The following is a 207312-nucleotide window of genomic DNA, read 5'->3' on the forward strand; positions in this document are numbered from 1 at the left end:
ACACACACACACACACACACACACTGTCTAGACGCAGGTACGTATAAACATAAACACATAAGTACCATCAGATATTTGTCCTCCAACACGGAGTCACATAAACACCCTGTTGTTTGCACACACGCAGCGCATACATCACTTTGTCAAAAAGACGCACCTCACACAATCTTCCCTGCAATCATAAAAGCCATTAAACATGTTTCTATGGGCACACACCCTCCGGCGTTGTACACATGTAATATTATCCTGCCATATCTCTCCTCCACCTCCCTCCTTCCTTCCTTCCTTCCCTCCCTTGCTCCTGTCTCTCCATCAATCCACATCCCCTACCCTTCCCCTCCCTCTTTCCTCTTCATCTCCATCTCCATCCTTTTTTCTCTCTCTCCCTTTCTATCCATCCATCTTCCTCCCTCCCTCTTAATCTCCACCTCTCCCTCTTTATATCTCTCCTCCCCCTTTTTTTTTCTTTCATTTCTTCCTTTTTTATTTCTCTCTGGCCTGCTCTGCTCTCTGTCTTCCTCTGAGTGTGTGTGTGTGTGTGTGTGTGTGTGATGCTTCAGTGCCCTCAGTATTGTGGCTGCATTGTGCCAGTAGGCGTCGCCGCGACAGCCGTTGTCACGGCAGCATTGTGATGGGGGGTGAGAGGTGATGGTGTGTGTGTGTGTGTGTGTGTGTGTGTGTGTGTGTGTGTGTATGTGGGGTGGGGTGGGAGTGTATTACAGTATCAATACCCTGACACTGCGACAAAAAGGACAGCAGCCGTAGCCACATATCACTCCACCTCTGCACTCCTCCTCCTCTTCCATCGCCCCCTCCCTCCCTCCTTCCTTGTGACCCCCCCCCCCCCCCATCTCCACCTCCACCTCCTCCTCCCTCCGAATCAATTCCTCCTCCCCTCATCTCAATTGATTTCCCACCATATCTCACTGAATATGTACATATTGATCCCCCCTCCTCCTCACCTCATCCCTCACTCTTTTCTTTCTCTCCTTCCCTTGTTTTTACTCAGACATCTATCAGATTTCATCCTCTCCATCTACGCCCCCTCCCCTCCACCCTCGCCCCTTATCTCACTCCATCTCTCCCTCTTTCTCTCTCTCTCCCTCACACACACACATACTTTCCCTCATCTTTCATTTCATCTCCCCTATTTGTTCCCTCTTTCTGTGCCATCTCTTCTGCCCCCCTCACTCCTCTCTCCATGACACCTCCCTCCCCATCTCCCTCCCTCATGGCTGTTTTTTTTTTTTTTGTTTTTTGTTTTTTTGTGTTTTGTGTGTGTGTGTGTGTGTGTGTGTCTCACTCACTCTCTGCATATTAATTGGTGCATTTCTGCTGCAGCAGAGAAAACAATCAAAGCGTCAGGGGCGGGTGATGATGCCATTGTGGCAGTCGCAAACACATACACATATGTACCGTGAGCATGCACACAAACACAAACAGACGGGACGCACGTGCACACACACACACACACACACAGAAAAAGAGAATACAGTTGCAGAGATACATCATCAGTCAGACATATATACATATATGCACTTGAATACACATGCACTCACTGGCTCTTTATTAGCTGCAACTGAGCAATCGAATGCAATCCAATACAGCAGCTCTGCCTTCTCAGTGTGGCCAAAAGATTATAACCGCCTCTTATTATAATCCATTCCAGTCTGACTGCAACACCCACTATGACCTTAATAATAAACATACAGTAGAATTAGCCCCTTTCGCACAGTTTGAACTCGGAAACTGAGAAATTATAACACTGTAAAAGTAGAATTCATGGCAGAGATCCGTGTTGGATTGCATTAGATTGTACAGGTGTACCTAATGTGTATAAGCTGCTGACATGCAAAATGTGAACACACAGACATACACACACACACACACACATTGATTTACTATGCACACACACTGGGACAAACATGCACTGCACACATGCCACAGACTAAGTCAGTCACTCTCAGATACACAATAGCAGGCTTACAATGGCTGATCCAGGAGATATGTTCTGCGTCAGCAAAGACATTTGAATTTCCCAGCCAACATTTACCTTCACACGCTGTGCACACACATCACATTTAAATGTTAAAACCAAGGCCTTTTGATGAAAAACATTCAGTCTTACAATTAACTGATATTTCTTCTATATCGGGAAGAAAGCAAATACTCAAAGGCAGAGGTTACAGCTAAATGCTGTCTATACTAGATTGTCGGAAGGATTAAACCGAAGCATTTAAAAGTGAGGAAGTGAGGTAAACAAAATGTAAAGGTGCGTAATTCTGCTGTCATTACTAAACAGACTATTTGACTGGCTTTTTGCTTTAGTTTTGTGGTTGATAAGCTCTGCATCTCACCCAGCATCCCTCTTGGATAAAGACCTGAGAGGTAGCAGAGAAGAGGCGCGTGGGCTTCTCCACTTCTCATGCATCCTGGCCTACGTATTGTTTGATTTGACTCTGCTTCACATTGTTGTCGTTTGCCCTCATCCTGTAGGTTCACTCATGCAAGCTGCTTAGGGAGAAAACAAAATCCAAGAAGGACTCGTACAAAAGGCAGTGTTAAACTCAGCACTTCAAAGTTTTCAATGGTGGCACTGATGGAGAAGAAAGGGCCAGTGGTGAAGGTCTAATGAAAAATATTAGAGAAACAAGAGCCATCTTGTTAAACCAACTTTTTCTAGATGAAGGGTATATGTCTTTCCCATATGAACATCATGGGAATGCTGGGAAAGATATTAAGACTAACACTTTTCATGTGTAAAGTGACCAACCCTTTTCTCAAGGTCCAGTCCTCAGTTGTTGGAATACACCCTATCCACTTCCATTTTCAGATCTATGAAATATTAAACTCTGACTATTTGAGGCAATGATTGTTGTCTCAACCAACCATTTTGGATTAGGGAAACATCACCCACTGGAGTTGTGTGTGGTATATTTCATTGTTTTTGGACATTATACATAATTTAACTTTGAGTTGGCTGAAAGGGAATATCTGGCTGTCGCTGAGCATTGGTCATCCTACTTTTTTCCAGTGTAGCCCTGACCAGTGGCACTAGTCAGACCCCTGTCAGTGGCTTTTCTGCTAACACTGTTCGTGAGATTAGACTACTCTGATTGACTGTTCAACTTAGTGAATCTGTGCATGCAAAGAGAAACTGAAGTATTTCTTCTTTCTTCTACCACAACCAGAAGATCAAGGGCTGACAACACCACTGCGATCTGCAACTTCTTATGAGACATATTCTCGATTGGTTAAGTTAAACCGTCATGGTAGGCGTGAACATGGTAAGGAAATGGTGTTTTGTTTAAGTTTCCTATAGCTACAGTTCTAAGTCTTGTGCTTAACAAATGACAGATACAAACTACTGCCACCTGCTGGTGTGGAGAGTTATTTGTTCACACACTGGTGCGGAACACGTGCTAGCTGGCCTTTGGCTCTAGGACAGTGTGAGGTGACACAATAATTAGCCGTTGTTGCTATCAGTGTCAACTTGGTGTGAAACTAATGACAACTAACATGAACGGAGTCACTCACAGTGATAAACCAACATTTTTCATCCACCTTCTTTTAACCCTGCAATGTTTTACTTATTGCTACTTCAGCATTTAAAAGGTGACAATTTTGAAACATCAAAGTTTGGTTTGTCATGGTCCAGTGTGCTATTTACACAAGTGTGATGCAGACATTCGAAACCCTCAGTGCTGTAAGAAACATTATTCTGAACAGATGATGCTCTGTGTCTGCTGGATGAATAAGTAGGCTTTTGTTTGCAAAGCAACAATAGGTCAGAGTTCTGTGTCTTCAGGCTTGTTTTGAAGTGCTTCTTCAGCCAAAAGTTGTTTAATGTTCAGTAAAAGTAGATTTGTTTGCTTAGAAAAGCCGTACAAACCATCTCCTATCACTGACAGGACAAAAACGATGAGGCATGGAAATATTTGTGTTACAAAACAGTTATTGAAAATGACTCCTTCTATTTTTGATTCAGTTCATTAGCTGTAAATATTTTTGCCTGGTTATTTCCAAACAGATACTGTGCCTTTCCCACTGTTGCTATTTTTTGCTGGGAGACCCGCTGGAAGCCTCCTGCTGGACCCCTATTGGTCCCCAGGCCTTATGTTGGGAACCCTTCATCCAAATATGTGCACTTTGTATCTTCCCATCCTCAGTGTGGCCATGTGCTTCCGGGGTGGCTCACCACTACATTTAGCCTGCCCCCTTTTGCCCCTGTCATCACTTCTAACACACTTAGTGTGAAAGTTTCTTTCTTCTTCCCCCCAAAAATATGTCTCTCCAAACTGTCAGCTACCCGCCACCCCAGATGCCATATTTAGGATCCAAAATGTGAAGAGATGACAGCGTTGTAAAATGGTGCCTGTGCTGCGATTATAATTAACATTTCCAACCTACATCACTCTCCCTCCCACTTTCTCCTCTGCTTCTCTCTATTCACTCACTCCTGTAGAATAAATGAGAAAAATGCAAGAAGAAAGGAAAGAAAGGGAGAAGGAGGAGGAGGAGGAGAGAGAGAGAGAGGGAGAGAGAGAGAGAGAGAGAAAAGAGGTTGACCAAACGGAGGGAGGAGGGAGGGGGAAACGGCGTATGCTTGTATACAACCCTGATTTCCATTTTTTTCCCAACTCGTAATGTATTTAATTCAAGTGAAACGTAATCATGACGTGTCGTGTCATTAATCTCCTCGCCGCCTCTCCCGTAAGTACACTGAGTCTTTACTTTCAACATATATCCTATATCTTCATTTATCCCGTTAATTTTTTTTTTTTTTATCTACCACTATGTTTACATAGACACTTCTCTGCATGGTGGCATGAAACACCGGGGATGAAACATTCCCCCCAAAAATTGTTGAATTTATTGCGACCTTTTCTCTCTCTCTCTCTCCTCCACGAGCAACAACGGGATAATGGCCAATATAGTTGTTGTTGGCTTTTATTTCTCAGGCCACTCCGCTTTTTTATTTCTACTTTGGATTTGGAGGTGTGTGTGTGTGTGTGTGTGTGTGTGTGTGAGTGACTGGCATGAAGCATGTATGTATGTCTGTATGTAGCCGTGCGCTCCGGACCACTTTACGTGTGTGGCACGTATGTAAAGCCGGTGTATGTGCGCCAGTGGCCGACATGTATGCAGCCTCCGAGCCTCGTATTAGCGGAGAAATGCACCGTTTACCTCAGTCAAGTCTAAGTCAAGTCGAAATGAAACGGGACTTTAAAATGGTTGCAAGTGCACCAAAAAGTCACTCGGAGCGGGTAAAGGTGTATTTTGTTGTTTTTTTATTTTGTCGTCGCGTAACTTTAACCAAGTTGTGTTTGTTAGTATCCGCGCGTTGGAAGCAGTTCGACCTCCTCTTTATGCCTCTGTAACCTCTCTGAAAAACGACGTTTGACCAGAAAAAGAAAAAAGAAAAAGTAGCTTTTTATTTTTTTTTTATTTTCCACAAACAGGCACAAGTTCTCGGTGCGTAACGGAGGATTTCGATAAGCTGCAGACGTATTGTTCAGGCGTAAAAGTGGATTGTTGCATGTTAGCAAGTTGATTTTAAAAGGGTAATTTGGAGGTAGATGCCATTAGCTTGACTAATTCTTTTGTTGGACACAGATTAGGCATGGTGGAGCGCACTGTGGTCGAGATAAGCACCGTCACTTTCATTGACTGTTCCGACCCGCGGGCTGCAGCGGTGCTTTATAACCCTTTTACTTTCCCCACCTTTTACTACAATGTTTACTACAAGCCGTTTTAGTTCTCCTAACATCACCTTCGATGACTACAAGCTCACAAAGTAGCATATCAAGTGTGGCACACAGCGCTGGAGCTGCGTGTGTGCAAAACGCGTGTTGCCAGATCGTATGTTTTTTTTTTTTTTTCAAGAGAAGTTACCGGTTTTTCATCCCTGCTTAAAAAGAAATGTGCGGTTTTTGGACACGATGTCGCTTTTTTTGTGTGACTGATGTCGGTTTGGGGAGATTGGCAGAGCACTCTAGATGAAATCCATGATGGCACTTTTCTTCCTCCCGTCCTCTCCCTGCTCGCTCACTCGTCTTTTCCCCTCCCTTAATCTTTTGTATAGAAAATTTAAGAACAAAATGGAGCAGGGGAGAGAGCGATAGATAGGCTGACATGACACACACACACACACACACGCCACCCCCGACTTTTTCCAAACTACATCCCACTGTTTATGATTTTTAATCGCGTTTTTCGGAAGCGGGATTGTGCGCGGGCACCATCTGCGGGCAAGGTTAATCTCGTTTTAGTGGGGGTGTTTATTAGTGCATTGTTTGTTGATGGTTATTTATTTCATTAATGTGCCTCTAATTGAGATGGCCGCGAGAGAGAAGAGGGGAAAGAGCGACTGAAAATGGTTGCACGTTATTGACGCACATCATAGGGGCGAGGAGGAAATTCCTCTTGAGATAAGGCGCAGACGTGTCATCTGGGTTGACCAAAGACACTCCCGTCGCCTTTTCTATATCCAATAGAATATGTTTAGGGATCCTGAAATGCCCTATTTTTATATCCACCCAAAATGTCACACTTTTGAGAGCGTGTGCATAGTGGAAGTAGGTTGACATTGCTGGCTTGTCCTATAATCAGGGACGTCGTGCAGGGTCCTTGAACTTTATCTTTTTTTTAATTTATCATTTTTTAAACCCATAGTCTATGAAGCAAAGTGCACTATATCTGAAAATTGAGTTGCCATGTATAAAATAAAAGGGTCTATAAGAGCACTATCAGTCCAGGTTTGTCAAAATGAGTGTTTTTCTATTGCTTGTTGCCAACTACAGTGACATTCCCAAATCACTAATGGTAATAACAGGTACTATACCTCGTCCTCATCCAGTCTGTACTAGAAACTAAAGAAACTGTCACACAACATTTAAAACTATTTGAAAAATCGCCTTTCTGCTGGGAAAGTATTCCCTCCCGCTCCCACAGGCTGTCTAGTTTTCAAAACAGCGTGATGATTTCCCATTGAAGCCTACTGTACTGATCAGGGTGAAACACTGGCCACAGCCTTAATAAAAAGGGGGTCTAACGGTTGTTGCTTCATTCAGACTCTCTCTCTGCTTGTTCTCTTCAAGTAGTATCCTCCTCCTCCTCCTCCTCCTCCTCCACCACCATCAACGCTGCCTCCTCCCCATCTTTGAACATACTGTACTGTACTTGAGGGGGCACATACACCCCATCCAGGTGGCTCTTAGGGAAGAGATTTCATGTGTGAGAGAAAGAGACAGAGAGAGATGAAGGGAGAGGGAGTAAAAGGAAGAGGAGTGTAGCACCAATCAAGGCTTCTGATTGATATAATTGGGTCATTAGTGCGCTGCGGGAGAGGCACCTGCTTGCCCTCAGTTAGGGAGAATCTACTGCATTGTGACATTTTGAGACTGTTGAGAGAATTCTGCTGGCTGCTCGGGATTAGTGTGTATTTAGAGCAATAGGGTCTTACTTAAATAGTACACCACATGCACAGAGTTTGAAGACTAGTTTCAAACAAGTTATTGCATTGGAGGTGGACAGGAAGACGCTTACCCCTCTGTGCATGTTTAACTAATATGGGATCGTGACTTGGTGAAGCACGTCACAGCATCAACAGGAAGGCCCGCTGTTGATTTAAAACAGCAGGTCAGGCCAGAGATGTTGAGCAGGGGGAGCCCAAAGGGCAAGGTTGAAACATTTCTTTAAGAAACATTCACGCTCACCATACGCAGCCATTAAAAAAAAAAGAATCTGGATGATTTTTCTCACGTTTCCTTTCATCGTTCTTCACGCAACGCTTCAAGTGAGCAACTGAGTGCAACGCTGCCGAGGCCTTCGAGGAATGCCTGTGTGCCGTTATCCCCACACTAAAGCCATTATTGTGTCTCGTCCCTCTCTGTGACAGCAGGCTTTTTACCTCGCTGTTGAGGCTACTTACCTACACTTTTGCTTCCTGACATGGTCGTTCAGTGCAAAGTAGTTGACTTTGATTATAATCAGATTTTTCTAAGGTTCTAAACTCTATAGGCTCTTCCATGATATGTAATAGACATATGTGATTCACATAATCCACCAGGGGGGTCACAGTCCAGGGTCAGCATCTCCGGGGCTTGTTGGGAGTTAGTGTCTACCTCAAGGACCCTTCAGCAGACGGTCTGTCACTGAGAAAAAGCTTTGAAACACTGGTGTCCAATTTGAATCTGTATATCATTATTTGACTGACAGCTTTTAGTATGAATTGAGATTTTTGATTAGAAATGAAAACGTGAGGTAAGTGTTTGTTTCATCTGTGAGATGCATGATTGCTCCCTTCCTTTGCTTTTTTTCCCTCTCAGCCCCTGCAGGTGATGTTCAGTGTGCACAGTTAAGCCTTTTAGGAAGAACACATCCAGTGATTTGCTTATGACATTTGCATGCTCCAAAGAAATTCTTCTCTTTACGGCTTCAGCCTTGTAATCCTGAATCAGACAAGTCAGTCAGCGCTTCCCACTCATTGGTTTAGACACAGCGCGGCCTGCATGACTTGGAGCGAGAGCCTCGCTTCTCTGCCGAGATGCTGTGATGTTTCCAGCGTTCGGATTCACTCGCTCAGATCTGGCACCGTTGCGTCGCTCCCAGTTCGCCGCTCCACAACTGCGGGGAAAGAGTCTGCTCGTGTTCTCTGCTGGCGGAGGAATTCATTGAGAAAGAGCAGGAGCAACAGCTTGAGAAGAGATGGAGAATAGAGGGAGAGGTGCATGTAGCGGAGGAGACATGCAGGGGTAAGGTTATACAAGAAGGAAAGTCATCAGTGAGGAGTCACTTTCTCAGTAGATTTTGCCCATTGGCTCCTCTTTAGCAAAAGATGAACGCTCTGAGGACAGATTAATAGTCTGGGACTAAATGTATCATTTCCTCACATTTTTATTTCCATCTGACTCACAAAAATGTCAATGACAAAGGTCATCCACTTTTTAATTGATTGCCATTCGATGGGCACTTTTCCCAACAGCGCTATTGCACGCCTGTCGTTCCAAACAATATTTCTTTCAGTCTCAGGTCAGTATGATACACAAAAGTTGTTCTGTGTGAGGAAGTCGCATTTTTACAGTAAGTGTTGGAGACGTTCCCCCTTTATCACGGCTGGAGCTGAAGATGAAGGGAGAGGCAGAGCGCGAGCCAGACAAAGTTGGAGTGAAGCAGAGGGTTCAGGGAAAGGTGAAGTAAAGGAAATGAATACCGTCTGTGGGGAAGTTTGCCACGTGACCATGTGATAAAAACCACAAGTCCAAATTATACTGTACCGCAAAGAGAGCGGACTCCCCTCTGTTCCTCTCTCAATTGCTCATCCTCTCTTTCATATGATTTTTTTTTTTTTTGGTCAGTCTCGTATGTCTCTCCCACGTATCCCCGAAGGACACCTCACCCCTCGCGCGCCTCATCACATGAGAATTCAAGTAATACAGCAGGAGAAAAAAAAAAGATGCACTTGTGAGGATGAACTCACACAGAAACACAGATGCCTCCAGATACACGCTTTACTTTACCCTACGGCTCAGGCCTGAGACCTTGGTGATGCCTATTTTTAGGTACATGGGGGAGGATGTGCGTACAGGCACAGGCAAAAATAACACAAAAGTAGTTACTGTTTTCTTTTTTTACTCTTTAGTTCCTGCAGGGCAGTGGTTCCCTAACTGTGGTCCAGGCTACCGAAGGGGTCACAGAACAAATTGGAGAGGTCATGAGATGATTAACATGCTTGGATAGCTGAAAAATGTATTTCTGCTACAGAGACTGATGCTTCTTTTTTTTTCAGCCTCTCTTGTGAAATACTACAGGCGTCCTTAAACTATAAAAACTACTAGAATGAAACAATCTAATCCCACAGTTAAGAGCTCACATATACTATAATTATGCAAACAAGGAATTGCAAGCAGGCATTGTTTGGCAGTAAAGGGTAAGAGTCACAAAGAAAAAAAAAGAAAAACATCCTCACACTCACATGATTAATGTAAAGCCGAGCAGCCCACGCACTGTTAAAACAGTAAGTGAAAGGTGCTCACACCCTCACATTTACAATTGCAATGTGTAGCGTGCCGACATGCACAAACCTGCACAAACTGCCTTCACAATAAAGCTGTACCTATTTACACGCAGACTTCTAAACCCCCCAAAAATAAACTTGTTTGAACATATTGCGCTCCTACTCCCTTGGCAGCTGAGGTGATGTATGACTCAGCAGCCCCCACTTTTCTCTACAGTCACCTTGTGACACAAGTGAAGGAGTAGTTATCAGTATTTAAGCATGACTCTTTTTATTTTGGGGCTAAGAACAGAAAAATTGGTCGACTGCTGTCATAAAAACCTATTACCAGGTAAAGTCATTTGCTACCTCAGTTATCTCAGTACCCATACGGTTATACTGCAATTACTGTAATGACAATGATATTATGGCAATGCTTAAAACAACAATATACTTTTAGGCTGTCATTACCATGTCAACTGCAATGTTGTTATATCACTGCACAGGAGGAATGGAAAGGAAAATCCTTCTGCTATCAATATGTATCTCATGTCAAGACTGAATGATTTAGTTGGATCATATTTGCACATATAGCATTAAAATTGCATTTCTATTACATCCCTATGATTTGATTTCCCTTCCCCTTGCGAAACTGTTGCATGCATCACTTCTTCCATAGGGTATGCACATCATTTAAACCTGCCAGTTAACACTTTGCATATCTATTATCATCTATTTGTGAGCGGTTTCTCAGTGAGTTTTGCTGTTTTGGGAGTGACGTGCGTTTGTGGACGGACGTGTCCTCGGCCGCGTCCAGAGGTGTTTTAGTCGACCGGTTCTTCGTTGTGTTGCTTCGTTCGTTTACACCTGGGTTTAATGCGCTCCTTCTCCACCTGATTTCTGTCTCTCATTCGCCCCAAACTCCTTCCCTGCATCCTTTTCTGCACCTTATCTCCCTTTTTCCATCTATCCAAATTTTCTTTATTGGCATGACAGGGCCAGTGGTTGGCGACAGCCACCGTCACGGTGGAACAATGCATTGTGATGGTGATATTCATATGATAATTCCATCAGACTTAGCACTGCTGCAGATACATCTAGATAGCCACTCTCTCTTTTCTATCTTTCTTTCTTTTTTTTTTGTGGAGCCCCCTCTCTCTATCGGGATGTATATTTTTCTGTGTTGACTTTTCAAATGATTTTTAAATCTGTTGTTGTGTCTCTTCATGTTAAGCCTCAGCCTGCCACACCAACACTCTGATTTCTCTCCTATTCTCTGTTCCACCATGTCTGTCTCTTTACCCTTTCTACCCCCCCCTCCCCGTTTCAACACCATGTTGGCAATCGCATTAAATCATTTTCATTCACACGGCTTCTGACAATGTTTTTTTTATGCTGCCCAGTTTGTAACTGCACTGTATGTTTCTCTCTGTCTCTCTCTTTCTTTCTCTGTCTGCCTCCTTTCTCATTTTTGCTCTTCGCCATGTTGGCAGGGCCCAATCTACCAGCTGATATCAGCATTCCCTGGCACTCTGCCAACTGGCAACACTGCAGGAGAGAAAGAAAGAGAGAGGGAGAGAATGAAAGAAAATTAGTGAATAATAGACGGAGGGAGGGAGCGAGAGCATGAGAGGGGGATGGGAGGAGTATGAATCAGGGAGAGAAAGAAAGACAGAAGGGAAAGGAAGACAGGGAGAGAAAGAACAATAATGGTGGATTAAGAAAAGACTATGCGAGTGTGTGTGTGTGTGTGTGTGAGTCTGTGGTTGTGTGTGAGTGTGTGTGTTTATGTGATTGATATGGTGTGATATCCCTGTGAGTCATAGCTGAGCTAAAATGTCAACTGGCTACATGAGAATCTCTTTGTCATCCGGGCTCAGTGACACACACACATACGCACGCACACACACACACAAATCCAACAGATCATATAAACACATATGTGACCATACTGCCGTGTGAACACAAATATGGGTGACACACCTGTGAACACAGATGTTCTTTTGTTTTGCCACAGTGATTGATGACCTTTTGTTTGTGTTGTGGGTGCCGCTGCTGCTTCTCAACTACTCCACCAAATGATGGACAAAAAACAGCCGATGCGCATAAATCCAGCCTAACTGATGCAAACTGCTGTGCTCTCAAAATATTTGGGTGTGTGAGTGTGCCTGCCAAAATGCGTGTGTGTTCAGTATGCTGTATATCACACTTTACGTTTTAGCTGACTCCGTTATCTGGGGTGACGGTTGCAGTACAGTAAACATAACAGAGGAATAAGCTTACATTGGTACAATACTAACAAGTAACCATGAGTAAGCAGTGTATGGGTCAAACCCACCTCACCCGGGCAGTAGATTTGAGAAATATTGCTGTGCATACTGAACATGAACGTGTGGGTATGTGTATATGTGTGTACAGTCCTGATTTAAGCAAAAAAAAAAAAAAAAAAAAAAGCTGCTACTGTGTACAGGAAGGGCGTGTGGGGAAGTCAAAACATTGCGCGCCCATCCTGTTTGGGACAGTCTATGTCCTGTGGTGCCCTTAACTCCTAAACACACAGTGACACACATGCAGAGACACATTGATGCACATCCACGTGCCGACTAATCAGCCCATATGTGCTAACAGTATGCTACAGTGCATCGACGACACATGCAGGAGGCAGAACAGGTGCACACCTGTTACACGGTGAAGCGCACGCATACACCTACGTAGACGGAGGAGTAATTGAAGATCAAATGAAGATTTTTCTTTGTACTTAACATTAACATACATTAAAACACATCCAAAACAATGGTATAATGAGTGTGCATTTGATTCTCTGCTATTAGCATTTATGGCGGCATATATTCAAAGAGATCGAGCAGAAATTGGTTTTAATCCTGTTTGAAAACATTTTCCTACCTGCAGTTCATTGCTCAGTATTTCAAAAGCATATACGCCTACACTGACACTGATATTGCTAATTTACCTAAAGCCTTTTGTTAGATAATAGCTTCAATGAGTTTTGTAAGTGGCAACAACTTAATTGTGCAATCACTGTTGGATTTGTGATTGCAAATAACTCATATTTAAGTGAAGTTTCCCATTTGTCATCATACAGCCATTAGCTTTATTTTTGTTTGTTTTTCTTGCCAGAAAAGTAAAGGAGGAGGCTGCCACAGAAGTGTGTCCCCCGTCAGCCGAGACACTAGAGAATGGCATAGCATCACACACACTGCTGGTAATTCTCTACTCACACACGCACATATACATCGCACAGACGTTCATCCACACATACGAACCTGCTGGGCAAACTTACAAAGACTTATGTCTATTTGAGAATATTTTCCAGATCTAGTCAAGGTCATATTACAGTTGAAGATAATTATGCATAAAATGCTAATTTAACCTTTCCTCTAGGTTTTTAAACTCCTCTTTTAAGTTATCAGTCCAGCTCACTATGTTTCTCTCTCTTTTTTCCTCTCTGTTTTTGGCTGATAGAGAATGGATTCTCCACCAGAGTGTGTGTTGTCTCTTTCTCATGAGCAGCCCCAGTCTCCCCCAACATTGCCGTCCCTGGACCACAGCCCCCAGGCCTCCTCTCCTCACACCCAGCTCTCCCTACCTGACAGCCCTGTTATCCTACCCATTCAAAGCCCTGAACCTTCCCCTCAGAGTTCAGATACTACACCTTATTTCCCCCTCTCTCCCTTCCCCCTTAATGAGGACAATAACAACAATCACCAAGATGGAGATGAAGAAGATGACGAGGAAGAGATTGATGGAGTTCCCTCGTCTCCAACCCCAGCAGTGGCTTTGTTTCCAGGAGGAGGGGGACAAGAAGCTGGATGTAGCCCTTGTTTGGACACCTCCCCACCGGCCACACCATCTGCACCACTCCTTGGGTTTGGAGCCCTAGAGCTGGCTCTCTCTTCAGGGCAGAGTGGAAACTGTAACGATGAACTAGATCTCCAGTTGTTTCAGAAAGATACAGTTACAAGGGCAACACCTGGAGTAGGAGGGAGCTCATCAGGGCCTGCACTCAGGTTTCCCTGTCATGTGTGTGGAAAGAGATTCAGATTCCAAAGCATTTTGTCTCTGCACGCCCGTGCTCACAGTTTGGACAGAGACCGTAGAGCTACAACTCTCTACCGGACTGGACTACCCTCTGCACCCCTAAAGCAGCACCTCAAGGTCCAACAGAATCACAAAGACATAATCCAGAATCACAGAAGTCACACAAACCAGCGTTTACTGCCAGGAACTCTCATTCAGCATCTCACAGAAGATGATGTCGATGGTGAGGTTAAAAGTCTGGATGATGGCTTACAGGCAGACCAGAACCCCAACTTTTTACTGGATGACAGCACAGCACTGACACCTCCACTTACTGAAGACCCGGGTTCTGTGACCTCTCCCTATTCTTCCACCACTGGAGAGTGTGTGTCTACTTCGATAGCGCCTACGTTTCGCTGCCATGCATGCAAAGGAAAATTCCGCACGGCTTCGGAGTTGGCGCGCCATGTCCGCATTCTCCACAACCCATATAAATGCACTCTTTGTCCTTTTTCTGCCAGCCAAGAAGAAAGCCTGGCATGCCACTTGCAGGAATGCCACCCTACCCCTGAAGTACCTGCTCTGCCACCAGCCTTTAGTTCTAGGCCCATCATTGCAACCCCTGACACTCCTGTGCCCACTCCGACCCATACCCCAGCCCCAGCCCCAAGTACCCCACAGACAACAGCAGGAGGGGCTGCATCCTCCTCACTGCCAGCATTTCGCTGTGATACTTGTGGACAGCGATTTACCCAGTCTTGGTTTCTGAAGGGACACATGCGAAAGCACAAGGATTCCTTGGACCATAAGTGCCAGGTATGCGGCCGTGGCTTCAAGGAGCCTTGGTTCCTCAAAAACCACATGAAAGTACATCTTAACAAGCTTGGACTGAAGGCTGGTTTGGGGACCCTTGGGGGACTGGGTGGTGCTGAGCAGCAGGCCAAAGGCTCTGCAAGTAATCAGTCTCTCAACTCCCTGTATTCCAGTCTCATTCTTGCCCAGAGAGGGGGTGGTAGAGGTGGACAAGGAAGAGCAGACAGGGACACAGGAGGCAGAATGGGGATAAGCTCTAGCAAGTCAGCAATTCTAGGCTACCTGGGCTTACCCAGTGATGGCAGTGGAGCAAGCTGTATGGAGAGACTTCAAGCAGTGGCTCAGGTGGCAGAGATGGGAAATGGTGGTGTTGGTGGCATTGGTGGCTCAGGAGCAGGGGACTCAGGAAGAGGAGGGGGACCAACTAGGGGCACAGGTGAAACTACAGCATCAGTATCTGAAGGAGGGGACCAAGCAACTTGGTGGCAGTTGGTGGCTCGCAGCCTGGCAGTTGCTCAGCAGCAGCAGCAGCAGAGGCCCCACCAGCGAGGTCAGCATCAAGGCCAGCGAGGCTCAGGTCGGAGCTCTGTAATCACAGAGGCAGACCAAGTAAGAGCCTATCTCGGAGGTCTGGATCCTAGAGAGGAGTCTGGTGGAACAGGAGGGCCATGGGAATGCCCAGATTGCGGAAAGCTGTTCCGCAGTCTGCAGCAGGTCGTGGTTCATGCTCGCGTTCACACTCAGAGGCCTCAGAAAGGAGGCGCTGGTGAAGAAGACGGGAGTAGTAGTGGCAGAGGAGTGGGACGAGGAAGGAGAGGCAGCAGCAGTGAAGTGAGGCAGGAATCTCAGCTACACAGTGGTGGATCCCAACAATCAGGAGATGTGAGACAGGAATCAAAACTCCACAGTGGTGGATCACAACAATCAGGAGCAGCTACGGGGTTTCACTCTATCATGTCAAGCTTCAAGGGTATAATCACATGCATTTTTTTCCATTTTTTTCTATGGTTGGATAGTGTTTGTTTGCTCACATGTAATAATGTTGTCATCACAACAGTGCCGTACTATTTTCATAATGTTTTTCTGTAAATAGAAGCTATCAAGGGGCCCTTGACACCAACTATTTTCTTAACATTTTTCCCACCTTTTCTCTGCTTGCAGGAGAAAATGGCTTGACAGCAGTCTCCTCCATACCCTCAGTTTCCTCCAGGGAGCGAGTGCGTGGTAGAGGGATAAAAGACTGCCCCTACTGTGGTAAAGCATTCCGCTCTTCACACCATCTCAAAGTGCACCTGAGAGTTCACACAGGTGAGAAACTGCTGTGAGTTTAACAAATTACATTTACTTTCTTAACCTTTACAATTCCCTGGAAAGTCTTCATTGAGCATCCTTGCAGTATCTTTTTCTTTTTCCACACATTCACCCCAGAGAGCTGGCCAGTGCTAATCATAGCCCTCCACTGCAGGCATCTGAGCAGCTCCACTGGAGCAGCTCTTGGTTAAGTGTCTTGCTCGAGGATATAGTAACAGTAGTTTTTGTAAAGAAACCAAGTCACTTTAGGGGGTTAAACTGGTTTAAGTGTAGACTGAGAACATCTCTGTGTTACTTCTTTCACTAGACTATAACCTGAGCCCAATAGAAGAACAGATCGTGTTCTTCTTGGTAATTAAATGGTACTATTTTTTCTTCAACCTGATTAGCCTAACTCAAAATTGTGCAAAATGAAATGTAATGGTATATGATTTTAAGATAATGTATTGTGATTCATATGTAAATGTAATATTTGAGATTCACTTTGAGGCAATCCGATCTGTAATTGTTCTCTTTAAATTTACCTCATGTAATTTCTAAATGATTGTGACTGTATAGCAGAGATACAGAACAATCAAACAGATACTTTCCAACATACTCTAACAGGATTTTCCAAGACATAAAAAACAATGATTAAAAGATCTCATAATACATTTCTGGTGACAAGTGAGCAGGACTTTAATGAAAATTGGGAACTCTCACAGCACTCACTCACACTCTTAATTAATGATCCATATTCATAAGACTTTATCAGCATGAGTCATTGTCTTTTTTATTATTTGCCTTCACTTGATGTATTTCACCAAAATTAAGACCCTGCTTCCAGATTTGAGATGCCACCAATCATCAGTCACTGGTAACTGAAGCTCACTCAAGTCTATCAAAGCAAGACAGTACCCAAAATGTATTCAGTGAAATCTACTAAATATCTATAGCTGACAGGATCTGTCACATAACAGCTATATTATACATGCACTATTGCTTCTCTTTGCCATCTAGTGATTGCCACATGGTCAGTAATTTAAGTGAAGTCATCAAATTATAATAATGCTCTCTTGATATTACTGCCCCCTTGAGAACATCATCACCCCTCGAGACTTTTATCCCGTCATTATTTTTGCTTCAGCAACACAGTCTAATTGTTTATATGTCAGTATGTGTGTCTGGATTCATAAGCAGAGCTATAGTCTTCTTCTGTGATTATTTTTTGTTCCTGTGAATGAGATCATTGGTACACATTTTACACACATATTCTGCTGTTGGTATGCCTCCAGCGTGATCCTCCTCTTTATCTTTCCCAGCAGTGTCATTTTTAGTCGGTGATGGAATACTGCCATCTCCCTTTGAAATGCATAACTGCATCACATGTAGTATAGAGCCTTACATATTACTGCTGGTCGTTTTATGTCAAATGCTGTAGTGTTTTAGGTTCTTTATTGTATTTTACACCTTACCAGCTAGCCAGTTGTCATGTTTTCTTTTCTCTGTGGTATGAAACCAATCAACAGACTTTAGAAAATTGCCCTTTAAATTTCACCTGGGGATGTGGGTGGATTTTTGTGTTTTTTGTTTTGAATGCACTGATAGGTATTAATTATGTCCATTGCCATTTACCAATATAATTTTCTTAACCCTATTTTCTCCAGGTGAGAGACCCTACAAATGTCCCCACTGTGACTATGCAGGTACTCAGTCAGGTTCACTGAAATACCACCTCCAGCGACACCACAGGGAGCAACGCAACGCCTTGTCAGCCTCCTCCAATTCTTCTTCCACTGGTCTCAACTCCACTCTCAACAGTTTGACCTCTGCAACCTCTGGGCTGGCCAAGCAGCGCAGATCCCAACTCAACCACTGCCCAGTTAACCGGGGTTCAGCTGACACTGCCTCCTCTCGCTCAAGCCAGCAGTCGTGGCTGCTGGGGCTTCCAGACCAGCGCGAGCATCGAAAGGCCTTGGCTGCTCTAAGAGATGTTGACTTGGAGACCCAGTATAGGTATTTGTCTGGGGTAATGGGGGCCCTTTACCAAGGTGGAATGGAAGGAGGCTGGATTAGGGAGTCGCCTCCACCAAAGGCCCCAAAAGTGTCCCGGCGTAAGCCCCTTACTACCAGCCGTATGGTTCAGTCATCCAGTGACAAAGAAGGGCCAACCCCATCAAGTCAACAGGGTGGATTTGAACCTCTGGATCTGTCTCGTCGTCCCTCACCTGGTCTCGGAGGAATGGACGAAGATGGTTTTATGAGTGTAGGGGATGAGGGAGGGCTTGCTGGTGGCGACAGTTCATCAGGGGTCAAACTAAGCCAGTGTTTGTTCTGCCCTTTCCGTACGTCTTCAGCAGAGCTGATGGCCATGCATCTCCAGGTCAACCACACAAGTAAGTCTAGACGCAAAAGAGGCTCTTTGACTACTTTGGATGATGATGGAGCACCAATGGCCACTAAGCCCCGAAAGGATCACTCTGAACTAAATTCCACTCGGCTATGGAGGCACGTAAGTGAGGCTGAGTCCCAGGCACCTCTGGGAGAATGGTCCTCAACCCCGGCCCTGACACTAAATGGGCTCTCTGAGGATAAATCAGAACATCTAGATGACGTCCTTGACCACCCAGAGTCAAATATGGCCACGGTATCCAGGAATGTAAGAGACGCTCTGGCATTCAAGGGAAATATGGAAGCGGAGGAAGAAGAGCAAGAGGAGGAATTGGAGGAGAATTTGGAGAACAGCAGTGTGGAGGATTTGCAGGACCGTGATCTGAGAATGTCTCTTGCTCTTTCACCAGCCCTGAGCTCCAGCTACATGGTGAGAGAGGAGGAAAGAGTCTTAACAGATTAAAATGATTTTGGATGACACCATTTAAATTGGAGAATTGTCTTCAGTGTTTTCAACTGCGTTTGCCACAGACTTGAATGAATGGGAAGCGTTGCAGAGAGAAAGGGGTTTAGGTTTAAATGAAGAGTCTCCCCTTCAAACTTTAATTTCTAGAGAGATGTGAGAAGTCTTGAAGAATGCTAGTTCACAACTGTTAAGTTCCCTCCAAAAGTATTTGCCTTCTTCAGTTCTGACAGTGTGGGGCCCCACAAAACACAGTAAACCTCCTACAAAACAGAGCATGGATGCACCTTTTTAGAATTTTGTAGGCCACCTTTTCTATTTTCTTTTCTGGCTTTCCCCAAGATAGATCTTTAAGAAGATCTTTAAGTTGGTAAATGAAAGAAGCAGGTATAGGGCAGACCCTGCATCATTCCAGAGTCAATAATGGACTGTATATCTCAGACTACTATATTGATCAAGTTGAAGCCAGCTGTGAAGAGATACCTGATGGACCATTTAACAGTTTAACAGTTACCAAGTTCCTCCTTAGCTGATGCAGACACTGAGGAAAGTTTAGTGTAGTAAAGTTTAAAGCTGTGAACCTCGGCTAAGCTTTTTAGTATTCATTTGAAGCATGAGAAAACTGTTACAGGTCGTGTACTTCTCTCAACTATGTATCACTGCCTTGTTCGTCTGGGAAGTGTTTCTAGACGACTGTCCTAAAGAAACAGAAAGAAGAGTGTGTAATATTTTATTTGCTTTTTCAGTTAGTCCCTGTTTATGTGTGTTGTCAAGAGAGTCTTTGATATTCCTGTGGATCAAGGCTCTTATAGGTCATTTATTTTATCTGAATATACAGTTTAAATCAATTTAAGTACAGTATATTTGTTAAAAGTGGGTCTACAGTGTTGTGAATAGTTAAGTCGTAAAAGAAATGCTACATCGTAGTGTGATACCCTTGACAGAATCGACAGCCGTTCGTGGCTCAGCTCGAGAAGTAAACAAAAAAGTAGGTGAAAAACAAAACGTACAGTATAATGTGATGAAAGAGGTCAAAGGCTGAGCGACTAAAAGTGGTCACAGTTCAAAATTCAGTGTTTACAATGGTGCTGAAACGCAGGGTGCAGTTGCCAAGGCAACTCAAGGTCATCATACGTGTGGGGAAAAGAGCAAAACACAGAGCGGGAGTCTGTTTGAGGGCTGCAGAGGGACGTCGCATGAGCCCCCGAACACAATCAACTGACACATCCTTTTCAAGAGACTGAGAGTTGTGTCAAAAAATGAACAATTTTGTTTTTTCTCCATTGGAGAAAAGATACAAGGTAGAGAATGAAAAAGAAAGCAGTAACCCTGCCAAACAGGACTAAATCTGAGAGTGTCCTTTAGACGAGTAGATTCCCTCTCTTCTTCTTTTTATATAAGAAAAGAAAGACAATGGTAGGAGTAATTATTAAAACACTAACAAATGCATAGACATCCCAGTAGAATATGTGTAGCTTTTGTAAAGATGAGAAAAAAAAACTTTTGTTTATTTTCATTTCAAGATGCTTACAGAAAAAGCTTATCAATATAGGTAATTATTGATTATAATGTTTGTGAGCTAAGACTAGTTGGAATGTCTATACAGAGCACTGTGCAAGGTTTGAGTTCCCAAAGTAGTTGTTTTTATTTTGACTTTATCGATAGACCAAACATTTATTCAATGGAAGTGTCACTTTCTGTTGTTGTTTGAAATGTGGAAAGCTGCGGCGTCATTAGATTTACCCCATCAATTAGCAAAATCGGTCCATCCCCTTGATCAAACATCCAACCACTGAACTGGTTGTTAAATAAAGTTCAAAATCAAATTATTATTATTATTATTTTTTTGGAAAACATAATCACATCCTATGAATTCTTGTGGTTTGAGGGTATATATATATATATATTAAAAAATGAATGTGAGGCACTAATCTCCCCTTACACTGGTTGACGACCATTATTTATCTACTTTGACTACTTTTTGATGGGGTATTCTATGATTGCAGCCACACCTTAATGTGCATTAATGTGTTTGAGTTCCTTTTTCTTTTTTAGAGCACCTTATGAGTTTCGTAGTGAAAGTCCCTTAGTGGTGTCTCCTTAACAACTACTGTCAATGCCACCGTGCCTTCTGTTTCAAGCACTTCCTGGTGTATTTTGTAAAACTCACCAAAAGCACTTAGCCTATATCTACACACTACACTCTGTTTCTTCCTCTCCACCGCTGACCTTCCACCTCCTACCCTCCTGTCTTCATTTCACCTCTTCTTCTCCTTCATCCCCTCAATCCATTTTCTTCATCTGTTTCTTGTGTCTTCGCTTCCCTGACCCGTTTTTTCTTTCCTGCTCTTCAGGCCCTGTTAAAACAAGGCCACACCATCTAGACCCTAGATGGCTAGACTGTTAACCCTAACCTTTAGACCAGAGAAAATCAAGAATCATTAGAAAACGTAAGGTTAGGCTTATTTTGGTCTTAATACTAACCCTTGGTAAACCAAAGTCCAAGTCTAAGACTAATCAGTATTGTATTTAATCTCATGATGTGCCAAAACATGTCCGATGTGACACTAAAACATGTATCAGCGTAAGGTCACACAATTATTCCCTCGCCCTCTATTTTTCCTCTCCTCTCTCTTCCCTCAACTCATCCTCCCTGCTTTTCTCTCTCTCATGCTTTGCTCTTCCTCTATGTCCCTCTCTCGTCCGTAAACTGTCGATCTCTAGCACCACTTGAAGGTGACGTGTACTATCTGGTATTGAGGCCTTTATTAGATTTTTATTTCAGTTCGTGTGGTGTTTGTTCAATGCCGTTGAGATGGAAAAATGCTCTTCTTATAATGATAATTATTATTGTTTTGGCATTATGGTTAAGGAAAAAAAAACAAAAAAACAAACAAACAAAAAAACAAGAGAAATGTGTTGTTGAATGTTGTACAGATAGCCCTAGAGATGTTGTGTTTTTTTTTTTTTTTTAAAGAGAGCACAAACCCGAGTGATGGTCCCTTCTACTTCTCCCACTGGCAGATGGGAATAAAACGGCCTGCCAATCATTCTAGGCGTCTAATAATAAAAATTCCCTTAGTGATAACAGATTTTCAAAATAAACCCTTTGCCTGAGTAGTGTTTTTCTCTGGGGGATTGAATGTAAAAAAGCAGCCGTTGACTCGAGCTCCGTTCCCAAATTTATTGCATAGAAACACAAATCCTCTCTGAAAGAGAGCGGCCGGCAATATAGCTCTATTGAAGGTATAGTTTGATTTAAAAGCTACTTACTACAAGTTATACAAACACACCGGTGCCTTTTTATGTGCCCCTAAGTATGTTTAACAGCAGCTTGTACCCATTTTAGCTCATGTATATGTATACGGGATCAGTAGAGGTCTGTTAAAAAAGGATGTAATACACCTTTACATGTTTCCAAAGATGGACAGTTGATCAACCACGATCAGTTATGTAAAGATGTATTAGTAAAGTTGTTAATTTCTATTTTTGTGTGCCACTAACCACGTGTTTAAAATAGTTTCCAGCTATCAGGTAGTCATCGTTATCTAGTGTGTTAATCTGATTCAGTGTTAAAGTTTTGAGAGGAGCTTCGACACCTGTACTGAGGAAAACAACAACAGGTGCTGGGGCTTCGTGAAGTACATAAAAAGGCTTCTCTGAGTTTGTCTGACTGTGAGCTTGGAAAATGATTAGCGTTTCACATTTGCATGTGTTTTCAACTCAATCCAATGTGACCCCCCCCCCTTGTGGTTTTTCAAGAACTTTATAGCTGATCATTATGACGATGTCTGTTTTCATGAAAGTGACACAACTTAGTGAAGTGAGGGGACCGTGCTGGGTTTGGGCTCTTGTGTAGCTGACTGCCATTGCAGTGAGGGAAAACTGATCTAACATAGTAGTGACTAATATGACTTTGTGGACAGATAAAAAAAATAAAAATAAAACACATTAGAAATAAATAAACACAAACAAAATAACCTTGTCTGTCATGTTCATGTCTCTCTACACTTCACTCATCATTTATGGCTCTTTGTAACTACTGTATATGAGGTCCGGGGGAACAGTACAGTCTCAATCAAGCTGCTTTAACCTACAGTGTTTGGGGAGTAAGACGGAAAAGTGAGGGAAAGGAGCCCTCATGTGGCCTTAAAGAGAAACTCAGGAAGGAGGTGGGGGGAATCCACCTTAACACTATAGTCAGGAACCCTTGAGGAAAGTGCGTTACATTTATTGTCTGTACATTACAGTTATTCATTGTTTTATTTTCATTCTACAGCAGTGGCTCACGTCTTTGTTTGTACAAGACATTATGCCTATAGCTTATTCTATGAGAATTCAGCCAGTGAGTTAAGTATTAACTATGACCATTAGAAACTCGTGAACAACTCCTTGCTCTTTATGGAGAAATAGTATAAAAGAGCTACATATTCAGCTTTATTGGCCAAATATGAGCTGGACAGTGACGGTGTTTAAGAAAAAAAAATGCATACAAACAAATCAGTGAAGAAAGAGAAATACTGTACATACATACTGTGTATACAAGTCAAACAGTTGACGTGCAGGTGCAGAAGAGTGCAAGAAGTGCTGGAATAAGCACTAAGTCATTTGTCTGATAAGATAGTGTAAATACATACAGTAGGTGGCTGTGTGCATTTTGTGCATGTACTTGTACACTGCCTGCTTGTGTCTTTACACAAATAATAAATTATATGAATAATTATATTAATAATAAAAGCCACATAAAAAGAATTAGTTTCTGCAGTGGATGTTATATTGTAATCGTGTTATCATAGCACTGTGTTTTCAACCAGGTCTACTGAGATTTTTATTTCAGCAACAGCTTAGCAGGTCCAGAGGCTCAGACCCTTTGTTTGAAGTGGCTGCCGTTAATAACGTCTGGTTTAGGGGCCATCTGACCACTTAGGATCCAGTGCTGGTTCCCAGTGGGCCCGTTTGACACAGCTACTCTCCCAGAATGCCGTGTGAGCTGTAAAGACCGCTGCAATTATGTGGTTTGTCCTCATTCATCAACTAATTCATTATTTCCCAATTATGTGTACCTGGAGAGTGTTTAAAGCTGCCCTGAAATCCCAAACCAGGAGCAGTTTGGGATGTGAGGTTTCATTTGTGACTAAATGGCGCCCTCAAGCGGACACTTGTGCAACGAAGTTAAATTAAGCAGCTTATGTTTTAAATTTTCTACTAAGGTACTTTAACAATAATAACAATAATAAATAGATTTATATTGATTACACAATGCCATAGAATGCCATTTTATATAGCAGTTTGAATTTGGATGCAATGAGTAAAGTCTTGCATCAAAACCGGATGTTAGTGATTTCTCTTTTAAAATAAAATTGACAAACCTTTCAAAATAAAAGTAACAAACGCAATTAAATATGCAATTATCAGTTTCAAGAGAAGAAAAACTACGTTATCATTACGGATCACCTCTACATATTCTTTATTGTGCCCTAACAAATGCATGTTGGAAGTTGCTTAATGCAAAACATGGATTTAAAAAAATCTGCTCTTTAAATTCACAGTCTCGGACCTTTTAAATGTGGATGTTATAAACCTCCAAACTTCATAACCCTCCACTCCTTAAACCCGTGCTCTAAAGATTCAGATGGTGCACTCTAAATACACTTTTAGGTTATTTTCATCTCAGAAATTAAATAAATATAAAACATCAATTAGCACAATTTCGAGAATGGCAGAGTTAAATGCTCCAGGGTTAGACTTCTTATTATCTACCTATTAGCCTACATCCCTGTACTAGGGCAATAGTCTGCTCCCAGATGACTGGCTGAGTGGGCGAGACAGACAGACAGAGAGAGAGAGAGAGAGAGAGACAGAGAGAGAGAGAGACAGAGAGAGAGAGAGAGAGAGAGAGAGACAGAGAGAGAGAGAGACAGAGAGAGAGAGAGAGAGAGAGAGAGACAGAGAGAGAGAGAGACAGAGAGAGAGAGAGACAGAGAGACAGAGAGAGAGAGAGACAGAGAGAGAGAGAGAGAGAGAGACAGAGAGAGAGAGAGAGACAGAGAGACAGAGAGAGAGAGAGAGTACCGCACCGTTACGCACACTCAAGCTTCCTTCCATCATCTCTACCAGAGGTGAACTGAGCATCACTTCACTCTGTCAGTCTCCTGCTTCACTCGGACTCACACGGAGCCTCCACGGACGCCGACACCGGTTCATCATCGTCCACGTCGTGTCCAAAACCGACTGCAGCACAGTTTCTTGTGTCTTTTCTTTTTCATTATAATTGTAACGTTTCGGCTTCGGTTGTGGCGAGAGCTGAACACGGAGACTAGAGAAGAGTGAAGTCCACGTCTGCTGCAGAACTCCATCCGCGCACGTTTCCAACATGAGCGAGGTGAGTGCGTGCGTGTGTGTGTGTGTGTGTGTGTGTGTGTGTCAGAGGCATAAAAACAGGTCTGATGTTAAGATTGAGTCAGTTTTGTAAGAGTCAGTGAAGACTGCAAGTGCAGTTCTCGGAGTTATTTTTGCGCGTTGCAGTCGCTGCTTTCCTCCACTGAGCGGCGATTCCCCCTCCATCATGTGTTAAACCCCGTGTTAACATCATGCACCTGTGTGAATAAACCCTTGTCTTTTCACTCCAGCAAGCATGCGCGGTACGCGTGCCCGCAGTCTCTTTCACCCCACGCTGTCACCCCCTCCTCTGAAACCCGCAACCGAGGTTCGCGCAAGAATCGGAACAAAATGTTTTAGCGCAGCGCTCCTGCTTGGCTGTGGTCCCACGTCTGACAGAAGCACTGCAATGAGAGGCGAGCAGCAGCAGCAGCAGCAGCAGCAGCAGCAGCAGCAGCAGCGACACCAGCTCACACCGCCGGTGGCCACAATGAACATCTGGTGGAGCATGAGGGTTTCTCCAAAGTGGGGTCTGGGGACCTCCAGGAGGGGCCTGTCCCACTTCTGGAGCGTCAATCCAATATATTAATAATTGAGTAAGAAATAGCTGATGATGCTGAATTGCTGTGTTGCCACTGAGTCCTCTTGCATAAGACAGACCGGTGAGCCATGTGCAGTAAATGGTTTGGGAAAATCATAAGATAAAACTTCTAAGACATTAAACTTCTCTGCGCAGCACAGTTATAAAACAAGGCTTACCTTGCAGAAATCATTGTTCATATATATATTATCCATGCTTCATTTCCTGCTGAACCATTGCATGGATCCTTCCCCAACTTGCTGCATAAGCAACATTTTTGTCCTTGCATAATAAAGTAGGTTTTTTTATGACGGAGATGGGGCTTGATGCTGCAGGCATCCTGCGCTAATGGAGGAAGACTTGAGGAGTGTGGGCATTACAGCATGCTGGTGTTTGAGGGGAACCGAGCAGGTGGCTGTCCATAATGTACACGTGAGATGATGGTGAAGAAAATATATATTGAACTGCTTTTAACGCTGGGATGCTTAACAGTAAAAGAAAGAAGGTTCAATGTTGTAATAATCCATGAGGAGCTGTTTAGTTTAGTCATCTGCTGAAACTCTGTCAGTGCTTCATTACCTCTGGATACTTACAGTATAATCCATCAGATTTAACCTGCAGCTTGACCTGGAAGCAGCTCTGCAGTGATAAGGAAAGGAATGATGTGTTATCAGTGCAGGTGTAGTTACTGTCCATCCTCACACAGACCTCCCAGTAACAACCTGTGAGTCTTATATTCATGAACCGGCCAGTGTGGCTCCACATTGGCGTGATCTGCTCATGCAGCGTGGCGTGCCATGTCAGGAGGTGCAGTGATAGCGAGTGCAGAGATCGATCAATTATATATGGATATAAATTATCCCACGCAGGTCCCCATAGAGTGATTATTGTCCCTGCTTAGTCACCCAAGTGCAGCATTGCTCCAGTGGGACCGATCTTTCTGAATAATCTGTGTTTCTATGGTCCTCGCTCTTCACCCTTGGCAGATGGAAGGTGTCAGTGTCTTTCGATATGTAAAAGATGAAGCCACGAGGGACTGAAATGCAGTTTAAACACAGAATGATAGATCATCATTGAGATTTAGAGATTTCCTACATATGCATTGTTTCCTGAGTTGTAGCTATGAGTTTGACACCAGAGCCTTCAATACTTGTTTCATGTTTTGCATTTGTTTGTACATGTTTGCTCCTCTTTGGACATTTCAAATCTAAACCTGACACGTGTAGAACACACAATATGACAACATGCAGACATTTCCAGTTCCAGCTTCTCATTTTCGAGGCTTTGCTATTTCTCTTTGGTTACTTTTGGTCTGTCTTTCAGAAACAAAGCAGATTTATTACCATCGATACATGTGATCATTTGGCAAAATGTAGCAGCTATAGTAAAAATTAAAAGGAGCAGGAGCGGAAGTCACTGATGTAATTTAAAAAGCTGCAAAGTCTGGGTGGGGTAGGTGACAAAATACAGGGCAGTTGGTTTCCTGTTTCAAACTCTAACTTTAGTGAGTGTTGCTACTAGATTTGAACCCGAAATTCATCCTCATCCCTTGAAGAAACTGATCAATCTAGAGTTTGGAAATGTTCATGGTCCTTCTCACCAGCCGATCATCTCTGGCAGCCATCCACTCTATGCTATTTCCAGCAGACGCCATTTGGACTGACACAAGTTGAACCCGTGACCTCGTGCATTAGACTTCAGTTACGGCACAATCACAGCGAATGGGGCACTAAGTGGTGTGTACGAAGCCTTTAGTGTTTTTCAATCCCCTTCCTGTGATGCTGGATCATACAAACACACACATGCATATGTAAGTAACAGAGAAACATAAGTATTAATAGAGACATTTGACAAGGAATCGAAGCAATTAATTAGCAATTAAAGAACTTACTAATTATTGCAAGAAAACCGTACAATGGAATATGTTCAAATGCACTTCCTCTTTTTTTTATTTTGCGTCAGGAGCTTGAGTTTGTGTGTCATAACTCTACAGTGAAGCCGGCCTGTCTGCGAGCTACATACAGTTCATTGAAGCAATAGTGATGAGTTATCACACTGCACCTTCCCACTGCTTTGACAGACTGTCTCCTCCAGCTGAAGTCTTGTCATCCACTGCCTCATTTCCTCCTCTTTCTTTTTTACAAGCTCTTATTCATCTCCCCCCTCTCTCCCTCTCTCTGTCTTTGCTTTCTCCCCCTCTAAAGGCCTGACTCTATTCTCCTTAGCAACAGCGAGATACTCAGGGTATTAACACTTGCATGCACACATCCGGGAGCCAACATCTGCACAGCGTGAGGCGGAGAAGAAGTCAAAAAGAGAAGGAGGAGGAAATTGGGCAAGGGGAGGGGGTCGACGCTTTTAATTTGTAGGAATATGAATGGACTATCCAGGGACTGAGATGAATTTGGGGATGTTACGTAAGTCATGTTTGGCAGTGGTTCTACTTTTGACAGCTGTTTGGTGGATTTTCCTTTTATCCCTGTGCGCTCTCAAAAGCAGGCCGGCATTAGGAAGCAAAATAAGAAATCCGAGTGATTTTTTAATACTTTTAAAATAAGCCAGTAATCCAAAAGTGTCTTCCTGTAAAGCAAAGCGCACATACAGGCAGCAGGAGAAAGGTAGCGTTCTCATTATGCTGGTAATTAACACTTAGCAGGCTTCCCCTGTCATGAAAAGCCACCCGATTCATAACAAGCTGGCAGGGGATAATTACCCGGGTCTGATGTGGCTCAGAGGCCAATCCGAAGCAAGTGAAGTAAATCGGAGAAAACACCAATCCTTGTTTCTCTTTGTCAATCTGTCTCTCTCCTTCTGTTGGTTCTCTCCTCTTCCTCTTCTTCCTCTTTCTCCTCCTCCACATCTTCCTTCCCACCCCCGCCTTCCCTCCAACTGAGAATACACTGCATCAGGCATGTCTAGAAATCACTGGCTTCCCCTACTCCTTCATGGAGGTATAATCCTTTTATTTCTGTCTATAAATACATTTCTGCTGAGCTTTTAGAGGCTTTCTGCTGCCTCTTTTTTTCTTCCCCCCTCTGACAGCAAGTGCACCACTAAGCCCTGTGTGTGTGTGTGTGTGTGTGTGTTGTCAATGAAGACACCATTGAGAGTTGTGCCGAGACAAGCACAAGGAGAGAAAAGGGACTTGCACAGGATGTGTTTTTCTATTAAAGGAAACCTAATTGTGTGCTCTCAGTCCCTGGGTTGTTGCTTTTTAGCAACCGTTATTATATTGTACCATCGCTGGTCTTGTCCACTCGTGTAGTCTACCCAATTATTTGCCTCCATTTCCCAAAGGGGTGAGGCTGTGAGTGTTTTCTGGTATTTACTGAAAGGTGAAGGTGCAAATGTCTGGTGGACGTCAGGGAAGCAATCCTACAATATAGAAGATAAGAAGTTAAAACTCTTATTTGTATTCAAACCCCTGATCACGCAACTGCAGAGTCCTGTGTGTGGTTAAGTTTAGCTAAGAAAAGCACTTTGGTTATGGTTAGAACAAGGTTGTGGTTTTGTTTAAAGGTTATTGAACTCATCTTTGAAGTTACTGCGTCTCAATCAAGCCAGAACAGTAAAACCTACAACTTGAGCCTGTCTATCCATCCCAAACCATATAACCAAATTGATTTAGTTAAATTTGATTTTTTAATCGGCGGCATTATATAAAAAATACAAATAAAATGTATAAATACTTCTGGTGGACTCTCCTTGTGCTCTTTTTTTTTCATATTGTGTACCAAACCCTCTCATCACCAGCCATTATCCCCATCTACCCCCAGATTCGGAACTATTTCTGAATCTTACCGCACAGACCCACACCCACTGACTTATATAAAGCCATTAACGGGCATTGTGCTATTTTTAGGGGGCAGGTACAGCGTGTTTCAGCACGAAGAGATGGTTATGGCTTGAGAACAGAGGCTAAGGAGAGCTGAGCTGCCGAATTGAACAGACGGGGGAATGGGCTGCAGTTTAAAAAACAAAAGCCACTAATTCAAAGCAAACTGATGGATGGCTAAATGTCGTGGCTAAATGCACTTGCACTTTTGCATGGCTGTAGGATTAAATGCTAATGCTAGTTTAAGCCAGCTGCAGTGTTGATCACTTTTTCTATATACTTAGATGTACATGTTGAGTTTAATGGAAAGAGAAGCAGATTATGAATTATGTAAATGGACCCACAACATATCTTTAATGTTAAGCTCTTAAATAGAAGCTCATGTAGCAAAAGTTCATTAAAAAATACAACATACTTGCAACAAAATAGTCGCACGAGTCAATTTTTAGCTTTTTTTTTGCCAGACTGGATATTTGGGACCATCTTAGCCCATTACAGTCCAGGTCCATTTCTAAATATAGTAGACCCTTAGGTTCATTAAAACCTATTAGAGCCCATTAGAATCTACAATTAAGCATTAAAAGCAGCATTTTGAAAGAACAGAAGTCTTGGCTGCAGAGCATCCAGAGCACTTAACACCTTGGATAGTTAAGTAGAGGTCTGAGCAGATGTTCAGCTTGTACAGCAGCAACACACATCTGGCTGCCTAACCAAACACAGACTGTGAGTGTCCTCAGAGGATGGCTAGGGAGAGGAGGAGGAAGAGGAGGAGGAGGAGAGCGAGGAGGCCCTGGGTGGGTGTAAAATTGAAGGGACGAGTGCAGAAGAGGACAGAAGAGGAGATGAAAAGAGAGAAGAGCATGAGTCCAGGCTAAAAACTAAAGCATTTCAAAGCAGCCCCTAGAATGGCATATGTTATGCAAGAGAAAAGGAGAAAAGAGGCAGGATGCAAGAGACGGATGGTTGTATAGACAAAGAACATCACAACTACATTGCATTGCAGGAAACGGTGCATACTCGATTGCTAGTGAACGCACTGCACCCTTTATTTGGACATGCATTAATGTCACTTCTGCAAATTGCGAATGTGATTACTGTATGTTGTCGTGAGGAACATAATGCATATTTTTTAAATGAATGAAGTGCTACAAGGTAAAGTGTTTGCATGGACGTGGTTGGGTTCGGTGGCGAGTTAGATTGTGGTTTTTATTTAAAAGTAAAGTTTCTCCTTCACTGTGTTGAAAAATAGCTCAACGAACTGAACACTCCTGCTCCTTCCTTTGGGGCAGAAAACCAGTTTCCTTGTTTCCTTTTTCTTTCCGGAGTCAGGATAATCCCCACTGGCTCTGGCGCGGCTGTCGGTGAAGGCCATCCCAGCATATTCTCTAAAAGTTCAGCTTGCTTCAACTTCTCCCACACACACTAAAAAACCTAAATTGGTCGCAGTTATGCAATTCACATTTGGGCTTGAAACACTTTATATGTTCCATGCATGCAAAAAGAAAAAGGGCCTCTGGGGATGGAGCAAAGAAAAAGAATCGTCCCGACAGATTGGAAGAGACAAATATTCTGAATTCAGTTTCAAGCCTTCTTTATTAATGATCAGAGCAGCTACAGTATTAGTTTGTTGTGTACTTGTACATTGGTTAAGATGAAGCAGTCTAAAGAATATGGAAACAGAAAAATGTCAACAACTCAGAAAGTCAGATTTTACTGAACAGACAGAAATCATTTGACGGAGTAAAAATAAACCGATTCATCAATAATGGGTATATTAATAAAGCCCTAAAACAGATACATGATCCATTGTCCACAAACTGTGATGACCTTCTACAACTTCCTCATAGATATTCGTTTTATTCCATGAGGACTTTGAGGAACGGGAAAGGTGGGAAAGGACCAGCTGGGAACAGATAAATGAATATGACAGAAGTGGGAGGAAAACAGCTCTGAGAGGTGTATTCCCCAAAGGAAAACCTTGTTGTAAATGAAGTGCATCGCGCTGTGTGAGAGGCTGGGGGTGGGGTGGGGGGTGCCACATGTGTCTCTTGCTTCGCTATATGTGTGTACAGCATGTGTGTATTCACCCATCTGGACTCCTTTTATGCCAACTGAGTGTCGTCTGAATAGAGCATGCATGTTCCAGCGTCTCTCACTGAGCCAGCCTACATTTTTTATTTTTCTCTTGCTACAATGCATTTCTCTTTCAATGCTGCCTCTCTCTTTCTCTCCCCATATGCGTCTTCCTCTCACACTCTCTCTATCACCTTCAGCGGCTCCCCGGGGCAGCCTGTTAAACGCTGCAATCTGTCCCTGTCTCCCATCCTCACCCTCCCTCTTTTCCCTGTCTCTGCTGTGAGCCCCCGATTCTGACTGCTTATGAATCACAGCACTAACTACTACATGTAAAAAAGGAAAATCCCTCATTAAAGGCCAAACGTAGGGGGAGGGGTGATAAGGACACATCTCAAGGGGTTAGGGTTGAAGCCAGCTAGTCATTTGTGTGAATAAGAGTGAGTCAGTGGAAAGGACAAGAGAAGAAGAACAAGTGGGACAAAGCGATGGACGGACGATAAGAGGATTAATGTATGTGGATCAGGGTCAGAGGTCAGTTTTTAATTTAATTTCAGCCAATTCAGAAAGTTAATTTGCAACTCCACTAGAAAGGAGAAGGAGAAAAGTGTTGAATTAGAGGCAATTAATGTCGCTCTACTTAACATTAACACAGTTATTGTCTTGCAGGAACCTGCACTATACATTCATCATCTGTCGATCACAGAGCCGCAGCTGCACTGGACAATGACGCCCTTCTCTGCAGTTTATTCATTGGCAAAGATGTTTTTTTTTCCTTTGGTTTGCTTGTGTTTTGCCTTTCTGCATGTTTATCAAAGTTGCTGTGGGTTGAAGAACAGGGATCCTTTGCTGCTGAACTGAGACATTATCTGTCAGTGTGAAAGTTACACATTACTGAAACTATTTTCTGAGTTTTGCTATCTCAGCTTCCCAGCACAGACGCGCTGCCGCAAAACTACAGTGTACAAAATAACAAATTGCTCCCGTGACGAGAGAAAGACAGACAGCTTGCTGTAAGTGGCACGATTTAGCGCAGCATTAAAAAAAACAACAACCCTCTCTCCTAAAAATTAGGTTTTGTCATAATCCCTGGTTGGATTGAAAGGCAACTGAGCAACTAAAGGATGAACTGATTAGATTTCCGTGGTACGAGTGTGTAAACATAGTCATAGAAAAAAGTTTAATAACACTAGTTAGAAAAAGAGGATACTGTTCTGCAAGAGGAGTTATTATGGTTTAATGTTAAGTGATTGTTATGCACCAAGGTATTTGCACAATTTTTGAAAAATAACAATAATCAATAATAATAAATTCAATCTGACTGTAAATACAGTATAATCCCTACAAATATATCTGTGGATGCAGTTTACTTATGCAGAAATGTAATTTTTAGGTCTGTTCCTCCACACTTCTACTTTCAGCGTCCAGATTCTCCCTGTTTGTCGTCTCCTCATCACCTCTCGCTTTCTTCGTTTAAGCGTCTCTGAACTGAGCTTTGTAATCCTCTCACTGTCTCCTACTGACCTCATCTACTCCACCGCTCCTTCACTCATCTGTCATTCAATCTCATCTCACTGCAACCGAGATGCCTGCTTACCCCATTTTTTTTTTTTTTTTTGGTCATTAACATATAACGGCAACTGCACACAAAACGCCCTACATAAACACCAATGTCAAAAACTGGAGGACGGAATTACAGGAAAGAGAGGAAAGTCCAATTTTAAACCCCGATCAAGTGGCTCAGAATTTGCTTTATTCATGTGTTGTCAAGACAAACAGAAGGAAAATAAACAAAAATGTTATTAAAAAAAATAATCCTCATACCATTTTTTAAGCATTTAATCAGATTTTTTTCTTTTCATTCATCACCGGTCTGTATACAGCACCTTTATCTTTGGTTTTTCTCCTCATGTTTGCCAAGGCCAAATTCAGTCCTTCTCCCTCACACTGCGGAGAATGGATCCTTTCTGAGTAAAAGCCTGTTCTAATGTCTCCTTCACTCAAAGCTCCTCTCACTATGTGATGTGTGTTAATGTTGAACATACAGCCTACCTCGATCTCTCTGCAGTATTTCTGTTGCTGCAGACGCACTTACAGTACCTGCATCTCTGCAGTCCTCATTTCTTTCTACCATACCGTGTCTCACCATTTCCTTTTTGTTTCACCTTTTTCTTCTCGCCATCGTTCTCGCTGTTGCAACTTTCTCGTTCTTTTTATTTTTTTCACGCCGATTCATACTTTCGTTTGCCCACTGATGGATCAATTTCTGCACATTCTGAGGATGCATGCACACATGCACACATGCACACTTCCAAACATGATGACAACTCTGGACAGAGCTCCTTTGTCTGTCGTATTTTACTGAACAGTATAAAAAAGTGAAAAGCATTAAATAGTTTGTGAAAAACATAAAATAGTTTGTGTACCTGCTTCACAAAAAAACGTAAACATCACACACTTTTGTATGTGTGAAACAAGCTGCAACAACTGCACATGTGCAGTGACTGTACACTGTGGACAGTCCATGCAGACAAAACTTTGACGCGACTTGCAGGCAACACATAACTCATGGACGGCACTGTGGACACGTGAATGCGTGAATTTGCCATAAAAACTTCAAAGCATGCATTTGCAATCTTTTGGACCAATACATAGTATATATTATAGTATCTGCGGACAATTTTACCATGTAGAATAATTTTATTATATACATATATATATATATATATATATATATATATATATATATATATATATATATATATATATATATATATATATATATATATATATATATATATATATATATATATATATGTATATATATACACACACCCAACCCTCATAGCAGCATCTCTACCTCTGCCTTCTAGCCTGTCATTTGAATTTCTTCTCTACCAGCCCTCCGCTTCCACCCCTCCTACCCTCTTTCTCTCTCTCTCTCTCTCTCTCTCTGTCATCGCCCCCAGTCTCTCTTGCTCTCTCCTGCGAGACACATACTGTATACACTCGCAGTCACTGAACATTAGTTTTGTTCCCTGTCTGGCTCTGAATGTGGGTCCCGGATTGGCTGTTGACCCCATGGGTTTCTTTTGCACGTGTGCACACACAAATCACACACATCATGCTCACACACACTAAACGAACGCTGAAGAACTCCCACACAAATGAGCACACACATGCACACATACTTCTCTTTCTATAGCTGTGAGGACCTGCATTGACAAAATGCATGCTCCGTCCTCATACGCTAACCTTAATCACCCCAACTGAATGCTGAAACCCCAACCTTTAGCCTTACTCCAACCTAAACCTTAAAACTAAACCGGAAACTGCTGTTTCTCGCAATCAACCTCCCATCCTATCAACCAACAATTTGTCTACACAGCTACAAGAAGACATGTACTCTCTGCATGCTTGCAGACATGGCTGCACACACACACACATACACACACACAGTGCAAATACTTTTTCTGAGTTATTGGCAGGGCTGGAGTGACAGGCCTCTCTTCACCAACTCATTCACGCTCTGTTAGAGATTGTGTTATCCGTGGTCCATTTGCCACATGGATCATGAAGTGCAATAAGGACAGAGTTAAGCAAGGATAGACGCATACACACCCTTAAACTCACACACTTATGGGCACACATGGAAAACACACACTTGGACATGCGCAGACTTTGCTTCGACATTGCATAATCGCAGAATCTGGCTAAATCTCTCACCCCCCCCCGCCCCCCCCCCCCCCCCCCCCCCCCCCCCCCCCCCCTCTCGCCGTCCCCCTCTGTCAGTGTACCTCACTCTCTCTCCTGTATCACTGACTCACATGTCTGCAAGAGTAACACTAATTGCATGGTGGGAGAAAAGCAAAAGGCAGAAAGGCAGAAGTAGAATGGAAAAAAAAGGATGACAGGAATAAAGGCTAATGAAGGTCTGACAAAAGTAGTGTGAGGTTAGAAGGAAAAGGCAGTTTTAGTGGAGAGTGTAAACTGGAGCTTCCATCTTTTATGTCAAAATAATCCACACTGCAGCAGGAAGTCATTCTGTTTACATTACATGGTAACTTTATTGGTTTGTAATAGAAAATATAAATTATATGTGACTTCAAGAAGCTTTACTGTAAGGTGTGATATATTCTGCAGTAGAAGAAGCAGTTGACTCCTGTACTGTGGTAGTTACATTTATATACAGTGGTAAGACAGCAAACACTGAAGACAATTGCCCAGTGAGAGCCAAGAAGAAAATTTAGGCCTATAAGGGATAAATAGCTAGGAGAATGACAGAAAGAGCCCTAAAGGGGAATTGAGACAGATGACTGGAAAACAAATTGGATTTAAGGGAGAGAAAAACAGGGAGAGATGGACAGATGAAAGATCAGAAAATTAGATCACTTGTCATTTGGAGTTGGAGGAGATGCTAGTAGTTGTTCGCCCCTGTCTACTTCTGTTTTTCCTCTGGGGCTGTAAGCTCATGGCATATCTGGCACATGACAACATGTAGGAGAGCCCAGCTTACACACTCACACTGATTCAGCTGCCTCTCATTCAGCTCCTCCTGCACAGTGAACGTGTCATTTTCTGTTCCTCACGGTCATTTGAACTGTTCCAAGAAGACAGCATACGGCCTTCTGTTTTTCTTCCAGTCTGCCAGGAAGTGTTTCTGTGCTGATCAGGCACAAGACTGTACGTAACACAAACAGGAATAGGCACAGATTTATCCACAGTGTGTGTGTGTGTGTGTGTGTGTGGGAGCTGCAGTATTTAAAAAATTAAGACACTTGTTCTTGAAATTACAGTGTTTTCAGCTATGACAGAAAACACTGTAATTTGAGAAATGTGCTTGATTGCGGTTTCCGTTCCAGCAGCCCTGCACTACAGTAAATGTGTAACGTATACAGTCTCAGGACATGTTGCTCAAAGTGTTTCTTCTCTGCAGCTGGCTTCCACCAACTCTGCTAACAGCAGCCAGGCGCCTACAGCTGACAACAAAGGTACGTCTCATTCAGTTTCCATCTATGAAAAAATAAACTGTGTTGATGCATAAACAACATTTGACATGATGCGAAAGAAGAAAAATATTGCTTAAATTGGAAAGTAGCGCCACTAACTGAGGTACGAGATTTGGCAACTTCTTAAAAAATGTTTTATTCATTTAAAGCAGGGCTTTTTTTTTTAGTAGACATGAACAACTCTCCACGAGTTCCCATTGAGGCAATAAATGTTTCCAGGCTTATCTGTAGCAATTTCCTCTCTCACAGAGAGTCAGCACCACAGGTGGAAGAAAGAGTTTTTTGTTAAATCAAGCAAAGGAACTAGAAATAGCCGTACGACGATTACTACCTTAAGTAAGTTAAAACACAATAGAGCAGTCTGGAGATATATATATATTTAATATTGGTAAAAGCGTCTGTGTGTGTCTTCCACTGGGCTCTTCTCTTTATATGTCTTTTTTTATTCACTGTCTGCTCGCAGTCTTTCAGCATCCACAAAACAAGAAACTTGACATTCTGTTTTATGGAGGTCAGACTGCAGATTTTCCATGAGCTAAGCAAGTATTTTGGCAAGAATCACCAATGTGTCAGCCAGGAGAATTTGGCTGCAATTTCACTTTTGTGCAACGTTGCTCATGAATCTCTAATTCTAGCACTGCAGAGTTTTACATCCGTCGACGCAGCAGCCAGCGATGGGACTGTTTGTCGTATCAATCAGTTTCTCGTGTTTCTTGTGTTTTTTGTTTGCCAGTGCTTCTCTCTCCTACTCACTCAGGCCACATGAGTTGAATGACAACGGGAACTTTATTTAGGGGTCTGAGTCGGAAATGAGTCTCTGAAGTCCACTGTCTAGCACCAGTCTAAGTTTGTTCAAGAAGAGAACTGATTGAAATAATGCAAATAAACGGAAGTAGTGACAAATGGAGCAGCTCCTTGATACTTCCTGATTACACCTGCTCGATATAAACCTCCACCTTTTGCCCTGTGCCCCCTCCAGAGAAAGAATCAGCAGCGAAGCCTCAGGAACAGGAGGAGGAAATCGACATCGATCTGGAGGCGCCAGAGACGGAGAAGGCAGCGCTCGCCATCCAGAACCAATTCAGACGTTTTCAGAAGAAAAAGAAGTAGAGTGACTGACTGAAACAAAAAAAACAAAAGAAACGAAATGAGGAAAAAAAAAAAAAAAACATACAAAAAACTTTTCTCGGATGTGTCGAATTTCAGTAAATGATTGAGATGAGTGATTTTGGGGGAGATTGGGTTCAGGTTATAATGTCATATTATGCAAAGTGTCATGAAACACCTTTTTGCATGAAAAGAAAAGAATTTGAAGGAGGTAAGAAGTAGAGAAAAGAGGTGGAATTATAATCTAGCATGACAAAATAATGTAATCTCCCATCTACACTTTAACCTTCGCAAATATCCCTACAGTACATATCACTTCTATGTCCCCCGATGCTCCCAAACACGAAACCATGATCCCCTTGCCCCTGCTCGCCCTGCAGATGCAACACAAGCCCGACACAGAAGCAGACAGAAGCTGTGCTTAAAAACACACCAACACTTTTCTGCTGAATGACAGAACAAGCACACGTCCTTAAATGGCGAAGAAAGAGAAACGCACAAAAAAGAAGTGAAGCACACTCTTTAGTTTCCAGTTTTTTTTTTTCTGCCTCCTTCGCCGTCACAGGCTTTCTTTCATTCTCTGTCTCTGTCTCTCCCTGCAAGATTGTAAATAACACCAAGTAACAGTCTCGGGTGTAAAACCACCTCTGTATCTCCTCTCGTGTAGACCAGATATTCTATCACCCCTACCAGTCTGATCTCACAGGTGATGAAGGTGGTGGTCATGGAAACTGTCTGCAAACTCATGCAGTCAAAGGCAATTTGCAGCAGAAGATCAGTCTGTGATGGAGGGTAGGCACGCCATATGCTCGCATCAGGCACTAGCACGTCTCTTACACATTATAGGAAGCCGGTGATGCATTAGTGATCATCAGGTGTTTGTGTTTACAATGTTTGCATCTTTTAAGACTCCCTCAGTGATACCTGATGCTGTTTAGTGTTAATGAGCACTGGGTGACCTGGTGGAAATTCATTCAAATATTCATACCGACTGATTTAAAAACATCTATACAAGTTTACTGATGCTTCTATCATTGATACTCTGAGGACAAGGACTAATGAGAAGTAATCATCCCCATTTTTAGTTGACTTGACTAACAATGGCTGCTCTTTGGTGCAGGAAGAGAAGTCTGGAAAAGACAGAAAACTCACATGTAGATAATTATTTATAGCCTTTGCTATGACACTGAACATTGAGCTCTGGTGCATCCTGTTTCCACTGATCATCCTTATCTTCTTCTTCATATCTTCTTCATATTTCAGTACAGTAATGTTACATTATTTCACTACAAGCGACATATTTATTTCTGTTAATTCATTTTTCATTGTTTCTATCAGTTATTTCTGATGAAGTTGAGCACGAGCTAATTCTTAACCTTGGAAACAATTTTTTCTCCTGCTCTTCCTCAGTTGACATGGAGATGGTGTTCATCTATGACATTGTGACAATGGAGCCATTTCCGTGGCAACTGAATCAACTTCATCCACTGATGAACACTGAGATACGGCTGACAGCTCTGGAAATAGCTAGTTTGTACTGTAATGTATATATTGAATCTTGAGTTAAGAGTTTCCTTTTAAATATTTTGCATTAAGGTTTGCCGTGTCAAATGAATCTAGCGCTAGCTTGAGAGTGGAAATCCGTCCACTCCGCTCACTCTAAATAATATCTCTGCACTGCAGTCCTTATGGGAGGATTTAACAGCACCCCTCACCTATATTATTTACATAGAAATTAATATTAACGTTGTATGAGAAGCGGCTTTTCATGTAAAATAGAAAACAGAATAAAGACTGAAAAGAAACTAGAGACAGGTTGCATGGTTACCGTGCCGCAGCTTATGACCTCAGTAGCTTTCTATCAGAATTGCTTTGAATTACAGACGACCAGGAGCTACTGCTATAGAGAGTTGTTTGCAAGCTTATACAATAGACATCATATACATTTACAAGATTGAAAAATTGCTCCGTGGCTGAGAGCTCACAAACCTGCTTGGTGTCGGGTTACTCTGTGCTCGAATAGGTAACTCTAACCTCCATATCCTTAAATAAACGCTTGATAATGATTCTGAGCAGATGCCAGTCATGAACCCGAGCCCTGTCACCTTTAGATCAGAAAGGCAGCAAGACACTGCAGCTGCTGGACAGAGACCGAAAGAAAGAGGCTGAATGAGAGACAGAAATAAACACCCTTCTTGTTTTTCAGACACAAACTTGGAGCAGTGACTATGAAAGCACACTACACAAATGAACTCCAGCAACTTGTACGATCCCTACTGTTGGACGACAGCAGACACACTCCTGCTGCTTTATAACCTGAATGTATGTAGTGCACTGATCTGCTTCTGAAAAGCCCAAAGTCCTCTCTGTCGCTTTAATAATACTCTCACTAATTACTACACTTACCATTGGAATGTAACCTCTTTTCTATTTCGAGTGGTTGAAAAAAAAATTGCAGCCAGCACAAGCCAGCCGTCGTCGCCACCGAGCTTCCTGTTCTCTGCCACAGTCACAGCGCCCGGTGACATCACCTGAGGTTGATATCAAACCCCCTTTTCTCCTGTAACTGGATTTGACATGGGTTTCAAATAATTACCTGACATACACTAAGTAATACGGATTTAGGTAGATTGGTTTTGGCAGGCATTTTGAATAAACCCCTCAAGTAAAAGCATAGCTCGGATATAATTCTTTAGAAATTTTAAATCTGTGTGGGCCCATCCAGTATAGACACATTTGTGCTTGAGATGATAGGATTAACAAGTCAGAAAAACAGCGTGGTTAAGCTTAGTGGACACCACTGAGATTCAACCTCCTTTATATACCTGCACTGTAATATCCAGTGGTTCTACATCACAGCAACTCACAGTTCAACCAGAGAATGAATATCATGTGTAATTTGGTACAGTTTCCTCAGCCAAAGTGTTGTGAAAATGTTTTTTCTAAATCACCTGCTTGCTGCAGACTATTTGAAGACAAAGTGCAAGGACTAATAGAGACAGCCAGAGGCATCTGAAAGCTACATTTCATTAGCTCGCTTGTCCACTCGTATTCTAGGCAACCGTAACCAAATTCAAAATTCGGCAACGACCACGTCAAGCGTCTTTGATGATCTATGTAGTGATGTTGAATCATCGTCGTGGGACCCGTTCGGGACTCAGATCTGTGGTGTAATTGAAAACACAGCGTCTGTCTGGAGGCTGTAAATAGCTACCTGTCAGAATCTAAAGAAGCTTAATGTTGCTTGGCAACAAACACAGAAAGTAACACCGAGCTGGTCATTTCAATGTGAAATGTGACTTGTGATAAGCCTCGTGGATTTGAGGCTGTGGGATCATTCAGGTGGTTAGATTAAGGAGACCACCCATATGTCACTGCGTGTCAAGCAAGCATGTTTCATCTGCATCCACATTTTTTCTCTTTTTCTTCTAGTTGCTAAGGATTAGTGTAAAATACATGTCTGAGATCTCACCTTTGTCCACTTTACAGTGAAAAGTAAAAGAGGAAAAAAGGGACTTGATAGTTGATGAAGCATTTTCCTGTGGTTGATTATGAGTTTGCATGGTCGATACAGTTTAAACCTCCTAATTATATCATTCTGTGACTTTTTACCACCATCAAGTTTTTCATGTTGTTCAAAGTGGGGCTACGAGCATTCAAGAGATGTTACACGTTAGATGTGTCAAAAGTATGTTGAATCCTAATTTATATTTAAGTTTTGCCTGAATTTTAGCCATTCAGCTCCCCCGTAGTAATACGCTGCAGACATTACAGCATGTAAAGACACTGGTCTCTCTTTATTTCTCTCTTTTTCTCAATGCTGCGTTTTTGCTTCGCTTTGTTAGCCTAACCTCGATTCACTTTCCCCGAAGGCAACCAAACGCGGGGTTCGGTAAGCACAGCATGCACGTTGTGAATGAGAGGAAAGGATGATGAATGGAACAAAGCTGCATATATTTTGTCTAAGACGGCTTAAGTGAAGTCCCTACATCCTCCTTAAAAGACCTCTTGACGTCACAGCAGGCAAGAGCTTGGCAAACAGTGGCCAGGGCTTTTGTACATACAATTTATACTCTACTGTGTCTGTACAGTGTCTACCCAAATCCACGCTTGCTTCCCTAATATTCTTCACTGCTTTTGTATGTTTATCTTCATCCACTTCTTACTATGCTTGACCACAATATAATGTATTCGATAGCGAAAAGTAAGTTGGTGCAGTATGCCAACAGTGGATATTTGGGCATAGCTTTACAGAATAGAAAAGACATCAAAGCCATATTTACAGAACAAAAACATGTATATTTAGATAATCTGTTCTTGTACATCCCTTCTTTCTGTTTTCTGTAGTGCTGTAAAGCCACAAGTCAAGAAACCCAACAACAAGATTAAATCCATAGCATCACACTACAGTGAATGTGATAAGAAAAAAACTTTAACTGCAATCGAAACATCTAAAACACTTAAAGTAGGACTTTGTTGTGAAGTCATACATTCACAGTGTGGGTTCACCCGTCATAGTGTGACCAATCCGTGACTACTGTTCTTTCAGGGAGGCATCTGCCAATCAGGAAGCTCTTCAGGGCCGCATCCCACAACGCACCGAACTTCTTTTTGCTTCATCACTTCTTCTACCTTAATATTTGATGCTTTAGTATTGATTTTGTTTCTATAATACACGTTGATACCTGCACTGTGTGAACTTTTCCAACTTGTTTTGTTGTGTTTCTGATGTGAAGGCATATGAAACCCATATTTGTATGTTTTAGGATATGAATTCTGTGTATCTTGACATTTCAATCCATGATATGTTGTTGGACTTTAATGTTGACTGAGGAAAGAATGCCCAAAAACACTCCCTGTATTGTGTTTTCTGCACTAAATAAAGTTTGCTGCATTTTGCTTTGAACTCTTATCAACTTTGCTTTTGAATTGTTACATCATCTGAACTGACCAGTAAGATATATGACATTTACCTAGAGACGGATGATCCATTTATGTATGTGTGTAAAGTCATTTCAATGTGGAGATCCCAAAGTGGATCTAGACCCTTCTGGGGCTACTATTGCTCTCACGACCCCCATAGGAGCTAGTTTCAATCTAGTCCCCTCCTGGGTGCTGTTCCAGTTCAAACAGTGTTGTAGATGATACTATAGAACATGGTTTCTTCATTATGGCGCTGGAATCTAGGAATTTGGAACGTTTAATTTTACACAGGGTAAATAGGACGTGATGTCTTTTCATCTCCCCTTGACACAAATGAACACATGCATGTCTCCAACCCTGTCTCCCAAAATATGCATCTAATTGACGCTTAGTATGAACACAACAAGCTTACAGTATGTTGGTAAAAGTAAATGGAAAATCGCACATCCAGCATGTTGATACTGAACATATTAGCTTAGGAGTTAGCTTAGGGAAAAATAGTTAACAGTCACTTTTATTGATATTTGAACATTTGAGATATTTGAGTTCATCATCAACTCCACTTGAACAGTTGTACAAAATTCAACAAAAAATACCTCCTCACTACCAAATTATTATTATGTATTTATTGATTAAATTCATGACAACTGAAAAAAAATCACATAAATCTTTCTTCACTATGGGCTATATACTGTAGTTCTTATTTTCATTGGCGTCCTGATGGTGTGGGTGGTCTAGCCAGATATTTTCATTAACATCACATTAGATGTTTCCCTTTGCGACGGTCCATGGGAAATCAATTCTTGTGTAGCACAACCATGCAACCGGGCATTGTTCACATGTGATGTCCTAACATGCATTCAACAGAAATGTCGGACACCTGTTGGTGGAGGATGGATTGATGTAAAGTTTACATAAAGGCTAAGAAGAAATGCCCATTTTAACTTTTAGATGGACTGGAGCCCTCTTTCCTCCATAACCTTTGATTTTTTTAACACCTTTGTCGTGATTATAACATTGTTAATGCATTGTTAACAATTGTTGATGTTGGAATAATGCATTACAGGCAAACATCAGGATAAACCTACAAAGATGGGCTTCATATACACTCACAGTAAATATAAAGAGAAAGATTAATGAAAAGAAAGCAATTTTTCAGTTGCTGGATTTGATCCCTCAGCTTTCGGCTGCATTAAGCTGGAGATCCTCTTTGATCTCGTATCTCATGACTAAGCTTAAATAAAAGAAAATACTGCTTCTAAAAATAATCATTGCTTTCAATAGACCTATTTTTGGAGCCTATAATATTAGGATGCTATTTCACATGTTTATTAAACCTCACGAGCCTCAAAATGCCTCATGTTCTCACATGATGATAAGACATGTTGCATGCTGTGTCTGTCAGTGTCCTTATCAAGACATATGTGGAGAATATTTCGAATTGCATAATACAAGGAGAGACAAAATCAGATCAGACGGCATCAGATGAGATCAGGTCACTTCCGAAGGGAGAGGAGATAATGTTGCTGTCAACTGCAGTGGCTCTTTAAGCTGTTTAAGCATAATGTCATTTAAAGATGATCCCATGTTGACCCAAATGCACATGCTTTCATGTCTCAATTACATTGAAAACCAAATGAAGCATCAGGGCTACAAAAGCATGAAGAAGTACTACCTGATACAGGTGTAATACAGATGTTACAGTGGAAGAATTTACTCTAAGAAACAGATTTGGAGGGCACAGAAATGCCCACACACAAGGACAGAGGGAGAGAGAGCAACTGCAACAGGCAGGACGAAGAACAGAGCAGCTCACAAAGTGAGTGCTGCATGTGAATGAAGCACTGCGGTGTTGGAGCTCCTCATCAGCTGCATGTGTCTGAGTGGTGATGCTACAGTAAATGAGGGGAAAGGAAAGAAAGACCAGTGATTGTTTGGCTAAAAATAAAATGATTTCACAACTAGACTACTTTGCATGGGTTGGGCTCAGCTGCATACGTTCACTCCTGCATGCAGTGACAGTTTCTACAGTGCAGACTCCGCTGGTGTCGATGGAAGTCGTCCCCTACACAAGAGGAGATGAATTTAAATATTACACAAAGCAGTAGTTGCTATTCTGGGGGAAAATGTACGAGAAATGTAAGAGACTAAACGACATTGTGTGTCTATTTAAGTATCTACTGTGTTTAAAACATCCAGGTGTTTGATGAAAATTAGCAGAAACAATGATCAGTTCAAATGCTTTTATAATACTGCTCAGACTGTCCCAACATACTGTAAATCGCAATTCAACCTAAATAGATGATGTTGGTTGTTTGTCCCCACCCCCTCATGAAACCCATAGGGCAATTAAGAGATGCCTCTATGGGATTCATGAGGGGGTGTTAAACGTTGTCTTAACATTGGTTTCACATTGAAATTGAGAAAAAAACAGTCCCATGCATCCACCCAAACCTCTTCTAAACAAGACACCAGTGTTCAGTCGTCTTTCTAATATTTCTGATGATATAACATTTGCGATCTTCAACTGTGCCGTGCAGCTCTGTGAGGCTGTAAATATTTAACAATGCTTGACAAAGACCTATGTCAGTGAGGTAACATTGTCACAGTGACATTAACATGCACATGATGATGATGATTTGTAAATATTAAATATCATAATCAGCTTTTCCAAACTTCTTTATAAAATCCCAAATTAAAAAGTCACCATTCAGTCCCTCATTCAGCATGACCTAATGAAACATTCTGCAGTTTGCTCAGATGTCAATGGTATTGATGATGATGTAATTTGAGATTATGTCACTGATTAACAAATCAGCACTGCTCAGCAATCAATCATTCGGTCTGCATCAATACTCTTACATAACTATTTTTAGGCGAGATGATTCAGAAAGTGGAAGTAGCACGTGTGTTGTCTCCCAAGCTCATCATCATGCTTGCTACTAAAAAGACACAGTGTAATTGGAAGTGCTAATGTTGCTAACGTGCTTGCCTGTTTACGCCATTTACTGATTCACATGCTCAAATCCAGGAGGCATTAACTCAACTGTGGGGTTTGTTCTCCGGTTGCTGGGGCAAAGCAAGGTTATCAGTAACATAGAGAGTGTGACACTATCCGCTCTGACTATCAATAATGCTCACTAGCGCTACCATATCCCCTGAAGGAGGTGAGAGAGAGCCCTGATACTCTCTTTGGGAAACCGGAGAGCAACTGGAGAAAGGCGCAAGATAATACAGAATATAAGAGCTGAAGAGAAGGCAGGACACAGAGGAAGCAACAAGACGAGATGTGAGAAAATTATTCGTGTGTTTAATGGGGCTCAGTGGGTTTTGGTGTGTTTGAGAGGAACGAGGAAGATGCAGCAAAGAGATAAGTAAGACAAGAGGATTACCTATATGCAGACAGGTTGGTTCGGTCTCCAGATACAGAAAGAAAGAAAGAGATGGAGGTACAACATGAGAGAGTTAAGAGTGAGAGGTGTGGAGAAACGATCACTTCTCCTCAGCACAGGAAACACAGTGCAGTGCTTCCAGCATGTCTCTGCTGAGTGCTGGATTGCAGGGAAAGAGGAAAAAAAAAAAAAAAGCAGGAAGCTTCGGAAAGAATATGAGTGAGACAGGAAAGCAGAAGGATATACCTTCTATTTATAAACACGAAACAGAACATTTGGATAGGGCTATGGAAAATAAAACAGAGGGAGAAAGAACAAATGGGGAGTAAAAAGAAGACAAAGGCACGTGAGATGAAACGATGGATGGATAGAAAGAGGAGCTGTCAGTGAATATACTCAGAAAACGAATAAGAGGGCTCCGAAAGGGGCGGGGGGGAGCAGGAATATGTTTACCTTGACTGCAACAGGAAAAGAAAACAAAATCACCAGAAATCCAAAAACTGTAGCTCCATAAGTGAAACAGCCTCTGCAGTGGTTTGCTCTAGGGCTGCATGGATTACAGCACGCCCGCATGCCCACATTCACTAAATAATCAAAAGTTAAGGCAGGATTGAGGTTACAGTGTGCTGTGCAGGTAGGAGCTCTGTTTGCACATCAATCCTAATCGAAAACCGCTGCAGCTTATTGCACTGATTAAAATAACACACAGTAAACCAAGTACTGTGCTGCAGTACCACAAATAAAAGAGACTAAAACAAGTCTTTGTCAAGTCTTTTGTGTTTTTGAGTCCTCAGTTGTTGCAGACACAGAAAAATATTTTGTCTATTAGATTTGTTTGACTGAGAACTGGTTCTGCAGTATTTTACCCTGAGCACTGATTTGGATGTTTGTTGTGTGAATAACATCATCATTAAGCCTATCTTACACTTGTGCTCGTATGTTGCTATGGACAACAGCATCAGCTTCTGGGTAAGGTAAAAATGCATCATGAATGTGAGGTGCAGTGAGGAAGCTGGTGTTTCCTCTGTGCCAGCCCAAGGCCGCCCACTAGTGGTAGAGACCCGGGATTGCAGCAACACTAATCACCGCATTAAACTGAAGACTTATATCAAGAACACTGAAAGGAAATGCAATAAATAAACAAATAGCATATTCATAGTCCATTTATTGCACTTTGGATGTCACTAATTAGAACAAGTGCCACCACAAGGTTCACAGTTGTGGTTTTAGTGACACGCTACTGGTTGGATCACCATGAAATCTGGATTAAACTTCATTTCAAACACAGATTAGTTACCGCTCCATGTTTCCACTGTTCAGAATAGATTTGCACAAAGTAATGTAGTCTCTCTGTTCTTTTGTCATCATTGGAGGACGTGATTGTCTTGTTTGAATCTGTTACAATTATCATCACGGTCATTGTCGTCATCATCACAAATGTCAGAATAACGTGTAACCCAGATAATCTTTTGTAGTTATTTCTTCCTATTATATAACAAGTGTGCCGGAGCCTCATACATCTATTTATAGCCTCAGTGTGGAAGATTATTTTTAAGCTTAATTCTTTTGAACCTGTGTGATGAAGGACGAGACTGACCAACAAAAGCGAATGACTGAAGTTTGTAATGTCTTTGTGTGATGGTATAAAGATCTATCAGCCTTTCACAGAATACAGTGATTAACAGAACAAAATGAACAGGCGGAAAGTCCCGTAACTTTATTCTACGTGCAATTAAAAGAACATTCACTTTACTGCTTTGCAGCACAAAACACATTTGTTCATCAAAAGAGGAAAAGTTTCTGGATTGTCCTACTTGAACAAAACCAAAGCTGAAAGGACTTCACGTTGTCCCACGTTAGTTCATAGCACACAACAATATCATGCACACAACATCATTTTTTTTATGTTGGAAGTGAAATGTTCCTCACAATAAATCGTATGATATAAACCATATTTTGTTTCTGTGAGTCAAGCCCACTTGTGGTCTCACTGGTTCGCCGCGGTGGCATTTTGTGAAACATGAAAACACGTTTTAAAAGGTGTTACGAGTCACGGTAGTGCTTATAAAAATAGTTTCCACTCCTTCCGTCCCAGATTTAGCAGAGGAGTGGAGCTGACGATTGGCCAAAGAAAACTGAAGACGTCAGTCAGTGAAGGCACCACACCAAGGCTGTCTGAGTTTCACCCTACGACACATGAAAATGTGAACCTATATAAGCAAAGCAGGACCCTCTCATTAATCAGCACAGTCAGAAAGCTTTCTAAATTCAGGAGGAAAGAAACTCACAGCGTTACAGACAAGACCAGCAAGCTCGATTCTTTTTTTTTTTTTTTTTATCAGCTGTGTGCACCTGCTTCAACTCAAGTGCAGCTGTTAGTCATCTGCTGTGATTAATCCCCCGCTCTCTAAAGCTGAAAGTCTGTTTTACACAAAGACATGCTTCCAGATAACTGTTTACGGTCACGAACATCCTCTGTGGCTCATTGTAAAGCAGGCTACAGTGTCAAAACATTGACTGCTGTTGGTGAATCACTGAAATTAGTTTTTTTTTTTCCAGTGCAGCTACAATAACAGCAGCAGAGAATTTACAGCACCACATCAAATACACATTTAATTGCATCATAGCATTATTTGTATGCTTAGACAAGAGGTTTCTCTGTCAAGAAGCGCCCTCAGTCATAAGAATAATTAAATTAAATGCATGTTTTTTTTCCACAAGGCAAGTTATTAATGTGCATTCTTCATTTCAGCTGCAGTTCATAGACGTGTCTGTCAGATAGTTTAATGACATTCATAAGTCACAGAGTCAGGCTCAGGGTGGGGGGCACCTGCCTCGACCATTTGGGCTGAGTGGAAAACAGAGAAAAGAAGAGCATCCTTTACCTTACCTACCTGACATACTTCAACTTCAAGTGTTCGTTGTGACACACGTTCAGGTTCGTGAAGGAAAAGACTGCTCAGTATTTCAGATCCTGTGTCACCGGCAGTCTGATGAGTGGAAGATGAAAATAAACAACAGCACAAAGAGTCATTAACAATGTTGTCAGCAAAGATGATTTGAACGCTGCGGGTGATTTGATAAATAGAGCTATTTTCAGTCATTTAACGACTCTGTCATTTATCACAGAATACATCTGCATCATTTATTATCTCCTTTGTAATTATGTTCTACCTTCCCCTACAGAGCTCAAGATAGTGCAGTGGATTAACATGTTTATAGTTTCATCATTGTTCAAATTAAACCTTAAAGCAAAGTTGGTAATTCCCTTTGACCCTGAGTGTTGTTATGCCATCATTACCTGTCCAGCTCACGGGTATAAAATATTTTGTACTAACAAAAAAGTGAATTCTCTTTAATGCAGTCGGTGACAATAGAGACCGGAAAATGGAAAACTGACCTAGATTCATCCATCTAGGAAAGAATTAACATCACAGAAATAGTAACCAATAGTACATTTGGTTACCACGTCCTCTTGCCGTCGTAATTATTCCGATGCAATTCAACTTTATTGTCCACCTGTATTGGCTCAAGGTTAATTATTCTTCAGCTTGCGTGACACGTCGCCCTGTCACAAATAACATAATCAAAATGTAAATATCAAACGGTTCCATTCAACATCGCAAATTCAGAGGGAAGGAAAAAATGGAAAGCATTTGAAAACATGGGGATTGTCAGAGAGAAGCAGGTTTGTTCATCAATTAGTTGTAAATGCTGTATTCTGACATTATTATTACTAATATTGTTTTAATTTCTATTTACCACTGTGTAATCGTTAAAGTCTGAGGGGAAACTGAAGCAGCTCAGTGGTACAAATCATTGTCTCACCTCACTAGACTGGTCACAGAACACATTCAACTATTAAAACATTTAAAACACCTCTGAAATAATTGTCAGCCATGTTTTTTGAATACAATGTCAACAACATTAATTTAGTTATTAGGTGATACTGTCAGCAAAAAAGGAGAAACTCAACTAAGTCGTGAGCTGTTGTTTAATTTAAACCAACAACATGATAAATGCTGGACTCACTTCAATACTACTTTGAATGAGAATGAAGAAATCTGTTGCCTCAGTGCATGCTGGGAGCGTTTTAAACATGTCTACCTGTGCAGTCACATGATCAACACTCGTCCAGTCCAACAAATACCGATCAGGGTTTTCCCCTCTTTACTCCTTAAACACAAAATAACTTCATCCAGATTTGACAAAATCAACCATCAAACTGCTTCCCAAGATGAAACGTAGCTGCATAAGAACGTAGAGGATTATTGTAGCCTGTAATTAGCATGTAAGCATGAATCAGCTGAGGTATCTTTGAAGAACAGAGTCATGTTCAAATGTAAAAAAAAAAACAACAAAATGTCTTTTGTTCTTACCTTTCAATAGCTATGCAGCAGATCCATAGAAATCAGAGCCTGGTAACAAAAGAAGGTGGGTGTTGAAGTCTGGGTGTGTCAAACTGAGAGGGGGAGGGACACTTTCAGGAAGAGCACCTGAGCACCTGTCGGCCTGTGATTCACAGGAAAGTACATGAAGTGAAGGACTGCACTGCTCCACGCCGGAGGAAAACATGCAGAGTAAGTTTGACTTTATCACACACCTTTTTACGAGAAGAGGTCGCTCTCCTGTTTGTGGGAAATGCCCTGTGTGGTGGATCTTTTGTGTAGGGCAGATAGTTTCTCATAAATTTATGTTGGAGACCAGTCACATACACGGTGAACTGTGTTTGGACACAGTTTTCTAAGTTGGAGCTGAAAGAATATATGTGTTAGGATTAGATATAAATCATTCTTGCTCGTATTTTATCTAAACCTAATCTAGTTTAGTTTAAACAGGAAAAATAGACATACACAAATGTGGTTTTAATATACATGTGTAATCTAGTTCATTAGGATTAAACAGAGAATCTGTTGAAGGCCGCAGTATTTGTTTGTTGTGGCTTGTAACATGAAAAATTCCCGTGTCTTCCATTTTCTTCCAACCCTGACGCAGGTGTCGTAAAGTAGAAAGTCCAGACTTTCTGCATTCCTTAGATTCCTCTCAGCCAACACTGACAGAGTAACACTTTTAAAGACACCTCCTGATCACATGAAACTTGTCTAAGGCTGAATGTCGGACCTCTCTGGGATAAAACGTGGGTTTTGTACACATTGATCTTACAGTTTCACTCGATCACAGGTGAAAGTGTGAAGAGAATGGCTTCCCTTGTCCTGTTTCTGTTTGTTCTCACTCTATCATTAACTTATCAGTAGTGTAGTGGAGCATTATACAAATTAGCTACCGCCTGTTTTTTTTTTTTTTGCTTTTCAGTGTGTACTGTATTTATTTGGTTAGCCACATGAAACAGAAGAAACAGAATTCAGTAAATCACCAAACCAAAGTTTTATAGCTACACTTATTTATAGAATCCAATCCATTACAAAGACAGTTCAGTCACTTGTGATACTTCAATCCCCATCGCTCTGGAGCTTTAGATGAAAGTGTCGAGTAAGTAAACGTGAAATAGAAACTGAGAGCTTGAATTATTTTACATGTGCTCATATAAGGATGTTCAGGTTGGGAGACAACATGACCTCATAAGTATTTTGTCTTTTCCTTTTTCCTCTTAAAGAGCTGGTTGATTTGCCAAAGGGCCAATGCCACATTAAACGTGGTGACCTTTGACCCAGTTGTGAGTTTAATGCAGCACAACCCAAATGAACAACTGTGCTTCAGTCACGTCTGCTAACTTTTATTTTTTTACAAACAACAGTATAATTTCTCATTTAACCTTGAGTCATCCAACAAGTTATTCATTTATGTATTATAAGAGGAACTTCCACTCACTATTGTGGTTATAAGGTTTTCATCCACACATCAATCAACACATACAGCTCGATGTGTAGTCATGTTGAAGTATGAACAACTCACTTTAACAAGACAAATATAAAATACAATGTAAAACATCCTGAATGAACATGTTGGAGTTCACTATATGATTTAATATTTACTATATAGATGTGCAGTATTTTGCTGAACTAACAACAGACATGTGTCTCTAAGGTGTTACGTCTCTCTTTCTTCCAGACGTCAGCCCTTCCAGAGGCCGCGTCCTCTCAGAGGAGCAGTTCAGCTGCTCCATCTGTCTGGAGGTGTTCGTGGAGCCAGTCTCCACACCCTGCGGCCACAGCTTCTGCAAGGCCTGCCTGCAGGGATACTGGACCCACAGCAAGAAGTTCACCTGCCCCATGTGCAAGAAGACATACTCCAAAAAACCTGAGATGAGTGTCAACAGGGTCCTGGCTGAAATCTCCTCTCAGTTCCAGGGGCTGGTGATGGCTGGAGGGACAGGTGAAGGTGGAGGGACTGGAGGAACCGCATCAAGGGGATCCACACTGAATCTGAACTCGGATCCAGGCCACAGTGGCTCTCCAGGGATGAACACCGGGGAGTTCGCCCGGGCTGGGGAGGTTTCTTGCGATGCCTGTATTGGCAGGAAGCTGAAGGCGGCCAAGTCTTGTGTGAACTGCCCCGGTTCTTTCTGCGAGACCCACCTCAGGCATCATAAAAAGGTCAGTTTGCTTTTCCTTGTTATTAAGGGTGAAGATTAAACCACAACACAGTGACTATGTTTTTACTCTTCAGCTCATAATGTTAGATTTAATAGCTCTTCAGGTTAACCTTTAACATTACTATGGTCACCACCACTTAATTACACTGTGTTTCTCTGTGGTGAATCTCCAGTACATGCAGTTTTCTATAATTCCTTAGAGGAAATGTTAACTTTCAAGCTTCCTCCAGCAGTGTTCTGCTTAGCTTTGCCATTTCTGGCCATTTAAACCACACATATACATGTGCTCATTCAAATTCATGACTCTGTCCCATCACGCAGGTGAAGACTTTGACGTCCCATCGTCTGATTGAACCCACTTTCCACCTGGAAGAGAAGATCTGTAAGAAACATGAGCGTCTTCTGGAGCTGTACTGCCGCACCGACCACATCTGCATCTGCAAGGCCTGCGCCGAGGCCACGCACAAATCACACGAGATAGTCTCGGTCGACCACGAGTGGAAGAAGAAGATGGTGAGCTGCAGCCGTTTAGCTGTTTTACCTTCCCGTGCTCAGGGTCTAACTTTGTCCCAACCCACTCACTCACACATTTCCCTGTTACAGAGTACTGTGGGGAAGAAGAGGTCAGAACTGAAACATCTGATAAAGGAACGAGCCAAGAAACTTGAGGAGATCAAACAATCCATAAAGGTCATCAAGGTAAGACCACAGACGATGTTGACTGTGTGTAAGTAGCTGGAGCCCACACAACCTGGGAGAGGCAAACACAGCATGTTTGACAGCTTCAGTGTCAGTTTTCAACTCTGCAGCTCCTATTTGATGAAATCCTCTTGAATGTTTAAGGGTAATTCACTCAACATTCATTCCAGTTATCTTTACGGTTTTCCTTTCAGACAACAGTTTGGTCGGGAAATGGTGGTTTATGAGGATTTAATTGTGATGACTTTGCGTCTAAAGGCCACGTAGCCGTTGTTGTTGTTGTTGTTGTTGTTGTTAATCTTCCTGCACCGTGTTAAATATTTACCCAATTTGCTCTGATGCTGTGTTTCTCGTGCACTAAAGCTCAATAGCTGTATTTGCACTTTTGCAGTTCTCTGGTGGACGCAGGGCTTATTAAACGTGAGCAGATCATTGCTCAAGAGTTCTGTGAGTGCACTCTGTTGCTAGAACCATTCAGATAAACCTGGGAGATTCAAATTGTTGGAGAGTCTAAAACGCATTTGCCACATTTGAATGCTGCCTGCGATGTTCTCATACCTCCCATGCGCTGCAGTGGTGGCAGAGTTTGTTTTTCTCTTTTGTGCTCAGACTCTGGTCAACATTGGATGCTGTCTAACCAGTGTGACTGCAGTTAATGTTTATCTTTAGGTTCCCACGCCCTGTTTTTACCTACAACCTCGTTTTTCCTTTACAGCTCAATGAGTACTATCAGTGGGCCAAAGGGGGCAAAATGTTCTCTCACTCAGTCCGATGTGGTTTCCTGCTTGCTATACTTATACTACACTTTAATAAATACAACAAGGTTAAGTAAGCAGAGGGATGAATATCCCAATGTTCACAAAACTTGAAACTCAAAAGCGATGTTGCTGAGATGAAAAGTTTGAGATAATAATCGTTCCTAATGTACGTCCGGTAACCTGTTAATCCAGTTATTCAAGCAGCGGACAGGCGCTTTGTGAACCACGCGGCACAATGGATTACAAACGAGCTGTGATTACTAAAACTGTAGCATTTTATGGTTGGTTGGTTTTTAATGGTTTTACAAGAGACAAAACTCTCAAAAGCTGAGAGAGAAGGAGATATGGTGATATATTTTAACAGCAAGACAACTCAAAGTACAAGATTTAAAGGAAACATGAGCACAGACATTTGATCTTGAAACAGTAAAATAAAATGAAAGCCAAAAATATGCTAAAAGAAAGTGTACCGGTACTGCAAGCTAAGATTAAATAACTTCCTTGTAGATAGCAGTGATTTATTGTACATCCACAAGTTGGGCGATTCAGAGACTATTCAAATGTTTCATAGTTAAATCAGCACAGGACAAAACTTTCGACTCGGTGTACAGTCAACACCTTAACGTCCGTGCCATGTCCACTCTTCTGCAGGCCAGCGCTCAGAAGGAGCTGGAGGAGAGCTGGCAGGTGTATGCCGAGCTGCAGCGCCTGGTGGAGCAGAGTCAGGCAGAGCTGGTGGAGCTGATAGCTACCCGACAGCGTGAGGCAGAGCGTCACGCTCAGGAACTGGCTCGAGGTTTGGAGAACGAACTCAGCCATCTGAGGAGGAGGAGCAACGAGCTGGACGCCCACGCAGAGACCCAAGACAAAGTGATCTTCCTCCAGGTAACACTGATTTTCAGGTGGCAGCCATATTGGAAGACCAGCTCCGGAGAAACCTAAGTTATGATGATCGCATTTGTTTTTTAAGTTCAGATATTTCTCAAAGAGAAGAAAATGATGCAAACTTCTTTCCAACTTTCAAAATAAGATATTTTATTGTTGGTGACCTGTCATCAGAGACACATTTGCACCACCCTATTCTGTTTTCTGTAGTTTATAGTTTCAAGTTATGTTCAGATATTTGCCTATCTTTAATTTAATTTAATCTTTAATTCTATAATCATAAATAATTTCAATCATGATCACACTCCCCCTCAAAAATTGAATTGTAGTTATTCAATATAAACTGAATTATGCTTTTTACTATTAATTTACTAAACATATTTACCTACAGTAGTTTGACCACAGTTTAAACTACTCTAGTAATAAAAGTCTACCTTAACAAGTTGTTTTTGTTACTGGATCCATGGATCAGGCAGGAGAAATAAAGATTTTAAAACATTTTCTTTTAGTTATTTAGTTATATTTAGTTGTAATTGCAGGCGGACATCCACAGTTGCACCAGCTGCATGTTTTTTTTTAACAAAACATCAAAGTCTCTATGAACAGAGCCAGCTGTTGTGCACGAGCTCCCTTGTGTATTTATCCTAGTCTGTTTATGTAGCTAAAATGTTAATTCTCTCACATGAAAGATGACTTTGAAGTTGGTCATGTGTAATTTTTTTCGAGATAGAATGAGGAGAAGCATTTTTTTTTGGACAAAGTTGAGCTCATGTTGCTCTTATTAACTGTACAGTGAATGTACAGTAAATAAGCCAAATGAGCAAATTTGTATATCTGGCCACTGTCAAGAGGTTTTCTATATAAATAAAAAAGGCAGTGCTGAAAGCAGTGGGCTTTTTCTCAGATGCGAGTCAGCAGCAGCAGCGGCAGCATATTCAGTGTGTTTTTTTCTCCACTGTAAACACTTAATTTCCCCTGAGAAGTCATTAAATTTTCATTTCATTATACCTTGTGTAACCTTTCTCTTTCATTTCCCGTAGAACCTGGCAACACTGCCGCCCTCACCGGAGCCCACTGATTGGTCGGCGGTCAGCATCAACACTGACCTCTACCTGGGAACCATCCGCTCGTCTGTCAGCAGCCTTGTGGACAAGTTCCAGGAGGAGCTTAAGAGACTGTACGGGAAAGGTAAGGGCAGCGGGCCAAGGTTAAACTGCTACAGTATGATTGAAGACAGTGATTTGTATAAGAATAAATGTGTCCTTACACAGAGTAAATCTATAAGTAACAGCGGTGTATTAATACATAATTCAGCATTCTACATGTACTTAAAATTTTCAAAAGACATATTTGTGGGAAACTACATATTCACCAATTCTTAGTACTTTTTTAGTTTTAGCGTCAATTGAAAATCAATCTCACCTAACATGATGTACTGTGTGTCTGTGTGGTTTATCTCTGCATTGTTACAATAAAATCCATCCTCTCTTGTCTAATGCCAACCACACTTCCTGTGCAAAAATCCAAATCAGGGATATGTAGGTCACTGTACGAGCACTTTGAAATATAGAAGTGACTCAGCACTGCACCACACCCACGCATTCACACATACAAGATGGTTGGACAGATGGAGATAGTAATGCTGCCGCTTGAAATGAGTGGAGAGGCAGAGAGGCGACTGACAGCAGCACATGTCTTAGATTCACATATTTGCCACCCACATGGCATCTGCTTTGACTCTTTACCTGAACGTCTTATTGACTCTCTATCTCTCTCTCTCTCTCAGAGCTCCGTAAGGTGCAGAACTACTCAAGTGAGTACGACTTTAAATTATCAACCCTGTGATTTCAGTGGCTCACACCACGAGGGAGAAAGATATTTTTGAATCTTGTGCATTGCTTACATGTGTAGTTCTCCTAATTGTCCACAAGATGGTGCCATATTTTTGCAGCAACAAGTCTAAAGTGCCATTTTGAAGTGTGATTGACATGATTTATTTAAAAGCTGTGTTAGCAATTCAGATTTTACATACAAAACATACAATCAATTTATAAATTAGGATGGATTATCATAGATTTCAGGCCCTGCAAAGTCACATGATGATTGCAGTTGCTTTATTGGTGTTTGTTGTGGTAATGTCTGGGGAAATCAGGTTACCTAAAGGCCTGTTCATTGCAAAAGGATTTTTACACAGTTAACAAGCAACATGTTCAGGCAAAAATGTTGGGACAAAATTGTCAATATGGTGACAAAAACTCCACTCTGTTCAGGTGAAGTGATTTTGGATTGTTCCACGGCCCAGAGAAATCTGGTTGTGTCCGATGATGGTCGCCAGGTTAAGTACGAAGAGCGCAAGAACTCCCACCACGAGGGCCCCAAACGCTTCAGTCCTGCACTATTCATTCTGGGCACAGAGAGTATCAGCTCCGGACGACACTATTGGGAGGTGGATGTTGGGCGCAAGACCGCCTGGACGCTTGGCGTTACCCGTGCTTCCTCTCAACGGAAGGGTGAAATCAAGCTGAGTCCTGAGGGGGGATACTGGTGCCTGTGGCTTAAAAACGGGGAGGTGAAGGCTCTCGAATCTTCTCGCCTGCCTCTCACGCTGCCATCCCAGCCTAACAAAATAGGAATCTTCGTGGATTATGAAGGAGGCCAGATTTCTTTCTATGATGTGAAAGCACGTTTGCATCTTTACACCTTCACTGATACATTCACTGACAGTCTTCACCCAATCTTCAGCCCCTGCCTCAACCAGGATGGAAAGAACACTGCTCCTCTTATTATCACGCCTGTTAAACACACCTGAGGCAGTTAGTCAGCATAAGGTGAAACATGAGCAGAACAACAAGAAAAGATTGTTTTTTATATTGCATGTTGAACAGATTACCTTACCTTATATCTGGTTTTCTTCTAAAGAAACTTCATGACAACTTTACTTACAGAACCTCAGACCACCTGCCAGCTGATAACAAAACAATATAAATAAATAAATAAATAAGATCCTATAAATGCCACTGACACACATAGTGACTGGTTTAAATCAATAAAATCAAAGCAAGCGTTGTGTTACCGGTTAGTGTTTGGGTCAAAGGAGACCCAGATGTAATGCGTGTGGATTATTGACTGATGTATTTTCCTTTATTGTTTGCATAAAAACTTGTGAATGAATTATTCAAATGGCCTAATTTGACCTTTGGCCATTTGAGTCCCAGTTTATTTGGACGTAGATGTTCTGAATGATGGTGTGTTTCTGGTACTTTTCTTACCATGTAAGTCTTTGACTATTTAACTGTAACTATTAGGGTTCTGGGGACTTTACATTATGGAACAATGATGTTAATAGATACAAATTAAGACTCATCTGTGGACCTATTTTTTTTTCCGAAGGACCAGGAAACTACTGTATATTGTGTTGTATATTGTATTAAATGTTTGTTATTGTACCCAATTTCTGAACTTGTTAAATAAAGATCAATACTGATGTTGAAATAATTGAATATAGGCTATTTTTTTTTAACTAATGAGCCAGAGATCTGCCTTGTAGGTTGTTCTTGTTTAAAGCATCTAACTTTTTTGAAGTATTAGCAATTAATGTCTGTTGTCTTTCTCCCTGTCCATTGTGGAGATGCTCCTATTAGATCCTTCCCTGGATTTGACCAACAGTTGGGATATGAGTTCTTCTTTGGTGTGTTTCTGTTCTTTCTCTTTCGCTCTGTCAGAGTAGGAACATTCTCGGCCCGGGGGTCTCCCAGGTTATGTTTCAGAGGGTGGTGAGAGTGAAAGAGTAAATACTGATCTGCATGTGTGGGGGGTTCCCGTAAACTGCAGTGTTGAGGTTTCTGTTTTCCTCAGTGGGCACTGCACAATCCAAAAAGACCAAATAATTCTCTGCGACATCCAGTGAACTTGATTTTGTCCACAGTGTTGATGTGCTGGGTGACGTTTTGTGTGTTCCACTACCCAGGTGCTTTCACACTGTGTCTTAGGTGGTCACATAGGCAGGTAACCATCAAGTGCTGATAACTTGGTTTATGCGCCTGCTTTTCCAGCCATTCAGTCAGAAGTGATGAAGCAAGAACTCCAGTTGCCACTGAACACAAATTTTGGAATAACCATGACCTCAATGACTGGGAATCTCCACAGACATCACTGGGGTGATTAATGTGAGACTTAAATTGAGGAATTATACACAACAGATAAAATTTGAAGATACTTTAAGCATACAGAGAAGGCAACAAGGGTACACATCATGGATTATACACTACTACAATACAAAACACTAATACAATCAATATTACCTGAAACAACACCGATTTCTGATTGAAGGGGTTAAAGTAATTTCTCTTGGAGCTTTCAGAACCATGACCATGGCCCATCTGGGGTAAAAGGAGAGGGAGGGGGATATATTTTGGGTCTGAGGTGTGTGTTGGTGTGGGGGAGCTAAGGGTGGAAGTGGTCACAGTCTCATATGTCAGTGTACAACAGAGTCTCGAGGCAGCTGCTCTCTGGTGAGTGCCCCCAAATCTCTGCCTTTCGTTCTCTCTTTACTCTCTCCTGTGTTCTGATTTACAATCTGTCACATCTGCTCTTCTGTGCACCAGTGCAAATCTCTTAGGGGACTGTTGTAATATTTTCTGGATAAAAAAAAAAAAAGAATTATACATATGTTTGACTGCTAAAGATTTTTAGCATGAGCTAAGGATTTTTTCATACAGAGTAAAATCAATATTCTGAAATGACAAGCTTGTATTTTTTAGATATTTCTATGTTACATTAAGTCAGACTTATGCTTACAACAAGAAAGCACTGCAGGACGGGTCACTGGGCCGATATTTTTGGATGTTAATCTGGTCTGCCATGAATAGGCCACCTAGGCCTCAAGCAGGGAGCTGCTTGTATTAAAAGTGAAACTTACACACTTACTTTCTCTTATACTCACACAAACATGCAGGTCATCATATGTTATAATTAACATGCTCTAAAATAGTGATACAGACTGACTTTAAAAGAAATGCTAATGATCATTGCTCTAGAAAGTTAATATACCGTATATTTCAAATCCATCTGTTCTTCCCCAAGATTTACAGTGGCTCATTTATTGGAAAAAAAAATCTAAAATGAAAAGTTGTATCAAACCTTAAATTGTCAAAATAGGTGATTTCACAGTCCTTGGCTTAAATGTGTAACAATAGATGAGTCCAGTCATGCTTTGCTTAGTAGATTTGCTTGCAAATGACTCCAAATAAAGTCCTGCAATCTAACCCTAGCAACCTCAATATCACAGCAGGTTTGATGCCCCGTTCAAAGGCTGGTAGCTTGTGCTGAAAATGACCCTCCCTCTCCGCCGTCTAGGAATGGCCACCACTGGGAACCTTTCTGAAGAGCAGGTGCACTGCTCCATCTGTCTCGACGTATTCACCAACCCTGTATCCATCCCCTGCGGGCACAACTTCTGCCAGAGCTGCATCCTGGGATACTGGAAAACCAGCCCTTTGTATCAGTGTCCTATGTGTAAGAAGTCCTTCCACAAAAGGCCTGATATTAGTGTTAACACTGTGCTGAGGGAAATTGCCGAGCAGTTCAAGGAGATTAGGGTTAGAGGTGTGGAAGGGAAGGTGAGCAAAGAGACTGAAAAGGGGCAAGAAAAGAAGTGGACAATGGAAAGAAGGAAAAGAGAAGATGAGGAGAGGCTGTTGGAGAAAGATCAGAAGCAGCAGCTTCTGGAGGAGCTGAAGGAGAAGCAGGGGGAGAAGAGGAGCAAGAAAGAGGGGTCAAAGGAGAAACCAGCACAGGGGATGCCAGTGCAAGAGGACTTACCTCCATTAATCCCTTCACTGGCAAACCCTCAGGCCTCTCCTCCTCCGTCACCAATATTCAAGGCGCCCTCCCAGCCAACAGCTCAGGATGCACCTCCACAGCTGCCTCAAACTGCTGCTTCTCCGACTTCTCAGACTTTGCCGTCACCTCTTTCCTGTTCACTCCTACCTACTTCCTGGGAGGAGGTCTTGTGTGATGTTTGCCTCGGTGAAGGGAGGCCAAAAGCGGTCAAATCCTGCCTTGTGTGTCTGACTTCTTACTGTGAGGAGCATCTGAAATCTCATGGCGCCAGATTCACCAAGCACAAGCTCATGGAGCCTGTACCCAACATGGAGGACAGGATGTGTCCAAAGCACGAAAGACTCCTGGAGCTGTTCTGTAAGAAGGATCAGACCTGTGTTTGTGTACTCTGCACTGAGACGGACCACAGGGCACACTACACTGTCCCCGTGGAGCGGGAATGGACAGAGAAAAAGGTGCGACAGATCATGCAAACACCAACTTCACAGGGGTAGAATCACTTTTTTTGGTGTGATAACACACTAACACAGGTTTGTGTGTCATCACACGTGAGCACAGCAGCATCACTGCTCCATCTGTGTCTACTATGGAAGGATTTAGGTACATTAACAAAGTGTAGGTCACCTGCATTAAGTAAGTGCTCACAGTCAAATATATGCATTCGAAGAAATACTGAAGCTCATTGCTAAATGTTAAAAAGCTCAGAGATAACGGTAAAACATATTGGGGCTTTATTTTCTATGGCTATAACACACAATGCTTCTGTCAAGGTGGAAAAATATCACATACATATGACAAGCTGGAGGGAAGTATTGAATAAGATTATTGTTTACACGAGGTTATGTCGGTCATCAGCTATGTACAGTATATGTGAAATGATGTTGTGCAGGCGCAGCTGAAGAGGACAGAAATAGACGTCCAACAGATGATCCAGGACAGAGTGAATAAGGTGGAGGAGATCAAACACTCTGTGGAGCTCAATAAGGTGAGTAACAAACTGAAATCGCTGCATTTACACGCATGATTGTTCAACATAGGTTTGAGCATTTGTTTCTGTGTTTTTAGGCCAGTGCTCAAAAAGAGATCGATGAAAGCATGCAGGTCTTCTCTGAGCTGGTGCGCTCCATCCAGACAACACAGGCCGAGCTGGTTTTAGCTATAGAGGAGAAGCAGAGGCAGACAGAGCGCAGGGCTGAAAGTCTCATCACTGAACTGGAGCAGGAAATCGCTGAGCTGAAGAGGAGGAATTCGGACTTGGAACATGTTTCTCGGACTGATCACATTCACTTCTTAAAGGTGAGAGATGTTTACGTTATTTCTGCTTACAGTGCCCCTCCCTGTTTCTATACGGCAATGTATTTTAAACACATTGAAAATATGCTGTATATTCCTAATATTTATAGTTTAGGTTTTGTAAACAGTATAATTGTAATCTTACAAAATTACGTTTCCTGTGCTGCATCTCTCTGTAGAGTTTCCCAGCTCTCAGGACTCCTCCTTCTGTTAAAGATTGGTCTGAGACCAGTGTTCCCACTGACATGTGCGTCGGCATGATCCGGAGATCCGTGTCCAAACTGGAGGCGACGTTAAATGAAATGATTGACAAACTGGCTGAAAGCGGTATGGTTTTATGGCTCTCTCTGCATGTTGGTTTTGAGATAAGAGCATTGCCAGTATATCTAAAAAGAAATCTGTTTTTTTATAGAGATACAAAAGATTCTGAAATATGCAGGTAAACTTTTTTGTTATTTTGCATTTGATTTAATTTAATTGTCATCTCAGATGCTTCTAACATAATAAATTCTTGCTATGTTCAATGTTTCTGCAGAGGACGTCACTTTGGACCCTGACACAGCCAACCCATGGTTGCAACTCTCTCAGGACAGACATCAGGTGAGACACCTGGGAGCGTGGCAGGACCTCCCAGATCACCCTGGACGTTTTGACACAGTGGTCATTGTCCTGGGCCATGAGGGATTCACCGCGGGAAGACACTACTGGGAGGTGCAGGTTGGGGACAAGGATGACTGGTACCTGGGTGTAGCCAGGTCTTCTGTCAACAGAAAGGGAAGAATCTCTGTAAGCACCACTCAAGGCTACTGGGCTCTAGCCATGAAGAAAGGCCAGGGGTACCGGGTGTCAACCTCTCCACCTATACTGCTCCGCCTTGACCCCAACCCTAAGCATGTGGGCGTGTACGTGGACTATGAGGAGGGCCAAGTATCGTTTTACGACACAAGGGCTCGGACTCATATTTACACCTTCAAAGATAGATTCACAGAGAAGATCCTGCCCTTCTTCTACTTGTACTGCTGCGACAAAGCCTCTGACACCATTGTGATCTGTCCTGTGAACGAAAAAAGTGTGATCAAACAAAGCTAAGGACGTGTTGGGCAAAGTCTGCATGAAGTTAAAACTGTATTGTATAGTAGCAGTTTGTCATGAAATCCAGTGTTTTATGTGTTCTGTTTATTCATCACATGAATCCACATGAGCTCAGAGAAGTTTCCATGCGTCCATTATCCTACCTGCTTTTAAATAGCTAAATAGCTAATAAACTACACTAGTAGGTGTAGGTGGTAGTGTAATATTTACTGTGCAAATATGAGATTGGTAATTCATTTTCTCATATAGCTATTGGCACGCTAAGTGATCAAGCCTGTTTTCTAAAATGATCAGCTCCTTTGAACAAATGGCCTCTCGACAAAATGTAAAGGAAGTGTCGTCTTCTCTCCCACGATGTTTCGCATGCTGGTTTTTGTTTTTGTGTTTGTGATTCATTGTGTGTTCCGTGCAACAATAAATGTTCTCTCAGATTTTTCCCAATTGTGGCTGTTTCTGCTACTGTGCACAGTAAGTTTCATTTCAGTGAAACGCTGTCACTTCACCACACCCACTACAGTAAGTGGAGCTGCCACAGCTCCTCCTGGCTTGTTCTACCATGTTTGAAGAGATGATGAGTGCTGAGTACTGGTGCCATAGTTATTGTTCTTAATGTAAGAAACAGTTTCTGGAATTTACAGAAGAACTACAGAGACTCAGGTGAATCATTCTTTTGACGCATTTTGCTGTTTTTCTGTTATTCGGATTTCAAAACGCCATGCTGGATTAACATGTGCAGGCTGATTCATGTGAAAATGACTCATTGGGTGGATCAGCATGGTAAACAGTCTAAAAATAGACCTGATTCCGATTACTTCTTTAACTTTTTTCACTAGTTTTGTTTACATGCTGTAATGTCATGTTCAAGTGCATTTAAACCCCAAAGGAACAGAATTATAAAGTAGACATGTTTTTCCCATCAGAGATCACATCATGTCATCAGTCCTTGCTTCGATGCCCGAGGATCATTTCCAGTGTTCGATCTGTCTGAACATCTTCAGTGACCCGGTCACCACACCTTGTGGTCACAACTTCTGCAAGACCTGCCTCAGCGAGCGCTGGGACAACAGTGAGTTGTTCCACTGCCCGACGTGTAATAAAAGATTCTACGGGAGGCCAGAGATCTCCACAAACGTGGTCATTGCAGAGATTGCGGTGCAAATAAAGAAGAGAAAAGTGGAGATAACTGAAAGCACTGATGCGCCGTGGCAGGTGAAGTGCGACGTGTGCACAGAATTTAAGCTCAAAGCCATGAAGTCGTGCCTGGTGTGTGTGACGTCGTATTGCGAAGCCCACTTGGAACCTCACCAGAGAGTTCCCTCCTTGATGAGACACAAGTTGATCGACCCGGTGGAGGACCTGGAGGAGAGAATCTGCCAGAGGCATGAGAGGATCCTGGATCTTTTCTGCCGGGACGAGCAGGAGTGCATCTGTCTGCTGTGCAAAGAGACAGATCACAAAGATCATGAGACGGTGCCTGTAGAAGAAGAAGGGGCTCAGCAGAAAGTATGACAGTATATTTTATTTTAGTTCATTTTAACAGAACATCAGCTTAATTATGCTTAATCCCTGAAACTCTAACTCTTAGGAAACAATTGAGTCCAGAACAGCAAAGATCAAACTGATGATTGAAGAACGGCAGGAAAAGATAACAGAGTTTACATATTCTTCTGAAACGCGTAGAGTAAGTGCTGTGGCTAATTTTGTACATATGTAATATAAATTCACATCAATCCTAATTCTCTAACTGTGTGTTTTATTTATGTTATCATAGGAGAAAGCAGTCAAGGAGATGGATGACAGTGACACACTATTCAATACTCTGATGAGTCAAGTGCAAGAGATGCAAACTAAACTAAAATCAAACATCGAGAAGAAGCTCAAAAAATCACAAGACAAAGACGAAGCGACGATTCAAGAGCTGAACGATGAAATCAGAGAGCTGCAGAGACAGCACTCAGAGTTGGAGGAGCTTTCTCAGAGTGACGACCACCTTCAACTTCTGCTGGTTAGTCAACACACCTACAAGCCACAGACATTCGCTGCTACATAACGCAGTTGACAACGTCTGTTAAACACATACCTGTGCAACAGGTTTCTCTAATTACCTCCCTTTGTTTCCCCCCTTTGCATATTTTCCTCTGAAATTGCCTCTGCTAGGAAGAGATGCCAGGCCGGTTCAACACAGCACATATTTACAATATTTAAATGATTGAACACTTGACACTTGGTTTGTGGAGTTTAAAAAAATGAAAAGGGGAGAGATGGTTAGCTTTAAATAAATAACATAGCCCTGTGCCACTCACAGTCATGTGTTCGTGAATCATGTCAGACTTTGCAGGCCCTGAGGAAACAGCCCGACATGAGGGACTGGTCTAAAATGAGGCTTTACTCAGACCTGTGTGTGCAGACAGTGAGGAGAGCCATGTCTCATCTTGTGCAGGCGTTTCAAGCAGAACTGAAAACTCTGACAAACACGGGTAAGTGTCTGCTGCAGTAGTTTCATTTTTAACTTGGTCTCATGGGTCTCCATCAAATATGTTGTTGTGTTCTCACGTCTTACAGAAATAATCAGGATGAGACAATATAAAGGTAAGATCATACATGAATTCAGCACACTTCAAATCTAAATCAGTAATCATTGCTATGAATTTTAACTAAGTTGACCTTTTCAGAGTCTGTGACCTTTGACCCAGTCACTGCTGGTTGCCACCTTGTCATTTCGGATTTTGGCAAACGCCTGAAGTACTCGAAAAATGCCAGCTCTTCATCGTCTGATGAGAGGTTCAACTGTCCCATTGTTTTGGGGATGAAGGGCTTCACCTCCGGACGGCACTACTGGGAAGTCCAAGTGGGCCTGAGAAACGACTGGGATGTTGGTGTTGCCAAGGAAACAGTGTCAAGAAAAGGGGAATTCATTGTGACAAGAGAAAATGGATATTTTTCCATAGGAAAGACAGGTTTCGATTACGAAGTTAACCGCACACCCCACACAGTCCTCCACCTGTGTCCAAGGCCAAGAAATATAGGAATTTATGTGGACTATGAGGAAGGCAGAGTCTCCTTCTATGACGTGAACGAGAAGTTGCATATTTACTCTTTCACAGGAGAACATTTCACAGAGAAACTGTTCCCGTATTTCTATCTGCACAGTAAGGCAAAGAAATCAGAGCCTCTGCTTATTATCTCCATGGAGGGTCAACCGTCTATTTTTTCTCTCCTTCTCTCCCTCAAAAAACCTGAAAATGGTCCAACTCAGAACTCCAGTGATGTCCATTAAGATTAAAACCCATTGAAGCCAGGATGATGGATTGTTTTGTAATGGGAACATCAGTAAAGGCTTAAAAGGTCGGAGTATTTGAAATTAGCCATTTTAAAATCTGTCATGTTTGTGTCCCCACACATTGCTATGACTGTTATACATGGCATTTGTCAGCTATCATGTGCTGGCTAAAATTTTAACAACAATAAAAAGAAAGTTTGTTTTTTGGAAACTCTCTATATCCAGGGGACTGATTTCACCGTTTACCTATTTCTGTACAATCGTTCAGTGAACATTTGTTGACTTTCCTCACTTGAATAAATGCTGAGCAAGAGTTAAAGGTGTGTTTGCATTATTCATAAAATGAACATGTTGTGATGTCCTTTTTTGGAGGCTTCGCCCCCGCCTTATCAAACATTCAGAGGTTTACGAGCAAACAGGAAATGACAGAGTCCAACAGGTCTCCTCTCTTTCAACGCAGTGAGAGGCGTGTCTAGTAAACCAACCAGCTATCTACTGGCAAGAGTGTAACTCAACACTGTTGGAGCTTCAGGAAAGACAAACTAGTCGTTTCAAAAGAAAGGTATGTGAATTTTCAGTTTTCATTATCTAATGTTTCTAAGCAAAGTTTTGTTTACATAGACAAGTTAGATTGAAATAAGATATGTACACATTTCCAAGAAATGGTTACATTATCTAAGTTAGTGTATGAGTAAGTTTCAGTTTCCAACGTCAAGGGTGGAAGGATGACTGCCATGAATCCCAGATGAAAAATATATTTATATTATAATTACTTATAACGTGTGTATTTCTGACAACTTCACAGGCCGTCTGGAATTTGTTTTTATTCACGATAGCTCACAGCTTGATTCTGATTGGTCAGAGAATTTACAATATTTTGAAGTTACGAGCCTACAGGGCTCTGACGTAAGATCCTCGCCGCTTTTCTGAATGAGTAATATTTACTTTTCTGTGATTAAAACCAGATGTTATTAATTCCAGCTCTGTTAGCTTACAGCTCATAGTTGTCACAAGACACAGATACTACCATTTTGATCACTTTGAGCACATGGATTCTTGCATGTGTACTTACATAAAATTGTGTAACTTAAAGGAAACATCAATGCAACTCTGTGGACTATGGGCCAACTATCATGTCATCTACATCTAACACCAATAAACACTGCTCGGCTGACTCAGTAATAATAAAACTACAGTTAGGAAACCTTTGCCACATATGGTATGATGTAAGGCTGTGGAGATATTTTACAACTATGTAGTTCGCCATGCATGATCCCTCACTTATTTGCTGCGTTCATAGTTTTTTTGCTATAGTTCACAGCAATATATTTATTAACCTTGTCAGGTTTTACATACGTGTTGCTGGTTATCATGAGGTAGTTACCATTAGCTCATGATATCACGTTTGCTTTTGCACTGTAACAGTACTGTATCTTATTCTGGGAAAGAATTTCAGTGACCAAAAGTTCATTATTAGTTAAGTTAAGACTAATTTGTGTGTGTGCTAATACACGTCCTTGTTTTCTCTGCAGAGATACTGTAATCTGTGGAATGCACCCTCATTTGTGCATGGATGTACCGTGCCAAATCAGTTCACAGGCTGCTTTTATGTATATGTATGAACACGCCAGACGCTTGGGTCTGATCTAATGTCGGAGCCTCTCAAATGCTGCATCTGCCTGGATGAGTTCACCAGCCCTGCTACACTCCCCTGTGGACATTGCTTCTGCCTGGGTTGTGTAGGAGAATACTGGAGAACTAATCGGACCTATCAGTGCCCCCTCTGTAAGGCTGTGTTCCCGACCAGACCGCAGCTCAAAACTGACCAAACACTACAACCTAAAGATGCAGCTGTGCCTTTAAGAGCGGGAGAAGTTCCCTGCGATGTCTGCCCGGCAAAGCGTCAAGCAGTCAAGTCCTGCTTGGTATGCATGGCCTCATACTGTGACGCTCATCTGGAGTCACATTACCAGAGTGAAGACCTTGGACGCCATCTGCTGATCAGTGTGGTGAAGAACCTGGAGGACTGTGTGTGCAGACTGCATGGGAAGAAGTTAGAGAGGTTCTGCAGGAGCGATCAAACATTAATTTGTGCCATGTGTGCCCAGACAGAGCACAGACAACACAACATTATTTCTATTACGGGTGAAGCTTCAAAGAAGAAGGTAAAGCCTGGCGTGTGGGGTGTTGCTGAGTGAAGAACCTCCTCGTCAATAAAGTAACACAATGTAACGTTTGAGAAAAGAAATAACTATTCAATTTCAAATTAAAAGCTGAATTTGAAAGCAATAATAGTAATACCTTGACATGCATGTTTTACAGTATATGATTTCTGATGCACCCTCAACACTGCATAATGTGTGTTTCATGTTATAGAGACAGCTGAAAAACGTTTTCGGTGATTTACGATTACGCAAAATTGACTTGAGCAAAGTGAACCAGAAAACCAAACAGTGTAGAGGGGGAGTATAAACATCATTTCTATCACAGCAAAGCTGCAACATTTAGCTGACATGTGGGCTTAATTATAAGAAACAAGAACACAACCCATTCATGCAGAAAACACCACCCTTCATTTGAATATCATGTGACTATGTGTAGCATCATTGAGGAGGAAACATTAGAAATTACAATGACTTGAGTACTTTAGTTTCTTTAGTACACTCTATACACTGTTTTTAGCCATACCTTATAAACCCAACTCAACAGCAAGTGCTCCTTTGTATAATTCATCTTGTTTTCTGCTACAACAGTTCTGCTGATGTTCTGTTTTTCCACAGGTTAAGCTAAAAAGGAGAAAGACAAAACTCCAGCAAGCGATTCAAGATAAACTGAGCAAAGTGGAGAAAATCAAGCTCTCTTTAAACTTCTGCGGAAGAAATCAAAAAGAGGTACGATCTCAAAATAAACAGCAGATTCAACAGCTGGAAGAAGAAATCTCTGAGCTGCAGAGGAGAAACTATGAACTGGAGAAGCTCTTACACACCGAGGACGACCTCCACTTCCTACAGGTCTATGTCATGGTTGAAAGTCAACAGATCACTAATTAATAAATGAAAGAGCTTATTCACTTAATGAGTTAATAACAACCACTGATTTTTAATATGGTCTTTCTCTACGGAGATTTCTAAACACTGGTCAATGGTTTAAAGAGCACAAGCACTGGAACAATGTTTTTTTTTCTTTCTTTTCTATCATGTCTTTTCTTTTGAATCCATGGCCACATACATAGCTGGACAGAAAGTTTCCTTTAAAAGAATAGTAAGTAAGTAAGGTAATAGTTCATATAAAACCTTAATGAGAAACCTGGCAAGTCCAATTTCTGATCTCTGTGAGCTTGCACAACATGCACCACGCCCTGCGATAGAGCAACAGACTATTACCTTGGTCATTTGAATACCAATGTGCCTTTTGCGTAACGGAAGTGACGGGCTGGGCTTTTGAACAAAATGAAAAGAAGAAAGAAAGGAGAGACGCACACACACACACACACACACACACACACACACACACACACACACTAGATGGGAGCAAAGAGAAAAAGGTACTGAGCATGTACTGTAAGTACCTGAAAAGGTATTCAATAACATTACAGTCATTTATGTTTGTTTATTTTTTTAGGTGAATGGCATAAAATGACAGGCATGTTGTGTTTAATGCTAGTTCTCATCTCAGTTCAATGGTACTATTCTATGACTTTACAATGTGAAGTATATGATTTTAAAATATGCTAAATTAAACTCCATTGTGATCACTTGTGGTGTCAACCAGTGGGTTCGTGTAGTTCACTCTTACTGTTAGTCACTGATTGAGATTTACACCTCACCTTACAGCTAGACCAGCGTTGAAGTGTCATTTTATTGATGTGCAGAAAGATATAATTCGATTTTAAAATGAATTCTAATAAAATGATTAACATTATTTAAGAAAGGACATAAAGCAATCTCTAATTTTATTACCTACAAAAAACAATCCTGTGTCTTCAGCCCTGGTATCTGTAAGGCCCATAACAGAGATGACTAACTGGTTACAACAGTGATTTAGCTGATGCAAACTTTGTCACAAGAATATGTAATAAACAGAGTTTATCAGCAAAGATCTGGGACAGTCTCAGATTCCAGTGACGGCATAGCTGAGGTCAAAGTACTTAGTCAGTGCTACAGTATTGAGCCTCCTCTAATAAGGAGTGTTGAGCCCTCAGGTGGTAGGTGGAGTTGGGGTGGCAATGGGATGTTTAACTCCAGTGTTAACTTGCTAACTTTGCAAATTGCAGCATAAATATTTGTATAGTTTCATAAATAAAACTCATATGTGATCAACAACTATTTCTCAGTTAAGAAGCTCAAATGAATACTTAAAGAATACAATCATACGTACTGTGAATTAGCTAATGTTAAGTTTAATGTTAATATAAATTAAGTTGATTTAGTTTTAGTGTTGATAAGAGCATCATTCGTTGCTGTTTTGACATTTCTGATCAGCTTAGGTTATGTTTTTGATTGTTATGACCAAAAAAGAGGGAATATTTGTGGATTATGACAAATAAAAAGCCAACTCAATACATGTAGCTGCAAAAACATCCAATATTTGATTTGTGTGAACTTACTCAACATGTAACAAGCCCTAGAGATAATTTGGCTGGTTATTTGAATGCCGACATGCCTATTTGAATAAAGGAAGTGATGGGCTGCTCTTTTAAACAGAAATTAAATTTAAGCAAGAGAAGAGAGCTGAAAGGAAGGACACACTCACTAGGTGGAGGCAGAGAGAGAAAGAGACAGAAGCCTGTGATAAAAGGATCAAATCAGCAGCAGAATGGTCACATTACTCCATGTATCATATATCATTAATATCAACTAATAAGATGAAGAAGTGGAAGAAATAAGAAATTCTAATTTAAAATGCACTACAATTAAATTCCAGTGTGATGAGATTTGACATTTCAAACAGGGCGTTGCCTACATTCCTAATTGTTTAGTGGTGTATTTGTTCCATCGCTGTTGTTACACTTGTGCATGGATGTACAATATGTGATTTAAAACCTGAGGCAGTATTATCCAGGTCATGGGAGTGTCATCTTATACATATCGGCCTGTGTAGAAAGATACATGCTTTGTCATCTTGACTGTTGAAGTGTTTCCAATAATGAATGAATTAACCTAAATAAATACAGTAAACAGGTAAACATGTCTGTTAACAGTATCTGGTAGAGATATCTAATACAGGTGTTCGATGCTAAATAATAAATGTGTTGGGCTTGAATGACTCTGAGCTTGTGTATCTCAAGTTTTTTTCTTTGCTTCAGATTTTCAAACTTAAAAACACAATAGTTAATGTTAATTTTATGTTGTAGTCAAGGGTTTTCCCACCATTGTTTGAATTCCTATAGAACATAAACTCATAGTTCATTTCTATATTCAATTCAGGACCAAATGAACCCTCTTAAACCAGTTTCAAGTTTCTGAATGGAAAATCGTAATACTACATTAAGTAGGTTCGGCCTACACATGATGAATTACAGAAAAGCTCCACCAAACACAAACCCAGGGACTTTTTCATCTCAAATACTAAATCAAAACAAAATCAACATTTTCTAAATCAGTCAAGTTTGTTTTTCTCTGGAAAAATCCTGTGACACAGACAAGAACACAACACAGAAGACCACCCTGTAGCCACATAACTCATTGGTTCTTCTATAATATCTCTGGCCTTTTGAATGTAGATTAGCGATCTAGTCTCTCCTGTACAACCACTATTGTCTGTCTCAGCAGCAGTGTTTGAGTACTAATACTCAAAAGCACAACACAATGAATGTCTGTACATCTTTGAATGCTGGTGGGTTTGTACAATTATTCCTGTTTTGTTGTGTCAGTAGGATTCTTGGTTGAGTGTTTGTTCCTCACTCTGTTAATGACAAGAAGACATACTGTACAGGTAAATATGGTCAGATCAGTGGAACAGGAGAACGAAATGACAAGTTAGTTCACCTTAAACATTTACGACTTAACCAAGGGGAGATGGGATGTACACTGAATGAAAGGATATCAAAGAGAGAGCAGCATGATGGAAAGAATCAGTGGGAACTGGAAGATGGTTTTCTGCATGAACAGGTCGTGAAATGTGATCTGATCTTCACAAAAATCAACAAACATAGTGTTTCTGAGTTGATAAAACACAAACGGTCACGGTCTGTCAGGCCTTTAAAGAAGACATCCATTAAATATACAGAGAGGTGAAGGAAAGTGTTTTATTAATAGTTTGAGTCACCTTCCCGTAGAACTGGTTCAGCTCAGCCGTACTTGTAGGACGTCTGGTTCTATAAAGACATTAAACATCACGGGAAAACTCATTTCACTACCTTATCTGTGTGAAGTTGCACAACATGCAACACACCTTACAGCAGGCGGACGGGTGATTTGGTTTTTCATTTGAATGCCTCCCGTCTGCCTCTTAGGAAAAGGGAAGTGAGGGGCTGGACTTATGAATAGAAATGAAACCTAACAGAGAAAGAGGAACTAAAAGAAGGATCGACATGCACTAGATGGGAGTAGAGAGATAAAGAGAGGAGACACAAGCCTTGGAGAAAGACGGATTAGTGGCTAAACGGTAATCAAATCCTCCACGTACTGTTTTTTATAACAATACAGTCATTTATATGTCTTAATTTGTTCTGTTAAATGTTATTTTCTAACTCGGTTGACTGCTGGTTCAGTTACTTTACAACTTATAGTACTACCTTTTTAAAAATATGTCAAATTAAACCTTGGTGTTATCTCAGCTTTAAATCCAACAAATTCTTTACAAAAGAGTGTTTCTCAAGACTTTTATTAGTTCTGTAAGTTTCTATGAGTGTAGTTCAAGACACACACTTGAGGCTGAATTGTCTAGTGGGTGAGTGTCACTGATTTTGTTAATGTTTCTTTACACAGGAAATGTAAGTTCTCACACTGACATTTGAAATATATCCAATAATAAAAACTGTATATAATCTAAATATACATTTACATTTTTAACTACTTTATATCGCTGTGGGTGGTGTAGCGGCCATTGCCGGGGCAACACAGGGTTCAGGACATGTGAGCAGAAGTGAGGAGAGATCCTACGGTCAAACCTACAATTAGTGTGCAGTCTATTCTGCCTTCTGTGAGCACATTTTTTTTGTCTGCACAAGCAAACCTGTGTTAACTAGAGCAGAGCAGTTAAAGAAGGGACACAACATGACTAGTAGAGACACGAACTACATGCTGAATGCAGAATGATGACTGGACACAGACGTATTAATTCACTAATCTTTGTTTTTGATTCACAAACCAGAGACATATTGGTTCTTTGAGACACATTTTTACTTGTAACTTACTCTCAAAACTTCATTAATGACAAGCTTTAAATGCATGTAGAGGAAAAATAACCCTGAAACTGCTTCTGTTGAAGAGGTCATTGGATCACAGGAATAAAATCACACTTTTTTCAAAAGTAAAACTGCATTTTTACATCACTGTAGTTAGCAAAAAATTATTTTAGATAAGTTAAAAGAAATACAAATGATTGTTTGGTTAAAATAAAGAAACAGGGATCAGGGTTAGACAAAATCTAATTTGACTGTAGATAGGAAATAAAAGATAAAAAGTGATTTTAAGTTTAAGTTCAAGTTAGATGTTTTGTTTTCTCATCCATCCACTTCCTGACTTTTGCTTGAACCATTTTCTAGTAAGGACGTCCTCTAATTTTGTAAAAAGCAAAACCAATGACAGACTGATGATTTCAGCAGATTGATTGGTCACTGGAATTATTTTAGAATTGTGTTTAAACTCATGGTACTTTATTCATGCAGATCACGCAGATATGGCCTCCGCTCCTGCATCGCCTGAGGAGACCAGTCCACTGGAAAAGCATCTGAAATGCTCCATCTGCATGGAAACATTTGAGGATCCTGTCACTACAGTTTGTGGCCACTCATTCTGCAAGAACTGTCTGGAATTTAACTTTCTGTACAATGACAGGGTGTGTCCCCTGTGCAAGAAACATCTCAACAAAATCCCAGATGTGAACATCGTCCTGAGAGACATTTCCCAAGCGCAAAAGAAAATAAATCCTCCAGAAAAAAGTGATGATGAAGATGAAGTGCCCTGTGACATCTGCACAGAGAATAATCAGAAGGCTGAGAAGTCCTGCCTGGTCTGTCTGACCTCGTATTGTTCGGCACACCTGAAAAACCATTTGTCTTCCACAAGGTTAAAAGGTCACAAGTTGGTGCAACCTGTGAAGAACCTGGATGACAGGGCCTGTCTGAAGCACGGACGACCCTTGGAGCTGTACAGCAGGAAGCAGCAGAGGTGTATTTGTGTTCGCTGTCTGGAAGAAGGTCTAGGGGAAGTTGTCTCTACTGAAGATGAATGGGACAAGAAAAAGGTGAATTAGTATACAAAAGCCCCTGTTGTTGCTGATTCAGTCTTGATAGTACAGTACATGTACGTCACACACCAAAAAGTACACAACTGACAAAACATATTTGTTAAATTTGATTGTCTGATTCAGGGTGAACTTGAAAAAACCAACACAGTGTTACAAGATAAGATTGTGAAGAGACAAACACAGGTGGATGAGATTGATACATCACTGAAACAGTGCAAGGTGAGTTGCAATCAAGACTAATGATACAGATCCTTGACTCGGCTGAACTGCAAAGTCAAACAAACCAGTGTTCAAAGAATAAAGGAGGTGTGATGTCCATTAGACAACGTTTGATTTACTCACATGAAATGTAATTTATGGTATTTTTTAGGACCAGCTGGACAACGAATGGTGGGATATCGAAGCCGTGTTCTTAGCTGTAATTAGCGTTGTGGAGGAAGCCCAGGCGAGAGCTCTTCAGCCACTGAGGGAGAGGCGGAAGGTTGTGGAGAAAGAGGCAGCAGAGCTCAAAAATGAGTTGACGCAAGAGATCACACGCTTTCAAACAACCATATCTGAGCTAAAGGATATATCTACACTTGAGGATCACGTCCTCTTCCTGCAGGTGAGAGGAAACTTGGGATTTCAGCAATGTACAAACATGAAGTTCCTTTACAATGCTTTTTTTTTTTTATTAACCTTCAAATGATTTCTTCTAAATCAATGTTGCATTTTGCTGCTGCCTTTTTGGTTGAGCTCTTTGTATTCCTTTCTGTTTCCCAGAGTTTCCCATCTCTTCCGGACCTGGATAAAATTCGAGACTATGCAGAGGTGGAGTTCAACACATCACTGTCATTTGGGACCATGAGAAAAACAACAGCAATCATGATGCAACAAATTCAAGAGGAGCTAGAGAAGCTGACGTCTGCTGGTAATAATTCTGTTGTTAGTGGAAAATGCTAAAAGTTTAAATCTCGACTTTGATCTAAGGCTTTTTTTTTTCTCATGGCACAGAACTTAAGAGAATTTCAAAGTTTACAGGTACGTGATCTACTGTATACACAAAATGAAAAACATTTTAAAACTTTTTGGTTAAAACACTGATTTAGTTTCAACTTGTATCTAACAGTGGATGTAAAGCTGGATCCAGCTACTGCACACCAGCGCCTTGTGCTTTCTAATGATGGGAAGGAAGTGCAAGATGGAGGAGAGGACAAGGAAGCAGATGATTCCCCACAGAGGTTTGATCTGTTCGGCAGCATCCTGGGACTCAACAGCTTGACCTCTGGGAAGTCATACTGGGAGGTGGACGTCAGCAACAAGACAGGGTGGGATCTGGGTGTAGCAAGAGGCGATGCAAACCGCAAGGGGAAACTTTCTCTGAATCCAGACAACGGTTACTGGGTTATTGTACATTATGACGAGTGCAAGACCGCAGCCCTGACGGCTCCGCCCATTCGTCTTTCCCTGAACAACAAACCTGAGAAAGTGGGAGTGTTTGTGGACTATGAGGAAGAACTCGTCTCCTTTTACAACGTGACTGCTCAGACTCACATTTACTCATTTACTAAATGTCTGTTCAGTGGGGAGGTTTTCCCATATTTCAGTCCACATCTGAAACAAGATGAGAAAAATGCTGATCCTTTGATTATTTCTGCAGTAAAACTGTACGAACAGGACATGGATGAGTCATAAGGAATTGAAGCCTTTTCAAAAAACTAGTGGTGCTTGTTGTGAAATGGAAATTTCAGTTGTGGTAAATCCTGTAATTTGAGACGTCCAGTAGCTTATTATTTGTAATATAATGTATCTTGACGTTGCTCCACTACACCTAATGTAGCTACATTACTATCTTACCTACACATCATAGTAGTTTAGGTTGTGTCTGTGTAATAATTAAACCACAACAGTGTATTTACTGTAGCTCTACATGTTTCCTTAGCAATAACTCAAATTCAAGGTACTTTGGTGTAGAACAATCTTTTTGGGTAAACGTAAATTGATAAAACTGGTGCAATTAAAAAATGCTGTTAACACATTTACTAGCATACACACCCTTTGTTTTGACAAGAAACACCATGCAAACTGAAAAAACTTGAGGGTTACAAATAAAAAAACGGATGGTTATACTGTACATTATTTAGGACTGACCTGTGTACTACATGTCAAGTTACTGCAGCGGCACCAATTACAGATCCTAATCCTAATCCAAAATAAAACCAATGTTTTCAAATTCAAGCACATTTGTTTTTATTTTGCAAATCTTCCTGTGACTATGAGCCCCTCAGGGCTTCCATGAGAGATTTTATAACCCAATGTGGTTGAATCATGAGTTGGTTAGTGGTAGTGAAAGGTAGTGAGAGCGGTTGATTCTTTGCTATGGAAACGAAACTGAAAGTAGAAACAAGGAGCCGCAGATCGGCAAACATTGACAAACATTAGCAGCAGAGCGGGAAGTTGGGCTGTCAGAGGCAGGGCGGTAACACAACAAAGAAGAGTACCACGCCGTAGGTAGGTACTGTATTATTAAAACGTATTATTAAGCCTGTTATCTCTGGTTCTTTTTAATCCAGATTAATGATCCGTTGGTCTTAAACCAATTTAAGACATCCTTAGTTCCCCAACACAAAAAGCTTTTTGTTTATTGTTTTAATTTGTGTAAAAACCTGAAATGGTTGAATAATATCATTTATTTCTAGATTAACATATTTTATTAAGATTTATAGTATGTCTGCTGACTGTTACGTTTAAAGTTTTTATTCCAGTAGTTGTAGTTGAGAAGCTGTTTCCTGTGTGAGGTTGCAGTCCCCACGAAATGAAAAAAAAAAGCATTTAAGTAGAGCTTACATTGTTTATTTATTGGAAAACGACGAATAGAATAGAAACGAAGAGCCTTTATTATCATTGTACATCACATACACAGCGAAATTGGATGAGCTCAGTATCAGTATCAGAAAAAAAAAAAAAACATGCATGCCCCACACTAATCAGTGTCTCATAGTCACTGTCCACACATACATATTGCACATGTATTGTAGAAAGTCTGTGTGATCTGTGTATGAAAGTTAAGTAGTGTCCAGGAATAAAACCTGCTTTTCAGCCTATTTGTCCGGCTTCTTATGCTCCTGTATCTCTTGCCCGAGGGCAGGACAGTAAAGCGGCACTGACCAGGGTGTGAGTCATCTCTCAGGATTTTCCTGGAGGAAGTGGAGTCACTGTTGAGCCTTTTTAATCACCAGAGACGTGTCGGTTTTCCAGGTGAGGTCTTCTCGAGGTAAAGATTAAAACGCATTCGTATACTTAAATTTAAATTCTCAGTGAGAGTACATGTGTGTCAGCATGCACCATTAGCCATCTTCATCTGTTACCAGTAAGAAGGAAGAGATGCAGCATTAATCAGCAGCAGTGTTTTGTGAAATCACAGCAGAAATGAGCCTCCAGGTTTGTCACTGTGGTTGGTCCAAAGTCACAAGTCACCATGGCCTGAGAACTCACCAGGGGAAGATGGGATGTGCACTGAAAGGTGCCAAGGTTGCAGAGCGTGAACAGCAGTACATGTGGTCAACTGTGGGTCTTTCCTACGCTGAAAAGGACATCAGGATGGACGTCTACAGCTCTTTGAAGACAGACTCTTACTCAGACATGAGCCTCCAGGTTTGCCACTGCGGCTGGGCCAAAATGACGACTTACCAAGGTTTGAGAATTCATCAAGGGAAGATGGGATGCACGCCGAAGGGAATGAAGATCCAGAAGAGAGAGCAGTATGATGGGAAAGCTCAGTGGAAAGTTGAAGAGGAACACATCAAGCAGCAAATAACCAAGAGAACAATAAAAAAGGAGGTTTGTAACTATGCAAGTCTTTTCTGTTCTGCTGTTTATTCCAGACTGAAATATCTGAGTAACTACTGCCCAGGCTGCCACGTCTGCATCAGGATACACAGTCTCACTTCTTCCATCGATAGACAGTGGAAAAAATGTCCAGTTATCAACTAAAAAGTTTAGCTGTACTTTGTGCAAATTCACGTAACTGTGCTAACGTGACATGATAATGTGCTGGCCTTGACTTTTACAGCAAACGTTGCAGTGTGTCTTACAAAGCAGCTAGTATGATCTCAAGTGCTTGTTTTTAACTGTGTTGCAATTTACTTGCACACTTCCTATTTTAACCTGACAGATTGTGGCAGAGGCACCAGGCACCAAGCATCGCACCAGCTCGGCACTAACAACAGTGGCAATTAAGGAGGAATACAAATCATGTATGTACATAATTATAGCTTTAGTCAAAACAAGATTTTATAGTAATATGAAAACAGGGACAAGCTAATACAGGGACTGATCCTATCCTTTCAGATTCTGCAGCTTTTGCATCTTCACAGCGCTCTTCCCAAAAAGCCAGAAATTCCAAAGCCAGGTATGAGCTGCGGGATTTCTCGACACTTCCACAGGTGAGGCAAAAATATTCATAGTGATAATTCTCTGATGTGACAGTGACAAAGTATGAAAAGTAACATATACATGGGAAAAAAAACAATCTTTCAGGTGAATAGATCAGTCGGGGAGAATCCAACACCAGCACACTTGGAAGCAGTTGTCCGACCTAAGGATAAAAAAATAAATCGACAAACATCATCACAGGTACTTAACAGTTCATTTAAATGCTATAGTTCAAATTTCACTTTACAAATTTGTTTGTCTTTTTGTCTTGTTAGATATCAGAGAGTGGAGGAAAGATAGGAAATTTGTGTAAAGTCAAGAAGGAGCCCAAATCACGTATGTACCGGTTTATTCAAGAAGAAGATGGTAACGACATGAACAATATAAAGAAACAATGGTTAAAACTCATATTCTCATTTTGTTTCAGCTCCTATGATGCCACAGCACTCTTCCCATACAGCCACGATCTCAAAACCAAATCATCTGCTGCAGGATGTCACTAATGTGCAGGTTGCGCAGACTTGCCGTAATTTTCAACTATAAAATTATCATTTTTATTTATTTTTATTTGCCGCACCACATCATTTTATTTTATTGTTTTCAGAAGTACAGTGTAACAGGAGTGAACAAGTTGTACTGTTCTATTTCTCAGGTGAACAAAGTGGTCAGGAAGCCTCCACCCCCAGTTCCAGTTCATAGGGAGAATATCAGGAAGGATCAAATGTTGTCACAGGTAATTTACTTTATCAGACCACTTGTTTCAACTTGAATTTCTAGTTCTTTTTATTCTTAGCTTATTTTTAAGACAAACAATTTATAACAAACACCATGAGTTATAGCAAAAGTCGAATTTTATTCACGTCATGTTAAAACATGCTACTATAAAAAGTCTTGGTAACAAATTTTACTGCTTCGTTTTTACTTGTCAGAATGTTCCAGTGCCACCAAGAATTAACTTTGCAAGTGCAGCTACGATCAAGGAGGAACCCAAACCATGTATGTACAGCCTCACGGTTTATTCAATAACAGTCTGTAAAAAATCAGGTTTTACTTTACTTTATTAAACCCTTTCCTTTATTGCAGTTTTTCCAATTTCACAACAGTCTTTCCAAAGAGTCACACCCTCCACCTCAGGTAGTCAGCTGCAGGATTTCTGCACTGGTCAGCAGGTAAAACAGATTCGTACACAGTATGTTCTCTGTAACATGCACCAATTTTCCTTTATCAGTGTTACTTTGTAAATGTATTAACATCCATCTTTCAGGTGAATAGACTGAGCAGGGAGCCTCCACCACATCCACCTTTAGCAGCAGTAGCCCAGGCTCAGAAGAAACATAGGAAGGATTCAACTTTGTCTCAGGTGTGATAATTAAACACTTCTTTAAATCCTGCAGGATACATTTTACTGGCTTTTAGTGATTCTTAACATCTCTAACACTCATCCTGATTTTATTAGTTTAGACATGAACTATATCAAAGGCTGTACATGAGTCATTTTAGTCTCAGCTGTCCACAGACGGGTAGTTTGTGTTTTTCATTTTCATTTTCAAGATGAAATTGATCGATTTTGTAAATCCTGTCATTACAGCATTTATCACTGGAGCAATACAACAGTGGATATTAAGAATAATGAATATTAACATGTTTCAAGAAACCTGTTTTATTAATATTGTAACTTTCTCTAACAGAACACACAAGATTCAACAACCACCTACACCCACATGGATTATGCAACAGAAGAAGCTGCAGCAAAAGAGGATCCCAAATCATGTACGGGTTTGTTGAACACAGGGAACTGACACGTAATCAGGAAACAATAAACATTTACTCTTTCTTTTCTTTCTCTTCAGCAAATGAGATCTCAGAGCCCGACTTCTCCACTGGCTTTACGGTACAGCAGACTCTTGATTTGGTGTAATATCTTGTGGAGCAAATGTATCTGACATAAGATAAGATAAGATAAGATAAGATAAGATAAGATAAGATAAGATGAGATGAGATGAGATGAGATGAGATAAGATAAGATGAGATGAGATGAGATGAGATGAGATGAGATGAGATGAGATGAGATGAGATGAGATGAGATGAGATAAGATAAGATTTATTAATCTCAGAGGAGTATGTTTGCACACATTCTTTGCCGACACATCAGAAAGAAGAGTGCAAAGCTTTAAGTTTAAGTCATTCAGTGATTTTTCAGGTGCAGGAACTGGCCCAGATGTTTTCAGCCTCCACTATTCAGGCGACCGCAGTCCAACCAAAGAAGAAACACAGAGAGGAACCAAAAGTGGTAAAATGTGCAAACATCTAATCAAATGTTTTATTTTCTACTCATTGATGTGTGAGATGGTCACTATTGCATTTTTTGTACCAGTTTAGTTTTTTGTGATCTTGTTTCATAGTTAGTTAGTTGATATCAGAAACATTTGATTTGTTTCAGGTGAAGCTACAGGTTCAAACGTTTTCAGCTGCCACAGACCGGGAAGCAGCAGCCCGACCAAAGGAGGAAGACAGGGAGACTCAACAGATGTCACAGGTATATTTCCATCTTTACTAATGTGGTGTTTCCATCACATCCCCAACATGTCAACTGAATGACCTGCCAAGAAATATTCCACAGTAGGGGTTCTCAGAAAAAAAACGTACTGCCATGAATCCATGTCACACTGGATTCTAGGAAATTGTCAGAGGCGTTTTCCACTGTAACCTGACGCATTTTTTGTGTTGTACATTCATTGATGAAAAAAAGTTGAAGCATTGCAAAAAAATATATCTATATCTGTTTTATTGTTGTATCACAAATACAAATAACAAATGATTTACATGATAAAAACCTTCAACCTTTCTCCATCATTAGGTGCCAGATAGGAAAAGTGTTGCTACCCAAAGGAATCCCTTTGGGCAACAAACCACAGTAACAAAGGATCCCAAACCACGTATGTTTCACTTTATAAATCTGTTTGTCTTTTTGTCTTGATTAGATATCAGAGGGTGGAGGAAAGATAGGAAATTTGTGTCGAATCAAGAAGGAGCCCAAATCACGTATGTACGCAGTTTACTCAAGAAGAAGATGGTAACGACATGAACAATATAAAGAAACAATGGTTAAAATTCACATTCTCATTTTGTTTCAGCTCCTATGATGCCGCAGCACTCTTCCCATACAGCCACGATCTCAAAACCAAATCATATGCTGCAGGATGTCACTTATGTGCAGGTTCCACAGACTTGCTGCAATTTTCAACTATAAAATTATTATTTTTATTTATTTTTATTTGCCGCACCACATCATTTTATTTTATTGTTTTCAGAAGTACAGTGTAACAGGAGTGAACAAGTTTTACTGTTCTATTTCTCAGGTGAACAAAGTGGTCAGGAAGCCTCCACCCCCAGTTCCAGTTCACAGGGAGAATATCAGGAAGAATCAAATGTTGTCACAGGTAATTTACTTTATCAGACCACTTGTTTCAACTTGAATTTCTAGTTCTTTTTATTCTTAGCTTATTTTTAAGACAAACAATTTATAACAAACACCATGAGTTACAGCAAAATCAAGTTAAGTAGGCTGTTCACAAAGCACATAGAAATTGTATTGATGTCATGTTAAAACATGCTACTATTAAAAGTCTCGGTAACAAATTTTACTGCTTCGTTTTTACTTGTCAGAATGTTCCAGTGCCACCAAGAATTAACTTTGCAAGCGCAGCTACTATCAAGGAGGAACCCAAACCACGTATGTACAGCCTCACGGTTTATTCAATAACAGTCTGTAAAAAATCAGGTTTTACTTTACTTTATTAAACCCTTTCTTTTATTGCAAAGTCTCTTTCAAAGACTCTTTCCAAAGAGTCACAACCTCCACCTCAGGTAGTCAGCTGCAGGATTCCTGCACTGGTCAGCAGGTAAAACAGATGCGTATACATGATGTTCTCATTTTGTAACATGCACCAATTTTCCTTTATCATTGTTACTTTGTAAATGTATTAACATCCATCTTTCAGGTGAATAGACTGAGCAGGGAGCCTCCACCACATCCACCTTTAGCAGCAGTAGCCCAGGCTCAGAAGAAACATAGGAAGGATTCAACTTTGTCTCAGGTGTGATAATTAATAATAATAAACACTTTTTTAAATCCTGCAGGATACATTTTACTGGCTTTTAGTGATTCTTAACACCTCTAACACTCATCCTGATTTTATTAGTTTAGACATGAACTATATCAAAGGCTGTACATGAGTCATTTTAGTCTCAGCTGACGGGTAGTTTGTGTTTTTCATTTTCATTTTCAAGATGAAATTGATCGATTTTGTAAATCCTGTCATTACAGCATTTATCACTGGAGAAATATAACAGTGGATATTAAGATTAATGAATATTAACATGTTTCAAGAAACCTGTTTTATTAATATTGTAACTTTCTCTAACAGAACACACAAGATTCAACAACCACCTACACCCACATGGATTATGCAACAGAAGAAGCTGCAGCAAAAGAGGATCCCAAATCATGTACGGGTTTGTTGAACACAGGGAACTGACACGTAATCAGGAAACAATAAACATTTACTCTTTCTTTTCTTTCTCTTCAGCAAATGAGATCTCAGAGCCCGACTTCTCCACTGGCATTACGGTACAGCGGACTCTTGATTTGGTGTAATATCTTAAGAGATAAGATAAGATAAGATATTCTTTATTGATCCCACATTGGGGAAATTCAATTGCTACAGCAGGTCAGTGCAAAAAGAACAACAGCAATGTGCAAAAAGAATGAGAGGGTGTGCAAAAATACAAAAGTAATAAACATTTAACGAGAATCTACAACTATATACACTATTACGACTTAACATATATAATATGTTATACGTAATAAAAAATAAATAAAATAAAGTAAAAACAATACAGTCAGATGGGCTATGGACCGGTTTTGTACATGTATATTTAAACTGTGGCATTGTACAGTCTAACAGCTGTGGGAATGAATGACCTGCGGAACCGCTCCTTCCTACATGGAGGGTGTAACAGTCTGCAACTGAAGGAGCTGCTCAGTGCCTCCACTGTCCGATGTAGTGGGTGAGAGGTGTTGTCCATGATGGATGTCAGCTTGGCCAACATCCTCCTTTCACCCACTTCCTCCACAGAGTCCAGTGGACAGCCCAGGACAGAACTGGCCCTCCTGACCAGCTTGTTGAGCCTCTTTCTGTCCCGGTCTGTGCTGCCTGCTCCCCAGCAGACCACGCCGTAGTGAATAGCAGAGGCTACCACAGAGTCATAAAAAGTGTGTGGAGCAAATGTATCTGACATAACATAAGAAAAGACAAGACAAGACAAGACAAGACAAGATAAGATAAGATAAGATAAGATAAGATAAGATAAGATAAGATAAGATAAGATAAGATAAGATAAGATAAGATAAGATAAGATAAGATAAGATAAGATAAGATAAGATAAAATAAGATTTATTCATCTCAGAGGAGTATGTTTGCCGACACATCAGAAAGAAGAGTGCAGCAGGTTAAGTCATTCAGTGATTTTTCAGGTGAAGGAACTGGCCCAGATGTTTTCAGCCTCCACTGTTCAGGCGACCGCAGTCCAACCAAAGAAGAAACACAGAGAGGAACCAAAAGTGGTAAAATGTGCAAACATCTAATCAAATATTTTATTTTCTTCTGTGTGAGATGGTCACTATTGCATTTTTTGTACCAGTTTTGGTTTTTGTGATCTTGTTTCACAGCTAGTTAGTTGATATCAGAAACATTTGATTTGTTTCAGGTGAAGCTACAGGTTCAAACGTTTTCAGCTGCCACAGACCGGGAAGCAGCAGCCCGACCAAAGGAGGAAGACAGGGAGACTCAACAGATGTCACAGGTATATTTCCATCTTTACTAATGTGGTGTTTCCATCACATCCCCAACATGTCAACTGAATGACCTGCCATGAAATATTCCACAGTAGGGGTTCTCAGAAAAAAAACGTACTGCCATGAATCCATGTCACACTGGATTCTAGGAAATTGTCAGAGGCGTTTTCCACTGTAACCTGACGCATTTTTGTATCGTACATTCATTGATGAAAAAAAGTTGAAGCATTGCAAAAATATATATCTATATCTGTTTTCTTTTGCAACCGCAATTGAAAATACTCAAAGCAATCAGTTTCTTAACAAATGCTTTACATTATAAAAACCTTCAACCTTTCTCCATCATTAGGTGCCAGATAGGAAAAGTGTTGCTACCCAAAGGAATCCCTTTAGGCAACAAACCACAGTAACAGAGGATCCCAAACCACGTATGTACAGTAGCTGTGTTGTGGTTTAATAAATGCAGGAAATTCTTATATAAACATGAAAATTAAGGAAATGTGGTTGACACTGTGATTTTTCTGCAGCTTGTGAAAGTGCACAGCTCTCAGATTTCCCCACTGGTATAAAGGTACACATTTCCCATTGTGCTCTACAATATTGAAGCCTTTTTATTATCGACAAGCTACGTGTGTAAAGCAACCAGCCAGCATCTGTCTGCAGCCTGTACTTAGTGTTTGACTTTTTTTCAGGTGAAGGACCAGGCCAGGATATTTTCAGCTACCGCAAGACAGGAAACAGTTGTTCTGGAGAAGGAGAAACACAGAGAGGAACCAAAACTGACACAGGTGGTAAACCGTCTGTAAATATAATATTTCACCTCACTGAGGTGTCAGCACAAAGAAACATTAATACACAACATACAGGCCTGGTTTAGTTATTTTAGTGTTGAAACATTTTGCCTCATTCCTGTTTTCAGTTTCTCAACAGTTATAGCCTTTATCAGACATAAAAGTTTTAATTGTCACAGCTATTTAATATTGGTTTTTGGCCTTGTCCTTTGTTATTAAAATAAGTTGTTGCATGTTCATTAAGGTGGCTGCTACAGTATGTTGGTAGGAAGAGACTGATGCAGGGTATTTGAGGCGCTGCCTTGATATACTAAATAATTAGTTGGACATTTTTGTGTTGTCTTTCAGGTAAAGATACAACCCCAGAAACTGTCGTCAACCACAGCTCAGGACACAGCAGTCCACACAGAGGAAAACGGCGAAAAGGATACAGGCAAAACCCAGGTAGTGTCCCTGTTTTACTGTTGTGAGCAGTGCTAGCTGTGTTGCTCTTGTAAAGACAAAGTAGATCAGTGGTCAGTGCTGTGGTCCAAATATTTAACATATTTTAAATTATTTCGGTTCACCTGATGAATCATAACGTCATTAGTACCTCCCTGATTTCACCTCTCGTGCCAAACGCTACTGCCATTTTGCTTGTGCACGATATCCAGATTTCTACGTGTACTTATTGTAGCTAATGATTAAAGGAAAAAGAAGGCAAAATCCCAGATGACCTAAAACACAAGAACCAGATGAAAGAAGAGAAGATGGCTGTTTGCCGATCATACATAAACATCAAGGTGAGCTGCACTGGGGATTTTTTTTTACCTTTTGGTTTTGTGTTTTATTATTTTCTCATCAATGTGATTTAAAATCTACACTAGGACACAGCACAGCCTCATCAGGGCAGTTTGGACCCTTTGCGCATGGCTTTGTGGCAGCGGATCGATGATGTGTTCTCAGATATGATGAACGTTGTGGAGGATGCCAAGCAGAAGTCCCACAACCTTCCAATCTCCACCCTGAGAACTACAACAACGACAATGATGGAACAAATTCACCAGAAACTGGATAAACTTTCCTCTGTTGGTGAGTTCAGCAGTCATTACATTTCTCTTATTTGTGTTGCTTTTTAACTTTTTAACCAAAACGTGTATTTTCCCCACAGAACTTAAATGGATTTCCAGGTTTTCAGGTGTGTGTGTGTTTCTAATTATGTGAAAGTTATAAAAGATCTGGAGACAATATTGTTTAAGTTCAGTGTGGAGTGTGAGGGTGTTTCTGTTTATGTCTTATCTTAATTCAACTACAGTGGATATAAAGCTGGATCCAACCACTGCACACCGATGCCTCGTTTCTGAGGATGGGATGAAAGTGATTGATGGATCAGAGAATCAGGGAGCTTGTGATACTTCAAGGAGTCCTGGCAGCATCCTGGGGCTCAACAGCCTGCCCACTGGGAAGTCTTACTGGGAAGTGGAGGTCAGCAACAAGAGCGGGTGGATTCTCGGAGTAGCAGGAGGCAACGCAAAGCGCAAGGGGAAACATGACCTGAGCCCAGATAACAGTTTCTGGGTTATTGCACACTATGAAAACAATGAGTACACCACCCTGACAGCACCACCTGTTCGTCTTTCCCTGAAAGAGAAACCACAGAAAGTCGGAGTGTTTGTGAACTACAAGGAGCGTTTTGTGTCCTTCTATAATGTGATAGCTCAGTCTCACATCTACTCTTTTACTGAGTGCTCATTCACTGGAGAAATCTTCCCCCATTTCAGTGTCCACAGTTAAGGGGGTGGTTTAACTGCTGATCCTCTGATCATCTCATCTGTGAAACACCAGTAATTATACAGCAGACACCACTCTTTTAGAGTTTACAGTGATTCATGCACAGCTTTAAAAACTAAACTGTGCAAAGTCAAGGGCCGTTTTAGGACAGTGTGTTTCCATTTTCTGTGTTTTATGGGAAAATCATGAGAGATTTAGAAAAACAGAGTGAAGCAGCTGAGCTGCAGCTTTTTTAATGTATAGTTGTAGTTTAGTCTAAAAACCTTTCTAAGCTAACTCAGGTTATTTCATCTTCACACATCAGATTAAAACCAGTTGTCTTTGTGTACAATACGTTTTCAGCGTAGTCGCAGCAGTCTTTTTGACTTTTTTTTATTCAAAATTTTTTTTTACTGACCATTATACTTGAACTGCTGTTACAGTACTTTGCTTAAAGATTTATCTAAATGTGACATTTAAAAGCTACAGTATCATTTCATATAGTTGTGTTATGTTTTCCTGTGTATTTGATATCGGAAATAAATTTGTAATGTTGGAAAATGTGCCAGGAGCCCAAGGGAAGTCAGTGAAGTGGGTTTTTTGTATCAAACCTTTCGCTGTTTATATGCTTGAGATTAAAGTCAAGTCAAAACTTGTCTTAGATATCTCCGCACCTCATTTATTGTTAACTTTAATCATGTCTGACACATTTCTACAACTCACACACAACACACGGTTCTGTCAGTAGTTAACTTTACATAGGAAATTTACAATAGGGAGTAGACAGTTTTTTTTTTAAGATAAATAGCATGTGAGGATTGATTTGGCTGAAACAAAACTGAAAGTGCTGACAACAAACAGAGAAAAAGAGACGGGGAGAAGTGTAGCGCTCACACAAAGGAGCACCGAGGTTAGGGAGCGTACCAAGGTAAGGCCATTGTCTTTTAGATTGTGTAAAAAGTTAATTGAGATCAACCTTTATTTTGTTTGAAGAAATCTGATCATCAGGTTAGAAATGTTGTTTCGTTGGAAAGTTTGTTCTGTGGGATGTGATTGCTACATCCCGTTTGTGTAACACACAAGTTGGACAGGGCAGTAGTGCAAACATAGGAAAACCACAGGTTTCAGGGCATACGTACAAAATTCACAACAATTCATAGGATTCAGCAGGTTGTTTTTTAGCCAGGATGAAATAACCTAGATCCTATTACCTGTGGTGAAATCTAGGTTAGAACAACTGGCATTTCAGAGTTAATTAGTATTAGTGGTAATTATTATTAGTAGCTGTCAGTAGTAGTGGTATTAGTACTTTATATTATCACATTAACACTTCCTGCAATATGAGCCCTTTTAAATAGATCATTAGTACACTGTACAATACACTAGATACCACTAGATGGGAGCAATCACACTCCAATGTCAGTGTCTCTCAGGATGGTGTTTAAGTAAAAGTACAAGGGCAATGTAAATGTACAAGTCTAGTCCATATTAACTTTCTTCTAACTTAATATAAAAAAACATAAGAGCCAAAGGCTGTACTGTCAAGAACAAGAGATTATTTTGTCACATACACAGATGTGAGGTGATAACTGTTAGTTAACACATTTATAATGTATAATAATTTATTATTTGATTATATTATACTCATTCGGAGAACCTGATGCCTTCTAACGTTCTATAACGTCTCTTGAAGAGAGAATCACATCACATGCTCAAACTGGTCAAAGACAGCAGAACAAGTGACAGAGATTAGAGGGTCCACAAATCATGAAAGATTAAAAGAATCAACAAGATTTAAAAGCTCCTTAGCCAGTGGCTTATTAGGATGACACAAATCCCGACAATTAAATACATATACACATACATACATAAACACATTAAGGCATACATTTAGCCAAATAAGTCCAAATAAGCACATTTAAAGTCCTTTTATACTTCTGTGGTCGCTAAATCACAGTCCAAAATAAAACAGGAGAGTGACCCAACTCATAAAGGTTAGCTCAAAGCAAGAGAAGTAGGCTGAGATCTGTTTACAGCTCAAATAAGTTTTATACACAGTCACTGCTCCTCCCCCTCAGCCCGTTGTACACAGATGAAGTAATTAGTAACTAAAGCTGCCAAATGGAATCAATTAAATTAAACCTCTGTGAAATAAAAGAAACATAAAATGAAAGCAGTAAAAGCACCTCGAAGTTGAACCTGAGTACAGTAGCCTACTTGAGTAAATGTACTTAGTTACTTACCACTTCTGACTTAATAATATAAACAATAAATCAATGTATCATTCAACTTTTCTTGTATAGCACTCAACACGTCCAGAATGAGCTTCCAGGTTTGTCACTGTGGTTGGTCCAAGGTGACGACCCACCAAGGCCTCAGAACTCACCAGGGGAAGATGGGATGTACACCGAAGGGAATGAGGATCCCAGAGAGTCAATCATTCACATTTAACTCTTATCGTCCATTTTCCTTTGTGGCACCTCCAGACAAACTCCCGTTGGATAATATCTTCAACTTTTCTAGAAACCCAGGTCAGTGGTGCAAAGTTTTTTCTTCTTGCTCCAGGTTCTTTGGTTTTGAATGTTGAGCGCTGTCTTTGATGCAGCCTTTGCACCACACACTGACAGAACAAGATAAAACACAGCACTTGTTTGGAAAAAAACAAAGACCAAGCTCTCATTAAAGGAATAACTGAACATACTGATTTTCTTCCATAGTGTCTCAAGCAAACACAGACTCATCAGACAAGAGCCTCCAAATTTGCCACTGCGGCTGGTCTAAAGTTACATCTTACCAGGGCCTGAGAATTCATCAGGGGATGATGGGATGCACGCCGAAGGGAATGAGGATCCCAGAGAGTGAACAGCGCATCTGGAAAAATCACTGGGAAGAAACTCATCAAAATGACAGCAGACCAATTCACAAGGTGAGTGGTCACCAAAAGTGAGTAAAGTTATTTTGAAACAGCATAAAATCTAATCATCCATTTATCATTAACAGTCTCTCTTCATGTCGGGGCCACAGACCTTCACCAATCAAATATATTCTGCAGCCCCAGACACTATAGTGAAGGACGCAGACAAATCATGTATGCAAGTGTTAAGTAAAAATAACAAATAAAGTAAAACTATTCAAAGGTGCCTTGTTGACAGCGACCTTCTCTTTCTCTACAGTCTTTGAGACTCCTGAGCGTTCTCATCAAACAGCCACAAACTTGGACAAAGTTCGTCGAGCACTTGATTTCTCCCCTGGAGCACAGCAGGTACAGCATCAACACCTTGATTTGTGAAATGTGCAGCTGGTGAGTTTGAGCTCATTCATTTTATCACAGGGATCACCACCAGATTTACCACCCTCTGCCTGCTATAACGGTGCTTTCTGCTGCATCTACATCATAAAATCCATTGCAGAATACAAACAAAAAACACAAAACAAAAAAAACCTTATCCCTTTCTCATCATTCAGCTCAGTCTTGACTGCTTTCATCTTTTAGGTGAATCAAGTGCGCTTTGCGATTCCAGTCACAGCTCAGGAAACAGCAGTCCCTTCACTGGACAAAGAGAGAGATGAAAAGGATGAAGTTAAAAAACTACTGAAGGTATAATACAGTAGCACAACCTGTTAGTAAGTACTTTTAGTGTAGTGATGGAAGAAGTGCTGTGGTATACATGCAGTCCACACCCAAAACACCAGACCCTTTCATCCATCTCATATACTACGTAGGACATGGCACCTGGGTGGTCCATTCCTGTTTGCCTGATCTGGGCCACACATGAGGCACAGAACAAACCATTAAATCAAATCATGTTGAAGTCAAATAAACATAAGAAATGTTTCCCCTTAAAATTGATTTGAAACTAGAAACTCCACCACATCAATAACACCAGAGACACAGAAGCAATTTTTTATTAACTAGCGTAGAAATGAGTTATCTTTTCTCCACACGCTGCTCTTTTTCTTCCCACAAACTACAACAGGCCAAATGTTGCTTAAACATATACCATGTCTGTTAAGTCTTTAATTAGCTTGTACTGCGTGTTTCCAGTAAGTGAATCCAACATGTTATCATACCTGCTTAACACCATGTTGGCTTTGTCAATGTGAGCCCACTAACATGCCAACGTTAGCATTTAGCTCCAGGCTGTGTGTAGATTCACAGGACTGCTAACATGACTGTATCCCTGTTACGCCACATTAGATATTTGACTTATTTTGTCTTCATTCAAGGCCCAACTATCCCATATGAGGGCTGACTTACAGCAGAAGATTCAAATCAGAGAACACAAGGTGGATGAAATCATTTCCTCTGTAAAAATCTGTGAGGTAAGTTGCAGAAAGTTTCACATGTGTATTCATGGTTTGGATTATTATTTCTTTAATATAACCACCCTCCATCACTGTTTTCAGGGCAGCTTGGATGCTGAGTGGCTGGAGATCGAAAGAGTTTTCTCAGAGGTGGTGAACGTTGTGGAGGATGCTCGGCAGAAAGCCTTTCACCCACTGAAGGAAAGGTTGGTTCTGTGTGACTAAAGAACCAAACCTCACTTATTACAAGTTAAAATTTACATCCTGTTTGTACTATGCAGCTCATTTCATTATAGCTGACTACCTAATGTACTGCATGGTATTTTTAGGAGACAGAAAGTAGAGCGTGAGTCACAAGCTCTACTCCAGAAGCTGGAAGGAGAAATTGATGCACTCAAAAAGACCATTAATAAGTTGGACGAAAACCCAGACTTGCAGGTGAGTCAAGAGGTCAGGACATGTTGACCTCTGGCTCTTTAACATCATTGCAATATGAAGATCAAGGTTTTGGTCAACTTTTCCTTTGTAATTATTCTTGTTAAGACAGTTTCCCCATTGCACACACAGGTTTGTCCCCAAACAGGCCTAGATGAGTCTACAGATTGGAAAAATGTAACACTTGACACTTCATTCTCCTTTGGTACACTGAGAACTACAACATCAGCCATGATAGAAGAAATGAAAATGAAACTGGAAAAGCTGACTTCCATTGGTGAGTTCATCAGTTTATGAAGAGACTGTAGTTAATCAAGATCTTTATTTCATTTACTTCTCACTCACTTCCGTGTCATTTCTGTATCCACAGAACTGAAGCGGATTCCAACATTTGCAGGTGTGAGACTCGAACCTTTTAAAAACACGACTTTAAAAACTGGAAAAACTGTGATTTATGGCTTGATTCTAAATGTTGGACAAAGATGTTGTAGATATAAAGCATTAGAAAATGATCCAAGGTATTCATGTGAAGTGAAGGTCCTTTGAAATTAAGATAAGAAATGTGGTTCCTTCCAAAATGAAGTGTTTTCTAATCTGACACCCCCAGTGATAAGATCTTTAATGTGTTATGCATGTCATCACCTGCAGTGGACGTAAGGCTGAATCCAGCTACTGCACATCAGAGCCTTCATATTTCCGATGACTGGAAGGAAGTGAGAGATGGACAAAAGACCCAGAGGCTTCCTGATGCTCCGGGAAGGTTTGACATGTTTGGCAGCATTTTGGCACTCAGCAGCTTGACCACTGGGAAGTCATACTGGGAGGTGGACGTCAGCAACAAGACTGGGTGGGATCTGGGTGTAGCAAGAGGCAACGCAAACCGGAAGGGTATACTCTCGCTGAACCCAGACAATGGTTACTGGGTTACAGTGCATTATGAAGACAAACATTATGCAGCCCTGACAGCACCGCCTGTCAGCCTTGACCTGAAAGAGAAACCTCAGAAGGTGGGGGTGTTTGTGGATTACGAGGAAGGTCTTGTCTCTTTCTACAATGTGACATCTCAGTCTCACATCTACTCATTTACTGAGTGTTTGTTCAGCGACGAGATATTTCCGTACTTCAGCCCACATCTTAAACAAAATGGGAAAAACTCAGATCCACTAATAATCTCCACTGTGACCAGACAGTAGTGATCATAAGTGTGCACGTGAGCCTGTAATACACTACTATTTAATGTTCTGTGGCAGAGGTTTATTCTGGCATGATATTACACAATGTGTACAAATATGTATTTTGAATCCAGGTAACATCCAAAAATCCCTGATTAGATTTACTATAGTTTTATACAGGTAAATAGATGCTGAAAAGCTTATTTATAAAAGATTATATAAATTGCAAATATTTGCTATTCATGCTTACTGGGTACTTTTATTTAGAAACGTTTTCTTGTTCATCAAAAGCCTCACTCCTCTGAAGAAGTGACATTTATTTCTCTACAGCACTGATGACACTGTGTAGACATAATGTTCTATTTGGCAAATTACCTTAATGTTGTTAAAGAAAATATTTTTTATATTTTTTCGTTTTGAATTTTGTGACGTTCCTGTTTGGCATTATACTGGATGCATTTTGCAAAATGTCTTTCACACATTGTGCTACTTTATGAGCTTTTTAAAACTAGCTTGCATCTGCACAATTTTTGCATAGGCTTTCAACTCTCACCCACAGTTTCACGCAGAGTCTACACTAAGTGTCCACTGGACTTAACACCTTTTTCTCAGTGTGCAGTAGAGCATTTCTTGCAATAATGTTATTGTTATTTTCTTTTATAATGATAAAAAATAAAACAAACTAAAATAAAAATATGATGTTATGATGAATTTTTATACTCTAAAGATGTAGATGTTGTAGGATAAATAGAATATAAGCAGTGCAGAGAGTAGTTAAATACATCATTTATATCTACTCCCCAAACTAGAACCACAAGAAGTCACCCTTTAAAATCTCAAAGGTAAATAAATTAAAATGTATTAAAATAAACTAAAATTAGATTTTTGTTTTAAGAAACTCAAACTTAAATGAAAACTAAAATAGTTGGAACTAGAATAACACTTGACACCCTACAGAATGCTCTTCCTCTTTTACTGCCAAATACTCAAACTTCTCCTCTCCTAAACGTTTGCTGCAGTTTAACTGGCTGTTAATATTTTTGCTTTAGATTAAAATGACTGATTGTGACCAGTTGTTTAACTGACCAGAGATTTGTAAAAGGAAGCACTGCGGTTGATCATCTGGGGAGTAACACCAACAAAGAAAGGTGACAAAACCTCTTTTGAATGTCTTTAAATTTCCAGATCTCAGAACTTTTTTCTAATTTAATAAAAACCTTTGTTTTTGTTGTTCTGCTTATTTAAAATACAAAGGAAATCTGCACATTATATGTATTATATGAGTCTCATTTTTCTCTTTCTAGTTAACATGAACATAATTTTTCCGACTACCATCGTCTTCACTTTAGCCCTCATTCATAGCGGGCAAGGAGTGTTTCTTAGTGGCAACACCATGACCAACAACTTGGCGTCCTCCCAAAACAAGCCCTGTCAGGAGCGGAGCAACAATGATGCATACAACGAATTTTCCCGCAGACACATCCTTGGAGATGAGTTTAACAAACAGTCCTTCATCGAGGCCAATTGTAAGAATGATGTCCAGGAGATCTGCAGCAAATCAGGCCGGCTTGTGGGAGGTAACTTGTGTATCAGCAATAATCAGATATCGATGTATAACGTTGAGTCCACTAACACCAGCGGCTGCAAAGTTACGCGTGTAGAGGAGCTCTCACAATATGTAATTGTGGCATGCAATAAGGTTAACAATCTCTGCCGCCCAGTCCATTTTCAGAAATACAATAACCAAACACCTGGCAATAAAACCTGCATTTAGTGTGTTTTTCTATTAATATTATTACAATATTCAATTACATCTAAACTCTTTCATCTTTACCAACGTTGATTTCTATTCTTCTTGAAGACAAAAAAAAAAATGTATATGCTTTGAGCCTTTTCCATTGTATCATGACAAATTTGCCATGCAAAAGAAAAATGTTTTGTATTGTGACAAGGAGGTCAATATGAATTAAATGTCATTAATTTACCCAAATCAGAAAAGCTGTGCACTTCTGTAAAATTGAAACTCTTTTGTTTTCAAAGTTTTAAATGTCAGTTGGCTAGTTTACATTTATTTTTTTTATTTTGTGTGCTGGTATTCCCATTTATTACATGAGTGATGAAAGAAATCAACTCAGTATTTGATGTAATTTATTGTAAACCTAGAGTTAAACTGTAAGATTTGTATTCTCTGTTGATTAAAAAGTCTTGTACCTGACCCTTCACACAAACCATTGACTTCTCAATGCTTTTATTTGCTGTAATGTATCAGTGTTTGAATGTCTCTGCAGAGTTCCAAATATAGTTTTTTGTATTTAGTTTATTGACGGGGATATGTGCTGCCTTTTTGCTAATAAAGTCTTTCAGTGGAATCAGCGTCTCAAAATTCAAGCCTTATTGATAACATTGGTGTGCTGATGCCTTTTAGATGCTAATGAAGACCGATCTACTTTTTTATAGAACTTAGTGATCAGTACAGTATCTGTCAACAGTAATTAATCAGGTGAAACTGTTTGCAACAGTGCCCTGTGGTTAGGGGTGGTAGTAATTTCATTATTGAAAATGAAAAGTAAATGACATTTACGATATTTAAAAGTATGGTTGCATGATCTTTATTTGTTGTTATTTGTTTTTGTCACACTTTAATGGTTTATTTTTCTGAATTAATATTTTAAATAAAATACATCGGCACTACTACATTGGTATTTGACAAATACTAGACAGTTTAACAGAGGCAGGCAGTCTTTTATGAGGACTTTTCCTTAAAAATTCTACAAACAATCCTATACCCCATAATGATTCATGAAATCTGTTGCCAATTAATTAAAAATAAAAACGTAAAAATCTTACATAAGTACATAAGTGTTCACAGCCTTTACTTTGACACTCAAAATTGAACCAATGTTCGTATATTTTTAGTGTCAAAATGCGAGGAAACAAGACTTCTACCAGTTATTTTAGTCAACCCAAAATGTGACTAAAACTGAAACCACCACAAAGTAGGCTCGTAGGTAGGTAGAGCGAAATGAACAGCAGGCAACAAAAAACAACGACAAGCAGCAAAAACATATTAGACAGGTCGGTAGGGCCAGTAACTGCACTCTAGAGATACACAACTCCAAGGCTGAGGAAACCTGCAGAAAAGTAGAGGAAGCACAACTACAGGAGAGAGAAATTACAAAGTTAATGACATGCAATGGTGGCATTTGAATGAAGAGAGTAGAGTTGGGGAGGGGGGTTGAGACGAGAGGAGCTCTGTGTATCAGTAGAGTTCCCCCAGCAGACTAACCTATAGCAGCATAAATAAGAGATGGTTCAGAGTCATCTGAGCCCTCTCTACAATATTAAGCTTTATAAAAAAGTAAAGTAATACACTTCTGTATAATGTTCTGTAGCAATGGTTTATTCTGGCATGATTGTTCACAATGTGTGCACATATGTATTTTGAATCCAAAAATCCCTGAGTAGATTTATTATAGTTTGTTTTTTTTTTTTTTCCTCCATTAAAGATGTTCTGTTACAGGTTTCAATTTAAAACAAAAATAATATACAAGATATGTTTTGCAAATTCAAATGCAAACATTTAACACTCACTGGATACTGTTATTTAGAAACGTTTTCATGTTCATCAAAAGCCTCACCCCAGTTAAACACGTTAACACCTCATGTGAAGAAGTGACATTTATTTCTCTAACTATGAACACTTTTGCATAGGCTTTCAACTCGCACCCACATACTGACAGTTTCACGCAGAGTCTACACCAAGTGTCCACTAGAGTTAACACCTTTGTGTCAGTGTGCAGTACAGCATCTCTTGCAACAATGTTTGTTAATTTTCTTTTATAATGATATAAATAAAACAAACTAAATGAAAAAAGAATGTTATGAGTGTTTAACCTTAAAGAAAGTAGATATTGTAGGATAAATAGAATATAAGCAGTGCAGAGAGTAGTTAAATACATGCTTTACATCTACTCCCCAAACTAGAACAACAAGAAACAAGGGGGTTGAAAAAAACAACTGTAAAATCACCCTTTAAAATAAAAAAATAAATAAATTCAAATAAGCTAAAATTAGATTCTTTTCAGAAACTCATACCCAGTGAACAGTAAATAGTGGCAGAATGAAGAAATCAAAAAAGAAAAAGCTAAAGCTAAAACTAAAATAGTTGGAACTAGAATAACACATAACACCCTACAGAATGCTCTTCCTCTTTTACTGCCAAAAAAGTGCAAATACTCAAACTTCTCCTCCCACCAATGTGTGTAAACGTTTGCTGCAGTTTAACTGGCTGTTAATATTTTTTGCTTTAAATTAAAATGACTGATTGTGACCAGTTGTTTAACTGACCAGAGATTTGTAAAAGGAAGCACTGCGGTTGATCATCTGGGGAGTAACACCAACAAAGAAAGGTGACAAAACCTCTTTTGAATGTCTTTAAATTTCCAGATCTCAGAACTTTTTTCTAATTTAATTAAAACCTTTGTTTTTGTTGTTCTGTTTATTTAAAATACAAATCTGCACATTATATGTATTATATGAATCTCATTTTTCTCTTTCTAGGTAACATGAACATCATTTTTCCGACTACCATCATCTTCACTTTAGCCCTCATTCATAGCGGGCAAGGAGTGTTTCTTAGTGGCAACACCATGACCAACAACTTGGCGTCCTCCCAAAACAAGCCCTGTCAGGAGCGGAGCAACAATGATGCATACAACAAATTTGCCCGCAGACACATCCTTGGAGATGAGTTTGACAGAAAATGTACAAAAAAATGGAAAGGGTGAGATTTAAATCAAATATTTACTTTCATTGTGATTTAATAGATTTCTCTTAAACCCACATGTTTAACATCTGATGAAAATGTGTTAGAAGAGTGCAATAGGTGTAACGATTTTTATTGCAAATTTAATATGCCGTGACATATTGATCTCAAACACAGATATCTGGAAAGAAACAACCTGTGTGTGGTAGAAACCCAGTGCAGTCCTTCATCGAGGCCAATTGTAAGAATGATGTCCAGGAGATCTGCAGCAAATCAGGCCGGCTTGTGGGAGGTAACTTGTGTATCAGCAATAATCAGATATCGATGTATAACGTTGAGTCCACCAACACCAGCGGCTGCAAAGTTACGCGTGTAGAGGAGCTCTCACAATATGTAATTGTGGCATGCAATAAGGTTAACAATCTCTGCCGCCCAGTCCATTTTCAGAAATACAATAACCAAACACCTGGCAATAAAACCTGCATTTAGTGTGTTTTTCTATTAATATTATTACAATATTCAATTACATCTAAACTCTTTCATCTTTACCAACGTTGATTTCTATTCTTCTTGAAGACAAAAAAAAAAATGTATATGCTTTGAGCCTTTTCCATTGTATCATGACAAATTTGCCATGCAAAAGAAAAATGTTTTGTATTGTGACAAGGAGGTCAATATGAATTAAATGTCATTAATTTACCCAAATCAGAAAAGCTGTGCACTTCTGTAAAATTGAAACTCTTGTTTTCAAAGTTTTAAATGTCAGTTGGCTAGTTTAACTTTTTTTTTTTTTTTTTTTTTATTTTGTGTGCTGGTATTCCCATTTATTACATGAGTGATGAAAGAAATCAACTCAGTATTTGATGTAATTTATTGTAAACCTAGAGTTAAACTGTAAGATTTGTATTCTCTGTTGATTAAAAAGTCTTGTACCTGACCCTCACCTTCACACAAACCATTGACTTCTCAATTCTTTTATTTGCTGTAATGTATCAGTGTTTGAATGTCTCTGCAGAGTTCCAAATATAGTTTTTTGTATTTAGTTTATTGACGGGGATATGTGCTGCCTTTTTGCTAATAAAGTCTTTCAGTGGAATCAGCGTCTCAAAATTCAAGCCTTATTGATAACATTGGTGTGCTGATGCCTTTTAGATGCTAATGAAGACCGATCTACTTTTTTATAGAACTTAGTGATCAGTACAGTATCTGTCAACAGTAATTAATCAGGTGAAACTGTTTGCAACAGTGCCCTGTGGTTAGGGGTGGTAGTAATTTCATTATTGAAAATGAAAAGTAAATGACATTTACGATATTTAAAAGTATGGTTGCATGATCTTTATTTGTTGTTATTTGTTTTTGTCACACTTTAATGGTTTATTTTTCTGAATTAATATTTTAAATAAAATACATCGGCACTACTACATTGGTATTTGACAAATACTAGACAGTTTAACAGAGGCAGGCAGTCTTTTATGAGGACTTTTACTTAAAAATTCTACAAACAATCCTATACCCCATAATGATTCATGAAATCTGTTGCCAATTAATTAAAAATAAAAACGTAAAAATCTTACATAAGTACATAAGTGTTCACAGCCTTTACTTTGACACTCAAAATTGAACCAATGTTCGTATATTTTTAGTGTCAAAATGCGAGGAAACAAGACTTCTACCAGTTATTTTAGTCAACCCAAAATGTGACTAAAACTGAAACCACCACAAAGTAGGCTCGTAGGTAGGTAGAGCGAAATGAACAGCAGGCAACAAAAAACAACGACAAGCAGCAAAAACATATTAGACAGGTCGGTAGGGCCAGTAACTGCACTCTAGAGATACACAACTCCAAGGCTGAGGAAACCTGCAGAAAAGTAGAGGAAGCACAACTACAGGAGAGAGAAATTACAAAGTTAATGACATGCAATGGTGGCATTTGAATGAAGAGAGTAGAGTTGGGGAGGGGGGTTGAGACGAGAGGAGCTCTGTGTATCAGTAGAGTTCCCCCAGCAGACTAACCTATAGCAGCATAAATAAGAGATGGTTCAGAGTCATCTGAGCCCTCTCTACAATATTAAGCTTTATAAAAAAGTAAAGTAATACACTTCTGTATAATGTTCTGTAGCAATGGTTTATTCTGGCATGATTGTTCACAATGTGTGCACATATGTATTTTGAATCCAAAAATCCCTGAGTAGATTTATTATAGTTTGTTTTTTTTTTTCCTCCATTAAAGATGTTCTGTTACAGGTTTCAATTTAAAACAAAAATAATATACAAGATATGTTTTGCAAATTCAAATGCAAACATTTAACACTCACTGGATACTGTTATTTAGAAACGTTTTCATGTTCATCAAAAGCCTCACCCCAGTTAAACACGTTAACACCTCATGTGAAGAAGTGACATTTATTTCTCTAACTATGAACACTTTTGCATAGGCTTTCAACTCGCACCCACATACTGACAGTTTCACGCAGAGTCTACACCAAGTGTCCACTAGAGTTAACACCTTTGTGTCAGTGTGCAGTACAGCATCTCTTGCAACAATGTTTGTTAATTTTCTTTTATAATGATATAAATAAAACAAACTAAATGAAAAAAGAATGTTATGAGTGTTTAACCTTAAAGAAAGTAGATATTGTAGGATAAATAGAATATAAGCAGTGCAGAGAGTAGTTAAATACATGCTTTACATCTACTCCCCAAACTAGAACAACAAGAAACAAGGGGGTTGAAAAAAACAACTGTAAAATCACCCTTTAAAATAAAAAAATAAATAAATTCAAATAAGCTAAAATTAGATTCTTTTCAGAAACTCATACCCAGTGAACAGTAAATAGTGGCAGAATGAAGAAATCAAAAAAGAAAAAGCTAAAGCTAAAACTAAAATAGTTGGAACTAGAATAACACATAACACCCTACAGAATGCTCTTCCTCTTTTACTGCCAAAAAAGTGCAAATACTCAAACTTCTCCTCCCACCAATGTGTGTAAACGTTTGCTGCAGTTTAACTGGCTGTTAATATTTTTTGCTTTAAATTAAAATGACTGATTGTGACCAGTTGTTTAACTGACCAGAGATTTGTAAAAGGAAGCACTGCGGTTGATAATCTGGGGAGTAACACCAACAAAGAAAGGTGACAAAACCTCTTTTGAATGTCCAGATCCAGATCTCAGAACTTTTTTAATTTCATTAAAACCTTTGTTGTTACTGTGTTTATTTAAAATACAAAGGAAATCTGCACATTATATGTTACATGTATCTGTTATATGATATATCATTTTTCTCTTTCTAGGTAAAATGAACATAATTTTCCCGACAACCATTGTTTTCACTTTAGCCTTCTGTCATAGAGGACAAGGAGTGTTTCTTAGTGGCAACACCATTACCAGCAACTTGATTGATTAAAAATGATTTGATAAACAGTAAGATAGATGGAAAATGTGAAATTTAAATCAAATATTTACTTTCATTGTGAATCATATGCAGTGACATTTTGGTCCCCAACATAGATATCTGGAAAAAAAAATCCTTCATTGAAGCCAATTACAGGCTAGTGTGTGAAAAGTGTTACGATGAAAGATAACTTGTACTTTGAATTTATAATCCAATCACCTCATGTCAACGTTTTTGCATATTCTGTTCTCTGCCATTCCTGTACTCATTTATGGTCCCTTTCTCATTTCAGATACCTTGTTTCTGCTCCTCAACCTCCAGGCAACTTGTTAACACTCATCAGGTTCACCTGTGTCATTGTCTCTGCCCCATTGCTATATAACCCACTTCACAACTCTGCTCCCCTGTCAGTTCGTCATCTTCTCTGGAAAGACCACACCTGTTTGCCTGAAACCAGCTCAACTAAAAAGATTCTCTGAACCCGTTAACTCTGGACTGTATGTATGTCTGCCTACCTGCCCGCTAGAGCAGTCGATTTTAGTTATTATCCTGTTTTTGGACTTTTTTTCCTGCCAATGCAGTTATTCAGTTATTGTATTTTTGTTTTCTTACACTCCTGCCGGTTAGTGCAGCGTCCTTAAAAGACACTTGCTCTCCAGCCTGCCTCGGCTTGTGCTTTTGGGTTCACGCACTTACTTGTGACACCTCAGGCATTTCATGTGATGAATGTTATGTTGAGAAAAGGAATATTGTGAAATAAATGTTTTTGTATGTGGAAATAGAATAAAGTAAAGGGCTAAACACACAATCTTATCCAACATGGAAGAATCTGCAGTTAATGTGCACCACACAGCTGATCAGAGGTTTTTGTTGTTATAGCTGTTTTGATTATTGAGAATTTTTTATCTATTATATTATCTTTTTTAGTTTTAAGAAAAGCAGACAGAGTTCGAAAGATGAACAGTCCTCAAAAAAAAAAAATAAACAGCGCACTCACAAGTACCGAAAATGATCACAAAACAGAAATCGAGGTTGTTATTTGAAAAACAAGAAATAATACACTCACAGATGCTTTGTTTTGTTTTGATTTTTATTCTAAATATGTAGTTTTGTATAATCTTTCAGAAATGTACTGCAGTGGTGTCATTTTTAAGCTTAAAACTGTAATTGTGATTATAAATATCATAAATGAATTAAGGTTCACTGTTATTTAGCAAATTCTGTCCATTCGGGCCATAGTTCCATTTCTTTATACAATCAATTACCCAAAACTGAAAATCTTTTTTTTTTTTTTAAACATGTACATAGCCAGTTCTTAAGAAAAATCATTGTTACATTGGAAATACATCTACACAAATAGATTGTATGTAATGTAATGTTATTCAAATAGTTTTTGGTAAGTCATTATACAGACCAGATTTATAGAAAAAAATGCTTCTTGTCCTCAAGGACCTGTCCTGCTTCATGTGATCAAATCCTTTCAATTACTGCGGTGTTAGTTCATCTAATTATATTTTGACACTTTTTTGCAATAACAGTGGTCAGGCTAAGATGTTAAATGAATTATATCATCATTCGCTTTTTCTCACACTTGACTGACTAAAAGCCCACTGAAGGTGGTCCTTTGATTGTATCCCCACACTTGCGAATATGCACCCAAGCGCATATAGACCTGGTCCCCCTCCTGCAGCTGAAGGAACACTGCGTTGCCTCCGTTATCAGCCCCGTCCTGCAATGATTTGTGGTCATAGGCATTCACAACAACCTGATTGTTCTTGATGAGGGTTAGATTTGCTGTTTCTAATCCTCCAGCGTGATAAAAGAAGGTGAAGTAGTAAATGCCTGCAACAGGTGCAGTGAAGATACCTGTGGGAAGGCACATTTTATTCAAAACATTAAAAAAATAGCTCTAAGAAAGTCACTGAAGTGTATTTTAAATGTGGATCATGTTTGTTTGTAATTATTTGTTATTCATAGTCATTAAGGAAAAATCTGTCAGTATTACTGCAGTTACAGTACCTGTGAAATGACTATAAGCACTGCCAATGTTTGTTATCACTGTTCTGTAGATCAGAACTGTGTTTGCATTGTAGGGTCCAATTTGTCCATTCCCACCTGCTGCAGCACTGAACACTACTTTTGTTCTTTCTGTGTAAAAAAAAAAAAACATTGAAAAATATGACATGACATTCATGATCACAATACACAAGATCCTTCATTCATTGTTCATTGAAGTGTCTTAATCAGTGACTTTACCTTTGTTTTTCAGCTCCAGAACTTGGTTTTCCAAGTTTGTGAGTCTGGTTTCACTGTCCTCTAGTCTGGACTCAGTAGCTTTCAGTTTTTCCTCCATGGCACCAAACTTCAACAGGAAATCACACATGTCGGAAACGCAAACTAACTGTGTCTGTCTATTTATTTTTATGTCAGTAGCATTAATTGCATCCTGGGCCAAAATTGAGCCATTCAACAGCAACACAAAAAGTAAAATGGAAAAATTCATTTTTGCAGTTGATTTGAGATATCTTCCTCTCTTAAGCTATGTGATCACCCTGGTTATATATAGTCTTAAGGTGTGTTAATTTTTAATATTGAAATTGAAACCTGCCATCAAGGCAGCAAGGATATAATAGGTCTGTACGTGACAGAATTTTCTTTATGAGCTTAATGAACTCCTACGACCTGGATTTACAGCCAAGAACAGCACATACACTTTATGTTTCTGCAACATATGAATTATCACTTTCATTATCGTCATCCTATTAATCACACAAAGTCTATGAATTCTGCTTTCATATGAATGGAAAACATCTCCAAGCCCCATTAGAAGTGTAACTGTCACGTCAAGGCTCTGTCACTTCAACCGAAATGTTATGTTGCTGCAAAGACTGATATTGTCTCAAAATACCACTATAAGCTGCGAACAAGTCCTGTCTATTTGTTTTTAATTTGTAAAAATGTTGCTTATAAATCATATATTCCTCCTAATTAGTTTTTGCTCTCTCACCACTAAAAGCATTGCATTGAGTATATATGTGTATAAATATATGTGTATATGAAAATGTGTATATATATATATATATATATATATATATATATATATATATATATATATATATATATATACACACATATATATACACATATATTTATACATATATATATATATATATATATATATATATACACACACACACATATATATATGTGTGTATATATATATGTGTGTGTGTGTGTGTGTGTGTGTGTGTGTATATATATATATATATATATATATATATATATATATATGTGTGTGTGTGTGTGTGTGTATATATATATATATATATATGTGTGTGTGTGTGTGTGTGTATATATATGGATTTAATGCATACAGTGTAAGTTTAATAGTGTTAATCATGTAAAAAGATGAAGAGCTAAGTTTAATATCAGTCTACCATGCAAAACGTCAGAGAGTCATCAGAGAACGATAAGATAAGATATTAACTGGTCATTTAAATTGTATTTACTTCAACAAAACAACCTCCTGTCAAGTTAATATTTACTTTATTATCGCCATTAGATATTATTGTAGCATAAAAACATAAAACAATGACAACATAGAGATAAACTTGACACGGCCTTCACAAAAAGTCCTGAACAGTATAAACAGCTATCTGAACGGCCATCATAGTTTATTAACCTAGTCTCCTAGGAAATGTTTTGGTTGCAGCCTACTGTGTTTTGTTAATGTTGTCAGGACATTTCATATCAGTATACTGGATATGTACGTGATGGTGGGATGCACAAGTACACGTAGTTACCCCACCACTGACTTGAAGAAGCTATTTGAGTGGCAGCATTGATTTTAAAAATAGTTTTCTGTGGAAACTTAAAAACACATAAATTAGAGAAGAGGTGCTTTGTGATTGACCGTGATAATAGATGGCACACAACAATGGAAATATGTTCATTTTTCTACATTTTCACAGAGTCAAAATGCAAGAAATCCAGACTTCTTATAGTTTTATTAGTTCACCCAAAATCTGATTGAAACTTAAACCAACACAAAGTTCTCCTTAGGCCTCCAAATAAATCACTTCACCATGTACTTGTTTACTTGAGACAGTTGGTGCTGTGAACAGGAGCACTGTGTCTGTCTGCATTTCCTTCACAGCCCTGTCAGTCAGTTCTCAGGAGTTGTCTGTGAATATTGAAGATATTAGAGACAACTAGCCAAAGGTACAATCACGTTGTACCAAAAGACTTAACTTGGAGACAGCAGCTTTAGCAGCTTTCATCTTGAAATAACATCTAGTCCTACTTGTATCAGTAGTGGCTCACTGACTCTGTCAAGACTGAAACGAGTTGGTAGAAAATATCTTACACAACAAAACTTTGTAAGTTTTTGTAAGATTTTACTCTACTTCTTCATAAATACAACACAAATACATGATCAGATTTTCAAATTGGATAACAGGAGCCCTATACATTTACATTTAGTCATTTAGCAGATGCTTTTATCCAAAGCGACTGACACATGAGGAACAAACTTCTAAGTTTATAATAGTAGATTTTTCCTTACAGCTCTGACATGTTCAATCACAACATCTGTGACCGAACAACATCAGGAAAACACAAAACCAAGTGTCCCAGAGCGTCCTTGAACAATACAGCAGTTTAACTCTGTTTTAATTTTTTTGGTGCGTGTGTCATGGCAATTCACCCTTGACCGAAGTTAATCTGCAGAACAAAGAGTACAAGATTATGATGATACGTGACTGTATTATCTTGTGTTGCGAAATATCTCTTTAATGTTCTCATGTAACAAGGAAGTAGTATTAAGTACTTAAGGTAGTATTAGGTACTGCAAATGTACTGCGTAAATTGGATTTTGAAAATGTCTTTGGATTGGGTTTTTTTTAATCCTTTTCTTTCTTTTAAACTACAACTTTGCCCATGTTTTCATTCTTATATTGAAGAATTCCATCAGAGTTGTGTTCAATTTGTTCCCATTTACTGTAACTTCAATTCACACTTGCTCACAAAGAGGCACAAGTCAAACATGGAGATTCAGCCTTCAGTGAAAGAACTGAAATATACCTCCAGGAAGATCACCTTTAAACCCAGGTCAGAGTTTGTGCTTGCCTTGTCTCCAATGCTTCACTAATCTGACTTGACACAGCAGAGGACATTGTTTTTTGTCCAAACATATTATGATTATATGTCTTTCATGCCATGTTAATATTTTGGATATTGTGTTTATACACAAATCTACATGTTACATAGATACATATCTCCCCTTATTTACATTTATTAATTAATTCTCTATACCTTAAATGTGCATTAAAATAAAATTTGTCTGTATTTACAGTGGCAAGAAAAAGTGTGTGAACCCTTTGGGATTACGTGGAGTTTTGCATGAATTGGTCATAAAATGTGCTCCAATCTTCATCTAACTCACAACAATACAAAAACACAGTCTGCTGAAAATAATAGTACACAAACATTATTTGTTTTCATATTTTTATTGAACATAACATGTAAACATTCACAGGGTGGAAAAGTATGTGAACCCCTCGCCTAATGACTTCTCCAAGAGCTAATAGGAGCCAGGAGTGAGCCAACCTTGAGTCCAATCAGTGTGATGATATTGAATGTGCTTCTGAAAGCTGTCCTGCCCTTTAAAAACACACACCAGTTTTGGGTTTACTGTTGCAGCACTGTTGCTACACTCCCTAGGTGTGGTCGGCCTCTAAAGATGACTGTAAGAGCACAGCGCAGAAAGCTGAATGAGGTAAAAAAGAATCCTAGAGTGTCAGCTAAAGACTTACAGAAATCTCTGATGCTAACATTATTGTTGACACGTCTACAATAAGGAAAACATCAAACAAGAATGAAGTACATGGGAGGACACCACGGAGGAAGCCATTGCTGTTCAAAAAAAATATTGCAGCACGTTTGAAGTTTGCAAAAGAGCACCTGGATGTTCCACAGCACTACTGGCAAAATATTCTGTGGACAGATGAAACCAAAATTGAGTTGTTTGGAAAAAACACACAACACTATGTGTGGAGAAAAAAAAAGCACAGCACACCAACATCAAAACCTCTTCACCACTGTTAAAACATGGCAGCGGGAGCATCATGGGCGGCTGTTTAGTGTAGTGGTAGCATCACTGCCTCCCATGTGGGAGACTGGGGTTCAAATCCCATCCCTACCTCCAATAGGAGTCCTAAGGCAAGACCTCCTCACACCTACCATTGTAAGACGCTTTGGATAAAAGTGTCTGCTAAATGTAAATCATTTTTTGGGGCTGCTTTGCTGCCTCAGGGCCTGGACAGATTGTTGTCATTGATGGAAAAATGAATTCCAGAGTTTATCAAGACATTTTGCAGGAAAACGTAAGACCATTCGCTAACTGAAGCTCCGCAGAGGATGGGTGATGCAACAGGACAATGATCCAAAGCATACAAGTAATTCAACAAAAGCATATCTTTAACAGAACAAAATGGAAACAGGAAACGGTTGGTTGACGTTAATGCTGAAATAAGGATCAACCAGTTAAGTCAAAAGGTTCATATACTTTTTCCACCCTGCACTGTGAATGTTTACATGTTATGTTCAATAAAAACATGAAAACATATAATGTTTGTGTGTTTTTCTATTGTTGTAAGTTAGATGAAGATCGGAGCACATTTTATGACCAATTCATGCAAAACTCCACGTAATCCCAAAGGGTTCACATACTTTTTCTTGCCACTGTAGGTGGACACAAGATGGAACACTGACCAGCGCAACTGCCAGTGAAGGTTCAGAGATACAGTAAAGATTATCATCTTCATCACCATTTATGCTCATGCTCTGCTGCTGAATGACAATGGGCTAATAATTACTTTCTAGGTACTTAAAGGAACCCCACATACCGAGAACAGAGGACCCACAAGGTACTGGGTCACCCACAAAGTGTTATACCCGCACCTTTACAGCTGGCGATTAACTTTTTGTGCACACCAGCTTCCTCTGTGCCCTGTGAGAGGACTTTCTCCAAGGCTGGCGAAGTCATCAGGCAAAGAGAGGCTGAAACCTAGCACAGTTGAGAAAATCCTGTTTTTGAATATAAATCTGTTAAATGTTTCCCATGCAGTCATTTTTAGTTTGGCCCTGTTTCAGCATAGCCCTCTCACTTTATACTTATTATTCACAAGGTGACACAATTGTTTTGTTTTACGCTTTTTATTATATACATATTGAAGTATAACAAGGACAAGGAGGCTGGTGGAAGCAGGTGATATACTTGCAGTGCACCACCAGATGTCACTGTTCTGTGTGGTTTCAAAGCCCCGCAACTTTGGTTCATTTTCCGGCACGATCAGATGTGGAAGCTTCATTGGGCTTCAGCTGCCATCCCTAATATATCTCACAGTCAAGAAGCACAGTAACACAGTGTGTGGGCCGGCGACCAAGTAGAAAACAGAAAAGCAAAAGTAAAAATACCCTACCCCCTGTTGCAGGCCTGGTTGACGCTTGGTAACGTGGTGGCCAACAACGTTGAAGCCCTTTGACTCTAGCTGCAGAAATCAGAGTTGGAGACTCACGTACAGCCAGTGTCCGTGTCCAGACGCTGCACCTCCACGCTGTCGGGACGATCTAGCATCAGTCCGTAGCTCAGGAGACAGTCCATCTGTGAGGTGAGCCGTATCCTCCTCTCTTGTTGTCAGAGGAGCTGCCAGGCTTTCTCCTGGTCACCTGGAGCGATATCTGGAAAAGTCTCTTGTCAGGCTAGCTGGTGGTTAGCCCGCAATGCTAATCAACAACCTCCTCCTCCTAGTTGTTTGCAGAGTCAGAGCACGTTAGAACGGCTACGTAACGTGCTGTGATCCACTGTGCTGTAGCGGGTGAAACAGCCGGAGAAACAGGCACAATATTCAGCTTAAAGCTGTACTTTAATGTCTCTGTTTCTCTAGTTTAGATTTTTCTTTTCGTGCCGCTCCCGCTCTCTCTGTTGACCCCTTGACCTCACTAACTCCCGCCCCTTAGCCAATCACTCTACAAAACCACTGTCAAGACACGTCAATCACAATAACAGGATTAAATTTCATTGGTTGTTCAAATCAAAGCACGTTGTACATAGTGCATTGCAACCAAACTACATTATACACTTTAACCCCAATGTAAATTATTTCTGTTGACATCAACAAATGAAGAAACAAAGAAACTGAACACATCTGTACCATTTTAACAAAACAAAAGAACCGATTATGCATAGTTTCCTAAACTTAATAAGTAATGTTATTTAGGTACCTAAGATATTAGTCTAGGAGCTACATTTTGATTTTTTTAAATAATACATTACATTGGATTCAGATTACCTATTAAAACTTGCTATTATCCTCTATGTTTTTTTATGTTAACTAATTGCATGTGCAGTTCACACTAGAGTAACTTTTAGCCTGTCTCTGGTAGTTCTATTTAAAACTTGAAAATTTGGTCACAACAAATAACTAGTCTATTGTTTATAAGGATTGATGAATGATAAAACATTCGGATGTATCTCAGCCTTAACAAATAAATCAGCACTTGTTTAAACTTTACTCTCCATGTACTCTTGGGTGTGTTTTCACATATCTAACTTTGCTATTGTATTTTTGATTTGCTATTATTATGGTCTCAATCTTATTTTTTAAAGAATTTTACATTTTGGGAAATGCATGTATATGCTTTCTTGTAAAAAGTTAAACACCAAGTGTGATGACTCCAAAACAATAGTAATTTAATTTTAGCATAATATCTGCAAACAATGGAGGAACAGTTTGGCTTTGCCTAAAGGTAAAGAAATTCCATCATTGCTGTATGTTCTAATTTCTTTGTTTTATCTTTACTAAAAAACACAGATGTAAAATGTGATTCACTTGCCATATCAAACGCATGTTTCCATCTATGTGCCACAGACTGTTGGGGTAGGGTACGTAGTAAACCCTTCTAGCAACAGTCTGACTCCATCTCTGGGCAGCAGCTGCTAGGTTTATCCTGCTCAGCACTGTGCACACCCTGATCCTTGAAACCATCACCCTATGAGCACGCAGAAGGGCTCTCATCATCTGAAATCGTTGCCAATAATCACAGCCAATACAAATACAGCAAAACAGACTTATAGATTTCAGAAAGAGAAAAGAAATTACCTCACTGCCATAATTTGGATACAACTTTGAAGATGTCTTACATGTCCTTCAAGCTCTGCATCAACCACTGACAATAGTCTTTTTCTTACTGGTATACCAAGCAGCTTTGTCCTTTTGTACCAAAAGGATGTGGAGCAACCCAGTATTTTAGCCATTCTTTTGATGGTATGACCTTGCTCCATAAGAAATTCAATTTGTTGTCTGTTTACATCAATGGCAGGTCTACCTTGCCTATCTGAAAATGTAAAAATGTTTTTACATTAACTCAAGTAAAAGTCTCGCATGTAAGAGCTGCTGTGTCAGGTCAGTAAGGAGGAAAAGTGCAGGGAGGAAAGACAAGTCAAGACAACCCTCACCGAAACATACTGTGTTGGCTTGGGAAATGGATTTGTTATAGATATCACCAAATCCGCCAGGATCCGTCATGTTTGGTCTCGAGGTTTGAATTATACTGTATCACAGGACACTTGATGACCTAAAGTCACAAACTGGTTCTAATTGTAACAGGTCAATACAAGATGAGCGTGATGATCTATAATTTTATCTGACAACAGTAAGAATTCAGCATTTCAAATTCCTCATCTTCTATATATCCAGCATACAGTATAAGCTCCTGAAAGAAGGCAAATAAACTCCAGTTAAATTTATTTACAGTATAATGCTACATACAAAAACATGAAATGACATTTCACCTTAACATATTATTAATCTGTTTAATCAAAGATAAAAGAATCACAGCACATACACAATTGACAATTGCCTTCCGGTCTTCAGATCAATTTTGCTTTATTATTATTATGTTTGAATTAGCTTTAGATATAATTCACCTTAGACTAAGACTACTTTTACGCCCAGACACTGTTCAACTCACTTAAACTCTTAGTAAAGAGTCAACACAGCTTCAACCTCACACACGCTGACTGTGGTTTCTACTGTAACGAGTCACTTTGTGTCAACTTAATATTCAGACGACATTTCAGGAAATAGACTGATTCACTTTCCTGCAGAGCGTTAAATGAAGAAATCCACACCAATCTCATATCTCTCCAAAGTCTGCTGCAATATGAACTAAACCATCACTGAGGGGTAAATATAGAGCGATGGCCGACAGTAGCTTCTATTTGAAATACTGAAAATAGAGGAAACATGTAGCCTGGCTTTTTCAAAGGTAACAAACTCCCCGTTCAGACTAATTAAGACAAGACTGTAGAAAATATGACAAGAACATAGTCTGTCATGTAACCCCACTCATACCATGTGTTTGCTGTTTGAACAAAATGAGTCACATTATATGAAGTTTCAGGACACTGATTAGTGAGTTCTGCTAACAAGGAACATGTCATCAGTGTGTGAGCTGTACATTCAAAGCTACTGTTGAGTGGGAGCCCTTCTTGTCCCAGGTGCTGTGGTACTATCAAAATATTTCACTTGTATTAAACTGTCTGAGCTGCACAGACAACACTGTCCATCACTGTGAGTTAAAGTGGACATCCTCTCTTCCTCTGCTCTAGTTAATGCTCAGTCAACTGAAATAATTCATGTGTGACTGGAAAAGGATATAGTGTCACTGCGCTTTGTCTTCTGGTGGTAGAATAAACACATTATAAGGAAACTGTAGCTAAAATATACGATTACTAAATGTATTTAGGTGATTTGGAGATATATAGATGTTAAAGAGGGTGTACACACACAGTAATCTGAAAAGTCCATTACATTTAATGGGAAAATATGTAAATAGGATGTGCAGAGACTGTGAACAAGGTCATGTTGAGGTGTAGGAGGTATAGGCATGAAAGGTCAAATAGAAAGTGGCAGAGGATTCATATTACAGATATGACAGATACAGATATTACAGATATATCAAAACTGTAATTGAAGATATCCCTAACTACATTTTGATTAGTCACAATCCCAATTAAAGATATTTTTAATTGGCCACATTTTAAAGATATCTTAATTACCTTGTTTGTGTTTAAAAGATATTAGCCTACTAGTCGCAATTCAATTGAAGATATGTTTAATTGTGGTTTTGACTAGTCAAAACTGCATTGTAGATATCTTAAATTTAAGTGTTGACTAGTGAAAGACAATATATATATATATCCTGTAAAGGTATTTACAGACGCCGTTTTAACATAAATCGCTTAGGTTGACTATACATCATACAGCATTTTAGATTTATAAAATAGCATTTAAACAAGTCAAAATTACAATTCAGAGATTAGAATTCAAGAATTACTGTTTAAAATATCAACAATTACATGTTGATTATTCACAATTTAATTCCGGATCTCTGAATGACATCAGTGACGTCCGTCATGTGATTTTTAGACATCCAAGCTCCAAGATAAACACTTTATTCCTGCCATAAAGTGTCTGAGAGTTAAAGAATCCCACGATGAAAAGGGATTTTGTTTTGTTTCACTTCGTGTTGGTCTCAGTTTTATTTAGACTTTGGATCAGACAGGATCTGAAAACGAGCGATCATTAACGTGTCGTCAGATCGGCTTTTCTGACTTTTCTACGTCTCTGATTTGAGGTCGGAAAACTAGACGAAGCAAACCTCCTGTCTTTAGACTTCGTCCCTCTGTAAAAAGAGATCTTCCAGTAGTTATTTCCTCTTTTCTCCCAGTTGTTCTCCAAACTAACGCTAGATGTGTTTTCACGTTTCCATGGTTTCACGCGTCCACGCTGCCACTCACTGACTTCCGCGTCGCGCCGTGACGTCACGGACACGCTCTTTGAAGATTGCTGCTTTGATCTTCGTCCTTGTCCAGAACCCAGGACTCATTAGTACAACAGCTCCTCAGATCAGAGATCACACCTCAGTAAGACACACACTGAACTAGTGAAGACCACTACGTGACTTCATGAAGATGGACAAAGAAACACAAAGACGCATCTTAGAGTGTCTGAGAGAGGCACAAAGTAAGACCCCTCTCCACCTTTTCGTCACCCTGGTGACAATGAGAGTCCTGAAAGAGTCTCTCTCTGTCCAGACAAAAAACCGGGAGGAACTGCTCACCCACACCAAAAGCCTGGTAAAGGAGACAATGGAGGGACTGACCAGCGTTAAAAAGGATATCTGCCCAGACACCAAGACCACCAAAAAAGTCAGCAAGGCCGTGCTGAAAGATCTGCAGAAGACGTGTGCTGATAGAAACCTGATCAAGGCTCAGATATCCAACTGTGATCCAGCTGTGTTCAAAACCATTGTCCAGATTCTGCAAGCACACATTATTGCATTCTCCAAAGAGTGCATTCTCCACTTTACAAAGGAAAATTTGCGCAAGGTAGCTAAAGATGTGCTCATGACCATTTATGCCATTATGCTAATTAGTATTGTAACCGTATTTGTATTAGCCTTTTTTTCTTTTGTGATTTTCTTCTTGTGAAGCAGCACATGAGCACATCTCCTCTTACCCTGCACTTCTCCTTCACCTCCGAGTGAAGGAGAAGTGCAGGGTTATTATCGGCGTTACAGTGTGGTCTGGAGATTGCAGCAGTCCTGCACTTGTCCTCCAGACTTCACTGAAACACCGATAACAATCCTGCACTTCTCCTTCACCTCCAAGTGAAGGAGAAGTGCAGGGTTATTATCGGCGTTTCAGTGTGGTCTGGAGATTGCAGCAGTCCTGCACTTGTCCTCCAGACTTCACTGAAACACCGATAACAATCCTGCACTTCTCCTTCACCTCCAAGTGAAGGAGAAGTGCAGGGTTATTATCGGCGTTTCAGTGTGGTCTGGAGATTGCAGCAGTCCTGCACTTGTCCTCCAGACTACACTGAAACACCGATAACAATACTGCACTTTTCCTTTGGGAAACTGCTGCACTTTTGCAAAATTCCCGTTGCAGAAATTTAGCAGTTTCCTGAAGGAGAAGTGCAGGATTATTATCAGAGTTTCAGTTCGGTCTGGAGGTTGCACCAGTCCTGCATTAGAAAGTGCAGGACTGGTGCAACCTCCAGACCACACTGAAACTCCGATAATAAAAGGGCCAACACAGCAACACAGCAACATGCTGTGTTGGCGTGGGTTTACTCCGGGTCCTCCGGTTTCCTCCCACAATTCAAATTCACAATCATTTTTCATCAACTTCAAATAATAAATCAACAATAAAAGAAACTTAAATTAAAATGTTAAGCTAATGTATTTTTAATGTGTAAAATACTTTTTCTTAAATTAGAGCCACGTTTCAACAAAGCTAGCTGTAACCACAAACAACTCAAATCAATTTACTGTCACCTGAAAACTGAATATGACACCAATCTTTAATATAAAAAAGAATACAATAGGCTATAATTTCCTCTATAAATGTTATTTATAGGCACCAAATGGGCCTAATGATAACCAAATGTAGGCTGATAATATAAGGTCATGTTTTGATGTGAAACAGCCAAGATACATGTAGAACGTGTAAAGGAGAAAATCCACAAAGTCGTCAACAAATCTTTAGACACATAGAAACATAACTAATGAATTACATCTAATAAAGATTGAGCGATGTTTGTACCATCATTATTATTATTATTATTATCATCACTGGTCACTTTTAGACACCAGTCATGCAGTATTGTTTTAAGCAGGAGTCAATCAAAGTTTAATAAAGATCTATATTAATATATTTCATGTATTGTGTAAGGGTGGCAGTGTAATGTAGTGGTTAGCACCATCACCTCATACCAAAAAGGACCCTGGTTCATATCCACGGGTTGGCAGGGTGTTTTTCTTGTTTGCATATTCTCCAAGTGATTATGAGCTCATATTATTGAGAATCTGTTATTAATTCAGTGCAGTTATCGTGAAAATAATCACATTAGTGTTCCTTTTATAAATATGAATATTATCTTTTAGACCAAGATGCTTCTGCCCTTCAGTGTTCTGATTCCTGTCGATAATTATGACAGAAGAATTTCAACATTTGTGGGTCAGTGGTCTCAGACTGAGGTTAAAACCGGGACAGCAGAGGCAAAGGAGTTTTCATTGATTGTCATGTAAAAGGTTTGAGGGTAAGAGCGCACACTGCACACACTGTGTTCAACACGTCAATGATTACAGTTACATTTAGTTTTGGGTTTAGCCGATCATAATGCTGGAGAGTTGGAGATTCACAAAGGACCACCACAATGTACAAGTGGCTGGAGGAAGGCAACAGAAGGTTAGATAGATAAACAGACAGACAGATGGATATATATATATATATATATATATATATATATATATATATATATATATATATATATATATAGATAGATAGATAGATATAGATATATGAAAACTATATATATGAAAACTTTCTCCTGTACCTTGTATTATCTCTGGCCATGGAGCCCTTCCTCCAGCTCGTAACACTTGTTGCTTAATATGATGTCAGGACTATGTGGTTTTCAGAACCTTGAATCTCCACAAAGTCAGCATGTCATCTGTTGAACAGGAAAAGCAGGGAACTCACCTGGACGCCCAGATACTGTGGCCCCAAGAATACACATTTGATCATTTGATCATTTGATTTTATGTCTTGGGAAGTTTTGAATTTCTACTGACACAAGTCCTGCCTGTTACCTGCAGATATTTGTCTGTTCTAATCAGAAAATAAACGCACACAGCACCAGTTTAAAGTCTCGTCTCTTTGCCCAAATGTTCTTCATTTACACTGTAAAAAAAAAATCTGTGTAAAACGCATTAATAGCTAAGAAATAGCTAAGTCAGTTGGATGTAAAACTGATGTTAGCTAGCAAGTTCAGTTTTAGACCTAAAGACTTCACATTACATATATTTGGAAGCGTCATCTTGCCATGGATTTTATCGGTAATTACACATTCTTCCCGGCCAATACTGGAAATTGTTGGCGGTAGTGAAAACCCGTTTAAAACAGCGTTGTGTGACCAAGCATCATGTCAGATGAAGCTGAGCCTGCAAGTGTCTTCGACGGGGTTTTTAATGTAGCAGCTCGTGCAAGAGAGGAGCTGATGGCCAGAAGTACAGATGACTTACTGACTTCAACAAGACGACTGTTTCGGCGCCATGCTGACTGAGTTTAAGGTGCCATTAACGTAATAATGTTAGCAGAGTTAGCAAAGTGTATTAGTTACAGTTACATGTTTTTTTTGGCATGATGACAGTATTAAATAGTTATGCAGTTTTGACTTTAATTCCAGAGGCGAAATAACCTGGAGATTAATATTACCTAACCAGACAAAAGTAGCTCATAGTTACAGGATTGTTTTTTATAATCCTGTAACAATGGATTATAATATTATATACCATATTACAAGCAAGGCAGTGTAATCCTTATTAGTAGGGGAGTCTTTCAACTCAAGTAGCATTTCATTGCTTCAAATCAGTTTCAGCCAGTTGTAATTGGCTTTCCAATCACAGGCTTACTAATTACATTGGCCGCAATGGATGCAAAATCCAGAGAGTACAAGTGGCTTCTGTGAGGGAACTGAAACAGTTGGCGAAAGCAGGCTTTACATTGTGCCACAGGCAGATGTGTTCCAGGTATGATTTAACTTAGTTGTAAAACACATTAAATACATTTTCAAAGTAACGTGTACAACTGAACTTTCAAAACCTTCTGATATGACCTCAGCCAACATCAGCACCTTCAGCCATGGACCCGAATGCAATGCTGCCTGTCTCTCCTACTCCACTACTTTGTGACATGTCACACACTGATGAATGTACCCAGGTGGTTGCAGATCAAGTATATCTGTATGATTTTTTATTAAATATAATGTTATTTGGAAATAACTTAAATAGAAGATATAGTACACAACATTGTTTTAGTTGAAATATGCTCTAACATGTCTTAATGTGAAGAGGTGCTGTCAAAGGCTCCTGTGATCCAGACTCAGGGAGAGCTGTGTGGATTGAGCCTAATTGTCATGTTGGCTATGGCTTAACTTACATATTGTTGCTTTAAGATGGTTCAACAGTGGCAAACTATTTTTTTTCCATAAAGAGTTGTTACCAAAACAAGAAAAATATACAAATATATTCAAAAATAGTTACTTGTAAACATTATATTCCTGTTATATTCCCGTAGCTCAGGAGTCAGTCCAATCAGTGTGATAATATTGGATGTGTTGCTGAAAGCTGTCCAAACACACACCACCTTTGGGCTTACTGGTTTCAAGAAGCACTGCCTGATGTGAACCAGTCCTTGCAGAAAACAGCTCTCAGAAGACCTACGATCAAGAATTGTTGACTTGCATGAAGCTGGAAAGGGTTACAAAAATATCTCCAAACGCCTTGATGTTCATGTGTCCACGGTAAGACAGACTGTCTACAAATGGAGAAATTTCAGCACTGTTGCTACTCTCCCTAGGCGCGGTCATCCTGTAAAGATGACTGCAAGAACACAGCGCAGAATGCTGAATGAGGTAAAGAAGAATCCTAGAGTGTCAGCTAAAGAATTACAGAAATCTCTGGCACATGCTAACATTATTGTTGTCATATCTACAATAAGCAATTAAACAATAAACATTAAACAAGAATGGAGTACATGGAAGGACACCACGGAGGAAGCCATTGCTGTCCAAAAAAAATATTGCAGCATGTTTGAAGTTTGCAAAAGAGCACCTGGATGTTCCACAGCACTACTGGCAAAATATTCTGTGGACAGATGAAACCAAAATTGAGTTGTTTGGAAAAAACACACAACACTATGTGTGGAGAAAAAAAGGCACAGCACACCAACATCAAAACCTCATCACTACTGTAAAACATGGTGGAGGGAGCATTGTGGTTTGTGGCTGCTTTGCTGCCTCAGGGCCTGGACGGATTGTTGTTATTGATGGAAAAATGAATCCCAGAGTTTATCGAGACATTTTGCAGGAAAATTTAAGACCACCTGTCCGCCAACTGCAGCTCTGCAGAGGATGGGAGATTCAAATGGACAATGATTCAAAGCATACAAGTAATTCAACAAAAGAATAGCTTCAACAGAGCAAATACACCTTCTGGAGTGGCCCAGTCAGAGTCCTGACCTCAACCCCATTGAAATGCTGTGGCATGACCTTAAGAGAGACATTCACACCAGACATCCCAAGAATATTGCGACACCTACAAAGAAGGTGAAGTAGTAAATGCCTGCAACAGGTGCAGTGAAGATACCTGTGGGAAGGCACATATTGTGGATCATATTTGTTTGTACAACACAAAAAATAAAATAGAAAAATTCATCTTTGCAGTTGATTTGAGATATTTTCCTCTCTTAGGCTAATTGATCACCCTGGTTATATATAGTCGTAAGGTCTATTAATATTTAACAATGAATTTTTAACCTGACACCAAGGCAGCAAGGATATAATAGGTCTGCACGTGACAGAATTTTCTTTATGAGCTTAATGAACTCCTACGACCTGGATTTACAGCCAAGAACAGCACATAAACTTTATATTTCTGCAACATATGAATTATCCTTGATTCCTCACTTATATTATCATCATCCTATTAATCACACAAAGTCTATGAATTCTGCTTTCATATGACTGGAAAACACCTCCAAGCCCCATTGGAAGTGTGACTGTCACGTCAAGTCTCTGTCACTTCAACCTAAATGTTATGTTACTGCAAAGACTGATATTGTCTCAAATGACCACTATAAGCTGCGAACAAAAGTCTTGTCTATTTGTTTTTATTTTGTAAAATGTTGCTGAAGATAAATCATACATTCCTTCTAAAGAAATTATTACTTTTTTATTCCTATCTTTGTTTCTTAGCTTCAAAACAGGATTTTCACTGTGCTTCAATTTGTTTTTGCTCTTTCACTAATCGAAGCATTGCATTTAGTTCTGTTAAATATATGTATACAGTGTAAGTTTAATACTGTTAATGATAATGATAAATAGATAAAGAGCTAACTTTAATCTCAGTCTACCATGCAAAACGTCAAAAAGGCAGCAGAGACCAATAAGATATAATGTATTAACTGGTCTTTTAAAAAGTATTTACTTCAACAAAACAGCCTCCTGTCACATATTTACTTTACTACAAATAAATATTTTATATTTATTATCCCCATTAGATATTATTGTAGCATAAAACCATAAAACAATGAAAACATGGAGATAAACTTGACACGGCCTTCACAAAAAGTCCTGAACAGTTTAAACAGCTATCTGAACGGCCATCATAGTTTATTAACCTAGTCTCCAAGGAAATGTTTTGGTTGTGACCTAGACTGATCTGACTGTCACCTTGTTACTGTACATGATGTCAGATCATTTCATATCAGTATACTGGATATGCACGTGTGACTGACCGTGATGACACACTAAAATGGAAATATGTTTATTTTTAGACATTTTCACAGAGTCAAAATGCAAGAAATCCAGACTTCTTATAGTTTTATTAGTTCACCCAAAATCTGACTGAAATTTAAACCAACACAAAGTTCTCCTTAGGCCTCCAAATAAATCACTTCACCATGTACTTGTTTACTTGAGACAGTTGGTGCTGTGAACAGGAGCACTGTGTCTGTCTGCATTTCCTTCACAGCCCTGTCAGTCAGTTCTCAGGAGTTGTCTGTGAATATTGAAGATATTAGAGACAACTAGCCAAAGGTACAATCACACTGTACCAAAAGACTTAACTTGGAGACAGCAGCTTTAGCAGCTTTCATCTTGAAATAAACATCCAGTCCTACTTGTATCAGTAGTGGCTCACTGACTCTGTCAAGACTAAAACGAGTTGGTAGAAAATACAATATATTACACAGCAATACTTTGTAAGTTTTTGTAAGATTTTACTCTATTTCTTCATAAAAAAACTCGAAACATGATCAGATTTTTCTTCTTTGCTGGTCTGACACGTTCGATCACAACATCTGTGACTGAACAACAATCAGAAAAACACAAAACCAAGTGTCCCAGGGCCTCCCTAAACAATACAGCAGCCCTAAATCTGCTCATCAACCAATAACCTGTTGCATGTTAATAAAAATAAAAAGTACTGACTTTCACTCTGCTTCAGCTGGTTACCATAGCTCCCAGGTAATGCCCTTGGATGTGAGAAGAGAATAACTCTGTTTGATTTATTTATTTATTTTTTTTTTTTTTTTTTGGCAATGCACCCTTGACCGAAGTTAACCTGTAAAACAAAGAAAACAAGATAATGATGACACGTGACTGTATTATTTTGTGTTTCGGAATATCTCTTTAATGGTTTCATGTAACAAGGAAGTCATATTAAGTACTTATGATAGTATCAGGTACAATTTACTGCCTAAATTGGATGGTAGGCTGGTAAACAGGGCTCTATTATTTCACAATAAGGTTTTTTTTTATCCATTTCTTTCTTTTAAACTACAACTTTGCCCATGTTTTCATTCTTATATTGAAGAATTCCATCAGAGTTCAATTTGTTCCCATTTACTGTAACTTCAATTCAAACTCTGCTCTTGCTCACAAAGAGGCAGAAGTCAAACATGGAGATTCAGCATTCAGCAACAGAACTGAAATATACCTCCAGGAAGATTACTTTTAAACCCAGGTCAGAGTTTGTGCCTTGCCTTTTCTCCAATGCTTCACTACTCTGACTTGACACAGCAGAGGACATTGTTTTCTTTCCAAACATATTATGATTTTATGTCTTTCATGCTCTGTTAATATACGGGATATTGTGTTTATACACAAATCTACATGTGACATAGACACATATCTCACTTTATTTATAATTATTCATGCATTCTCTATAGTTTAAATGTGCATTAAAATAAAATCTGTCTGTATTTACATGTGACTATCAAGCATTATGCAAATATTTGGACTAAGACGTACCACAGAGAAAGAAAGAGAATTTTTCATAAAGACAGCAAATCACACCACCAGGTTTTTAGTTTTAATTAAAAAAAAACATACAAAAGTTGAAAAGATGAAGAGTCAAGAATAATACAAATACAGAAGAATAAAACATTGACATAAAATACAGAACACAAAAATGCAATCATTCAAAACATTTGTTTAAAGCTCCAATAAGAACACATTAACATTCAGAAGCACTGGTTTGTCTTCTTCAGTCTGTTTACTATCAAAATCAAGTCAAGCTGATATTTTAATAGATCAAAGGGTCACATACAGCAGTAGTCTCCAAGTAATTTAAAACTATATTGACAAATTAAACACAACATTATTTGCTCTTTCTCACACTTGACTGATCAAAAACCCACTGAAGGTGGTAATCTGAGTGTTTCCCCACACATGAGTACTTGCATGCAAGCGCATATAGACCTGGTCCCCCTGCTGCAGCTGCAGGAACACTGCGTTGCCTCCGTTATCAGCCCCGTCCTGCAGTGTTTTGTGGTCATAGGCCATCACAACAACCTGAGTGTTCTTGATGAGGGCTAGGCTCACGCGTTCTGATCCTCCAGCATGATAAAAGAAGGTGAAGTAGTAAATGCCTGCAACCGGTGCAGCAAAAATACCTGTGGGAAGGCACATTTTATTCAAACAAGTAAAACTTCTGTGTAAAGGTCAATGACTCCTTCTTGAAAGGTGTATCTGTAGTAAAAGTGGTTGAATCGTATTGAAACTGCTCTAAACTGTTGGTGTGGTGAAGATTTGCTTGTGATATAGAGAATTCATTCTTGTCCTTGTTCTTTCAGCATCTGCAGCATTTTGCTGTAAATGTTGTACAAGTGAGTGGTGGCCAGTATCACTTCGATACTGAATCTTGAATCTATGATCACCTTAAACATTAATTAGCCCAATCAAAATGTGTAGTTGGAGAGAGTCCTTATATAATTGTTTACATTTGCATTTTTAGCGTTCTCCTATATTATTTCCTTCCAGTAATTAATTTGTACTTTTTAATGTGCACAGCATGACTTATTTAATGTAGCTCTTATTTTCAACAGTCCACCGTCTGTGGGACTGTGGCAGAGCTAAAGGATTCAACACTCTAAAATGCTTAGAATATCAGCATATAGCATGTTTAGCAGGTATAATGTTTATGATGCTCATCAATGTTTGTTTGGCATGTTAGCATATAACTTTTTTGCTAAATGGGGCTGATGGATATGTTGTCTGAGGAGGACATTTGGTCATAAACTACAGCACTGGACAAAACAAAACGACAAGTCACCGAACGTAGATGATTGTAGCAATTTAAGTAATCTTTGTATATATATATATATTACAAAAGAAATAAAAACCTGTGGTGGCAGAAGCCTCGATTTGTGCCAATCCAAGTAGTAGATCTAGTAGACCTTGTATATCTGTCATTAACTTCAAAACACATCTAACAGTCAGATTGGATATTTTATGTATGTATCATATATGTACATAAAGTCAGAACTTCTACTGATGTAGAAGTGAAACAGATGACTATAAAGCACAAACAACACTTCTAGTGACTGTAGTATAGCTACAGCTGTATCTGCAAGGTCCAATTACCAATGAATCAATTAAACAACAGTTTAGCAACTGTGTGAAATGGTTATTGAAAATCTTAGTGGATGTCAGAGAATGGAAACAGGATAATTTCACTGGATATTCTTCTGTAGTACAGTTAAGTCCATCGTTATTAAATGGAAGAAACATGGAACAGGATGAAAGATATGTTTTCCAGAATGACCCCCAAAGACTATGACACATTTTGACACACTCGAATGAAAATGACAGCACTTACCTGTGAACTGATTGTAAGCATTTCCGATGTTTGTTATCACTGTTTTGTAGATTAAAGTTGTGTCTGTGTTAAAGGGTCCAGTGTGTCCAAAACCACTTATGGCTGCACTGAAGACCACCTTTTTTGTTTCTGAGTAAAGTCAAACACAACCAATGAAACTGTGTCAAACATTCTTCACTCAAGGCTTGAAAACAATGTGAGGAAAAGTTTCACGTTACCTTTACTCTTCAGTTCAAGAATCTGATTTTCGCTCTCCTTCAGCTTGGTTTCTAAAGCTCCCAGTTTTTCTCTCATGGCACCAAACTCTTTCAGCAAATTACACATGTCCGGAAAGCATGACTGTATTTGACTAGTTTGTCCTGTTTCAGGGTCATTGCTGTCACCCTGGGCAAAACAAAAGCCACCCAACAGGGACACGAGCATAAAAACAGAAAAATACATCATTCTCCTAAGATGATTTAGGATGGCTCAGTATCCTAAAACTTAGGATCACTGTGGCTGCTTTTATGTTGCTTAAAGACGACTTCTGTTAAATTTTAACGTGCCATTTGATTTGACACACGACTCTATTATCTAATGTAAATAATCTATTTACTGGTTCAGAGGGCATACAATCAGGAAATAGTACAACTACAGTTTCTGGCAATCTGTTAACCTTTGATATGTGGTGGTTGTTTTCCTGAAAGTGTAAACAGAAATAGCTGCATCACTGAGAAACATCACTGAGGAAGAAAAGTGGGACATGATGACAAATATTGACTTGGACATGTTGTCCTCAAAAGCTGTTACAACATTTACAGGAATACACTTATGCTGAATGTGTGAGCCTGTGACAGTGTTTGTTATCTTACAACACATTACATTGCGTACTAATACTGCAGTTATTGATCCCAGTAGCAGTCATTCACCATGAGGACTTCAGAGTGTGAAAACAAGTCTTTTTGTTTGTACACTGAAGACATTTGTGTTTAATATCAACATGAGGCCAAAGTTCAGAATTTCAACTTTTATTTCCTGTTATTTAGATTTAAAAATCTAAATCCATGAATTAAAAAAAGTACTTTTTGTATCAGATCACTGCAATACAATTGAAAATGTATTAACACAACAACACAACACAACATTTTCTGCACACATTTTTTCTGCCTCCTCCTCCTTGACTAAAAAACTGCTGTGTGGAAGCTGATATTAAATACAGATGCAATCACAGCCACTGCAATCACTTTGGTAAATCACATTTATATATTTGCAATTTTTCTTACCTATAAGTATATATATATATGAAGGCAAAGGTGCAACATCTGCACTATTTTGCTCATTTAAAACATGCAGTCTTTACACACCATTAGTAGATGAGATTCTTTGATTTTGTTGAGATTTTGTTGTCCTATTTTCATTTATTTATTTTTATTTATCTATAAAGATTAAATTTCTTTCTAAATTAGGAGTCCATTTGAGTGACTAAAAAGCCATTGAAAGTTGTATGTTGGCCGTATCCCCAAATATGTCTATTTGCAGCCAAGCGCACATACACTCGGTCTCCTTGCTGCAGCTGCAGGAACACTGCGTTTCCTCCATTGTCCGCTGTGTCAGTATCTGACTGATGATCGTGGGTCATGACCACAATCTGGTCGTTCTTATATAGAAACAGCTGTCCCTGGTGAGATCCACCAGCATGATAGAAAAAATTAAAGTAATATACACCTGCAACAGGTGCAGTGAAGTCACCTGTGGAAATAGGATGATGTTGGTCTTTTAAAGTTTGACAAAGCATCTTGGCAATTTTCTACTTGCCACATGTTTCATTTTTTAAGGTGCACATTTCTGATTAAAGACGATCTTAGAAAAATCTGAAAATAACCACTGCCAAAAATAATATAACAAATAAAAAAGAAAACATGATAAACAAAACAACATAAATACAGAATTACACTAATGCAGCTTGCATTGTCTTTTTACGACCCAATTGATTACTTGACTACTAAAAAATGACTCTACTTATCTATTTCTATGTTTAACTTTCACAAACCTGGGACTAAAGTAATAGAATATTACTCATGATAATGATGGTCATTTTTATACACAAAGCACCATACTGCAGGTGTGGGATGTCTTTACCTGAGACTGGACTGTAAGCACTGCCGACGTTTGTTATCACTGTTTTGTAGATTACAGCTGTTTCTTTCTCGAAAGGTCCAAAGCTTCCAGGATGTGCTAGTGCTGCACTGAATATCACTTTCGTGCTCGCTGTGTGTGAAAGAAAGACATATACATCCACAGGTTTTGTAAAATATACGTCAACACTTCATGAATCATTCAATTTCAAAACCCAAAGATTTTATACCTTGCTCTTTCATTTCCGCAATCCGGCTTTCACTGTTGATCAGCCTGGTTTCGCTATCTCTCAGCATTGTTTCCATAATTTCTATTTTTTCTTTCATGGCCATAAGCTCATTTCGAAGAAGACAGGAATCAGGGCACACAGTCTCAGATTGTGAAAACCCATGCTGCGCCATGTTCAGGCCACAGCAGAAAAAAACCAGCAAACACAGAAAGAGGAACATTTTCTAGAGTGAATCTTAATTCATCTGGTTCTTCACCAGCTTTTATTGGGGTTTATCAATGTGTTATCTGTTGACATTTAATCGTCATAGCAAACACACGTTAAAGGCAAAGGCAAAAGTTCATCTCGCTGTTTGTTTTCATTATTTGTTGCTTCCCGGCAGTTTAATAATCATTATATAAGATCCAGACTAACCTTGTGGTACCCTTAAATAACAAGATTTGCCACAAAATAACATCTATGGACAATTTAAATACATTTTTCACAGCTTTCCAGATAAACATTTTACAAAAATAATTTCAATTTATAATTTAATGAATATAATGCATTTTGGAATAAGACTGTAACATAACAAAATGTGGAAAAAGTGAAGCACTGTGAAAACTTTCTGGATGCACTGCACCTGCTATTTCACAGGCTACATGTTTACCAGCAACACTGTCTCCTTAGAGATGTAGGATGTTTCTACGCAACTAAACTCTAAACACAAATAAGTGATTAGAGGATAGTTTCTCTATACTAAGTATGTTGGATTGTCCAAACAATCAGTCAGTTTGTCATTTTAGGGTTTTTTAGGATTTAGGAAAGCTTGCTTACATCTTCAACATCAACCACACCGATTTGAGGAGAAGAGAGATCGATACCGAAGGTCTTCTCCCAGTATGGAACCAGCTGAAAGCGAGATACAGACAAATGGATAGATGTGGTTAAATGTCCATGTAGTAATAAAACCACTGATATCGGTATATCACACTGATTGGGATTGATTTCACTAGCAGTATAAATACATTATACATTAAACAACAATTTGACTGCTGGCTGATATACAGTTTGGGGAACATTCATACCAGGGGGAAATTATCAGGGTCAATCCAGATGATGCTCAGGTTGGGGTTGTCTGTGTTATCACGTGCCACCTCCTTCAGGATTTCAAGGAATTCAAAACCATCTACAGAGAAGTTCAACTGTTAGGTATGGTTGAGGGCCAAGTACCATTACTATATTGATAAATTAAACATAACATTATTTGCTCTTTCTCACACTTGACTGATCAAAAACCCACTGAAGGTGGTAATCTAGACCTGGTCCCCCTGCTGCAGCTGCAGGAACACTGCGTTGCCTCCGTTATCAGCCCCGTCCTGCAAAGATTTGTGGTCATAGGCCATCACAACAACCTGATTGTTCTTGATGAGGGCTAGGTTCACTACTTCTGATCCTCCAGCGTGATAAAAGAAGGTGAAGTTGTAAATGCCTGCAACAGGTGCAGCAAAGATACCTGTGGGAAGGCACATTTTATTCAAACAACTAAAAACTTAATGTCAAAATACTGAATCACATTAAAACTGCTCTAAACTGTTGGTGTGGTGAAGATTCGCTTGTGATATAGAGAATTCATTCTTGTCCTTGTTCTTTCAGCATCTGCAGCACCGTGCACAGCATGACTTATTTAATGTAGCTCTTATTTTCAACAGTCCACCGTCTGTGGGACTGTGGCAGAGCTAAAGGATTCAACACTCTAAAATGCTTAGAATATCAGCATATAGCATGTTTAGCAGGTATAATGTTTATGATGGTCATCAATGTTTGTTTGGCATGTTAGCATATAACTTTTTTGCTAAATGGGGCTGATGGATATGTTGTCTGAGGAGGACATTTGGTCATAAACTACAGCACTGGACAAAACAAAACGACAAGTCACCGAACGTAGATGATTGTAGCAATTTAAGTAATCTTTGTATATATATATATTACAAAAGAAATAAAAACCTGTGGTGGCAGAAGCCTCGATTTGTGCCAATCCAAGTAGTAGATCTAGTAGACCTTGTATATCTGTCATTAACTTCAAAACACATCTAACAGTCAGATTGGATATTTTATGTATGTATCATATATGTACATAAAGTCAGAACTTCTACTGATGTAGAAGTGAAACAGATGACTATAAAGCACAAACAACACTTCTAGTGACTGTAGTATAGCTACAGCTGTATCTGCAAGGTCCAATTACCAATGAATCAATTAAACAACAGTTTAGCAACTGTGTGAAATGGTTATTGAAAATCTTAGTGGATGTCAGAGAATGGAAACAGGATAATTTCACTGGATATTCTTCTGTAGTACAGTTAAGTCCATCGTTATTAAATGGAAGAAACATGGAACAGGATGAAAGATATGTTTTCCAGAATGACCCCCAAAGACTATGACACATTTTGACACACTCGAATGAAAATGACAGCACTTACCTGTGAATTGATTGTAAGCATTTCCGATGTTTGTTATCACTGTTTTGTAGATTAAAGTTGTGTCTGTGTTAAAGGGTCCAGTGTGTCCAAAACCACTTATGGCTGCACTGAAGACCACTTTTGTTGTTTCTGAGTAAAGTCAAACACAACCAATGAAACTGTGTCAAACATTCTTCACTCAAGGCTTGAAAACAATGTGAGGAAAAGTTTCACGTTACCTTTACTCTTCAGTTCAAGAATCTGATTTTCGCTCTCCTTCAGCTTGGTTTCTAAAGCTCCCAGTTTTTCTCTCATGGCACCAAACTCTTTCAGCAAATTACACATGTCCGGAAAGCATGACTGTATTTGACTAGTTTGTCCTGTTTCAGGGTCATTGCTGTCACCCTGGGCAAAAGAAAAGCCACCCAACAGGGACACGAGCATAAAAACAGAAAAATACATCATTCTCCTAAGATGATTTAGGATGGCTCAGTGTCCTAAAACTTAGGATCACTGTGGCTGCTTTTATGTTGCTTAAAGACGACTTCTGTTAAATTTTAACGTGCCATTTGATTTGACACACGACTCTATTATCTAATGTAAATAATCTATTTACTGGTTCAGAGGGCATACAATCAGGAAATAGTACAACTACAGTTTCTGGCAATCTGTTAACCTTTGATATGTGGTGGGTGTTTTCCTGAAAGTGTAAACAGAAATAGCTGCATCGCTGAGAAACATCACTGAGGAAGAAAAGTGGGACATGATGACAAATATTGACTTGGACATGTTGTCCTCAAAAGCTGTTACAACATTTACAGGAATACACTTATGCTGAATGTGTGAGCCTGTGACAGTGTTTGTTATCTTACAACACATTACATTGCGTACTAATACTGCAGTTATTGATCCCAGTAGCAGTCATTCACCATGAGGACTTCAGAGTGTGAAAACAAGTCTTTTTGTTTGTACACTGAAGACATTTGTGTTTAATATCAACATGAGGCCAAAGTTCAGAATTTCAACTTTTATTTCCTGTTATTTAGATTTAAAAATCTAAATCCATGAATTAAAAAAAGTACTTTTTGTATCAGATCACTGCAATACAATTGAAAATGTATTAACACAACAACACAACACAACATTTTCTGCACACATTTTTTCTGCCTCCTCCTCCTTGACTAAAAAACTGCTGTGTGGAAGCTGATATTAAATACAGATGCAATCACAGCCACTGCAATCACTTTGGTAAATCACATTTATATATTTGCAATTTTTCTTACCTATAAGTATATATATATATGAAGGCAAAGGTGCAACATCTGCACTATTTTGCTCATTTAAAACATGCAGTCTTTACACACCATTAGTAGATGAGATTCTTTGATTTTGTTGAGATTTTGTTGTCCTATTTTCATTTATTTATTTTTATTTATCTATAAAGATTAAATTTCTTTCTAAATTAGGAGTCCATTTGAGTGACTAAAAAGCCATTGAAAGTTGTATGTTGGCCGTATCCCCAAATATGTCTATTTGCACCCAAGCGCACATACACTCGGTCTCCTTGCTGCAGCTGCAGGAACACTGCGTTTCCTCCATTGTCCGCTGTGTCAGTATCTGACTGATGATCGTGGGTCATGACCACAATCTGGTCGTTCTTATATAGAAACAGCTGTCCCTGGTGAGATCCACCAGCATGATAGAAAAAATTAAAGTAATATACACCTGCAACAGGTGCAGTGAAGTCACCTGTGGAAATAGGATGATGTTGGTCTTTTAAAGTTTGACAAAGCATCTTGGCAATTTTCTACTTGCCACATGTTTCATTTTTTAAGGTGCACATTTCTGATTAAAGACGATCTTAGAAAAATCTGAAAATAACCACTGCCAAAAATAATATAACAAATAAAAAAGAAAACATGATAAACAAAACAACATAAATACAGAATTACACTAATGCAGCTTGCATTGTCTTTTTACGACCCAATTGATTACTTGACTACTAAAAAATGACTCTACTTATCTATTTCTATGTTTAACTTTCACAAACCTGGGACTAAAGTAATAGAATATTACTCATGATAATGATGGTCATTTTTATACACAAAGCACCATACTGCAGGTGTGGGATGTCTTTACCTGAGACTGGACTGTAAGCACTGCCGACGTTTGTTATCACTGTTTTGTAGATTACAGCTGTTTCTTTCTCGAAAGGTCCAAAGCTTCCAGGATGTGCTAGTGCTGCACTGAATATCACTTTCGTGCTCGCTGTGTGTGAAAGAAAGACATATACATCCACAGGTTTTGTAAAATATACGTCAACACTTCATGAATCATTCAATTTCAAAACCCAAAGATTTTATACCTTGCTCTTTCATTTCCGCAATCCGGCTTTCACTGTTGATCAGCCTGGTTTCGCTATCTCTCAGCATTGTTTCCATAATTTCTATTTTTTCTTTCATGGCCATAAGCTCATTTCGAAGAAGACAGGAATCAGGGCACACAGTCTCAGATTGTGAAAACCCATGCTGCGCCATGTTCAGGCCACAGCAGAAAAAAACCAGCAAACACAGAAAGAGGAACATTTTCTAGAGTGAATCTTAATTCATCTGGTTCTTCACCAGCTTTTATTGGGGTTTATCAATGTGTTATCTGTTGACATTTAATCGTCATAGCAAACACACGTTAAAGGCAAAGGCAAAAGTTCATCTCGCTGTTTGTTTTCATTATTTGTTGCTTCCCGGCAGTTTAATAATCATTATATAAGATCCAGACTAACCTTGTGGTACCCTTAAATAACAAGATTTGCCACAAAATAACATCTATGGACAATTTAAATACATTTTTCACAGCTTTCCAGATAAACATTTTACAAAAATAATTTCAATTTATAATTTAATGAATATAATGCATTTTGGAATAAGACTGTAACATAACAAAATGTGGAAAAAGTGAAGCACTGTGAAAACTTTCTGGATGCACTGCACCTGCTATTTCACAGGCTACATGTTTACCAGCAACACTGTCTCCTTAGAGATGTAGGATGTTTCTACGCAACTAAACTCTAAACACAAATAAGTGATTAGAGGATAGTTTCTCTATACTAAGTATGTTGGATTGTCCAAACAATCAGTCAGTTTGTCATTTTAGGGTTTTTTAGGATTTAGGAAAGCTTGCTTACATCTTCAACATCAACCACACCGATTTGAGGAGAAGAGAGATCGATACCGAAGGTCTTCTCCCATTATGGAACCAGCTGAAAGCGAGATACAGACAAATGGATAGATGTGGTTAAATGTCCATGTAGTAATAAAACCACTGATATCGGTATATCACACTGATTGGGATTGATTTCACTAGCAGTATAAATACATTATACATTAAACAACAATTTGACTGCTGGCTGATATACAGTTTGGGGAACATTCATACCAGGGGGAAATTATCAGGGTCAATCCAGATGATGCTCAGGTTGGGGTTGTCTGTGTTATCACGTGCCACCTCCTTCAGGATTTCAAGGAATTCAAAACCATCTACAGAGAAGTTCAACTGTTAGGTATGGTTGAGGGCCAAGTACCATTACTATATTGATAAATTAAACATAACATTATTTGCTCTTTCTCACACTTGACTGATCAAAAACCCACTGAAGGTGGTAATCTAGACCTGGTCCCCCTGCTGCAGCTGCAGGAACACTGCGTTGCCTCCGTTATCAGCCCCGTCCTGCAAAGATTTGTGGTCATAGGCCATCACAACAACCTGATTGTTCTTGATGAGGGCTAGGTTCACTACTTCTGATCCTCCAGCGTGATAAAAGAAGGTGAAGTTGTAAATGCCTGCAACAGGTGCAGCAAAGATACCTGTGGGAAGGCACATTTTATTCAAACAACTAAAAACTTAATGTCAAAATACTGAATCACATTAAAACTGCTCTAAACTGTTGGTGTGGTGAAGATTCGCTTGTGATATAGAGAATTCATTCTTGTCCTTGTTCTTTCAGCATCTGCAGCACCGTGCACAGCATGACTTATTTAATGTAGCTCTTATTTTCAACAGTCCACCGTCTGTGGGACTGTGGCAGAGCTAAAGGATTCAACACTCTAAAATGCTTAGAATATCAGCATATAGCATGTTTAGCAGGTATAATGTTTATGATGGTCATCAATGTTTGTTTGGCATGTTAGCATATAACTTTTTTGCTAAATGGGGCTGATGGATATGTTGTCTGAGGAGGACATTTGGTCATAAACTACAGCACTGGACAAAACAAAACGACAAGTCACCGAACGTAGATGATTGTAGCAATTTAAGTAATCTTTGTATATATATATATTACAAAAGAAATAAAAACCTGTGGTGGCAGAAGCCTCGATTTGTGCCAATCCAAGTAGTAGATCTAGTAGACCTTGTATATCTGTCATTAACTTCAAAACACATCTAACAGTCAGATTGGATATTTTATGTATGTATCATATATGTACATAAAGTCAGAACTTCTACTGATGTAGAAGTGAAACAGATGACTATAAAGCACAAACAACACTTCTAGTGACTGTAGTATAGCTACAGCTGTATCTGCAAGGTCCAATTACCAATGAATCAATTAAACAACAGTTTAGCAACTGTGTGAAATGGTTATTGAAAATCTTAGTGGATGTCAGAGAATGGAAACAGGATAATTTCACTGGATATTCTTCTGTAGTACAGTTAAGTCCATCGTTATTAAATGGAAGAAACATGGAACAGGATGAAAGATATGTTTTCCAGAATGACCCCCAAAGACTATGACACATTTTGACACACTCGAATGAAAATGACAGCACTTACCTGTGAACTGATTGTAAGCATTTCCGATGTTTGTTATCACTGTTTTGTAGATTAAAGTTGTGTCTGTGTTAAAGGGTCCAGTGTGTCCAAAACCACTTATGGCTGCACTGAAGACCACCTTTTTTGTTTCTGAGTAAAGTCAAACACAACCAATGAAACTGTGTCAAACATTCTTCACTCAAGGCTTGAAAACAATGTGAGGAAAAGTTTCACGTTACCTTTACTCTTCAGTTCAAGAATCTGATTTTAACTCTCCTTCAGCTTGGTTTCTAAAGCTCCCAGTTTTTCTCTCATGGCACCAAACTCTTTCAGCAAATTACACGTCTGGAAAGCATGACTGTATTTGACTAGTTTGTTCTGTTTCAGGGTCATTGCTGTCACCCTGGGCCAAAGAAAAGCCACCCAACAGGGACACGAGCATAAAAACAGAAAAATACATCATTCTCCTAAGATGATTTAGGATGGCTCAGTGTCCTAAAACTTAGGATCACTGTGGCTGCTTTTATGTTGCTTAAAGACGACTTCTGTTCATTTTTAACGTGCCATTTGATTTGACACACGACTCTATTATCTAATGTAAATAATCTATTTACTGGTTCAGAGGGCATACAATCAGGAAATAGTACAACTACAGTTTCTGGCAATCTGTTAACCTTTGATATGTGGTGGTTGTTTTCCTGAAAGTGTAAACAGAAATAGCTGCATCGCTGAGAAACATCACTGAGGAAGAAAAGTGGGACATGATGACAAATATTGACTTGGACATGTTGTCCTCAAAAGCTGTTACAACATTTACAGGAATACACTTATGCTGAATGTGTGAGCCTGTGACAGTGTTTGTTATCTTAATTTACAACACATTACATTGCGTACTAATACTGCAGTTATTGATCCCAGTAGCAGTCATTCACCATGAGGACTTCAGAGTGTGAACACAAGTGTTTTTGTTTGTACACTGAAGACATTTGTGTTTAATATCAACATGAGGCCAAAGTTCAGAATTTCAACTTTTATTTCCTGTTATTTAGATTTAAAAATCTAAATCCATGAATTAAAAAACAGAAAGCAGTACTTTTTGTATCAGATCACTGCAATACAATTGAAAATGTATTAACACAACAACACAACACAACATTTTCTGCACACATTTTTTCTGCCTCCTCCTCCTTGACTAAAAAACTGCTGTGTGGAAGCTGATATTAAATACAGATGCAATTACAGCAACTGCAATCACTTTGGTAAATCACATTTATGTATTTGCATTTATTCTTACCTATAATTATAAATATATATATGAAGGCAAAGGTGCAACATCTGCACTATTTTGCTCATTTAAAACATGCAGTCTTTACACACCATTAGTAGATGAGATTCTTTGATTTTGTTGAGATTTTGTTGTCCTATTTTCATTTATTTATTTTTATTTATCCATAAAGATTACATTTCTTTCTAAATTAGGAGTCCATTTGAGTGACTAAAAAGCCATTGAAAGTTGTATGTTGGCCGTATCCCCAAATATGTCTATTTGCACCCAAGCGCACATACACTCGGTCTCCTTGCTGCAGCTGCAGGAACACTGCGTTTCCTCCATTGTCCGCTGTGTCAGTATCTGACTGATGATCGTGGGTCATGACCACAATCTGGTCGTTCTTATATAGAAACAGCTGTCCCTGGCGAGATCCACCAGCATGATAGAAAAAATTAAAGTAATATACACCTGCAACAGGTGCAGTGAAGTCACCTGTGGAAATAGGAAGGTGTTGGTCTTTTAAAGTTTGACAATGCATCTTGGCAATTTTCTACTTGCCACATGTTTCATTTTTTAAGGTGCACATTTCTGATTAAAGACGATCTTAGAAAAATCTGAAAATAACCACTGCCAAAAATAATATAACAAATAAAAAAGAAAACATGATAAACAAAACAAGATAAATACAGAATTACACTAATGCAGCTTGCATTGTCTTTTTACGACCCAATTGATTACTTGACTACTAAAAAATGACTCTACTTATCTATTTCTATGTTTAACTTTCACAAACCTGGGACTAAAGTAATAGAATATTACTCATGATAATGATGGTAATTTTTATACACAAAGCACCATACTGCAGGTGTGGGATGTCTTTACCTGAGACTGGACTGTAAGCACTGCCGACGTTTGTTATCACTGTTTTGTAGATTACAGCTGTTTCTTTCTCGAAAGGTCCAAAGCTTCCAGGATGTGCTAGTGCTGCACTGAATATCACTTTCGTGCTCGCTGTGTGTGAAAGAAAGACATATACATCCACAGGTTTTGTAAAATATACGTCAACACTTCATGAATCATTCAATTTCAAAACCCAAAGATTTTATACCTTGCTCTTTCATTTCCGCAATCTGGCTTTCACTGTTGATCAGCCGGGTTTCGCTATCTCTCAGCATTGTTTCCATAATTTCTATTTTTTCTTTCATGGCCACAAACTCATTTCGAAGAAGACAGGAATCAGGGCACACAGTCTCAGATTGTGAAAACCCATGCTGCGCCATGTTCAGGCCACAGCAGAAAAAAACCAGCAAACACAGAAAGAGGAACATTTTCTAGAGTGAATCTTAATTCATCTGGTTCTTCACCAGCTTTTATTGGGGTTTATCAATGTGTTAGCTGTTGACATTTAATCGTCATAGCAAACACACGTTAAAGGCAAAGGCAAAAGTTCATCTCGCTGTTTGTTTTCATTATTTGTTGCTTCCCGGCAGTTTAATAATCATTATATAAGATCCAGACTAACCTTGTGGTACAGTGTGCACAGCAAACACCGGGGTTAAAAGAGACCAGTGATTTCGACCGGGCCCCATAGTAAGAAGGTGATCCCGATACTGTTTTAAAATAGTAAAAATAATTTGTTTTTTAGGTAGATGCGGTTCTTTCAGCACTTTTACACTTCATTTCATAACTTAAAGAAAAAATAGAGCGGTGAAACAAATCAGAAATAAGAGTTTCTGGTTGTTTCATGGTGGTATAATGTTCTAAAGCTCAAATAAACATGACCACAGCTCTGCACAACCATGCAGGAGGGTTTTTCATTGAATGCAACTGATGCACAGGCACCTGTCTGATGTGCACACGGGCAGACACCTGAAACTGGATGCATGTAGGCTAATCTTTATATTGCAAATTACTGGCAGATCACAGACAAAGGTTGTAAATATTTTGAGTAGTAACACATTTGATTAATTTAGTGCTGCTAAACCACGTCCATGCATGCAAAAGCACTTATTTTGATTGGGTATGACGTGTTGTAATGGAATAGGTCTACGAATTCAGCCTTAATGTTTTTGTCAATTATTTTGCATATACATTTTCATGTATTGTGACCTGCTCAAAGTCGCTCTCCTCCTTCAGGAGAAGCTAAATCAGTATGGGATGCTTGATACGAATTCAAATCAATGTAGTTGAAATTATCAGGGCTGGCTTTGTGATGTCTTAAGACGGGAAGGTATAAATTCAATTTCTGCCTGCTTGGAGATAGTTTCATGCATCCATGCATGCATTTCCTTCACTGTAGCCATGTAGCGCGAGATCCAGATCTTGCAATTATAAAATGATTTTAAATTCAATCTTTGCACAATACTATTAGAGTGTATGCTCAAAAATAGCTCTCCTGCTGTATATTACCTAGAGGTCTTCAGGAAATCAGTGTCACCCAAACATCTGCACAGACACACACAAATAGTGACCATTAGTTCATACTTTTTTTGTATTTAATTTTTTTTATTTTCAGAGCAGAAAGAAATTGTGTTGTCTTTTCTTTTTATTATGTTTTGCTTAATATTTTCCCAAGACTGTAATGATCTTAAGACTGTCCAGTGAGTTTAGGTATTGTCTGTATAAATGATACAATAATGTGTTGGTTTCTTCATTTCTTCATGTAGAAAATGTCATTGAACCTGGATTACAGTAAACTGGAGAAAATGAGAGTCGGGTGAATCTCGGTCTATGATGTTAGGTAGAAAAAGTCAGAGAACTCACGCTCTGTTAGCTCACATTGACTGTGAACATTTGAAGTGAGAAAGAAAAAAGTAGGACATGTAGTGCTAACATTTTAAGCAACCCTGTTCCTCAGCAGGGTTGCAAATCCTCTGCTTCTTTGAAAATCCCATTCCCAAGTGACAGTAAAGGTTTCCCACAGGGCCGTTACATTAGTCTCTTACAGGAAACTGTACAGGACGCAAACAGACACAAAAATGTTTGCTGCAAGATGAAACTGGTACTACTGGTACTGGTACTACTTCAGGGTTTTGCCATCACTGACTAAATCATAGTTAAATAAATGATGGTAGTAAACATTTATTCATCATCATCGTCGTCATCATCATCGTCATCATCATCATCGTCGTCATCATCGTCATCATCATCATCATTGTCATCATCATCGTCGTCATCATCGTCGTCGTCGTCGTCATCATCATCGTCGTCATCATCATCGTCGTCTTCTTCGTCATCATCATCATCGTCGTCATCATCATCATCGTCGTCATCATCTTCGTCTTCATCATCATCATCTGGGTCGATCTTACCAGACAGAACATCTTCTATCCACTGCTCGAGCTCGTCAGCTGTGGGCATGTCATCCTGGTCATCCATTTCCATCCACACGCTGTCGGCCTGCCAAGGAGAAATATTACAAATAGTACAAAAAGTTATTTTTTAAAAGACCAAAACGTCTCAAACACTAAAGGTGGTGTACTGTAATAAAGTAAATTATCTCCTACAATAAAGTCATACCCTTAAATAACAAGGTTTGCCACAAAATAACATCTATGGACAATTTAAATAATTTTTTTACAGCTTTCCAGATAAACATTTTACAAGAATAATTTCAATTTGCAAAATTTTGAGGAAAAAATGAATATAATCCATTTTGGAATAAGACTGTAACATAACAAAATGTGGAAAAAGTGAAGCACTGCGAAAACTTTCTGGATGCACTGCACCTGCTACTTTACAGGCTACATGTTCACCAGCAACGCTGTCTCCTTGTGTTTCTACGCAACTAAACTCTAAACACAAATAAGTGATTAGAGGATAATTTATCCACATTAGGTTTTAATAGGTCACAGTATTTAGTCAAAAACAGGTAAAGACTGTAGTCTGGCTTATTAGAGAAACTCTGTGTCACCACCTCTTTGCAGCTCACTTTTTAACTAAATGGTAGCTGGTGTTTCACAACATAAAAATACAGTGATTACCTTTGCCACAAAACATAATTAAGTGTCTCTCTGATACTATTTGGTGCTGAACAGGTAGATTACACTGGGTTTTAGAGCTTTCAGTGGCCAGTGGCTGATGGACTTCAACCAATGATAACACCACAGTACGACTAAATTTGATAGTTTCTCTATACTAAGTATGTTGGATTGTCCAAACAATCAGTCAGTTTGTCATTTTAGGGTTTTTTAGGATTTAGGAAAGCTTGCTTACATCTTCAACATCAACCACACCGATTTGAGGAGAAGAGAGATCGATACCGAAGGTCTTCTCCCAGTATGGAACCAGCTGAAAGTGAGATACAGACAAATGGACAGATGTGGTTAAATGTCCATGTAGTAATAAAACCACTGATATCGGTATATCACACTGATTGGGATTGATTTCACTAGCAGTATAAATACATTATACATCAAACAACAATTTGACTGCTGGCTGATATACAGTTTGGGGAACATTCATACCAGGGGGAAATTATCAGGGTCAATCCAGATGATGCTCAGGTTGGGGTTGTCTGTGTTATCACGTGCCACCTCCTTCAGGATTTCAAGGAATTCAAAACCATCTACAGAGAAGTTCAACTGTTAGGTATGGTTGAGGGCCAAGTACTATTACAGTATCAGCCTGAGATTGTGTAATTGGTGTAATCGTTATGCAGATGATATCAACACAGTAACTGTACAAAAAAAAAAGCACTAATATAAAAATGTACCTGGGTCATCCTCCTCAGCAAAGGCAACAATGTGCTCTCCATCAATGTCGTCCTCCTGAGAACACAAAAAGCAGAACATGGCAAGGAGATCCTACATATGTATTTTAACTACATATACACACACTTTATAAGAAATACAGGTTTAATGTTCACAATGTTAAATGAATGTTTTTTTTTCTTAATTAGAGAAGAGATTACAGATCCCTTACCCAGATCTCATACATGCTGTGAGGCTCAAGCTTCCTCAGAGTAGGCCTGAAACATTAAAATAACAAATAAACGCATTTGCGTATGACGATATAAGACTTTGAAGTGAGTAGTAGAAGTTTTACACAGATCATGGTCATAGGTAATTACCAGCTTTAAACTTCAGTAAATCATCGACACCATAAACGTGTTTGGGCTGTTGTTGGTGCACTGTCACACACCTGTCATGTTGTTCAATGTATTCAACAAGCTCAGACTCAATGTAGGGCTTTCCTGGAATGGTGACTGGCTCCTCCATGAAGGGCTCATAGAAATCTACTTCATTCAGCTTCAGCTTCAGCTTCTTTGCAATCTGAAATTACATAACACAAAAGCGAATCCGACAGAACATACAAGGTGATAAGAAAAAAGTCAAATTATGACAATGTCCTGTGCAGTAGCACAACAGTGTACATGGTATATATTGTTACAAGTCTGTGATATCACCTTTCAGATGATAAATCAAAAAATAAATGCACAAATGTATTTAACTCAAACCTTGGGGTCAAATGTGGCAAAGAATTTGACAAAGGGGTGGAACTCCTCCGCAGCATCATCGTACTCAATGAAATCTGGATGGAGAGAATGAGGCAAAAACATGTACAACATAACAGCGTTATCGCCTTTGATCTACTGTGAACCTGTACATCATGATCTTGGACTTACGAGGGGATTTCTCGCTCTTAAAATAGCCGACCAGCTTGATGACCTCATCCATGTTGTGGAAACCCTTCAGCTCACGCTCGTTGTCAATGATCTCCACTGGGTCTTCAATCACCTGACAAGTAGAAAAATTAAAATGCACATGCAAAAGAGATGCTGAGTAAGTTTATCTTGTTAATGAATCTTGAATTACTGAAACGTGAACTAACTATTTCAACACACTAATTGGCAACATCCCTCCTCATTCGACTACTTACATCATAGAGGAACTCAACCAGGGTGTCAGCAGCCAGCTCTCCATCGTACTCGATGATCTCATCGTCAGCGAAGATGTAAATACTCTCAACCTCATCCAGTCCTGGTAAGGTGACAACAAACATTATTTTTTACAGCCAGTAAACACTGCCCCATTTTTTCTTGGAAGAGATTCATATGTTAGCATTTTCAAAATACTTGTATATTGTATAAATGTACAGTATATATGTTTGACTCCACGATGGCAGCTTGTGTGTGGTATCCTATGATGTGTTACTGTTGTACTGCTTCAGTGTTGTTTGTAACCTATTAAATATTGTGAAAAGTAGTGTAAATCAGCCTGTTATTGAAATATTTAGACTTTTTTGTAACAATGTTTTATTATATAAGGACTACAGTTTGTGATGCACAGAGAGAGCTGCAGTGCACGTTATTTGAGAATTTGTTCACTAGGTGGCAGAATGAAGTAGACTTGGTGCTCCTTCCAGTTTTGTGAAGAGAAACTCCCTGTTAGTGTTTTTTTTGTTGTTGTTGTTTGTTTGTTTCGTTGCATGCAGTTGCAAATGGCACCAACCTCATTTGTTGTGTCGTAATGTAGCACATGATTTTTCTGAGCTACATAGTTGTAATAAACCACAAAGACAACTTGATAATACGCTTATCAGAGTCCAGAACTTTTCCTATCATGTTGTCTCTGCATTTTAAAATAGCAGATATTTATACAGAGCTGTATATTTCTGCTGTCTACAGGACTACAGAAAAACAAATAAGAGAACAACAAAGGACACTATGCACATGAACATAGCAGGTTTTTGAACGCCCACAGTTTTATTCAGTTTCCTCTGGCTTAAACTCAGAGATCTGGGTTTTTTTCAGCAGTGACTCAGTTTACAGCTGCTTCACAGTGTTAAGAAGACGCTGTGATATCTTTGGTGAACACATGAGGGCAGGATTGGACTTATTAGACATAAGATATGAAGCCAGTGCTTTACCACAGTGGATCCTCTGTTTAAAAGGGAATGTGGGGATGAAATTTCCTTTAATGAACAAGTTTTTTTATTGTTGTTATTCTTATTCTCTCCATCATTTAGTTATATTTATCTATTCTTATATTTGATATATTCCTATATATTTAAGACCATCTGTTTATTACATGTCTTGTTAGATGTGTTGCACTTTGTCTGAGGCAATCTATGAAGACTTGAGAAGCTCACCCAGCTTCTTGGCAACAGCAGAGTCCTTCTTTTCGTCCACCAGACCAAATCCAATATCCTCATCATCAAGATCATCCAGAACTTGTGCGGCAAGCTGGACAGAGGGACAGAGAGAGAGAGAGAGGTGGGGGAGCATGGACAAGGAGAAGAGTGAGCGAGGTAAAGTTCTTATGAGTGCTGTTTTCTTTCTGTGACCGATCATAAGGATTCACTGTCCATAAACACCATTAGAAACATACTTCCAGTTTCATTTACACGAGTAAACCCTTGGCATTTCATCTCAATTTCAAGGCCCTAAAAGCAAAACCTTGCCACCTTGCACTTTCTAAATTGGAATGAAACCCAAGCCAACAATTGACAGCCCTCATAGCCGGCGTGAGAGGAGCACAGACAGGTTTCCAGAAGAACAAGAGGGGCAGAACTTCAGCCAACTATGTCGAGGGGGAAGAGATGCTGCAACAGGTGTTGTGGAAAGGAGAGCTGCTCCCACTTTGTGAAAGTGTAGCCACTGTATACATGCACATAAATATTTACATATGATGTAAACATACTGACTTGTTCAGCACGAACCGATAAACTGTACCTATCGCAGTTGTATACAAATACAATGCAAATGCAGGTTTCCATTTTTTTTTATGCACATTTTTGCACTTGCAGATAATAAAATGTAATTTTAAATGTGAGGTAACACCATATGAAGTGCATCAAAAGTAGGTTATGTAGTTGGCTTGCAAAGCAGCACTATAAAAGGGACAACATTCATAAGCAGACCAATTCCCCAAAGCATCAGCACAAATGTCCTGTGCAGTATGCAGTATGCTATAGTAAATGCTATGTTGCTCTTCACAGGCAATCCAATGTCATCCATTCTTTTGATGTTCGGAGTCCAGACACATTAGCTCATGGCTGAACTCAGGGCCAAGTTTTTTTTTTTTTTTTCAATCTAGTTAGGCCTCTCTGCCTTGGAATATTAAAGCAGGCTTATCACCACTTCACAGCAAGTTGGCAAACTCCTTTTACTTTAAAGGGTGAGTTCTCACAAATCACACAATACAATTCTTTTGGTTCTGTCTAGTCAAGCAGACTTTTTTGGTTTGGAGGTACATTTGTATGCTGTGAGCATCATAAGTTAAATCCTATTTATTCCCATTATACTGGGCTGATGTGAGAGACTCACAATTATAGCATCAATTATTAACTATAACTATTCAGAGCATATGATTTTCTATGATTTGGGTAAGTTGACCCTTTATGATTTTTGATGGTTGCAAGAATGGATGAAAGGGTGAGATGGTGGATGGACATGTTAGTTTGGTTAATAGATGTATGATTAATAGAGGAAAGCCCCCGTCAAACGATTCAACCTTACTTTTCTTTGTCACAAGTAAAGTCGAACTACGGCAGTCCAAGCTGCTGCTGGACTTTGAAAGCAGTTCAGTCTTTCTCAATGATGTCTGTTGTTGCTTCTTGTAATTTCATCTGTTTAAACCAAACTGCAGTCAAGGAGTGGAAGAGAAAAATAAGCAGATACTGCAGCAGCAGAAGAACCAGAGTTTCGCAGCCCAGCTTGACACACACAAAAGGCAGACCTTAACATACCTGAAAGGTAATTGCTGCTTGACTTGTGATCAACTGCAAGAAGAGGTAACGCTTTAGGGCAAAGCACAATTGTCACAGCTTCCATGTTTACAACAAATCGGAGTGGCCTTTACAGGAGGCAAAATAGGTCCAAACTTAAACAATGAGACTGGGTTGTTAGAGCCCTGTTCACAAGGGATTATCATTACCTGAGGAAGTCATGTTGTTGTTTGTATGGTTGCTTGTTTGTTTGTTTGTTGGACAATGGTGCATAGACAATGGCACTACTACAGGGTTTCTAGATGTTTTCTCAATATGTGACCACCAGTCCTGGATTTTATAAACGACTGTCCTACCAACCACTACAACTTCTCACAAGCCTTTAATAACAAGCAATGTGTTTGTTTTTTACATATGAGAAAAACCTACAAATGGTAATATAAATGTCCTGGGGACATTTAAATATTTATCTATCTATTTATCTAGGATTTGTCTATAGATGTATTTTTGGTTGGTAATTTGGTAATTTAAATGTTAGTCAGTACCAGAAAGCAATTCCTCACACATCACATGAGGTCCGAAGGTAATGTTATTTGAGAGTGAATAGGGCTTAACATAAGAAATCAAACAATTATTGAATCCCACATGTGCTATTTGATAGCAACTGAACATGCTTCATTTGATCAGGAGACATGTCAGCTGACAATTGAAAGGCTTCTTCAGTTTGAAATCGCATCATCCTCAGGGCACTCCTACAGGAAGTCTCAAAATTTGTGGAAATGACTGAGTACATAGTACGACAGACATGTTAATTCCAAACGTAGAACTAAATTACCCTCAGGCAAGTCTGGTTCCCACCAAAAGTGAATTTTAGGAAATTCAAAATCTGGATGACTGAGAACCTCCAAAGTTATTGAATCATTTCAGTGTGCCGCATTATTCAGTGATTGAATAATTAGATGTTTCTTATTTGGGATTAACTAACTGTAGCAAATTACAAGAAACCCATACAGTCAAAGTTTTTCTTGCAAAAGTAAAATAAAAAAAAATACTACTGTAAAAGTGGTGGAAGCATGTCGTCAGCATTTTAAAGAAGTGAACTGAGAAGATAATGGCCACGATTCTATAACAAATGTACTGGCCAGGTTGAATTTTGAATAACAAAAACTATTTCCCAAAGCCGACACTAGCACAGGGCATGACGATATTAGTAGCACTGGGGGTTTTATCAGAGAGGTGACATTGTGGGTGCTTGTAGTAGAGAGGAAAGCGAAGCAGGGAGTCCCACAGGTACAGTATAAAAGGCTGTGTAAGAAGATATGTTGAGGAGCAGAAAACTAGGATTTGCTGCGTATAAATGGGCGTGGAAAGGAGGGGAGAGAAGGCAGGCAGGGCTGAGGAATGAAAGAAGACACCCGACACTCAAGTTAACACGAACACACCAACAGTTACATACACTTCACACCCATCATCTCTTACAGCCACCCTAATTAGTGATCGAACATGAACACATTTCTCTTTTCTGTTTATGATCACCTCCTATCTGTCCCTCTCTGTATGTCCATCTGTTTTTGTTTTTTTTTTTTGCCATATTTGCTTCCCAGTGACCTTTCACCCTTGCTCATCTGTTCCCCGGCTGTCACCCGACCCCTCCAGAAGTCTTAGTGCATTGAGGCCAAGTAAGAAGTCAGCAGAGTAACTGCTTGGCTCCATTTCCCAGTGCCCAGTCACTGTCAGCTTGTCAGGTGACGCGAGATGAGGGAAGTGTGCCACGGTGAGTTGTCAGAAATGTGCTCTTCCCACTGCACTTGGCTGTGGCACCAAATCATGAGCTGGGAAGGAGTGGCAGGTTCACAGTGCAGTAGAGGCATCACATTACTTGCAACATGTAGTTCTTGCAAATGGTCACCCTACTCTGCTTTGTGTAGGTTGGTCTATATGAAATTTGAAGTAGCTGAACAGCGTAGACACGCCATCTAATTTTTAATCATATAACGCCAAACCTACCATTCTTAGATCTGTTCTCTCTTTGTGGCATGGTTTGGACTCTCACTTGAGAAGAACTACTCCAGTTATCTCATTGCTGTTTTGTAGATTGGTGATCGTAACAGCCACCTTGGATTTCCATGTTACTCCACCCTTGTATTATTTTTCAGATGCTATTGTCTTATACGTAAGTGGCAGGCTAATACAGTATAACCAAATTCACAGAAGACCAAGAAAACCCTGTCCCCTGATAAATTAAGTTTCAATACAAGTACACTGCAAATATATTTTTGTTAATGTAATTACAGCCAGATTATTTTTTTCTGTTAATATGAGGACATGATGACAATTAACTTGAAAACAAGGTGCAAATTGAATTTGAAACTGAACTTTTCTGCCAAAATATATACTCATTACTAGTAGTTTAAAGACATTTGAGTGTTTGCTCTGCACTCATCTATCCTGCAAAACACAGTAGACAAAATGTGAAATGACATTTCCATTTTTGTCATACGCAATAGTTTTTTTCTCTACTGCACAGAACAAAAGCTCTCAAACAAAGACAAGGGTCACGGCTGTAATCACAGTAATTTGCATGCCTTCATGCAGCTGACTTCAATACACATGCTCTAAAATTATATTACAGTGTACAGCGCCTGCAGATGTCGCAGGATTTGTTGTTGTTGTTGTTGTTTTTCCTGTTACTCCAGGAGAGAGACACCACTTTGCATAAGTCTAATCTTTACTTATTTATCATCCATCCAGCATCGTCTTTTTTCTCTCCCTCCACACTGTGTCACACACTCTTGCAGAGCCAATTGTAGGAGTTTGTAAACTCAGTAAAAAAAGAAATGCCATGAATTTAATCTGAGCTTTTGACTCAGGTGGTTGTTTTGTTTTGTTTGACTCTACCTTGTCCTTGACCGTGTTTGTTTCTTTAGTGAATGACTGAGCAGTTGAGTCACACATTTGTGTTTGTGCGTCATCTTATGATGTAAGTCACTCAGTGAAGACTCAAGGGACACAAAGACACACTGGCTGTAGTCACCTCTCCACCAGATTGTGCTAAAGGAGTTGTTGATGTAACCGCTGCAACAAATAAGCTTTTTTATTTATACCATAGATGTTGGCAAAGCAGCGAAGCGTTCTTAACTAGTGCATGTTTCTGCAAGAAGACACTGTTCACTGCATGTCACTTTGACAAAGCAAAAATATTATTATTTTGGTAAAAATAGAAAAGTCAAACTCCGTTTGGGTTTATCTAACAGTAAAAGGTGTGGTTGGTGATACGGTATCTGAAGAAATGCAAAAATACAGTTATGGTGCCTTAACATGTGGAGACACACCCTAGGTTTACACCAATTTGTCATACACCCAGCAAGAAAGCTGCAAAATCTATCACTATCATCTTTCTCACAACAGCCCAAAAATGTGTCTATAAAATGGAAAATCAAAGGAACATTAAAAGGTTTTCACATACATTTCTCATTTGTGCCAGTGTCCTGGGATCTCTGTAAAATCTGAAGTTTTTCCAGTTTTTCCCCCTCAGCCAGACAGTAAATTAGTAATGGCTGCTGTAACAGTGTGCTGGGGTGGTCATGAAAGATTCAGACACAACAGAATATAAAGCACACACTGACTTGCCACCAGCTAGTGCAGCTGCACAGTTTGGAAGGAGATGATGCAGGATTTTGCCCAGAAAGAAGATTCTCAAAGATAATGTGTTTCGAAAATGTCTGTTAAAACACGTCCCAAAACCATCTGGTTCACCTGATCACACTTGTCGTGTGCTTTAAAGTTTGTGTTATTGAAAATATGATTTTGTCATGATTCAGCAATGAATGTCTTTGATTTTCTGCATGACTGTGTTGATGTTTTGGCCTTTGTTTATTGTTTTGCTTCATATTTAACCATATTTCCTCACACAGGGAGCTAGATTCTGGTACAGCTGACTCAGGTCCTACCTATTTCCTCTCTCTAGCACATGGTTACAGTAGGTTCCTTCTCACACAGCGCTTCGATGAACATGCCTCTATCTCTGAAATCTCTTTTTGGATAAGAGAAAGACTCTCTTTTAATCCAGTCTTTCTAAGGCAAAAGGTCTGGTCTTTCCATCCAGGCACTTCATACAGCAATGACTTTGGGTTGACCACCCCCAGTATCACCATGACAAGAAGTCATCCATGTTTCTTAACAATAAAATGGAATTATTTTAATTGCATAAATGAGCCATGGAGTCATTTTATAAGAGAGAACAGTCTCCATCATGAGGGTGACAATTAGATTTTTATTTTTAAATGAGTTATACCTCGCCTGCCTCTTAGAATAAACATATTCTGTTCATCTTAGATGATATGATTGGTTCAGAAAACGGATGACACAGAATCAGGCTCAGGTGTTTTTTGAGTTTAGTGCTAATTAGCTTAATGCTAACATGGTTAAAATTGTAGAAATTACCTGCTAAACATCCACCGTTGTCCATCACTTTGTTTAATGAAGACAAGTCAGAGTATCAACATTTCAATTTTAACATTTAAAATTTTCATGTTGGATCTTGATCGGCTGCGTTTACGCGACGCTTTTCTCCCATGAATAAGTGATATGAAGACATTTCCTGATACAGGTAAAGTGGAGTGAAGTCGAAAAGAGCATTCAAGGGGAAAAAATATCATGGTCATTTATAAATCATTATGTACAGGTTGAACGTCTGTGTATTGTAAAAAAACTGAATGATTGAACTAGAAGTGAATGGAATTGGATTGGTAAAAATAAAAAATAAAAAAACACTAGTATTAGAGGGTAGCTTCATAAAACACAAGCGTTCCAATCTTTGTCAAAGGGGTTCTTTTACACGGTTTATTCGTTACCTAGAATCGATATAGATTAATAAATTGTGGTTTTCTGCAACTTTGGCAGCAGCTTTCTGTTACTATTTAAAAACTCTGACAATGTCCAAATGATGGTGCAGATGCTGAGCAATCTTTCATGCATCAGCTATCTGGTATAGACAAACATATGGACAACATACAGTGGCTTATATTTACCCATAAGAACCCAGACCCATTTCTACTGAAAGGAAAATTATGTGTGATATGAAACAAACTAAATGGACCATGTAGAACACATAAAAAATATATCTATAAAAAAGTATATATCCATCCATCCATCCATCCATTTTCTTCCGCTTATCCGGGGCCGGGTCGCGGGGGGAGCAGCTTAAGCAGAGATGCCCAGACTTCCCTCTCCCTAGACACCTCCTCCAGCTCTTCCGGGGGGACACCGAGGCGTTCCCAGGCCAGCCGAGAGACATAGTCCCTCCAGCGTGTCCTGGGTCTTCCCCGGGGCCTCCTCCCGGAGGTTTTCGTCCTGGCCAGTGTTCCACGGCCAGGACGAAAACTGCATTGTTCCTCCTGGATCCGAGGTTCGACTAGCGACCTAACTCTCCTCTCCAGCACTCTGGAATAGACTTTCCCAGGGAGGCTGAGGAGTGTGATCCCCCTATAGTTGGAACACACTCTCCGGTCCCCCTTTTTAAAAAGAGGAACCACCACCCCGGTCTGCCAGTCCAGAGGTACTGTCCCCGATCTCCACGCGATGCTGCAAAGGCGTGTCAACCAAGACAGCCCTACAACATCCAGAGACTTAAGGTACTCGGGGCGAATTTCATCCACCACTGGTGCCTTGCCACCGAGGAGCTTACTGACTACCTCGGTGACTTCGACCAGGGAAATGGACGAATCAACCTCCGAGTCCCCAGCCTCTGCTTCCTCAACAGAAGGCGTGACGACGGGCTTGAGGAGATCCTCAAAGTATTCCTTCCACCGTCCTACAACGTCCCCAGTCGAAGTCAGCAACTCCCCACCTCCACTGTAAACAGTGTTGGCAGGAAACTGCTTTCCCCTTCTGAGGCGCCGGACAGTTTGCCAGAATTTCCTTGAGGCAGACCGATAGTCCTCCTCCATGGCCTCGCCGAACTTTTCCCAGGTCCGAGTTTTTGCCTCTGCGACCGCGCGGGCTGCGGCACGTTTGGCCTGCCGATACCCATCAGCTGCATCAGGAGTCCCACAGGCCAACCAGGCCTGATAAGACTCCTTCTTCAGCTTGACGGCTTCCCTTACTTCCGGTGTCCACCACCGGGTTCGGGGATTGCCGCCACGACAGGCACCAGAGACCCTACGGCCACAGCTCCGAACAGCCGCATTGACAATGGAGGTGGAAAACATGGTCCACTCGGACTCAATGTCTCCAGACTCCCTCGGGACCTGATTGTAGCTCTCCCGGAGGTGGGAGTTGAAGACCTCTCTGACAGAGGGTTCCACCAGACGTTCCCAACAGACCCTCACAATACGTTTGGGTCTGCCAGGTCTATCCAGCTCCCTCCTCCGCCATCGGATCCAACTTACCACCAGGTGGTGATCAGTTGACAGCTCAGCCCCTCTCTTCACCCGAGTGTCCAAGACATATGGTCGGAGGTCAGATGACACAACCACAAAGTCGATCATAGACCTCCGACCTAGGGTGTCCTGGTGCAACGTGCACTGATGGACACCCTTATGCTTGAACATGGTGTTCGTTATGGACAAGCTGTGACTAGCACAGAAGTCCAATAACAAAACACCGCTCGGGTTCAGATCAGGGAGGCCATTCCTCCCAATCACGCCCCTCCAGGTATCACTGTCATTGCCCACGTGGGCGTTGAAATCCCCCAGTAGGACGACAGAGTCCCCAGTCGGAGCACCTTCCAGTACCCCTTCCAGAGACCCTATGAAAGCCAGGTACTCTACACCGCTATTTGGCCCGTAGGCACAAACAACGGTGAGAGACCTATCCCCTACCCGAAGGCGCAGGGAAACAACTCAAAAACAACAACCCAATCCCTGGACAAAAAAGTATATAAATATATATATATATATATATATATATATATATATATATATATATATATTTAGAAAGTGTAATAAAGTATTGGTGACACCTGTGTTACCGTCGGTTCTTATGGGTTATTTTTGTAGGACTTGGCAGAAAAAGATCACAACTTCTCTTTGAATGTTTGAATGTTTGTATCCCAGAGATCAGCGAACCAGAGGAGTATAGGTAGAATTTCATTCAGAAAAACCGAGTTAGTTGATATGAGACACTCCTTTCTATTGCAGCCACATTTCAGATCTAGGCCTAGTGCTGTCGACAGCTGCTTGATGGACAACTAGCAATAATAAAGCCATTAAATGTTTTTACCAAACTAGATTTTAAATGTACTTTGTGGAGGCAGAATATGAAAACTTACAACCCTATTCAGCAGAGCAAGCCTTCCACTGTGATTACACACTAAAATATATTTCACAAAACCACACAAAGTGTCAAATAAAAATAAATATAATATAGTTTGTGTGCCTCAGAATAGTTTTGTTCCAATAAATCAAATTGAGAACAGCAGTTCATCATATTCACTTTGTACAAAACACCTCTCCTGAATGGGCAAAAAACTCAATATCCGAGTATCATATTGTACTGTATATCCTCAGGTCATATACATTTCTCACCACACAGATGCATAGTCATGCCTGTGATTAATGGGAGACATTTCTATTAAAAATACAAAAAGAAGTGACAGATAATGTAAGAAAAATACGTATATACAATATCAAATTAAGTATAACATTTAACATTTTAAATTAAATGCATCAAGCAACAAAATACATGGGTTAAACAACAGCTGCAACCCTCGAAATCAATAGGAGAAAGCTTCTATTATTAATCCATTCCTAACAACAGGTGGGTTTTCACAAACTGGATGAGTCTGAACACCCGTCTCGTCCTCATCAACACTGATGAGATGTCATCACGAGGACACTTTATCTAAACTTTCCTCTCGCCATATTAAATGACATCACATGTCACAAACGAGTTCCTAATTTAGTGCCATATTCACACTCTTAATTGGGGGATTCAGGAAGGAAGGTAAGGGGAGCTCTATCAGGACGTGATGCGACTCTCACACAACTTAACAACAGGATCACTTAACGGAGGGAAACGTTAACTACTGACAACTGTGGCTGAGGAAAAGTGAATGAGTTTGTGCATGAGTGAATGAGATGATTTTCTTCTTTGAAAACTAAATGGCTGAGATGTTCTTGCATTTGTTTAAAGATGGGGTCTATTTCAGTTTTGTTTGGATACGAGATCACTGAGCCATCATTAAAGTAACAGATTGACAACTCAACATTAACATCATTTTTTCTTCTGATGATGTTGAAATGTATAACAGGAGTAAAGAGAATAATGGACGGACACAAATTATACACAAATATCCTGGAGGAAAAACTACGTGGCTCAATGTTGACTTACCTAACGTAGAGTACTTGAGGTAAAGGGACCTTGGGGATTTTGCCTATTGGCCCAGCCTCTGGAAATGAGATCTGATCCTACTTACACATGCTAGAGGTGGGGTGTCAGTGTCTGACGCTTAAAATCAGAGTCAATAATAGCAACCTGACTGCCTCTTAAGTTCACAGGTCATTGAATAGGATGGACATTGTTTTGAGGACAAACGATGGAAGACCCTGACTTAACTCAAATGAGTTAAATTTAGTCACATATCAATGCACTTTACCTAGTAATGTTAAGACCTTTTACAATTATGTAGAAAACATATAATAATATATAGTATAGTAAGAAACCCGACAAATCCTTCTGATCCACTCAGCAATGCATTTTTCTGTTCCCTTCTTGAGGTATTGAGGTGATTCAAATGGTAAAGGTGCATTTCTTAAATAAGCGTATTATAAACATGTTCTCACCTCTTTCTCTCTCTCAATCATTATTATACATCATTTAAAAAGGACTACATGAGTAGTGCCGCTGAAAGGAGGACGTTTCAGCAGTCAGCTTGGATAATCGTTATCACCATGACAGTCTGACCTTTTTCCACATGGGAGGCTCTTAGGTAAGATCAAGCATGAGCCTCATCCAAACAACGAACAATCACTGCCTATTATGAGACTACGTGTTGACTTGCCTTGTGGGCACCTATGTCGCCTTCTTTAGTTATTAACATAATTTCACGTGGCCTGGTGGTCAGTCTATGTTTGAGCTTTTCTCTTGCAGGAATATGTTAAGGACTCTGTAATTCTACACACAATAACATGTTGATGTTTATCCATCATATTCACCATGGTCACCATCCCAGTAGAGCTCATTAGCATGCTAACATTATTAGCACTAAATATGAAGCACAGTTGAGCATGATGGGATCGTCGTTAGTTTAATCATAAACCACATTTGATTGAACTGGATGTGTGTTTGATTAGATTATGATTGGATACATTTTGACAGTATGGTGGCACTAGATGAAAAGAGAAGGTACAATACCTGTACAAAACGCCATGGTCATGTAGCCAACAGTTGTAAAACGTTTCTGGATGCGGTGGAACAACCAACACATCCATCATCATGATCATCTCCATAGCTACACCATTTGCTTTGTTTAAAAAAAAGGGGGTTTCTATTTAAAGCCTGACAGTAATCTTGACAATTGGAGTCTTGACAATCACAAAGTTGATTATGCCTTTGTCGTGTTAAATGCTTTAACATTTTTTTGTAACTTTATAATGAGTGCGACATGGAACTGCAGTTGAAAGCTGATGATTTGGCTAAATAATGATCAAACCAGCAAAACATGATTTGTTCAGCTAAATAACGTAAAAACTGTGACCCTATTTAACTTGCCTAAGCCTGCATGGCTGTTGCAGGTGGATGCTACACACTAACCCATAAACATTGTGTGATTGTGTGTACAATAAAGGAGAAGGCTGATGTGTGGGTAAAGAGGGTGGCAGTGGCAAGTAAAAGATCACTGCAATCTGAGCCGCAAGAGCAATGATTGATGAGTATGGGCATTTACAGTATGCAGTATGCCAAAGGTCAAACAGAGAGACAGAGAGAATAAGCAGCTGGGTGAGACCGCATCACTATTCTCACAGTTAAGGAGCTTAATCCTTTCATATTTTAAATATAATCGTTTTAATGTATTTAATGTGGCCCTTACTCATTAAGTTAGAGCATTCTGCACGTGGTTGTTAAATTTCCACCCCGCCTGTTAGTCTTTAATCACATCCTTGGATGATTTGAGCTTCATAATATTTGGTCTGAGTCATAATGATGTGAGATATTTTTGGCTTCAGTGCTGCAGATGAGGTGGGCGGAATAGTATTTTTAGCTGAAGTTCAACTCATCAGGACTGTCAAATTTATCTTGTGCCTCTTGAATTTGCCTCCACTTCATTAAACACGCTCTCACTTTTCTCCGGTTGAGCGTTACACATTACTTCTTACTCACAGTAGACATCTCTCTCAGATAGTAAATTGAACTCAACAACTGCATGGTGAGAATTATGCTAGAGTCTGTTGCTAGGCTGAAAGTCTTCATACAGTTCACCTTTGTCTTCATGGAAACAGATGTCAAAGGGTCGCTTCTGCCACTTACTGAATAAGATAACACAGACAGTCTTAACATTACAAAGCTATATGGAAGTGCATTACCCTTTTTGTGTAAATCCTAGTGTGTGTCACATGAAACATAGTGTTAGTTCAGGCAGAGCTTCTACAAACTGACTGCTTCAGCCATTCACCAGTTGTGTGGCTATCAGCTGACTAGCAACTTCCACTACTTATTCCAGTGCACAGTCATTATAATGTGATGCTTTCATTACTTTGATGTCAATACCCTTTGCAGCTCCCTTGTGGCTTTAACTAGGGTTTTAAATTCATGTCTGTTTTTATCAAGATGGAAAGTACTGTATTTCTGGCAGCAAAATCTGTGCTGCTGCTGCTTGGAGCCTGTTTGTGTGTGTGGCATTAATAGGAACTGTACTCCTAAATCTGGTCTCCTTGTTGTCATGCGCCAGAATTATTTAAATCTGCACGATATAAAATTTGATATCTAATATGATGATCTTGTAAAACTTATCCAAAGCAGTATTCCACTGAACTTATCCCACTAATCCCATTCATGTGCTGGGTATCAAAGAGGACGATGTGATTTTAAAAGGTCAAGAAAGGTCATTTCGTTTCTTTTGTGCCTGACAGTATAAGTGCAAACTCAAAGAAACAGCTACTTTATGTCTTAAAATTGTCAATATATAGTCACATGAAATGGAAAAAAATCCATTGACTCTGTTCAAATTAGTATGCAGCTAATAAAACATATTAAAATATATCTTTTATAATTAAAATATCAATGTGTTGGTAAATACAACATAAGTGCACACGAATGACACACACAGCTTTAAGCAAACATAAGACTTAATTCTCTGCGCTCTGCACTTTAATAATTGATACTTCCTGATTCATAGGTGGTAATGACCAGCTATTTTAAGCATCTCTTCTGAGCTACTCAAGTGCTCGTTCCTGATTGGTTAAATGGTCAGAACTGGCAGGGACCTGCTGCAGTAAGGATCTCTCTCTTGAGCCAAGTAGTGCAACTTGGCAGCACTGATAGGAAATTGATCAGATCCAGTGACTTGAGGGTGTAAATGATGGTTTAGGACCTCAGCCTGTACCCAGAGGGATACATAGTTAAACCAAACAGAACAGTGTGTTGCCGAAAGAGCTGACAGTGCTAAGGGAGCAGTACCTGAGGTGAGATATCACCTTAAACGCTCTGTCTATCCCACAGGGGCTTTCAGCCACTTGCTACGCATGCAGCACTGTCCCAGGCTATTTACAGAGGTGACTTATGCAGGCGAGTGTAAGGTACACTGCGCCTCTGTAAGAGGACACTGCTACTCTGACAATCAGAAGATTGCTGTGGTGAATACACTGACTGACAGTGAGGTTCAGATGCGTTGATTGTAGCTGGTAAAGAGTCATGCAGATTTATTTTGCCAAGACTTTCCAGAAATTGCATAGTCCATTTTCTGCTGTTGACTGAGCAACACTAAAGCAATAAGTGCCTGGCCCAAAGGCTTTTCAGCAATAGCTGCTAAAAGATGCATCATATCTGCTGGCGATGGATGGATGGATGGGCACTGGGCATGTAAAGTCATTAGTCAGACGCATAAAATCATTAATGAATTGTATTTTAGTTATCCCCAATGTCCACACTCAAAAGAACTGTGTGAACTCCTAAAGATGGGTCAGATGGGAGTCCAGATTGATTCCAAAGTAGCATTGATTGGGGTCATGGTGAAAGGTGGGTGCACATAAGACTCAAGACACCAAATCTCATGGTTTACAAATAAGTTGTAAGTAAAAATTGTTTGAAGAATTCAAAACGAGAACCTGAGCATTGACAGACACGGTCATGTCGACCCAAATCTCATACGTCAGAAAATGTAAAAGGAGGCAGCATCAGACAACTACTTTCCTTGAAGCAAACCAGACAGCAATCAAAACTCCCTAAACACTTACATAGAGCAAATGCTTTGGTATAAATACTGTACATGTGCTGCTATACACTTATTAACCGCAGTGATGTAACCATGTCCAGCCATGGTGCTTTTGCTATTAAAATACTTCTGTTTGTTTTCAGATGCTGGAGAGGTTGTGTTCTTTAGACCAGCCTGTTGGATGTTCTCTCTTTTCTCAGTATTTCAATTAGTCTAGTTGCTCCTGGCCCTACATTCTCCAACCTGCCTGTTTTAGATAGGTATCTATCCAGTCATGCTTGGCAGGACCTTACCACACCTGAAGAGCCCACAAACCCCCTCGACTTGACCCTCAAGTCTGCACCTGTTCTACTTGGCTTCTTTCTCACCTGTCAACAGCTGTAATCCTTATCATCTGGAAGTCTAAGTGCAAAACTGCATTTAGGAACTGGAGCCAAATTCTCTATGTGAACTCCTTTGCTTCCTTCCCCTAGACACACCGTGACCCTTCCCCCTCATGAGTAACAGATCCATCTAGTGTCATGCTTTGGTGGAGACCCACCTCCAATGCCAGCTCCTCTATCTGAAACTGCTTCATGGCACTGCGGTTCCCATCCACATTTTTGTGGTAGTAGATCACCATCACGTCATACTTCTTCATGAGGGACTTGTAGTTCTTGGCAGTGAGTGCATGAACGCGGTCTTTGCCATCATACTCAGGGATCTCCAAGCCCTTCTCTGCCCAGGACAGGGTTCCCAAAGAGAGGAAGACCCCTAAAAATATCCAGCCCCACTTCATGGCTATCGTCGCCTGTTGCATACAAGAGGTATACTAAGATGTGAGGTAGTTGGGAAAAAATACAATTGAGAGGTTTAACGTTGTCCCCAATGAAAGTTGGTGTGAAGCAGTAAGAGTTAGGAACAAGACCCGCCTCTTGTCCCTACTAGCTAGAGAAGAGCAGGACCATCGTGATACCCTTCCTTTAAAATAGAGCTACACGTGGTTTTGCTGATGCCACTTCCCACAGAAATGGGCAGGGCCCTCTCGATGGACACAAATTTGTATGTGAGCTAGACTCTGATCCCATTTGTCCAAGAGCAGCGCACAGGCCAAGAGGGGGGCTGCCAAAAATGTAGGACAGTCAGTGAGTGGGGTGAAGAGGGGTCCTGGGCAGTGGTCAGAAAAAAAGCAAGTGGGTGGTGACGTGGGAGGAGCTGTACGCCACCTGTTTGAAGCTGTGGCCATGAAAAGTGACAGTGATTGTGTTGGGTGTTTGGCGATTCACAGATACCAGCTCAGTGTCTTGAAGGACTGAAGATGTGGATGCACGTATGACGAGAGCTTAAGGAAAGAAGACCTCAAAGATGCCATTCCCATATTAAGTTTTGCAGAGGGGTTGAACTCTCACTAAAAATAAAGCATCTGTGGAAGAACACCGGACGAGACGCAAGATGGTCTGATGGACGAAGACAAATGAGAGACAAAAAGTGACACAAAGTCTGGAACACCCCTTTTTTTTTGCTTCTTGCCTCACCCAAAGCTAAACCCAGCATGATGTCTGATATTTTAAACACATCTGTTGCAGGTTTCCTTCACAGGTGGACCACATTTCTTCTTTGTAATAGCTACTGTAGTAAAACTATTGTTTACATTGCTACAAGTATGCTCATTTAATAAAGAGTATCGTATCATAATTTAGTCGAAATAAAAATTGGCTCCAGCTCTCTCATGACCCCAAAGACCCGAATTATTCAGGATACACTTAGGATATTTCTACCAAATTGTGTTTTACATACAGTTCAAGGCTTTTGTATGTATTAATTTAATAAAGTAACATGATAGAACATATGTTTTTGTGGACAGTGGTGGTAATGCGGACTGTCCGACACACCAGCGTCATGTATGGCATATTTTTTTTACACAACTATCAATGTGTGGAGTATATTTTGGAAGACCTGATCTGACTGGAGAAAAAAGATAGAATGAGAGAAAAAGACAGATGTAAGCAGTGAGATTCAAAGACAGTGTGAGATCATGTCAGATATTAGTTTACAAAGAGAAAGGAGAGAGGGTAACTATTAATAACACAGTGTAATATGATCAGCCTTCCCTCCCTGCCAGCATGGCAGGTCAGGCAGTGTGTACCTATTTCAATGCCAGTAAGGGGGGGTGGAGGAGCCGGGCACCCGTGAGGGTCTCTACTTCACAGACAGGGCATCATGATAATGTGAACTATCAGACATAAATATGTTTGCCTCCCGATATGTCCCTACAGTTTGTCATAGTCCTTACATTCACTGTAGGGACTATGACATGACTTCAAAAGATTTGACAAAACACTCACAATATCCACAAAACTGTAAGTGTTTTCACAAGTTGAGTACAGTAAGGGAATCTATCTAAATGCATAGAATTAGAGGCACATCCATTTTCAACAAGTAATACATTCATGCACATGTGGTGTTATATTTAAGTTCAAGATAAATGTATTATTTAACTCTTTATTTCTTCTTTATTTCAACAACAACAAAAACACACAAATGGGATTCCTTCAGATCTCATGCACGTGTGTGTGGGTGCATCAAAAAAGATTGTAATTAAACATTAGATGCATATAAATACTTTTATTGTACTGCTATAAAAATGTTCATAATAGTAACCACAGATTTTCAATCCATTTCCCCTGTGTAAAGGCCAGTATGTAAATCTGTGTGTGAAGATGCATGTGTGTGACAACTGTTGCACCTCTGAAGTAAACAGCTCCCTCCTCTGGCAGTTGCACTAATAAACCATTCATTGTGTTCGGGCTTTTTCCAAGTCCATCTTCTCCCTCTCACCACTCCTTCATCCTCCTCTCAAATCGAGTTGAGAGAGATGAGTAATAACAAGCGTCCACATGGTTTGTGCCGAGATCATTAAACTGTGTGTGCATGTGCTGTTGCTACGGTGACTGGAGGCTTGACTCAAACAGCCCTCTTTGTCAGACGGAGAAAGCGTAACGCACACTACTGCAAAGATGTCTCATGTAGAAGAGTCGATGAGGTGAAATCGATGCAAATAACCTCCATCCATCTGTGCAAATTACCAAAGGCTTTTTTTTTTTCTTTTTTTTTTTGAAGTGATGGGTCGAAATATGTTATTTTGAGATGCAGAAACAGAGTAATAGATTACATGCCAGTATGCCAGTTTCTCTTTTTGAAGTGTTTTAAGACATCAAATCATCAGTGAACATGTTAATTACAGTGTGCTTGCACAGTCTTCATTACTGTGTCCCCTCAGAATAATGAGTGAACTTGTTCACACAGAGATAAAAAAAAAAAAGTCTTCATGTTGTGCATTGCTCCCTCCGTCCTCCTCCATGACAGAAAGTGAGAATGTGACATGTCTGAGTTGTGGCGCTAATGAGATCTAAAGGCTCTATCGCAGTGACAAAGAGTCCAGGGGAGAAGGAGGAAGGTATAAAGTGAAATGTGAAAGGAGAGAGCTGAAGATGAGGAAAAGATGGCACACAAGCAGAGGCAGAATAAGCTATAAAATAAGTCCTGGAGTTAGTCTCAGTGGACATAATGTGGTCCAGTCCAAACAGTGATGTACCCTTTTTTACAAAGGTGGCACATCAATGGTAGAGGGAAGAAACAGAGAAGGAGTTCAAAACATTAACACATGTGACCTGTGGAAACGTAATTTGAGAATTTTAGAAGTAGGTAAGAGGCGTTTATATGTGTTTTGTCTCCACTATAGTCCTGAATCTGGGTCCCCGATCTGATCTGTCGGCTGTTGACTGTGTCTAGTCCTCTGGCAATGGATGTCAGTGGAGAGTGGCAGTAGAAAACAAGATAACTGTGTGAGTGTGTGACTAATAACTACACAGCAAATGTTATGTATGATAATTGCAGGGTAATTAAGTTGGACTGAGATGATGGTGCCAGGTTCAGAGATGCCCCAGAAGTGTAGTGTAAAATCAGCATGTGAGGCGTCATATTTCAATTTCAGTTTGTGAAAGCAAGTTCACTGCTCTTATTTAAAGAATAAAATAAATAAATAAAAGCTCCAGAAGGCAAAAGGGGAGATGTAAGCGCCACAGCTACAGGCGAGGGGACAAATCAAGGGAAAAACCCTTAATGCTTGAAGAGCGGTGTCTTCCAGAATGTCGATGCCCCCATGAGTAGAGCACGAGGGGTTTTATAATGGTTTCATGAGAACGATGATGTGAATCACATACAATGGCCTTTGCAACCACCTTATCTCAGCTCAGACAGACATGTTAGACAGCTTTTTACCATCACAGTCATCTAATTACTAAACGTGGGAATATCTTTTGAAGAATGGCCACCATGCTGGAACATGCACCTCTAATAATTGTTCATCTCTGGAACTGTACTGGAGAGACATGCCCCATTTTTCCAAATCATGCCAGCATAACTGATCTGATGTGATGTAAGATTTACAAACTTTAAGAGAAAAAACTATAATATTAAACATTTGTTCAATAAGTTCAATTAGAAGAGAACAGTATAGCAATGCACCGGCCCAATGTGGCACTACAGAAAGATAAATTGATATGCTAATTTAAAGCACAATGGATTTCAGCTTAAGGCATTTCTGTTCAGACTTTCAGCCACAGTGGTCTCTGCTTGGTGCATTCATGTTAACAAAAGTATCCAGCAGGCAATCAGAGCGTGACAGTGGGCGTCCACACATGACATCAACCTGTTGCGTGTTTTTCTCTCTTGTGAATCACATCCAAATACAACAGCAGAGCAGATCTGAAGCTGACCTTAATATACAAGAAAAACAATAAAAGACGGGTTTGACTAATAGTTTATCAAATGTGAGTAATCTGCCAAATCAGATCGTAGTTACAACCCCACACACACACACACACACCGCCACCTCCCACCATGACCAGTTTGGCCCCGGTGCCTGCTCCCTTTCTGTCCCACACCCACGGTCCGTATGCTGGCATAAATGCTGCTGAGCATCTTGCTGAAAAGCTGACACTCTCTCCTGCTCTCTCACACACACACATGCACAACATACCCAAAGTTTTCCCATATATCACAGATTAGATACACGTGGAATGAGACTAAAGAAGACTGGAAAAAACACACATATAGACAGAAACACTCAAAACACACACACACACATAAAATCCCTCTTGGTAAAGTGGTAGGTTGGCTCTCTCTGTGAAACACAGGCCAGCCTCTCAGTGCTGGTGTCCAAGCAACTAGAGAGGGCAGAAAAGAGTGTACTCGCTTTCTCTCACTCTCACACACATACACACACACAACACAAAGACAGATATACACAGAGTTTGTTGCAGTTTTATGTTATTAGAAGTTAAGGCCTCGACATTTCCAGGTGAAGAATTATGAAAGGGCATGTGCAGCAGCTGTGAGTGAGTCCAATTTTTTCCAGTTCAAAAATCCCAGTCACTCAGGTGAGACTCGCTGAATGGTTGTCAGGCTTAAGCTGTCTTTCAGGATGTCACTCAGCTGTGAAGAAAAGGCCAGTGCAGTTTGACTTTATGCAAGATTCAGTGCTTCACTGTAGTGTTGAAGGCTCAAGGCTCAGATTTGCTTCAGTGCAGTTCAGAACGGATAAATATCAAGCTGCAAGGTAGGCAAGAATAAAAGCAAATCTAAAGGGCCTCAGAAAAATATTGCCGGATGTGAGTTTCACATAGCTCTGCTGGTGAGATTTATTATCTCTGGAATAAGTTGTCACTGATTTTTAATCAATTAGACATCAAATTGCAAATATAATAGCGTTTCAGGCATTTTAAACTGCAACAAACCTCCGAGGAAAATGTGCAAAGTCTCGCAGGGACTGAATTTAGATAGTTTAGTAGTTTATATAGGAAAATATACAGATAGACTCTAATACATTTGAACTTCAGATAATGTTCTCAGAGAAAGTTAATATCTACAAAAAACTGTTTGATTACTGTTTTAAAAACAACGGAAACATATTAATAAATAATGAGAAATGAATTGTTGTTTTACTTTATTGCTGAGTTATGGGACTCTAAGATGCCCTGTTTACTGTTGCCTTATGTGTTTTTTATTGACACTGTGGTTTCAGTGTGATACTGGTGCTGCATGCTGCCAAAAGTTTCAACTGCACACTTGGTTTTCCACCACTTTATTTTTCTCACTCAGAATGCACTGGAGAGAATCCCCCAGTCACACATCACCCACGTTGGCCCACGGGGTATGGCATTTATATTCACCATGAACATTTGGTAAGTCGGTGAATAAAATGTGAATGAACAGTGGGAAAAAGTATAGAAAGCACGCAACTAATCAGGGGCGTGTACTGCTCATTTTTTGCCCATTTGAGGGAGAGTTGAGAGTTAATTTCAGACTTCATATTCATGCCAGTACTGTAAGGCCATTTAGTTTCTGTCAAGATATGTCAATACAAAGAGACTCCTGACAATTGGCTGATGACTGGAGGATGAGATGTTGCTTAGTAACCAAAACCTGACAGACTGTCTGGTCAAGCTTCAGCTCGAACAGTTGGTGTGTGTAGGATGGGTATACGTGCTGTAGTAAGTGTGCATTTTGTGCGCGCATACGAACTGTATGTGTGAGCGCCTGTGCACCAAGGATGGGGAAAGAGACGCTGTGAGAGAAAATGCCATGTTTGAGGCAACGTCAAGAGTTTTAACCTGTTTACAATCAAGACCCTCACAATGATAACAATCCTTAACTTCCTTTTGCAAAAGATGTGTGTAAATCCTCAATGACCTCAGAACATAATATGATGAAAATGATATGTTAAAAAAAAAGGAAAATACATGAGTCAGGGAATAGGAAAATACCGTCACTGACTGTAATCAGGGATTTGCAGAATCACCCAATATCAACATTGGTTTTGGTGCAAGATTTGAACATGCAGCGATTCACTGCAGTGCAATAACATCATCATTCATTTGGATTCAGGTTTTTGGCCACCTGATGAAAGTAAAGCCCCTTTTACACTTCAATACTTTATTGTACAAAATGTACCATGCCATTGTGAGGTATTGTCAAGTTCGCCCCACCACCTGTGTAAAAGAAACCAAGGCAGCGATGATTGTTGGGGTTAAGGGGAGTGACATTTTGGTTTTATGGTGAGATCAGCTACTGTGGTTGTTTCACTGGAGGAGAAACAGTGTTTATTATGCGATTTAAACTCAAGTAAAGTTGTCACACATTGTGTTCAGTATGTTTCTTAATTACTGTTACGTTTGGCTTCAAGTGCTCAGACGTACATTGTGGAACTAGCGAGACTTGCAGAAGAGGGTGGTCAGTTTGTTTGGTGACATCTCCTAATGAGTTATGTATCTTTATCATTAACCACACTGTAAAAAGAAATTCCATTGTTTTTACTGAACAAAAAAAAAAACAAGTTAAACTGATAACTGTGTCTGTTGAATTAGCATCACTATGCTGCTATTAAACAAATATTTACCTGCAATTGTTGCTTATTGTATACTGAGTCTCATTCAAACTCACTGAAAAATACCAAACAACACTATTTAACTGTAAAAGCATGGTTTTAATTGTAGGTTTTCAAACCTATGTGTGTCTAGATGGTAGTCGAACTTGATCCATCAATTCCTTCGCACTCCACAGCTGCACATCGTAGTGGCCAGAGACTCTGTGTTTCCTCTAGCTTCTCACCACTAAAACGCTGCTGCAGGACACTGAATCTGTGACTGTCACCTCTCAGAAACAAAGAAAGAAGTAGCTGAGTTTCGACCCGGTGAGTCTCAGAGATTACAGTCTAGCTGTTTTTCCAGTGAAGACTTTTTAATACTTACTAATTAAACAGCAGGAAACAGTACTGTGTTGAAATAACAAAGCTCTGTCTTTGATATCAGTCACATAATGACACTGGTACAGCCTTGGCATTGACCTAGAGAGCTTTTACCAAAATATGCAGGGTCACTTAGAGAAAGATAAGCTGTAAAAAAATCACTGTTTACCTTAATATTAGTGTATGAAAATATCAAATGACAGCTTTCTGGAGTTGGAAAAACACGTTTCACATTACTATTAACACCTGTATTCTGGCATCTGACAAACCTTCAAATTCTTGGATTGTATGCTCAAGGTGAACTTCCTGGATTGCATTTCATTTTCTCAACAGCATCTGAATCAACAGCCTTGTGCATTTTTCTTTACACATCGTCTAAACACCCAGCAACACACAATTTAGTGACCTGCATTTTACCACCTTTCAACCAATTGCACACTGGGATGAAATCCAACCTGAGGGAAGGTGCCAAGCTGCTATTGCAAAACAGCTTCGTGTTCCTTCTAAGTGTCTGCGCTTAAATGAGAAGATAAACTTTTACTTTACCATTTTTTGTTTGTTTGTTTGCTTTTTCTGTACATTAGCGACATTGTCATCTTTGGACCCAGAGTGTATTCACCAAAATATGGAACTTGTTTTTCCACGATTACTTAATTTTACTTGCTCATTTTTTGTTGGTTCACTAGCAAAGTCCTGTAGATTTATAATAATTTTCCTCATGATCTCCTAAATCAACATTAAGGCTTTTTTCCTACTCCGAATCCCCTCTAAATATGCACAAACTCGCTCACCATGCACACTGAACCAGTCTTGTACTTCATGTTTAAAAATACACCTGTTCCTTTTCGAACCTTTCATCTTTTTTGGGAACAAGTTGAATAAATGCACATCATTTTTCTAACTGTAATATTTCACCCATTTTCTAACACAGTTACACAATTCAGCAGCCATTTTTTGTCGTAATTAATGAGCTGTAAGCAATACCTCTGCAGGTTTCTGAGCAACACCTAATGTGACAACCCTTTTAGGCCATAATTGGAAATTGTAATTGTGCCCTGGCTAACAGGCCTTGTGGGGATGGTATAATTAAGAAACCACTGGTAATGGAGAGCAGGACGTCTAACCCAGACCTGACCTAATGCAGCTGTGTCTGACAGCAGAGAAATGTGGCAAGCAGAGACATAAAAAATAAGAATACAGAATAGATTGAGGAAGAGGGAAAGAGGGAAATAAATCAAAACAGAACTGTTTAGAATAAAATAGAAGAGTTTCTGAACATAATGAACTGCCAATCCAAAAGAAAGTCAGCTGGCAAGAAGTTATTTAACTCTAACTGATGCAGTGAGTAGCTTTTCATTTCTTAAACAACCACGTCAGAGGAAACATCCTGTAGTCATGGAAAAGATGTTAAAGAGAAGGCACGTGAAGTGATGCACCCATCATGCCTAGTGTCTACTGTACAAGCCTGTGGGGGCAGTGCTATGATCTGGGGTTGCTGCAGTTGGTCGGGTCTAGGTTCAAGAACATTATGTGTGTTAAGAGTGAGGTCAGCTGACGACCTGAATATACTGAATGACCAGGTTATTACATCAGAGGATTTTTCTTCTTCCCTCATGCCATGGGCATATTCCAATATGATAATATCAGGATTAATCGGGCTCAAATTGTAAAAGAGTGGTTCGGGGATTGACCACCACAGAGTCCAGACTTTAACCCTATTGACTCTTTGAAACAGGAGCAGACCAACCTTCACTCCACACAGTTTGTGAACCTGATAAAGTGTCAGGTGTGTCAGGTGTATACTGCAATTCAAAAATAAAAAGAGAGATCAGAAGGAGTTTACCTCCTTTTAAAGGTAATGTCATAAACAACTGTTAATAATTTCATATGTAATGTGTAAGTCTAACAGTATAAAAATAACAATCCTTTAGTTTATTCAGTCATTACTCATCACAGCACCAGACAACGTCACCGGGATGCAATTAATGAACAACACTGAAAGTCACGACTGCCTGCAACTCCAGGACACATTAGACGAGGCTGGAGTATTTCAGGAGAGGGCAAATAAAGCCCAGAATGACTCAAGTCACCCTGAGGTTAGGAAACTTGACTCATGATCATTATTTTAAAAGGCATGATTTACATCTCACTTATCAGGCTAAATCAAAAAGTGTGGGTTGCTGTGGGTGTAGAAAACATCTGTGGGAGATATTTTTCTCAACATATTCTGCTGTCAGTGATCTCCTGTATTTTCTTTCTTGTTGCTTCAGCTCACTCAGCGTGTCATTTACATTAGCTTCTTTGAACACTATTTTAGAAACCGCTACTTTGAGACCCATTTTAAAGCTTGTTTACTGTATATCTCCATTATGACATCATGTTTGAATATTCGCTGTAAAGCTACAATCTACCATAAACATCATTGTCACCTTATAAAGTTGTAATGGTGAATTGGTTAAATAACAGAATTGTAGCTCATTTCTGATCTCCACCAACTTCTGAGAGAAAAAACTAAACTAACCAACTAACCAAACTACAACCACGATTTTTGTAGCAAACGTAATCATTATGTTGTGATGCAACGTTTTTTTGTGAATGAAAATGAGTTAGAAATCAGTTGATTGTGTTTTTTTTTTTTTTTTTTTTTTTACCTTTACTATGTTGTAATAAATGCAAATTATCTTTAATTGAAGAGCACAGGTCGAAAGTAACCAGTTACACCTGTGGTCTGTCAATTGTGAACAGTAATTGCAACAATTTAATAGGGGATAATAATTACTATTATTTTTATAATGTCCATAATAGTAATAGTAGGGCTTTTAGTATTATCATATAATCACAGAAGCGAGTGCAGCACTAAGCATTAAATGGTGTCGCGGTTTAACAAGGGAGAGCAGGGTTGTCAGTCTGTTATCAGCCGACTGCTTTGTGCAGTTTGTCATTACCGCTCTGGGTTGACATACTCTGTCTATAATGGGGTCTGATGCCCTGAGCTGCTGGCCTGCACTTAGTGCTGTTAGTGATTAGAGCTGAGCCTTTAATTTCTGCTGCAGAGCAGGTGTCATCGTGTGGAGGGTCGAGGAGAGGGGAATAAAGGGAGAATGGGGATGAGAGTAGCAAAGATGCTGCAGAAACATTACAACGAAAACACGAGTTTGCACTTTCCAGGTACGAGTGTGTTAAAGACAAATGTCTGTGAGGGAGGATCTTAGATAACCAGAGAGTCAGTGAGTGACGCCTGCAGGCAGGAGAGATGGCAGAATGATAGATGTCAGAAGACGCAAACTGAAAGACAAAGAAAAGACGAAGCACACAGGGAAGGATGTGGCAGTACATCACAGTGACAAAATTAGTGCTGAATGTTTAGGATTGCATTAGATTGTACAGGTGTTTTTAATAAGGCCTTTACATTATTGTAAACGTGGTTATTATACTAATAGAAAACGTTATCGGGTTGCAATTACACTCCCTACAAAGGCATATTTGTAATTGCACTTTAGTTGTATTGAAATGTAATTGTTAGGAGACTGGTTTGATATATATACAGTATTTTCTATAGCTATAGACTTGTTAGATTCCACCACACCCCGACTGAGATGTGACTGATTCAAACAAAGGCCCTTTTAGCGGCAGTGTGAATGAAACCTTTAGCCAACAAGAAGAAGCAGGAGTAGAGAAAGTAAGAGCAGCAGAATGGGAGGTTGGAATGAAAGCAGTGCAGTGAATCTGCATTTTCATTGTTTTCTCTCTTTCTACTGACTCATGCTTCTCAACAAGCAGCCTGACACGGCGTGACACGGTGTGACACGAGGGTCGCTCTCCAGATTCCTATCTGATGGTCTTTCTCCTGTTCGTCCCTTCTTCCAGTTCTTTTCTTCCATTTCTGTTTCCTCATCCTTCTCTACCTCTTGCTCTCTTCCTTCCTTCCTTCCCTCCCTCCTTCGTTTCTCCACGGCTGAATCCTCAGAGTTGTTTTGTTTGGGAGAACTTCCTCTCTGTAGGTCTTTCTTCTATGATGGGAAACAAGAAATAACTTTATTTTTGGAAAAACAACACAATCAGCCACAGACACATACACACACTGTACAGACATGAACACACATGTGAATATGTAACATTTTCTAAGAATGTAAAACTGATTTTAAAAAATAGTGCTCTAACCTGAGACTTCATGGTGGCTTCACAGCATCAAATGACATCATTTCTATGTGTCGGGTCATAGAAAAAAATGGGATTAAATAGAAATCATCTAATGGTCACTGAGATTGATCCTTTGGGAACTGAGACCAGACACTTGATTAATACTTTGTACTGTGGCAGTGTTTAATGTTTTTTTACTGCAGCAGCTTTAATTCAAAAATCCTTGTCAAAGCTTTTGGTTACCATAGAAACCCTGAACTAATACACTGATGCTAGCAGTGATGTGTTTTTTCTTACACCTGTTGAATATTCCCGAACAGTAGAGCAACTCTGCAACCAACAGAACGATGACAAATAATTGCACGTCTTTCAGAGAGATAGAAAAAATTTGGACAAAGTTGGTGAGCTCTCGTCTGCCATGTTGAGAACATCTCCACGAATCCCAGCATGCTAATCACCATATGGCCTCCCAGCAACCAAAGCTCATCAACTGACTCATACATCTCCCACTGAGAGCGATTTGAATATCTGACATGTGAAGTATGCATTGGAAAAATAGCTTATTGTTTACCACATCATTTCTCTTTTGGCAGCTCTGTATTCTGTTTTGTTTATGTCCCACTCCCTACATCAGGGGTGTCAAACGTACGGCCCGCGGGCTGGAACCGGCCCGCCAAGGGGTTCAGTCTGGTTCTAAACTATTCCTAAATTGTTCGCTAGGGGCGCTAGGGTGTTTTAGACATGGAGTAGCTGAAAGAAGAAGAAGAAAAAGACGAAACAATTCTGAGATAGACACAGCTAATGTTCAGTAATTACTACGATACATCTACTTACTACATCTACTTACTACATCTACTTACTACATCTACTTACTTTTGTACTCGCCTTCGCACCCTCATTAGCCAAAATGTCTTTCTCAAAAAGGAGAAAACTTCACTACAAAAGAGTTTGGTCATAAAGTTTATGTATGTATTTTTTATGTGTGTTTCATGTATAAATCTTATATTTACAGGCCAGGTAATTACTTTCTATCTTATACATTTAAAATGGCCACCACTTAAGTTTGTAAGATGTGGGGGGTCAATTTAAGTTTTGAGAATTATTACACATGTAGAGTAAAAATAATTCCTATTTGTTAAGTTAATTTAATGTTGAAGTGCAATAGGCTACCATATTTTTCAGATCTAAATACCTGTGACTTTTGTGTTTTGTGCCTTTTGTGCAATCACTGTGATCAGTTGTAATGCACACATGTAAATGATAAACTGAAGCAAACTGCACATTTTTCTTGGGAAATCTGACTTTCTTCATAACGTGTTTTGTAATAGGATAGTTCATTAAATAAAAAAAATATCCTAATGTAATTGTACTTCTTTCCACTAAAACAAAGGGGAAAACATGAATTTATTGTTATTTATAGCTATGAGTAGCTTTACCTCGATTTTAATGGTCCGGCCCACTTGACATCAAATTATACTGTATGTGGCCCCTGAACTAAAATGAGTTTGACACCCCTGCCCTACATGCTGGTTACTGTCTGTCTTTTTACTCTCTTGTTTGTTTCTTCCTCTTTGCTCCACTGTTCTTTCCCTGCAGTGGTACAGTCCAGTTATCACCTTCTCTCCTGTGCTGCACTGTTTAACCTGCTTTAACCAGATAGTTTTTTGCCTTTGTTTCTTTAACATGCCTGATTCCTCCTACTGTCACTCACCTGTCTTCTGCCCTGACTTATGCATCTGCCCCACTTCAGCTCTGTACGATTCTTTATTATTATCACAGATATTGTACTGGCTTCATACCATGGAGTTTGGATTTGTGGACTGTGAAGGATTTTGTTTAACTTTGGATCGGAAAGGATTGAAACTGGATTTGCAAAGCAGATCCAGACTAAGAGGTCTGCATTGTTTCTGTGCTTGTGCAACACTCACTCACCCAGTATTTTGTGTTTGTGCCCACAGACACGAGGCAGCAGATGATCTCCGCCATCTTCTCCGCTCGCCTCGCCTCCACTGCTGTTGTCCTCCAGATAGCTTCTTCATTACTCACCTGTTTGATCTCCTACCTCTCTGTCTCTGTTAGGAGCACAGTCATTGTAGTCACCACCTGCCGAGCACGCCCTCGTCCTGGTCAGCACGGTCTGACAAATCATTTCTTATATTAATGGTGCAATGGGAAGTTAATTATAACCACTCTCTGGTGGAAACATATCATTACATTAAAGCCATGAAGAAAAAAACACAAGGATTTGCATCTAGTTTGGATTTTTCATTTGGTTTCTTGTGGTGCTGTGTCATTGTGAATCCAAATGAATGTGTACTTATTTGCATACATTATTAACAATGTGCCAATTGTTTCAGTGCAACCAGTGAGACGACTCTGTTCAGTCACAGCTAGAGGAAATTTAAGCCTTGTGATGACCCTGTTTTAACAGCTTCTGTTTTATTCATTGTGTATAGACACATTCACAATATGGATACTTTTGCATATTTGGCTTCTGTTAAACCAAAGAGCTGCAGTGTTGTAAACAATATTGGAATACAAAAAGACACTGATTTTAACACGGCCCCACTTTTCTGTATAAATCCAACATGTTCCCTCGTGTTCTAACATGTTTCCAGGAAACATAAAATGATCCAGAATGTATTTCTTGTTGAAGAGTTTTGCATTAATGCATTAAAGTGGATGTTTGTGTGCTCTTCTCTGATGGAGTATGGCAGCGCAGTTACAGTGTAGCTGCTCCACATATGTAGCTCACTTGCGCCTTCTCAGAGAGACCCAACTGCGGCTAAAAATAACCAAAAGATGACAGCGTGTGTGTGGCTGATCAACTCGGCTCCTGCAAGTATTCTGTTGTTGATGCACTGTTGCTAGTGTAGACGATATTTAGCAAATTTTTATTACAGCATGTTCCATCCATATGTTGGGCAATATTGTGATTGATTTTACAAGAGCCGGCAAGAGAAGATGTCAGTGAATGCAGCAGTAAAACTTCAAATATTATAAAACCCTTGTGTCGTTTACTCCCATTCCTCATTATGATTTGCTACTGTATGTGTGTTTCAGTTACACATTGTTGCACTTCAGCTAAGCATAAAAACATTTATACATGAAAAACAGTTCAACATAAATGCACTTACAGGCAATGAAAGAATGTAAACATAATTATGGTTGCCCTCTTTATAGTAATGAGATCAGGCTAAATAGAGGTTGCCACGATATAACACCCACCTTCACTCGCAAATGAATGTAAACACTCTTACCTTGAGGAACGTAATTTAAGCGCGATCGTGTACAACACAGATGTCTAGTGTTGCAGCATCAGCAGGTGAAATATATCCAAGTATACAGTAAAACAAAACCTGTCACCTAGATATGAAGGGCGGAACAGTCATTACCTCATTCTGTAGAATATAAACTGAGCTTTAACTTTGAATTTGCTAACATAGCCTACCTCTTAAATTTGACTTAGGGTCAAATGAGTTCATATGCATCACGAAATCTGGGGAGAAATCTGGTGCTGTTGCCTTCTGAATCAAGTCTGTGTTAGAAACTAAAACCACACAAGGTCATTTAAAATGAAAGCTTGTTACATTCTCAACAGCAGGATGTCTCTCCTTTCCATTTAAGTGTTAATGCTTGTATATTCGTAATAAAACGAGGAATTCATCCCTGCCCTTCAGACCAAAGAACAAAAGTTTAATTCATTTCCCCAAGATGTGAAGATCATGAGTTATAACCAACAGAAAAGTCATAACTGTGACTGTGACCAATGGAAATGAAGCCCGGCTTCTAAGACCGAGGGTCATGAGATGCACAACAAAGTTTTGGAAATTTCCAGACCACATAATAGTCCTCATAGTGACTCATTTAAAAACTATGTACAGCAAATCTCAGATCAAAATGAAAAGAAAAGGAAGAAAAGGACAAAGCAGACTTGAACTTAGATGTTCCTGTACTTTGTATAGGCGACTTACCAGTGATAAGAAACAACACGGAGGTTCATGTAAAGCCATTAGAAGTCATTAGTCAATGGTATGGTATGGTATGGCCAGCAGAACCATTTCTTCCAGTGGCTTCCTGTGTAGTTGTGGCCTCTTTCGGTCGTCAACACGTGTGAACCTCCAGAGTTTAAGTTACACTCTTCACAAGAGCTAAAGCACTTTGCACCCACATAGGGGCATTTTTGAGCACTTTAGCATCAACAATGGAAGGAGAAAGGGCCCTTCGCAGGAAGAGTCATCACTAAAACTCTAACACTGTTTTGGTGATTTTATGTAACTCTAATGCAGTTTTAAAAATATATTGAAATAATGCTTTAAAAGTTTTGTGAATATTGGATTTTGACATAGATATTCTTAGAGTTGTAGGAGAAGACGACATTGAATTTTAGCCCCGTATAGATAGAAAGTATAAAGTATAAAGCTCTGTGGTATGATTTATGTTTCACAACCTAATAACAGATGTTAGGTTGGTAAAGGTTTGGCAAACATCATGCTTTTTTCCTAACCTTAACTAAGTGCTTTTGCCAAACCCATGTTATACTATCTATGAGCAGCAACCAGTCTAGTAAACTGGATTAGTACACTAGTATATTCTAGATTGAATTTTTCATTTACTGATATTAAACACATACATTACCCCAGGTTTGTTGGGATTTAATCTTATGAAATTAAAACAGAAAAACTGAATAATAACTGAATAATTTTACTTTAGCTATTTTGTAAGGGGGGGGGGGATCCTATTTTGTTTGTCTGCAGACTGCGTTTTCTTCTGAGCCTCTTTCTTATGGTCTTAAACTCACTTTCTAAATGTGTATAGTCCTGTTTTCCCTCTTGTATCCATTTGAATTGTACCACAGGCCAACTTTTCTTTCAGGAGGCCACAGAAAAGACGCTGATGGATGATTTAACTTGAGGGACTGGCAACCAGCAGCCAGCTCCTGTTGGCACTCTGTCACTTTTAAAAGAATGGAGTTGGGGTTGGATGAGGGGGGTTTGGGTCGTGTTGTGATGAAGAAAAAAGGAACAAGAGGAGGGATTTGCGGACCGGATAGCACGGTGACATCAGCTTTGAAAAATGTGTGTGTGCAAGTATGTGTGTGCAAGCATGTGTGTGTGTGTGCCAGTGTCTGAGAACCAGCCCTGTAAGAAGAGGAGGGGAGGAAGAGCTCTCACTCTGCTCTTTTTTTGGAGGACAAAATGGAAGAAGAACAGAACAGTAAAAAAAAAAAAAAAGATGTTTGCAGGGGAGCCACAAACTCTGTGAACCTTTGCCTTTCGATGCTTGTAGTATAATATATTCTATTGAATGATATGCTATCATTATCAGCAGCTTGGATATATTTGTGAGCATGCAGTTCTATTTCCTATCTTACCATAAGTGTGTTTGACCTTTTGAGATGTGCTGGAAAATGATCCTAAAGATCCTCCAAAAAGTTGCTATGCATACTACAATGGCTTGGAGTTGAAGAGGACTATTAATGAAGGGCTAAATCAGAAAACTAAAACTAAATTATGGATGGTGGTTTGCAGTATGACAAATGTGCATAAGCACAGTATATTATCTTAGCGTGCATGTACAGAAGTGAGGCACATTAGATGGTGTAGTTTATATGCAAAACGTTGAAGTAATCCATGTTAGAGACCACATTTTTATTTTATAGTATTTTGTGTGATTCAAATCAAATGCAATCGCGGACAAACCCCAAATTAACTGCATTGGGTAGAGACACTCTACTACACTACAGGGTGTTAGAGAAGTGTATTTTGTGTTAATATGGGCTTTTGTAGTGTGAACTGTAAAATGCAAAGTCAAATTTGAGATTAGATTTATCTATTCAAACAATCCAAGAAACATAAATGCTGACCTCAGCAGGAAGTTACTGTCAGTAGAAGATGGTTGGGGTTAGGGGTAATTAGTCCATGTGATAACATCCTGAAACATCATTAAAAAAAAAGACTCATTCCAAAAAAAGGGGGACAACTTCCAACTGGGATTATAAATTGACCCTCCAGTCAGCAGTGTGACTGCTGATTTCATCCACACATGCTGTTTTTTCGGAGATAGGTCTTCACCAGTCAGTCATTGAGTGGCTCACTGAGAGAGTAAGCAGTTGTGTTCAATAGACGATCTGTGGATAAATCAGACAACGTGCTTAGCCGTGGCCAGGAGAGAGAGAGAGAGAGAGAGAGAGAGAGAGAGAGAGAGAGAGAGAGAGGAAAAGGCGTTTCCACGTTTCAGCCACCGGTTCCAGAGCAGCGGACAGCCAGGAGGACGGTGACACCGAGAGAAGAAGCCCGATCACCTCATTTCTGTTTCCTCACCCACTGACAGCTCCTCACACCGCGTCCCGGTCATAAGAGAGAGACACGAGTGAACCGATCCCACCGAGTCTCACGGACTGGACTGGACTTTTTCCTTCCCCCTGCAGCGTCCGTCATCTTTTAGGCCGAGATAACCCCCCCCCACACCCCCCCTCACAGGACCTGTTTCCTGTGAGACCCAGAGGAGATCATCTCCCCGCACACTCCCGCATCTCGCTCCTCGTCTGTAGCTGACTCATTTCTGCTGGGTGAGTAGGCCACTTGTTCATTGAACTCTCATGTCCGTCTTATTCTCATGTGCACACCGCTTCCTGATCGGGGGGTCGATCTCTCTAAGACGACTCATCCCCGGGGTGTAGTGCGTTCCTTGGTGCCGGCTGCGCCTCGGTCAGCCTGCTCCACTCATGGCTACGGATCATTTCTCTCCTCACATACCGTTACATGATTTGCTGGGAGTAACTCGTCTGCTTCACAGGCTGCCTGCAACATGCAGCGTTGGGGGTTTTGGCATCACATAGGTTGAGCGCACACAGAGGGGAAAAGTTGGAGAAATGGGCAGTTCGTGGCCCCTGTGGCTTTCCAAACAGGATCCAGACTGTGAGGATGAAATCCATACAGGACGACATGTGGGGCACTGGAACTTTTCTGATCCAAAAAATGATCCAACCATAAAATGTGGCACCACATCCAGGGTTTCTGGGAATAGTCTGTATGAAAATGCACTGAAGTAACAAGCTGTGTGAAATGTGCAACGCCTTGTTGACTTGACACCACTCAGTCACGAACTTGACTGCTAAGAGGCAACTTGGTGAATTTCCCTTTGTCCAGAAGGCATTTACCACCCAGCTGATTGAACCAATTGGATCTTGGTTTAGTGTGGCTTTGGTCATTCATGTATCTAATTGTAAGTGATATTACTTTCCTGCCAAACATCTCCTCCTATACGGAGACGATTTGGGGATGTGATGGCCCTGAATCATGATCAGCTACTGTGTTACATAATGTCAGCCTGTGGGTTTGTTCCCTGGGTTTCCTGTGATGCTTTTAGTGGCTCGTGTTCTGTGTGAGTAAAGATCGCTGCAGTTCTTCTGGGCCACATTATCCAGAATGTTCTGCCTCCTGAAATTCATTCACAGGAAAAGAGGTGATACTGGCCACAGGCGGCCACCTGTGACCGCCCCGGATGTGTGTGTGAATGTGTGTGTGTGTGTGTGTGAGCGGATGGGGAAGGGGTGGACCTTTTATGAATGGATGTGTCGACATTGTGTGTGTGTGTGTGTGTGTGTGTGTGTGTGTGTGTGTGTGTGTGTTTAGAGGGGTGGAGGTGACTAGAACTCTTCTCTCTTATCAGTAGCTGGTTTACATCACCTACCACCCTCGATAGTATCCCAAAGGGTGTTCATGTAATATTATTGTTGGCAATTTTCTAGGTCTACACTGTTTATTTTCAGTTTGTTAGAGATGAGGTGGCGTTTAGTTTTTGTTTTTTTCAGGAAGGCAGCTCATACTACTGTAAATAACACATAAAGGTATTAAAATATTCTAAGTGTAACACCTGGATTATGTTGAAGAGCACCTTCACCAATATTCAGCTTGTTATGGTTCCAGTTTGAACAGTACAGTACACATACTTTAAATGAATGGTACTAAACTTACCTCATTCAAGCTTCAAGCTGAAAAAACCTGAGCCGAGTTTTTCAGCTAGAAACAGAAAGATATCTTAACACAGGGAACGCAGAGAAAAGTCTAATATTATTCACGTAGATATATACGTCATCCTTCTAAGATGAGCGTACGTTTAGTGTTTCTTCTTTGTGTCAAAGCTCTTGGACTCACATTTGTGCAATAAATGCAAAAGCATTGTTAAATGCAGGTCAAACTGGCCACTGGGAATATTTGTACATGTTTGAGGGCACTGAAGTAAAGCTACAACTAATAATGATGTTTTACTTTTTTGTTTTGTCTATAAAATAAGTCACAATTTCCCAGAGTCTGGTGTTAGATCATCATCATATTCTTAGTTCCAGTTCAAACTCAACCCGAACACATTCAGTTTATTATCACTAACATGGAGATACTGAGAAACCGTAATAATGGAACGTGTATATTAATGCAGATAAATGAGTTCTTATTCAAAAACATATCTGTATCTCTACGCCATACGTGTTTCAAGCTTCTCTTGCATCCAGAGCCCACATGACTTTACTTACAGTACATACGCTTCAGAGCGTGTGACATGGACAGCTGTCTGTCCGTTTCCTGTGAGGCTGCATTCTCCTCATACTTTCTCTGTGCACTGTGGCCTTTTTACGAGCTGTTGAACAATCCCAGCAAGACTCAGCTTCACTTTATTGAATCGGAAAGGATTTTTTCAAGATTCCTTTTTGTCTTCCTAGACGTGTGAGCAGCTTTAAAGCATCCCTATAATGAACTGAATGTGTTTGTGTGTGTCTTGCAAGTTTTTGAGGACATCCTTGGGTGACATGGAGAGTTTTTTTGAGGATGAGGGTGACATGGTTTAAAAGAGAAAATGAGTTTTGAGGTGACGGCAAAATGGTTAGGCATGTACAGCACTTGTGAGTGTTAGGCAAGGGTTGTCGCAGGTTAGTGGTAGGTGTATGTGTGTGTGTGTGTGTGTGTGGGTGTGTGTCCCTTGACTCAGCTTTTTGGGAGCCATTCTCCTCTCCTTTCAGATACACATCGATCTGTCTATTCAGAGACTTGGAAAAAAAAGGGCAGCGCAGCAGAAATGCACTTCCTCTCTCAGGTTCACTTCCTCTCAGTGTGAGTCTGTGGTGTCAGTTGTCCTCCCGCCGCCGCCAAGGGAATGTTTGTGGTTGACTGTTTGCAGGCACCGAGTCAAAAACAGTTTTCAGGAAGATCGGTGTTAAACTGGAACAATCAAAACAAAGGAAAAACTGGTTCGTGCCCACCTTGTCAGCTCGCTGTTTGTTTTCACACGTGCCGGATGAGACAATAGAAGAAAAGAGAAAGGATTTAATCAGTGCATCCAAACCGGAAGGAACAAACTGTATTTACTGTATGTTTTCAGCCTAACAACTAAGGTGCTATTTTTAGTGCAATGAAGAACTTCTCTTTACCACAAACTGAAACCCATACCGTCACTTCAGTTTACCCGCTATGAAAGTCCAGAGTTGAGTGTGGTCTACTTCTGCAACCACAGGAAATAAGGAATCGAGACCTTGTTCAATTTATTTTGATAAAAGTAGATTTTCCAGCATCAGATTTATTTCCATTCTTCTCCCTTTTGCTTCAAGTGCAAAGGCCGGAGTAGAAAATAGCAACGTATCTTTAATGTGATGCTTTAAATGTATCTTGAAATGAGAATATCTGATGAACATCTCAGCTTCATGAATTAATGAATGTCCTCGTCACTTTTCTGTAAAACTCTTACTAGGTCAGACCTCCTAACATTTATGTATCACTTTCAACACCACACAAGTCTGAACTGCCTGCATTTGTATTAAGAGACAGGCACGCATGAGATTATGACATACTGACGTAGGATGTTGTTATGTGTATTGGGCAATCCGATAAAAAATAGTTTTGACCTAATCCCTGACATCGTTCAGAAGCCAACTTCTCCAAAAAACACGGCTGTTTTGGAGAATTCTCCTAAAAAAACACTCACATATTTTCAGCATCTTGTCAGAAATCTCTGACATTATATGTTCAATGTGTGTGCGGGATTTATTGCGAGCAGACCGTGGCTCTGGATAAAATCAGTGGATCATTTGAACCAGATATTATTTTTTGACTTAAAGTAATAATGATTTAAAGATAGGAGGCCTCAGAGGTAGAGCATTGGGCTGGGAGACAGAAGGCCGTGGATTCGCATCCCAGCCTGGATAGGAGTTGAAAGGGTTGCTGCAGGAAGGGCATCTGGCACAAAAACACATGTAAAATCAACGTGCAGAACGTGTTTTGCTGTGGCGACCCCCAAATGGACAAGTCAAAAAGCGCTGACTTTGACTAATAAAACTTAAAGATGCTGTGTTTGCTGTAACAACAGTGTAGCTATTGGACAACAGAAGACAACTAAAGCTTTACCATTAAAAGCTCTTGAGGTGTTTTTCTATTGATACAATTTCCAAAGGCACAGTGAAAAGTTTTCTTATTAGCTTGTAGAGGAAAAAAGTTTAGTTAAAAAATAGTTTGTCTGAAACATTTTGTATGACCCTATTCATTTGGCCTTCGTTTTGTGGCATCACAAATATTCAAGCACCTGTCAGTGGACAGAGCTGAAGGCGTAAGTGAAAAGACAGCCTTGGATTTGTTTTTTGCTACAAAGAGGTGTAATGTCTACACCCTCATTATACTACAAACTGAGGATGGAAAAGTTTTGTGTTTTAAATCTGTTATAATACTGTTCATATTTAGGATTTGCTCTGATGTGAATGTAAAATGTATTTGAAACAAAGCCTTTCATTACAAGTCAAACCCAGACTAACCCCTGCTGTGTCAGTGGTGCAGTACACTGACAGTACGACATCTGATATTCAGTAAAACCCTGTATCAGCCTGATCTGACAACAATGCACGTCAACAGAGCACCCCTAGTACTTAAGATCACATCGTGCTGAAAACTTGGACAAACGTGTGTGGTCTTAAATTAGGGCCTCAGATGTCATGACAACAATGGTTTTTCAGCGTCTGGCCATCATAATAACAGGATCACTTCCTGCAGCAGTGGATCCTCTGACATGCCCCCTGCCACACAGACGGAACAGATATGTTACTGTCAGACTGCTCCTGCCTTTTGTTTCCCATCTCTTCCCCTGCTGCGCGTTTGTTTACTTTCACCATGTGTGTGCCGGGCTCACAGGAAGCTACGGGTTCCAGAGGGTCAGTGTCATTGTGCCATCTTACATCACTGCCTGTAGCTGCTCGCTTACATTGTCCTTCCCTGCCGCCCACTTTATTCATGTTGGTGTTAGATTTCCATTTTCAGATGGATCTGTTGGAGACGATGCCTTACTTAAGGTCAGAACATGGGTTAAATACGCATTTTAATCCTGCAAACCAAAGAATCCTCATTTTTCTGTCATGGTGATGGAAACAGAGCACATCACAACTAGTTGCTGTTTGCAGCTCTGACACGATCAACTCTCATGTTGAATGTAGTGGAGCCAACTAAACAGCTGACTAATGGGCTCAGATGTGGGACGGTTCCTTATCCCAGATACACAAGAAGATCTAGTCAGTCTGTGGTAGTTTTGACTCCTTTCATTGCGTCTCTCTGTGGCCGTTTTGTGTCTCTTTGACGTCTCTTTCTGGTTGTTTTGCATCTCACTGAGGTCGTTTTTTTATTTTTGGACTTGTTTTGCATGAATATTACATCTACGTGTCCAGAGTGAGTGACTGTGCAGAGAGATGCTGCTCTGCAGGAATTGACTGTAACATTTTAGTTTTAGTGTTTGTTAAAGTGTACGGAAGAAAAACTCTGTTGAGTTATGAGAATGGAAATAAATCATCACTGGGGTCAAAGGAACTGATACTGCAAACAGTACGAAGAGGAACCCATTTAAGATATGTTCCCTGTAATGTTACTTGGAAGAGGAAATAAGCAGCGAGGTACGATTTATCAAGTTTTTAACCTGGAGGAGAGGTTTGCCTTCATCCAGCGTTAGCATATCTGAAGCATGTGCAATGATTTATTTTAAATTCCGCAGAGACACAGAGGTTAAGCCTTTTCCTCTCAGACTGCAGCTACATGAACACTCGCACACACACACACACAGAAAAAAACAAAAAACACACCACAGTTTTATCCCTCCAGCTATTGCTTGGCTGCGTGGTCGATCGAATGCTGCGCTACAAGTGACGCCTACACCAGCAAAAAGCTACTTTTAATGTGTGCTTTGACTTTTTATGGAGTTTATCAGTGTCGTTTGCTCTGTGTTGTAATTGCTGCAGAAGTTTCATACATTAGATTTCATCATCATCATCAAGGTGAACGTGGTGACTTTTGCACAGGTATGTCAAAAAAACCCTTTGACATTATGTGAGTCAGTGGATTTTTATGGATGGAGGGTTTCGGGGATTTGGAAGCGTTTCATAAGCTCAATCTGCGTGATTGGCAGAGTTTCACGGAGGCCAGAATAATGGATGAAGTGATTCACACAAAAACACACGCGCGCTCAGTACACCTAAGCCCACACAGATGGGTGGGGACTCACGAAGAGCAACAGTGCAGATGGCCTGATGCGCACACATGCACAAACACGTGAATATGCACACACCGACACTTTTTTCTCTTTGTTTTACAGTACGCGCACACACACGCACACACACACACGCTTTTGATTCTGACCATTCCCCTTCATCCGTGTGCATAATCTACTCTAGCGATCAGCTCCAAATGAAACGCCTCACTGGGTCTGATTGGATTTGATAAGAGTTGATTCAATTGAAGCGGGAGGGGGGTGAATACATGTCTGTGGTGCGAGTGTGCACGAGCGGTGTTACAGGATCTTCTATCAAAGTTCACCGCAGAGTGTTGACTGTGTTTTCGTCTGCCTCTCTCTCTTCTTAGTTGAAATCATCACATTGACTGTGGCGTATCAAGTCCCTTCATATAACAGTTTTTCACTCTTTTGTCAGTGATGTAAATGGGTGTCTCATTTTGCAAAAACTCTCCGCTGCCTCCTGAACACCACTGCACTCCTTGCTCAAAGTCGGAGTGGTGTAGAAGACGTCACGAGACTGAATGTATGGCAGCCAGCTGCACAGCAAAGCCCCTCGAGTCGAGCCATTCAGGGCTGTTGAGCTGATTCACTTTCACATGTTGTTCCAATCTGCATCTACGCAGATGTACAGACACAAAAGCACAAGTCCCGATTGCTTCATCTTTCCTGCAGTACGTCCCAAGATGCCTTTAATTTAATGAAAGAAAATGAGTCAGTGTGATCCATTCAGGTGTTTAGGATAATGTCCAGTTTCTAGGATGGCTTTCGTCGTGTGAATTCTGTAGAAAGTTGTTTGGCAACCAACTCTATATTCTTCAAACACGTCCTTTACAGAAATATGAATACATCTATATAATACTACACAGTATAATGTGTCAAAAAACTAGATTTTCTTCTAATACTGTCATTTCATCATTAGAGATGACTCACACAGACGATCTTAAACTGTAATCTAAGCTATAATTGAACATTTCTTGAACTAGAATAACCCTGGTGTGTGTGTGTGCGCGTGTGTGTGTGTGTGTGTGTGGTACGCAGCTAACTTTCTGGACAGTTTTTGTTTTTGTCATGCAACAGACGAAGACTCAGCCTGTGGTGCAGTCGAGAAGCTGGCAGTGCCCGTCGGGGGGTCTGGTGTGTTTGCACTTCTTCATCTGCTCCTTGGATGATGACTGATCTCTGTGTGTATGTGTACGATGAAGACGCTCGCAGCGTGGGTGGATAGGACAGGTCCGTAACAGTTGCTCTGATGAGCCGTAAGTGCCTTGATGAGACACTTTGTATTGCTGAGGTGATTCAGAGCCGTGGTTGTTGTTTTGGTTGGTTTGCTGTATTTGAACACTAAGAAAGTGTGAAAAAATCACTAAGTACACACATGCACCCTCCTGTACCTCCTCTTCACTTCAACTCAAACAGACAAATTGTGATATAGGTATCCAACTTGTTCTGTGAATGTTGTTTATGTAACCCTCCGGGGACCTATGTACTCCCCTAGTGCTCGAGGTATTGCTGCTTGCACTAATGCATTGAGCTGCTACACAAAACCCAACTAGAAACGTTTATGTAATACCTTTTTAAGAACTTTTGGAAAAGCCCAAGGTGGGGAAGGAGCAGCACACAAACCAGGTTCGCCCTCATTATTGTTTAATTTCAGTCTGGTCCGACATCTTTTTGCACTTAGTGTTCAACATTTTAAGAATGTCTTATTGATGAGGTAAAATACATGTTGCACAGTTCACACTGACATTTTTTAAAATGCTTAAAAATAGCCTCAGTCAGACACAGGTATGTTTACCACTGTGTTATATCACCTTTCCTTTTAATTATTTGGGATCTAAGCAGACTTGCAATTTTGCGTATTCAGCTGCCACTGACTTCCCGGGCGAAACATGTTACCTTGATGGCAGCATTTATCTCTCTAAAATCCCAATATAGGCAACAGTGACAATTACATTGACTGTATTTAACTATTTAGCCGATTAGTTGACAAAGTTTTTACTTCCAGTTGCATAAATTTGATAAAAATGTTCATAGAGTAGACAGAAACAGTGCAGAAGCTGTTGTTACCATTTTACTTTTCAGCTGACATCCCACATTACAGGCGCCGTGTTATCTCTTGCGAAAGGCTCCTGCAGGTCAGTATTTGAGTCACAGTGTCCTGTATGTGCACTCCATTATTATAAAAACCATCTTAGTCATCGCAGCGCTGCACTGGTGCTCATATTGTATCCAGTCTCGAGGTGGAGTTTTAGATTGAGCTTGGGAAGACGAGGAACTGTCACGAAGGAAACTCGTTTTTCTTGAGCCTTAATGGGAAAAGGAAAGCACAGACAGAGAGCTGTTACAGGGACGGTGTGAAAAGGGGGAAACTATAAACCTGTCACGTTCCTTTTATATAGACCTCACGCAGCATTTAGTCTCACATTAGGAACTCGACAAGAATGTGTAAAAGCGCAAATGGGTCTTTAATGGTTGTGGTGGAAAAGCAGCGGTTGAATCCAAGAAACCTTGGTGATGAAAGTTACATTTCAGCTGCATTGATAATTACTGCAAAAAAGATGGAACTGTGAGTTTTATTGGTTGCTAAGGCAAGTGGCTTTGTAACCAAGGAGCTAATTAGTAATCCTTCATAATGATATGCTACTTCTACTATGCACATCTTGTAATAATTTCTAGTCAGTTCCTGTGTGTTGTTAATGATACGGTGGAGCAGCAATATGCTTAAGGTTGTTCTACTCTGTAATCTGACCACCGCGGTGCTGCCGAGTGCTCCAGTCACAGTTGTTACAGCGTAGGCCACGCGTAGATTTAATGCAGAGGCATAAATCAAGCTTTAGTCTTTCTCAACAGTGTGAGGTGCAGTTTCTGGTTATGTCTTCTCATTAGTCAACAGGTTGCAAAAGCAACACGACCATAAATATCTTTGTAGCGTTGTTTTGCCAATGGGAACACTCATTTAACTGTGAGTTATTACCTCAATAATGTGGTGGAGAAATAGCAGGACTGCGGTGAATTCATCTACTGTTGTGTTATTATAGAAATCCATAATAGAGCCGTGATGTGAAGAGGTGATGACGGCAGGCAGGTAGAAATATACCAGTGAGATGTCTCGCGTCCCCAAGATACAGGGTGATGGACTGAGTTTAATTTTCTCTGAATTGCACCCATCTTCCTCCCTGGTACCAGCAAGCTTAATCCACTAATGGAACAATAGAGAGGGCTGAGAGACAGGAGAGACTGAGAGAGTAATAAGAGGGAGAGAAGAGAGAGAGGGGGGGGGGGAAGGACAGGAGGCAGAGTAATCTGAAAATGTTGTGTCACGTCTGAAGTAATCAACAATAGATGGAACAACTCGTTTAATCTCTAATGGACTGTTTGGAGTCTCTGAGTCTCTGAACCATACGTGTGTGTGTGTGTGTGTGTGTGTGTGTGTGTGTGTGTGTGTGTGTGTGTGTGTGTGTGTGTGTGTGTGTGTGTGTGTAAAAGTGTGTCACAGAGGGGTCAATGGCTCCAATATAGGCTGTCATTCCCTACAGTCCCTGACCATTTGACTTCATGTCCCTGTTAGTGAAAGAGAAGGGGTAGCTGCCTTTAAAGATTGCCTCTCTTCTGTGTGTGTGTGTGTGTGTGTGTGTGTGTGTGTGTGTGTGTGTGTGTGTGTGTGTGTGTGTGTGTGTGTGTGTGTGTGTGTGTGTGTGTGTGTGTGTGTCTGTCTGTCCTTTCTCCCCATTCACCTCAGACGATGGCTGCTTCTGACGATGACTCAGACTACATCCCACCCCTCCTTCCTGCTCCCTTTTCCCTCATCCTGCTCCCCTTCCTCGCTCCTCCTCTTCCTCTCCTCTCCTTCCTCTTTCTTTTCACCTTGTCTTCTCTGTCTGTTTTCTCTCACCTCCTCCCCTTCTTCTCCTTCTTCTTCTTCTTCTGAGCGGCAGCAGCTCTTAGGCTTCTAGTGGCAGTTGCTGTAGGTTAAGCAGCGGGATGTCGATGTACTCTCCACCCACGTCTTCTTAACTTTACCAAAATGATGACAATTAAAGAAAAAGACTAATCCTAAATACTAATACACGTTTTTCAGGCAATGCAAGACTTTCATTGACAAATTAACATGTTTTAAGCCAACCTGTATACAATATTAGTACTAACATTGTCATTTAGAAGCCCATATTGGTTAAAACCTTTCCTGTCGTGGTATATAGACTGTGCAGCTGTGTGATATCCTGTTAGATAAGAAGGTTGTTGCAGAAGATAAAAGATTTATCTGCAGAGATAAAGAAGCATATAATTGTTATTATGTAACTCAAGGTCTCAGATGTGCGTTTGTGTGTCAGTAGCTTTCCCTGTGTCTACTGGGTGTGTATTGGGAGACGATACTAAAAACTTCAGCATTGGATTGTATGAAATGTTGAGTTTGTGTTTAAAAATCTTTTAATTGAGTAATTTCACAACAACCAGATGATGTTAAAATTAATTTGTTGCCGGCTCACTGTTTCATTGTTTAATTATTTTGTCTTTGGGCAATAGCAAAGGAATGGCACAGTTAAATCTGTGATTTCATCCTAATCTGTGGTTTCCTGTCACCTTTGCCTCTTATCGTGACTTAGTGGAGTAGCTTTGCTGATTTTCTAAATTATTGTCTGAAATAAATGTAAACGAATATAGTAAACTATATATAATCACATATTAATATCACGAAATAGTGAAATAAAAGTGTCTAATAAGAATAATAGTACTGTTTGACGTTATTGATGCATATGTGGTAAAGGAGATTAATGTTGTATTTAGGTCTCTCCTGCAGAATAATTATCATAGTATGCTATTCTGGTCCATGTCAGACAACATCTGTGCAGCAGAGTTCCTCATTTTGTCGAAATGTGAATGCAGCAAAACCAGCGTCATCATAGAAATGTGATATTTGAATCGCCATCTTGACACAACAAGGCAGAGGCTATTGTTAGTTCCTATAAACAAGAACTGTAAACTGTAATTTTCCTTCATCAGGTACCAAGTGCGTAATTAGGAAAAAAATGTCATGCCTGTGGGGATCTTTTTTATGGCTCTGTTCTGCCTGTGCTGTGCTCTGCAGGAGTAAACCACCTCTGGTGAAAGAGAGTGAGAAGAAGGCTTTTTGGCTTCCTCGTCTAAACGGGTCAGAACAGGGCGGAATAACATTATTACTTCTCGGCGACAAATCCTCTTTCACATCGTGGCTCCTCTTGCTGAAAATACAACAAAAGGCATTTTTCCGTCCTCCCACTCCTCCACCGCTTCCAGCGCCGCTGCCACCTTTACCTGCTGCTCTTGTGAGACAGCGGAGCTGCGTGATTACAGCCGACACTCTTCATGAAGTGTGCTCTGTGCACGGATTCGGGGCAGTGCCTAAATGTGCGATGTCAGTGTGTGGTGAACTGGTTATGCGGCGTTTTCGTGGTGAATTTAGTTGCTGCCATGTATTTTGTTTGCTTGTGCGTTTTCGAGCATGCTCAGGTCTGTATTAGAAACATACATAAGAGAAGTTGCGTGGGTCTGTTTTTCTGGAGATGCAAGCATTCACGTGGGTCGACGCAGGCGTGGGCGTTCTGGCCTGCTTATTATTTGTATGTGTGTGTGTCTGCAGCTGTGGCTCTTGTCCACTGTGTGAGGCGAGGTTATGGCATCCTGTTCCTTTTCCTCACTGCCTCTCCATCTGGAGCAGAGCCAGCCTCAGTGAACTGTGCATTACAGTAGGATACGGCTCCATTATCACCGTGAAGAATGCCGACGTCCGGAGCAGGGGCCTGCTGTGCAACAGCGTGTTTGTGTGTATGTGTCGCGATTTCATTGCATGAACAAACTTCTGTTTGATACTTTTACTGTGAGAACACAAATTCAGAGGTCTGCACAAGAGATAAGGGTTGTGATCAGGTATTTAGTTTGGATATTGTGAAACTTGAGATCAGTCCACTTTCCTCTGCTCAGCCCTTCCGTTATTATGAGTCTTGAAATTACAAAAATATCAAACATTTGCACAACGTACTATTCAAGCAGAAATAATTGGTTTTGGAGCATAGTTCTGCCATTAATTAATTATAAGAGGTGACATAGCAAATGTCTTAGCTAAAGCTAAAATATGTGACAAGAATCCTTCAAAGTGACGACATTTGTGAATTTGTTGAATCAGGAAAGAGGCTGTGGTCGATGGTGATGGCGAGAATTCTGACTCAAGAGGAAAAGATAAGTGAACAGTCAGCCGGGAATGAATTTGATAGTTATCCTTAAAGTCAGTGTTACAGAGCAACAAAGTCTAGAGAGGGAGGAGGGCGAGGTGGACGGGTCAAAGAAGTCAGACGTTGTCGGACAATCACTGTCCTGTTTCCCTTCCAAGAGTCAGCATGTCTTTCCTTTTAACCGTGACCAAGGCCGTTCCCTTACACAACCAAGGATGTGTTACTGTAATTATGCTGAGTAAAGTCCCTCAGTCGTTTTAGTGTCTTATCTTAACCACAGTGTTGTCAAATCCTTGTCCTGTCATGTCCAGTGTGTGCCTTTTTTTTTTTTTTTTCAAGCAACATCTAGATGCTCATCTCTGCTAACGAGGACACCACACACACGTTTTACAGTCAATACTTAAACAATAGATTTTGGGCGGAGTTGCGCATCAAGTCAGTCATGATGCGCATGTGTTTGCATCCGTTCCTTGAATGCAGCTTTTTTTTATTCTCCATCTCCACCCTGACAGGCAGAAACAGCAGCTGCTTTAAAGGCAGCGACAGGCAGGCTGAATAAAAATGGAATCGCAGGCTAATGCTCCTGCATATGCTCCACGCTCATAAGTGCCACAGGCCAACAATAGGCGAGAGAAACATGTTGTCGGAAGCACAATGTTCACAGACTGATAGCGGCATCGGAGAAGGTGAGAGTGTAGGTTTGTGCAGGTGTCTGTCAAATACAGACAGACTTGAAAATATACAAATACACCTACACGATGTGACAGTGTGCAGCAGCTGAGGGAGAGGACTTCACTTTTTGCGTCTTATTCGGATAAAGGTGCTACTTTGATGGGTCCCAAACAGCAGATAGAAAAAAGCTTTAAACAATGTATCAAGTCCCAGACATGAGCAAACAAACACGTGTGCAAAAATCTCATTTTTCTTGTCTTAGTCTTTTTTCCGTCTGGTCCAAATGCTCCAGCAGCATTTTTCCATCTAGCCATTCGTCCATCTGGGATCAGGCAGGAGCCAAACAGGAAATTTTTTCTTTCTTTATTTAGTTTTCTTTTCTTTTTGGCTCAGTCAGCTGCTTGAAGATATTTATGCAAAGGTGCTGTGTGCAAAGTGAGTGGGAAATGAACCCTGCTTCAAAGTCATAGTGGGCCTTTTATCAGCGTTGCTTTGCATGTCTGCGTAAGTGATTTTGACCCAGTATGTGTGTCAGTTGGCCTGTGCGCATGTTTCACTGGCTTTGTTTGCATATTGTTGACAGAGAAAGACAAATGAAGAGGAGAGGAAGGATGGTGTATGTGGGGGTGTTGGTGTTGTTTCCCAGGTAGAAGAGCCACATCATCGTCCAGGCGGCGCTCTCCTTTATCTGTTGTAGTCATGTTCTTGTGCCGTTCTAAACCCCTTCCTAATTATCTCTGTTTCACTTTGTTAGTACTTTAAAAATAACAATTTCACAGCAGGATTCAATATACCACAGTCAAAGAGTCGAAGCCTGATAGGACAGTTGACATTTAACTGACGAAACGATGAATTAAAGTGCTCCCCATCCACCAGCATCACATAACTTCTTCTTAAACTACAATTTTTCATTGTTAGTTTGTTCATTTATTTTTCATTGATAGTTTGCACATTATTGTTTTTAGAAGTGTCTGTGAGAGACATTATATTTCAAACAAAGATAATGAGATCAAGAGGGCAGAAGACCACGTCCACAGAGAACAGACTGGGATATGTTGGAGGAGTCTCGGGAAGCAAAACGGGACAAAAATAGAGTGTGAGAGATTATGTGAGCTGTGCAGTAGAGAAAAAGACAAATGCGATGATGGGAGTGAATGAGATGGAGGGAAGGAGGCGGCGGAGATGTTCAGGCAGTGAATGGAGGGAGCAGAGCAACAAGATGAGGGGTGTGGACAATGACGAGAAGGTGTTGGAGACTGTGACAAAAGAAAATGAGCCGTGTGGTTTGTATGAATTACGCCTGCAGTTCCCATCTGTGCTGACGCCACCTCAACTGTTCCACGACTTTTTCTCCTTGAAGAAAGAAGAAAATCATGCTAGGAACAATATCACAGCAGAGAAATCATTTCAGAGACTAATGGGGAGAAACAACATTATTAGACTACCATTTCCTTTTTATTATTATTAGTATTATCATTATTATTATTATTATTGTTATTATCTTATTTTAGTGTGTATAACCAATATATCCTACGTCAAACTTGAAAAGTGTGCATGCAACATGTCTGCATCCTCCATAAAATCTTGCTTTTGCTTGTATTCAAGAAGCTCTAATTATTATTTCTGTCGGAATAAAGATGTCAAAGTTATTTTGTTGCTGCTGAGCTTAGGGAACAGATGGGAGAAGAGTTATTTTTGTAGAAAATTAAAATTCTTCTCACTAGTGTCAAATATTAATGCAGTGCTTGATTTATTTATTCAGAGAGTAGGTGTTTAGAGTGCCTAGTGCCATTCACCTTGTCTACTTAAGCTTCATGTAGGCTGCTCTTTGTGGTTAAATTTAGGACTGAAGCAGGCTAAACACCTTTTTGGGTGGAAATATACTGCGTGTTCCTGCTGTTGCTGTTTTTTTGTTTAGTTCATCACTATTTCAAACTATCAACTCCTTCTGCAGACTTTAACCCCTCGTGGAAATGAGATGACATCAGATGGGTCGTAAACGCGTCCTAGACAGAAGTCAGTGTTACTGGGCTTCATGAGTTTAACATCTCAACACGCCTCATCCCTGTTTCCTCCCACTCCTCTGCTCATTATCCTCCTCCTCTCCCTCGGGCCTTTTTCTGCTTGTCTTTTTAATTCTGTGCTCATATCACCTGTTAACACACACAGCTAGACGAGTCGTCAGCTGATCATAACAAACCAGCCGGACCCCTGTCTGATATTCTTGATGACTGGACAGTCAATCAAAACATCTGATATTATTTCCCGGCAGGGTGGCTGTGTCTGAATGTTTTTGGCTCTTAATAGGTTTTCCCACTCGCCTAGCTGGCCACCTGTCTGTCTTGGTTTTCTCAGAACAGAGCTACACAAATGTAGGAGCATGGATGATCTGGAGGGTTTGCTTTTTCTCAATACAATTTACCATTCAAATGGATTTGTGAGTTATCTTTGTGTTGACCAACGTGTCAGTCTTTGTGTTGATTGAGGTTTATTAGGTGTATCTGAGGCTACACTAGGTCTTAGAAGAATTATAACCGAAAATTTCATGTTTTTTTCAGCTATCGAAGGCTGAAATGCTTCAGCGTTTCGAGCCTTGTGGTCTATAATTCCAGCATTTAGCCGAGGTGCCTATTTTAGACATGACAGCTACTTGTTAAAAACCTTTTACTACACTGTAATTTTCCCACAGGTCACGGTGAAATGAATGAATCAGAAATTAGTGCAGTTTAATATAATGACGCTCAATTTAGTCTTTCATCTGTTGTCAGAACAGGTCAGAAAGGTGTATCAGTCATGAAATACGTTGTTTGTGGTAAAATTATCCTGCATGAATTTTCAGCCTCAAACTTGCTTCTATCATTGTTTTAGTTGTGTTGCCATGGTGACCGTGTTTTCATGCTCTGCTGCATACACGCTCGCAAAAGCCCGCAATGAAGGAGCGAGGAGAGGATGAGTGTCGGAGTGAAGGAGTGAGAGATGAGGAGCAGAGATATTTTTGACTTGACTTCACAGCAGGGTGTCTGGAAAAGGCTGACGTCAGCTCGCCATTTGCGCCTTTTGTCGAATGTTTGCCTGGAAGTTTTGCACAAAACGGTGCTGCTGTTGCAATCACACTCCTGCACAAACAGACCAGAAACACACACATCCACGGCATCCTTACTTCATCTCCACACACATACACACTCGGCCCCTCCCTTCCTCATTTTTCCCTCTTCCCAGAGGCACAAAGATATTTTTATCTTCTATAAAGCCCAAACGCTAATGAAGCATCAACGACACAAACACATTTCCATGAATTTTCATATCTGCCTCTCACCACTACTTTTGTAACACGTTATAGCGTTTTTGTCTGCTGTTGTGAACAAACACGGCCCAGTGCATGAAAGTCGGCGCCACTTTGAGTTGTCCGATGCATTTCAGTGATAATTGTACATTTAATAAGGCTTTTTCATCACTTGTCTTTAAATCTCATTAATGTTATGGGCGGTGAAGTGAGATGATTCCACTTATTTCCAGTCCATTTACTTTTTTTTCAAATATTTTCATATAACAGTTGACAGTGTCATAAAATGTGACCCACACCTCTTCAACACAATGTGACACAACACTGCAGTCTTGTAGTAAATTAGTTTATTTACATTGGGACTGAATGAATGAAACAAAGAAAAATAAAGATTTAGTTCTGGTTTAAAATATACACGTGTGATCTGCATTATCTGAAAGATTCCCCATCAAATCCTGCACCTATCACCTGAGACCAGGTGCCAGTAACGTGTCACTGCTATCAAGAGATGGACTGTCTATGGTCATCTGTCAGTTAGACATACATTACAATACACTACAAACATATATACTGTATCAGATATACAGTATAGATACTACAGTTCTTTGCTGCAGTGTTCTTCTTCAGCGCAGCCACGTGCTGTGTGTGTTAATCAGTCAATTACTTGTATGTTCGCCTCACAAATGTGACAAATGCAGTTGGCTTGTGAGAGATGCATGAAGGTTAATTATGTTAAGTGTGTACCATTCACAGAGGTGGAATTTAATTTAAGTATTATAAGCTAGAGTCACTTTGTTGCACGACAGTTCTTAAAAATCTTTTATATTTATGCTCAACTACATTCATCTGTTGGTAGTTTGACAAAGAAAAGCAGCAAGTATCAAATCTCTCAAAAAATAAACCATCTAACTAGCAGCCAAGCAGTTGCAGCTTCAGATGTAACAGGCACATATACATACTAGAAAGAAAGACAATTAGCATGTTTCCCAAAAGCTCGCACTGTTCCTTTAACTCTGGACATAGTAGTTTGACAAATACAAGTCTTGATGTAAATTGCTCTTACGAGCCGGAGCCTACGAGCCTTCAGTGTCATGTTGCTGTTTTGCTCAGCGGATGAGGTTTGTTCAGTTGTTATGGAAAAAGCTAAACTCCAGGAAATCTCCATGACAACAGAGCAACATCTATTCACTGAGGAGAAAGAAACGTGTTGTTAAAAGCACCAGAAACCTCCTGCAAGTGGACTTTGACACAAGTCTTGGGGTTTTTTTTCCAAATTGATTCAAGATGAAAGTCAGAGGGTACTTGCAGTAATGTGTCATTTGACATTTCATCGCTCGAGGTCTAATGAAATAATAAAGTATATAATAAAATGTTGTGGTTGCTACAAAACTAATTTTAGTTCAGAACACCTGCCGCATCAAAACAAACCAAATGACATTACCAGCAGCAACACCAGCACCTTAAACCTACTTGGACGCATAAAGAGCCTCTAATGACTGTTGGCTGTGCCGACTTATCAGGTGCTGAAAGTTACTGACTTGCTTACAGTAGCTTAGCTGCACGGAAGCAGGATTTTAATGGATTAGAGAATTAGACCTGACGGCGGTTCGGCATCGTGGCGATGCATTGCGTGACTGCACACTGTTGTTGTCTCATTTGGCCCAGCCGCTGTCACTGCAGGGGTCACCGAGTCGCGAGGTTCGTCCCAGAATAAACAGGGCTTTGCTTTGATTAGAGGATCGACGAAGGGCTGCGTGTGTCTGTTTATACATGTTGGGGCTCAATCACTCACTGCAGGTATTTCTGCACATGCTCTAACCCAGTTACCTTCATCTCCTTCTTGTCAGTCTCCTCCTCTATTTCGCTTCCTTTCATGCAGCCAGCATCTCTTCCCGAATCTACACTCCCCACATCTGCTCTCTCTCTCTCTCTGTCTCTGGTTTTAGTCATGGCCATCTGGTCTTTTCCTGCAGCCACGATGAACCATTTGCCATTTAGAATTTAGGTTAAGCAGAAGGCAGCCACAGTGACAGTGGATGGAGTAATTCGCTCTCTCTCTCTCCCTCTGTCGCTCACACCAGAGCACTCATCCACATGTGTGTGGGACATGCAGCTGTTCATATTCACACAGCTATTCATGAGGCATTCACAGTATCGAATGCAGTATAAATGCTACAAAAGGCTAAGTATTGTATGTACTGTAAATACATGGCTGTCCTGTGCAGATTTAATGCTACATTGAGGGTCATTTGCAGCCCTCATATGTGTCAAATTAGCAGTTTCCACCTCCTTGCAGCCTTTGTGTTAAACCAGCTAGGAACTGATTGCTGATGGACCTAAAAGTGAACAGTGGACCAAAATTCACTGGGTTAAATGTTGCGACCATGCAAGTGATACCACATTGTGTGTAGTGCTTCCTGTAGTCCTGTACAGTTCACTGCAAGTCCAATGTGCAGCCTAAACACGCTCCTGTGGATAAATTTGAAGCATCTTTTCCTACGTACTTTTGAACACATGGTTTGACAAATTAGAGTCACTGCATGCAGGATGTCTCTGCAGAAAGCTGACCCCTGAGGGAGAGATAGAGAGACGAGTAAGAGGGCAGTGTTGAACAAAGCAGAAGGGATTAGCTCCAGTTTTAATTCTGATGGAAAGTCCAGCTGCTGCTTTTTCCCCCCTTCTTTTCCTCCCTCTGTCCCTTCTGCTCGCTCTCTTTCAACCCTCTCAGTCCACTCTCTCTCTCTCGTCTTTTCTGTCTCTCTCCCTTGGTGGCTGCTGTTTTTTCCGCTGCCCTAAACCCATGGCCAGGAAGTGTGTCCATGGTGACAGCAGGAAGTAAAGCCTCGGCTGGTCAGACACAGCCAGGTCTCCACGGCACAGAACACAGCTCAACAGCAGCACCTTGAAATATCTTGTTCCCTCATCCGTCTATGCCCTTGGAAAACTCATTTTATACAGATCGAGTTGGTTCTAAAGCAGCAATTTATTCCCAATTTTATCTGGTATTTGTCTCAGAAATGAATTCATGCGTTTTATTTGCTCACTAAGGGATTACTGAGTGATTTGATATGTACTTACATTATGTGTTAGTGTATGCGCGTGTGAGTGCATGCAGGCATGTGTGCATCTGGTTTTTACTAATGAATCAGTCTCTATTTGTACAGAACAGCATGTTTCTTTTCCAATACTAATCAACAAATCCAGGACTTTTCATCGTTGTCTCTTCTCTCTCTCTTCTTGAACATGCATTCACACTCGCATTTCATTTTGTTTGTACGTTTTGTTTGTACCCGTGTTCTCTTGCTGAAACAAATTCGATTTCCTTCCTGAAAGTCTCCTGTAGGGTTTTTCTCTTTCCCTCTTTCGGTGACCTTTACACCCTGGTTTTACGCCAAAGAAATTAGAGTTTCCTGTATGCAGGACACATCCACACGTTGCCCACAGTGTGTGTGTGTGTGTGTGTGTGTGTGTGTGTGTTTTGGGTGCTTGTGTGTCACTTAGGAGGATTGGCTGTTGGATCTGCCTACACAAACTCATTCTCAATACTGTTGGTCGATAGAGATAGGGAGGATAAAACTTGCACACATGTAATTAGATCATTGCATTTATTGTTATTATATGCATTAAAGCTACAGTATATAGACAATTTTCTTGGTATAAATATGCTCAAACTATAATGTGTCAAAACCATTGTTAGACATCACTTAAAAAATGACTGTGTTTATCCTTTCACAGCTTGGAAGAACTGACCCTTTAGATGCTTTAATGTCAACCCAGATGAAAAGTTAATGCCCTATGTAACTTTTCCCCAATCCTGCTGTTTACTGTAAGAGAAGGACGTGCACATCCAGGAAGAATGGCGTACTGTACGATAAGCCAGCATTTCTTTTTTTAAAGAACAGGTTCAACAACATTTCAGCAGGTTTCACCATTATACCTCTTCAGGAAGCACAGAGCGTAAATGTGCATTCAGCTTGTACTCATGTTTAATCCAGAACAGCTGCTTGAAGGTTTGATTGACCAAGCAAACATACGAAAATCTGACGAATTCCTTCAATCAAATGTATTTCCCTTAGACAGTGACACTATATAAAATTAAATGTTAAGATTGAATATATATTTTTTGTTTTGTACAATTTCCGTACCACGTGGGCGCATTTCCAACAAACGTTACTCAAACTGGACTAAAGATTGCAGCTAAGGACTATTTGCACTCTTACATATATTAAGACATTTAGTGTCACTGTCAGATTCTTAACTAAGATTGTGAATATTTCATCATTACACCTGCTAAACAGTGGCATTGTAATGTGAAGGCACGCAGAAGACAAATCAAGTAAGAGAGAAAAGAATGGTTAAAAAAAGATAAAGATGATTTATTTTTATTTTTTGAATCAACAGAACTGTTTTTACACACAGCAAATCTTCTTTTCTCCTCAATGGAAAAATAGGCCAGTGGCCTATATTCTCCGGCGCTTCACTGCTTCTCCCCAGATTAGCGTTTTCTCCTTTCCTCAGTTTCCTCCCCTCCTCTCTCTCCTGCTTTTCCCTGCTCTGGGTTTTTGAACTGATAAGTGCTGGCAGTCCTCGCTGCCTCATTGGACACAAGGCCGTCTGTAAGGGAAATGAACGAGCCTTCTTCTTTCGCTCTGTCCCTTTCCTTTCTGCCCTACACCCCTTTCCTCTTTTTCTCATGTCATTTTCCCTCTTATCCCATAATAATAATCCTAGGAAGAGAATAGTGAGAGAACATGACCAACTAGAAGAGGATTTATCCTGTGGTAAAGGGCGGGGAATCTCTTCCAAAGCATGCAAACACAATATCTTAGCCTTGTAGAAAGACGGCAGAAAAATTGTTGGAGGTAGAATAAAAACCGGAGCTGGTGTTACTCAAGGTGTTTTATTTGGCAAGTGCACATAGGCAATGTTCTAAGCAAGAGAGACATCAAAGTAAGATTAATGGTCAGAAATCAATTCTAATGTTTCCCAGCAGCAAGATGCTCCTGTGATGACGATGACTTCAAAGCCACAAAGAGCACAGAGACGATTAAAAGAGGAGTCATAGAGAATGAAAACTGAGAAGTGATGACTGAGTTGTGATGAACGAGGGAGAAACCGAGACAAAGGAGGTGAAATAAGCAGCGTTGGTTGTGAATGATGTAGATGGGGGAGGGTGGATGGCCCAAGCTTGGAGTACCGTGTTTGACCTTTCTGATAGGGGGACTGTGTTTTTATTTGAGTCGTATGTGCGCGAATCCATGTAGCGCTACGCTTAGCTGTGAAAAAGGACGCTCTGTGCAAGCGGTTTAAATGTCATCTTAGGTAAACTAGTTTTCAAACCGAAACATCTGCTGCAAAAAGTCTCATGTAGTGCTTCACCATTAGCTGACTAACTCAAATGTCAGCTCATCACAAGTATAAATAAATAATATGCCCATTACTTTATCCATTTCATGTTTGAGATGTGATGGTTATTGGTCATGTCAGCAAAATTACAATATTTGCTGACCTTTACACTGCATTACCACAGTTTTTGTCTTAAGTATAAGACGGGATAAGTGATGGACTTTAAGTACTGTATATTTAATCAAGTGTTGTACTTGTAAAAGTACTTTAGGTACTTACACATGAGGACCTCCCTTCTATGTCACAGAACTGCTGATTTCAGACTTTCCTTAGTTAGAACTTGATGGTTTAAAGACGTTTTGATGTGATACAGTCCTGCAACTTTAAAAAAACGCAGAGACAAAAAGCATGAAATTATAAAAACATCAAATGGAAAATGTATGTATTCTCAACATTTAGAGACCTTATTGTATTTGATAACTTTTAAGTGTCGAGGACACTGCTTTCTTTGAAAAAACTAGAACTCGGCCTCCTTTTTAAAAAAATGTCTAGACTTGCTTTGCCAGTCGAGTTGCGCTTCAACCTTCACTTTATGTTAATGAGTTCTGGGTAATGAACATCTTGTACAGACACAGTACAAAATACATATACTAGCAGTAAAAGCGTATTTTTATGTTTTCATGCAAGCCGAGTAGCTAGCAGGAAAAGAAAGAGAAAAGCTGTAGTACTGTATGTGGCTGGAGAGAGGAACCCAGAAAAACTATATTCGGGTTACTTATCCTGCTACCATGTCAACCTGGACCCAAAGAAGCAGCTAAAATGAATGGATTCATGGATATAAGCACATGAGCCTTTGTTCATAAGCCATGTGATCACTCGATTTCAGTGCACCCCAAGACCATGTATTCAGTACTGGTGGGATGATACAGACAAAGAAGGTTTGCAGCAACTGCGAGAACCAGGGACCAGGAACCGAAATAAGCACAGACAGACAAACTAAACTTGGACTTCCCCCAAACCCTCAGTAAAAATGAAAAATCAGGCACAGCTGCATGGTAACAGCATGGTGTCATTCTGTGGCCCAGCAGGACGCCACAGTGCAGCATCAGTGGATAAAGTCCTTACATGGCGGTGAGCAGTGAGGGCTAGTCGATCCCTACACTGACTGGACAGCGTTTCCTCCTCTTCCTCCTCGGCCGCGTCTGCAGGGGGCATCTGTTGTTTGCAATTGGCACGACACCTGCAAGGAACAACAGTACTGATCAATGTCTGACAGTTTGAGAGCCAGAGAGGCAGATTTTACATTGGTTTAGACATGGGCAGACAAAACAGGTATGCATGTAGGTTGTGATTTATAGCTTTCTCTCTATTTACTACATGGCTAAAGAGTGTATGTAGGGAGATTGGCAGTCTGAGAGTTACATTGCTATTGTAGAAAGCACATGTTGACACATTTTATATATGAATTCTTCAGCAGTAAGGCCATTAAGTATGTTTCATTGGACAGTAAAGTCATGCTACCTGATCAATCATACATTTATATCCCAAACTACTCACAGAGCCGGCATATATGAAATTCATCGTCATTAACCGCAGATTTTCAAGAGGGATCAGTGCTATGAACTAACAACATAGTGGCACGTTCATGTTGGGAGAGCTCATATTCTTTCATAACGAGTAGCTGTGAAAAGAGACATATTTAGCTAAATTCTTTAATTATAGTAAACAACTGCATTCACTGCAACACTGCAGTTAAAAGAGAATAGCTTCAGTATTTGTAGAAGCAAAGCCTTTTATTACCTCATCAAGAATTACTCACTTCAACCAACCCTGGTATTCAACCCAAACCTCAGTACATTTCCTGGTTTGTGGACTAGCCAGCATAGAACAAGAGGTTCTTTGTAAGACTTGCGCTTTGCATCATTGAAACTGCGTGTCCTTGACCCAGGAGATAAACATTTTATTACACTGTAATAGGTTTCTTAGGTCTTGCAGACACCCTCATTTGGATAATATATTAGTATATATAGCAATTATGTGTAATAAGTATGGTGCACATACATCAAAATGCCAATGCATAATATAAGCATCAAAAGTCATATCAGCACCGTGATATAGTTAACAAGGGATAGTTTCTTCACACTGTTTTGATGTAACAAATACTTTATGTGTCCATAAAGTACAGTGTATTGTCTGTGAAGGTTGTTATCTCCTTTTTTTTTTTGTGGGTTTCACAGTGCACAAGCATGACTATGTACAAAACAGCGCATGTGGGTTGAAGTGAAATGCCTGAAAAGGAACGGCAATTAGATACATGCTCAGAGATGCAAATGTGCATCTGTGCTTGGGTAAGAGAGACTTCTGACCTGAGAGGTAGATTTTTGGAGGCAGACATTTTTGCTACAACCTGCAACTGTGAGCTCTTCTGCCTCCCACTCTCTGATCCCTCACCTCCCGGTACTCCTGCAAGAAACGGAGAAGGTTTACTGCACTGAAACTACAAGCTAGTGTGGAGGGGGGGGGGGACTTGAAAGAGATAGACAATAGGAGAGAAGATAGCTCCCACTGTGCTACATTTTAAAGTAGCATTGCTTGAATTAGAGAAGGATTACATCAGGCACTTATGTAATATCTAGTTTCATTTTTGGAATGAGAGCTGTGCTGGTTTAACATAGACGTTGCCATATGAGGAGATCCAAACAGATTTTTTTTTTTTCTTGTGAAATCGAGGTGAGTTTCATGGGAAATTTAAAGATGGAGAGTGGGAGGGACTCCTACTCTCTGCCTCTCAGTCCATCTGAGTGCAATAGAAATATATAGAGAGAGAAGGAGAAAGAAATGAAGGGGGGGCGGGGAAGTTGAAAGGTCCGGATATATTAAGTGAGATATTTAATGAACTAGATGGAGATTAACTTGCTCCACCCTCTTTAGTAAAACATGAAGAAACACGACAGAAGGGTACAAAGGGAGAGTGAGAAATAATTAGAGGTAGGAGAAGGGAGTGCAGTGTTTAATAGCAGTTGCAGCTGCATCAAACACATGTAGACTAATGCCTAGGAAAGGCTGACAGTTCAGGCCAGACACTTAGCTTGGCTTAGCATAAGACTGAAAATGGATGACAAGAATTAGGCTGGCTAAGTGGAAAGATAACTTTGTTGTTGTGAACTACTCCTGGGACAAAAGAAGCAACACTTCCTGCTATTTTACACATTTGAAATTTCAGAAGTTAAACAAAAACATGAATGAAATTGTTTGTCCTAAAAACAAAATAAATAAAAAAAATCCCATGTGGTTTAATTGAAATTTGGTCCCCTAATAATCAGTCATAGGTTTTAATACAGGATATTATTAAAGGAAACAAAACACAGAATCAACAGTCCTGCTTTCATCAGCTTCAGCCACCAGCACGATGAAACAACTCATCCTAAAACAAAAGCATAATCTGGTAGCCAAGACTTGTTTTCCAACAGCATGTTTTAGATGTAAGGGTCTTGCATTGAAATTGTACTTACCGATTGTTTTAATAAAGTCTAAGCAGTGATTGTAAATTCAAGCAGATGAGATTCTGAGGTGACTGTGTGAAGACAACAGGTAGGTAACAATGGGGGAAAATTGGTTAAAGAAAATATGCAAGGAGCAGGGAAAAGAAACTAAGACACAAGTCTGCATATATTGTTCTGTAGAGAACATTTTAGCTGTTTCCCAGGTGTTTGTTTTTGTTGTTGTTGTTGTTGTTTCTTTGTTTTTTGTTGCCACGGTAAAATCTAGAGTTGGCTGGTGGTCTGCTTGTGTTTGGAGGAGAGATAAAGAGTGTGTGTCTCTGTTTGTGTTGCTGATTGAAGACGGGTTACAGAATATATGTTGGCCACGTGACTGTCACACTGTTGCAGTGAGGAGATCAGCTTCTCACTGTCTCTTTTTGTTTATGTGCATTAGTGTTCTGGTACTTTTTTTATATAATGTGTTGACATTTTTCAACTATAACTGTGTTTCAGTAATGTAAATAGAAAAAACTTTTGCATACAACTTTACACACATTTGTGTTTATGTATGATGTCAGTCAGCTTAGTAGGGGCTTTTATTTTGAAAGGGTTTGGGGGGGGGGTGTAGAGTGAGGTGAAGAGGAGGGGTCTCTGCCCTGTTGCTAGGTAACAGTCTCAAGCCTAAAGGCAAAGCCAGGCCTGGTTTCCATGGTAACGTCATTGGTGTGGAGAGTTTTGTTGGTTGTGGCGTCATATGTGTAACGATGTATGTTTCTGTGTGTGTGTGTGTGTGTGTGTGTGTGTGTGTGTGTGTGTGTGTGTGTGTGTGTGTGAACCACTCAGGAGGGTTGAGTATCAGTGCTGTTGAAACTGGAAGGGCAAACGTGAAATGAGGCGTATAATGGAAAATAAAATAATAGATTTGATCTGTGTGAGTGCAGCAGGGCTCGGTCGACATCTCTACAGCCATCAGACGAAGATCTTCAACATTCACACCTGACATTATCTTTCTTTGTTCACATGCCGCCTCAGGGCTGAATTCGTGTGCTCGATAGTAAATATGAATGAACTGCTGCCGTGTCTTCATTCTCTTTGTGCTGTTTAAGAAATCCCTTGTTGTTCTAGACAGATAAAGACAGACATGAGGCAAAGGCTTGAGCAGGAAACATGAAATAAAAAAGACAACGCAAAGACAGAATGAAGCAAAAGAGGGGACAGCGAGTGTTGTCTGGGCTGATAATGTCTTGATTGCACGATGTAAAGCAGACTATGGTGAAGATAGTGGTGGGAGGTCAATAGTTTAGTCACGGTGTGGAGGAGGAGCTCCTCAGGCTGCTCGGCTACCATGTACACCCTGAAATCTACGGAGGCTTTTATGCCAAGATAAACAAGCCGTTTTTCGGCCGTGGCGTCCATTGGCAGTGATCACTGACCTGTTAACCTCTTCCAAATAAACAAATATGTATATTTTCCTAAATATTCAGCTCTTCCTATAAAGACTTGAACTTTAAAAGATACAGTGTGTCTGTAAGCCAGAAGTTCACAGAGCTGAAAACGCTGCTCTGTCCACACACACACACACACACACACACACACACACACACACACACAGCCGGGCAGCAGAGAAAGAGGAACAGACAAGCAGACAAAAGCATGTCTGTGTCCATGAGAATGTGAAGCACAGTGGGTCTCTATGTATGGAAGCAGTGTCAGGCTCGTCCCAGAGAGAGCGGGGAGCACGGGGTGGGGATGGGGGGCAGCAGTTAGAGGGGATTTCACAGACTCTTCTCAATAAAGCGTGACTACACAATCGCAGAACACTCTTAGAAACAACATCTCATATCTCAGTTTTGGCCTTTTGAAAATCGATGATGCCTGGCCTTCACGGAAATGGTTGGAGCAGCAGCAGACTGTCTCTCTGTGGCTGCTCAACATTTTGCATTATAGATGTATATTTTTGTCTCTGTCGTCAAAGAACAGTAAAAGCATGGAAAGCATGCATGATTCAGATTTAAACTGTAATACAGCTGCCAAAAAATGACAACTTCAACTTGGTTAAGCAACATGTCCACACACACCAATCAGCCACAACAGTAAATCCACCCACAGGTTTAGTATGGAAGCCCCTATGTGCAAAAAACAGAACAAGTTGAGTTTCTTTCCTTTATAATCCAAGATGGAAAACATAGGCTTAAAAATATGAAAAACTCAAAATATGAATATGAACAAAACATGTCAGTATCTGTGGTCCATATTTTATCCTCCTCCTATATCTACTAGTCAACTGGCATCATGTTTTATGATTCAACGTGTTTTTGATTTTTTGTGTTTGTAGGTTCGTGAGATGCTCATGCTGCAGCATATATGCAAAGTTTTATCATGTAACTGCTGCATATTGTCAGTATCACAATATGACAACATTCCCATCATCATCGAGAGGAATTGTAGGCGTTGTGAAACAGCACAGGACGACTTATAATTGTGAAGTTAAAATAATGACATTTATTAATGAAGCAAAATGTTATTTTAAATTATAATAATTATGACGACAAATAGTTGTTACTGTAGAACTTCACAGAACCAGTGCAGTTTCTTGTTGACAAGTTGACAAGAGATTAATTTTCTGTCATTTTACTTAAGAATAAATGTGTTTACTTTATTTCATATTTAGCAAAGGTTTCTCTTAATTATAGTAATTATGGTGTGGTAAAAGAAAAACTTAAATACTAAAGAACAAGTTGATTTTCCAGGGCAGAAATGAGCTTCCATATTTGAAATAAAAATATGTAATCAAAGAGTGAAGCAGAAAATCAAAAATGATTACACAGAATTTTAAAACCCTCTTTTAACTTATAAAACAATATCAAATTGATAAATGATAAATATTTATTTCCTGGGTAAAAAAATAAAGTAGCAAAGAGAGGTGCAGCGTAGGGGAGGTGGTGGGAGAGGAACACTAAATGTAGCCAATTCCTCTATTGTTTTTTTTGGGTTTTGTTTTTTTTTTTTTCTCCTCTAAAAGTACACAAAAACAGTGCCAGTCCATTGTGGTGCAAAACAGAGAGCAGGCAGGGCGACCTCGGTCGAGAGGGGAGGCACAGAGACCGGAGAGCTCACACTCACATTCATTCTTTCAGTCAGGCACCCCCAGTCTCACACACAATACACAAGCCTGAGAGTCCCAGGCACACACACACACACACACACACACACACACAGCATTCAGATCCTTGTTCAATTCACTGGAGTTAAGGTGCACGTCTCTGCTCTCTCCCACGCAGCTCGTTGTGTTGAATGAACTTGCTCCGGTTTAAGAGGACCTGAATGTGCCAGTGAAGACTCACTTTATACTCACTCTATAGTTGTGAGGACACTCGCTGACAGAATTTATTTACTAGCCAATTAGCCTATACTAAACTTACTGCAATGCACTGCAACCCTCTAACACCCCCAAAATGTCCTCACAGCCATAGGAATGCATCCACACACATACACAGTAAAAGTGCTCCGTCATCATTGTGCTCTCGCCCTGAGGCTGAGATCATGGGTCAGACAAACATAACAAAATGTCAGCATTAGCCATTAAAGATCAGACAAACAAATCTGACCTTAAATCAGCCTCTGGGACAATTACATTAGCAGTACTTTCTGCTCTGGTATCGTCCCGCACATCACTGAGGCAGATCTAAAGACTCTGGCACTGTTTGTCATCTGTGCTATTTTAAGGTAAGTAGAGGAAGAAGAACAGGTGAAAAAAAAAAAAGACTTTAGCACTCCTGAGATATTTTTTCTATTTTAAAAAAGGTCAGCATTTCTGCGTTACAGCTATGAAACATCAGCTTCATTTGTCACCATCAGGTCACATATAAGTATCACTGTGCTGCTGCTGCTGAGTCTCTGATGCGCTACAGTGAATTTCCACCCCCTGGTGGCAGCTGCAGGTAACAGCAGCTCTGTTATATAGGTCACTCCACTCATCGCACAGCTCTTCTGGGCTTTATGTACAGCATGTTTATCTGTGATGAGACTGAGAGGATCAGAGGCAGACAGAGCTACACGCCAGTGCCCATGATGCACCGCACTGAGCGGCGGCCTCTCGCCAGCTGCGTGGATGCCAGAGATGTGGGAGGTTGGGGGCTATAGGGATAAAAAGGACAATGCGTGTGTTAAATGCATTTCTTTGCTTTATAGTGGGAGGCTGTAGTTCGTATCACTCCGTAAACTTGCTGAAGTTGTTTTTAGGTAACCTTAATCATTTGCACAGTGTTAAACTGCAGCATCATTAAACCCACTGTGGGCTGGAACAATTTCAACCAAGAACAACCAGGTCTTTGGGAATCCTGAGGAAGCTCGATATGTTGTGATGTTGAAAACGCTGAAAAGAGCACCTCCACCATCTTTTAATTGTCATCATGTGCCTGAAGAAATGCACATATATACTTTTATTAGCTCCTATATGAAGAATGAGGAATGTGCTGTAAACTTTTACAGTAAATGAGCTGATAGCTGATATTTTGTGCTGCTTTTTTTCAGTGTTCTCTTTCACTCTTTACATTGTTGGAATCCATGCAGCGATTTTATTTTTATTTGATTCATTCGATCATGAAGATATATATTGAGAGCCTGACCCAAATATGTTAAGCGAGGTATGAGCTGCAATATGAAGCCTTGTGTCCATGAACTGTGAAAGCCTGCGTTTTCGTCCTGATGTATTTTCTTTGCTTCTTTCTAAACTGACACAGCTGAGCAGAGCAGACGGCCTCAACACGTCTGAATCACTCGGTCTGTTTTTCTGTCTCTCTTTCACTGTGGTTTTCTTGTCTGTTTCACACTGGCTGCCTGCTACTGAACAACAACTCACATGCCAACACACACACACTCCTACACACTCACACACCCTGTCTTTGTGAGGATGATCTAAACCCTGCAATCTTGACAACACTCGTTCCTTAAGGCTAGCCCGATCCATAACTTCTGCATGTCTACAAATCGAGTGCTTCAACCTCGGTTGAATCTGTGACCTGAACAATCGACCCTGTGCAGAAATAAAAGATAAAATGCGGTCTGTGCCAAACATGTTTTCCTGAAGATTGTTTATCCAAACAGGGAAGTATGATGACATGTAACATGCAGAGTCCTGAGGTCAAAGATACTGCAGAGCATTTGTGTTAATCTAGTATGGCTCAGTGTTACGTTATCACTCAGTGATAAAGTGAAGTAAAGAGGTTTTCTCTATTAACTGCAAAGAGAAAAAGTTGCTTCAAAGCAGCCGCTTCACAAAAATCACAAAAAGAAGTGGGGTATTTATGATAAACTGCAATTAAAAGGATGTACAGTAGTTAATGTGACTCTAGTACAGAGATGTTCTTTAATAAGTCCACTAGAGGGAGACAGAGGGTTTGATGAAGGTTTGATGAGAAGCTTGTGCTTTCCCCGTCTTTTGTCATGTAGAAACATCCAACTATATGGCACGCTCATGTGTTTCTGATCATTTTGACAACAACATTAGTCGACAGCACAGATGAACGAGCTACGCCAAGCTCTGCCAACAGTCTGCCAACAGATGAACTTACGCTGTGACCTGATACTTCATTCTCAGCTCTTGCAGCTTTTCCATCCCACATTGTCTGTATGCTTTTGTCATCAGCAGAGGTTTCCTAACAGTTTTCCATCGTGGAGTCTGGGAAGTAGGTGGGCTGTTTTGCACAGTTTAACAAAATGAGGATATTTTCAGCCACCTCAACTTTTGTTGATTCTCTATGACAACATCTTCACTTTTAATCTTATTCTATATATCTACCTCTATATAATGCCTTTGGGTTGAATCCTGCAAAGCAATAACATTAATAAGCATAGTAATACGATATCCAGATACACCTGTCTCAGGCTCAGATTATGTTTAAAGAAGATAAACAATGGTTGTTTTTGTTCTGCGTGTTGTACAGTATGTGCTACATACAGATAAATCTACCTTGCCTTGCATGGCATAACCATTTTCTCATCTCTTCTCTCTCTTCCTCTGTCTAGACAATGGCGGAGTACAGCTCTCTGCTCAGCGACCTTTCTGAAAACATCACCAATGAGGACTTGGAGCAGCTCAAGTCAGCCTGCAAGGAGGACATCCCCGAGGACCAGAGCAACAACATCACCTCCTCCAAGGAGTGGTTTAGCTACCTGGAGAAGAACGACAAGCTGGCCCAAGGTGAGAGACTCAGACGCAACAGATGCAGTCACTATAAAGCAAGACATACTTGAACAGGACGTGTGATATGAGTACCAGGTTTTATGAGTGAACAGATGCAGTAACTACACCATCCATGCAGATAACCTGTCATACATTGAGCACATCTTCGAGATTTCACGGCGGCCAGACCTGCTGACGAGGGTGATCGAGTACCGCACCACTGTGCTCAAGATCTCTGAGGACGACGAGATTGACACCAAGCTCACGCGCATTCCCTCAGCCAAGAAATACAAAGGTAAAACACACCGTGTGCTTACTCTGTGGAGCACGCAGATACAGGCTTAGGTCAGAACTGTCAGTCAAAATGTTAGGATTACTAGCCTTCAGGAACAGGAACTTACCTCTGATCAGCTTCCTGTTGTGCCAAAACTAGTCACATTCTGCCCTCTTGTGGTGAAACTTTCTTACATCTTCTCTACTGGGGTTCCCAACCTGTGAGCCAGGATCCCAAAACATGCCTCTTTTTGCATGATTCTGCTCTTTTGTTTCTTGCACTTCTTTAAGTTAGCATGAATTGAAATAGCAATAAAACACAGGTACAATAAAACGATTAAACATCTATTTACCCACCGTTCACTTATTCACTACTCCCCATTTCAAACCTAAAGGATTATTTATTATAGTTTCTTTATTTATTGGCTACTACTATTTTACTTCATTTTACAACTAAATCCACCATATAGAGAGGTGTTTACAGAATTGAGTGACTTTTGGCATCAAACGTTGGGTCTTGGGTTTGTTCTGTTTATGTACAGACGGTTTCACAGCTTTGGTTTATATCCTGAAATAAAACAACAGTGAGCCAAGACACTGAAATGTGTGTGAGCACTAAAACTTTCTATGTTCAAAGGTTGTTTTAATGTTTCTCTTTTTTTTCTCTACCTTCTTTTCCAACCCGCCCCCCTCAAAAAGACATCATCCGCCAGCCCTCTGAAGATGAGATCATCAAGTTGGCCCCTCCCCCTAAAAAGGTGTGAGGTCGCGACCCGAAGCTCTGATCTTTGCACCTTAATTTCTTCGCTCCTGGCACTCCAGTCAACCGACCAACCGTTTCTGACCAACCCCGTCACTCCCCAACACCCCCCCCCCCCCCCACCCACCCACCCACACTGCACACACACCTCTAGCCACGCACCCTTTTCCCTGCACTAACACGAGCCGTGACACAGAACCATGCGGGAAGACACCCACAAAGCAACAAATCGGATTACAGTGCTGCAGCCTCTTCCCAAGCTGAGGGGAGACAGGAAACTGCGAGCAAAAAAAAAGACATTAGAAGAAGAAATCTGGAAACGGGCCGACGGTGTGTGTGTGTGTGTGTGTGTGAGGAGAGAAAGCCAAAGTCTGCTCTTGATTGAAGCTCTGAGTGGGTCAGTTCAGGATGGGTGTCACATGTAAACAGTGTTCAATCTGTGATGCTGTGTTTATGCCACTGTCTGTGCATATGTGTGTGTGAGTGTGTGTGTGTGTGTGGGTGGGTGTCCACATCCACCTTTACAAACCCGCCCTTTTACAACTTAACAAAACAATATGAAATGGCAAAGCTTTGTTTTTGAGAAAAAAATATCTGAGAGCTCAGAAAGCTGAGAGACAGAATAGAAATAGAGAATCAGCTGTGTGTGCGGACTGATGCATAACCATGACTAACAAAATCCAACAGTGCTTAATTGTTTTTGTTATTCATACTGAATGTGAAATAGCCCAAAATGGCAAAATTCATGGACTGAAAACTACTTTGCGGTGATCAAATGAAAACAAAACATGTAAATACATAGTTTACATGATCAAAAACAAAACTGAAGCTAAAATAAATACAAAACAGAAACGACTTTAAATCTCACACGTGATTCTGCTTCAAATCTATGACAGTGTTTGTAGTAGTGTGTTGTTGCATATTTGTGCAGGTGTGTTAATGTAATGTGAAAGGAATAGGTTGATATTTTT

At 40.1% G+C, this 207312-nt stretch overlaps 16 protein-coding genes, 2 long non-coding RNA genes and 1 pseudogene across 25 annotated transcripts; 10 read left to right on the forward strand and 9 right to left on the reverse strand.

Moving 5' to 3' along the window:
* The first annotated feature begins 4608 nt into the window (after window positions 1-4608).
* On the forward strand, window positions 4609-22955 carry znf219 (zinc finger protein 219). The gene is made up of 5 exons (XM_026353220.1): window positions 4609-4713; window positions 13136-13220; window positions 13481-15818; window positions 16010-16156; window positions 17806-22955. Exons 3-5 carry the CDS (start codon window positions 13484-13486, stop codon window positions 18990-18992), a joined length of 3669 nt encoding a protein of 1222 aa, XP_026209005.1. The 5' UTR covers window positions 4609-4713; window positions 13136-13220; window positions 13481-13483; the 3' UTR covers window positions 18993-22955.
* Window positions 22956-47534: 24579 nt separating this feature from the next.
* Window positions 47535-50710, reverse strand: LOC113157198. Its single transcript, XR_003298437.1, has 3 exons — window positions 50669-50710; window positions 49184-49279; window positions 47535-48476 (listed from the first exon to the last, which is right to left on the reverse strand). It is a non-coding gene; the product is annotated as an uncharacterized LOC113157198 (long non-coding RNA).
* Window positions 50711-50781: 71 nt separating this feature from the next.
* On the forward strand, window positions 50782-58684 carry LOC113157726 (E3 ubiquitin-protein ligase TRIM39-like). The gene is made up of 8 exons (XM_026353347.1): window positions 50782-50869; window positions 52359-52843; window positions 53164-53355; window positions 53446-53541; window positions 54951-55184; window positions 56225-56372; window positions 56971-56997; window positions 57455-58684. Exons 1-8 carry the CDS (start codon window positions 50863-50865, stop codon window positions 57991-57993), a joined length of 1728 nt encoding a protein of 575 aa, XP_026209132.1. The 5' UTR covers window positions 50782-50862; the 3' UTR covers window positions 57994-58684.
* Window positions 58685-59650: 966 nt separating this feature from the next.
* On the forward strand, window positions 59651-63832 carry LOC113157563 (E3 ubiquitin-protein ligase TRIM39-like). Of its 2 annotated transcripts, none has more exons than XM_026353132.1 (7): window positions 59651-59695; window positions 60472-61480; window positions 61915-62010; window positions 62091-62321; window positions 62498-62645; window positions 62731-62757; window positions 62854-63832. In XM_026353132.1, exons 2-7 carry the CDS (start codon window positions 60515-60517, stop codon window positions 63405-63407), a joined length of 2022 nt encoding a protein of 673 aa, XP_026208917.1. In that variant the 5' UTR covers window positions 59651-59695; window positions 60472-60514; the 3' UTR covers window positions 63408-63832. The 2 variants fall into 2 exon arrangements, with proteins under 2 accessions (XP_026208917.1, XP_026208918.1); XM_026353133.1 differs by having other exon boundaries at window positions 59676-59695; window positions 60540-61480.
* Window positions 63833-63971: 139 nt separating this feature from the next.
* Window positions 63972-66990, forward strand: LOC113157186 (E3 ubiquitin-protein ligase TRIM39-like). The gene is made up of 7 exons (XM_026352504.1): window positions 63972-64067; window positions 64331-64913; window positions 64996-65091; window positions 65182-65415; window positions 65740-65887; window positions 65973-65999; window positions 66083-66990. The coding sequence occupies exons 2-7, from the start codon at window positions 64341-64343 to the stop codon at window positions 66685-66687; spliced, it is 1683 nt and encodes a 560-aa protein (XP_026208289.1). The 5' UTR covers window positions 63972-64067; window positions 64331-64340; the 3' UTR covers window positions 66688-66990.
* Window positions 66991-67179: 189 nt separating this feature from the next.
* Window positions 67180-71942, forward strand: LOC113157325 (E3 ubiquitin/ISG15 ligase TRIM25-like). Its single transcript, XM_026352750.1, has 3 exons — window positions 67180-67252; window positions 68223-68855; window positions 69471-71942. The coding sequence occupies exons 2-3, from the start codon at window positions 68340-68342 to the stop codon at window positions 69738-69740; spliced, it is 786 nt and encodes a 261-aa protein (XP_026208535.1). The 5' UTR covers window positions 67180-67252; window positions 68223-68339; the 3' UTR covers window positions 69741-71942.
* A 1144-nt stretch (window positions 71943-73086) lies between these two features.
* LOC113157324 (E3 ubiquitin-protein ligase TRIM39-like) lies at window positions 73087-76785 on the forward strand. Its single transcript, XM_026352749.1, has 7 exons — window positions 73087-73296; window positions 74522-75099; window positions 75226-75321; window positions 75473-75706; window positions 75865-76012; window positions 76096-76122; window positions 76211-76785. The coding sequence occupies exons 2-7, from the start codon at window positions 74533-74535 to the stop codon at window positions 76774-76776; spliced, it is 1638 nt and encodes a 545-aa protein (XP_026208534.1). The 5' UTR covers window positions 73087-73296; window positions 74522-74532; the 3' UTR covers window positions 76777-76785.
* A 687-nt stretch (window positions 76786-77472) lies between these two features.
* On the forward strand, window positions 77473-88568 carry LOC113157322. 5 transcript variants are annotated; one of them, XM_026352742.1, is made up of 34 exons: window positions 77473-77592; window positions 78225-78339; window positions 78506-78921; window positions 79256-79337; window positions 79432-79526; window positions 79621-79716; window positions 79791-79851; window positions 79943-80025; window positions 80168-80248; window positions 80445-80511; window positions 80599-80684; window positions 80780-80875; window positions 81204-81285; window positions 81366-81406; window positions 81716-81805; window positions 81956-82051; window positions 82497-82557; window positions 82650-82732; window positions 82875-82955; window positions 83182-83248; window positions 83338-83417; window positions 83517-83612; window positions 83943-84024; window positions 84105-84145; window positions 85052-85141; window positions 85285-85380; window positions 85722-85800; window positions 85900-85943; window positions 86065-86160; window positions 86512-86607; window positions 86853-86945; window positions 87030-87234; window positions 87314-87340; window positions 87458-88568. In XM_026352742.1, the coding sequence occupies exons 3-34, from the start codon at window positions 78511-78513 to the stop codon at window positions 87934-87936; spliced, it is 3363 nt and encodes a 1120-aa protein (XP_026208527.1). In that variant the 5' UTR covers window positions 77473-77592; window positions 78225-78339; window positions 78506-78510; the 3' UTR covers window positions 87937-88568. The 5 variants fall into 5 exon arrangements, with proteins under 5 accessions (XP_026208527.1, XP_026208532.1, XP_026208528.1 ...); XM_026352747.1 differs by having other exon boundaries at window positions 78509-78921; XM_026352743.1 differs by having other exon boundaries at window positions 77505-77592; window positions 78230-78339.
* A 155-nt stretch (window positions 88569-88723) lies between these two features.
* LOC113157323 (E3 ubiquitin-protein ligase TRIM39-like) lies at window positions 88724-94229 on the forward strand. Its single transcript, XM_026352748.2, has 12 exons — window positions 88724-88840; window positions 90216-90443; window positions 90630-90838; window positions 90913-91000; window positions 91086-91174; window positions 91406-91510; window positions 92140-92235; window positions 92320-92423; window positions 92547-92655; window positions 92785-92929; window positions 93023-93049; window positions 93301-94229. Exons 2-12 carry the CDS (start codon window positions 90233-90235, stop codon window positions 93843-93845), a joined length of 1728 nt encoding a protein of 575 aa, XP_026208533.1. The 5' UTR covers window positions 88724-88840; window positions 90216-90232; the 3' UTR covers window positions 93846-94229.
* A 3734-nt stretch (window positions 94230-97963) lies between these two features.
* LOC113157182 lies at window positions 97964-99845 on the forward strand. Its single transcript, XR_003298436.1, has 3 exons — window positions 97964-98233; window positions 98385-98607; window positions 98767-99845. It is a non-coding gene; the product is annotated as an uncharacterized LOC113157182 (long non-coding RNA).
* Window positions 99846-103120: 3275 nt separating this feature from the next.
* LOC113157639 (complement C1q tumor necrosis factor-related protein 3-like) lies at window positions 103121-104906 on the reverse strand. Its single transcript, XM_026353227.1, has 3 exons — window positions 104239-104906; window positions 104002-104130; window positions 103121-103848 (listed from the first exon to the last, which is right to left on the reverse strand). Exons 1-3 carry the CDS (start codon window positions 104483-104485, stop codon window positions 103568-103570), a joined length of 657 nt encoding a protein of 218 aa, XP_026209012.1. The 5' UTR covers window positions 104486-104906; the 3' UTR covers window positions 103121-103567.
* A 17037-nt stretch (window positions 104907-121943) lies between these two features.
* LOC113157185 (complement C1q tumor necrosis factor-related protein 3-like) lies at window positions 121944-124319 on the reverse strand. Its single transcript, XM_026352503.1, has 3 exons — window positions 123996-124319; window positions 123778-123906; window positions 121944-122572 (listed from the first exon to the last, which is right to left on the reverse strand). The coding sequence occupies exons 1-3, from the start codon at window positions 124219-124221 to the stop codon at window positions 122292-122294; spliced, it is 636 nt and encodes a 211-aa protein (XP_026208288.1). The 5' UTR covers window positions 124222-124319; the 3' UTR covers window positions 121944-122291.
* A 535-nt stretch (window positions 124320-124854) lies between these two features.
* On the reverse strand, window positions 124855-126462 carry LOC113157852 (complement C1q-like protein 4). The gene is made up of 3 exons (XM_026353483.1): window positions 126122-126462; window positions 125896-126024; window positions 124855-125505 (listed from the first exon to the last, which is right to left on the reverse strand). The coding sequence occupies exons 1-3, from the start codon at window positions 126339-126341 to the stop codon at window positions 125219-125221; spliced, it is 636 nt and encodes a 211-aa protein (XP_026209268.1). The 5' UTR covers window positions 126342-126462; the 3' UTR covers window positions 124855-125218.
* Window positions 126463-126750: 288 nt separating this feature from the next.
* Window positions 126751-129125, reverse strand: LOC113157855 (complement C1q-like protein 2). 3 transcript variants are annotated; one of them, XM_026353485.1, is made up of 5 exons: window positions 128802-129125; window positions 128584-128712; window positions 127423-127616; window positions 127189-127289; window positions 126751-127012 (listed from the first exon to the last, which is right to left on the reverse strand). In XM_026353485.1, the coding sequence occupies exons 1-4, from the start codon at window positions 129025-129027 to the stop codon at window positions 127263-127265; spliced, it is 576 nt and encodes a 191-aa protein (XP_026209270.1). In that variant the 5' UTR covers window positions 129028-129125; the 3' UTR covers window positions 126751-127012; window positions 127189-127262. The 3 variants fall into 3 exon arrangements, with proteins under 3 accessions (XP_026209270.1, XP_026209272.1, XP_026209271.1); XM_026353487.2 differs by having other exon boundaries at window positions 127404-127616; XM_026353486.2 differs by having other exon boundaries at window positions 127382-127616.
* Window positions 129126-129660: 535 nt separating this feature from the next.
* On the reverse strand, window positions 129661-131422 carry LOC113157853 (complement C1q-like protein 4). Its single transcript, XM_026353484.1, has 3 exons — window positions 130928-131422; window positions 130702-130830; window positions 129661-130311 (listed from the first exon to the last, which is right to left on the reverse strand). Exons 1-3 carry the CDS (start codon window positions 131145-131147, stop codon window positions 130025-130027), a joined length of 636 nt encoding a protein of 211 aa, XP_026209269.1. The 5' UTR covers window positions 131148-131422; the 3' UTR covers window positions 129661-130024.
* Window positions 131423-131991: 569 nt separating this feature from the next.
* On the reverse strand, window positions 131992-134221 carry LOC113157834 (annotated as a pseudogene).
* Window positions 134222-134476: 255 nt separating this feature from the next.
* On the reverse strand, window positions 134477-136163 carry LOC113157833 (complement C1q-like protein 4). The gene is made up of 3 exons (XM_026353448.1): window positions 135747-136163; window positions 135521-135649; window positions 134477-135130 (listed from the first exon to the last, which is right to left on the reverse strand). Exons 1-3 carry the CDS (start codon window positions 135964-135966, stop codon window positions 134844-134846), a joined length of 636 nt encoding a protein of 211 aa, XP_026209233.1. The 5' UTR covers window positions 135967-136163; the 3' UTR covers window positions 134477-134843.
* A 991-nt stretch (window positions 136164-137154) lies between these two features.
* casq1b (calsequestrin 1b) lies at window positions 137155-156595 on the reverse strand. The gene is made up of 11 exons (XM_026353447.1): window positions 156220-156595; window positions 141731-141824; window positions 140519-140619; window positions 140265-140376; window positions 140097-140170; window positions 139781-139911; window positions 139562-139607; window positions 139353-139407; window positions 139105-139205; window positions 138854-138928; window positions 137155-138037 (listed from the first exon to the last, which is right to left on the reverse strand). The coding sequence occupies exons 1-11, from the start codon at window positions 156475-156477 to the stop codon at window positions 137720-137722; spliced, it is 1365 nt and encodes a 454-aa protein (XP_026209232.1). The 5' UTR covers window positions 156478-156595; the 3' UTR covers window positions 137155-137719.
* Window positions 156596-173826: 17231 nt separating this feature from the next.
* Window positions 173827-206441, forward strand: LOC113157360 (astrocytic phosphoprotein PEA-15). The gene is made up of 4 exons (XM_026352804.1): window positions 173827-174175; window positions 205152-205326; window positions 205448-205603; window positions 206281-206441. The coding sequence occupies exons 2-4, from the start codon at window positions 205155-205157 to the stop codon at window positions 206343-206345; spliced, it is 393 nt and encodes a 130-aa protein (XP_026208589.1). The 5' UTR covers window positions 173827-174175; window positions 205152-205154; the 3' UTR covers window positions 206346-206441.
* The last annotated feature ends 871 nt before the right edge of the window (window positions 206442-207312 follow it).

Source organism: Anabas testudineus, chromosome 18, assembly GCF_900324465.2.
Source record: "Anabas testudineus chromosome 18, fAnaTes1.2, whole genome shotgun sequence".
Lineage (NCBI taxonomy): Eukaryota > Metazoa > Chordata > Actinopteri > Anabantiformes > Anabantidae > Anabas > Anabas testudineus.

What these genes read in the sequence shown, in the direction of transcription:
- znf219 (XM_026353220.1), top strand. Translation starts at nt 13,484, where the DNA reads ATGGATTCTCCACCAGAGTGTGTGTTGTCTCTTTCTCATGAGCAGCCC. An exon ending in TATCATGTCAAGCTTCAAGG is followed by an intron (nt 15,819 to 16,009) that starts GTATAATCACAT and finishes CTCTGCTTGCAG; the next exon opens with GAGAAAATGGCTTGACAGCA. An exon ending in GCACCTGAGAGTTCACACAG is followed by an intron (nt 16,157 to 17,805) that starts GTGAGAAACTGC and finishes TATTTTCTCCAG; the next exon opens with GTGAGAGACCCTACAAATGT.
- LOC113157726 (XM_026353347.1), top strand. An exon ending in ACAAAGTGATCTTCCTCCAG is followed by an intron (nt 55,185 to 56,224) that starts GTAACACTGATT and finishes CATTTCCCGTAG; the next exon opens with AACCTGGCAACACTGCCGCC. An exon ending in TAAGAGACTGTACGGGAAAG is followed by an intron (nt 56,373 to 56,970) that starts GTAAGGGCAGCG and finishes TCTCTCTCTCAG; the next exon opens with AGCTCCGTAAGGTGCAGAAC.
- LOC113157563 (XM_026353132.1), top strand. Translation starts at nt 60,515, where the DNA reads ATGACCCTCCCTCTCCGCCGTCTAGGAATGGCCACCACTGGGAACCTT. An exon ending in GGGAATGGACAGAGAAAAAG is followed by an intron (nt 61,481 to 61,914) that starts GTGCGACAGATC and finishes GATGTTGTGCAG; the next exon opens with GCGCAGCTGAAGAGGACAGA. An exon ending in TGACAAACTGGCTGAAAGCG is followed by an intron (nt 62,646 to 62,730) that starts GTATGGTTTTAT and finishes GTTTTTTTATAG; the next exon opens with AGATACAAAAGATTCTGAAA.
- LOC113157186 (XM_026352504.1), top strand. Translation starts at nt 64,341, where the DNA reads ATGTCATCAGTCCTTGCTTCGATGCCCGAGGATCATTTCCAGTGTTCG. An exon ending in AAGAAGGGGCTCAGCAGAAA is followed by an intron (nt 64,914 to 64,995) that starts GTATGACAGTAT and finishes TCTAACTCTTAG; the next exon opens with GAAACAATTGAGTCCAGAAC. An exon ending in CAGGATGAGACAATATAAAG is followed by an intron (nt 66,000 to 66,082) that starts GTAAGATCATAC and finishes TGACCTTTTCAG; the next exon opens with AGTCTGTGACCTTTGACCCA.
- LOC113157325 (XM_026352750.1), top strand. Translation starts at nt 68,340, where the DNA reads ATGTCGGAGCCTCTCAAATGCTGCATCTGCCTGGATGAGTTCACCAGC. An exon ending in GTGAAGCTTCAAAGAAGAAG is followed by an intron (nt 68,856 to 69,470) that starts GTAAAGCCTGGC and finishes GTTTTTCCACAG; the next exon opens with GTTAAGCTAAAAAGGAGAAA.
- LOC113157324 (XM_026352749.1), top strand. Translation starts at nt 74,533, where the DNA reads ATGGCCTCCGCTCCTGCATCGCCTGAGGAGACCAGTCCACTGGAAAAG. An exon ending in CATCACTGAAACAGTGCAAG is followed by an intron (nt 75,322 to 75,472) that starts GTGAGTTGCAAT and finishes GGTATTTTTTAG; the next exon opens with GACCAGCTGGACAACGAATG. An exon ending in ATCACGTCCTCTTCCTGCAG is followed by an intron (nt 75,707 to 75,864) that starts GTGAGAGGAAAC and finishes TCTGTTTCCCAG; the next exon opens with AGTTTCCCATCTCTTCCGGA.
- LOC113157322 (XM_026352742.1), top strand. Translation starts at nt 78,511, where the DNA reads ATGAGCCTCCAGGTTTGTCACTGTGGTTGGTCCAAAGTCACAAGTCAC. An exon ending in AGGATTCAACTTTGTCTCAG is followed by an intron (nt 80,876 to 81,203) that starts GTGTGATAATTA and finishes TTTCTCTAACAG; the next exon opens with AACACACAAGATTCAACAAC. An exon ending in ATTCCTGCACTGGTCAGCAG is followed by an intron (nt 83,418 to 83,516) that starts GTAAAACAGATG and finishes TCCATCTTTCAG; the next exon opens with GTGAATAGACTGAGCAGGGA.
- LOC113157323 (XM_026352748.2), top strand. Translation starts at nt 90,233, where the DNA reads ATGAGCTTCCAGGTTTGTCACTGTGGTTGGTCCAAGGTGACGACCCAC. An exon ending in TTTCACCCACTGAAGGAAAG is followed by an intron (nt 92,424 to 92,546) that starts GTTGGTTCTGTG and finishes TGGTATTTTTAG; the next exon opens with GAGACAGAAAGTAGAGCGTG. An exon ending in GCGGATTCCAACATTTGCAG is followed by an intron (nt 93,050 to 93,300) that starts GTGTGAGACTCG and finishes CATCACCTGCAG; the next exon opens with TGGACGTAAGGCTGAATCCA.
- LOC113157639 (XM_026353227.1), bottom strand. Translation starts at nt 104,485, where the DNA reads ATGAATTTTTCCATTTTACTTTTTGTGTTGCTGTTGAATGGCTCAATT. An exon ending in TCTGGAGCTGAAAAACAAAG is followed by an intron (nt 104,131 to 104,238) that starts GTAAAGTCACTG and finishes TTTTTTACACAG; the next exon opens with AAAGAACAAAAGTAGTGTTC. An exon ending in TGCTTATAGTCATTTCACAG is followed by an intron (nt 103,849 to 104,001) that starts GTACTGTAACTG and finishes GCCTTCCCACAG; the next exon opens with GTATCTTCACTGCACCTGTT.
- LOC113157185 (XM_026352503.1), bottom strand. Translation starts at nt 124,221, where the DNA reads ATGATGTATTTTTCTGTTTTTATGCTCGTGTCCCTGTTGGGTGGCTTT. An exon ending in TCTTGAACTGAAGAGTAAAG is followed by an intron (nt 123,907 to 123,995) that starts GTAACGTGAAAC and finishes GACTTTACTCAG; the next exon opens with AAACAAAAAAGGTGGTCTTC. An exon ending in TGCTTACAATCAGTTCACAG is followed by an intron (nt 122,573 to 123,777) that starts GTAAGTGCTGTC and finishes GCCTTCCCACAG; the next exon opens with GTATTTTTGCTGCACCGGTT.
- LOC113157852 (XM_026353483.1), bottom strand. Translation starts at nt 126,341, where the DNA reads ATGTTCCTCTTTCTGTGTTTGCTGGTTTTTTTCTGCTGTGGCCTGAAC. An exon ending in TGCGGAAATGAAAGAGCAAG is followed by an intron (nt 126,025 to 126,121) that starts GTATAAAATCTT and finishes TTTCACACACAG; the next exon opens with CGAGCACGAAAGTGATATTC. An exon ending in TGCTTACAGTCCAGTCTCAG is followed by an intron (nt 125,506 to 125,895) that starts GTAAAGACATCC and finishes CTATTTCCACAG; the next exon opens with GTGACTTCACTGCACCTGTT.
- LOC113157855 (XM_026353485.1), bottom strand. Translation starts at nt 129,027, where the DNA reads ATGATGTATTTTTCTGTTTTTATGCTCGTGTCCCTGTTGGGTGGCTTT. An exon ending in TGCTTACAATCAATTCACAG is followed by an intron (nt 127,617 to 128,583) that starts GTAAGTGCTGTC and finishes GCCTTCCCACAG; the next exon opens with GTATCTTTGCTGCACCTGTT. An exon ending in AGCTGCAGCAGGGGGACCAG is followed by an intron (nt 127,290 to 127,422) that starts GTCTAGATTACC and finishes ACTTCTCTGTAG; the next exon opens with ATGGTTTTGAATTCCTTGAA.
- LOC113157853 (XM_026353484.1), bottom strand. Translation starts at nt 131,147, where the DNA reads ATGTTCCTCTTTCTGTGTTTGCTGGTTTTTTTCTGCTGTGGCCTGAAC. An exon ending in TGCGGAAATGAAAGAGCAAG is followed by an intron (nt 130,831 to 130,927) that starts GTATAAAATCTT and finishes TTTCACACACAG; the next exon opens with CGAGCACGAAAGTGATATTC. An exon ending in TGCTTACAGTCCAGTCTCAG is followed by an intron (nt 130,312 to 130,701) that starts GTAAAGACATCC and finishes CTATTTCCACAG; the next exon opens with GTGACTTCACTGCACCTGTT.
- LOC113157833 (XM_026353448.1), bottom strand. Translation starts at nt 135,966, where the DNA reads ATGTTCCTCTTTCTGTGTTTGCTGGTTTTTTTCTGCTGTGGCCTGAAC. An exon ending in TGCGGAAATGAAAGAGCAAG is followed by an intron (nt 135,650 to 135,746) that starts GTATAAAATCTT and finishes TTTCACACACAG; the next exon opens with CGAGCACGAAAGTGATATTC. An exon ending in TGCTTACAGTCCAGTCTCAG is followed by an intron (nt 135,131 to 135,520) that starts GTAAAGACATCC and finishes CTATTTCCACAG; the next exon opens with GTGACTTCACTGCACCTGTT.
- casq1b (XM_026353447.1), bottom strand. Translation starts at nt 156,477, where the DNA reads ATGCAACAGGCGACGATAGCCATGAAGTGGGGCTGGATATTTTTAGGG. An exon ending in TTGCCACATTTGACCCCAAG is followed by an intron (nt 139,912 to 140,096) that starts GTTTGAGTTAAA and finishes ATGTAATTTCAG; the next exon opens with ATTGCAAAGAAGCTGAAGCT. An exon ending in ACAGCATGTATGAGATCTGG is followed by an intron (nt 139,408 to 139,561) that starts GTAAGGGATCTG and finishes TTGTGTTCTCAG; the next exon opens with GAGGACGACATTGATGGAGA.
- LOC113157360 (XM_026352804.1), top strand. Translation starts at nt 205,155, where the DNA reads ATGGCGGAGTACAGCTCTCTGCTCAGCGACCTTTCTGAAAACATCACC. An exon ending in GAACGACAAGCTGGCCCAAG is followed by an intron (nt 205,327 to 205,447) that starts GTGAGAGACTCA and finishes CCATCCATGCAG; the next exon opens with ATAACCTGTCATACATTGAG. An exon ending in CTCAGCCAAGAAATACAAAG is followed by an intron (nt 205,604 to 206,280) that starts GTAAAACACACC and finishes CCCCTCAAAAAG; the next exon opens with ACATCATCCGCCAGCCCTCT.